Genomic DNA, 288,358 nt, shown 5'->3' with positions numbered 1-288,358 from the left:
TGGGGAAGTGATGAAAGTGAGTTATTTCAGAGCCTGGAAATGCTGCAAAGCCACAGCATTTTGGTTCTTTGTCAAAGAGCACTGCAAGTCTGAGTGTTACTGGTAAAAACAACACCAGAAAATGGTGGTTTGGGCTGTGGCCTCTTCTGTACACCCATGTATCAAACAAGGTATTTCCCTCTGGGTAAAAAAGCACTGTTTTTAATAGAGTGGAGGAGAACCTTTGGAAGCTGTGCCTGGCACAGCCTTCATTAAATTCTAAATGTATTTAGACTGATAACTTCAGCAGTGTTGCAACCTGTGTTTTATATTTCTGATAATGCTGGAATGGGAATATTAAACATCTCTATATCCTGCCCTTTGCCTCGACAGATGTCTTGGCCAGGATTAAATTAATTGCTAAATGTCTTTTCCTGCCTGACAGCTGGGATTTTGAGGCTTCAGAGGTAAATAGGTTTTGAAGCAATCCAATAATAGGCTTACAAGGCTGAGAGGCAACAGAGCTGAAAAGTGAAAAATCAAGAGGCTGGACCATTAATACCTCCTTGAAAAGTTAATCAGCCCATGACAACAGGCTGGAGTGGAAAGAGTGGCTGTGCTGAGGGGTTTGGCAGGTCAGTGTTTTGCCCCAAGCGTTCAGGTTTGGAATATTTATGTAGTTATGTGTTGTGTGGCAGATATTTGTAGTTAATTAACTTTGTAATAACGTTGTGAGGGGATCTGAGCAGGTTTTCCTCTAGAGAAGGGGTGAATGATCTCAAAGTGCTCCTCCAAAGTTGGTTGTCACTGCCTAGCAGGTGTTGTCTTGTATATCCCAAATTTAGGGGTTTTTCCTGTATTTTGGTTCAGTGCTGAGGCACAATGGAGTTGCTGACTCCAAACACCCACAGGGGATGATTCCAAAGGATGGGGAGGCTGAGGGTGGCTCTTCCAAGCCTTTTCAAGGAAAATCTCAGTGCTGGTGGCTGTGGTTTCAGTGGGGACAGGAGGGAAAACAGAACATCAGAACAGAACATCGTTATTACAAAGTTAATTAACTACAAATAACTACCACACAACACATAACTGCATAACTACAAAGCCTTGGTGGCTTTGGGCACCAAAGGCTGCAGAAATCAAAGTGGTGCTGGAGAAAGGGCAGAGGTTTGGGGTTATATCAGAGAAGGAAAGTGATGGGGAGGGTTCAAACATTAATGATGGATGGAGAAGGAAAACCTTGGGGGTGACAAGCCTACATGATAATGTCATTATTGAAACAAAAGTAACGTTGCTGAGAGCCTCCACAGCATTTTGCACCAACTGATAAAATACCAGTGCCCATCTGCAAAAGGGGCTGTGGAGGTTTGTTTTCCTGTTGTCTGTCTCCATGGTAATTTAGTTTCCTGAGGGCTGAAATCCATTTGTTTAATTACAATCTTTCGTTTTAATACGGCGCTGGCTCTGCGTCCCTAATTGCTCTGGCTGGTGTGCAGATGCAGAGAGACCTTTCTCCATGAAATGGCTCCAAAATTCTGGGGGTGTTCCCAAGGAAAACATTAACATCTGGAGCAGGGTTTGGCTATTAAAGCTTCAGATGAAATATTCAGCTTTAAAGCACGCACCTGACTGTGAGGAACGAGGGCAGGAGGAGGTTTGGGAGCCTGGCAGCCCAACAGACGCCACTGAAGTGTGCAAAAGTGCAGGATTAAACCAATCTGGGCTTTTTGGTACCAATTCAGGGACATTTGTGCCACTGAATCCCTTCCTTGTGGATAGAGCAGCCATGAATTTCCATGGAGAGGGGGAACTTCCAGCCCTGCTGGTGCTGGGAACTCATTTTACCCCCACCCAGCCCTTTTGCCACCTGTAGTGAAAGACCTTGGGGGAAAACGGGATTTTTAGCAGGAGCAGGGATGGATGGAGCTGGTGGAAACTCTGGAATTATGATGGATTCTGCCTCTTTTAGCAGGAGAAATGCCTTGGCAAACACATTCCTGTTCTGTTATCAGCTCCTAAATTGTTTCTTCAAGGATTCCTCTTTGCAGGAATTGCGGGTGAATTCCCTGAAAATGGGAATTTAGCTCTGATTTGGATAGGGGAGTGTCATGAGGGAAGGGCTCTGGGAGCACTGTCCCTGAAGGAGGAGATTGTAAATTTATTTTTATTATTATTATTATTATTATTATTATTATTATTATTATTATTATTAAATCCTGTCATTTCCTGGCAGGTTGTAACCATGGTCTGGTGACTTCCTTTTTATTTGAATAACTTGCCAGGTGAATTTCTGCTGACACTATTTATCATGTCCTTCTATGGGTAATACTGGTAATTCTGGAAAACAGCCTTCAAAAGGAAGGAGTGAGGCTTGTGAATCTTAATTGATTCATAATTAAGTGTGGATCAGATGCTATTCCCAGAATAATTTGTCTGGGTTCAAGTATGGTTTAAGTTTTGGGGTTTTTTAATGGGAAAAATTATGAAGGAAATCTCTCTTTAGGGATTTCTGAATCCTATTCTATTTTCTTTAGTAATTTCTACCTGCTTGGATCTTTCCTGTGAATATTCCAGCTTGGATGGGGATGGGACAGTGGAAGGTGGGGATGGAATGAGATGAACTTTAACGTCCCTTCCAACCCAAACCATTCTGTGATTCCATGAAGAGCATGGGGAATGTTACAGAAATGAAGTATTGGAGGTAAAACTAAAGGAATTGTCCTCTCATCCTGTCACTTGCCTGGGAGAAGTGGGAAAATTAAGCCCAGCCTAAAGCCGTGAGTTATTCCAGAGTGAAGAGCAGCTGGAAGCAGATATGTGTGACTTGTGTCAATTAAAAATATTGTCCTGCCCCATTTATATTTTTTCCTGTGGAATTTGACCTAAAACTGTAATTCCCATTCTTAATTTCCCCTTTAGCTCTGCCTTATGAGCCAAATCTTGATGTGCCTGGGTTTGATTTCATGGCGCTATCAGGAGAGTGCAAGAAAAACAGGGTGCCTTTGCATTTTCTTCCACAAAATGCCATCTTTTCCCGGTTACCCCGTGCTTTCCTGCAAGATTTGTGCTGGTTGGGCCCCCAGCTCTGTGACAGGCAGCATCTGCTGCCAGCCTGGAGCTCAGGCTGGGCTGGCACTGCCATCCCCCCTCCCAGATTCACTTCTGGCCATCTGGCTGCTGTCTCCTAAGAGCAGGGAAAGAAGGCAAAGACCTGAGAACTGGCAGCTGGAGGGGCTGAGGAGTGGATGTGGGACTGTGTGTGGAAAATGGACTTTGCAGAGCTGCTTTCTGTGCTAACCAGGGGTTTATTTATTTATTTATTTGGTTTGTTGTTTTTTTTTTTTTTTTTTAAGGCAGCAGGTTTTATTTTGAGTTTTTCACCAGCTGCTCTGGAATATTTGGGTTTTTATTATTTACTTATTTTTATTATTGATTTTTTATTATTTTTGTTATTTATTTTATTATTTAATAGATTTATTTCGATTATTTATTATTAACGATTATTTATTATCTACTACTACTACTACTACTACTACTACTACTTCTTCTTCTTCTTCTTATTATTATTATTATTATTATTATTATTTTGGATGAAAGAGGAAGTTGTGTTTCCTTTTCTTAACGTACAGTTGCACGTTCTGTTTTAAAACCCCTAAAGGGAAACCTCACCTTGTACTGATGGAAGTGTTTTTTCTTTTCTGTATGAGAACATGCAGAATTCCACACCTGGATGCTACATTTCATTCCAGTGGATCCTCTGTTAGGCTGTATCAGATGGAAATGAAGGCGTTGAGAAACATTAGTGGGGTTTTTTTTTTTAGGGTAAAGCAGGTGGAGCATGGCCTAGCCAGGCACAGGGCACTGATGCAGGTAAATCATGCAGATAAATGATAATTCCCATGTCCATCAATTAATAGGAGGCATTTCCCCTCCATTTCAAGCTTTGATTGGGCAGCTAAGACTTAGGAATCAAAACTAGTTTCTTCTGCTGTCAATTATGATAATAGACCTTTGTCTTTTGCCTCTTCACAGATCAGTAGCAATTTATCATCCACTTAATTGCATACAAGAAAATTCTGTTCAGCCTTGATTTAACCAGGAAAGCAGATCCTTCCCTTTGATCCTGAGGATAGGAGCTGCAGTGGGGAATTTTCTCCTGCCTCAAAGCCAGACCTCACCTCATGACTCACTTGCTTGAAATGAGCACTGCTTAAACAAAAGGGAAATTAAGTCAGGAGGCCCATGTGAGGATGATTCACAATTCATATTAAAAATTGCCTCGTCATTTAGTGATATCAAACCAACGTGCATCCAGATCTTTTTGGCTTCAAACACTTCCCTGGTGAATAATTGCATCTTTCCAGCTTTGCACTTCTTTTACTCTGCAATTTCCAGGGCAGATGTGCCTGGAGGAAAAGCTGAGCTGCGTGCTCTGGGCATTTTCTATTTAAAGGTAACCAAATGCTGGTTAGAAGGGTCATGAGAAGACAAAAAAGCTTTTCTGGGAAGTGGGAGAGGGATGTGAGAACTGGGATGGGATTCTTTAGGGATAGCGGGGGCCAGCTCTGGGTGATCCCACTGCAGATCCCAGTTTGAGGTGATGTCTGGAAGCTGAGGGATTGAGGGAAGGAATGGCAGGGATACCTTATGCAGGCTGCCCTGGAGCAGAGGCTGGGCAGAGCTCCAGAATAAAGCAGGGATTCATTCCAAGCATCTCCTCCATGGATCCACCTTGGGCAGCACCAGAGCCCAGCCAGGGCTGCATCCAAGATGAACCAAAATGGCCCCAAAATGCACCAGCGCTCCCGGGGTCTCTGCCTTGGGTCAGTTCTGCTCCATTTGCATCTTGCAGTTCATTGTCCCATCCCAGCTTTAGCCCCTGCAGTCCCACCCTGCTTGTTTTTCTCTCTCCAGCCCACGGGGTTTGTGCTCCTGGGCTGAGATTTGGATCATTTGTCCTTGGTGCCCAGCTGGAGCAGGAATTGTTTTGTCTCCCTGCTCTGTGCACAGAGCTCAGCATCCCCTCATGGGAAGCTCAGACCCACACACTAAAGCAGCACAGAATGGGAAACACAGAAAAACTAATACTTACGTCCTCAGGAGGACCTTTGGAGAGTGCTGTATCCATGGATGCAAGCACAGCATCCTGGAGTATCCACCTCCCTCCTCCCAGTGTCCTCATGCTGTGTTCAGTGCAGGCATTTTCTCCTCACACTGTTTCTACACACCTGAGCTTACTGTGTGCTCACTGATGGAGAAATTAGGTGGTATGTCAACGCAAACATTCCTGAAAACTCCCTTTGTCCTTTCCAAATGTCCCTGCTGTGCTGTGACACGCCCCTGGTACAGACTGTGGATGTGTTGAGTCTCTAGATTTTACAGAATCCTGGTACCATTTTCCATCTGAGACTGGAAACTCGCATTTTCCAAGGAGATCAAACCCCACAGCAGTCTCTGTGGAAGGGAAACTTTTCCCATTTAGGTCAAGCTGGAACTGCTAAAAGTGCTGGAAAACTTTTCTCATTTAGCTCAAGCTGGAAGTGCAAGGAGTGGCCAAATGCCAGCTCGTAAACACCAGAGGTACCAAGTGAATAAAACCCACCCTGAAGCAGAGAGGATGTGGAATTACAGAGCCAGTCACATCCAGGTGGGCACCCAGGAGCTCTGGGGCTGCAGGGAAGATGGACAGAGCCCACAGCACTGAGTTTTGCAGGCCTTGTGTAATGCAGGGGTTTACTGGGATGTAAACCAGGCAATGGCTCCTTGGAGAACGGGAAGGGAGATGCAAAGTGCATTGATGTGAGCAGATTAAAGTCAGCCCACTGGTCTGCCAACAAATACTAATTTTATAGCTGCTGGTAAAGGAAGTAGATGTGATAAAACTTTCTACACTAGTCTAGTTTTAAGTTGGTTTACTCAGTAGCAGACCACAGGCAGGGCTTATTTCTAACTCTAGGTCAACAAAGGCCTTCAGCTTAGATTAACACACAAAAAAAAGAGCTTTATAATTTAGGTGGTTATTATGTGTTAGAGAGTGTCCAGGGAAGGGAATGGAGCTGGGGAAGGGGCTGAGGGAGCTGGGAAGGGGCTGAGCCTGGAGAAAAGGGGGATCAGGGGGGACCCTGTGGCTCTGCACAGCCCCTGCCAGGAGGGGACAGCCGGAGGGATTTGGGATCTGAGCCCAGGGAACAGGGACAGGGGGAGAGGGAACGGCCTCAGGGTGGACAGCAGCAGGAATTTCCCCATGGAAAGGGTGAATAAACATTGGAACAGACTGTCCAGGGAGGTTTGGAGTGCCCATCCCTGGACAGGGCACTCAGTGCTGCGGTGGGGATCGATCGCAGCTTGGACTCAGTCTTCTCCAAGCTGGATATTTCTCTGTGCTCCCTCTCTATGGATGAGGCTGCCCAGACAGACCCTGGGCTCTGCTGTCTCAGCCCAATTGGCTTCAAGTCCTGTTCAAAGTGAGCATTGACTGCAGGAGCAGCCCCAGTGCACCCTCCCTTGCCAGGGCCACAAACCCTGCCTGTATTTAATGAAATATGAAAGCTCCCATCTCTTATTCATGGCTGCTCAGCAGCAGCCTTCAAACACACCCCTGCAAGCACCTCACTCTACAATTCATGTGACAAGGAATGACATGCAAACATCTTTGAAAGTTAAGTATTTGTGTTAATTATTGAGGAGAGACATTCCAAGCGACAGAGTGGATGAATGGCTCCGGCCTTGTGTTAGGGAAAAGGAGACTTAGGGGAAGCTCAGGGAAATGTTTAACTCTGGAAGTTGGACTCATTCCAACCCCCCTGCTGTGGTCCCACCTTCCCAGGCTGTTCCAAGCCCTGTCCAGCCTGGCCTTGGACACTTCCAGGGATCCAGGGTGGCCTCAGCTGCTCTGGGAATCCCATCCCAGCCCCTCACCACTCTCACAGGGAAGAATTCCTACAAAATATCCAACCCAAATCCTCATTTAGTGTGAAAATGTTCCTCTTTCCTGTCACTATCTCCTCATGGGAAAGTCTCTCTCTTTTTTACAAGCTCTGTTCAGGTCTTGGAGGCCACACTAAGAGATCCTTGGATTCTTCTCTTTTCCAGGCTGGACAATCCCAGCTCTCTCTCCCAGCCTTTCTCCAGGCCTAAAAAAATCCCCCCACTAAGGTCATTGCTGTCAGTCCATGGGCTCTGTGCTATATTTATAAATTCTGGAGTTTGGCCTCTCCTTCCAGCTGCTCTGAGGGTGTTTATCACCACATTTCAATGAGAATCCTCATGGAAACATAGAAGTGAACAAACCTCCCCAGTCCTTTCCAAATTTGTGCCATGGTAAAGGAAGAAGCTTTTGTTTCAAAGGTCTTATTAGCTGCTATTAAAATTCTTTACAAATAATTCTATGTGCTACTATGCTGTTTAAGTTTTGTTCCTTTTTTAATTCCAGCAGGCTGCAATATTCCCAGAAATAATAAAAAAATCAAAGCAGGGATATCTCCCATGGCAAAATTTCCAGCTCTCACAGCTCCTTTTTTGTTGAACTTATTCGAAAATCTCCCTTTCACCACTATAGCTCCTCCCTGACACAATCTGCAGCATCTTTTGTGTCATCCTGCTCAAAATTGTGTCTTCCAGGGAAGGAAACATCCACTGGACATGAGAACACTTTCAGGCTTTTGTAGGAATACAACAATATCAGGAACAGGGGGAGATGCCATAGGGAATGTGATTTTCAAACTTATTTCTTTTCTGCCTCGGTGCTTTGAGTGAATTTGTTCCCCTAATTTGATTTGTTATGTGCTTGTTGTGGTTTGAAGCCTGGTTCTCAACAATTGTAGAAATATTGAGGCCATGTCAAGTAATTTTCTGCTTTAATTTCAAAATATAACTTCTTTTATCTGCTGGTGCTCAGTGATAAACATCAATATCGTCATCAAGACCACTCAAAAGATAGTGGGGTGTGTGATAATAATGTAAATTCTATAAGATTTATCTGGAAAATTGATTGAGGGATGGGGCTGTACAAAATTAGCCTGAATATTTACTTTGTGTTTTCTAATTAAGCAGTTTTCATTGCTGAATGAAAGCAATGAAAAATTCCTCCACAGAAAATTTTTATCAAGATTCACTGTCAGTTTTTCTTCCTGAATTTTCTTCCTGAATATTAGAACAAAATGAATATTTTTGATTGTCCAAGGAGCTATAAATATATATATATATATATATATATATATATATATATATATATATATATATATATATATATATTTATATATTTATATAAGCCCACTAGTGGAAGTGCCTGAATTTGTGTGGTTTTTCTCTCTAAAAGCAACCTGATAATTTGATTTCTTTAGAGTTTCTCAAGGAATTGAAGTTCCTTCACTCTTCATTCTTGAAAATGTCTGTGTTTCTACATCCCTAAATAGAAATTCTACGTGTTTATGACTCAAATGCACTTTTTTAATCACTGGCTCTTTAAAAAAGGGAACAAACCCAGATGTTTGATCTCCTGGGCATCCATTGTTGATATTTTATTGCACTTGTGGAGGCAATAAAAATGTTCATTAAAAATATGTTTGCAGCTTCCCACACTGATAATTTTTGGGGAAGTGTGAGGCCAGTGTTATCTTTTCTGCTACCTGGCCTAGTGATATTTATTTGTAGATATCCAGGAAAAACATGAAAAACATGAAAACATGAAAAACAGGTGCAGGGTTTGGAGATATTTAAAAATTAGGACCCATTTAGGCTGAAGTGGTGGAACATACCCTGGTTCCTGCTCTCCAGAGGAATTTTAGACGATGTGAGAGATTTGTTATGGCCACAGAAATCTTGTGGGTTTCGAGGTGATGCTTTTCATTTATTTCAATCAAAATAAGGTTTCCCAAAGGACCCAGGCTGACCCAGGAGAAGGAAATGCTGGATTTTCTCATCCATGAGCACAGATTGTGCCAGGAAAACCTTTCTTCACACCAATCGTTCCATGGGTTGGAAGCTGCTGTGTGCGCTTGGGCTCTGTCAGGAATTTTAGCTCAATTTCAGGGAGGTCTCTGTGTGTTTGGAACATCATTCATGGAAAGGATTCCATATTTTTATGATGTCCCCAAATCCCACGTTTGTCAGTCCTAAAACTTTTACAATTCCTGGGCATTCTGTGAATGCCAATTTTAGTGGAGTCTCCAAGGGGACATTCCCAGCTGTGGGAATGGACATCTTAGGACATCTCTAAATCCCCAAAAATTCAACTTTGTACAGAATTTCTGTGGGAGATGAGAACATTCCCTGGCTGGATTGCTGATTCCTTGTACCCCTAAATCCCCAAATTTGAGTTTGTACAGAATTTCTGTGGGAGATGAGAACATTCCCTGGTTGGATTGCTGATTCCTTGTACCCCTAAATCCCCAAAAATTCAACTTTGTACAGAATTTCTGTGGGAGATGAGAACATTCCCTGGTTGGATTGCTGATTCCTTGTGTTTAGGAGCTCCAGTAGTACACAGTTCAACTCCACCTACCCGAATTTACCTTTTGTGTCTTTAACATTAATTATTATTAATTTTTAACTTCTGCCTTCCTTTTGTGACTGGGTAATTACTGAAAATCATGGAATCATGGAATGGTTTGGGTTGGAAGGGACCTTAAAGATCACCTTGATCCAAGTCCCTCCATGGGCAGGGAAATTTTCAATGGACCAGGTTGCTCCAAGCCCCATCCAATCTAATTTCCATTATAATCAGTATCAATCTCAATTATTCCACATCCAGGGAATTACTGGAATCCCAACAAAAGGATCAGTCTTTACTCACTTTTCTTCCTTTGCCATTGTACAAAAGCTCCTCAGTGCTGTGCTGGCTTTCAATAAGGAATGAAGCTCCAATTGTCTGTGAGGAGCTGATATATCAATTTAAATATATTTGGCCATTAATTAAGTCCCCTTCTTTTTGCATGCAAATGGATTTCTCTCCAGGGAATTAATTACAGAACAAATTTCAAGCTAATCTATCTTTGCAGTCCAATGCAATATTGTGCTATAAAACCCACTCTCAAAATGAAGCTGCTCCAATTTAATGAATTGCTATCAAATTTTTCTAAACAATTTGGCACAATCCAGTTAAACAAAACCAGGAATCTGCCTGGAACTGACTTCTCAACATCCCAGTGCAGTGGCTCTGGGTGATGGGATTGCTCAGGGATTTGGGAGAAGGGCTGATGGGTTCAGAGATGGTTGCATGGGGGTTTTTTAATGGCATATTGAAATCTGGACTTAATTTGGATTTTTTTTATATTATTGACTGTAATAGTAATTTTTCCATGGGAACAGATTAAAGCCCATGCTCACAATTTATTTTTTTAATTCTAACATGTCCATTTTTTAAAAGACTAAATCTTCCAATAATCCTTCTGTTCAAACTGATAGTGATTATTTTTCTCAGGGCATGAATATCCTTTCTAGAGGAGTTCCTCCTCTCCTGGAATGAGGACTAATTTTAAAATAAAGTTTATCCACGTACTTATATTTAGTAATGCCAGGAACAGTTAGGCTGGGTGAGACTTTACTTTCTGACTCATCCACCTTTCTTTAAAGGCAGGGAAAACTCTTTGGGTGTCCTAGATTGATACCAACTCCCCCCCATTCCTGGCAAAATCTTATGCTCTGGAAGGAAATTAGGATGAGTGTTTATTTTTTATTTCTTTTGAAATATTATGGCTTTGTCTAATAACGATGATTGGTGTGAAGACCTCAGTGGTGCAGTGCAGGTGCAAATCCCTTCCAAGCCCCAGGGATGCCACCAGCCATTCCCATTCTCCTCCTGCCAGTCCCAAAGGACAGGGGAATGGCAGAGCTGCTGCTCTGCAGGGATGGCAGCACAAACACCCAGCACCAGGGCAGCCCCTTCTGTCACATCTGGATGTGTCTGAGCTCACTGGAAAAGCTTTTGCTCCCATCTGATTTATTTTGGCTCCGAGCATTGACCTTTAGGCAACTTTATCAAGTGGAATCACTCTCCTGATTTGCTGCTGCTTTTTAACAGCTTTCTGTTCCACTTGTGTTTTCCTCCCTGGCAGAGGTTAAGTGGAGGTGACCCCAATCACATTTCTCTCATTCCCCTCTTCTCTCTGTCCTGGCACCTCTCTGCTCCAAGGCAGGGTTTATCATTACTGATCTCATTTAGTTTGGGGAATAACACAGGACCTGCTCTTCCATTTCCTCCCCTATCACTCTCCCAGCCCCAAAGCCGTGTCCTCTGTCGCTCCATTATCGCTCCTAGAACAACTCCAAGTCAGTGACTAAAAGATTTGTTTGTAAATGGGTGCTTAAAGCTGTTTTTTAAAGCACAGTTCATGGCAATTCAGTACTTGTCGCAGACAACTTTTATGGAAAATCCTTTCCTTAGGATTTTTCCTCCTGAGAAGCTGAGAGGCCTCAGGAACAAAATGTAACCAATGGTTATCTGCTGCTGTGGAATGCAACAGGGGCACCTGGGATTGGGCTCATGTGGTTGTTTCTAATTAATGGCCAATCACAGCCCAGCTGGCTTGGACTCTCTGTCCAAGACAGAAGCTTTTGTTATCATTCCTTTCTATTCTTAGCCAGCCTTCCGATGAAACTTTTCTTCTATTCTTTTAGTATAGTTTTAATGTAATGCATATAATAAAATAATAAATCAAGCCTTCTGAAACATGGAGTCAACATTCTCGTCTCTTCCCCAATCCCAAAAACCCCTGTGAACACCATCACAAGCACTCACAGTTTTTTGTGGAGCTTCTTTCACATGGGAGTTTGTGGAGTTAGCTCTGCTGACCACCTTCACTTAGGAATTTGTGGTTTTTACCTGCCTGGAGAAGAGGAGGTTGTGTGGAATTGCAGAGCAACCTTCCAGGGTCTGAAGGGGCTGAGAGGGAAGCTGGAGAGGGGCTGTTCATCAGAAACACGTTATGGGGAAAGGGGGAGTGGATTTAACCAAAAGAGGAGTAATTTAGGTTGGAGATAGGGATGGAATTGTTCCCTGTGATGGCAGCACAGATTCCCAGAGCAGCTGGGGCTGCCCCTGGATCCCTGGCAGTGCCCAAGGCCAGGCTGGATGGGCTGGGAGCACCTGGGACAGTGGGAGGTGTCCCTGCCATGGCAGGGGGCTGGGAATAGATGATCTTTAAGGTCCTTCCAACCCAAAGCATTTTGGGATTTTATGATTAAAATAAACGAGGTGATAGCACCTGATAGCAATGCTCAGTTTATTCAGCTGTGTTGGCTGTACCTCTTTCCAACAGCTGAAAAGTTTCAGATTGATTTCTCCTACTTTGAGGGCAGTTTCCTTTTTCTTATCAGTACAAAAATAAAGTGAAATCCTGCTCTTTTTCTACTGTGGGGCAAAACTACCTCAAGCCTTGAGGGAAAACCCTGAAGGGTCTGGATAAGTTCTGCACTCACCTTGGGGCAATATATTTTAAGCACCTTCGGATAGAAGTGATATCTAAAAGAACAAAAATAAAAAATCTCCATCTGTTTTAGCCTTGAAGACAGACAGGCTCACAGAGCATCAGGAGCGGTAATAAAGCTGGAAGTTTTAGTAGTTATCTGGAGAAGTGAAAAGGTTGAAAGGACAGAGCAGGAGATGGTGCCCTGGTGAGAGAAAAATAGCTTTTCTCCAGGACATGTTTAGTGTGTTGTGACCCTGGGAAATTGTGGAAAAGCAACTAAAATGCAGCTTAGCATTGTGGTTGTGATGTAAAACGGGAAATAATGCTATTAAAATATGGATCTGTATGAATAAATGCATATAGACAGACAAATACATGTATATGCACATATTTATTTGCCTGAAGGGGGTACCAATGGAGATGAAACTGCTCAGATGCTGCTCACCAAATATAAACAGAGGGGAAAGGAGGTTTTGGGCTTTGCAGGTACAGGAGGAATTTGCAGCTGCAGCTCTGTGAGGTAATGTGCTGGTCTGATTTTTCAGCTCTTGGATTGCTTTGACAATTTTATATCTGTGACCTCTGACAAAATGTATGAAAAGGTCATTTTGCAAAGCTGGAAAATGAAAAGTGAGAACGGTGAGGGGGCAAATTGAGATGGACAACAGTCAGCAAAGAGAATCATGGATTGTTTAGGCTGCAAAAACCCTCTCAGATCGAGTCCAACCCAAACATTTCCAGCTCCTGCATTAACCCCACACATTTCTGAGCCCTCCCAGGGATGGTGACCCCACCACTGCCCTGGGCAGCCCTTCCAATGCCTGACACCCCTTTCAGTGCAGAAATTTCCCTTAATACCCAACCCAAAGCTCTCCTGGAACAACTTTTCCTCTTGTTTTACTTCTCATTCCCTGGCAGGAAAGACCAACCCCACCTGGCTGTGTCTCAGCTTGGACACAGCTTCCCTCAGCAGTTGGAAATCTTGATTTTCCTTCTGTTTTTCCTCATTTCAAGTCAACGTTGGGCTGGTGCCGCGTGGGCAGCAGGAGGAAGGAGGGAAGAGGTGTTAGAGCAGCCCAGGAGGGAGCAGAGGGATGGACTGACAGCCACAAATGGCAAACGATGCCAATCAGAGCCCAGAGCACCCTGTGCCTGGGAAATAAACTGCTTTGGGTGGTCGAAAAACGAAACAAAACACAGCAAACATGAAGGATGTTTTCTAAGCAGAAAGCGGACTGGCAGGCGTTGGGTAGAAAGTAATTGTAATTTCATTTTTAAATGGGATAATGGAGTGTGTGTGCCTCCAAAAATATGAGAATTACCTCCTTGTGCGTAAATGGGCAGTCTAAATAAGACTGGGAATTTGGTAAAAATTGAAATTTTAAGCAGAGCTTCTTAAAATTAGATATTAAAATGTCTGAGAATATGCATTGTTTGTGTGAGGGTTTGGGTCGTTTGTGGTGAATCTTTGGTTTCTATTTCTTAGATGAGAATGTTCTATAAGAAATGGGGTTGGATGCAGATCAATTGCTGCATAAAGTCATAGAATGGCCTTGCACATTGAGGTTTGGATTGCATCACTTTCATTCACAATTTTCCTATAAAATTTATTTGTCCTGTTCACGAAATTTGGTTTCTGAGGCCTGCTTCTAATTAAAAAAATCTGTCAGAAATTTTACTATCAAATTACTAAAATTGAAAATATGTGCATGCAGACACCACTGATTCCAACCTCACCAAAGTTTTAATTATTATTGGTGGAGTTTAACCAGAACTGCCATATCTGCCCTTGATTTGCAAGAGCAATTTTGGCCAAAAGAGGTGATATAGGTAAAATATCCAATTTGCATGGAAAGACCAACGTGCTCTTAATTTGTCTCCTTTGAAAGCAAAGTAAAATTTCCATAATTTCTTTACAGAGAAACAATAGAAGATCCCTAAGAAAATTTTTAAAAAGTGAATTTTAAAAGGAAAATAATACACTTAACTCCAGCATTTCCCCAAGGAATGCTTTTTATCTTCTTTCAAAATACATACCTGCATTTAATTTATTTAAAAGACCTCTTTGATTTCCCACTCTTTCCCTTTGGAGGAACTTCAACCATGAATGATAAATCAGGATGTTGAAAAGTTTTCTTATCACTTTTAGACCTGAAGGGTAATGGATGTTTCAAGAAACAATACCAAAAGCTACTTGAAAGGCAGAATTAAAAATAAATAAAAGAAAAAAAGATGAGAGAGGGAACCTCCCCTGTGGGTTTATGTCCTTTTGATTTATCTGGAAGAAAAGCTGAATTCTTGTGACAGGAGGGAGAAGGGCTTTAAGTGCCTCCTTTTAACCTTGGGATATTCTGAATTTTTGGCGGTGAGTGCATGGGATAGAACATAAGAACTTGTTGGGTGATAAAAATCTGCTTTTTCTTTTAGTTGCTGTTGGTCTTCTCTGTCTTATTTCTCTTTGTGGTTTCCATCAATAAATGCAAAGTTTCTCCTGGAATTAAGCTATCCTGTAATAAATCAGGGTTTGGGTGTTTTAAGGATATCTGTGCGATGAGCGAGGCATTTGTAGGATTTACCTGTGTGTTTTAGGGATATAACTGCTATGAAGGAGTATCCTAAATTTTCAGCTAATTTTTTATCCTAAATTTGTAGGATTTACCTGCGTGCTTTAGGGATATAACTGAAATCCTAAATTTGTAGGATTTACCTGTGCACTTTAGGGATATAACTGCTACAAAGGAATATCCTAAATTTACAGCTGATGAGGAGCAGTGTGGTGGTGTTCACAGGGGTCCCAGGACAAGGGAAGAGAGGAGAATCTTGACTCTGTGTTTCAGAAGGCTGATTTATTATTTTATGGTATATATTATATTAGAAGAAAGTTATATACTAAAACTATACCAAAAGAATAGAAGGAAGGATTTCATCAGAAGGCTGGCAAGGAATAGAAAGGAATGATAATAAAATCTTGTGACTGACCAGAGAGTCTGAGCCAGCTGGACTGTGATTGGCCATTAGTTAGAAACAACCACATGAGCCCAATCCCAGCTGCACCTGTTGCATTCCACAGCAGCAGATAACCATTGGTTACATTTCATTTCTGAGGCCTCTCAGCTTCTCAGGAGAAAAAAATCTGTGTGTGACAGAGCAGCTCCCCTCAACACCCTCCCAGCTGAGCCATCCCAAGCCATTTCCTCCAGGAGGATTTTCTCTCTTTACAACTTTAATTTTCCCCGTGGTCCTGCCAGGGGATGGAATTCGGTGCTGCCCTTTTGTCCCTGTGTGCATCCCCTGTGGGTAGCAGGTTTGGGGTTCCCTGTGGGACATTCCCTGGTGCAGAGCCCGTTCCTGCCCTGTTTCCCAGGCATCCCGGCCGTGTCGGGCTCACACCGAGGATCCCCCACCTCCCTGCCCTTTCCCAGAGCTGCTCACAAAGACTCATTTCATTCTAATAAGGCAGATGACATTTCCAGCAACCCTTTCCAAGCAGGTTCCCTGCAGGGAACTTGAGGAGATTTGATCCAGGCCTTGTCAGTTTTTGCTCTCTTTTGCATCTTCTTTGACCACTGGCCCCTAATTTGGCTGCCCCCCAGGGGTGTCCTGAACCAAGGAAGGTTTTGTTATGACAGCTGTGCTGCTGCTGTCCCCTGGCTCCTTGTCCAAACACTTGGCTGCACTTTTGCTTCAATGGAAGCCACAAATGAACTAATTTGCATCTCACATCAATTATATTATTTGGAATAATGAAATGTCTGAGTGCTTTCGTTCCCAAATCAAACTGTGCTCCTCCAGGTGAGAGAGATTGTGCTGCACGTTAGAAATGCTGGCTGTGCCCCACTCCTGAGCTCTGGCATCTGGGAAATCAAACCTGAGAGCCCTCAAATCTCCAGCAGAGACTCACTGATGCTTTTGACTCCCCCTCCCATCGTGTCAGCCCTGCCAAACTTCAGACTTGCTAACCAGAGCAAAGGGTTTTCTTTCCTTTGGCTGAACTTTATTTACTGTCCTGACATGTAAAATTCATCTCTTGCCCTGATGCCCCTCTAGTTTTACATAAAGACTCCAGAAGCCAACATTTCTGTCATTTCAGACTAGCAGGCCTTTGTCTGTGTAATTTCTGGCTTCAGTTTTCATGCAGTGAGGACCCAAGGAGAATATTGCTTGTTAGCCATCACCCTCATCAATAGTGACAGTATTTTCATTTGCATGCTGATGCTATTGATTAGATTTGAAGAACTTTAGGACTAAATTCAAAATCTCAGAGTATCTGAGAACTACTTTAAGATTCTCTCCTAGTTTTGATTTGTTGTTTGAACTCGTCTTCCCTTTCCCCATCCATATGTTGGATGCTCCTTGTTTCCTTCCAACCATTCAAATCATTCAGGCATAAGAATTGAACACCATTATGGCTCAGCTACAAGAGTTTTACATTAGCCAAAATATGAAAAGCAGATTTATAGTAGTTCCTATAAAGCCAGCGATGGTAAATTGTATTGACGTGCAGTGTTTAGGGAAATCTTTCTTTACCAGTGTCCATTTGTGCAATGTAAACTGATTCCTTTGCTCCCCTCTCATGAGAGCATGTTCCATTCAGGGAAATACATTAAGGTTTAAATTATTCAGCGTGCTTTGCTTTGAATGCTCTCAAATCAAATTCAAATCTAGCAAATAAATCCCTCCTTATGTATTAACAATGGAATAAATACGAGTGTTTTGCCAACAGAAATTATTCTTCATCTGGGTTTTTCTGTTCGGTTTTGACTTGTCAGAGCAAAGTGGGACTCTGAGTCTTCTCTGCATCCCAACTTCTGTCTGGGTGTGCCTCTTTACCCTGACCTGGGGGAGATTTTTGTGGCAGGATCTTCTGCCTCCTCTCATTTCATAACAATGCGTGTTGTTGTGAAGGACTTGGTGATGGAAGAGAATAATACACAAGATTTGTGACATGAACTTGTAGTGGACTCAACAACACTCTCCAGAGTAAAGGGGAAAATTCTGAAGGCAGCTTGGCCTGAAGGTAACTTCTTTTGTTGTCTGAATAAGTGTCAAAAAACTGAGTAGATGTGACACTCATGATAGGGTTTTGTGGGTATGATGGTCAAAGTTGGAACTTCATGATATCAGAGGTTTTTTCCCAAACCTTCATGGTTCTTTAAGCAGTTTCTTCTCTAAAGGCCTCAAATGTTACAGAAATTGTAGGAAATGAGTAACATCCCCAGGACTCCTCATGGTAGCATCACATCTGTGACGGATTTCTCAGTAAAATTTGTTTTATAGGAGAAGGTGCTACAGAGCAAAAGGCAGGGCAGAGTGAGGGGTGAAATCTCCAGAGCTGCTGGACCAGTCTGAGAAGGTCCCACTGTGGCTTTGCACCTCAGCCTTCAGCTGCAAACTTAAAGATGTCATGGCAATTCTGGATTTTATGGAAACAGTTCAAGTTTGGAATAGATTAAGAGCTAGAGAAGGTTTTTTTGGGAATTCTTGAGGACTTTTGACCGGGAGATATTTGACTTTCAGTCCCTGTGTTAACAAAGCCTAAACAGAGAGCTGTGGCCTGGGAATGGGAGTGATTTATGACCTGATAAATTTGAGGAGGAATTTTTAGGGTTTTCACTGCAGATGTGTTTATTCCATGGCCAGAAATCCTGGGATTCCTGAGATGGGGATGGTGGAGCTGGGAGTGCTCTGCATGTTGCAGAATTACTGTAATTGCCGCTATAATTACTCCCAACTGCTTTAGTGCCTTCTTTTCCTCCTTTCCCCATTTTCCATCTGAGCAAAATTTGCTGCCCTTGAGTCTCAAAAATTGGTGTTTTCCTGTGTAGAATGAACTTCCACTGCAAAGAAGAGGCGACACCTCTGCCTCATTGGTGTTAAACAGATTGTTTGATGTATCTACCTTCATTTCCTTGGGCCTCTTACTGTCAGCTTTTATCCTTCTCTGACCTTCTGACAGTTTATGCAGAGTTTCAAAGCTAATCATATCTGCTAGAAATCATATGCTGTGCTCCAAATCACTCCAGAACAGGTTGGAATTCAGCTGGAAAATTGAGGAGATTCTGTTAACTTTGTGCAACCTCTTAACTGCGTTCCTAAAAGAGTAAAATATATGTTGGTTTTATGGGAAATCTTTGTGCAACGTTTCGTGTCCCTTCCAGGATCAGAGTTACAACTTGTTCTGCTTTGTAATTCCATAATAATCCATGGATTTTCAGTCAGTTAAATGAATCCAAGTTGTGGAGAAGTCTGGTGGCGTCTCAAGGCTGTGGGAGCCATTGGAAGAGAAATGAAATTTGGGGTAGGATTGGGGTGCTTGAGGTTTGTGCTGGAGCAGGCCTGGGCAGGCTGTGATAACCCTTGTCTGCAGTAAAAACGACTTGGGATAAACGTTTTGGTTTGGTTGCATGTGTCCATTTAGCATGGAATGGATTTTATTCCATTTACCATGCTGTGTCCACACTCAGCACCAGACTCCAGCTCGGGTTCCCTCTCCAGAGCCTGGTGCAGCCACTCCCAGGGGCAGGAAAGCAGCAGGTTGCTGCTCCAAAGGCTCTGGCTTCTATTTCAGCCCCTCCGTAAACAAAAGAGACACTCTGAGTTTATCACAATCTCACTCTTTTGGTAATTATTGATTTTGGAAGTGCAGACAGCTTCAAAAGTTACCAATTTTTAATTCAAAACATTCATCTTCCATTTGCTTTCTTCCCCCCCACCCTTAAGTTTCTGCAGCTTTAAAACATCTCCAGCTTGCTATAAATTCATTCTTTTTTAAAGATAGCATTTTAATTACTTTTGATAAGGAAGAAATCCTCAGGCTCAGTACTAAAACCTAATTCCTTCCTTAGTGAAAAACCTGATTATTCATTACCAGCTCCAGTCACCTGCAGAACTTTGGGGGCAGCCAGCCCAGCCCAGGGTCCCCAGTCCTGTCCAGTCCTTCTTGCTGTGGAAAAAGATGGTTTTCCTTGGAAAACCCAGTGGGTGCAGGAGGTTTAGTCCAGACTAAACCACATTTCTTGAGTGCAGCTGGGGCAGTGTCACAGCAAGCCCAGAGCCCTGTGGCTCTCCAATGTCTCTCACAGTGAATAATGAAACCTCATTCCAGTTTCCTTCATGCCCAAAACTGCACAACTGCTCTCTCTCAGAGCTGCTGGGGGAATTTGGCAACAGCCCCACAGCCATGAAAAGGGAAAAAAAAATCTCGAAGTGTGTGTCATATTTGTAGATGAATTTTATTTTGTTCAAATACACGGCAACTCTTTCCGGATATTGTCTGCAGGTTACAGGCTGCTCCCTCTTCAATATTGCCACAGCTGTGAATTGCACCTTGTGGTTTTTTTCTAGTCCATTCACTGCTGTGGGCACTGAGATTGATGCATTTTCTGATTTTTATTTTTTTTATTAAGTCTGTAATATGTTGGCCTTCCTCAGGTTCTTACCCTGACACTGATATCTGTCCCTTTGTTTCCAGAGTGTCCCAAATTGCTCATAGCCATAGAGATATCACTTTGCTTGCTCTTCCCTCCTGTATTTATTCCTTCTTTAGGGCACTATTGTTGATGCTCACAGGTTTTAGTGTCGCATTTTTGCTGACAACTCCCAAATCTGTTTTTCTATCTGTACCCACTGACCCTGTCCTGGCTCTCCCTTTGCTGTGCCTGATTGCCTTCTTGACATTTCTGGTCTGAACTGATGCCATCAAACTTTCTCAGGTTGAGTTGGAGCTTAAAGAGCTGTCTCAGTATTACTTTTATATCTAAAATCTCTTTTTTTCCATTGACTTTGGTGGATGCAAAATCTCTCATGATTTCCTCTAAGATCTGTATCTAATATCAATAAATTGTTAGTGTTTCATCATGGAAGTCTCTTAATAGCAATTAGTGCTTCATAAACTTGCAATGCTCAAATTAATGAATATAAGCAACTGGAATTTCTTCAGTGGCCAAGGATGTTGACCTGTTAAAAATGTATGTCTGTTTTGAAAGGCAGTTCAACATAAAACTTTAAATAATAAAATCCAGGAAATCTTTATGGGCACATGAACCAAGCCCCCAAATCTGCCTGCCCAGCAGATTCTGTGTGTGCCACATCCCCCTGGGCAGCTGGGACCCAAAAGAGAAGTGGCACCCTCAGAAATTCCTGAAAATCCAGGAAACACCTGAGCTGCCTGCAGAGAACATCTCGTTTGGAATTGTATTGCTGGAAATCCAAAGCACTGACCAATAAGCCCAGGATCCATAAAAATGAGTGGAAATGACTGTTCTGGGAGGCTTTAGGGAATGACAGGATCTGGTTTTTGGGAATTCATGCACAGTCATTCAGAAAGACTGAGAACTGGAATGTTCCTTTCTAAACTATTATTCTTTTAAAAACTCCACGGATTTAGTTTGTAATGCTGAGGTGATTAAATCCAAGTCCTATTTGATGATTTCCTGTGTGGTTAAAACAAGTTTTCTTTACATTTTTCACCTTTGCTTCAGTCTTTACCCTTATCTCCTCTGCTGCTCTCTCCTCTGTCTCTCCAGGCTGTAACAGAATTCCTTATCTCATCACCCCCTCTCTGTGCTGTGACTTCTGAGAAGAAAAGCTTGATCCAATGTTTATACCCTTTGCTTCCATAGTAATTTGCTCCTTCTGGGGCTCCTCTTTGGCTTCCCAGCTCTGGGATTAACACCCAGCTCCTTTTGGAACACTTCTCAGGCTTCCATTGTGCTTCTGAACATCCAAGCTCAGGACTATCCAGGCTTTATGGTATTTGAACACAATCAGAAAAGCAGCTTCTAATCAATATCAGATACCTTTATTGCTCCAAGAATTATGCTTAAAATTAAGAGTTTAGAGGGGAAAGGAGTCAGGCTTGAGAAGCAGGAGTTCAGGGTGGTTTAATCCTGTTCATCTGAGGAGAGCTGGAGGGCAGGAGCTGTGCCCTGCAAGAACTGACCTTGTTATCCTCCTGAAAACCTGAGGGCAGAGGGAAACCTCTTCAGGCCTGGAAATAGCCACAGAAAAGCTTTTATTCCTCCAGTGAATGTCACTGCTCGGGAGCTGTTGCTGCAGGGACAAAGGGAAAGGGACTTTTGACTTGGGCAGATAGTGATGGGGAAAGGAGCAATGGTTTTCAAGTGAAAAAGGAGAGATTTAAATGGGATTTGGGGAGGAATTCCTGGCTGGGAGGGTGGGGAGGGCCTGGCACAGGTGCCCAGAGCAGCTGTGGCTGCCCCTGGATCCCTGGCAGTGCCCAAGGCCAGGCTGGAGCACCCTGGGACAGTGGGAGGTGTCCCTGCCATGGCAGGGGTGGCACTGGGTGGGTTTTCAAGTCCTTTCCAACCCCAGCCATTCTGTGATTCCATGATTTCCATGATCCAGCTTTCATCCTTTTGGAGTGGACATTGGCCACCTGTCCAAATGTACAACAATTAAGCCACTTCTGGTTGGTTTGGGCAGCTGTAGGAGTGGAAATCTCCCCAGATGGTGACAAAATTCCTTCCCTTCACCTCTGTATCAATTACTCCACCAGTGTGCTTAACACCTTCCCTTCTCTGAGATAAGTTATCCCCCCTCAATCTTCACCCCTCATGAATTTACACTCCATGGCTCCCAAAAAATGACAATGACACGCCAAACACTTGGCTGCTAAGCAGATTCCAAACCGATGGCAATTGTTTGTAAATCCCTGGAATTTAATTAAACCGCGTTTCAGCGCCGCGGAAAGTGACGACGGCTGGAAATGATCTCGACAAAATGTTTACAAATGGGCACATAAATCTGGTGTGGAGCTGGGCTCTTTGCAATGCTGGGCTCGTCTCTGTGCAAAGGCAGCTTCCAGCACAGCCTGCCTCTGATAATTGCATTTTGCCTTAATAAACACAAATGGGACGGGTGCTTATTTTTAATTATGTTAATGCTTCCTTTTTTTGATGCATCTCACTAATGCTGTGCAGAGAGGGATGCTTGGCTTTTGTATTCCATGGAGAACATCTCCACGTTCAGAATTGGGGATGGTGAAAAGAAGGAGCAAATTTTTGTCCTTTTTGTGAAAGATTTAGGGCACTTTTCAAACCCGTTTTATCCTCACGAGATTTCTCCAAGGGAATGGAATTTGTTGCACATCAGAGGGATGGTTTGTATTTAATCAGCAGTTTCCACTCTAGGTTTTGTTCATATGAGATATGTCACTGTTGTGTGTGGAAATATGGGACATCAGAGTGTGACAGGACACAGGGAGTGGCTTCCCAATGCCAGAGGGCAGGGATGGGTGGGAATTTGGGAAGGAATTCCCCCCTGGGCAGGCCCTGGCACAGGTGCCCAGAGCAGCTGGGGCTGCCCCTGGATCCCTGGCAGTGCCCAAGGCCAGGTTGGATGGGGCTTGGAGCAGCCTGGGATGGTGAAAAGTGTCCCTGGAGCAGGAACTGAATGAGCTTTAAGGTCCCTTCCAAACCATTCTGTGATTCCATGATTTTAAGGGCCCGGATCTAACTAAAAATCTCTATTTTCCTTCTCCATTTTTCTTTGTCTGACACAAAATCTCTATTTTCCTTCTCCATTTTTAAAGCTGAGGGAGTTAAGGTTAGTCACACTTCCACTAATGGGCTTTTTGACAGTATTTTAAATGCTTTCCTAAAAAAAAAAAAAAAAGAAAAAAAAAAGAAAAAACAAACCCCCAGTAGAGCAAGATAATGCCAGGGATTTATCAATGTAAATTGGCTTTCTGGGTTCAAATTAACTTCTCAGAAATGTCACAAGGCAGTCACAAGTGAAAAGCAGCTCTGTCCCAATTAGACAGAATTTGCTCTTGGTTGTTGTATTTTAGGGGGAGGAAAAAAAGAACATTTAAATCCCTTATTTTAAGACACAGAGTAAGAAAAATCAGTCTTTCAAAATCATTCATAACCCTTTCCATCCAAAGGAAATGAAAAGGAGCACAAACTTTCTCCTGGAAAGTTTAGAGACATCACTTTTAACTTGATTTGTGAGAATGGAAAACTCTATTGACCAGTTCAAGCTGAGCACTTGGAAGAATGCTGGGATCTCCATCCTGGCCTATTTTTATCCCCTACTAAGTTTATTTTTAGCTGAAGTTGAATTTTGCTGTTGTGTCTCTGCAGCCTTTTATTGTTATTATTTCAGGTGTGAAAATCCCTAAACATTTGGACAATGAAATCCATAATAAAAAGAGGAAATATGGTGATTTCCAAATGGTTTTCCAGTGCAACTGGGAGTAATATTTGGGATGAGTAGGAGGTTACTCATGGGTGTATCTGCTAGAGATTTTTTGCTCTTTGTCATCAGCACATGGCACTGTTTGTAATCTTTGGCAATTTGTGGGAATCAACTGAGAAGTTGAATGGTAGGATAAGAGGACTGTTCTCTATCTGTTGTAAAAAATTCCTCAAAAATGTGTCAGAGGAATTTCTGCAATTCCACAAAACTCCAGGGAGTTCATTGTTCCTGCCCCAGAGAGTGCAAAACTGGGGTGCTTACAAAGTTGGGTTAAAATGTTGTGTCAAACAGTCACCAATAGTCCTTTGTTTGTTATACGTGTTATTAAATTGTTTTTATAATGCATTCACAGGGGGAAAGAAATGGTGCCATTCGCCAGTTTTGATGGGATTCCCCAGAGCACAGCAGTGCAGGGTGGTTTATCTCATCATCTCATTACACCTGGGTTTTTATCAGCAGCAATTTGGATTAAACCAACATGCTCCCTGAGTCAAGAGACCTGGCTTCAGAAATGCTGAATTTAAAACTTATCTTGGCTTTGGTTAATTTTCCTGGCTTGGGTGAAAATTAGTTTTGAATTAGAAAAGGGTTTTTCTCTCCTTTGCCCCTATAGGTTAGGAAGAGCCTATTCCTGGAGTGTGTTGGAAGCTGGGAAGGGCCTCAGCCATTTTTGGAGCAGCAGTGCCAGGTAGAATTCAGGTAGAATTCAGGTAGAATTCAGGTAGAATTGAGCAAATTCAGCCTGAAAATCTTTTTGGTTTATCCCCTGTGAGTGGGGAAAAGGGCAATATTGCCTGCTGCTAATGCTTGTCACTCACCTGCCACGTCCCTGTCCTGCTTCCAGCACTGCTGATCCCCTCTGCCCCTCATCCCTCCCCTCTGGATGGAGCGGTGGCCTCTGGACGAGCCCCTGTAATTCCATCCATGCTGGGATGCAGAGGTTAAGTGGGAATCCTTTGGCTGGCTGTCAAAAGCAAATTTCCTTCCAAGAGGCAGCTCTTAAATGTACCTTGGGAAGGAGTTGCTGCTCGTCTCTGTGGCTGATGATGGGCAGTGCTTAACACAGCTGCTGGAACGTGTTTGGGGTGGGTTTTTTTTTAGTTTTTTTCCTTCCACAGAGGGAATTTTCATCTTTCCACAGCTGAGAGCTCTGTGGCAGCACATGGTGAACTCACACAACCTCCCATCCCTGTCTGCTGGCATTTCGTAGCTGACAAAAACGCTCTGATGTGCCAACACCGGCAGTGAACACGGAGAACAAAATGTGTTTACCCTTTTAGTGTGTTTTATCAGCTCTATTGATTTCTTGATAGAACGTACCCAAGATCTCTCTGTTACAGAGCAGAGCAGCCTCACGTGTTCCAGAGGCTTCTCCCATGTGCCCCTCTGGGAAAAATCCCAGAGCCTGGGAGGACTAAATCCTGATTTCAGGTACTCTGTAGAGAAGGCAGCTTGGTGTTGTGTGTCCACAAGGAAATGTGATTATTCCTGGCCCTTCCAGGGGCTTGGAGCAACCTGGGTTAGTGGAAAGTGTCCCTGTGTCTTGGTTTGAAAAGCCAGGTGGCTGCTAAGGAAGGCAGGAGCCTCTCCTGAAATGGAAAATGTAAACCCCCTCCCTCCCTCTGAATTATTACAATTTTGAAATTAAGGGGCTCTCAGGCAAAGATATGGAGGTAGGGATAACAGTTTTTTGTTAGGAAAATTAATAAAATAACGCAGTAATAGAAAACAAACCCCTACCAGAGTGAGAGCAGTCCCTGTCCCCTGTGGGTCAGGGGGTGGCACAGCCCCATCCCATGGGGGCTCAGCCCTCCTGCAGTGCCAGCTGTGGCTCTGCTGGAGCAGGGATCCTGCACAAGGGGGGAGTTTTCCTCTGCAGCTCCAGGGCTGCTGGAGATGGGCCTGGGCTCCCTCTGGCAATGCAGGGCAGCAGAAGCTGCTCCTCTGGGAATGCAGGGGGCAGAGGCTGCTGTGCTGTCCCAAAGCTCAGATTGTACCCAGGTAGGAATGCTTGGCTCCTCCCCTGGGCGGAGCATCTCCCCATGGGATGATGGGATTGGATCAGCCCTGCAGGGACACTCACTGGCCATGGACAGGAGATAATTCATAATGAATGGCCCATGAACAGCAGAGATCTCCTGGAGGGAGGATTGGCTGTGGGAGGGATAAAGAAAACTGCCCAAAGAACAGCAGAGAACTGCCCCAGCTCTGACAGGTGGGAATTGAACACACACCCCCAAACCACAGCTTGCATTTCCAACCCAAGGCACCCTTGGAAAAGTTGAACTTGAAGGTCCCTTCCAACCCAATCCACTCCATGGTATTGTGTGTATGCATTGTTTATTCACCACTAATTATATATAAAATGGTGATCTTACATTGTTTAAATGCTGAACTTTATAAGATTATGCAAACATAAAAGAAGTTCCACCAAATGGCCAATTAGATGGATCAGCTGTGGGTGTTGTATTAGTATTTTTATTTTTTATGCATTTTCCTGACAAGGAACTCACATCGGGTATGGCATAATTTGTCAAATGTCTCCAACAGGAATTCAAGGGCCTCAGGAGTACTGTAAAATCTCTATGAATTATCAAATTATAGCTCCCATCATCAAAAGCAGCTTCCTTGGAGGTAGAAGGAAAACAGCTGGACAGACATAATTTTGGAGGGGGAAAAAAGCAGGTGTTTTGTCTCATGACAGGAAACTCAGGGGAGCTCAAACTTCTATTAATCAATATTTCTGAGTCCTGGTAATGAAGCTGAGAACTTCACTTTTGAGCCAAAGTTTTAATTTAATCCATATCTCTTCAAACATGCTCCTTTATTACAAATATCTACTGCTGGCCCCTGTGACCATAAAAAGAAAGCTTAAAATTCTCCAGCATAACTTTTTGCTGCTCTCTTTTTCTTTATTGCTCAAGATTTGCAGTAGCAAAATATCAAGGTCCAACTTTCATAAACATTAGGATTGGAGGTATTTTTGGGGGGGATTTTTTTTTTTGCAAAGGTCTCTTTAGGCTTCTGCGTTTTGGTGCAACAAAAAAACCAAAGCAACTTTCAAAATCCTGGAGAAATTTGCTGATTTTCAGCATCCAGGCCCAGGCAACTTTTAGGGTTTGTGATTTTAAGGGCAGCATTTTTAATTTAGCAACTTCCATGGCAAAAAGACACCACTAAGTCAAATATATTTAAAGTTGCAAAAGGTTAAATATACTTAAAATTCAGAGATTTAGAGTCTTTTGAATTTCTGTCTACAATGGATCTCTTTAGGGACCGTTATCATAACTGTTGAGAACTCTCATTTCACGAGTAGGAGTCTGATATTTCCTTTTTATGCAACTCCTTTTTTTTTGCTTTGGTGGCTCAGGATCAGGCTCTGAGATGGGAGATAGAAGCCCTGTGATAGAGGGTTATTTTTGTCAATAGCAATCCTGGGTAATGAGATGTATCTCTTGGTTTCATTTGAATTTTAGAAGACGTTTCAAGTTATTTTTAAAAACTTTATCACGACTGTCTGAAAGGAAAGATAAGACAGAAAGGATGTGGAAACTTTTAGAAACTCTGCCTGGGAGATGGATGAGATAAAGGGTCTGAGTGCAAGTGGGAGAATGAGCCAGTGTCATGCCAGGAACTGATAATATAAATATAAATAAATATAAATAAAAATATAATTATAAATAAAATATAAATAAACATATAAATATAAATATAAATAAACACAAATAAAATATAAATAAAAATAAATACCAATAAAATACAAATATAATATAATATAAATATAAATATCAATAAAATATAAATATGCAGGTAATTAGAGTATTAATTATTTCAGCAATTCTTGCTCCAATATGAGAAAAATATAAATTTTTTTTGCACCCCACTTCAGTTCTGCCATCTCGTGGCTCCCCTGGAAGAAGAGCAGGGAGAGAAGGGATCCTTCACTGCTCACTTCTATTGAGGACATGCCCTTGGTGTCAGCTGGTTCTGGGCTTTGGGAAGGGACTGTTTTCCCTCTAAATCCTCCCCTGGGAATACTCACTGAGCACTTTTGACTGGGTTTTTGTCGCTGTTTTAAGGACGACAGATAAACCATTGCCATTAGTGTGAAAATTATCAATATCACAGGGAGTTTTATTCACTTTTTACTTAAATTTCTGCTAAAAATAAATTTGTGTGCTCCAGTGGGGCCACTGGAGCTGCTGGTGGCTGCTGGCCGCTGGCCAGTGGGACACTTTCATTTAAGTGAAAATTAATTCAATTCTCATTTCACTTTTCATTTTTTTTTCATGCAGCAGCTGTGGAAAACATGGAGAGGGTGTTAATCCCTGATTTTGTTGAGAGGTGACAGTGTTTGTACAGGAGAGGGGATGCAAATAAATAGAAATACACGCATGGAAGGCAGCACTGAACCCACCTGGGCTGTGCCATGATGGAAATGTCTGCTGGTCCCTCTGCTTAAATACCAGGGAGGTTTGGGTATCAGGAGATGTTCTTTGCCCAGAGGGTGGTGGGCACTGCCCAGGGAATGTCCCAGAGTTCCAGGAGAGCTGGGACCCCATCCCTAGGGAATGTCCAGGGTGGGGTTGCTGGGTCTGTGCAGGGCCAGGAGCTGGGATCATCTCTGGGTGATGTCCCTTTCCCCTCAGGATATTCCATGGTTTTACAGACTGATTTATGCATGGATTAAGCTGCAGCAGAGGTCAGTTTAATTAAAGCCTGAGACTAAAGAATGGTTTTCCTCGCCAGCCTTGCTCTGGGCTCCCTCCTGCCCAGGTCTGACCAGCAGCTGGGCCCATCTCCATGTGCCAGTTGATGCAAGGAAGGATCCAGCTGGATATTAATAACCCCAGACCTGTCAGACATTAAGCCCACACTCAGTAATAAGCACACCCTCCCTGGCAGACACTCCTGCACAGAAAAAAACCAGCCCCAAACCCCTCCATATATTAAATATACACTTGAGAAACACGACCGAGCAGTGCTCCAGTTGCAGGCATATGCTGCTGAGAATATGCAGCAATTTCAGGCTCAATCATATGTTCTCCAAGGAAACCCACTGATACCTAATTAGGGACAAGATTACAAATGATAATGACAACATAATGAATTACAGAACCTTCATGACTTATTAGCAGAGCTTCCTGCTCTGCAGAGAGACACTGGGATGGGATGTGAGGAGAGCTTTGAGTGGCATTTGCTGCTGGCTTCCAAGGGAGGCCATGGGGTGATGCCTTGAGGAAGCTGACCTGGAACAGAGGCTGGGCAGAGTTAAAGAGTAAAGGTGAGAATGGTTCAGTGGCACAAAAATTTCTGATTCACCCCAATTTGACAAAATATCCTGATGCTGAAAAGGTTCTGATGGAGGAATAGGGGGGTGTTGGTGCATGAGAGGCTCCTGGTGATGCCTTGTGCAGGCTGCCCTGGAGCAGAGGCTGGGCAGAGCTCCAGAATAAAGCAGGGATTCATTCCAAGCATCTCCTCCATGGATCCACCTTGGGCAGCACCAGAGCCCAGCCAGGGCTGCACCCAAGATGAACCAAAATGGCCCCAAAATGCACCAGCGCTCCCGGGGTCTCTGCCTTGGATCAGTTCTGCTCCATTTGCATCTTGCAGTTCATTGTCCCATCCCAGCTTTAGCCCCTGCAGTCCCATCCTTGTTTTTCTCTCTCCAGCCCACGGGGTTTGTGCTCTTGGGCTGAGATTTGGATCATTTGTCCTTGGTGCCCAGCTGGAGCAGGAATTGTTTTGTCTCCCTGCTCTGTGCACAGAGCTCAGCATCCCCTCACGTGAAGCCCAGCACTGCACACTAAAGCAGCACAGAATGTGAAACACAGAAAAGCTCAAACCTGAGGCATCAGGGGAATTACAAACTGGGTATTTCTGGTTTTATTAGGATGGCACAAGTTCTTGTGCCTGCTTTGGCTTTATAAAGTTAGAGCCAAAATGATCCTAATGATGTTATTTCCTCAGCTTTTGCCATCTCTCTTGCTCTGCTTTCCCAATTATTACATTTCCATAGTCCCACATTTTCCTTTTAGCCCTTTCTTGCTATAACCCACAGGTTAAGAACACACAAATAAAATTGCAAAGGAAAGGAATTCTGGAGTTTGATAAAGCCAAGATTGCCCTTCCTGTCACTGCTCTTCCTCCCCTTTACCATTTATTGGGTTTCAGACATGGACAAGACCACAGTTTAATAATTGTAGATAAAATGGAGATAAAAATCTCAGTGTTCTCTCTTCAGTCATAAAATTACTGTTGATTTCAAGGAAACCCTATTTAACCCCTGATATGCCCCCAAGTGCCACAGGGGTGACCCAGGCAGAACTCTGTAATTTTATAATTATCTCCTACAGATAGTCCTAAACTCGCTGCTGACTGGAAAAGTTGGGTTTCAGTTTGAACAGCTTAGCCAGGATTTCCTTAAGTCTTGCTGAGCTTTATTCACTTCCTGTATAACTCAGCAACATCTTGGCAGAATTAGATACTGTGGTTTTCAAAACTGGAATTTGTTCCAGCCAAAAAACTACACAGGTGAGGTCTGAAAGAAAAGGAGAAGCCTTTGCCTAAAAGACAAAACAGTGTCCAAGGAATTTATAAATAATTTTCCTTCCAATGGTGTATGATGGCTAAGCAGACAAGAAATGTAATGAACACTGAGTAAATTAAAAGTATTTGTTTGCCTCATTCAAAGTGAATTTAAACCCAATGTGTTTTAGCCACGGGAGGAGAAAAAGCTGTTTGTCACTGGTGTCAAATGCAAGACCTCTGGTCATTTTAAGAGAGGTGAAACAAAAAAATTCATGAAATCAGTACATTGAGAACGAGCAAAATATCAAATATCTGTGTGGGGATCTGTAGAGTTGTTGACAATGCTCTGGATTTTACTGTCCATGGAAACAAACATTTTTTTTTTAATAAAAATTGAACCCTGAAGTCTCCCTTTCAATGAAATGTCACTCTCCTCTTGTGGAAACAAACTTTGCAGGAAAACAATGTCCTGTGAGCCCTCCCTCTCCTTGATTTCTCTAAGGAATGGGAGGAAAATCTTTTGCCCAACCCCATTTTTGAGTTGAGTTTTGCCACCTGATTCCTGGGGAGTACTTGGCAGGTACTTTTCTATCATCATCTTCCCAAATGCAGAGTGACTTGTACCATTCCTGTGTCTGGAACCCTGCAGTTGTAATAATTATTAATTCCTACCTGAGTTCTGTTATGGATAAATGGGAGTTAAGGAGCAGTGTCTGGAGCTAACCCCCAGTGGGACAGACTGGGGCTGGCATCAAAGAGAGCAAAGGCAGATCTGATTTAGATAAAGGGATTATCACAGCCTTATTCTGGGGACATTAAAAAAAACTTCAGAATTCTATTCCAGATTCTTAACCACACTTAAATTCCTGCTAAAATAAAATCAGTGTGCTCCTCCAGAGCCTCTTGGAGCCATTGGTGGATACTTTCTGCCAGTTGTGACTTTTTGAAGTATCTTTGAATTTCTTATATTATTATAATATAAATCTATCTCAGAGAATGGTGTTTCTAATATTTTTTGTGTAAATTTTAGATCAAATACTTTGAATAAAAAACTAATTTGGAAATTTGAGACAAGTTTAAAATCAGTTTGTTATTGGGGGATGGTTAGAACCATGCATCCAAGAGTTGGGCTGTGTATATAAAACTAAGGAAGAAACAAAGAGTTGAATAATAAGGATAAGGAAATGATTATTTGACCTTTTTTTTTAAGGGGGGATGTGTGGTGTGAATTCTGTAGAAGACAGTAATTATGATTTGGGCTATATGAGCTATGGAATTGTGTAGGCTGCAAAGCACCCAAACCTATGAAATTTCCTTTTGAGCCAGAGTGCCACAAATTCACTGAGGAGCAGATCTGATCTCTTTTCTAATGCAAATAAGTTACAAAAAAAAAAAAAAATTAGGATATCGAATTCTACTTGCTGGATTAGAAAATAGAAATAACTGGAAGAGTGTTCTGATATTCCAGGCACTCGAAACCCAAGAATTGAGTGTAAGACATTGATTTTCCCTTCCAGTAATTGTTGCTAAGAAAACGAGTTTATTCCACAGAAGGGAAGGCAATGGATGAGTGTGTGCATGTCAACCCAACTCCTGTTGAAATATGTGATGGTTTATATTGATAAATAGAGGGGCAGAGAAAGTCGGGAAACTCCAAGGCAGAATCAGTAATTTCCTTATGAAATAATGATTAGATTTCCCAAAAACACTGCCATAAAAGGGTTTCACTGCAGAGCAACGAGAAGTTCAGAGCTGGGAGTCTGGGATACCTGCAGCCAGTAAAAAAGCAGGCTCAGACACCTCCAGGTGTTTGTTCAGCATGGGTTTTAATTCTGTTTTTACATCTGTTCTGCAACCTTCCAGGCTGCTCTCAGAGCTGAGGCAACAGCTCCAAATGGCTGGAGTGGAAAACATTATCTCTGATTCCGAGCTGGAAAATTGAACCAGCGGGTGAGCACAGGTAGGCAACTGCTTTATGGGAAGAGCAAATGGTTCTGTGATTGCTGAGGTAAAAGTGCTTCTGGAAACCAGAAATATGTAAGGAAATATATAAGAAACCAATCACGAGCCTTAGCAACTCCAGGCTCACAGTGCCTTTATATTGGAAAGAAGTAATTTTTAGGTGTGCTGGAAGATTTGCCGAGGTTCAATTTCCAGGTTTTATTTAGTCCTTTCATTCAGTCTATTGTGTAAAAAAAAAAAAAATATATATATATATATATATATAAAAATCCCTCTGGCGTGAACGGCGTGGTTTCTCCTTTCAGTTCTGTTTGTTAATAATTTCATTAAACACCCCAAATATTTAGAGGCTGAAAGGACACTTATTTCTGAGTGTGCAGCTGGGTGGGATCCAGGGCAAGTGAAGAAGATGCTTGAGAGATCCTCCTGAGTGAGGTTATTTTCCTGGCAGAGCTGCAGGGAGGGGAGGAATTCAGAGCCATTTTGCAGGTTTTCTGATGGAACATTTCACACCTATTGCTGGGAAGAGAAAGAATTGTTCAGCTTATGCTTACTGGAGCTGATGTATATCCTAAAATCAATTTAAACACGTCTCCTGACTGAGGAACTAGAGAGGCTTTACATGCATCTCAGTGTTTTATTACTGCTTCAATTTGCAAGGTTAATTTGAAAAACATGCCCTCAACCTAATAATTGAGACTTTTTTTTTTTATTTGCGAGGGTTCTTCAGTGATTTGTTTATTAATCCAATTGCAAACAGATGGTGGTGAGCTGGGTTTGGGTTTGGTTTTTTTCTTTTTCTTTTTTCCTGGCTGTGTTTCTCTCCCATCTGACCTCATTGAGAGGTTTCCCAGTCGGCTGAATGGGGAAAATTTGGGTTAGACTTGAGGTTCCAGAGGAATCCTTGAAAGGAGGTGGTTCAGATGCAAAGATGGCACAGGAAGATGATGATTAACGAAAATAACACCTGAGATTTCCTTGTAGACACAGAATCTGTTCCACAGCTGGGGAAAGGCTTTGTCAGAGAGAAGCTGAAAAACTAAAAAGTGACCCAAAATTTCTATTTTCTTTTCTGGCGTGTTTTGTGTTGTGACAGGAAACTCGGTGGCAGCAGATGCATCTCCCTTGTCCCCTCCAAATATTTTGCTAATTGAAGAAATTCTGATCTTAAAATATTTAAGAGGAATTTATGCTGCAGGAGGTGAAGTTGTTCCTGTAATAATTTTATTTGCTGGGGTTTTTTTTGGCATTACATGAAGACAGATTGGATCAGGGAAGTCCAATCAATCCGGTACCTGAGCAATTTTACCTTATAAATGCAAAGTGCAGAATTGTTGAAATTCATCAACTTTTTTTCCCCCTCATTAATACTAGAGGAAAAAAACCCCCAATAATCTTTGAAAAAGTTCAATAGTGTTTTATCTAATGAAGAATGCTCATGCCTCATTTATTTCTGGAAAATTCCTTCCCTATTAAGTAGCTGGTAGTTTTTAATTAGAATTTTCCTTTAACAACCAGGCCTTTCTAACATTCATCCTCATGCTGTTATTGTTATTGTTATTGTTATTGTTATTGTTATTGTTATTGTTATTGTTAATAATAATAATAATAATAATAATAATAATAATAATAATAATAATTTAAGAACTTTTAAGAACCAGGCCTTTCCACCATTTCATTCTTGCGCTATTATTATTATTATTATTAATAATATGAGAACCTGGCCTTTCCACCATTCATTTTTGTGCTAATAATAATAATAATAATAATATAAGAACCAGGCCTTTCCACCATTCATCCTTCTGCTGTTGTTATTATTATTATTATTAATATTTCAGTAATCAGACCTGTCCATCATTCCCCCAAGCTGGTTTTTGCAAGGACACAGAGGTGACAGCCAGGACAGGTGAAGGTGGTTCTGGGAAAGGTTTTTCTGGATAGTTTTGCATCCTCTGAGCTGAGGATTTGGGTTGGTGTTGAGAGTTCCTGCTCTGAGATGCATCATTGTTTGATTTTTCTGTCTTTTGAGAGTTGCAGCGACTGTGGGATGTTTTATCTTCCCATAAATTTAAATTACTGCTTTCCCCAAGCAGCTACAGGAGATTTCCAAGAAGGAAACTGCTGTGACCTCGGTGGGTTTGCTCAGAGTGTTTCACCAGCCATTAGGGGAGCTTTATGATTTAATCCATTTTCAACCCTTCCTGTAAGTACTTATATTTTCCACTTAATTGTATCCATTTGATCCTCAGCAGTCCTTCAGGAGACAAAGTTATTGGACCATTATCTAGTCATGAGGCATTGATTTGTGCTATATAAAGAATGTATGGATCTTGCTCTTTTAAAATGGGAACACCTCTTTGTACTTGATCTTGTAAATGGGAGAAGACTTTTCCCTCTATGAACTTCAGGCTGAAATCTGTCCAGATCACAATTTTAATTTTATTTTTTTTAACAATATGCTTCTTATAACACCCCTAGAAATGGGATTTGGGTTTTCTTTGTGACCTTTGAATGATGATATTTAGAGTCTAATGAAGTGATGTGCCTAAAAGAAGAGGATGAGGGCTGTTTAGGGGATGGAATTGGATTTTGTTCAAAAAAACATTGTGCTAAAGAGGAGCTGCCAGTGGATGTCACCGAGGGGATTGGCAGAACTGGGTAAGCAGTTCTGAAGGTTGGTGTCTGTGGTGCCTCCTCAGCACCATCAGCTTCACAAGGGTGAGCTACGGCTGCAGTGAGTCCTGAAAGAGTCTCAGGAGTTCTGGCATCCCCCTGCCCCGGGAATTCAGCTCAGAGATAAATCCACGGCTGGGATTTCCCCCTGCACACGGCTCCTTCCCTGCCCTGGCTGCAGGGACAATCAGAATGTGCATTTCCAGTGCTTTAGAGCAAATGTGGGATCTTATTCCTATTCCATGCCAGGGTGAGGTGCTGGCAGGGCTCTCATATCTTACCCTCAGCAGCTGATGGCATGACTACACCAAAAAATTGTCTTGCAGGTCCACTTACACTGGAAATTTGTCTTACAGGCCCACTTAAGTCAGAAACTGGTGCTGGTGGCTCCTCACCCTCCCAGGGAACAATTCCCAATTCCCAATGTCCCACCCATCCCTGCCCTCTGGCACTGGGAGCCATTCCCTGGCTCCTGTCCCTCCATCCTTGTCCCCAGTCCCTCTGCAGCTCTCCTGGAGCCCCTTCAGGCCCTGCCAGGGGCTCTGAGCTCTCCCTGGAGCTGCTCCTCTCCAGGTGAGCCCCCCCCAGCTCTGCCAGCCTGGCTCCAGAGGGGCTCCAGCCCTGCAGCAGCTCCTTGGCCTCCTCTGGCCTCTCTCCAGCAGCTCCATGGAGGCTCTTCCTGAAAGTTATACCCCTAAAATCACAGTTTAGATCAGTGTGGTGGAAGAAGCCATCCCTGTCCTGAGGTGCTGATGGTTGCAGTGGGCAGAGTGGGAATGCACAAGAGAACCCCCTCTTGGATGGCCAAATTTGTGGGCACAGGCTCACCCTAACAAAGCTAAACAAGGAGCAGCAAGAGCACAGATCTGAAAGGGCATCTCTAGTCCTGCTCCCTGTGGAAAGGGGTTTCTGTGAAGGGCAGGCAGCAGCACTTGAAGGGAAGGAAATGGCTCCCTGAGACTGATGGGAATGCTCATCTCCAGCTTGTGACTAATTAACGTTCACCACCAATCCTCTGATTGTCTTTGCAGGCTCTGCAGCATCCCCAGCCCTTCCCAGCCATCTCTGCCCCTCTCTGAGCTGATATCCAGCAGATCCATTTGCTGCTCCCCTGTGATTGCTCAGCCCGTGGCACACGAGGCTGGAGGTTTGTTCGAGGCATTAGGAGCGATGTTCCTGTTAATGTTCCTCCTGCTGAGGTGGCACTGAGAGGCCACAGGCACAGCCTGAGCTAATCCAGCCTGGCACTGGACATGGGCACCATTTCCAGTTAATGCAAGGCTGGGCACGTCCATGTGGTGATGGTGGAATGTTGCAGCAAGGTAGAAAAATTACAAAGAAAATTATAAAATCAGGCCTGCTCTGGCTGGTCTGTCATTTCTGCTAAGCCAAGGTGGCCCCTGTGCAATTCCCATGTGGAAGCAATCCTGGTGTGAGCAGTTCATTGACACAACAATCCATTCCTGGGGAAAAAAACAACCAGCACCTGGATAAACTGTTTGTGCACCCTTAGAAAAATGAAAACTATCTCTCACAAACAACTTTTCAGCATGTACACACTGGGGTTTGAGTGACCAATAAATACAGAAAAACAACTTGTTACTGACCAATAAAGGGATTGGCAAGAGAGCTCCTGGCCAATGGGAGTCACACCCAGGGCTGTAAAACTGGATAAAAAAGGAGTTATGTGAGTAAAGAATGGGATTTTTATTTATTTTTGTATTTTATTAATTTATTCCCATAGTGGAATCCCTGGAAGTGTTCCAAGAGTGAGTGGATGTGGCACTTTGGGATTGTATTCGGTCAAAGGTTGGAATTGATGCTCCTGGAGATATTTTCCAACTTCAATGATCCCAGGAGTCTCTGGTTGTGTGGACCTCTGGGACATCACCCCCAGCACACGTTCTGCTCAAGGATGGAGCTACAAAAGGAAGATTAAACAGTCCTTGCCACAAGCTTGGCTCAGTTTGTGCAGGGGATCATTTGTACAACCTCATTCCTCTCATCCTCCAGTTCAGCCCATGCCCTGTCCCAGGAGAGTCTGTAATTCCTGCCCTCCCTGTGCCACTGCCGCCTCTTGCTCCCTTCCAGAACTCACCTGCTGTCACTCCTGCTCTCTCTGTCTATTTTTAGAAGAGGAAGGTGAGTTCAGATGTTTCTGTGCTGTGTGAGATGGGTAATGGCTGCATTTGTCCTGTTGTGCTTCAAATGCATCACAGGAATTTAAAAATATTGCCAATATTCCCAGGCATGCACATTACTGCAAACACATCCTGATAAATTATTCATGTTTAATGTATTTATTATGCCCATGTACAGGCATACCAGTAGAGTGAATCATGTTTTTAGTAAAAGCAATATTATTTTATGTTCTTCCTCCTTTGCCTTTATCACTAATTTTGAGAATGTCCTTGCACAGTTCAGCTGGGATTGGGATTTAACTGGGAACTGAGTCTTCTTGGAGCTCATTTCATTCCATTAATGAGTGTTTCTCTTTGGTTCTTCAGGACAAAGTGCTCATAATAAGAAATATCACACAGATTTGGTCCCCGAATTCCCAAAATTCACAGAATCAAGGAAGGGAGCCCAGGAATCATCCAGTCCAGCTGCTGGGCCTGCCCAGGACACCCCAACAATCCCACCCTGTGCCTGGAGCATTGTCCAAATTACATTTTCTGCCTAAAATCCATCATTTTGACCCCCCTGCCTCCCCCGGTGCCTCTGTACCCCGTGGATCTCATAAGCAGTGCTCACCAATCCACATCCTCCTTCCCCAAGCTGAATTTTCTGCATTCCAAAATCCTCTCTGTCTCGAAATTTGTGATGAATGTTGCTGCTGTACTTTGGTAGGTTGTTGTATTTTTTTTTATCTGGAGTTCTTTAATTTGCTACCAGTGCAAATTTGTCCCTAACCACAGCTGAACTCCAGCTGACAGCACCTTATGCTAATGTGGCAAATAATAAAACCACTTTGTTATCAAGCAAATAATTTGAAATACATAAAGAAGAATTCATTATGATCTTGTTGTAAAAGCAATGAGGAAAGGAAGGCAGCCTTTCACAAGGCCATAAAACGTGGCAGGTGGAGCTCACCTCCCAGCACAATCACCCAGGAGTAAACCATGCCATAAAATCAGCCTTGCCATCCTTAATTCCTTAATTAACGCTGGATTCCGAAGCAGGATTTTAATATAAGCACTGCAGAGATTCACCTGAGATAAAACGTAGGCAAGTGAAGTAATTTTTAATTTGTTTACAGCAGATTTGTGTCAGCCTTTCCTGCAGCTGTCATTGCAAGGACCAGCTTTGGCTCCTGATTCCAGCCATCACAGGGCAGGACAAGCCAGAATATTCTGGATTTCTGAGCTGCCACCCTCCCAGGGTATTTGTCTGGAAGAGTAAAAGCATCAGCATGGAGCAGCAGGGATATTTTTAGGGGAATATTTATTTATTACTCCATGGTGTCACCATAGGATGGCATCCAGTGATCCAGGATGGACCCAGTGATGCAGGAACAGACACCAGAAATGGGACCCAGATAACACGTGTCTTCAAATGTGGAGCTTAAATTAATTCAGTAATTAATTAAAGGAGCTCTGTGTGGTGGGGCTCTGGTTGTATTTATGGAATTGAGGTGGAATCTCACAAAGTTATTTGCTCCTTAAAACTCCCTGAAAAGAAATTGTGGCCAGGTGGGAATTGGTTTTTTCTCCCAGGTAAGCAGAGGAAACAGCCTAAAGTTTGCTCCAGAGGAGGTTTATATTGGATATTAGGAAAAATTCCTTCACTAAAAGGGTCAAGAATTTGGAACAGGCTGCCCAGGGAGGGTTGGAGTCACCATTCCTGGAAGGGTTCACAAAATCTGTGGATGTGGTGTTTAGGAACGCAGGTTAGTGGGGAACCTGATGATTTTAGAAGTCTTTTCCAACTGGAATAATTTTGTGATCACAACTTGGAAAAGCTGTGCAACAAGTTATACTTTAATTTTCCTTTTCTTGTGTTTGTGGGGGTTTGGTTTGTGGTGCTTTGGTTTGTGGTGCTTTGTGGTGCTTTGGTTTGTTGTGGTTTGTGGTGGTTTGATTTGTTGTGGTTTGATTTGTTGTGGCGTGGTTTGGTGTGGTTTGGCGTGGTTTGTGGTGGTTTTGGTTTGTGGTGGTTTTGGTTTGTGGTGGTTTGGTTTGTGGTGGTTTTGGTTTGTGGTGGTTTTGGTTTGTGGTGGTTTGGTTTGTGGTGGTTTGATTTGTTGTGGTGTGATTTGTTGTGGTTTGTGGTGGTTTTGGTTTGTGGTGGTTTGATTTGTTGTGGTTTGCTTTGTTGTCGTTTAGTTTGTGGTGGTGTGGTTTGCTTTGTTGTGCTGTAGTTTGGTCTGGTTGTTGTTTTTTGGGTTCTTAGCTTGTTGTTTTGGGTTATTTTGGTTGTTTTGGATTATTTTGGTTGTTTTGGGCACAGTGAACCCAGAGACTGTGAAAAGCAGGCTCAGGCTGTCCCAGAGCTCTCCTGTTTTACAACATTCCTGCTCAGTGGTCCCATGCCTGGGTGACACGGCCATATGTCAGCGTCACTGCCTCGGTGCCAGCTCAGGGACAATCGATGGATTTGCAGGTGACTCTCCCAGATGGGAGCATTCCTCTGACTGATGGGTTACTGCTCCTCTGCCACTTGAAATTAAGCAAATAAATGAGCTCCAGCTTCTGTGTGGAGTGAAATGCAGCTGGGATGGGAGGTGCATTCCCAAACAGAGGTGTGGGGGCTTTGCAAAAATTAAAAGTAACCAATTTAGAGTGCAGCTCAGACCATCATTTTCCAATTATCCTGTTTGCTCCAGTTCTGCAATTCCTACCTCCTTGAGCCACTTATGAAATAACACTTTACTGAGGATTAAAGGATGATTGCAGAAAACAAAACATTTCAATTATTTATTTACTTATTATTTATAATAGTAAAGTTATTACAGGCTTGTAACGATAAAATTAACCAAATTTGATCTATTATTTCAGAAATTCCAGGAGTTTTTTTCATGCTGATCCTAGTCCATGTTTAAGCCATGAAATAATTGTCCAGCCTGGTGCTCCCCTCCTGCTCTGGGAACAGCTTCCATGGGAATTACTGGGCTGGTGGCTGCAACGAGGCCACCTGCCCACAGGTGACACCTCTGCCTGTGCCCAGGGACAATCCAGAGGCTGGATGAGTCAGGCATGTGTGAAGATTAAATCCACTTTTTTTATTTCTCAGTTTCTGGGGCAGCTCTGCTTAAAAATATTGGATTTATAGGAGGTAACACCATGGTGTAGCCCTTTATTTATTTACTTATTCGTTTATTGAGCTTCATGATGAAATGCAGAAGGTGTAGGATCAGGAATTTGGCAATGCATGGAGTACAGGCATGTGAGCATATTGGATTTATAGGAGGTAATGCCATGGTGTAGCCCTTTATTTATTTACTTTATTTACTTATTCATTTATTGAGCTTCATGATGAAATGCAGAAGGTGTAGGATCAGGAATTTGGCAATGCATGGAGTACAAGCATGTGAGCATCAGGAATTCTCTGGAATCCCATTGCAGAATTGGAAATTCCAAAAGAACAACCAGGAGCCCAAGAGGGGCATTGGTTCCAGCACAAACTCCCCTCACTTTCTCCCTGTCAGCCTCAAAGGCTTCCTGTGGACACGTCCTTGAGCCCGAAATAAAAATACTCTGGGAATAAAATGTTCTTTTGCAACTTCCCTGTGCTCCCCAAAAATGAAAAACGAGGGAAAAACAAGGACATGAATTCCTACCTTTTCCTTTGACTGTGTGAAACCCACCTGACATGAAAATTCCTTTTCTTGCAGTTAAAAATGCATCTTTTTCTATGCTGGTCTTGAAAGCACATTCCAAAGGAAAATGTTTGGATGGAAGACTAGAAAAATAATTATTTGTTTTCCTGCAAGACACCCTGTGCAATCTAAGCAAATAGAAATAGCACTTCTAAAATAGGAACTATTGTTTCTATTTGTGCTGCTTCATCAACTGAACCACTTCATGATCCTGTTTCTTTATCAAGGAGACATTTAAATGGAGGAAATGATTTTTAATACTAGGGCAGAAATTAATTTCATGCATCTGCTGGCAAATGCCTACTATCAAGAACCGAGTAAACAAACATTTGCACATCTGCTCCTGCTCTGTGACAGCAGGATTCAAATTAGAAAGGAAGTTGGGGTTTGCTTTTGAACTTTCTGAAGGCTGCATTTGTTGTGAAGTGCAGTAGAAGAACAGAACGTGATTTTGTAGCCAGGATGAGGTACAAACATGTCCTTGGTGGTGATATTATGAAGCTTTAGTATGAGCTGAGTTCTTAGTTTGGTGTTTTTTAGTTTGGTGTTTGAGCAAGTCCAAGTCCTGCACTTGGGGTTATTGGGAGAAGTGTCTCCAAAGAGGTTCCTCACTTTTTTTTTTTTCTTTTTTGGATTTTGGTGCAATCTGAGGCAGCACATCAGAGTCATTCAGGCTGCTGTCATTATTGGAAATGTCCTGTTCTTGGACAATCTGGAGCCATAAACCTGGCAAATTCTTGGGGTGGGAAGGCAGAGGAGCTTCTGCTGCTGGAGGTGAGAGCAAGCAAAAAGCAGCAGGTTTTGAAGCTTTTAGGAAGTTTTTCTGAAGCTTTTAGGAAGTCTTTCCATGGCTGTTTTTGTGTGGTATAAAGGTATTGGGTGAGTAGGAACAGCTAAAAAGTGCTGGTGTGGGCTGAAATAAAAATCTCATTAGGTCACACAGACCAAATACATTTGGTCATAGAATAATGGAGTTTTTTGGGTTGGAAGGGAGCTTAAATCCCATCCCACCCCTGCCACGGCAGGGACACCTCCCACTGTCCCAGGTGCTCCAAGCCCCAGTGTCCAACCTGGCCATGGACAGTTCCAGGGATCCAGGGGCAGTCACTGGGAATCCCTTCCCAGCCCTCCCCACCCTCCCAGGGAACAATTCCTTCCCAATAACTGATCCCAGCCCGTCCCTGTGAGTCTGAAGCAATTTTCCCTTTCCCTAGCCCATCTCTTGAGAAAGCTCTTGGCCAAAAGGGCTCATTTTGGGAAGATCTGGCTTTGTCCTGCCTGGCTCTGTTTGCTTTCTCGAGTGTCAGATGCCACTCAAGGGTTTTTCAGACGACAGGGGAAATGGTCTCTGAAGAGCATTTTGCCTAAATACTTCTGCAGTGTGTACTGAAGGGAAATTGAATTTCCTTTGGCTGCAGCTTCACTCATGGAGCGTGTTTTGGATGTGGTGACATTCTGGGAATAGCCATAGAAGCACCAGAAAAGATGGGAATGTCTCCACAGGGAGGCTTGTGCCAGACAGCTGATTACACACTATAAATAGAGATTTAAATTTGGTTTAAGCAGTCTGTGGAAGGCATCATTTAAATCAGTCACAGACACATGCAGTACAGGCATAATAACATATTTTAGCTCTGACAGCGACGGGACTTAATTCTCAGGTTGGATTTTTTGACATCTGGCTCCTCACAACACATCCCAAAAAAAAAAAGTCCTAACAAAGCAAGAACTCTGATCTTGTTCAACAAATGGAGCTGAAGAGCAAATAAACCTTTGTGGCAGGAGCTGTACATTATTAGCTGTGAGCTCCTGGGTGCAGGCCACTGGTGAATGGCATTGCTAAAAGAAAAGCAGGGAAAAAACCCACCCCAAATCTGAACCAGTTCAAAGGTAACACTGTTCTCATACCCTCAAAAACACAGAGAATAGAGAACAGATTATGAGATTGATTATTTTGAAAATGCAACTGATGCTTTTAAGATGCGCTCAGGAATTCTCCTGCTTTTCTTGTTTTCCCGTGTCCTTTTAATATAAAACATCACAGAAGGTAAATAATGGATCAGAGGTGTCATTCCCAGAATTTCTCCTCACACAATAAGCAGGAAAACAGAACAGAACCTTTTTTTTTTATTTTTGCCCATTAACTGCAGCAGGAGCAATTCTACTTCCCTTGAAGTCAATGAGAGCTTTCCCATTATCCACAGCCCAGATCTCACCCTGAGAATTGCTGAGGTAGGGTCTGATAGAAAACCTCTTGGAGCTGATGGAATTTCTTCTGATTTTAGTGGATTTTGCCTCAGGCCCAGGATAGACAGGATGTTAATATCACATCAGTGGTGACTCAAACTGCTGAGCCCTCCTTTCCTTGCCCCTAAACAATAAAATAGAGTTTGTTAGCAACGAGGAGACAGATTTCTTCTGGGCTCTTGTGAACCCTCTGACTCTGCCTTCAGAGGACGCTCTGTATTGTTTTAATTTAACCCCAAAAACTCATTGACAGTTGCAGTTTGTACACAAAAATCCTTGCATTTCAGCCATCCCAATTAGGCACAAGAAAAAACAGAAAAAAAAATCTTTTTTTTTTTCCAAATTAAAAGCACCAAATCCTAATAGGGAAAAAAAAAAAAAAAAGCTCAGGCACAAATGTCTTGAATTAAAATAACTGGTTTTGGATGGGTGAAACAGAGCATGGAGTAAATCTCCTCAAATAAAATACAGGCACTCTGGAGGATTAGTTGCATGCTCTATTTCCCCTCACAAATGTGCCATGGAGGGCTGGGCACCCCCTTGCTCTGCTGGAGTCAAGGTGTGTTATCTCCCTGATGCAGATACAGCCCCTCCTTGACAACCTGTGGAACTTCAAATTGTACTTGTTTATTAGAGGTGACAAAGGGATTCACACTGCTGGAAAATAATCAGAATATTTTTCCCTACAAGCAAATGCAGCCATGTGCTAGATAGAGCGAAATGTGATGTGTTCATTAATTTGGAGCCCCTCTTTTAAACTGGCTGTAACTGAATTGATGGCCTTGAAATTCTTATTATTATTATTATTATTATTATTATTATTATTATTATTACTACTAATAAAAATTAATTGAATTAAAATATTAAATTGCTGAAAATATTAAAATACTGAATGAAAATATTATAATTATTTTAATAATAATTGATTAATTAATAAAAATTAATTGAATAAAAATATTGAATTACTGAAAATATTAAAATAATTGAATTACTTAAAATATTAAAATAATTGAATGAAAATATTATTATTTTAATAATAATAATTGATTAATTAATCAAAATTAATTGAATAAAAAGATTGAATTACTGAATATATTAAAATACTGAATTAATTGAATTTAAATATTATTTTAATAATAAGAATTGATTAATTAATCAAAATTAATTGAATTTAAATATTGAATTACTGAAAATATTACAATACTGAATTAATTGAAATTAAATGATGATGATGATGAAAAATATTATTGAACAAAACAAAATTGCATCTTGTTTTGTTTCCTGGTTGGGGTTTTGGCTGCTGTGGGAGCTGAATGTCATTCCAACCCCCAGGAAAGGAGCTTTGTCACCCTGCAGGGATGAGCAGGTTATTTCTTTACCTGCTCTGAGGCATTGAGGTGAAGACATGTGCCAGAGTCGTGTAGAAAACAGGGATCTGCTGTGAAATTCTGGTGTCTTACACAAAAATTGACCTTTCCACAGAACTGAATCGGGAGAAGTCAGTGGGAACAAGGCACAGAACATCATTTGTCACTCTCCAAACCTGGCTGTGCCCACAGCTGGAGCAGCCTGGGCTCTCTCCATCCCTGCACCTGGGAAGGGCAGGGAGGCACCAGGGAAGGCGACAGAAGTCACAGAAGGAAGGTGACAGCAGTGATTGAAGGCTGGGGAGAGGGCGTGGCAGGGATGTGAGGCTTTGCTTTGAGAGGAGAAACCTGAGCGCTGTGACTCAGTTACAAACCCAGGAATTTTCAACAGATTGCACTTCATTCCTATTATTTTTATTATTAGTAGTAGTAGTATTAGTATTAGTATTAGTATTAGTATTTATTTTCATTATCATTATTATCAATATTATTATTATTATTATTATTATTATCATTATTATTATTATTATTATTTCTCTGTGTCTAGATTTTAAAACACGTCACCTTTCCGTATTTTCCTATTTTGCACGTTTTCTTTATAAACTGTACATGTAATTTTTCTCTTTAAAGCAAACCTGCGTGCCCAGAGGCTGAGGTTGGGAGTAGTTAAATTAAATTCTCTTTTCATGGTGAAATAAGGGCAGTGGAGGAGAATGCTTAAAGAAAGGAGCTGTAAACCCATCAGGACATTATCTGCCTCCTCGGTTTGACCTCACAGCAGGGCAGCTAAATCCATCCAGCAACCAAATGATTTTACTCTATAAAAGTCTTTGGAAATAGATTTTATCTTTTTTTTTTTCTTTTTTTTTTACTTTTTTCCTCGGGAACATATCAGAGCAGAGGGGTTGATTTTTGGAAAGCAAATAAGCTCCGTAGTGTAAATTATGTTAATTACTGAGTAAAATGCCAATATCAGAGGTATTTAGGCCAACTTATGTGGAGATGCTCTGCTAAAACTCCTGCCCTCTTGTAGTTAAATATACATTGAACACAGATTTAAGGAGTAGTTTAATGAGGGTTTTTTTTCCCAGAAAATGGGATTGGATTTTAGAAGAAATGGTTGCATATGGAGGGTTAAATTAGTTATTTGACCAAATTAACCCACCCAGTGTTATCCTAGATATTTTCTTTCAGCCTCATCCTGTTTTCTGTAGACTAGGAATATTCATGGAGAATTTCTGGGAGGAAAAGAATTTCTAATTCTCCAGGGTAGGAATATTCATGGAGAATTTCTGGGCTGGATTTTTGGTCAGTGCTTCTTCCTGGAAACAGAGAGGGGAAAAGTGGGAAACTTGGCAGAGTGGGCAAAAATAAAAAAAAAGCATGGAATGAACCCAGTCTGATTTGCAAACAGAAAGGGAAACTTGGCCAAATAATTCAGTGCACGAGTTGGAGCAGCTCTGAAGGGTTATAACTTGTGTAACTGGGATTTATGTAACTTGTAATTCAAGCTGACACCGACTTTGCCGCCACCAGGAGGGTCATTCCGAGCTCTTCTTGAGCAATCTCAGCACTGAGCAAACCATCCCTCATGCCATGGATTTCATGCTTACAGCTGACACCCTGCTGGAAAAAATAGCTTTAATTTTGGGGAGAATCATGAAAAAAAAAAAAAGAAAAAGAAAATGAAAGAGTTCTTTGTTGGTTGTCAATGTCAAAGTCATCTTTCGTGTCTCTGGGCGCTTTTGAGGGCGGTGTCTGAGTTTTGGAGTTTTGCTCCAAATTCCTGTTTGTGTTTTGGATCTTGTTTGAGAAGGCAGAGCCAAAAGCCAAGTGCTGCTGTTTAGTGCTGTCCTGCACCACTGGCTTTTGTCATTTGAGGATTGCAGAGGATTTTCTCCTGGTTTTTGGCATCTGTACACGGGCTGCCCAAATCAAGGGCTGCGAGCGTGTGTAGCAAAATTAACAGAACCGAGTCCAAGCTAAAATATGAGAGAAAAAAATCCAATATTGATGGAAAGAGCTCCGAATTTTCCCAGAAAGTTTATCTGGAGCATTGCCATGCTGCTTTAATCCTTGTGCCCAGAGCCCAGGCAAAGTGAGAGCTGGGATGGAAATGGTTTTTCTGGAGAAACCTTTCCTCCACCACAGCAACTCTTCAGCCCCTCATGTCCCCTTGGTTGGATGGAATTTTTCATAAATCTGGATTACATCAAGCACAGAGCTGATTCAGGGGCTGTTCTTTATCACCCAGGCTGTTCTTTTTCACCCTTCTCAGTGAAAGACAAATAAATCCAAATATTTTGAACTCACAGAGATGTTTTGTGAGCTCTGAGGCCAAGCTTTGCAGGTGACAGCAGAAGTGTCCAGCTCATTTCTGACGAGGTTGAGATTTGAATGTCTGGATATTTGGGTTAATATTTTGCATATATTTAAATGGCAGCCTGGATAATGTACTTCAGGAGAGTTGGGAGTGTAGTTTATTAGAAATATTTGGTGATAAATTATTTATTGAGGCAACTAAGTCAATTCAGAGCTCCTTGTCTGTAAACCATCCAAATATTGATTTTTAGAAATTATTGTCCTAATGAGCTAGAGCTTAATTTATCAGAATAACATGAGGAACTGTGCAGCCAATAATGCTGTTTATTAGCCTGATATAATCAAATTAATGTTCATGTAACAGCAACATCATAAAGGTAAGAATTATGAGTGTGCATTGAAGAAGACTGGCAGAAAAAAAATATTTATATCCAGGAAAAAAATCACCATGGAAATTCTGATGCAGAGAGATGGATGATCTCTTAAAAATATCACAATAAATATATTTATATTTAAATATAAATTTATATTTATAAATATGAATATATTTCTATTTATCAATATAATAGGTAGTAGTATATACAGTAGTAGAGGTAAGGTCTAACAGAGGATATTTTGCATTCTGGTCCAGGGATTCCAGCTCCAAAATGAGATTACAAATCCCAGCTCTTGGATTCCTGTTGCAGCCACAGCATGAACAGGGCTGAAAGCAGAAAGGCTCTGAGTGAATTTTCTGGAGCTCAGAGGTAGGTGTGTAACTGCACAAAATGCTGAGGAGCACTTGGCAACTTAAAACAGGGCCAGGGCTCTGAGGGGAGGCTCAGGAGTTCTCCTGGAATTTGTTGATTCCCATCATCACCTCTGAGTGCTCAGAGCGCCCTGGGAGGGGCCTTTTGACAGGAGAGTGCAAGCTGTGCTGCTCTAGGGTGTAATCTTGAGTCCTCTCAGTGTCACTGTCCCTGTGATCAACAAGGAGGCTGCCCAGGGGCTTAATCATGGGTTAAATGGGAAATTTCCCCTGGAGAGATGGGAAAGGTGGGACAGAGACCTGCCAGGTGAGGCTGCAGCAGCTCCTGAGCCTACTCAAGCCGCTCTAATTTCACCCTCCTTTAGATTAGCTGGGATAAAACTTAATTTTGGATAATGGGGAGATCGTATTAATAATGATTAACCTTAAATCCCCCCCACCCCCCCATCCTTTGCAACATTGGTGCAGGATTTATGTTCATAGAAGTTTATTTTTCCTTAAAAAAGCTCTAGGAATGAATTCACTGCTGAATGAGAGAGATTTAGGCAGGCTGAGAGTATCAGGAATAAACTGCTGCTGTCCTTGGGGATCACAAATGGGGATCACAGAACCATGGAATGGTTTGAAGGGACATTCAGGATCACCTTGTTGGGACCCCTCCCACCCTCCCAGCTGCTCCAATTCCCAGTGTCCAGCCTGGCCTTGGGCACTGCCAGGGATCCAGGGGCAGCCCCAGCTGCTCTGGGCACCTGTGCCAGCCCTGCCCACCCTGCCAGGGAGGAATTCCTTCCCAAATTCCCAGCCATCCCTGCCCTCTGGCAGTTGGAAGCCAATCCCTCTTGTCCTGGCACTGCAAGCTCTTGTAAATGGTGTTTTAGAGGCAGGGATGAGTATCTCCCTTTGTGTCCAGAAAAAGGGAAAAGCACCTGATGGAAAACTATTCCTTAACAGGAAAAGCTTTAAAAATGTTTTCTTTCTATCCTTTTTTTTATTGAAACCCTTTTATATTCTGGGTTATTGCCATTACAATGTGTTGAGCCAGTGGACAGGACATTCAAACCATAGAAAAATGCAGAATGTGTGAAAGGACACCAAGCTTTCCATAAGTTATTTCACCTCAAAATTCAAGAATGTCTCCATCTCCCAGATCCTGGCTGGACTTTGCTTATTGCATTTGGGCTGGCTTGGATGGGAATCCAGAAACTTTGATCAATGTCAGAGCTGCTGCTGCATCTTTAGGACTGAAGATCAAGGGAATGGAGGAACCACAGCTTTGGCAGGATGCAGGGGAGTGGGACAGGGAGCTAAATTAATATAAAATATGTTCACACCTTAACTGCTGTTCCAGCAATTGCTCTGAGCAGGGCACAAACACGAAAAGCAGCTCCCAATTATTTGTGGTGGCTGGGAATGCACATCATTACTGAAATGTGAGCCTTCACCTGTTCTACATTTGCTGAAGAATTTATCAACACTGACACTTCCTATTTAGGTCAGTCCCAACAGCATCCCTTTGCCTTTCAGAAATCATTTAATAATCAATCTGGGAGCTCTGTTCAACACAAGCTGGGAGTTCATTGTCATCTGGCAAAATCCCAGCCTGCACATTTGGATTTGGCTGTGCTGGAGAAGAAAATTCATCCTTTTGTCCACCAGAGAAGCTGAAAAGAGGACAAGTTGCCAATTTTCATATCCAGCCAGAAATGGAGGTACAAATGCACAGTATCATGCATGAGATGGTTAAAAAATCCACTTTTTTTTTTTCATGTGAATTGGAAGTCTAGTTTGTTCATTTGAAATACTGCAGCTACCACATCAATAAGAGATAAGAGAAATCTCAATCCGTGCCTCCAAATTAATCAATTGCACATTGATCCAATAACAGAGAAAATAATTTTGTAGTCTATTCCATCTTTTCCTTATCACAAAGTGATCAGCATTTACACCAAATTCATGTGTTTCCTTATCTTATTTGCAGCTAAGAATGTTCTTATAAATGTTAAATACTTTCAGACTTTTAAAAATGGGCAGAATGGATAAATGAGCTTTTTATTTTTTATCTGGAGGGAGACCTGAGCTCCTGTGTGGAGGCAGGGCATGGTCATAGCACAGGGAACAGGAAAAGTGAGGGGATGAACAGAACTGGAATGGGAATTGAACTGGAAAGGGAGGAAGGAGAGACCTAAAGATTGTGCCAGGACCCTGCTGGTGGCTCCAGCAATGCAGAGATGCAGGTGTTGCTCACAGGGTTTAGGCAGAGCCCAGAGCCAGCCTAACAACCAAATTTTTCATTAATATTTGGGACTGATTTAAGGTTAGTGAAATCCCTTTTGGAGAGAGCAATGGGCCAAAACCTGTAGTGTCCACAGGGGTTTGAAGCTCTTTTAAAACTCCAATCCCAGTACCTGTTGTTCTTCCCTTCTCCACCCCAGCCCTCCCTGGTGGCTTCTCCGTGTCCCTCTGCTCATTCTGCACCTTGGGCCTTTTGAAGCTGCTCTTTCTTCCTTTCCAGAACCCCTGGTTTAAATCTGGGGAGTTTAAATTCAGAGATTGGTTCCCCGTGTTGGTCCATGTGAGCCTTGGGCTGAATTTTCTCTCCTACAGCTCCTGTTGCCCCCAGGGTTGTTCATCCTCACCACAGCTCACCCCGGGGTGGCCTCAGATGGGTGAAAATCGATTTCTGGTGCCCACAGGCTGCTTCAGAAAGGAGCAGCACCAAACCTGGGATCTGAACTACAACCAGAAGCTTCCAAACCACTAACCCCAGCTGAGGGGCTGGCAGGGAGCACTGAGTGAGCCTCAGCCCCTGCCCTGCAGGGCTCCAGACCCTGTCCCCTCTCTGCCCTGACATGGAGAAAGCCCCAAATTCCTGTCACACATCCCAGCTATTCAGCAAGATGACATCATTTGTGCTCTCAGAAATAGCTGCTTCTAACAGGTTAGAAATTAATTTTAATATCTGGTTTTTATTTTTTTTAATTAACACTGTAGCTTTGCCTGCCCTCGTGGTCTGTAAAGGAATACAGGTGTTTTTAACAGCTGGAATACTGTGTTGTTGTTGTTTTTTTCTCAGATAACCCCAGCTGAGGAGCTGTTGAACTGAGGGCCTGGCAGGGAGCACTGAGTGAGCCTCAGCCCCTGCCCTGCAGGGCTCCAGACCCTGTCCCCTCTTTGCCCTGACATGGAGAAAGCCCCAAATTCCTGTCACACATCCCAGCTATTCAGCAAGATGACATCATTTGTGCTATCAGAAACAGCTGCTTCTAACAGGTTAGAAATTAATTTTAATATCTGGTTTTTGTTTTTTTTATTAACACTGTAGCTTTGCCTGCCCTCATGGTCTGTAAAGGAATACAGCTATTTTTAACAGCTGGAATACTGTTTGTTTTTTTTTCCCAGCCCCTGTGAAACCTTTGTGGTGGGGATTTCAGGTACCTAACTCAGTCCTGTATGGAAGAAATCCTCTTGCCTGCTTTGTACCCTCATGCTGTTCCTGAGTTTTTACATCAGGACACTGGAGAACAGGATTCCACCACCCCTTGGCTGTTGTAAATCTGGGCTTTTTATTTATTTCTTATTTCCCTTGTGTCCAAGGCAAACAGTGCTGCTTTAGAAAGTTTTCCATGTCAATAATGGTTCTTATTGCCTCTTTCCAAAAGGCACCAGTCCAATGGGATGCTCCTGAGCACGAGGTTTCAGGACAGAATCAGGGCTTTATTTAATGTATTCTAATATTTTCTGTATTAGTTTTCATCCTACTTAAATATCCTAAAGTTTCAACTGCTTTTCCAGCAAACAGAGCTCTGCTTCAGCTGCTGGAAATGATTCCCATAACTTTCCTGCTTTGCTACAATTCACATTGAAACTCAAAAGGGACCTGGATGGTTCAGACTCTCCTCCCCTAAATCCATCACTTTGTATTTCTTAGCTCCTTTTTCCCTCTTCCTGAATATTAATTTGGGCTGGATCTTCTGAGGAAAGCTGGGCAATGCAGACCTGACAGAATTTGCTTTTTGGTGTCTCATTTCCATGTTGGATGGGGCTCCCTTGTAGTGTTTTCCTGTGCCTGTCCCACAGCTTTTCCCAAATGTTCACTTTAAATTATTTTAACTGACTGGGAGAATATTTCAAATTTATTTTTTAAATGTTTCTGCTGGCAGAGTGTAATTTGTGAGGGGCAGACAATTTTCTAAATCAAAGTGGAATTCCTTTGCAGGTACAGATTTTATTTCCTGTGGTACCTGGAGAGCGCATGGAGTTGTATTTTATTACAGCTGAGCACCAAAGTAGAACATTTTGAAACATATACATATTTATATAGGGTGTATTTATAGGGTTATTTCTAGATTTATATAGGGTGTGTTTATTTATATATTAATATAGGGTGTATTTATTTATATATTTATATAGGGTGTATATATAGGGTTATTTATATATTTATATAGGGTGTATTTATAGGGTTTTTATATATTTATATAGGGTGTATTTATTTATATATTTATATAGGTTGTATATATTTATATATTTATATAGGTTGTATATATTTATATATTTATATGATGTGTATTTATAGGGTTATTTATATAATTACATAGGGTGTATTTATTTATATATTTATATAGGGTGTATTTATAGGGTTATTTATGCATTTATATAGGGTGTATTTATTTATATATTTATATGATGTGTATTATAGGGTTATTTATATATTTATATAGGGTGCATATATTTTTATATTTATATGGTGTGTATTTATAGGGTTATTTATACATTTATATAGGGTGTATTTATAGGGCTATTTATATATTTACATAGAGTGCATTTTATGTCAAGCTTCATGAAAGATGATCACAAACTTTGATTTCTGGGGTTATTAAAATCCCTTTAATTTCTAGATATTTTTAGCTGTTCTCCATTTAGATTTATGAAAATTATATTTTGAAGCACGGTTGGACTTGATGTTCTTGAAAGTTGGAAGGGACCTAAAGGCTCTTGTTCCACCTCCTACCATGGGCAGGGACATTTTCCACTGTCCCAGGTTGCTCCAAGCCCCATCCCAACACTTCCAGGGATCCAGGGCAGAATTCCTTCCCAATATTTAATTGGCATTCCCTGGGATTTTTCAGGGTGCTCTGTTAACTCTCCATGGTGCTGAATGTTGAGAGTTCCATGAGAGACCTGTGCTGGCTCTCGGGGCTGAAATGATGACGGTGGGTGCAGCTGAAAGATTAAAAAACACCTTAAAAGATAAGGGACATGCTAAAATTACTCCTAAAAAAAGCTGGAAAGGAAAATTTGACACCCAACCTCTGGCACAGGGAGCTCAAGGTCCCCCATCCCCATCTGGGTGACATCCAGGTGCCACAGCTGGAAAAGTCTCCTGAAAAAGACGCAGCTGGAGGCTGCCCTGTGTTCCTGTCCTGAACAGCAGCATCAGGGATGAGTCACAGGATTATTGCAGGTGCCTGAATATTTCAGTGACAGGGAGGGCTGAAGCAGCCTCCTGAAGGCTGTCAGGAGAAGCTGTTAATGCTCAGATTTCACACCAGGGCCTGCCTGTGCACGAGGAGCAGGGGAGAGCTGTGACCGCGCTGCTAAAGAGAAGCAGAGCTCAGAACAGCTCTCCAGTAAATGCAGAGTGCAAAGCTCAGCTCTGTGGCTTCTTAGTGCTGTGCTTTGCCTTTCTGCAGCCCCATGAGCTCCCTGGGCCTCCTCAGAAGTTTAAAAAATGTTTCCTCAGGAAACTTTCCCAAAGTGCTTTATTAAAATCGTGCTCCTCCTGACACATTGATGAAGTTCTTCTCTCGTGGAAGCTCCAATGATTTTAATTTCATCAGGAAAACACATGAAAATCAAGCAAGAGGAAAACCATCAAACCCTAATAAATCTTTTAAAACAAATTAAAGTGATGGCTGAGCTGACATATTCAATTTCCAATAAAAAAGGATTTTCAGCAAGCCAAAGGCATTACTCAAAGACTTAAATCTGCAAAACCAGGATTCTGCTTGTTTGTTTGCACTTTTGAGTGCATTAAATCAGCTGGGGGGCTGATCTGTGGAACACTGCCCACACTGTGGTTCCCAACACTGGAAGTCACTTATAAATAACAGATAAAGACAGAAAAATGACTTTTCAATGAACTTTCTATGCACAAATGCTGTGAAGTTTCATGTTTGGGTCATCTGCCAGTCAGATAAATAAGGATAAGGTGTAGGATTTGTGCAGTCACAGTTAAAGTATTTGCTCCTGCGTATTTCTACTGAGTAGTGTTGGATGTATCCTAAGTGACTTTGCTTTGTTGCCTGCTCAGTTGAACATATAAACACTAGGAAAAAAATCCCAATCCTAACTGGAAAATTTCATTCCTCCAACGTCCTCTTTAATGATAACGCACCATAGAAATAATATTAATCATTAAATTACAAAGCAGGGTGTTGGTGCAAGTGTTTCAGTGCAGAGACAGCAGTGCTGGGGAAGAAAATCCTTTTGGGATTCTCTGTGAGCCTCTGATGCCCTGTGCAGGCTGCCCTGGAGCAGAGGCTGGGCAGAGCTCCAGAATAAAGCAGGGATTCATTCCAAGCATCTCCTCCATGGATCCACCTTGGGCAGCACCAGAGCCCAGCCAGGGCTGCCCCCAAGATGAACCAAAATGGCCCCAAAATGCACCAGCGCTCCCGGGCTCTCTGCCTTGGATCAGTTCTGCTCCATTTGCACCTTGCAGTTCATTGTCCCATTCCAGCTTTAGCCCCTGCAGTCCCACCCTGCTTGTTTTTCTCTCTCCAGCCCACGGGGTTTGTGCTCTTGGGGCTGAGATTTGGATCATTTGTCCTTGGTGCCCAGCTGGAGCAGGAATTGTTTTGTCTCCCTGCTCTGTGCACAGAGCTCAGCATCCCCTCATGTGAAGCTCAGACCCACACACTAAAGCAGCACAGAATGGGAAACACAGAAAAGCTCAAACTTGAGGCATCACCTGAAGGTGATGGGATTCCCCTGAAGGGAAATGTATGGATGAAAATGATGATTTAGGGCCAGGATTGTTGGTTCATGTCTCTGCCCCCGTCTGGAGTCCAAAGAACCTCCTCATTTCCCCCTTCTCTGATTCTCAGGGCTCATTCCCACTCCAGCTCACAAAGGTAAACCCTAAATCCATCCTGCTTCCACCTTTTGCTTCCTTCATTTCCCTTGTCCTGTGTCACCTTTCTCATGTGGGGAACAAAGGACTGGTCCCCAATGACTGAGTAAGGCCCAGCAAACAATGCACTGCTTTCCTAACAGCAACCACAATTACTGACTTTGCTCACTGCCTTAGCTTGATGTGCTCCTGATTAATTAGGCAGCATTTTTTCAAGCATGAAGCTGTTTTAATGTACCCTTTCAGGTCTAACAAGTGCTGCATGCTGGATGCCACAGTTTTTACAGTTGAGTTTATTCAGCTTTTGATGATTTGTGCATCCTGTCCCACAGTCCACCTTTGGATCTCTACCTCATTGCCTTCAAAGCTTGGGCTGCTCTTTTTTATAATGAAATAATTAATATTGGTGACAGAAAAACACAAGGCGTGAATACAGCAGGAAGAGGGTTATGGCCCCTAATTAAAAGGAGTACAGGAGTACAAAAGAAAATCCTCTTTTATAATTATCATCTATATTATACTTGTAATGAATGGAACATCAGGAGGTGGGATGTTGTTGATTTCTCCAGAGCTGCACTCCTCGAGGCACTTCAGCTTTTTCCAGGTAAACTTTATTCAGCTTCTGGTGTGTAGGACATGAATCTTTATTGGGGATGGTGTGTCAGTAACAGCATCATAAAACTGAGTGTTGAATATTCCTGGTAATTTGTGGTGCTCTGCAAAGGTCAGCCCTCAGCTGTGGGAGAGGGGGAGCAGCTCCCAGCACGGGCACCAATTTATTTGGGAATTTCTGCCTGGTTAAATGGCTGTCAGGCATGACAGCTGCATTTATAGCAAGAGTTAATGCTCCAGAATCTGTCAGGACTCTCTGACTCTCCCGACCTCATCTTTAATTCAGGGCCAGATTTCCATTTTGGTGGGCACAAGGATGGATGTATCACACAGACAGATTGATTCTTCTTGTTTGTATTAATGGTTTGTGCCCTGGTGGTGCTGATTTTGTTGTTGTTGATGTCCATCCTATTAACCAGTCCTCTAATTAAGGCATTCATTTAATGCCCTCTAACACAGGGCAATATAAACTTCCTCAAGAATTACTGTGGAATGATAAGGTTTAGGCAAATGTTCAATCTCTGTGTGTCCAAACTTTACCCCATAATTAAAAGGAAGAAAAAACCCCAATTAATATCAAGAAAAATCACCCCCAATTAATATCAAGAAAAATCACCCCCAATTAATATCAGTTCCCCAAACCAGACTTTTATTTCAACACACAGCATTCCTGCTCTGAGATTTGTTGGCATTTAGGGTTATTTTAAAAGTACCCCAGTTCCTTTATGAATATGCTGATTGTCTATTAGAAACCCTTCTTCCTCCAGGTTAAGAGAATTTGTTCTGTATCAGAAATTCCATATAGAATCTCATTTGTTACTGGCACAGAGCTTTTCTTTTCTTTCGAAGGACACACTTTGTCAGCAAGGAAATATTTTCTGGCAATAATTTAATTGGGAGGGAAAAAGGCTCTTTCTTCTCTTTTTCACTCCGACAAAAAGGCTCCCCATGATTTTGTTTTGTGAACCATGGCACAGCCAGGGACTCAGTTCCATTTCATCCCATCTCCAAAGGCACTGCTGCTTTGAGTTCCACCTCAGAGCTCCCTGGCCCGCCCCCCCACTCATTATTTTGTTGTTGGAGTTAAATTGGAGTTTGATGGTTCAGTGTTTTAAAATCAGCAGCAAACCTCGAGCTGGAAGAGCATCCCTTCCCAAGCTGAACTTGAAAGTGCTGAGAGCTGAGTTGTTTTTAATTATCTCCAATCCTGCTGAAAGCAGAGCTCACATTTCAGTGTCTGTGTTGTGGAAATTGTCTGGATTTTATTTACGTAGCTGCAGGTGAGGTGAGAATAAAAAGAACTTAAAAATAAGCTGAGCATTAACAGCTTGAAACAAGTTGAGTGCTAATTGTGTTACTAATGCCACCTCCATCTTCTTTTTGATAAGACAGAAAATTTTAAAAGCCCACACTTGTAGATCTGTAGTGAAGATTTTCAGAGCAGCCACAGCAAAGTTCTAAACAGAGCAATGTCTTTGCATAAAAAAATCATGGGGAGGCCACTTTATATACAAGTGATAAACTGCCAATTGATTTAGGTTCAGTCTAATTGCTACTTTAAGGCTTTTTAAAATTTAGCTGGGAGTTTAGAGGAATATTTCCTCTGGCTGTAAAGGGAGTTTTGATAGATCCTGGGGAAAAACAAATGTATGTATATATAAATATATATATGAGAGATAAGATGGAAAAAGCATCAAAGCACAAGTTGGAGCACTGCTGGTGAAGCTGGCAGTGGGAATGGCTGCTGGAGAAGTTACTCTGATGGATTTTTGTTGTGTGAGCTCTTGGCTGGGTTTGTAGCAAATAATGGGGAGGGAAATGCAAACGTTGGGAGCGCCGGGGCTGCCAGAGATCCAATCCCAGGGAATCCAACCTCCAAATGTGTCCCTGCCTACAGGGGTGGGATTGATGCCTTTTGGGGCTCCCTAAAACCAGAGGGCAGACAGAGTTAAAGGAATAAAAAACAGTTCTGTTTATTGAAGGCCCTTCAGGTACATGCAGGGCAGACCAACCCAAAATGCCCCACGGCTCACGGGTTTCACACTTTTATAACTTTGGGCCATTTGCATTTTGGGGTTCATCCTCCAATTCCAGCTTCAGGTCATGAAGTCATTGAGCCCCAGTTTGCTGCCCCAAGTCACTTTGGTTTCCATCTCTGGGCCCTGAGGCACTGAGGTGTCCTTGATTGCCAGGCCTGGAGAGGAATTGTTGTGTCTGCCCAAAATGGGAAAGCAGCAGCTGGCACTGGGTGTGGAGCTCAGAGTTACACACTAAAGAACTGCAGGGCTACAGAGAGATGGAAATAAAAAAGCTCAAATCCTGAGGCATCAGGTGCCATGAAATTGGGCAGCTTGGCTTTAATCCAAGGTCTCAGCTTGGCTCTGCCCAAAAGACTGAGACAAATCTGCAAGAGGGGACAGCAGAGAAACCTTTGGGAATAGAAAAAACAACCTGAACCAAAGGGTGCTCACCTCCTGCTCACCAGAGTAATTTTGCCATGAGTTATGGTTTTGTCATGCCAAAGTGATGTGTTTTCAGTGCTGTGATGATTCTGGAATCATTATTTATTGGTATTTTTAACCTTTCGCTGTGGCACGCCAGTAAAGCTTGCAGGAGGTGGGGACATTTTTGGAAGTGCCACTGTCACATCGTAACTTAGTGACAATCTATCTCCTACAGATGTGGCTGTGTTATTTTATTTATAGGTAATGCAAATAAATCCATTATGGGCTAAAAATAAATCAAGCAGGCTAATCCAAACAGGTGTACATCCCCCCTAAAAAGAAAAATTATGGATTATTTAACATTAATCTTCTCTAAAACAAATTAGGAAGTTATTAATTATCAAAACCTGTATTTATTCTGCTGTAAAATTTATCTCTTGCCATTCACAAGTTGTTGCACTTGTTCCTAGGACTTCTGAACTAAGCTTAAATTTTAGCATTTAAAATCTCTTCCCAATGGTAATAGTGTTCTATGTATTTGCAAATTTTGTATTATGGCACCATAAAATCCATGAAGTGCTTCGAGCATTTAAACTGCACAAAAAAGCGACAGCAACTCATTACTTTGCCTCGAGTGTGATGGCTTTTCATGTCTCCAAAATGAAGAGCAGGAGAGGGAATTCCAGGTATTTATTCTTAGTCTCAATTGGGCCTTTTTCATCTGTACAATGGGTTACTTAATGGTATTTGAACTTTTATTCGGGGGAAGAATTCAGTGTTCTGCCTTGGTAAGGATTTTTTTTCTTTGCCCACTTGCTCTGGCGTGACACAGGCAAAAATAATAATATCAAACCGTTGCCTTTTTGAAGGAGTCATTATCTTTTTATTAATCATCTGATGGGAGGAATGCATTCATCTCACAGCAGCAATTTCTCACGCTCTGCTCCTGGTGAATGGAGCTTTTGTGAGGCAGCAATTTTACCTTGACCCGTAACTCAGCTCTGAACCTCACTCTCTGTAAGGAATTGTTCCCATTCCTTCTCTTCAGCATTCTGCATTTCACTGAGTGCCAGGAACTGCCAGAATTCAAAGAACTACATTTCCTTGCCTGTGTTCAAACCTAATTCCATCCGTAAAGGTATGAAAAAAATCAGAATTTATTTTCCATTCCTCAACTTTTACGCAATCTGGATGTGCAGCATTAGCAGAAGGTGGAAAGTAGTTTTAGGACAGGTGCTGAGAAGTTCTGCACCTTCCTGAGAGGTGCTGGGGGGTGGTTGGAGACGTTTCCCAGGGCAGCTGTGGCTGTTCCTGCATCCCAAGGCCAGGTTGGACACTGGGACTGGGAGCACCTGGCACAGTGGGAGGTGTCCCTGCCATGGCAGCTGGATGAGCTTTAAGGTCCCTCCCAGTCCTCACCATTCCATGATTTTTAGATTGGCTGTGAAGATTTAAATTCCTCTTTGCCTGCCCCTGGGAGCTCTGCACTGAGATGTGCAGCACTCTATGGCCCATATGTTGTGTTTGTGCACTCTTGCAGTGGAACAGCAGCTAATGCCACAAGAATTCCATGATTAGTGGAGTCCACATCCCTGCTATTTACTCTTGAACTTCGTGGACTTTTTACTTTTTGTTGCACGGTTGTTTAGGTATTAATTAATTTAGGTATTAAATTGTAGTGGATTTAATAACGAGCAGAATGGAAATGGTAAATTAAATTAATTGCTCTGCAGTAAAAACCACACAAACACATCCCTTCCATCTAGGTTTGATATAACCCAATTAAAAACAGGATAGAGCTCATCCCTTTGTCTTAATAAGCATGTTAAATTAGCTATTTCCTCCTCAGAGAAAAACACGCTTAGAAACAAACTCCAGAATGTTTGGGAATGGGAAAAGAGTTGATTTCTTGTCCCCTGCCATTTGTAATCTGTGATTAAGTGGTGTGAAATGGGGCTAAGCCTTCCTGGCGCTGCCTTGGAGCGCTTCCTCCTCCCCTGTGTGCTCCAAATGTGTCTGGAACAAAAGCAGAGCAAGGCAGGACTAATCTCCATTTTCTCCACAGCCTTGGAAAATCTTTCCTAGTGATGTAAACTCCAAGCAAAGGCTGTCATATGTTTAATCCCACAAATCTGGAACTTAGGGAGGAGGGATATTAAGGAAAAAAAAAAAAAGTGTATGGAGCTCCTATATTCCATGGTAAAAGGAACTGGAAGATGTGTTTCTGTCTGCAGGTATAAAGTCAATTTCTTGGGTCCTTTTTTTTTTTAATTTGATTGCATTTTTGAAATTGGAAATCCCAGTGAGCAGAGGCTAGGCTGCAAAATGTTTGAGTGGATACTCAGCTGTATTATCAAATATGTTTTCAGTGATGCTAAAAATGAAGTTATTCAGCTGCTTTGCTGTGTTGTGTTTACCCCTGCAACCACATCTGGGGAAAACTCACCTGCCCATCTCCTGTAGGAGCACTGAGGGATCATTCCCTGCCATTGATGCCTCAGGAATAAAAGCATGACTATATCTAGAACCTTAATTTAAAAGTTCTTTAAGTCTGATTGCATTGATGTGATCATGACTTCAACATGTTTGCCAGTTTGATTTTGGCATGGTCCACACTGCACTTCTCTTCCTTTTAATCTCCTTCTGTGCAGCCTAAAATAAGTTTATTTTATTTACTCTGAATTTTACTTGCATCAGAATACAGGGAGACACTGTGCTGTCATACCAGGTAAGCTTCTTTTCCCTGTGGAATTGTGGATACCTGTGGTTCAGTGTGCTGTAATAAATAAAGCTTTGCTGAAGCAAGGTTATAAAACAGATTATTATTTTCTTAAGAGTGATAGAGACACACAGGAGTCACCCAAGCAATAAAAGGAGGAAAATTCTGAATCCTAAGGCAGCTGGAAGCAGAGGTGTAAATGGAACAGGGAGCAACCACTACAATGAAAGGTCATTTCTTTGTAATATATAGTGAACTTTAGGGCTATAAATTGCTGAAGAGACCTAATGGTGAGGCAGAAAACAAAAGAAATTGGAAGCAGAGTATTGTAAGAAAGAGAAAACAGTAAAATTGAGGGTCACTGAATATTTGGGGAGACTGATAGAACAGGAGAAACAGGAGCTTAACTGTGGTGCAGAACTGAGGCGACCCCAGATTTTAAACCTGTTTTGGAGTAATTTGGCCATGGGAGCAGATCCTCAGGCAGGGAATGCTGGAGCCAGGCTTTTGGGTTGCACTGACCTCCCAGGGATTTATGGAGAGTTGTTTTTGGTGAGAAACCCCCACTGAACTTGTTCATTTTCTTGTGTTAATGTTGAGGTAGAACAAGTCTCTCCTGAGGTGATGTTTCTCATAACACAAGCTGCACTCCTTGGTTTTAGTCAGGTTCACACGGGGAGGATGGGGATTCCTCCTCCTCCCTCCAACAGAAACAGCAAAATATCAGCTCAGTGCCCAGGGCAGGGAGAATTCTGTCTCCAGGGTCAGCTGCACTCCACAGCCTCACCTTGCACAGCAGCAGCTTTGATTAAAAAAGGGCAAACCAGCAGGAGCCATTCCCATGGCCTGGAAAAATTTAATCTCCTTGACTGTGATGCTAGAGTTTGGTCCAGAGGGGTTTGTTGTGGTGCAGCACTGAAATTCTGGAGGGTTCTGTTGATGCTTTCATTTGCAGAAGACATGAAGGTTCTAATACAAAATTAAATTCTTCACTGAGTGGCAGCAGTTTATTGATCTACAGAAATGTGTTGCAGTTAATAATTTTTTTGTGAAAAGTATTTGGTTTATTATTAAATATTATTGAAGTTTGGTGATTCATTCATCTTCTCTTTCCCAGTTTGTTGTGATCATGGCACACCACAAGGGCCTGGAGTGACTGCACAAGAGGAAATGGATTTACATTGAAAGGGAGCACGTTTAGATGGGATATTTGGGAAGCAATTCCTCCCTGGGAGGGTGGTGAGGAGCTGGGACAGAATTCCCAGAGCAGCTGTGGCTGGATCCCTGGATCCCTGGCAGTGCCCAAGGCCAGGTTGGAAAAGGCTTGAAGCAACCTAGGATGGTGGAAGGTGTCCCTGCCATGGCAGGGGTGGAACTGGATGATTTTTAAGGTCCCTTCCAACCCAGACCATCCTGTGATTCTACTATTCAAATCATGTAAGTTCATATATTTTTATTTACCTGAAGCCCTTTAAGGGATCTTGACTTTTCTAATACTCTCTTGTAGAACACTTTAGTCACAACACCTCTATTCCAATGTCACATATTGCATCTGACTCTTACTTTTCAGTGGAATGAAGGGATTTAAAATTGAAATTTGTAACCACCATGATCAGCCTGTGAAGGTAAATTCAGTTATTATCAGTGTTTCAGGGAAGAATTTGGCTCCTCAACATACAGTGGATGTTCACAACAGAGTTGTTCAATATGTGCATCGCTCTAAGATCATTTATTAGCTTTGAGCTATGTTTGAACTTCCAAAAAATGGGCAAATTTGTGGTGCTGTAACTGAAAGAGAAGAACAGCGGTCGCTAATGAAGTGTGAAAATCCAGCTTCTCATCTATTTCAGCCCAATCAGAATTGTCCTGGAGCAGAGTCCTCCCCTTCACCTGTCTAAAGGTCAGAACCTCCAAGGGATCACAGCTCAGCCTCAGGAGGTGGGAATGAACCCACAAAAGTGGCACAAATATGAAACCAGAGCAAATAAATACCCACAGCACTGCAGGGCTGGGACAGGAACCATGATCAGATCCATAATGCCCAGATCCAGAGGCGCTCCTCGAAGAGCAGAATTGGTTTTGTTGCTTAAAATGACATAAAAAAGGTAAATTGCCTTGCCTGGCCATCGTGCTTGTCTGATTTAAGAGCTGCTTTACTCCCTGTCTGAAAGGCCAGTTCCAATTCTTGCCCATGTGATTCACCCAGAGCACAGGGAGCTGGGAGAGATAAAAAGCTTGTAGAGCAGTGAACACTATTTTATGTTGGAATTGATGCACCAGGCGGCCAAGTAGCACAGATGCTTAATACACTCAATTTGTAAAGGAGATTTTAATCTTCACAAGTACATCTCTTTTCACTTCCAGTCCACAGCTCTGCTGGGTGAGAAGGAGAAATATTCAGCCAGGCTGAGGACACTAAACCAGCCTAAAGAAGCCTCCAGGCCCTGAGGTGGCCACTAAAGGACCTTGAAGTTTGCCTGTGAAAGCCCCTGATATTCAAGTGTATAAATTGCAGTTTATCCCAGTAAATCACCACAGGATGAGAGGAAAAAAGCTGGACAAGGCTGCAAAGTGTCCTTGGAAATGGGATGGTCAGGACTGAAATTCAGCTTCTGAGAGGAGTCAGGGCTTGCCCTGTGGCTGGGGAAGCTGGAGTGAAAAGGTGAGGAATATTTTGCTTTTATCAGCCTCCCTTGGATTTTTTGTGTGTATAATTAAGGAGGAGCACAGTCTTTAAGCTCTAGGTTGAGATTTTAATTAATTTGGGGGTTTGTTTTTAAGTATTGGTAAATTCTTCAATCTACATCTTCAATCTACAATCAAAAATCTACAATCTGGTAAAGCTTTTTGTTCTTGGCTATAACAAATGTATTTTTCTTTGGGACAAGTTATTTTAAAAATGTTCAATGTTTAACAATGTTAAATTGTTAAATGCTCAATGTTTAACAATGTAGAACTGAATGTTCTCCGATACCATTCCCTCATGGCTGCATTCCCACCCTCTGATGGTGTGGTTTCTGTATTTAGGAGCTCGTTCAGGATATTTCACACCCTTTTCAGATTTAACACTTGGTCCATGGTTAGAGGTTTAAATCTGGATTGTGCACCATGAAAAGCTGGGCAGTGGGATTTGTGACCTTGGCAAACTCCACACAAGGAAGGGATCTGTGATAAAAAATATCTCTAAGGGTCGAGAGCCCAAGGGGAGGGTGGGCACCATTAAACCATTGGAACGAAAGGAGAAAATCCAGGCCCTGCAATTCTGCGTGGCGACTGCCTTGCATTTGGGAGCTGCAGTTACTCAAGGGTGTTGAATTCTGGAGTTCAAACTCCCAAAGGAAATTTGTACTTAGGAAAATGGCAGGAAAACTGGTGGAGCTGTTTGCCAGGGAAAAGAGTTGCTGTAGTTGTTGGTCAAAAATCCCAAAATCCAGTCAGGTCACTGGAGTGACTGTCATCAGTCCAATGATGATATCATCATCATCATCATCATCATCATCATCATCCTTACTGACCAGCTCATCCAAAGTCCAGGCAGGCCAAGGGGCTCATTGTCAGTGACTTCACCAGGATTTGTATCAAGCCCATGGTGGAAATGTAACTTTTATTGAACAAAATTCTGGTACAAAATACAAATGCATTTTTTTCCTTTTGCAAGGAAATTTGGGTTGATTGAGAGCTGGTAAAAGCTGTATTTCTGTATTTTATCCCTGTCCCATTTGCAGTCCATGGCTGTGATTTAGGAAGAGGGACTTAGCCATTTCCCATATAACATTTTCTTTGGTTTTGTCTGTGAGGGCCAGGAGTTGGACTCGATGATCCTTGAGGATCCCTTCCAACTCAGCTTTTTCTGGGATTTATTATGGCTAAAATGATGAGTCTACCTCAATCTCCACATTTTCCCTCCTTCTCTCAGGCTAAATGACACCATTTGTTTGTCTCTGTACTGACTCTGGTGGGGGCATTGCTCAGATTGTGACTGATTTAATGAACATCACATCATTAGACTCAAACCCTCCTGAGGAAGCCCTGCAAGCTACGGGTGGAACTCCTAGAAAGAAAAGTGGTGAGTGCTTAATCCCATTATACTGGATAAGCTTCTCTAGGGTGGCTGTGTTCAGAGTCAGAGCTCCCTTAATTATAATTTTTTGGCAGATTTCTGGCCTGGATCATGGATCTAGACTGGCATGACCTGTCTGAGGCATTCAAAACTCTACTGAGGTGCTTGCCAAAGCAGCATTGCTGTGCTGTTAAGGTGTTTCATGCACTGTGCAAGCTCTGGGGATGCAGCCTATTTAAATATCCACAGGTTAGGCAGTGCTTTGCATTCCTGCTTCCTGGAGCATGAAAGGGAATCTCACCTGCTACCCACGTGCAAATAAACACAATCATCACTCCTATCATCATGGATTTTCTGCTTTGCTTACCCAGCCCTCAGCTCTGAGGCATGCTCAGACCCTGATGGCTCCTGTAACACACATGAGAAGTGGATTCATTTGTAATTTTGCTGTTTAAGCTGCTCTCACGGTGCTGCATCACTGTTTGTTTTATTTTTTTTTTTTTTAAAGGAATGAGTTGTTGTGGCTGCTGTTACAACATAACTCCAAAAAGCTTTGTGGTAATAATACAGATAAGCCAGCACTGCTTGTAGGAAAACCCCAACTTTTATAATAGCTGGAGAACATTGCTATTTGTATTTCAAATTTCCCCTGTACACGGTGGCTGGGATTGATTTCACACCAGCCTTGGTGCTTGGGCTGAGCTATCTTTGCTCTTGCAGGGAGGAGAGGCATTCGAATGAGGCAGATCCTGTTGTTCTCCTGCAGTGCATTTGTCACATTTGCTCCTGTCTGAAATGAAAAGGAAGCAGAATGGGAAGGAAATTTCTCCATCTTTCTTTGAGCTCTGGGTGAAATCCCTGCAAGCAGCAGCGGCGGCTCTTGGGGTGACGGTGGCTCCCGGCTGGGTGACAGGGTGGGGATGGCTCAGGGGACAGCTGGGGTGGCATCTGGGGCTCTTCCCCGTGGCCCCTGCCCCTCCCTGGAATGGGAGGGAGCTGAGGGAAGGGGCTGCTGCCGGGAGGAGGAACCACAGGATGGTGTAAGTTGGAAAAGACCCATAAGATCATTGAGTCCAACCATTCCTCAAAGCCACCACTAACCCACGTCCCCAAGTGCCACATCCACACGGCTTTAAATCCCCCCAGGGATGGAGACTCCCCCACTGGCCTGGCAGCTGTGCCAGAGCTGGGCAGCCCCTTCAGTGAAGACATTTTCTGAACTATAAAAAAACCTTCCCTGGTGCAGCTTGAAGCCATTTCCTCTTGTCCTGTTGCTTGTTCCTTGGGAGAAAAGACCAACCTCACCTGGCTCCAGTCTCCCTTCAGGGATTGCAGAGAGCAAGAATCCCCAGATCACTGAGGGTGGAAAAGCCCTCCAGGATCATGGAGTCCAACCTGTAACCCATCCCCACCTTGCCCCATCCCAGAGCTCTGACTGCCACATCCAGTCCTTCCTTGGACGCCTCCAGGCATGGGCACTCCAGACCTCCCTGGACAGTCTGTTCCAATGTTTATTCACCCTTTCCATGGAGAAATTCCTGCTGATGTCCAACTGAGCTCCCCTGGCCCAGCCTGAGGCTGTTCCCTCTCCTCCCGTCCCTGTTCCCTGGGATAAGATCCCAAATCCCCCCGGCTGTCCCCTCCTGGCAGGAGCTGTGCAGAGCCACAGGACCCTCCCTGGTCCCCCTTTTCTCCAGGCTGAGCCCCTTCCCAGCTCCCCCATCAGACAAAAGGAACATCAGCCATATCCTGGGCCTGGTGTCTACTCTCAGCCTGGCTACTGCGCTGGGACACCTCTGGAGCATCTCCACACCTGGCAGGAGAGAGGGGACTCCCCCAGGAGAAAAAGGGGATGAGCAGCTGGCTCTCTCTGGGCAGTGAGAATGCCCCAAAACTCCCAACAAAATCCAAATAGTCCAGTTGCAGCTGCAGCTCCTGGTGCAGAATGGCAATGGAAAAAGGAGCAAACATGTCTGAGTCGGGAGAAGCCCATCATGACCCAGAGATGATTAAAAATACAGAATGAAAACTTACCTGGAGGGGCTTGTGAGTGCATGAAGGGGCTTTGTGACAAATGATTTTATAATGGCTGGGGAAGGAATTATTTATTAGTTCATCGAACATAAAGGAATAGTTAATGAGAGCATTCATTATAATCTTTGTTGTGGCACATAATTAGCAAGCTCTGCTTCTGTCTCAGTGCTGGGTGAGTAAAATGTGTGATTTATAATAATATTACAAGCCACGATATTTCCCCCCAAAATTAATGAATCCTAGCAGAGAGAAACAGGGAATGCATTTACCAAGATTTGAGTCTGGCTCTAAAATAGCAAATTGTGAACCAGCAGCTGTTGTCTTGCCAGCCTTGTGCTTTTTGTCAAAATTTGGGACGTTTCAGGCTCGTGGAAGTCACATTTCTAGCAATGATCATCATTGCTGAAGAGTTTGGGTTCTTTATGACATACAAAACATTTCTGTTCAGCTTCCTTACCCAGATTCCACTTTTAGTCCATTCTTCATTTCTAGAGATGAAGAGGACAGGGAAGTTTCTGATTTTATGAGGCATTAGGTGTCCAACCCCAAAATTCTGGGCCTTACAAAGAAACTTCTCACTGAGCAGCAAATTGAACCTGACCTTTAAATTTGGCCTTCATCATCCTCATAAAATGTAACAATTCCTCTGTGGTTTTTTCAAGCCCTTTGAATGTTGACCACTAAAAATTCCCAAATCCTCACTCACTAACATTAATTTAAGGTTATTAACTGCTCATAGAATTTCACCTCCATCAGAGTCCACAGCACAGAATTCATGCTAAATAAACATTTTATGGGCTTCTAATTTTGTAAGTGCAATAATAGAACTGCCCAGGATCTTATCAGTGTCATTGAATAATATTCACATTTGTCTTTCTTTATTTATCTCTTTATTCTTCTAAATTCTGCCAAGGTGGCTATTTTTACTTCTTTTAACAGAGCCTGAAATACAGAATTCTGAATTGATATCACATACCTGGATAAATAATATGGAATTTGTTCAGGTTGGGTTTTGTTTTGGTTTTGGTTGGTGGTTTTTTGGTTTTTTTTTTTGTTTTTTGGGGGTTTTTTTTTTGATGTATTATATTCCCTTTTGAAAACACAGCAAAACAAATGGCCTCAAGTTGGGCTGGGGAGGTTCAAATTGGATTTTAGGGAAAATCTCGTCCCTGGAGGAGTGGTTAAGCACTGGAAGAGGCTGCCTGGAGCAGTGCTGGAATCACCATCCCTGGAAGTGTTCAGAAAATGCATTGTAGCTGTCTGAGATATGATTTAGTGGGAATGGGGATATTCAGTCAAAGGTTGGATTTGATGATCTTGGAGGTCTCTTCCAGCCTTAATGATAATTAAAGGCTGGAGAGCTTCCCTGGGCTTGTGTCAGTTGATCAGGCTTTGCAAAGATTCTGGCTGGCTTGAAATGTCTCCAAGTATTTAGGAGCACAAATAGAGCATCAATAAATAATGTGGATTATTAGAAAGCCTAGCCCATCCTAATGTGCTTCCCAGCATTAGGAAAAATGCTGCAAGGTGATTAGGAATTCACAAAGAGGATCCACAATTAATGTCATCTGCTAACAACTCACTCATGATTAGGTTTGAGATCCACTGCTGCTCGTGGTGCTTAGCTGGGCTTTCACTTTTTATCTTTTTTTTTTTTTTAATCTGCAAATAATAATTGAGATAAATATTTTAAAATGTAACTCGGCCAATATTTACTTTTGTGTTTCAAATGTAGGACTCGGGATAGTCAGCAATGTTTTCTGACAGTTCCTATCCCACTGCAAAGGCTTTTGGTGTTTTCTATTCTAGCATCTTCATCTTCCCAGTGGGGTTTTCTTTGGATTCACTGTTGTTTGTACAAGGGTGTCCTCCTGGTCCAGGTGTGGGGCTCAGTTAAACCAAACGAGCTCAGAGACCTTTTGCTTGAAGAGAAATTTCTTTTACTGGGACATGGAGACAGCAAAATCTTTCCCTTCTCCAAAAATACCAAGGAAATTTAGCTTTGGGGACAGAACAAAGCTTAAAAAACCCCAAATAAAGGAGAGATCCTGATGATTGCATCGGGATCCTACTAAATTTTGTCCTACTAAATTCTGCATCCAGTCCCCCTACTGCTGGGGTTTATTCATGGTATTAGGTCCTGTGTGCATGAATTAATTTGCTTCATTTTGAAAACTGATTGGGTTTTGATCATTGGTTATGTTTACTGTCAGTATTACAAGACCAAAAAAAGATTAATAGCAAGGTAAATCATCTTATTTACTGGGAATTAGGGTTCTCAAACTGAAGTACTTAAATATTATACATTTAAATATACATATTCTAAAAAAAAAAAAACCAATCTATGTTTTGGGTTTTTTTAAATGAAAGCCTTAGGTCCAGCTTGTACCTGAAGCAAAAATTCTCCCAGATTTCAGCACACTTGAAGGAGAACTCCAGTGGATTTAGGAAGATATTAACTCAGTGCTGAGATGGATGGGATTAAGAGGTCAAACTGGAAAGAAACAGAGCAGAGTAGAGGCTGAACCTGACACAGCAATACGTTGTTCTCATAGATTTTTAAGCAAGAAAATGCCATTATAAACATCTTTCCTGACCTCCTGTGTATTGCCAGGCAGGAAATTTAATCCCTGATTCCTGCATTAGGGGAAACCTCTGCTCTGTTTCATAAAATGCTTGTCTTGTTTGTTTTGCTGGGTGATATTTTACCTTCTCAGGGTGGAGAAAATCAGCCGTTAGAAAGCCAATTTCTGCTCCCTTTGCTGGGGATTTCTTTGAAGCATTTTGATATCTGTTGTCTAAATAAAAGCTTCACAGAACCCCACTGAAAACAGTGCAGTCATCGCTCAATTCTTGGTTATCTTTTCCCCCTCTTTTCAGATTACAAAAATCTCTTTGTTTGTTCAAAAGCCTGAGCCCACCTAAGCCTGGTTTGGCCATAAATCCAAGATGAAAATCCTCACTCTACTCCCAAGTGGGACATTTAGTCCCACATAATCAAGGTGAGATGATATTTTTCTGTTGGAAACCCACCTCCAGCTCAGGAAACTGGAGAGGTGAGGTTGGAATTCTGGCCAAAAGGTAAATCAGAGAGCAAAATAAGCTGGGAAAACTGCTGAGAAAGGTGTTTTGTAGGGACTGTTACATCTCCCACTCATTACAAACCCAGAATTGTGCTCCCCACATTGAGAAAATCTGGGTTTTTTTATATCCTGGCATACCTTCAGAGACTGGATTGGTCTGCCCTCACTTTATTATGACAGGAAATGAAATCTCAGGGGAATTTAGGCACTTAGGCTGTTCTAGTCAATCACTGTAAATATATTTATATGTAAAGAAGTCTGAATTTCCTACCAAAAATGAAATAGAACTGTGCACAGTGTGTTCAGGTGTCTGAATAGAAGGTGCAGAAATACTAAATTTCACTAAATCAGAATGCATTGCCCTGCAAACACCCCTGAAAAGGAAAATGTAAGAGTTTAGGGATTTTGCAGGTTGTTTAGATGAGTTTCTCCACAATCTGATTTGTGCTGCCCAAATTAATGGAATCACCACATTCTGTGGTGCTTCTGCCATCACTGCTTTATCTTAATTATAACTAATTTGCAAAAGGTATTGGAGTGGAAAAATAAACAAAGCAATAAGAAAAATCTCAGCTAAATGCAGTGCCAGAAAGATATGATTATATTATTGATTTCATAATCAAACATTAACTAATTTGGGTTTTTAAATCAGCTTTTCAGCCAAAGCATTGCTCTGAGAGTATTGAGTAATCCTAATGTTTATTTTTCCATTTTTTATTAGATTTTCCTCTGGAGGGAATTTTTTGCATTATGAAGGTGGATAAAAATAACCTGAAATTATGTTTTAAGATTTTGAAAGTACATTTGTAAGAGTTTTAATTCTTCTGAAACAGTGGAACCGGAAAGGGAAAGACCAACTTGGCCCAGAGGAGCCCTTGGGTTGGTATCAGAGTCAAATTTCTGCATGAAACACTTGAAAAATGCAAACTCTGGGAAAAAAAACCCATCCTAAACAAAATCAGGAAGAGATCCATTTGCAGAATACTTTAATTTCAGCTTAAAATCCAGCAAGTGGGAGTAAAATCCTGATATAAGGGGTACCTGAGGCCATTGGATGGCTCAGGGACCCAAAGGCAATCTGTGTTCTGGTTTGGCTCGACTGGAATTTTCAATCAAGCTGGAAATTCCTCTCTCTCCTGGTTCTGCCTTTGTCCTTGGTTGGTTTGGGTTTTATTTCTGTGCAGGAGGTGAACAGGAGACACCAGAGGGGAAAGAGGGAGAACAGCTCTTCTCCAGGCCCTCTGGACACAGACACCTGGGGATTCTGAAGGTGAAGGATGTGCCCATGTGTCTTTTAACATATTTATTTGTTAAAATCTCTGTGTTTTTATGAGTTTCATGGGACAGAGGTGTCTTTATGGTGCTCTAACGTGACCCAAGCTCTTGGCATTGTCAGAGGTGTTCACTGATTGTGCTGCTGCACCTCTGTCCTTTCAGGTCTCAGCTGAGAGCATTTCTGATGTGCTATAAATCACCTATACATGTATTTTCAGACATTTTTCTATCCTTCATTCATATCCTTCATTTTTCAGACAGTTTTCTAACCTTTTTGCAGACCATAAACAAGAGAGAAGCTGGCCTGCCCAAATGGAAGTTCTCCTTTACTTTGCAGGATGGAGATCCATAACCTTTCCTGAGGGATTTGTGACAATCCATGATGCTGGCAGGCCATCAGGGTAAGAAAATGCACCTGATTTAATAATCTGGAGGTGATTCAATCTGCATTCAACAGGTTGGAAACTCTTGTTTTCATTTTGTGCCTCAGTTTGTTCTCCTGACCAGAGCGTCTGGTTTGGGCCTTGGTGGATCCAATTCCTTGGGGCTGAGCAGGACATGAACAACCAAAACCCTTTTTGGTGCTTTGAGCTGGGTGTGAGCACCTGTAAAGTGATGATAAACCAGAACTGCAGGTGAATTTATCAGCAGGCACCTGCAAATCTGGGGAATCTCCTCCCCAGAAAGGTTGGGAGGCCCCAGTGTCTCGGGGAGGTTTCAGCCTGGCTGGCACAGTGAGACACTGAAGGGAGGATGAGCTCTGGGTGATTTATCTCTGCCTTCTGCTTCCAGGTGAGTTCATAAAGGTTCATTGCAGTTAATCTGCATCCTCTGGGCATGAAGGCGAATCAATCTGCATACAACTGGTTGGAAGCTCTTGTTTTCATTTTGTGCCTCAATTTGTTCTCCTGACCAGAGCGTCTGGTTTGGGCCTTGGTGGATCCAATTCCTTGGGGCTGAGCAGAACACGAAGAATCAAAACCCTTTTTGGTGCTTTGAGCTGGGTGTGAGCACCCGTAAAGTGATGATAAACCAGAACTGCAGGTGAATTTATCAGCAGGCACCTGCAAATCTGGGGAATCTCATCCCCAGAAAGGTTGGGAGGCCCCAGTGTCTCAGCCTGGCTGGCACAGTGAGATACTGAAGGGAGGATGAGCTCTGGGTGATTTATCTCTGCCTTCTGCTTCCAGGTGAGTTCATAAAGGCTCATTGCAGTTAATCTGCATCCTCTGGGCACTGTCTGTGTGTCTCTGTGGCTGGGATGAGGCTGCAGTCATGCCTTGGCGAGGGGAGAGGAGCTTAAAGCTTCTGATGTCCATGAATTAAATGAATCAATCTCTTCCAACACACTTTAAATTGATCTTTGATTGGACCACATGGCCCTTGGATAAGGCACCCTGGTATTAGTCAATTTGACTTGGAAAGATGATGATACAAATTCAAATGGAAAGATGATCTATATTGAGCAGCTGTGGTTCTGCAGAGTGATTTTTTTTCCTTTTTTTCTTTTTTTTATTAGTATGCTGCTCTGTTTGTGAAGTCCTCTTTGTGAATACTGATGTCTGAGCCCAGGGCTGTGTCCAGAATTGCAAACTTGGGCATTTGCATTAACGATCTGTGGCCTGTATTATTGCTTTAATCCTGCCTTCAAATTGCTCAGAATCTATAACACAAAATGCTCCTATATCCTCTGCTTAAAAGAACCTATTTATGTCTAACACAGTTACTCAGAGCTGCCTGCTGGTTTGAAGGGTCTGTCTTCAAGTAGTTTGAAATTCATATTGAAATTCGTGTGAAGGTCTTGAGAATGTACAATTGAGATTAAAGTCCTGAATTCCCAAGGGAAGGGGTTCTGTTCAGGCACCTGGACTGCAAGGGAGGCTCCTTGGGTGGAGTTTGCTGTGCCCAGGGGAGAGTGGGCAAGTGGAGTAAATATTTTCCTTCATTTCATCAGGATTTGTGTGACCTTTGCACAAGTGACAATGCAAAACTGAGGTGTGGAATGATTTCCAGCTGATTTATTTTTGATTAACCATAAAGCAAATGCCAGTAATTTTTATGGGTGTGGGAAAGGTGAAACCTTGCTGACCTATCTCAGATGTTCTTTAAACGAGGCTTATCCCCACAAAGAAGTGTTTATTTGAAAATCCAATAATTACCTGATTTATTAACCAGATAAACCAATGCCTCTTCAATGTCAAGCCCCTTCTGCTTTCAGCCTCTCTCTCACATGCAATCCACAACCAAACCTGATTTCTAACCCCAGCTGATTTCAGCCCATAATTAAAATTTCATGGCTAAATTATAAATAGCCCTTTCCCCTTATCCCCTGCCAAAGAAGATTTGTAATGGGACAACTGACAAGGCAGGACACTTGTGAATTTAGATGTGGAGGCTCCATTGTGTCAGCTCCATAATGCCATTGCCTTGTCAGCTGCATCAATAACAGAGGGCCAAGATCAATCTGTAATGAAGGGAGATGAGGTCATTGATCCAGCTCCAGGGCTGGGATTCTTCCCCAGGAACTGGAAGCTGGAATTTCTGTGGTCGTGCTGGATGACCCTAGTTTGGAATAGCCAGCAGTAAATCAAATTAAACCTCCAGAGCAACGTGTTGCTCCTAAAGATTTCAATAAAAGCAGATCATATTTCAGGTTTTGGAATGTGGTAAAGCACAGGACACAACATTTTGTCTCTGTTTTGTTGATTCTAAGCTTTGTGTTGTGTTTTTTCAGGTGAGTTTAGCTGGAGAGCTGTGGGTGAAAGGGGGAGGAGTGAGAGCCTCAGGTGGCTGCAGCCAGGAGGGTTAACTGCACAAAAAAGCTGCTTGGGCTCTGCTCTGTGGGGGACCTGCAGGCCATGGAGGAGATCATCCACGTGGAGCAGCCCAAAGGAATCCTCTGAAGCCAAAAATGACTCCTGAACACGCCCCTGATGCTTCCTGCTGCTTTTCCCATCTGAGGCATGACTCCACTGTTCCACATGCTGCAGAGCGTGCCAAAATCTGGATGCCTGCTCTGGGCAGATCCTTGTGAAGGGATCACAGGTTTAACAAGGTTAGAAGGATCACTGTTCCCCTGCAGGACCTTTCCCACCAGCCTCTCTTACACAGGCTCTCATGCTCCATTTGCCTTTGGAAACGTGGCTTTGAGTTCCCATCCCAGCAGGGTCACTGCACCCTGCTCTAAAGTGCTCCAAAACATTACAAGCAGGTTGTTTTCCAGGTAATATCTTGGAATTTGGTGTGTGGGAGAGGGGCTGAGCTGCTGGAATGCAGTAAACCACTGGCAAGTACAACAGGGTTGTGTCTGTGCCAGCTGAGGGCTGAACTTGTTTGCTATAAAAATTACCCAGAGCCGTGGTTACAGCCTTTGCAGCAGCAAAGAAGTGTCAGAAATTGGGATCTCTGCTTCTAATCCTTCTTTAAAATTGGTGGTCCAGAGGTGGACAAGAGGTTAATGATTGAAAATTAATAATTATGCAGTGATAGAGGGGGAAAGTGAGGACATGCTTGTCACCTGTGTCCCTGCAGACACTGTCACAAGCTTTTGAGGCAACATCCATCCTCCAGAACCCCCCCTTGCTGATTGTGTGGTTCCAGCTGTCTGTCATCAGTCAGGACTGGGTACAGACAGCACTGACAGCCAGCCAGGGGGACACAAAGGAGCTTGGAAGAGCTCTGCTGTCAGGAATGGCAGTTCTGCTCCTCACCTGAGCAGGGCTGGCAGCTCCAGGGCTGGGCACAGCTGAGAGCTGGGGTGAAGTTGCTGATCCCCCCAGGATCTAGGAGAGCATCAGCAGGGCCAGGGGATTAGGGAATAAACCCCTCCAGCCACACAGGTTCCCTCCAGGGCAGGAGGAAAGTGGATTGTGGAGGGTTTTTCTTGATTTCTTTCTGCACTGTGACTCTAAAATTGCCCCCTTTCAAGCGTGTCTTGGCTTGGGGCTGATGATGAGGAAAGAATGAGACTCACAGAACTTTGCATCCTTGTTGAGGATGTACTGGAAGTTGAGCCTGGGTGGTACTCATTGGAGTAGTTTTTTTAATTGACATGTTGCTTTTAAGTGACAAAGAATTTTGGTTCTTGCTATGGATGTGCCATTCCTGCAGCTTTGTCCCTCACTGTTCAGCTCACTCCTCATAAGGATTTCTTTACTGAGTGACTCAGTTAAACTACCATTAACCTATTTAATAAAATTAATAGTCTAATTTAATATAACTAATAGTTATTTACTTATATTAAATAAGTAATAGTTATTTAGTTAAACTACCTTTAACCTATTTAATAAAATTAATAGTCTCATTTAATATAACTAATTGTTATTTAGTTATATTAAATAACTAATAGTTATTTAGTTATATTAAATAACTAATAGTTATTTAGTTAAACTAGCTTTAACCTATTTAATAAAATTAATAGTCTCATTTAATATAACTAATAGTTATTTAGTAGCTGTTTAGCACTGCTTAATGCAGAAAACCTGTTTCAACCAACAAAGGTTTAAAGTGACAGAAAAAAATAAGAGCTGCTCTGGAGAAAAATCTGATGGCATCTTTAAAAATGAACCTAATACAAAACAAGGGTCATAATTATTTTATATATTATATATATATATTAATGTATATATTATTATTATATATATTAATACTTTTAGACTGGAGGTGCTTGAGCATTCTGATGCAGTGTCAAAGAATTAAAACCTGAATTAAATTAGTAACAAAATAACTAATCAGATAATTCTGATAGTGACTGTGTACCTGGCAGCGTGTTGTCCCACCACTGCCTGGGTTTTAATTGAAAAGAAGCTCTTGGCACTGAAAGACCTTACAGAGCTGGAAGGGCTGGTAATGAGGAAACAAATTAAATCAGAAGTCAGCTTTTCCCAAATTTAATATCTTTCTCAAGTGAATTGGGATTAGTTTATCCACCCACTTGTTTAACTTGTGATTCTTATTGAAATACAATCATCACAGATTGGTTTGGGTCAAAGGGTTCAAAGCTCATCCCATTCCACATTTTCCTCTATCCCTGCTCCAAGCCCTGTGCAGCCTGGGCTTGGATACTTCCAGGAATCCAGGGGCAGCCACAACTTCTCCTGATAATCTATGATGAGGTTTCATCACTGTCTTGCTAAAGAATTTCTTCATCAATATCCTAAATTAACTAAAATCTACTCTGCGTGCAAGGATGGAGTATTGGTGAAGGTCATCAACCAACTTTGCATTGACTAAGACTTTTCTAAATTTTTCAAACTGAAAAACTACTTTTTGTAAGGGAAAAAAAAATAAGATTTGACAACATTTTTAGAGGTGAATCTGGAATTTTCAATGCCTCCTCTAAAATCTTCCTCTCAGCAAACATCCCTCCTCATGTAGATTGCCGCTGGAATTGGAAGCATTAAAAACAACCCAAAAAAGCATCTCAGAAAAGTCCCTTTTTGACCTCACTGGAAGGAGCCCTCCTGCTTGCTGTAACACTCCAAAGCCAACTGATATCAAACCCAGCCCTGGTAAGGCAGGAGAGGAAAACGTGTCCCAGCCCTGGCTCAGAGGGGGAATAAGTGAGGGAGGGAAAGTCATGGCTTGATGAGCTCCAGCTGACTGAGCAACCACTGAGCTGTGCCCAGAGTCCTGATTTTCCCCTCCCTCAGAGGGATTTTCAGATGGATATAACCCCACCATCCTCACTGAAATAATGCCTCACTTATCAAGCTGTGCCTGGGAAGATTTTGTGCTTGGAACAGAACGGCTCCTGCTAAAACGCAAATGGGAAAAGCCACTTTTTGTCAAGAGGAGGGGTAAATATGAATTTTTAATATTCAAATGAACTCATAGATTGATTTTCTTCAGCAAATGAAACATTCCTATCCATTTTTTATAAACTGTCATTTCAGAAAAATCACAAATTGTAAAATATTAGGGTGCACTTCTCATTTAAACGCAATAAATATTTACACTAAATTAAGCAAGACCTTCACAGTCTATTAAAGCAGAAATAATTCTGCTGCCACAGCAATTGTGTGAGGAGTTTCCATTGAGAAATGAGGAAAATCTCCCTGTTTTGGTTCACTTCAAAAAAATATGGATAATTTTCTTCTTTCACAAGTGATTTTGCTGTTGAGACGTTTCTCACAATGGCATGGATGGAGTCACACCTGCCCTGAAGGAGTTTGTGGCAGCAATTCTGTGCAATCCAGGGATCTACAGGGGATTAATACCCCCAAAAATGCCCTCACAGCTGCACTTTCAGCTCGTGTTTAACACAGAAGGTCATGTAAAGCATGATGTGATAGTTATGTGAGTTTTTAAATCCTAAAAGATGATATGGCAGCATTTTTTTGTTATTTCTTTAATTAATTTTTCTTAGAATATTATCTAAAAATTCTTACATTTGCTTAAAATTGTAGATCCAATAACATCTAACATTAAAATTATACATTATAATAAATAACAATTAATTTATATATTATAAACAACTAATAACATTTTTAAAACCCTGATTTTAATTTTTAGTACATTGCAAAAAAAATAAGATGGGGAATAAGAATGACTCAAGACTTGTCCTTGACAATAATAAATATTTTTACTGCTTTTATGATTTTAATATTCCTAATGATTTAAAAATCTGTTCTGATGTTATTCTGGAAGAGGCCAGATGGCCAAATAATGTGTAGCATGTAAATTAAATCAGCAGTCTGATCAAAATACTTATCCAAAAACAAATACAGGCTGTGACAATAATTCCACGACCATTTTCAAAAGATAGGAAAAAAGAATCTTGTGCCAAAAACTCTGCTTTGGGTATTCCTTAAAATTGCATTAGTGGTTTTCAGTGAAAGGCACATGGAAATTGATGTTTTGTGTGACAGAGGGAAGTATTTATATACTACAGAAACATAAATATTATTAATTATTCAATTCTTTAGTAATGAGTATTTTAGTATTGGCTTTTTATGTTGGGTTGAAGGGACGTGGTCTGTGCTTGGCAGCTCTGTCCTGTGCCAAAAGTGCAGGAAAAGTTCTGTGGATGTGGGGTTTTCCAGACTTTTTGCTTCAGAAAAAAAGTTCCCAAGTGCTGCCACCAGCAAAGCAGCCCCAGCTCCAGTTAAACCAGTTAGGCCAGTAATGCAAACCAGTTCATAACTGCCCAGGCAGTCCCTGGAACTGGAATAAGGATTAAGGATATCCCAAAAAGGAGTAAACCCAAGTGATTGTGGTTTCACATTATTAGGAATTTTTTGGGTGTCCCATACAGTCCTTTCCTTCCAAATTGCCAGCTTTAATTTTATTGTACCAAGGAAGTGTTGCGGAGTCCCAAAAATCTGGGTAAAATGAGGTTTTTCTGGAGCAAGAGGCCTCATCTCATTTTATCTCTTTCATTCTATCCAGCAGATCACTGGAGATTGTTCTTGATTTGCTCTTGCCAGAGATTGTCCCTCTTTATTAATATAATAATACTGAGATTTAATTAGACCACATATTTTATTTTACTTCCCATCCTGTCAGCAACAAAAGGTGCAAGGAGAGCAGATCATAAAATTTGTCAGCTTAGGGGGGTCACTCCATCAGCTCTGCCACACAGGGCACAGAGCAAGGTCATGGAAAATGGGCACAGAGGAGGAGGCAATGATGGATACTCTCATATTGGCTTAGATCTGCTCCTCTTTAAATCAAAGTTTTAACACAGGGAGACTAATTCTGGCCTCTTTTGCAAACTGTGGAGAGCAGGACCCTCCTCATGTGGAAATCAGGGGAAGGAGTTTAAGTGGCGCTGAAGTTTGGTGGCAATGGCTGAGGTGACAGCAATGCCTTCTAAAGTTTTGTACTTCTAGGTCAGCACTCCAAATCCAGTCTAGGTCAATTCTGCCACAGAGTCGTTATCATCTCATGAATGTCATCAAATGGCCCTCCAAATGTTAAGTACCCCATTCTGCAGCTGAGACATGAGGAATCTCTCTGTCAATTTTCAGGACGATCAGGGAATCGCTCGTCCTGCGGCTCTTCACCCGTAGCCTCTCCTTTATCACAGCCAATAAAAGCCATCACCTGCCAAGGGTGGTCGATATCCCGTGGCTAACCTGCCATCCTCATTTTCTCTAGGATAGCCTGAATAATTTATTTGGTTTGTGTCCAATATGATTTTTGTCCTGTCATTTTGTCACATTACATCTCCCCTTATCTGCTCCGTGGCGGAGGTGATTTGGTGTAGTAGATATTTATTGTCAAGGGGTAAATAATTAAACTCAAAAAGTGCTTTTCATCTCTCTGTTGTTATTTGCAGAGGTGGCTGGAGGGCAGTGTTGACTTTACCGATGATATTACGTCCCTTTTATATTTCAAGACACAGCTATTAGTCCAGTTCTAATAATGCCAAAACTTCAAAATTGAGACAGGAAATCCTTATCAACAAAACACTCCAAGTTAATTTATAAGAAAACTTTATTTTATTTGGTGTCATGCTCCCCCAACATCCTTCTGGGTCCAAGTGTCCACAGCTCCAGACTTTGTGAAGAGGGATGGGGAAAGGACTTTCAGTGCTGGCCAGGGTGGGGATTTCTTCCTTTTCTGTTTTGGGTACCTCTCTATTATAATTTACTTTAACTCCTTTTCCCTTTATTATTCATGCTGCATCTCAGTTACATTTGGAAAACTTCCCAACAGCTCCTCCAGCCCAGTGAGATGTGAAGGACAATGTTCTGTGACCCGGTGGCAACCTGAGCCTGTCAGACCTTGGCCATGTGCAGCCTTCACTGAGCAAGGGCAGGTGAGACGTTTGCTGACCAGGGCTGAGGTTTTAAATAACACCAGCCCTGCTGGAACAGTCTCTGCTGAAGCTGGAGTCCTTTGTGAGGGTGACCCTCCTCTGGCCAAGAGGTCACTCCCCATTGCATGGAGAAGAAAAGAAGGACAGACAGTTGGAGAGAACAGTGAGGAGGAAGCCAAGGAACTGTCAAAATGTCTTTAGGACATGAGCAAATTATTACTTCTTAATGTGCTTAAAAGACACAGAACTGAAATGAAAACTAGTAGGTCTCTTTTTTTTCAGATAAAATAGAAAGAATCTGTGAAGTTTTTCTTTCTCTTTTCCTCTTTTTTTTTTTTTTTTTTTTGACCCAGAGATTCTAAAATACTTTTTAAATAGGATTGTTCTCTCCAGCTTTACTTTCCCAATTTCCTCTTAGCGCTGTTTCTACAAAGGCTCGTGCTGGTGCCACTGGAACTGTCCTAGCCAGCCTGCTTTTCCCCACCCAAGGTGCAAGAAAGGCTGAAAATGGAGAGCCATTAAAATCCAGGTGGAGAGGGGTGTGCCAGCTGCTGGAGAGGAAGGAGTCCAAGGTAAGCAGGTGCTTCCCTCATCATTTAGAACAAACAAGGTCTAAAAGTTGAGGGCAGGACCCCTGTGCAAAGGGATGCTCAGGGAATAATTTCTGAGGCCAATTGTGCATGTGAAACAAGGTTTAAACCTGTGCACATCTCGGGCTCTGGGTGGCAGCTCCCATCCAAGTGCAGAGGTGCTCCTGTAGTGTGATGGTGTTCACAGGGGTCCCAGGACAAGGGAAGAGATGAGAATCTTGACTCCACCATGTCTCAGAAGGCTGATTTATTATTTATGATATATATTATAACAAAAGAAAATGATATATTAAAACTATACTAAAAGAATAGAAGAAAAAGATTTCATCAGAAGGCTTGCAAAGAAAGAAAAGGAATGGAATGATAATAAAATCTTGTGACTGACCAGAGAGTCTGAGCCAGCTGGACTGTGATTGGCCATTAATTAGAAACAACCACATGAGACCAATCCCAGATGCACCTGTTGCATTCCACAGCAGCAGATAACCATTGGTTACATTTTGTTTCTGAGGCCTCTCAGCATCTCAGGAGAAAAGATCCTAGCAAAAGGATTTTTCATAAAACATGTCTGTGACACTGTAGGACCAGCACATCCATGAATAATGAGTGCTCAACTGCCTTTTCCCTTTTTCCATGTGTGTTTGCTCCAGCCCAAAAGAGGTGAGTGCATGACTGGTACGAACTGCTCTGGCTTCAGGAAAACACACAGGAAGGAAAGGAACCAGCCTGGCTCAGCATTAAACCTGGGGAATTACAGATTTCCAGCCTGGCAGTGCTGAGGAAGGCACAGCAGGTAAAGAGGAGGGAGCAAGATTTGCCTGGACACATCCCCACCCAAGTTTCCCTTTGGCAAAAGGGAATTAAAGCAGCAGTTATAATTCAAAGATATTTTGATTTCTGAAAATCACAGGTTTCTGCTTCCAGGTTGTGTAAAACTGTTAAAAATCAGTTTGTCCTGCAGAACAGGTGGGTTCCTTTCTATTCATTGTGATAACAGCAGGGAATCTGATGTCCCCATTACCTCAGTTTCCCTCTCAAGGACCCAGTCTCAGACCAGCTCTGCTAACTGTGAAATGTGATTAGAAGCTCTGCTAGGTCAGAGAGATCTTTCCCTCAAGTGTGAAAATATCTTCTTATGTAATAGACCATCAGAGTCACCAACTTTTGCAAACCATCTTCCTAAAGAAAAATAAATAAATTTGAAAATTTTTAGGCAAATCTTGTGGAAAACTGCATCTTGTGATCCACATACAAAGATCTCAGAGTCTCTTGTGAATCTTTTCTATTTCATGTATTTTTGAGGCGCGACTTCTTTTGGTTTATTGTGTTTTTACTGGTGCAGTGCCTTCTAAAAGGTTTTATGCACATAAAAGAATGGAAATACAGGCAGCAGCTGAAGCAGTTTCCAAGGAAAAGCAAGAGGAGGATGATTTACTGAGAGCTGTAATGAGGAATAGACTCTCAGTTTCATAAATTCAGAGTAAGTCCTGGTGCATCCCACTTAACTGATGTCCTCTCCTGAAGTGCCATGCGACTCCGAGTCCATCCACCGGGGAAAACACATGGATTGCTCTGGGTTATTTAATAATGCAGGCAGTGAGGAGGGGAAAATCACTGCGGGCAGAGAACTGCTTACAGCTCAGGCCTGAAATCCCCAAAAATGAATGGCCAAGTCCTGCCCTCCCTGCAATCCAATCGGGAAGATGAGTTGTCCTGCACAGCTCTTCTCATTAGATCCCAAGCAGCACTGGGGAATTATTGATGGAGATATCCATGGATTGCAGGGTGAGAGCCTTGGAGGCAGAACTAGAAGGTTCTTTTAACCCAGGAATTGCTGTTGCCTGCTGGAATCTCCAGGAAAATCGAGTGTCTTTGAGAGTGTTTGACTCTGCACTGCCGATCAGAGGAAATGTGACAGTTTGCCTTGGGAATGCTCTCTGGAATAATTTTTTACATCATTGAGAAACATTTTGCCTGAAGATGTGAATTTCAAATTGTGCACTAAGAATCTCGAGATGTTGGTGCTGGGTCTCGGGCAAAAGGGAAGAAAAGGGAGAGCAATTCAGTAATGTAGATAAATAGAAGAAAATGAGATCTACATGAGAGGTTTGATTAAATTTGGAATCGGCTGTTGGACCAGAAAGATAGAACTAAGTAAAAGCATGGAGTTAACTAAGGGAAAAATGAGTTTGGAGCAGGAACAGAACTCAAATTCATCTTTGCCAGTGAGGCAGGAGGCTGGAGTGACCTTGAGAGCTGCTGTGAGCGCCGTGCACGTGCGAGCCCCACGGCAGCACGAGAGGGCCCTGCACAAAGGCAGCTCTGGTTTTTATTCTGGTGCATTTAACACAGAGCTTCCATGCACAATCTGTGACAAGTCTATAACTCAGCCTGCAGGAAAACCAAGGAACTGGCAGGGAAACTCAGGCTCCTGAGGCCAGGGTGGTTTTATATCTGAAGTAGCCTCAGTCTCTTCACGGTGCAGAACTGGATGGGCCATCAGATGTAGGTCAGCAGGTGACAGCCTTGATTTAGGTGTGTTTTTTGCAAGTAGAGGGATTCTTCCTGGCCATCGGGAAGCATTTCTTCATGGAAAAATGTTGTTAAACACGGGAAGGGGCAACCCAGGGAGGTTTGGAGTTCCCACCCCTAGAGGTGTGCAAGGAATGCCTGGACCTGGCACTCAGTGCTCTGGACTGGTGATGAGGCAGGGGTCGGTCACAGGCTGGATTTGATGGTCTGGGAGGGCTTTCCCAACCTCAGTGATGGTGTGAGTCTGTGATGGGACCTAGGGATGAAACAGGTGGTGACAGTTTTAGGGTCTCTGGATCAATAGATGAGTAAGTTACTGCTATGTCATGCCCGGGGGCTGTCCTAAAGCTCTTGTGCTTTCGGTCGTAAACTGAAGAATTCATCCTCCCTCCATGGGAGATGAATTGTCGTAAATTGAATTCTTCAGTTTACGACCGAAAGCACAAGAGCTTTAGGACAGCCCCCGGGCATGACATAGCAGTAACTTACTCATCTATTGATCCAGAGACCCTAAAACTGCCACCACTGGTTTCATCCCTACTGACCTAGGTCCCATCACAGACTCACACCATCACTGAGGTTGGGAAAGTCCTCCCATGGAGGGAGGATGAATTCAACAGCCCAAGGCTGTTCTGGGTCCCACCAGACGGCTGAGCTCCTCTGGAGGGTGTTCCCCCAGCCCAGCTGAGATGAACCAGCTGGGGAAGGATCCTGCTGGGATGTGCAGGACCATAAAATAACCAAGGGTGGAAGGGAGCTCAGGAGGTCCCTGGGCTCAGCTCCTGCCGGGTACTGTGAGCTCTCACTGCTATTGGTGGGGCTGCTCTTGTCACTGTGCCCAGAGGGATCAATAAAACACTGAGGGAGACCAGAATAATGCAGTGACACCTTGAGAAAAATCCCAGATGTGTCACTGTCCCATTTGGGTGTGCTTCCCACCTCTGAGACACTCAGGTATTTTCCATTATTCTGATCCTCTGTAGGCTCGTTTTTCTGCTCCCATGACCTATTTTTTCCTTTCTGTCCAGTCACAGCCACTTCATCTCCTTGTTTTAACATCCTATTCTTTCTGTCTAGACTCTCTTTTTAAAATTTTTTTCCCCTGCTAGTTAACTGTAATTATACAGCTTTTTAATGAGTTTTGATGCATTTAAACGTGCTTTATGTGGCTTACAGCAAACCCCCTGCTGGTCTAATTTTATATAGTGTATTTAATTGAGACCCCTTTTGCAAGTACACTGTTTGTGTGTGGTGAGCACAGTCCCCAACCATAAATTCTGCTTTATTCCCACTCTTCAGATTAGATTTTTATTTGCATTACATGAATGTTTTTTTTTCCCACTAAAATCCTGTCACGTACATTTTAACCACTCCAGCAAATTAATTCTTGCTATATTTAATGCCATACAGAGAAACGCCTTTATGGAGCTTCTAATTGTTCATTTCAAGCATTCCAAAATTAGCTCCCTTTTATTAATTGGGGAGTCACTGCATTGTGGAGAAGACAGAAAGCTCTCTTGCAAACCACATTAACTGGACAGATGTTCTGAAATATGTTAAATATTACCCAGTGACTGGTGATACAGTTCACCAATCATGTCAGTGCCACAGCCACTCTGGGATCTGCTGTGGGGTGAAGGTGCTGTGAGAGAGGCAGCATCAGAAAGGATGAACTGACACTACAGACAGCACTTTTATGTTTGGTGTAAAGCAGGAAGAAAATAATAATTTAAAATAACTGGAGAAATGTCATTATCCCCTACAGAGAATTATAGAATGGTTTGGGTCATCTAATTCCAACACCCTGCCATGTGCAGGGACACTTTCCACTATCCCAGGCTGCTCCACGCCCTGTCCAACCTGGCCTTGGACACTTCCAGGGATCCAGGAGCAGCCACAGCTTCTCTGGGCAGGGCCAGGGCCTTCCCACCTTCACGGGGAGGAATTCCTTCCCAAAATCCCATCTAAATCCACCACCCAGCTCAAAGCCATTCCCCCTGGTCCCATCACTGGACAACACTGAATGGAACCTTGCAGCACTCAACAAGGCCATGAGAAAGGAGGGGACTTGGTTTGGGCTTCACTTTTGGTTTGGGCTTCAATCTTGGTTTGGGTTTCTCTCTTGGTTTGGCTTTCACTCTTGGTTTGTGCTTTCATTCTTGGTTTGGGGTTCACTCTTGGTTTTTCCTGGAGCTCAAACACTTTGAAAAGAGTCAGGATCATTTCATGAGTGCCAAACAGAAAGTTCAAGCAAAGCATGAGCTGTCAAGGCAAAGTTTTCCTGAATATATTGACTATATGTGGGTAAGAGGCGGATTAAGACTTTCTTTCCAGAGTGGTCCCCAAAAATAACCCACCTACCTCTGACAACAGTTCATTAACTGGGCCATCTCCATCCCTCTCTTCAAACAGATCTTATCAGCAACACATCTGATGGGATAAGAGTGTCTTGGGATGAACATTTACATACAGAGAGATAAAAGGCCTTACATAACCCTAGGAGCAGAAAATACATCTCCCCCTGACGATTGCCAATGTTCCCTTGCTAAATCCTGCATAACGGGGTTTTCCTGCCATGTCAGCAGCTCCATGACAATAGAGCCAATGGCACAGGTATCTTGAGAGCCAATGTCAATGGCCACAAGGCAAGAAATGCCAAGTTCCCTTCCATTTTCCAGCTAGATGGATGATGTTTGAGCAAAGAACAAAATCTCTGCATTATGGTTCTTAACTAACCCGTTCAAAATAGCCCCAGGAAATATCCAGAGCTCTCTGTTTTATAGCAGGGTGTTCAAGACTATTTAATCTTTTTTCAAATACGTGGCAATAAAATTGAATTTTCTGAAGCCTTCCAAGAACCCAATCAGAGCACATACTGACAAAATCCCATATGTTTAAAATCATGGACACAAAAAGAGCACTCCAACAATCAAATTTCAGTTTTTACGAGCTGGGTGCCTTTTACAAGCCTGTTCGCTGAGTCAGCACTTTTGATTTTGTCCTCCCTCCTCCAGGTTTTCCATAGGATTTGCATAAACCAACTGATGGGTGTGGACAAGAGGAGCAGTGAGGGCATCTTGTTCAGCTTCCATATTTACTTCCTGAAATACCTGTCCCCACTGTGTGCCCTGCAGTGCCCTCACAGGGATGAGTTGGGATTGGATGTGGGGTGGCCTTGGGGAACAGAACTCTGTGTCATGACTGGAATGAAGAGTGCTGCTTCCTGAGGGATGATCCTAATTGATCCTAACTTCATCCCACAGAAGTCTTTTAGGAAATGTGGAGCTCAAATGTGGTCATTTGGTGATGGTCAGACCTTACAGTGGGCAGGGGTGACCTTTTGGGCTTTGTGCTTCTCCCAAGTCAAGGACTTTCCATCCACTCAAGTCAAACTCACTCAGGATGGAAAAATCTCTCTGGGGTTTGTCCATAAAAAACTGAGCAACGAATTCATTCAATCACATCATGGAAAATAAGAAGTTTCTGGTGTTATGAGAACACTTTGATTAGCTGTACAATCAGCCAAGAAAAAAACCCAACCATAACAGTGACAAAATCTTCTGAGGTTTATTTTTGCTGTGAGCACTTCAATTTTCTGCAAAAGCCACAAGCAAACAAGACTTTTGAACCATTTCAATCTACTCTAAGTCAGAAAGCACAGTCTCTGTTGGCATCTGTATTTTATTATTGTGTCAAAAATTAGGTGAGAAGGAGAAGACCAAATTAACAAAAAGCCCGTGTGCCTTATGTGTTACAGGAATCATTTTTGCCTGGCTCTAAACAGGCAGCTCCAAACCCCAGCAGGATTTCGGTGTTAGCTCACAGAAGAGTCAATGTTTGCTCAGTTCTCTCTTCAAACACTTCCAGCATTTTGACCACTCATTTGAAATCCTCCAGCTCCTTTGAAGGGTTTTGCTTTCCCCTGGTGTTGAAACAAACATTGGACGTCTTTGTGACTCTTTTCAGCTGCTTTTCCTGCAGTGCCATCCCAGCTCTGTGGGATTCCTAACGGGGAAAAAGGATTCAGGACCAGCTTGCACGTTGAGTTGTGATGCACTCAGTATTTGCAGCAGCTGGGGAATGTTCACTGAGCCCATGGAAAGTCCACAGAATCTCCTCTGTTTATGGTTAAAGATCCTCCAGGCCAGAAAGTGCTCTCCAAAAGCTCTGCTGTTTGTGTGGGACAGAAGTCCAAACCCCACAGGAGATGCTCAGAGGAGAGGAAGGACATTGTGATCATGTCATGACGCAGCAGCAGCAGCAGGAAATTTTTAGGAGTCCAAAAGACTTGAAAAAGGTCAGCAAGACCAGAAAAATCCTTGTACAGTATTTTCATTCCATGCTTTAAAGCAGGATTGGAGTGTTAGGTTTTCCACGTTGGAGCAGAGTCCTTTATCAGAAGTGGGAATGTTTTGATCATGTTGGTACCAAATTTTGATCAGTGTTTCCCATTCCTGCTGCCCAAAGTGTTTTGCTCGTGTGCACTTACATCAATTTTTGGTGCCTCTGACACCACCAGCTTCAAAAGCACAGTGTGAGTTTTAATCCAGCAGGATAAAATTGATAACTTTTATAATGACATAATTATTACTGGGAGTATTAAAGAATTACTGCATTTCTTTAAAGCAATGTTATTTTTAGACTTGACTCTACAGTGACACATTGGATGATAGTATCCTTGATATTATTTTAAAATTCAATTTAATATGTAACCCATTATGTGCGAGCTCCCATTCCTGGCAGGTTACCTGCCATAGTTTCCTTATTCAAATCCCACTGTAACTTCCAAATTAGTGAGTTGACCTTCTCCACATTTGAAATTAAAATCAGAATTTAAATTACTGAAAGTTTTGGGGGGTTCTGGGGGGAGTTTGCCCATTATACATTTTTTTTTATCTTCTCCATGGACATTAAATATGCTGTTGGGAAGGTGAGAAGTCCTGTGCACCCACCAGGAGGTGAGTTCTCCAAAATTGCTCTGTTACCCCCAGGGCTCTTGGCTTACTCACAACATAACTCACTGCTCCTGTGAGTAAGAGCCTGCCTCTCAGGCTGGCACTAATCTGCAATCAAGAAAATCCCTCTGGGCTGGTTCACCTGAGGAAAAGGGGCCTGAGCATCACCAAAAGTTTAGGAGGGAGTGACCCGGGAAGGCATAAAAAGGGCTCCTCTTAGCCTGGAGTTTCTATTTTTAAGTGGATAACTGTGTTAAGCTTTAGACTTTTTTTTTTCCTCAGTGGCTGAGTACTTGAGGTTCCTTTCCAGCCCTTTCAGAGCTGTAGAGAAAAGGGAAATAAATCCAGTGGAAACAAAGCAAACAAGAATATACGTCCAAGATATCTCCTTGCCACGTTTTTCAGCTGAAACCCTGCACTAGGTAAGGTTGTTTGCTAATCATGTCCTAAAACATGTTTGAAAGCTTTTATTTATAATTGAATTTGTTCTAATGTTGCAAAGTAGCCAGATATAAAATAAGATGTGTATTAAATCTGTAAAACCTCACGTCATTGGCTGTGAAAGCAGGATGTGTTCAGCAGTGCTTGTGGGGAGTGCAGCTGGAAATTCCTGCCAGAAGTTCCAGAATCAGAGTGTGATTCCTACATGGAGCAGTGGATGCCCAGGAAGAGCAGAGCTGGAAAATACTCTCAGGTTCCTGGGACTTTTCTCCAATTTCAGCTCAGCACAAGAGACCCTGAGATTTTCCCTGGGGCTCCCTGTGAGATTGTTAGGAATGGTGTTCATGGAAGCACCAAGGAGATGCTGTAGATGTTCCTCCAGCCATTTCAGGGATTTCAGGGAAAAAAAATCCAGGAAAAGAACCAAGCTGAAAAATCAGAATAATATTTATGAAGGGCCTGCCTTTCACAAGCTCAGGGGAAAAATCAGTTGCATTCTAAACTGAAAAATGACTCCCCATCTTCTGTTAGCTGGAGTAATGAGGGTAGAGAGAGATTTGGATGTCGCTGCCTAAATCCCAAGGTAATTTATCCAGTGGTTAACAATGTTCAGAGGAAAATACCTCTGCAAAGGATGTAAATCAAAGCAGAGCTAAGAGGGAAAAGCTGCCTATCTTCTACAACGAGTTGCTGAATGGGAGTTACAGATGTTTTAGCATAAGTATGAAATTATTGGAATAAGGGAGACATGGCTGAGTGAGAAAAGTGATTGGGGATTTAGAACATCAGGAGTTTCTGGGAAGGATGTACTAAATGAAATTGGAGGTGTTATTGGCAAGGGATTATGGAGGCTTGCAGAGAAATGATGGATATATTTAGGTGACATGGAAAAGAGTTTTGCTTTGAAATTAAGAGCAGTGCAAGTGGAGATGTGGCTTTGGTATTTTGTCTCCAAAGGGAAAAAAGTCAGGTCATTATTTTAAAAATATAATTAGAAAACGGGTTAGTGCATCAATTACTGCAAAAGTTCATCAACATTGATAGTGCATCAGTTACTGCTTGATGATGTATATGTTGATAAAGGAATGAAATTGGAACATGGATTTGCCCCTGGAATATTCTGTTCACTGGGAAGAGCTGTGGGGTTGAGCACTGCAAGTGCAACTGGGAATACACTCCTCCAGTTGGTAGATGCAAACTCAGTATTATCCTGAACTCCTTGCTTTTGGAAATGTCAGCACTTGGTACTGAAATCCCCAACCCCAAACCTGCAGCAAGGCACTGCCTGCAAATTTCCCAGTCCCAGATTCCCAGCTGATCCTAAATGAGGCACGTGGTGGTTTGTATGAATTGTGGCTGCTTCCATAGGGAAGTTCACATCTGCCAGATCTGGGGGGAGCACAGATTAATTGATTATTTATTAATTGCAGATGAGTTCTATTTGGTTTGGCTTGTGTAGGGAAAAAAGTTTCTCACTTCCTTTGCTTCCCATTTTTCTGCAGGTTCCCCTTTCTCTGCTTCAACTCTTTCACCATCTGATTTCCCTGTTTGCCTTTTAAATGGCTCCTCATGGAGCAGGGCATTGATTTCTCCTACATCTTCTGAATTTCACCTCTTTTCCTGCCTTTTCAAGCTCTTTTTTCATCTCTTTTCTGTGCCTGTGTCACTCTGGTGAAACAATTGCCACCAAATGAACACCAGGTACCTCCCTGTCCCTAAACCTGCTCCTGTCAGACTCAAAACATCCCTTTCCTTTCCTCCTTTTCTGTTTTATCTTGTTCTAAACTGATTCCTATCAAATGATTGCCCAATCCATCTGTCCACCAGGCTCCTTTCTAATCTCAGAGAGATTTGCTACCACTTTAATTTCATGTTGCATCCACTTCATTGTCTTGCTTTGAGAATTGATCTCTCCAAGCACTTTAACTTCTCCTTTTCTTTATTGTTGCTCTCTCTTGTTTATTATTTCCTCCAGCATGCATCAAATTCCCAAATAAAAACCTGACAGTGGCCTTTCAAGAGCTGTAAATATTGATAGTCTGAGTTTTCCTTTCCTTGGGTGTTGATTCATGTGATGGCTCTTATCAAAACTGCTGTGGTTCTTCACCCTAAAATATCTCTGTAGGTGGTGACAGAGGAACAGCTTTAAAAATAGAGATCACAGCCTTGGGAAGAGGTGAAATCACTGAAATTAGGGAATTACTAGGAAAACCTTCTTCCCTGAAAATGTTGTTAAGGCTTGGAACAGGCTATGCAGGGCAGAGGTGGAGCCACCATCCCCGGAGGAATTTTAAAAATATTTGGATGTGGTCCTTGGGGACACAGTTTATGCTGGGACTTCTTGATCTTGAAGGTCTTTTCCAGCCTAAATAATTCCATGAGTCCCTAAGTTTTGAGTTTCAGAATTCTGCACCATCTCTGTTTACTGCCTGAGATAATTGGAGCAATAAATATGAGAAATCTCATAAACTGTGCTCTGAAATACAGAAGATATTTGAGTGTGGTGTGGGACAGGCAGTTTAATCCATGGAATGGGAATAGGAGCAATGAAAAGCTTTCAGAACCTTCTTTTGTGCCATGGCTCAATCAATATTATTGAAAATCAAAAGGCAGAATTACCCAACACAGAAATATCGCTCAAAAAGAAAGATGCTTTTTGTTCAGCTTGAAAAAAAACATTTAATCCAAAAGAAACAGGATTTTGAGGCTGTTTTTTTTTTTTTTTTTTGGCAAACCAATCCATATTTCTGCATGCAGGTGCTTTCTTTGACAGGTTTTAGTTAACAGGAGTTTAAGGGGAAAATGGAGTTGTTCATGTGGCAGGTGCACAGGGAGGTGTTCCCTGCAAGTGACAAAAGTCCTGCAGACAACAAGTGGAGGAAAATCCCAAGTTAATATGGGATGTGGGGCTGTGGTCCAGCTGGAATGGAACCCCAACCATGAGGTTAACTTGAATTTTTTTAATTGATTTTTAACACAAAAATTAGAAATTCAAACCACCATGGAAACAAGGAACTCTCTCCCCATTACGTGATTTTCTTGAGGTGATTTAGAGGACAGGCTGTGGATCAATAGAGCAGCTTTTTGTTGGCACAGCAATTTTTGTTGATTGATAAATTGTCTGATGTTTCCAAATTTAAACTGTGGGTAGTTGAAGGTGTCCCTGACCCTGGCAGGGGGGTGGGTGGCATGAGGTGATCTTTAAGCTCCCTTTAAACCCAAAAAAATTCTAGGAGTCTCTGCCTCTTCTATCTCTGCCAACCTAGGCTAAGTCTTAGTACTGAAATTTTTAAAATCAAAAGTAAAATTACCCAAATTCTGATTGCAGGGCCAAATACCCTCTTGCCTGATGTTTGTTATATATTATTGCCTCCAACCAATAAAAGAATATCATCATTAACTTTCTTTAATGGTCGCCACCAACTGCAAACTGATTTAATTATAACCACAAGGCGAGTGCACTAGTTAGACTGATTATTTATCAGCCAGAGGTTGATGGCTTTAATAGGGCAGTAATCTCCTAATGAATGCACTTTAATTGTCTATATGGAGAGGCTGAGGAATTGTTATTTAAAGTGCAGAACAAGCCCTGAATTGCCAAGGCCCAGACAGAACAGGGTGAAACGCTGCTTCCCAAAGAAGTTCCTCTCTGGAGTGAATTAAACTTGAACCAGGGTCAACCACCTGCAGTAAAACCCAGTTTTTATGGCCTCTTTGGCTTTTGAAATGTTATTCTTCCTTTTCCCCCCCAGTTTATGGCGTGTGTATGAGTGTTTCTTGATTTACAATGGAATGTTTTATTAAAAGCGATGCTGGCGGTGTCTCTGCACCTGCAGAATACTGAAACTGGAGGGATTATTCACAGGCACACACTGAAAAGCCAAAAAGTCAGCCCAGCCTCACCTCCTGCTCTCCTTGGGAACAATAACTGCCCGTGGATTTTAGGTAGGCTGCAGTGGAATGTCATGAATTTATTATTTTATAGTGATTTATGCTGGTAAATATTTTATTAAGAGTTTGAATTTATATTTTTCAATAGGCATACCCAGTGCTAGAACTCCTTTAGGATATTGGTGTTTTGTTTGTTTATTAAGTTGAGTTTGTGTCTCGAAAGTGTTTCAGAGTGGTTTGTGGTTGGAATTGATCAATATCGTTTGGAGGGTGGTCAGTGACCACAGGGAGCATCACAAAAAATCAAAATTTAGTTTTTTTGGAGTGGTTCTGTCAGGATATTCAGGCTGTGTGATTTCTGTACCAATGTCAGGATTCAGGAATATCCCATTCCCATAGTGTGTGTAAAGAATTAGACTTGGAGAATCATTCCTGGCTCTTGTCTTTTCCTTTGCTTCAGTATCTTTAAAACTTAGCACTTTTCATGTTTTCCATGGCCCAATCGAACAAATATGAGAGTAAAGCTCATCCATGGAATCTTGGAATAATCTTTATATAGAAAAAATCAATATGCAAATTAACAGCAGGAATGGGCTGTTAACAAACACAGCATTAAAAACTAATTAGAGATGCATAAGGCTCAAAAGGCAAAAATAACTTTGGAGGCCACAAACGCTGCAGGTTTTGAGGCAGGGGAAGGGCCCTCTGTGGTTTCTTGGCTTCCTTGTGCTCCAAACTTTCTTCCAGCCCTCTGTTCCCATTTAATACTGGCACATGGTCACAGCAACAGATTTCATTTCTTCCCCCATTAAAGCATCCGGATTCAAAAATAAAAATATGAAAAGCAAGGAGTGAGGAGGTGGAAATGCTTTGTTGTGGAGCCAAACAGAAAGATGGACATTCTGTAATTTTCTGACACAGTGGGAGCTCTGCACGGGGTGGGGAAAAAAGAGCTCTTGAAGCCACATTTCCCTTTATCAGTTCCTGTGCCTTGAGTGCACTTTCTAGTTAAAACTTTTAAATTACTTTAATTACAGCAACTAAAAAGGGCTGCTGCAGGAATTATTCCCACGCAAGTGAAGAGGTCATTAAAAGTTGTGGCACTGCAGCTAATTTGTGAACAATGCAGAGTGAGAGGGGCTCCAACTGCAATAATTACATTCCAAGATCCATTTGCATTTCCCAGCCTGTCCGTGCAGCCCCTGGCAAAGTCCTCCCTCAAACCCTTCTGCAAAATAAATACCAAGCTGTCACTATCAGAGATGAATAATTGGGAGCCCCACATCAACCTGCTGATGTGATCCAAGCTTTGCTGGAATTCACCTGGAGTTTTGTGAGCTGAGCTCTGTTGTAGTGGAATTCCCCAAGGAAATGCTGTCCTTTTAGTGATCACATAACAAAACTCAGTTGCCTTCCCACAGGTTGGAAGGCTTAATTTTAGTTTTCTTTAAGAAACAAGAGACATTTTGCATATGTAACCACCTAAGTCACAGAGCTCCCATAAATATTTGGGGATTTCTTTTCCTCTAGGAATTTTGGCCTGTATTTATTTCCTCGTGTTATGACATAAAACTGCTTTTCCTAAACATTGGAAGCCCTTTTCACCCTCCTATTTTCACAGCCATATGTTCCAAAGCAGTAAATTCCAGCTTGCTTGAACACTTAATGTGGTGTTGGCAGCAGGAGCTGGGCTTTTTTCAAGCCCTTGTGATACTTAACACCAGCAAAGCCCTTAAGTGTGACAGAGGAAATCAAGCCTGAAAAGCTGGTTTTTGCTCCATCTTGTAGATGATGCTTTCCACCTTGAAAACAACCTGTGAAATATTAAATTTAAACATAAAACGTTTCTTGCAGTCATCCTTTGCTCAGCAATGGTTGTGGGGTTAACACAGGTGTTGCCATGATAAGGGGAGGCTTTAAAGGAGGCTGGTTTTAAAATTACCCCAAAATTTGGGGACCTGTGAGTTGGTTTCCTGTGAGAGAGCTTTTCCTAAGATTTAATGATGGCAGATTTAATCCCATCCAGGTTTCATTCCAGCAGGAAATATCCCACTGCAGGCACTTGGGCATCCAGGGTGTCCCACACTTGCAGGAGCTGCCTGGTAAATGAGGGATGACAGGGAGGAGGAGAGATTTTGGGAATATTTCTAATATGGTTCTAAAATTGAGAAATGTCTTTGTTATATAAAAAATATTTTAAAAAATTATAAAAATATATAAAATATATATACAGACAATATATACAATGTGTGTATATATATACATACAATATCTTGTCTATTATATTGTATATAAAATATATACAATATATGTGTATATATACACATATATATGCTCTCTATAGATGTGTTTATTTTTATATATATTTATATAACATAAAAATATATATAAATGTCTTATATATGTTTATTTTCATCTGTATATAATATAAATATATTTTATCATTATATTACATATTTATATTTATATATTTTATATATATTTTATATATATAAATGTATTTTAATATATCAATATTAAATTATATTCTCTTTTTCCTGCCTGGGCAGTGCCTCCAGTGTGTCCCTTGGATTGTAGGGTCCAGCACATCCCCATCCCAAGGGACCAGGAGAGTTCTTTAAAAACAAATCCCAATTTGTCCCACTCTGCTGGAATTCAGTGTTGTTTTCCTACAATCCCACTCTGGGCAAGGACTTGGCAAGATTTTGAAGCTAGCTGAGATTTTCAGTTTTAAGATTTTATTTATTTCCTCACCACTTTAAGCAAACAGATTGTCTTGCCAGACCCTATGTATTTCTTTCTCTTTTTTTTTAATATAAAGTAGTCACCATATTTTATTATTTCTTTATAGAGAGTAATAAAATACAGCCCTGGAATGGATGAGGAGGAATACAAAAACAATTGCAAAGAAAAAGCCCAATATAAATGTAAATCAGGCACGTTTTTACTTTTCAGAGCTGTGCTGGGCTTTTCATCAGCTGGTCCATTGTGGTAATCCTTTCCAAATTGTTTAATTTTTTCCCTAAATCTATGGATTCGTTGCTCTGCATCCTTATCCTCCACAAAGTTTCTTTCATGGAGATCCCACTAATACCAACCAATATCCTGGAGATCTCTGGATGTCTTGGTGGAGCAAATATTTATCTGGAGTCGGGAGAAGATGCTTTAAAGAGAAAAGAAAAGCTGAACCATTTCATCCCACTCTCCACAGTAAATAATCAGTCAAAAAACCCTAAATATCTTATGGGGGATCAGAAAAAGTTGAAAAAAAAATCCACATCTCTATATCATTTATTTATTACTTGAACAAGTTCAGTAGAAAATACTTCTGAAAACTTTTACTTGCGTAGTGTTGGGAGTTTTTTTTTAATATTTCTTCCTGAGATGTCTTTATAAAAAAGTTATAAAGCCCAGCTGCAGAAATCAGGAAAAGTGAAAATAGTTTAGTTTTCCATTAGAAACGTCTGTGGTCAGACCCTTCAGTGAAATCCTCTTCTGAAGGAGGCTGTGAAAAACCAACTTCTATCAAACACTTTGAGGGGAACGAGGAGCAATGAAAGGAGCGACAAAGCCTGTTTCATGTTTCATACCCAACTTTTTAATGCACTTTTCATTCTCAAGTTCCTTTCAGGTGAATATTTCTGCTTTCTTAAGTCAATCCTGACCCTTCTTTTGTGTCCATTTAATTAAAGCTGACCAGGGAAAAGACCATTATTGAATAGAGGAGCAGCCAGTGAGGGTTGTCTGGAACCAAACCTTTTGTTCCCTGACAAAACTGATGGAAATAGGAAGGGCAGCATCCCTTTGGATGAGGCTTGAGCCATGACTTGTCTTATAAGAATGATTATATTTAATAAAAACACCACAAAACATGTTAAAATATGACACAGGGTTGGAAGATTGCTTTTTCCTGGTCTATCTCTGCTGTCTCTGCACTTAAAATTCTGCCATTATGACAGAATCAGCCCCAAATAAGTCCTTAAGAGAGAGGAATGTTTGCATTTAAAGATCTTTTTTGTTATGTGTCATGGTTCACCCCTTCAGCCATGGACAGGGTTACTTGTGTTCCCTCAATTCTGTTTTCCTGCTATGTTTGAAATAAAAAGTGATTTTAAAATAAGTCAATTTTAAAAAGTGTGGCTGGGAAAAATTGAGGAAGTTTCTTACCACTCGGGATTGGTAAGAAATGCATGTTCTGGCTGAAGTTTGGCATCCTTCCAAAGATAAAATTGAGAGCTTAAAAATGACGTGGAAGTGGAGGTGAGGTTTGAGACATCAGCAATTTTTGGAGACAGGGGAATGGAGTTACAGGTGGGATGTGCTGAGAGGGAACAAGGAGATTAATGAGGACTTGAGCATGAAAATGAAATATAATGAAAACTCCCAGATCTGTGGGAAGTGTGAGTTGTGCTCCTGATGCCCTGTGCAGGCTGCCCTGGAGCAGAGGCTGGGCAGAGCTCCAGAATAAAGCAGGGATTCATTCCAAGCATCTCCTCCATGGATCCACCTTGGGCAGCACCAGAGCCCAGCCAGGGCTGCACCCAAGATGAACCAAAATGGCCCCAAAATGCACCAGCGCTCCCGGGCTCTCTGCCTTGGGTCAGTTCTGCTCCATTTGCATCTTGCAGTTCATTGTCCCATCCCAGCTTTAGCCCCTGCAGTCCCACCCTGCTTGTTTTTCTCTCTCCAGCCCACGGGGTTTGTGCTCTGGGGCTGAGATTTGGATCATTTGTCCTTGGTGCCCAGCTGGAGCAGGAATTGTTTTGTCTCCCTGCTCTGTGCACAGAGCTCAGCATCCCCTCATGTGAAGCTCAGACCCACACACTAAAGCAGCACAGAACCTGAAAAATAGAAAAGCTCAAGCCGGAGGCATCATTCCCTCTGGGCAGAAGGGCTGGGATTGAGGTGAGAATGGCCATGCTCATGGTGCCAGCAGAGGGAGGATTTGGGAAGGCTTGATTGCAGGGATCCACCTGTAAGTCTTTTTTTTTTTCAATGAAAATCCCATTTTGGAGCTGAATGCAGAAATCTGTAACTAGAAAATGCAGCCCAATCATTGCTAGGAAAACCCCTTGGAGGAGTTCTGTCTCAATTCAATGTTCGCACCTCCGAGAGGGCCAAACACAATTTTTTCAGGACAATGTTGTTGTATATTCATGGAACAAATACAGGAAATAACAGGCAGCATTATCAGAAAGGTCAGGAGCAAATTAAATAAAAGATTGGAGCTGTCAGGACTTTAGATTGTTGTGGGGAAGAGACAAGGGATGTAAAATATATTGAGTAGGGATGTTATTTAATGCTGATGTTCTGGTTTCCATGCTAAGGGTGATATTTTCCTCAACAAATCCACTTTTAAACACATTTCTGACCTGTATTTTAGTGTTTATGACATCATCGTTCCCTCTTTCCTTGGAAAAATTTGTTTCAGTCCCTGTTAATTCTCTAGATATAATAAAATACTTTACAAGGTCCTTTCCTACCCAGCAGAGTTCTGTGAAAGCACAGAAGGGAAATGGATGAGTGACCATGTTTAAACTGTTCAGTGGAGGAGCTAAAAGTGTTCTTAATTCCAGTTATAAAAATTAAAAAGGGGAAAAGGAGCAATCAAAGCCAGCATTTCTGGCTGTTTGATTTCTCATTTTCTAAAATAAAAATCCCCACAAACACCAACCAGAACAGTCAGTAGGGGCCCAGTTACCATCATGCACCAAACCTTTTCCAACCAAACCACAGGAATTCCCAACATCTGAGCATTCCTGGAAGTTCTTTAGACTGAGCGCTGCAGCATCCCAGGAAAAAAATGGGTTTGCCCCAGGTCAGAAGAGATGAAGGATGCTTGAAACAAATCTCCTGGAAGAATGAAACTTTTCCTTTTGCTCTGTGATTTTTTTTAGAACTTAACATAAAATTTTCTCTACTAAAGGGATGTCTTGACTGCAGTAGTTCAGTGACTGAATCATTGAATTATTTCTTAAGGTGCTTGGAGCTTCCCCACCTGGAAACTGTCAGTCAAAAGCCATTAAATATGTGCACTCCATCTTCTCAATCCCAGTGTGATAATTTAAAATAAAACTAAACCTCACTGTCCTATTTTCAGCATATCATTTAGTTTTCCATTGATCTTCCTGACTTGCTATTTTAAACTTTTATTCTTTTCTTTTTTTTTCTTTCCTGACAGTTAGGGTGCAATAAAGTATCAGGAATTTGATTTTATTTGATAAAGACCTGCTGAAGAGATGGTGCTTTCTAATAATCAGTAAACATAAATCAAGACTCGTGCGTGAGGGACCAAAATTTGGTTTAAGCTCAGTTTCTACATTTTTTTAAATTAATAGGGTGATGAAAAAGACAGTGAATTTTGGAAGGAATTGCTTCCTGCTGAGGTTGGTGAGGCCCTGGAATAGAATTCCCAGAGCAGCTGTGGCTGCTCCATCCCTGGCAGTGCCCAAGGCCAGGCTGGAACTGGGGCTTGGAGCAGCCTGGGATAGGGAAGGTGTCCCTGCCATGGCAGAGGTGGAACAGGATGAGCTTTAAGGTCCCTTCCAACCCAAACCATTCCAGGATTCTATTAATTAAGGTTTATATGCATTAGGTGGCAAAGCCAGCATTGCTCTCTTTGGGAGGGTTGATAAGATTTTCTTGGGACAGGACCTGCTGTGCTGGGGACTGAGGAAATCTGGATCTCCATTGGGATCTCTCTTTTCTCCATGTTCAGTCAAAAACCTTTTTTAGTAAGAAATGGCTGGATACGTGGATACACATGATTATGTAAAGGAAAACAAAATTACAGCCTCACAAATTATCCGGAATCCGTGCAAGAGGAGTTTGGCTTCTTTGAGATGCCAAATAAGTTGTTAAGTAAAATTCTTGCACTAATTTTTGGTAGATGCCCATTGCAGCCACATCCTTTGTGTTTCCTGGAGCTCTTGTCTGTCTCTGGTTCTGTCTGCACTTTGAAGGGGCAAAGAGCACACGAAGGATTATCCCCAAAGAGCATTTCCACTCTTTAATGTGTCAGAAGAAGCAGCTTTAATAGCAGTGTGGATAGCAGAGGCTGCTCTGGAGCCTTTATACACACGAGGAGATGGGATGGAATATTTTGTATACAAAGCTGAAATATCATTGCCACCCAAAGCGCAGCACTTACACCCAGAGTGCTCTCTAATCCATTTTAAATTGAATTGGAATACTTCAGGGGAAACACCATCTCTTTTCATCAGTGTGTTGTCTCATTTAGAACACTCTCTGATCCTATAAAAGCCCCCATTTTCTGGCTCAGCCTGTTCCACACATGGGGCTGGATTTGCTGTGCATGGGTATTTGCTGGCAATGGGTTTTAGGTTTTGTTACGGGGTTGATACATTCAATAAAATTTGCACTTTGGGGTTTATGATGTGGCACGGGAAGGGCTTCAGCCTTGTGAACCAAACTCATCTAAAATGTAGTTCTTTAGGCTTAACTTTGTTGTCAAAAGTAGATATTAATAGATACTAGTAGATATCAATAGATATTAGTAGATATTAATAGATGATATCAATAGATATTAGTAGATATCAATAGATATTAGTAGACATTAATGAATGATATTAGTAGATATTATTAGATATTATTAGATTATATTAGCAGATATCAATAGATGATATTGGTCGATATTTATTGGTAGATATTGGTAGATTAGATATTGGTAGATTAGATATTGGTAGATTAGATATTGGTAGATATTGGTCGATATTTGAATATCTACATAGATATTCATAGATATTCATAGATATTCATAGATATTCATAGATATTCATAGATTATATTAGTAGATATTCATAGATATTCATAGATGTTAGTAGATATTAATGGAACATCCATGCATTTGTTAATCAGGTAATACATCCTTGGATGCACTGCCTCATGTTGTGAGTGCTTTGCCTTTTTCTGGTGGCACAGAGTTCGTGACAGGACTCAGAGAAGTCACCATTTCTGTAATGAAGTTTTAGATCCTCTGTGAGATGTGCTTTTTGTGAGGTTAAGATTGACACAATGCACCAGAAAAGCCACATCCAGCTGGGAGAGATGGAAAGGAACGTGCAGGCACAGCGTGGCAAACCCTGGCTAAATATCACTGATTTTTACTGTATTTTTAGATGAAGAAGTTGCTGTTAGCACAAAGCCTCCTCTGCTTAGAGCTTGTTTTATTTCCACCAGATTTGCTCCCAGCATGGAAGCTCTCAGTGGAGCCAACCTCATCTTCTGGCAGGGGCGTGGAATTGTTGAGGTTTCAAATATTCAGATTTCACCCCAAGCGGATGCTCAGGAGCGCTCAAAGCAGACGCTGCTCTGGGGCTGAAGGCGATTGTCGCCTTAGCACAGACAAAAGCTGCTCTTCTCCATCAATTCTGACCAGGTTTGGGTGTTGTAGGATTGTCAGGCTTTGATGGATGTTGCCTCCAGTCCCCCCAAGGGCTTTGGTGAGGAACAAAATGTTTTGGAGAGAGAAACTTGGAGCAGGGACAAGTGCTGCTTCCTTCCAAAAGGAAATAAATCCAGGGCTCACCCAGCTCATCCACCAGTGCTGTCCCTCAGTGGCTGGTGGGGAAAACTTCCCAGTTTTCCACTGTGGAACTCCCTGGTGAGGCAGGAGGAGGTGGGAATGCAGTTTAATTGAGATGGAAGCTCCCCATCCCTCCTGAGGCATTCAGCAGCAGCAAAATCCTTCTTTTCCTCCTTTGTGCCATCATTCAGGCTGTGTCCTAGGGAATGGGGTGTTGTCCCTGCTGGTAAAACTCCCCCAAATTACCCCAAAATCAAGTAGGTTGTTTAAAATTAAATGATGTGTTATTTGGCTTTGCTGCCAAAACAGAGGAAATTCATAAAAATTACCAACAATGTTGGATTTTCAATTAGGATTTCCTTCTCCTTGATGGTTTTTGTTGGGTTGTTTTTGGTTTTTTTGTTTTTTTGTTTTTTTTTTTTTGTTATAGTCAGCAGAAGATACAGAGAGGGAATTTGACATTTGAGGGATAAATGTGATGCTGTCCCAAACTGAGGCCTGTGGAAGTGAAATGAATTTCTCACAGAACTTTAAATTATTTCTGGTCAAGCTGGAAGTGGAAAATGTTTGGGTTCTGTTTTGTGATTGCCAGATTAGACAGTACTTCTGTGTGGGATTGCAATTATTATTTTAGAGTCAGAGCCACACAAAACTGGAGCCACAGAGGGCAAGAGCAGAGAGTTTGCTGAACTGTGCAAGTTCAATTTCAAAGATATTGAATGAAAAAAATCCCAGAGGGATTTTTTAATTATTTAATTCTTTAATTTTGAAATAATTGTTAAATTTTAAATTTTTTTTAAATATTTTTTAATTTTTAAATAATAATTTTGAAGAAATTAATTTAATTCTTTAATTTTTAAATTCTTTTCAATTTTTCAGAGCTCAGGTGAGCTCTGCCTTCCGCATGGGGTGAGCCCCAGTCACCCTGCCCACGTCCCTGTCCCCACAAAGCTGTTGTCAGCTCCCCAGCAGCTTTGTCCCCTGTTTTTATCCTAAAATGAAAGGATTTAGAGACCCAGCTCCCTGCATTCCTGTGCATGTGGTATTTTCTTTTATTAAAATGAATGTCTTGCCTCTGTACGTGGATATTCCCCGTTCCTGTGAAGAATGGGAGGCTGGAATGATTAATTAGAAAGGTTTTGCAAGAGTGATTGCCCAATGCCAACTTTTCCTTTAAAAATTCTCTATAATTTTGGTTTTTTCCTCAAAAAAAGCTAAAGGGAAGGCAATTAACTTTTTATCTATTTATTATTGTCTCACCTTGGGATGGGAACTACAAAAACTTTGATAAATGGGTTCAAAAGTTTGTCCAGCTTTAAAACTGCTTTTATAAATCTCAGTTTTCTGCTGTTCACAGGCCCTGGCACAGATTCCCAGAGAAGCTGTGGCTGCCCCTGGATCCCTGGCAGTGCCCAAGGCCAGGCTGGACAGGGCTTGGAGCTGCCTGGGACAGTGGGAGGTGTCCCTGGATGATTTTTAAGCTCCCTCCCAACCCAAATAATGCCACGATTTTCCATTGCTTTGGACTGATACACAGATATTGATAACATTTAACATCCAGGAGTTATTTCATTGTTTTATTCACATTTTTTGGCTTGGAAATTAATTGGATTTTTTCCTTTTTTTTTTTTTTTTTAACCTGTTTGCTTTATTATTCTGGGTCTGCCGTGTGAAATGACAGAGCTGTGGTCAGGTTGGCAGCCAGGCTCAGCCACTTCTCCATGACAACAGAGAGTTCTTGTTTCCTGTAGCTATTTAAAGAAGTATTTCTTGAAACCATCCTGCTGTTAATAAGCACAGTTTTCATGGAATTAGCAGAATCAATTCACGTGGACACAGGAAAAATTCCCCATCAATTGCAGCCTGGCAAATTTGGATCTCCCTCTTTTTTTTTTGTCTGTGGAAGGAGCATTGGGAGGCAAACTGGGATGTGGCTTTTCCCCAGCCCCTCCTTGCACCAGGGCTCCATGAAGTGCATGCAGGGAGTGATTTTTCATTTGGAAGCAAACAATAAAATGACATCTCAGCAGCTGCAGTGACCTCCAGCTCGCCCGTCATGGGCCATCAGTCCCTGAGCACCTGTCACATCCCGGGACTGCGCTGGAAAAATGTCACAGTGTCAACACATTTACCATGGCAAACCTCTCTGCTCGTGTCTCCTCTTGTTTTATGTGCCCATCAGTCAAGCCCAAAGTGTTAAAATTCCAGTAAATGCCTCGGAAGTGGGGCAGTGATGTTTGGGAGCAGGATGCTCATTTCCTTTAAGTGCTTCCATGCAGCCCTGAAGAAGTAATCACTTTACAGAAGCTAATAAAGAATGGATTAAGCTCCAGCTTTGAAGAACTCATCTCCAAAGGGCCCTGAAACCACTGTCTAAAAGTAATATTAGCAGTATTAGGAGCTGAAAAATTACACCAACAGATCTAGGTCAGTGCATTATAGGGAGAAACAATAGGAGTGATGTCAGGAATATTACCCAAAATCTGCCTCTGGTAGTCCAGGGGGATTTCAGCCATCAACTGTGCTTTCATTTGGAGAGTTTGGGGCATGGCTGTGTCAATCTGCACCCTCATGTCTGGGATTTGGCTCAGCCCCAGGGTTTTGTTTTAAAGCACTGAGGTGGTGATTTCTCTGCTTGTTTGTTATCCATGTGTGGGGGAATGGAAACCGGGGCATGGGGAGGGTCAGACTGGATACTGGGGGAAAATTCTTCATGGAAAGGAATGCTGAGCACTGGCACAGCTGCCCAGGGCCCTGGAGGGGTCACCAGCCCTGGAGGGGTCTCAGAGCCACGGGGTTGTGGCACTGGGGATGTTCAGGGTGGCCTTGGAGCTCTTTCCCAGCCTCAACGCCTCCATGCTTGTTGTAAACCCCAATTCCCTCTGGAATGGCTCCCTCTGGAACAGCACCACACCGAGACCCTGCTGGTGACATCCGGGACAGCCCCTGCACAGTTGGTCACATTTTAAACCAATTCCCCAGCAGATGATGCTGATAAAAACCCTCCCTGGGAGGGACAAGAATCAGCAGAGAGGAGTGTGGGCAGGTTTCTATACCCACTCCTGTGTCCTGCTCAAAATACCTGCAGAAACAAGGTATGTGTTGCTTTAAAGTCCTGCTTGGGGGTTTTTGCAGCTTTTTGTTGAAAGGGAAGAGCTCTGGGAGGTGCTGAGTGCTGTGAATGCATTATTTGAATTGATATTAAATGTATGTTAGAGCTCATTGGTGTGTACAGCAACATCCAGCAACATCAGCCTGAAGATTTGCAGTGAAGACACAAAATTATGGGTTTGATGTCTGGAGGTTTTATCAAGTCACTCTGAAGCCTCCTGTGCTTCAGAGGAATAGAAATAATATTATTTATATTAATCTACATTACAGCACTGAGGCCTGGCAAGGACCTGATCACAAAGGAAGGTAATGCAGACAAAGTTTTAATCCTGATAAAACTAATATTTTATGTTGTATAAATCTAAGATTTTGCAGTTTGTGAAAGGAAAATTTTAATAATAAGATAATGGAGAAAAACAAAGATGACTGGAGTGTCTGTGAGAAAATTATGAAAACATTCTTTTCTTCTGTGAATGCTGATGGATACCAGGAAACCACCTCTCTAGCAGCTGGGTAATTTGATTTTGTGTACTATTCCAAAAGATAATTAAGCATCTAAGAGGAGGAAAAAAGGAACCAAAGGGGAAAAAAAAAAAAAAAAGCCAGAATAAAACTAGTTATACAGCTACAGGAAAGCTATTAAAAAAAAAAAATCAATTATTCCCTGAAACATGAGAAGCTTCATTTCAGAAATTGCAACAAAAGGAACTGCTGGTAACCACCCCAATAGATCTCCATGTCTCAAAATAGTACAAGCACTTGCAGAGAGAAGCCAAGTCATTCATTATAGAGCACCCCCAGGAGAGAGATTTTCTCCAAGTGAACTTCACTTTCCTCTTCTGCAGAGAAAAGCAACCCTGAAATAAAGACAAGGGCTCAGAAAGAAAACTGGAGTGGCCTTAAAAGTTCAAATATTTACGGGCAGTGTGGGGATTTTGTGGGTCAGATTGTTCATCTACATATTTAGAAGTTGTTAAATCCTTGGGTTTAGGTACAAACTCTCTCTGTAGGACTGTAATACATCATTATTTTAAATAACTGACTGTATTAATTAACTTATTAAAGCGCTTAGGTGTTAAAGGATGGGGAGGAAGAGGTTTCACCAGGTTTGATTCACCACTAGACACTGTTGCTTCTGCAAAATGACAGCAGTTTATGCAAAAGACTGGATATAATTCCTGGAAAAGCAGCCAATGCATACAGTAGCATTTTCACAATAAATAGATTTTCCACAAGAGAAATTACAGTTTTGCAATATTGGCAAGTCAGACACAGAAAAGAGCCCTCTCAAAATTGATTTTTTTTTTTAATCCTGCCATTACTTTTTGATAATAAGACAACAAATTGCTGTGTTCTGCTAATTTATAATTTGGCCTCTACAGGTTTCACTTTGGTAAAGGATTAGCAGAGCTGGTGTGCAGCACTCAGCAAGGTAAGGAGACTTTGCTTTTAGCTGTTCTCAAAGGGATTAAATGTCTGCAGAGCTGTCCCTGGCAATGGGAACCTCAGGGGCTGGAATGGGCCCTTGCCAGCAGAGATTGACCCTGCTCCTTTGCTTGGCACATCAGCTCAGGGCACAGGAGAGCTTTGCTCCCTTTAGGCACAGTCCAGAGGTCATTTTGGAGCACTTCTTCAACATGAACAGGGAAATAATCTCAATTTCTGCACTGCTCCTCCCTGTATTTTCCTTGTGTTGTGTATCCCATAAAAAAAGGGGGGGAAAGGTGAGAAACAGGCACTCAAAAGTATTTGTTGTTTGTTTTTTCTAACCAGCTCTCTGAGGAATCCTCTTTTTTGTGCAAGTAAATCTGATTTGGTTTTTTTTTTTCCTTTTTTTTTCCTTTTTTTTTCCTTTTTTTCCATTATTTTTTTCCTTTTTTTTCCTTTTTTCCCATTTTTTCCCTTTTTTCCTTTTTTTCCTTTTTTTTTCCTTTTTTTCCTTTTTTTCCCATTTTTTTCCTTTTTATTCCTTTCCTTTCCTTTCCTTTCCTTTCCTTTCCTTTCCTTTCCTTTCCTTTCCTTTCCTTTCCTTTCCTTTCCTTTCCTTTCCTTTCCTTTCCTTTCCTTTATTTCCTTTATTTCCTTTTTTTTTCCTTTCCTTTTTTTTTCCTTTTTTTTCTTCTTTTTTTTTTCGATGATAAATTCCCTGTGTCATACCCATGGATAAACTCCTAATGGTGTTCTGGGAAAGCACAGAAAAATTACAGTTGTGGTATAATTATAAAGTGCATTTTGTCATGCAGTGAGAAGGGAATAAAACAACAAGTTCAGCTTTAATTTTTGAATATTTAATTTTTTTTCAAATATTTAATTGAGCAACAGTCTGATAGGCTAAATATTTATAATTAAACACACTGACTTTGCATTTTCAGAGTAAGGAGTGTAACAAGGATGATGTTGGGTGGATGTTGATGTGCTGGGGGTGTTTATTTGGAAAGTTCCTTTCCTGTGGAAATGGGAGAGTGAGGATTTCTCCATTAGAAAAAGGTTCTATTTTTATTTATTACTTGTCTGTATTTCCATGAGCATGGTGAGCACGGCCCTGTTTGTTCCTTGCACCATTCACATCTATAAAACCTGTAATTAACACTCACATCCTCAAAACTAACAATTAGCTAAAGTTTCTTGAGTAATTTGTTGTTAAGGAGGTGGGTTGTTTTTTTGGCCACATCTTTTCCTAAATGTATTTTACAAACAAGACCAGATTAAACAGTGGGCAGTTTTAGGCATTCCGGCATGTAGGTTTATGCTCCTGAAATAATGCTTTTGGTTTTTTTAAGATCACATTTATCCAACTGGGATGTATCTTTAAGTTCAGAATTGACCTTTAACTCAAAAAAAAAAAAAAAAAATAAAAATCAAATCTGGAGAGCTCCAGAAATTTGAATAGTCTGCTGCTGGAGGATATTTGTGTCTAGGTTTGCCATCATTTACCATGTGTCACTTGTCGTGTCCCAAGGAACTGAAAGGAAGGAAGTGACAAGTTGTGGTGACAAGTCTGCAATGAAGAGATGGTGGGATGAGCAAACAAAAATAAATGCAGACATAGCTGCTCTTTTCTGTGCTGCTCAGAGATGAGATCGCTCAGGCTGCTGAGTCTGGGTTTGCTGGAAACCCAAACGGTGGCTCTGGGAGCCCTGGGGGTGGGAAAGGCAGAGAGGATCTTGTTCCACAGGCAGAGCAGAGAGGGTGGTGGGGATGTGACTGAAATGCAAAACGGCCCCAGAGCTTCTTCCCCCTCCCTCTGCGTTCCCCTCTGGAATTGGGACTATTTGAAGAGGCGGTCATTGGTTATTTTAACCAGGATTTGGTTGAAAACTTCAGCCTTCCTATGCAGAAATAACTGGGAGAAACATCAAAATAGAACCTAAACTTAAACAGATGGAGTAAAAGCAGAATTTTCATAGAATCACAGAATGGTTTGGGTTGGAAGGGACCCCAGATCCCACCCAGCCCCACCCCTGCCATGGCAGGGACACCTCCCACTGTCCCAGGGGCTCCCAGCCCCAGTGTCCAGCCTGGCCTTGGGCACTGCCAGGGATCCAGGGGCAGCCCCAGCTGCTCTGGGGATCCCATCCCAGCCCTCCCCACCCTCCAGAGAACAATTCCTTCCTAATATTCCACCTAGTACCCAATCTACTCATTTCTGACATGAGTTTGACCTACAGTCACCTTAGAACACACCTAATCCACCCTCACAGTTGTTTATCTTTCCCTATATAAAGTAGGATTTCAATTTAGAGGTGCAACACTTTATTTGTTTATTATTAGGATTATTATTAACATTTAATATTAGGGTTCAAAGCTCCCTGGATCTACCCAACAATCCCCAGTGACAGAAAGCAAGCCAGAAAGGGAAGGAAAGTCAAGACAAGTGGAAGATGTTTCATGTAAGGGGACAGAAAAAACTGCTTAAAGCCATGTCCCAGCCTTTCTGACAAAATGAAATGAATTAAAAACAATGAGTCACTTGAATTCAGTGTAAGTTAATTGTACTTTGGGTTCAAATAACCCCAAAGTCACTCATGGGTGATGGCAAATAATGTATCCCTCAGCAGAAATCATGGATTGCTGCTCAGTCCAGGCATGGAAGGGTCTACTTGGAATTATTTTGCAGCTGTGTATGTGCCACTTGCCCCTTGTGGATTTTAGTTATCCACACCTCCTCCTAATGCAATTGTACATTACTTAAATGCTTTTTTTCTTATCCAGTTCAATAGATAGGAAGGGTAAGGTCACCTCAAGCTTTGCCTTACAATCCTTTCCAGGGGATAATTGAACATTTTGTTAAAAAATTGACATTTGAGGAAGGAGCAGCATTCACTTCACCCTCAATACAGATGCAATGTGAATTTATTTGGTACTCAGGACTGTTCTTATCAATGCCTAATTAATTTCTCCACAATGTGGGAAGATAAAGAGAAGCTCTTTATTCTCCAGCTTCCACCTCTCCTAATCCATTCCAGCTTCCAGCCTTGGAGCAGGTCGTGTTTGCACGTCCAGGGATTGATCACAATTTGTTAGAACAATGTAGAATTCCCCCCTCATCCCTGGCTGCTGATTTATAAATGGGTTTTATGGGCCCATCTGATCTGTGCCTGCTGTTCTTGCATTTCAAGAGGCTTTAATACATTTATTTTGACGGCAACTTTTTGTTTAATAATAATATGTCAGTCTCACATCCTGCCTTGCATAAATAATTCCTTCCAACAGCGTGTTGCTCGCATAAGAAAGTGTTCTTCAAATTATTCTTCAGGAGATGTCTCTGGAAATTCCTTTCACTCCGTGCTGAGAGCTCATCATGTGCATGTTTTATATTTGAATTGTCTGTTAGGTGGGGAAAGCATTTCTAGTGCTCGTTGTGGGGCTGCTGACTTCTGATTCTGGGCACATTTGAGCCATGGAGCATTTCTAAAAAATATAATTTTCTAAAAAAAAGTCATTATTTTTTATTTTACCTGTTAGTCAAGCCAATGGGTCAATGGGTGGTGCCCACCTTTATTTAGGGAGCACAGAGAATTTTAGGTTCTTTGGAAAACCTCATTATTTACTGCTCCTGATCCAACATTTTGACTGTGGAAAAATAAACCCATGAACTGGAACACACTTGGCATCTGTAGAAGAAATGTTTCAGAAAATTCTGATTTCAGCTCTTCTGGTTTTAAGAGCAATTAAGAGCTATGAATTCCCATCTTTAATGACATAATTGTTATAATGTAAAGCAGCTTTCAGCAATCTCCAGCTTGCACTGCAAGGCCATCTGAAGAGGCTGGGGGAAGTTTGCCTTATTTATGGCCACATGTGTGGAGAAGTTCAGGAGAAGCTACTGGGGGTGAATTTTTATCAAAATGATGGACTGGGGTCTTTGGGAAAAAGGGAAGATATGGATGTAAAAATCTGTAAGGTATTATGAGGTATTACTACTTAAAACCACAAATATTCCCAATTTTAAGCAGATTTTTGCTGTCTGGAGCTGAGTGAGGCCCTTCTGGAGCTACCCCAGGGTTTGTCATGACCTTTTCCTCTTCCTCCTTGGGATAACAGCAGGGATCAGCTGCTGCTCCTGAATCTCTCTTGGAAAACTTCATTTTGCTTCCACTTGTACCCTGACATCCTCCAAGTGAAGCTTTAGGTAGGTCAGACTACAAGAACCTGGCTTATATTTATAATTCTGGGACTATTCCTGTTTTCAAGGGTCCAGGCAATGTCTCTGCAGCTCTTTTGCAGTAGAAGCTTCCCAGTTTTTTCCTCACAGTCGTGAAAAGGAGAAAGTTTTCTAAGCAGCAAAGATTTCAGTGAGTCTCTGTAACTTCAGGAGCTGGGAGGGGACATTTGGAACCCTTCATTTATTTATTTTCATTTTTCCTTGGCAAAGCTGATGTCATTTTAGGATTTCTTGCTGTTTATATTCTCCAGGATGGCTTAAAAAATTGCAAACGGGTCGGGGGGGAAAGCAGCACATCCTTCCACCCTACCCAAAATACATCCAGAGGAGACATTTCTGTGCACTGCAGTTCTCAGAGCACAAATTTAGGGAGAAGGATGTGAATCCAGGATGGGATGATGCTCCCAAACACAAGAGCTCTGCACATAGCAGGACTTTTGTTTTTATGGAAGTCATCTCTGAAGGCTTTCCATCAGAACCAGTGTCCCTGTGCACAAAAGCTGTTGAAAAATGGTTTTTTTGCTCATTGAATTCTTGTTTTTGCTGTTTGCAGGGTTTGTTATTCATAGTTCAGGGAGAATAGATATTAAATAAATTAAAATACTCTGGTTGCAGAGTTTATAGCTTGTGTTTTCTAAATAAACAGGAAACCTGCAGTAGCACAGCTGAATAAGAACTTTTCTCTCTGAAAGTGGCCTTTAATTTGATAACAATGAAATAATAATAATAATAATAAAAATAATAGTAATAAATCTCTCTCACTGCCATCAGTCACACTTAAATCACTGTGAATATTTTATTAAAAGGAAAGATTGCAACAAAGTAATTTTAAGGCAGCAGAATTGAAGTCAGTTCTTGTGGGAATGGACTACTGTTCTTTCCTTCAGTCTATGATTAATTTTTAAATAAATGAAACTACACAGGCATGAGACCTTAGAGCCTTCTGATTTTCTCCTCTCTGAAATGTTCTGATTAAACAGCGAGACAGAAGGATGCCAGAGATCCAGATTTGAAAACTATTGTAAATATTGCAGTTTGTTTCACACTAGAAATGTGCGATACAATGGGCCTGGGATGAATATTTCATTATTCCACCTCGGCATCAGGGCTGGGTGATGCCAGGGCCTGAAACTTTGGGATGGTTTTGAGTGGGAGCTGGGGGTGAATCCAAGGTGCTGTAAGACAGCAAATCTACCCCATTACCCTAAGGGGTAGATTTGGGGTAGTTTAGGGGTAATAAGTAATAAATAAGGGGTAATTTAGGTTGGAAAAGCCCTCTAAGATCAAGTCCAGCCATCCCCCAGCCCTGCCCCACGTCCCCAGGTGCCACATCCACCAGCTCTGAAATCTCCAGGGATTTCCCTGTAGCCATGAGATTTTCTGAAAAATCCTTTCCTTAGGATTTTTCTTCCTGAGAAGCTGAGAGGCCTCAGGAACCAAATGTAACCAATGGTTATCTGCTGCTGTGGAATGCAACAGATGCATCTGGGATTGGTCTCGTGTGGTTGTTTGTAATTAATGGCCAATCACAGCCCAGTTGGCTTGGACTCTCTGACCAGTCACAAGATTTTATTATCATTCCATTCCACTTCTGTTCCTTTGCTAGCCTTCTGATGAAATCCTTTCTTCTATTCTTTTAGTATATTTTTAATATAATATATATCATGAAATAATAAATCATCCTTCTGAACCATGGAGTCAGATCCTCGTCTCTTCCCTCATCCTCGGACCCCTGTGAACGCCACCACATTTCCCTCCACCACTGCCCTGTCCCAGCCCTTCTGCTGAATAGATTTTTCCAAATATCCAAACTAAACCTCCCCTGGTGCAACCTGAGGCCATTTCCCCTCATCCTGTCCCTTGTTCAAGAGCCTGACCCCACTCAGCTCCAGCCTCCACCCAGGCAGTTTTAGACGCTCACCCCCTCTCAGGCTCCTTTGCTCACACCTGGGCACATCCAGCTCCAAATATCTGGAATAAACCTCCTCTGCTGTTTATTAACTCACAGAATTCAAAGCAATCCTGGTGCTTTGTCTGTTTTTGCCTCCCTGTCCAGCCTCTCTCTGTTTGGAGTTTGGCAGGAGCTCCTTGTGCAGCACCGTTCCCTAGGGGGGCTCTGGGTTCATTTTTGGGGACAGGTGAGGCTTTGGTTTAAGCTCAAAGTCAAGCCCTGGTGACTCACACTGGTGTCTGAGCTGTGTAAATTTAGAAAATGCAGTCCATAATCCTCAGCCCAGCAGCTGTTTACTCCATCTGATGGGGCTCTCTGGTGCTTTGGCTGCAATAGAATATATAAAAAATACCTTAAGTGGCTTAGGTAATTGTGCCAAATCCTGTTTGATTAATGCACTTCTTCTCCCCGTTGCTCCACTTGCAGCTTTGGACCATTCTCAAATAAGAAGTCTCAATAGAAACTAATTTTAGTGTGGACGTGACATCTCCTGACAGTGGGTCCCTCACAGCCTCTTAAAGCTTAATTTACTTTCCTGTCTTGGAATACTTCTAAAATCTAAACCCCCAAAGCTCTCACAGAGGATTTTTTTCCCTTTTTCTCTTTTCCCCAGAAAACAATTATCGTCCATGACTAATTCAATCCTGTTGGTTTTTAAATTCTGGAGCAAATAGGTAAAGCCAAAGGGAGCAAAGCTTTTTTATTTATTTATTTCTTGCTGTTGCCAAGTGCCTGTGATAGTTTTCATCCTTAATCATCCCTGCATGAAATCAGGAACAGAACGGGGCTGATCTGCTAAATGAGCCCAAGCGGTGCAGGGCTCCTGGCCACCAGATGAAAGTGGTGTTATGTGATAGAGCTGATCTATTTTAGCAGATTTTTGCGTGGATTAGAGGCTGTAAATCTCTTCTGGGCTGGGTTTTGCTCTGTTCAATATGCTTTGCATCCAGGCTGTGTTATTCCACACACCTCCCATCACAGATGGGATCAGATTCCTTCAGCCTAATGTGGTTTGTAGCCATTTGGCCATCTATTAAGGCTAGATTTGTATTTTTTTTTTCCTAATAGAATCTGCCTTTTTATGGAATTAATTAGATCAGACAACATCTATTGAATGATGGTGGTGGTTTTGTGTGACTGTGATAAGAATGGAGTTGGCTCAATATTAAGAAAATTTAAATATCTGCCCCTCAGGCAGTGGAAACAATAGAAACTTCTGAGGGCTCCCTGCATGGATTCTGTGCTTTAGACATCTGCTCTGATGGCAGAAAAGCCTGGAGAAGTGATCGATGCTGTGTCAAGGATTTGCAAAGTTTTTGCTCAGAGTGGAGCACTTGTGACAATGAATATTTTGCTAAGTTGGAAAGAGTAGAACAATCTGGGGGGAAAAGGGATAATTCTCATGACCACCAACTTCAACACCCCAAAATGTGCTGCTTGAGAAGTTACTTACAAAAAAAATTGTTAATTTTGTCATCCCAGGAGCTTTGAAATGGCAGGAAATTTGTGATGGAACTACAGTTGCACCATGCACAGGCTGTGAGTTGAGTTCCTGGTGTCTTGATGGTTTCCGGATTTCTTATCTTGATACATACAGAGAGTGACAGATAAATCTCCCTGTGCATTCACTGCATTATCATCAGATAATAATGGGTAGATTTATTATCAGATCTATAAATTAAATTAACAGATGTATAAATGGGCAGTGCTGCACTGAGAATGGGGGTTCAGGAAGGGTTTGGACAAGGCCCTCAGGCACAGGGTGGGATTTTGGGATTGTCCTGTGCAGGGCCAGGAGCTGGACATAAATGATCCTTGTGAGTCCCTTCCAGTTCAGGATACTCCAGGATTTATGACCTCTGTATCATGAGGGAACACAGCAGGAGGTTCTCAACCCACAGGGTGCTGGTTTCAGACATTTCCTAATGGAACAAGGAAAATGGAATTCAGGAAGGTGCTAGAAATGGGAAACTGTGACCGTGTTCTCAGGGATCCCAGGATGAGGGAAGAGACGAGGAGCTGACTCCATGTTTCAGAAGGCTTGATTTATTATTTTATGATATATATTACATTAAAACTATACTAAAAGAATAGAATAAAGGATTTCCTCAGAAGGCTGGCTAAGAATAGAAAAAGGAAAGAATGATAACAAAAGCTTCTGTCTTGGACAGAGTGTCCGAGCCAGCTGGGCTGTGATTGGCCATTAATTAGAAACAACCACATGAGCCCAATCCCAGCTGCACCTGTTGCATTCCACAGCAGCAGATAACCAATGTTTACATTTGGTTCCTGAGGCCTCTCAACTTCTCAGGAGAAAAAATCCTAAGGAAAGGATTTTTCATAAAATGTGTCTGTGACAGTGTCCAGCCAAGATTTCCCAGCTGCAGTGGAGCTGTGCACCAGAACACACCTTGGGGACAGCAGCAGCACAGGAGTGAAGTCATTGATGACTAAAATAAACCCCAAACAACCCCAACTATATTTGATCAAAGCTTTTACTCTGTTTACCAGCAGCTGTTGCCCAAACACCACCAGAAAATCTCCAAACCACACAGGTTATTCACGGGGGCACAGAAGGGCTTTGTTCAGTGAGTGACAAATCAAATCCAGGCATCTCCAATTGGGAGAATCATCTGCCATCTGCTCTTCATCCACTTGGGAAGTCTTTTCATACTGGGATGGGAGAGATAAGATCCAAATGATGGGGAGGCTACAGACAGAGGAGCATTGTGTGTCTTTTAATCCCCTAAGAAACCCCATAAAAAGCCTTTTACTTTGAATTTGGTACAAAAGTGGATGTCAGGCTCTGCAATAGAGCATTTCTGTTTGAGGTGATGAATCTTGAAAGGAAAAGAAAAAGCCATTTTTCTTCTTGGCAAAGCCTCCCAAGTTGGATCCATTTAATGAAAGTTGGAGGGTTGGCCTATGGACAGCAGAGGATGGACGGACAGATGGACAGCCTAGGATGGAGGGCCTGTAAGGGCAGCCATGAGTGAGCCAAGGGAATTCAGTTTCACTGAGATTTGCTCCTGAAAGGGACAAGAAATTTCCTCCTTGGAGCATCCCTGGAGACATCTCCCAAAGCAGCAAAACCAGAGACGGCAGAATGGAGAGATTTGGTACAAATCATCAATAAGCACAAAGAAATGCTCCAAAATATTCATTGTGAGGTTGCTGATTTAATTCCAGTTGTGGGGAAACATCTGTTTGTCTTTGCTGGGGCTTGGGAAGCAACGTGAAGCATCAGAAATAATTCCAGAGTTGTTACATTTGCCATTCCATTGTAGTTCTGGCTTTGTTCTTTGATGAAGCACATCCAGAATCACAGCAGATGCCAGCTTGCAGCAGAATTTTTGGAGGATTAAGTCTTACTCTGATCAGGTTTGAAATAAAACAGGTAAAGGGTTTCTGAACTCCTGGTAAATCCCTTCATAATTAAAAAGAGGGGAATTTGTTACAAGCCTAATTTGAAGGATTTCTTCAGGATGATACTGCTGTAGTTCACTACTCACTTTTATTATAATTAATAATGTAATTACAATCAAAAGGGATCTGAGGAGGAATACTGATAAGAAATGAGGATTTTGATAACATTGGGCATCATGGGAAAACTTGTTGGCACATGAAAAAATCAAGGACTTTTGTGCCTCAGTTTTGACATTGCTTGACCAGACCTGCAAGGCCCAGAGGTTAAAATAAATTCCCTTCTTTTAAAATTAAAATAGTCAAAATAGATTCCCTTCTTTTAAAATTAAAATAGCCAAAATAGATTCCCTTCTTTTAAAATTAAAATAGTTAAAATAAATTCCCTTCTTTTATAGAAACCAACAGAACCAAGAGACCTCACAGCCCATGTCCAACACAGAAACAAATTTAGAAGCTGTTCTTTGAAGAGGCTACAGGAAATTCCATTTAAATGGTTCCCATGGATGCACATCTTCTAAGTGAGGTTTGTTTTGGTGATACCTTTGCCCTGACTTTCTTTTTGTTCTGCAGAAATATTTGTTTGGGTTTTTTTTTTTTTTGCTTTGTTTGGGGATTTTTAGGGAAGGTTTCTGTTCAATGGTTACTCCAAGCCCTTGAAAGGACACAAATTGCCAGGTCCAAGTGTGTCTGTGGAAATCAGGATTGATGGACAAGGGAACAAGCTCCAGCCTCCACCCTGGCTTAGAGACAAAGCTGAAGTCTTGGGGCATGAACTGTTTGCTTGTGCAGTCAGGATGGGCCTGAGATGTCAGGAGGAATATTTGGTTTCTTTCCTCTGATTTTTATGATTCTTTTCCATGCCCTGTGTTTGAATGCAGCTGGAGGATTTCAGGGAATTTTTTTTATTTCAGGGAATTAAAATCAAATCTTGTGCAAGTAGTGGATTCAGCAGGAGTGAGAATTTAGTGAGGAATCACAAAATAAAATATATAAAATAGAAAATAATACTAAATAGAAAATATAAAAATAAAATATTAAATAATTTAAAATATAGATAATAGAAGATAATAGAAGAAGTATAAAATATAAAATTTGCAATATAAAATACAGGTGCATGACCAAGGAAGTCAGCAGTGATGGAAAGCTGCTCCTGCAGATAAAAGAAATGGGTCAGGGGAGAGAGAGCTGGCAAAGACAAAGTCTTGAGCACCTTGATCAGGACAAAAAGGAGCTGGATTGGCTGTCAGAAAGGGAGGGAAGGAGATTAGAAAATCCAATGGCAAGGCCTCTCCTGCTCCTCCCTGTCAGGGTTCAGCTGAGCATCCTCCTGAATTTCTGCTGGCATTATCTTTGGACATGAGGAGTAACTGTAAAATGCACCTGATATTGAATTGTTGGGAAATCTCCCTTAAAATGGGAGGATTCTGTCCTAATTCCCAAATACAATTACTCCAGAATAATTTGGTCCTAAATACTCAAAGCCACAAACTTATTGTCTTTTCTGTCCCAGGAGATGCCATCAGAGCTTGTTTCAAAGTTTGCAGAAGTCCTGATGTTCTAAATCTCTAGAATCAAATTTTAAAAATCTTTGTATTATGTGGCACCTCAGACTTAATTAGAATACAAAGATGAACTTCTGGGAAAATCTACAAATTTGGCTCAGCCACCTTTTCATTGCCTTCCCAATATGGAAAACTAATTCCATTTTATATTTGCACAAGGTTATTTTAGGATCACCAACAACTCAAAAAAAACGGGTGCCTTTGACACTATTTAGGTTGTACTACATTTAGGGCATTTTCTTCCTGCAGGTGAAGGACTGTGACAAATTTGAGACTAAAAATATCTGCAGAATGGCTGGAATGACACAGGAATAACACCAGGAGCCTGCCATGGCTGTCCCTGGCCATGGCCAGAGCCTCAGATCTGTAATTGTGGGGGAAGAGCTGCCAAAGGACTCCAGCTGATGTGAAACTCCATGGGCATGGAAGGCTCTGCCTGGAGGAAAGGGCAGCTGATTTTAGCTGGAAACTTTTCTGCTTCACCTGAATTATTGCTCCCTAAGTTGAGATTTTATTTAAATTCCAGCCTGATTTTTTTTTGTCTGTATGTATATTTTAAAATAATGTATTTTTACTCGAGTTAAAAAATGCACACAGGTTGAAAACTTCATAAAAGATATCAAAAGGTTTTTGGTTTTTTTCTCTTATAATCAACATCACTCACCTGCTAATATTCAATACAGAATTTTTCAGGAGTTCTCCCACTCAGAAATTGCTGGAGGTTTGGAGTTTATTCTATGGGATTATTTTTCTTCTGATTATTTTTCTTCTTTTTTCATCCATTTCTAGGACATTTTCTTAATCTTTAGGGATTAACTCTTGTTCTGGATAATTTTAGGACAATTTAAGGTACGAAAATATAGAATTATGGAAATATTCAGGTTGGAAAAGAGCTTTAAGATCATCAAATCCAACCATCAATGAGCAGCTGGACAAATTAACACCAAATCAAACCTTGTCCCCAGGTGCCACATCCACAGAGAGGGGCTGGAGCCCCATCCATCCATCTGGAATTTCACTAGAAGTGAAATTAAAATTGCATTGTACGGACAAGCATGGCCTCTGTTTCTGTAGGGAAGCATTTCTGCCCAGTGTGGAGAGCATTTGTTTGGCAAAATTGCATCAATTCTGCTCTTATTTCCAAGGGAGGGATAAGGCAAGTGGGCAAAATATTATGGGACCTTCAGAAATTGGATTTTTTTCCTTCTTTCATTCAGCCTCGTTAGTGTTGAACACTCCAGTGCCCCTCTCCAATTGCCAGCTTGATTGGAAAATGCACATTTTGATAAAAACACTGTCTGTTGTTTCATCTGGCTCTTAATTTCTGATTCTTGGGGAAAAGTGGCTCTTTTTATTGCTTCATTTGGAATGGCTCCAATTTAACCCAGGAAGGAAGAGCTGGGTGAGATATAGGCAACATGGACCAATATAAACTGGGTTTCCTATAAAAATCCACTGGAAATTCACCTTGCAATCTCTGTCCTGCACCCAGGTGGCAGCAGGATGCTCTCTGTCACACAGGACAGGGCTTTGGAGAGGATGTTCCACATCCCCACTCAGGTTTATTCCGATTATTTAAACCACTTTAAATAAAAACAAACACCACCTCCAACCTAATAATTGTAAGGCAGCGTCATGACCTTGGAAAAGCTGGGTTAAATACAGCTGAGAATTCTCCCACCACAAAAAAATCTATACAGAAATGGAATAAACAGCTTTGGATGTCCAATTTGGGGTTTTTTGGGTTTTTTGTTTGTTTTTTTTTAAAGGAGAAGGAAGGATCTGAATGTTTAGGGCTGTAATACATCCATGTGGGACTTAGGTCCAATTATCTGCTTTTTCCTGGATTTCTTCTATCTCCCCCAAGTAATTTAGCTCATATCCACACTTAGCCCAGGTCCATTTAGTTATGGAGACCTTGGTTTAATGAGTGCTGAGCTGCCCAGGCAAGGACAAAGGAATTGCTGAGGCTTAACAGTGCTGAGCATGAACCAAATGCTGCTCTGGTCAATGAGATCCTGGCTTTTGGGAAGCCTTTAAGGAGTTCTTCATGGAAATCTGAAGTTCTGGGTGTTAATTTTGGAGCTTAATTAGATGGGATGTTTGGAGGAAGTTGTTCCCTGGGAGGGTGGGGAGGCCCTGGAATGGAATTCCCAGGGAAACTGTGGCTGTCCCATGCCTGGAAGTGGCCAAGGCCACGTTGGACAGGGTTTGGGGCACCTTAAGACAGTGGAAGGTGTCCCTGGGGATGTCCTGGATTTCTTCTATCTCCCCAAGTAATTTAGCTCATATCCACACTTAGCCCAGCTCTATTTAGTTATGGAGACCTTGATTTAATCAGCTTTAATGAACTGCATGAGCTTTAAAATCCCTCCCAACCCAAACCAGTCTGTGGCTCTGTGATTTTATTTTGCTTCAATAATTCCTATTTTGCATGCTTATTTTATTTGTTTCTCCCCTTCTTATCCACCCTTTGTCCCGCTGCATAATTTTTCTAGGATTTAAAAGTAGGAGTGACAAGGAGATGGACAAGGGTATTGAGAGACTGAGTCTGTCCTGTAGTGTCTGAACTTTGGCAAGGGGAAATTGTCTTGATATGGGAGGAGCAGGGACAGGCAGCTCCTATTCCCTCACCTGGAAGAAGATCATCTTGGGAAAAAGCCACTCCATCATGCACGGAATGGTCTCAGCTGCTAAAGGTTTCTGAGTTTCAAGGCCACTCTTCCAGAGCTGTGAGAGAGGCACATTTGGGGAGCAGCACAGGGATGATCCATCACTGCTGACAAATCCAGGTTTTCCTGTTAGGATGTGCAGGGGTGCATGGCAGACATCTGCTCCCAGCACAGCAGCAGCCACCACTTGTTTTCCCAGCTCTTTAAAAGAGGAATCTGCCAGAGGCTGAGCAGAATCTCCTGGTGTGGTCACTTTGGTGCCTGTAATCTGGGGTGGAACGGATCTCTGAACAGATGAGTCCATCAATGATGGATTTTTGGCGCTTAGATCCATCACAGGAACCTGACAATCCTGGCTCTTTTGGAGGTGCAGTGCATGCAGAACCTTGCAGCTGGGGTTAAACCAGCCTGTGCTGCGCTGCTCCATGAATCCCCAGATCCCAACCTGCCCACGCTGCTTTTCTCAGCACTGAACTTGCAGCAGCCTCACACTCCCAGGTACCCCTGAGCTGCTGCTGGCTCACTGAAGTGCTTTACTGTGGAATTCTTTTTATAAACCAGCTTTCCTGCTTAAGTCTTCTATTCTCACATACTTAAATTCAGTGTATATTTAGAAAGTTCTCTCTACACAATCTAAATATAGTTTATTCTATTTATATATCTATATACACACTTATACAACCTAAATAGTTTAGTGTTTCTCTCTTTATAGAAACTATTTTTATAGTTTACACAGAAATTCTGTCCTTATAAAAACTATTTCTATAGATAGTTTACACAGATATCCTCTGTTTGTATAAATTATTTCATATGGAGAATATGAACTCAATTTAAAGAGTTATATCTATGTGCTATGTGAAGAAATAGGTGATATCATATAGATGATACTTTTTATTTTTATTCTTATGATTTTTAAATTTATTTTTTTAATTTAAATTTAATTTAGTTTTTAATTTTATTTTTGTTTTTTAAAAATTATTTTTATGTTTTAAATAATTTTTAAAATTATTTTTATTTTTAATTATTTTTATTTTTTAAAATTATTTTAATTTTTGGGGGGGTTTTAATGTCCTTATTTTTATTTCTAAAATTATTTTAATTTTTGTTTTTTTAAGATTATTTTTATTTTTATTTTTGGGTTTTTAATATTTTTATTTTTTAAATTATTTTTATTTTAAAATTATTTTTATTTTTTGTTTTTTTTAATAATTTTATTTTTGATTTTTTTAGGATTATTTTTATTTTTAAGATTATTTTTATTTTTAAGACTATTTTTATTTCTGGGTTTTTAATATTTTTAGTTTTTAAATTATTTTAATTTTTTTGATTTATTATTTTTTTATTATTTTTTGGTTTTTAAATAATTTTATTTTTATTTTTAAAATTATTTTAATTTTTTAAATTATTTTTATTTTGGGGGGTTTAATTTTTTTTTTAATTATTTTAATATTTTAATTATTTTATTTTTAAATTCTTTTTATTTTTGGGATTTTTTAAATAATTTTATTTTTCTTTTTTTTAGGATTATTTTTATTTTTAAGATTATTTTTATTTTTGTTTGTAAGATTATTTTTATTTCTATTTTTGGGATGTTCTGGCCCTCAGGAAGGTTGGGTTTGGCTCCAGGGCAGGAGCTGTGGATGCCACCTGTGACCCATAGCTGGGATTTGTCCCCTCCTGGAAATTTGGTGTCCCCACAAAGGCCAGCCTGGTCCTGGAGAGGCTCCCCGGCAGCTCAGGATTTTGCAGAGTTTCCATGAAAGGTCTGAGGGCAGCGGGGATTTGATTTCCTTTTCCACAGCCATCTGTAGGACAGGGGGGAACAGCTGCTCCTGCAGCAGGTGCCAGCTCCCAGATTTCCTGGGAGAGAAGCTAACGAGGTTTTAGGAGGCCTGGCTGGCAGACCCAGATTGTCACTGGATGGTTCTGGTTTTGCTCTATTAAGCAGGCACTGTGGTATTAAAAATCAGGGGTTAAACACCTGGAATAAAATCTCTCCTTTGTAGATTGTGTAGAGACTGGGGATGGTCACAGAGAAGAACCTGCATGGGGAATCTTGGTGATAAAGGCAGGTTCTGATCGTGCTTTAAGAGTTTAGTCACAATTTAATCTGGGAAGCAAGGGGAGAAGTGAAGTGGAGAGATAAAAATAGATAAATATGAATAAGCCACTGGTGTGAAAGGCAGGGAAGCAGCTCTGGTGCACAAAACCACGGGCAAGTCTCAGCTGCCACGGTATCCCAGAGCAGGCACGAAATGCTGCACTTGTGTGTTCAGGCTGGTTCAGAAATCCATGGTCATGGGAAGAATGAACACATCCCTGTTCATGGGAAGAATGAATGAACACATCCCTGTTCATGGGAAGAATGAACACATCCCTGTTCATGGGAAGAATGAACACATCCATGTTTATGGAAAGAATGCACATATCCCTGTTCATGGGAAGAATGAACACATCCCTGTTCATGGGAAGAATGAATGAACACACCCCTGTTCATGGGAAGAATGCACACATCCCTGTTCATGGGAAGAATGAATGAACACATCCCTGTTCATGGGAAGAATGAACACATCCCTGTTCATGGGAAGAATGCACACATCCCTGTTCATGGGAAATCCCTGTTCATGGGAAGAATGAATGAACACATCCCTGTTCATGGGAAGAATGAACACATCCCTGTTCATGGGAAGAATGAACAAACTCTGGAGCCCAATTTCCAGTGCTCAGACTGGAGCAGCCTTGTTGGATGAACTGGGCTTGGTCCAGCCTCTGGTGCTCCTCAGAGAGGCTGAAGATCTCAGTCCAAATATCCTGTTGATTATTATTTTTTAAAACACATTTTCTGCTGCTTTGCTTCTGTTTATCCAAGAATTCAGTGCTCTATCTATGTCCTCTTTTGTTTTGTAAAGACAAACTTTTCACAGCTTTCTCTAACTCATGGAATTATTTCATTTGTCTTCCAGGTTCCAGGGATCACCCTGAGCATTCAGACCATAATCAGGTAACTCATTATTGATTGCCACTAATCAACCCTCCGGATTATAGAGGCCAAAGACAGCATTTAAAATAGAATATTTTATCTCCAACACTTAGCCAGACTCAAATGAACTAAAGTATTTCACTCAGAGAACCAATGGGCTGATGATTTCACAGTTAATGCAGTGAAATGTAATTAAATCAAAGGAAGTTCTTGTTTTCATTCCCACATTTTTCACTAATAATGACAATAAATACATTAATTTGTTATCATCCTCATTCACTGAATTGTCACATCCTTTCATTAGGTCAAATCCAAGATACTGCACTGAAAAGAACAGATCTGTCAGAATTTGACATTTCAGTTTTGTTGATCTTCTGAGAAATATTTATCTGGTAAACATTGATGAACGTTCTGTCTATTTTAATCATCATTCTCAGCTATCTTGGACAAATATTTCAATGACTGCTGCTGAAATGCAGATAAAAACCCTCAAATAATTTCTCTGAGGGTGTTCATAACCCAATCACTCAGGGCTTGGGACCTTCCCATTGAGCTTTTTTCAGTCCCATGACAGAAATCACTCAAAGCTGAAGGCCTGGATCAAATAACTCACAAATTCTACTTGTGTTTCATTACATAAATTGCAAGAGTTTCTCGGAATATTTTAATTTTAGACATTAGGGCTAATTTCTCTCAGAGTCCACTTAGAAAATGATGTTAGAAACAGTTGTAACAACAGAATATTTGATACTGAGAGTTGCCTGGAGCCTTGGAAATGATTCAGTGGAGGGAGGCATTTCCCAAAAGAAAAGAAGCTTTTTTTTCCCCCAACAGAATGTAAAGGTCAGCCCATTTCAGAAATATTTTAGTTATTAGTGGAGATGCTTAAAAGCTTGAAGGAGAAATATGAATGTGTCATTCCCAGTTTAGAGTTGCCCTCCAGCTCATTTACTCTTAAGATGGTCTCACTTTCATGGTACTGTACAGAAGATTTGAAGATAGAAATGTCACAACCAAAGGAATTCATTATCTCTGTCCTTAAATTTGGGTGGAATTCTGTGCATTTTCCCATCCTGACTACGGATTATTTGAATGCTGCTTCATCTGGGGATAGCTGAACCAGCAAAGCTGAGACCAAGCACAGCTTTTGGGAAAACCAATTTATACCCCGGTTCAGCACCAGTTTTTTACAACTCCTGCTGCAGTGCTGTGATGTGCAAAGTCGCTGTTTTCCCAGAATTTGTACGAAATTCAGCAGAGCACAAATTCCACCAGCCTGAACCTGCTCTATCCACAGCTGCTGCTCCGTAACTCCTTTTTCTCTGGAGGCTTTGGGAACGATGCTGTTCTGGAGGCTGAACTGAAAACTCTCCAGGGAATGCAGACATTTTACCTGGGAGTCAAGGGAGAGGATGGGGAGGAACAAAAGTCTGAGGCAGGTTCTTGAGTTCATTGAGCTGTGCTTAAGAAGAATTAATTTCTTAAGAAATAACACCTGAAAAGCAATGCAAACAAACAACTTATTGAAAAAAAAAAAAACAACTTTACCTGTGATGAGAATTATATCTGCTTCAGTGAACCTGAGCAGGTTCCTTTGTCATGAATGCCTCCTGACTAATTTAGTTGCTAATACCTGCTAATTCCATTTTTATCAGCTTGGAAGAAAAACCAAACCCCGTCATGAAAACGCTGCCTGTAGCCAAATAAACTCTCTGGTGACACATTTAAAATGGGTTACACGAAACTTCGGGCTTGGTGGAGATTAAAAGGAAGTGGGAAAATTCTCTGAGAGTCACAAAAGGTCTCAGTGCTTATCAGCACTCAGGGAAACCAAACTTTTGGGTTCTGAAAGAGATGAAGGACAGGGGATGATGTGTCAGGGCCTTCCCATCCTCATAGCCAAGAATTCCTTCCCAAAATCCTATTTATCCTCCTTCCCAATATCCCATTTATCCCTGCTTTCATAGCCAAGAATTCCTTCCCAATATCCCATTTATCCCTACCCCCACAGACAAAAATTCCTTCCTGAAATCCCATTTATCCCTGCCCTCACAGCCAAGAATTCCTTCCCAAAATCCCATTTATCCTCCTTCCCAATACGCCATTTATGCCTGCCTTTACAGCCTAGAATTCCTTCCTGAAATCCCATTTATCCTCCTACAGCCAAGAATTCCTTCCCAATATCCCATTTATTCCTGCCCTCACAGTCAAGAATTCCTTCCCAATATTCCATTTATCTCTGCTCCTCACAGTGAAGACTTCCCTCCCAAAATCCCATTTATCCTTCCTCCCAATATCCAATTTATCCCTACCCCCACAAAAATTCCTTCCTGAAATCCCATTTATCCCTGCCCTCACAGCCAAGAATTCCTTCCCAATATCCCATTTATCCTCCTTCCCAATATCCCATTTATGCCTGCCTTTACAGCTAAGAATTCCTTCCTGAAATCCCATTTATCCTCTTTCCCAATATCCCATTTATGCCTGCCTTTACAGCCAAGAATTCCTTCCCAAAATCCCATCTATCCCTGCCCTTGGAGCCAAGAATTCCTTCCCAAAATCCCATCTATCCCTGCCCTCTGGCAGTTTGAAACCATCCCCCTTGTCCCCTTCATGTCTTTGTAAAAGGTTTCTCTCCATCTTAAAGTTCTTTCCTGACCTTAATTCTGTTATTTTGGGACTTTAACCCTTGTTTTATTTGTTCTTGGAGGTGAAAGGGAAATCTTTACCCACATGAACATCTGAAATTGAAGAACTGCCTTCACTGCCTTCCCAAAGCCTCTGCAGAGCCAGAATTTTTAAATCAGCTCTGATCCCCTCTGTTTCTCCAGGTGGATCACACAAGCCGTGGAATTTTGTCTTGGAAAGACAAAATCAGACCACGGAGATCTCCTCATTTACCAGTTTTTCATATTTGCTTTTTATTTCCAGAAAAACATGCAGCTTTGGTATTGACCCACCCCAGACAGGCAGTTCTGAACAGGATTCTGCTGGATTTCAGGTGAGTGCTGCTATAGAAATCCAGGGTTTATATTTTCTTTATATATTCTTTATTTCATCTATTCTTTATATATATATATATATATATATATATATATATATATATATATATATATATATAGTTTATCTATTCTTTCTATATTTATTTTATATATTCTTTATTCTCTTTTTTTTAAAATACATTTTCGTTATATTTTCTTTTTATATTTTCTTCATTGATCTGCTCTGTCAAATCCAGGGAACTGCACTCTCCTGCAGGAAGCACAGAGCTGGGATGTTTTCTGGTGATCCCATCCTATCTCCTTTCTTTTCTTTTTCTGCTAATGCCAGGAGCTGAACCAAAGCTGGCTCCTTCCAAAAGCAGTGCCTGAATTCCTCACCCACGTGCCACAATCTCAAAGTCCCAAAGGAAGGGGAGGTGTTACCACACCCCAGTTTTGTCTTTTCCGAGCTCTTGTGGAAATTCCTTTGGCATTTCCACAGCTGGGCAAGCTCTGCTTGACTCAAACTGAGCTGAAGAACAGCCCTGAGCTGCTTCCTGCAGCAGAACACCCAATATCTGCTCATGGATGGGACTTGGCAGAAGGAAAAACTCCCAAAGAAGGGAGGGATTTTCCTACAGGAAGGTTTGAGACCACTAAGACTGGGGGTTGAGGGGAAAAAGCTCCCTGTTATTGGCAGGAAGGGGAGAATGAGGCTTTGCTGGAATCACAGCAAAACTGGGGGTGATTTTCCCACTGTAGGTGAGGAAAATTCTCTTCTGTGCCTTGACTGGGAGGCAGCAAAGAATGGGAAGGGGGAAACCTAAGGGAGGCTGTGAGAAAGATGGAAAGAGACAATTTCTGAGAGAATGGGGGGACAGCACACAGGGAATGGCTTCACACTGCCCAACAGGGATCAGGGATCTTGGGAAGGAATTCCTGGCTGGGAGGGCTGTGGGGAGCTGGGATAGAATTCCCAGAGCAGCTGTGGCTGCCCCTGGACCCCTGAAGGGCCCAAGGCCAGGCTGGATTGGGACTGGAGCACCCAGGGACAGTGGAAAGTGTCTCTGCTACAGCAATAAAGGCTCAAAATGATCATTAATGCTCTTTTCAACCCAAACCATTCTGATTCTACCATCAAGTAAAAAAAAGATATGTGGAGAAGAGCTCAGGCCTTTCCTGACTTTCTCCCACCCATTCAGATCCAGCACATCTCCCAGGAAATAAATTTACCACCAGTCAAAGCTGGCAGCTCTGTTTACAGCCTGTGATTCCTCCAGGCCCCATAAATGTGGAAAGAATTGAGTGTTAATATCTGTCTGCATGAGGAGAGCAGCATCACATCAGCTCTGAGTGCTGTTGTATGAAGGGAATTATTGACACAAGTCTTCAGCTGGATCTTAATGTATTTATGAGTAATTCTTTTACAAGCACTGTTGCTCTTCCATTATTGTGATTTTATTCTTTGTTCAGCTGGTAGATGATGATAGCCTTGGAGAAGATACTTGTAATAATAAACTTTGGCCATTGTTTTTAAATGTGGAATACGTATTTAAAACATAAATTATTAAGCCTAGCATTCATCAGCATTGATTTTTCCAGGAAATAGAATTTGCCTCATCTTCTAGCACAGGAATAAAAGAGGAGACTGAACATTTTTTTAGACAGTTCTCAGCAAATTATTATATTATTACATTTCCTTCATCCCTTCTAATCAGAAATGAAAGTGTACAGAGGTTGTTAACACCCAAGTAGTGAAGGTTACAATTATTTCTTTGGAAGTTTAACTTGGAATAAATGGATTTAGGCTCAGATAAACACTCAACACGAGCTAAATGAAGTCCTTTTGAGCTAAATTTAGTCTTTTTGAGCTAAATTAAGTCTTTTTGCTGGATACCAGAGCCAAGGAAAGAAATACCACAGAGTAAACTTGCCACAGTCAATAAACCTGTCAAATGTAAGTAAAAGGGGGGGGGAATTGGGCAATGTTGGGATTTACAAACTGGAGCAACGAGGCAGGAGAGTGAGAAAATTAATGCCAACACCTCACAGAAATTACCAATGGCTTCAGCTGAGTCTCTCACAGGTAAATGTCAGCAGAGCCAGAGGCAGCAAACACCTCTGGCACTTGAATATTGAAATGACTTCGAAGGCAAATCCCTCCAATAGAGGGAGGAAGGTGCCAGACTGGGAAATTGAGTCGAGCATTAATGAGCAACAGCCGGGGAGAGGCAAAGCGAGCCCTGGAGCTCTCTGTGCTGAGGTTCCACCCCTGGGTTAAATCACTGCCATTTGGGGCAAGATTCCATTTTTCATTGGGCAATTTCAATTGAGTTTTGCCCAATTTTCAATTTGGGCAAGATTTAATTTACCTTCTCTATTGACACAAACAGATCCTCACCAGGAATCCTTTTGAGTTCCTATCTTGTTAAGGCAAGCCAAGACCCACAAAAAGCATTTTCCCCTATTTCATCTGCTCATTAGAAAGCTTTTCTTACACTTTAAAATTGCATTTCTGTATTTTCATCTCCATCAGCCATCTTTTCTCCCAAAAAATGTATTTTTTTTTCCTGGAAAATTCATGCCAGGAACATTCCCAAACCCTGGTGAGAGCTGAGCCAAGACACGGTTGAGACAATGAAGGTGTAGCCAGAAAGTTACAGAGTGCTGGAACTGTTTGTTCACCATGGAAATTCCCCTCCCAGTCTCAGCCCTACTCAAACCCTTCTGTTTCATTCCCTTTTTCTTTTCCAGGTTTTTTCCATTTTGCTGGATGAATCCAAAAGGGAAGGGGTCAAACATCACCTCCTATGCTCACTCTGGTCTTTGCTTTCAGGTAGGATTGGCTGGGTGTGTGGGAAAGAGAAAATGGGGATTTTTTTCCACTGCCACAAAAGACTGGAATTGAGTTTTTTCCACTTAAAGACTGTTTTAATTAGCAGCTGAGTGGCAGAAATGCCTTTAAAATTATCCTAAACAAATAGTAAGGACCTCTTTTAATCCCATATTTACAGCAGGGTGAGTTAGAAGCCCAGTTTAATGTTAATTCCTACATTACTGTGCCTTTAATTATTATAGCCCAGCATTGTTCCCATAATAATCAATCAAAATTGGAAATACGACACAAATTAATCTGCTACAGTAGCTTTTTCCCTTGTACTTCAGAGTTTATATAACACAACTCTCATCATACCTTCAAGGAAATTAAAAAAAAAATAATAATAATAATAAAAAAAAAGAAATAGCAAGCAAGAAATAGATGTCTTGGTCTTTCATCTAAATTTAATGAGAAAAAGAGTTGCAATGAAATTAGAGATGTGCTGAACTATCCATAGGAGATTCCAAGCCATTATTAGCCTGCTCACCCTGCTACTTATCTTCAAATGCACACACCAGCAGCAGAAAGGATTTAGGTTACATTTTAGTAATCCAAATCTTGTAGGTACTGGGGTTTAGTGAAACTGGAGCACTCGTTACTATAATTTTGCCACAAAAAAAAAAAATCAGTATTTAGTGAAGTGAGAGGTCTGGCTTAATGCACAAAAGGAAGGAGTGTGGGGCTGTGGCAGCGGGGTTGGAGTGTCAGTCTGGATTGCCATTCCTAAAGCTGAATTTCCTTGGCTTTGGGGATTTGAGTCAAGTATTTAAGAGTGTTGAAATGTAAACTTTCTTCTTGATGATATTCAAACCTCTGTAAAACAGCCTTTAAAGAAGGAGGAAATACAGGAGGGAGAAGCAAAATCAGCAAGGCTGGGGTGGCTGTGGTGAGGAACAAATCCTTGTTTTGTATGGCCAGAGTGGGAATGGACACCTGAGTCCCTCCTGAGCATGGATGAGGAGGAGCTGGGATCTCCCAGGAGAATTTTTGCCTCTCTCTGCCTCAATTTCCTGGAACAGCAACTGGAGAAGCCTCTTTTTCTGTGGTAAACCTGCAATTTCACTGAAATGCAGCCTTATGAATAATATGGTAATATGCCCTGGGTGTCTGGATCTAATTGATCAAAAGTAATAACTGTGATGGAAAAATTAATTGGAAAAATCATTATCAGAGGTATAAAACCTACATCTATTTCTCTATTAATCTAAAGCCTCTATTTCTCAGTAATTCATCTGATTCTCACCACAATCCCTCTGTTAATGGTGCTGTGTGGAAGGAGGAAGCATCACTGAGTAGAACACAAATGTGTTATAAAATAACATTTTGTGGGGTGTGAAAATGTTGAGGATTGGGTTTAAATCTGCAAAATTCAGCAGATTCTGGACAACAGCACATTTTAACAGTGAGTGCAGTTCCTCCATTATCCGTGTCTCCTTGGAAGTTTCCACCTGCTCAAAAATACTCAAAATTCCATTTATGGGAGCTGCTCAGCCACTGGTTAACCCAGGTTACCACAGGGGTCTCCCAGTTGATAAAAATCAGGATGCAGTGGTCCTGTCAGACACAGAGCTGCATTTCTGATGGCAAATTCATGATTGGAGCTCTCCCAGGTGCTGCTCTCCCCGTTCCATCTCTGCTGCTCGCTGGGCTGGGCTGTGCAGGCAGAGCTCACTCCTTGGTGGAATAAGTTACTCTCACTGAATAGGAAATGGGTGACATCCCTTTATTCATCTTCATCTAAATCCAGGTGAATATGCAATTAAAAGGGCTGTGTTACCAGGAAAAGAAATCCTCCATTTCCTCCACATTTCCGACCCTGCCGGGCAATGTCTGGAGCATGAGGGAATGGGAGAAATAATCACTGAGGGCATGAATTGTTACAGAGGAGAGGGAAAAGCCCAAGGGTTCAAAATCAGCTCTCTGGGAAGGTTTGGAATGGGTTTCTGCAGGGTGGGAATGCTCAGAGGCTTTAGAGCTGTAGGCAAAATTCTCACCAATTCTCATCATCAGGTCCTGGCTGGTGGAAATTGCTGTGGTCTTTAATACTTGTCATTCTGGGAAGTTCATTATAATTAAGGCTTTGTCTAATTAAGCCAAACATTCAGTTTGTCCCCTGCCCAGCTGGTTTTAAACCCAAGGTTTTGCTTGGAAGCTCTTGGTGGTATCTGAATATTTCTCCTCATGTCTCTGCCTGTATTTATCTGATCCTCTGGTAAATCCTTCAGGGCTGAATCTCCTGAATCCATTATTCAAGCTGCACTCGTGGAATCCAATTCAATAATTCAATACTACTCCAAAAAAAAAAAAAAAATTAAATCTATTTTTAGAAGCTCAGTTCCTCATTCAGATTTTTCTGTACAACCAACTGCAGCTGGGGATCATTTTTCATATTTCCCTATCAGTGTTTTATCAGCTTTTTCAGTTTGGGATGTTAATTGAACTGAATTAATTCTTCCCAACGCACTGTGAGGAAAATGTTACACCCAGAGCTTTATAAATGGTACCTCTCTAATTATTGGCATTTTAATGGATTTACATTCTAGATACAATATTTAACCTCTGACCTAAAAAGTGGGGATTGATGCGGCACAAGAAGATAGAATTTCATGATCCAGCAGCAAAACCAGACTGATACTTTGTTAGAAGTGTTAGCACATGAAATGTGCTGTGAAAGTTAATTTTATTACTAAATTGGTACACAAAGCTGAATCCCCAAAAGGGAGCTCAGCTGTCAATTCTTCAAGCACAATGCTACAACTAAAAATAAAAAATTCAATGTTCACATGAAATTTCTTGGCTTGAAGCGTGCAGAGCAGATTGTGCAGCTCCTCTTGCTCCTGAATACTAATTTTACATGTAAACATTTCCTTATTCTGGAAATGTTCTTCGTTTGCCTCTCACTAGCCCTGTAAAACTGGAAAATAGGAAATTATTTCCCTTACAAAGGGAGCCTGGAAATGGAATAGATGTGAAACCACAGATGAAAGGGTCTTAGAAGGAAATTGTGTGGCCAGTGATTCCTGCTCCCATTGCTGTGCTCCCTGCAGCCACTCAAAGCCCTGCAGAAAGCAAATTTGGGGTGAATTGGGCCCGTAGGGTGAAATATTAGAAGTTCATCCGTGTTTTGCATCAATTTAAACATAAAAATTCCTGTGCAATTAGTGAGATTTAACAAGGGGAGGGGAGGAAGATCAGGCTTCAGCTAAGGCTGGTCTCTTCTACCAACAGGTGACAGGATGACAATTAATTTGTATCTGATTTGGGGGACAGCAAAAATAGGTTTTTTTATTAATTTAGTACCTCTAGCACAGTGTCCTTCCCATGGGAAAAAAAAAAAACAACAATTTTCTCTTGGAATAATGTCCAAGGCCAGGTTGGACAACTTGCTCTAGTGGGAGATGTCCCTGCCCATGGCAAGGGGTGACAAATAAGATTCCATTTGGCACTCTGCACCTACAAACTGAGTTTGCTTTAGTCCCTTGTTCCTAATTTAGGTTTTCCTGCTGTATCACGTTCTGGGGCACCCCTGGGCCATAAAAGCCTTGTTTTCCTGTCACAGGAGTGCTGTGATTCCCAGCCAGGTGTGCATACACTCCCTGCATTATTTATCCTTCCAGGAGCATGGAAATCCCTGCAGCCTGGGGCTGCTTCAGGCTGAGACCTGATTGAGATTGGCACAGAAAGACTTTTTGTTGCTGTTTCCCTCTGCAAATAATCCCATCTTCCTGCAGACATTCCTTTATTAATTCAGCTGTTCCCCAAAGTCACCTCCTCCACTCTGCTGCTTGGGTTCTTCCACGACAAAAAGTGGGGGGGGATCATTCCTTGATAAACACAAATCATTAATGGAGGTTGGAAAGGGGATAGAAGAGAATAGAAAGTGGTGGAGGAAAGGAATTAAATAAGAAATTGTTTTAATTGCAGGTTTTGGAGAGGAGGGAATGAAAGACTTTTATATTTCCAACTTGAAAGTGTCGTGGGTTTGTAATTTGGGGCTGGTTTGGTGTGGCTGCATTTGTGTAAAAGCAATCCTGGAGGGGTGGCCAGGACAGTAAATGTGGGTTAGATCCCAAACCAGGGGGGCTGGGCTGTGTGCTTGGTGACCTTGGGGGTCTTTTCCAGCCTTCAAGATTCTGTCATGGCCTCATCCCCACCTGCCAGCTCCACCCTTCTGCCCTGCCCTTCAACACCCACCTGGTACGTGCAAAATTGGGTTTCCAGGTGGATTTTGAGGCTTGAAAGGTGCAGGAGGGCTTTGCTGAGCACACAGCCATTTTTTAGATGAACTGAAGAGTCTCTTCCCCAGCTTTGACGAGAATAATTCAGCTCCACAAATGTTTGGGTTTTCCATCTGACCCCGAAGTCAGGGGAACCCTTCCTGTGGGCGCAGAAAGCGGGAGCAGGTGCTGAATATCCCAACACCATCCCAGCAGCAGAGTGCTCCTCCCTGGTGCTTTCAGCTCTTCTCTGACACCTTATCAGGCATCTGAGCATTTTAAAGGGAGCATTTTAACAGGAGAAGCAGCATCTTTGCACGGTGCCATTAGGAGATGACATTTCCAAAAGAGAGTCAAAGTCTTATTAAAATTTGATGTGAGCTTCAGGAGCCTCTCCAAAGTGAATCATCCCCCCCTTCCAACCAGGCTTTGTGCTGACTCCCCCCACTCCTCTGAATTTTGGGAGCTTTATGAATTCCCGATTACAGAGTGTCAGGAATTCAAGGACCAGCTCACCACGGAGCACGATTTGGATGGGAACATTAAAAATTTCTGCCTGGAAATGTTCTGGCCCACCAGTGGGAGCAGAGCTGCTGCTTGCTGGTGGAGGGGAAAGCAATTAGAGGAGAGGCTGCTGCTCAGAGCTCCTGCTCCTGGTTGTTGCAGGTTGCAAACATGCTGAGAGCTGTTTATTTGAGCAGAGACTTACTAAAGGGAGTGATATTCATACATTTGGGTCAGTGACAATTTTATGTAGAGCTGTGAAGTGCTGCTGGTTTTCTTTTTCTTTTTTTTTTTTTTTTTTTTCGCCTCCCTGGAAACATGGGCTGTAGCAAAAACAAATTGCTGCAAACAGAAGCAGCTGCCAGAGAGGTCAAAGAGTAATTTCTGTGGCCAGATATGATCAACTGGTGTTGAGAAAGAGGTGGATAAGGAAGGAAATTGTGCAGCGCCTTTGTTTCCAGAAGAGGAGCTGATTAAGATGTCAGCTTGTTCTGCTTCCATCTTCATTTATTCAATTGTCAGCTTCTATCTGTCCCACGGGACCTTCCTGTAGTGAATCTTCTCTGTAGAGGGAGATTCTGGAGCTGGGTTTGATATTTCAGACTCAGCTTCCCGTTGAAAATGTACTAATTTCAGGGCCTTAAGGATGGGGATGAAAAGCAGCACGTTTGATCTCAGCTTTTGTCATTCATCACACAGGACTTTTTTTGGCCAAAGCTTTGAGATCAAGCCTTTGGTTTCACATTCCATCAGTGTCCTGTAAAACTCATCTCTCAACTTCCAAGTGACTTTGGCTTCCCTTCAGGCACTTCAGGCTGACCCTGAATGGAAGAAGTTTTGGTTGTCACTGGAGCCTTTCCTCCTTCTCCAGGCCAACCTGGAGCCACTCTTGGAGGTGTGAGGTCATAGGTTGGACTTGATGATCCCAAAGATCTTTTCCAGCCTGGTTCATTCTGTGATTCATTTTGTGATTCTGTTTTTCCAGTGGTTCTCCCAGCCCATTAGCCTGGCTGTGCTCTCCTGTGCATCCTGTGATCACTTTCTGTGCACAGATCAGAAATGTCTTATCAGACAGCTATCAAACACCAAATCCTTGAGTCCTGCTGCACTACAGGTATCAGCTCCACTTGGCCTGAAGGGGAGACCCTTTGGCTTCCTTTTAGCTGACCTGATTACTCCTCCCAAGGTGAGGTCACACCCAAAGCATGTAAAGCCTACTGAAACCAGCACCTGGATCTGGGAGAAGGTGCAGAAGCTCCTTGAGTTGATTGAAGAGCCTTCAGTTTGCAAACACCTTTATTGCACTCCACACAGGCCTCAGCCAGGCCCACCCTCTGGGAATAAAACCCCTAAATTTGTGTTCCTGCCCCTCATGGAACCTGGCTGGTGCCAGAGCTGCAGCAGAGCCTCTCAGAGCCACGGCAGAGCGTGCTCAAAGTCACAGCATCCTTGAGCTCTCAGTGCCTCCCTGTTATTATTGCTGCTGTTATTAGACTTTGTAATGCACTCAGCTCCCAAGTGCTCCCTGCTATTGCTGAGATTACACAATCCTTCAAGGAATTTTAAAGACAGCTCTTTTGTGCGTGCTCCAAAGGAACAGGGAGGGGGAGAAGCTGCTTTTTGCACTGCCAGGCAGCATTGCTGTACAGAACTGAAGTGCAGGTGATGGAGAAAAGACCTCAAGGTCTCCAGTGTACAGCAGGAGAAGGGAGAAAACCTCTCCTGCATGGCACAGCTTTGAGAGAGGTGCAATGAGGTTTTTCTTTGGCTCAGCAACCAGGGAGGAGAGTCCAGAGCCACACAAATGTGGCCAGGAAGGTCTCAAAAGGTCAAGAGGTCCATGGTGGTCCCATCTCACCACAGAGCCACACACAGAACTTCACAGAATGAGAGAATCATGAAGGTTGGAAAAGAACAAGATCATCAAATCCAACCATTCCTTGATAAATAAACATCATTAATGGAGGTTGGAATGGAATGGAATGGAATGGAATGGAATGGAATAGAATAGAATAGAATAGAATAGAATAGAATAGAATAGAATAGAATAGAATAGAATATGGTGGAGGAAAGGAATTAAGTAAGAAATTGTTTTAACTGTAGGTTTTGGAGAGGAGGGAATGAAAGGCTTTTATATTTGCAAAGCTCCTTTGCATTTTAGAAAAGTGCTGTAACCTGAATTGTGCAACAGGGTGTAGCATTGATAATACTGTTAACAGTTTTTGATTGATTTTTATTCCTAGGGACAGGGAGTTTATAACATCTGAATGTTCCCTGTCTATCTCAAGCAGTACTTCCCTAATTTCTTCCAGGAGTTTTCCTTGAGGTCGAGTCTGGGCTTGGACAGGCTGGGATACTTTTCCTGTATTTGCTTGTGGAAGAGATTTAACAGAACAACACCCAAAATTTCTGTGTATTCATGAAGTCTGAAGATTCAGAATAATTTTCACAGCTGAGATATTCCAAGAAGAGTTGATGTGAGCAAAAAAAAAAAAAAAACAAACAAACCCCATAATAGAGGGGTTAAATAATTAACTTCATAGCAGGAGGAAAAAAATTCCACCTTGGCAGAATTTTATTGGGCAGTGGGATGGTTCTGGAAAGGAAGTGAGATCTGGTGTGGGAAGCTAAAATCTGCACTGAGTAATCAGTGATTACTACAGTAAATTATTATAGTAATTTACCAGTGATTAAAAGGGTAAAATAAGATTTAATAGAATGTAAGAGTTTCACTCTGTTCATGGTTCAGGGAAAGGGGGATTCCCAAAGCTCTGCAGGGAAGTTACAGAGCCTCATGGAACTGTGGTGAGGGTGGGGAAAGGATGGACCCAGTGCTGTGACAAGAGGTGACAGCCAGAGGTAGAACACAGGAATTTAAACTGGAATCGTTCTAGGAATTATTTTTTTCGTCATAAACATGGTCAGACATGGGATGATGCTGTGGGCTCACCCCTTACAAAGGGGTTAAGGAAATCCAGAGGGGCTGGAACACGTTGGTTTGGCAATGCTGGTGGAATAAGTGAAATTGTTTTATTGAGCCCGAAGTCTGAAGGCAATCAGAGAGAGAAAGGAACCAAACCCATCCCTCTGGCTTGCTGCCAAAGAACCTGAATGCTGCCAGAGCAGGATAATAACACCAATTGGCTCATTGTCTTTTCTCAAAAGCCATCTCCATTCATTCTGCTCCCTAATTGTTCTCCCAGCCGGCTCCCATTGCTGTGTTTGGGCTGCACAGCTGAATTCTGTGCTGCTCCTGCCTTCAGCTCCTGCTTGGAATCTCAGCCTGGATCACATGGGGGTCAAAGCGTCCTGGAAAAGCAGAGCAGCAGGGGATGGTTTTGTAAGCAGGGCTTTGCCACGAGGGAACCTGCAGCAAATTATGAGAGGGAAGGCACCAAGCCATGACTGGAGGTGAGGCTCAAACAGGGATGATCCAAGGAGCACCCTGGAGCACAGGGTGGGGATGAGGAACTGGGCAAAACTCCCTTTTCCCCTCCCAAAAGTTGCCTTGGAGCTGCTGCTGCTGTTTCAGAGGATGCTCCAACCCTCAGATCATCATCTTTTGCCTGAATCACAACTCATGGAAAGGGCAAAATGTGTGATGAGGGGATTCTGATGAGAACCCTCTCACTTTTGAAGATGGAGTATTAATTTTTGCAGCCTTTCCAGCCTGAGATTCGATTTCACTCCTTGTGCTTCCCAAGAATCGATAGTTATTCTTTAGATGTTGAGTAGGAAATAATTGTCTGGGTGTTGTTTGAAATTGCTGGGTGTATGAAATGATCAGCAATGACCCCTGGAGAGTCGGTTCAGGAAGGTTTGAATCACCCACTTTGAACCACCACCCTCTGTGCGACCTGCAGAGATAAACAACGCTTATCTTACATCTTAAATATTTACAGTAAAGACCAAACCATCCCTAATGTCTTCACCTAACTGGTTTTGACACAGTGAAATTAAAGCTGGCTGTGAAATCAGTTATGTGGTTGCTTAAACCCCACCAAACCCACTATTAAATGTTACTGAACCCAGAATGGATGTTTGGGACCAGAATGGGTCTTTTGGTCAAATCTGGCTTCAGGACTGCTAAATGCTCCTAATAACACACAGATAAATTAATCTGAATCTGCTGCTTTTCTCAGAATTTTGTGGTGCTTGACTCTTCCTGCATTGCTCTCCTCCAGTCTGCAAATAGCCATTAATAAATTTGGGATATGGAATGACTCAGTTCATTATTAAAGGATACTGAACCTCAGAGACTGCAGATAATTACTTTTGCATACTATTAAAAGTGTTCGTAAAAATTGACATTATTTTAAGACTCAACGAGAGCTACACGACTAAAATAGCATTAAAATTTTATTTTTTTCTCCCCTCTCTGCAAACCCAATGACATTTAAAATATGACATTTGGAAGGCAGAACCTCTAATACCCAATAATGCCAGCGTGTGTGGCCGTATTTCTTTGCTGGCTGCAGACAAATGCTTGTCAATGTCACCTTCAGCACCTGCCATCACTTATTAGCGGCTCTGAAATCCTGCTTGGGAAACTTTGGGAGCATTTTATAGCCACCAGGAAAGTCAATTAATTAGGCTGCGCCGCCACACGAGCGCCGCAATTATTTCGCCTTTCCCTTTGATTTTCTGTTGACCAGAAATTTCCAGGCAAATCTTGGAGGCCAATTAAGAAGTTGGAGGATTGCACACAAGTGCAGATCCCCTTCCTGTGGACTTTGGGCTCGGGATTTGCTGTGTGTGACTTTGATTTGTTCGTCTGCTTTGTTTTTGCTCTCGTTGCTGCCATCTGCATTGCTCTTCAAGGAAATCCCTTTTTTTTGAGAGTTCTTCCTTTCAAATTTAGCACACAAAGTTGGAAATACCAAAAAGCAGTCTGGAAATGAGTGGATTCAGAATCAAACCTTGCTGAGTTCTCAGTTTAAAATTACTTCTCCGAAATATCCAGCTGTAAAAGTTTAGATTTTACTGTGTTTAGCCTTTTTTATACCTCTTTTCATCAGATATCTGCCATCATGGAATGAGTGGATGTGGCACTTTCTGGTGTGTTCAGTGGGCAGGGTCATATTTGGTCAAAGGCTGGACTGGATGATCTTGGAGGTTTTTTCCCACCTTAACAATTCCAAGATTCTCTAATCCCACTCCGGACCAAAATCTAAAATTTTATCTTAAATTCCAGTTAGCATTTAGTCAGGGTCCCATTCAACAAAAGTGCATCCCACAACACAGATTATTCAAACAACATTCATTTTAACTTGTTCCAGGAATTGAACTCCTAAGGGATACCAAAATAATAAGGATTAAATAATACAATATTTCAAACCAATAAATTTAAAAATAATATTTAAAAATAATATTAATTTTTTTTAATAACCACAGCAAAGGTTGTGTAGATATTGCTGTATGGCAGGAAAGTGTTCCAACCTCTTGGAGTTTTTGTTTTCACCAATCTGTCCGACAGAGTTAAGTGCAAATGGTTCAGAGAGGGAATTCTTGAGACAAGTGAAAGATAAAAATTTCTGGGCTTGGATTTCCACTGAATAGCAAATGAATTTGGGGGCTGGATAAAATGGGGCAGGGAACTGGTCTCCATCTGCACTGTCTGACCCAAATTAGAGCAGAAATCAGTGGGCTGTCAGGAGTGAATCACACTGGAGGTACCTAATAATAAACTGAGTCCTGACTGGCAGAGGGGGAGAGGGTTTTGATGCCTTTTTTCTGGGGTTACCTAAAACCAGAGGGCAGACAGAGTTAAAGGAATAAAAAGCAGTTCTGTTTATTGAAGGCCCTTCAGGTACATCCAGGGCAGACCAACCCAAAATGCCCCACGGCTCACGGGTTTCACACTTTTATAACTTTGGGCCATTTGCATTTTGGGGGTTCATCCTCCAATGCCAGCTTCAGGTCATGAAGTCATTGAGCCCCAGTTTGCTGCCCCAAGTCACTTTGGTTTCCATCTCTGGGCCCTGAGGCACTGAGGTGTCCTTGATTGCCAGGCCTGGAGAGGAATTGTTGTGTCTGCCCAAAATGGGAAAGCAGCAGCTCACACTGTACATGGAGTTTAGAGTCACACACTAAAGAATTGCAGGGCTACAAATAGATGAAAAAATATAAAAAGCAGAGCCCTAAGGCATGAGGGATGACCTGGGCAATGTCACCGAGCTGCCCCCGGTCCCTGCAGGGCTCAGGGGTGACAGCAGTGCCAGGCAAGGCCGCGGTTCCTGAGGAGGTGCAGGGGAGCTCTGCAGGACACATTGGGGGCTCATCTTCCAATGCCAGCTTCAGGTCATGAAGTCATTGAGCCCCAGTTTGCTGCCCCAAGTCACTTTGGTTTCCATCTCTGGGCCCTGAGGCACTGAGGTGTCCTTGATTGCCAGGCCTGGAGAGGAATTGTTGTGTCTGCCCAAAATGGGAAAGCAGCAGCTGGCACTGGGTGTGGAGCTCAGAGTTACACACTAAAGAACTGCAGGGCTACAGAGAGATGGAAATAGAAAAGCTCAAATCCTGAGGCATCAGGTTCAGATGTGAAATGCTAAAAGGACACAGGGAAGGAGGGAGATCATCACACAGAGACTGATCTGAGGAGCTGAAATCAGCCTGAGGACAGGACTGGCATTCCTGGTAAAGGATTACCCAGATTTTAGACCTTGTGTGGCTGAATGCTGCTAACTTTTGATTTGACTTCAGTTGTGTTCATTCTCCAATCCAGGTTTTAAGGACATTCCAGGCAGTGTCTGAGCTGAGCACTCCCTGAGCAGGAGCCACGGGCAGCAGTGGGATCCACCCAGGAGCTTCAGAAACAAACCCCATGGAAGAAACACCACTGCTCCTGTGAGATGAGCCTTCCCTCCAGCCTTCCCTCCATGGATTTACCTCATTCCCCCTCCTCTGTGCCTGCTCCATCCCTCTGGATCCAGCAGCACCACACGCTCTGGCCTGCTTTGCCAAGTGTTCGGTTACTGTTAAACCACCTCTCTAAAGACTTGTATTATTTAAAATTTCCCCTCAGATGGGGTCTGATTCCCAATCTCTGTATCCCCTGCCACACAAATCCAACAGGAACAGCCTGCTGCAAAGCTCCCAGGGAGGAATTCCTCCTCACCACGAGCAAACAGGCTGGATTATTTCAGTGCTGTTGTCAATAGGTGGCAATAATCTCCTTCCCTGCAGCTCCTTCAGAAATGTTTACACTTTTCCACTGCCCCGTTTGGAAATTTTCTCTCCGAGTCTCCAGTTATTTATATCTGCAAAGTTCTGCTTTTCCCCCATTATAATTTTTCATGTCACCACAGGCCAGCGACGGGGGAGGCCTGGCATGACATTGCTTTATTAGAGCTGACACCTCGCCTGGCATCCAAGGAGTTCTCATCTGCTGCACTTGCAGCCAGGAGCCATTAGCATTCCACCTCTGTCCTGCCATCAGCTAACGTGCTCCCAAATATTTGCAGAAAATCAGATTTATAAAGTGGTCAGAGAGCTCCAAGGAAGGGAAATCACAGCATTCCCAGAGTCACTGGGTTGGAAGAGACCTCAAGACCATCGAGTCCAACCCAGCCCCAACCCCTCAACTGAACCCTGGCACCCAGTGCCACATCCAGGCTTTGTTAAACACACCCAGGGATGGGGACTCCACTTTATCACTCTTTCTGTAAAAACTTTTTCCTAAAATGTGATGCTCCAGGTTTGTTGAGGTGTTCAGAGCATGGAGGAGTCACAGCAGCATCACCAGGGACACCCAGGATTTGCTTTCCTGTTGCTGTTCCCCCCTCTGCTCCTGATTTATCCAGGATAAATCCCAAGCCTTTACAAACACGTGTTTTTCTCCTGCTTTATCAGAAAGAGGTGATGACATTCAGGCTCCTTTCAAATTTGTCACCTTTGAAGATCATGGAGTGAAAACGCATCTTTGGATTTGCTGAACGTGTTGAAACCCCTTCACACCAAATAGCAGTCTGGAAATCATTCAGGCAAATCTGAGAATGAACCAGGGTGGCCACTGCCAAGTGCTTTTTGCACTGGTTAATCTGCTTTTCCTCAGGCTGGCTTTTTTAATCTCTTAAAAGATGAGAACACGATTTTCCTGCCATTTTTGTCCTGTTTCATCTTGACAGCTGTGGCTGTGCAATATTAGCAGTTACTCATGAAACACTTCCCTACGCAGGGTTTGGGAGCATTTTAATGTCACATTCACATCACACTCACAAAGGTTCAGCTGCTAAAGTTGGTACACAACAGTCACTGATATTTTCCTGAAGTTGTTTTTGATGTGAAAAACCAGGATGTTGCTCACACTCCATAGGAATTTATATTTATATTATAGAATCATTAAAATTGGAAAAATCCTCTGAGATCATCAAGAGTTGAGACCATAAATATATAAATAATATAAATATAGAGAATAAAGTTACCTTGAGATTTGGGATCCTGAAATTTGGGAATGGGGACCAAGGCCAAGGTACCATTAAAAATGCACATCACGCTAGCTGTAGTTCTCATGTGTTTATTAATTTTACTTGATTTCCACCCCAGCCCCTCCCCACCCTCACAGGGAGGAATTCCTTCCTCACATCCAACCTCATTACCTCCAGTTCAGCTCATTCATCATTATCAATCCTCTTTCCAACTTCCAATCTGAACAATTTTATTTCCCCACCACTGGTCCTGCTGGAGGTGACCTGGAGCAGATGTCCCCAATCAACCCACGGGCTCACAGTCAATATTTTAACAGAGCAAATCCAGGGCCTCCATCCCTGAGCAGCTGGAAGTGGTGGGAGGAGGGAAAGCACTCAGGGGGAAGCAGCTGCTGGGGTTTATAAAAGCAGGAGCAGAGGGTGGGGGTTTCCTTATCCCAAAGGAGAGAAAGTGCTTCCTGCTAGGAGTGAGGAATCCAGCTGTTCACCTTCTCTTCTCCAGCCCATCCAACTGCAGGAACCAAGGAAAGAAATCTTCTGTCCACTGCCCAAGAGGTAAGGCTCACCCCAAGGATGCGCTTTGGTTCTATAGGGCTGATGTTGGAAAATCCTAGGAAAATGTTAGAGACTATAGGGAAAATTTACTTCTTTTCCCTTTATCCAAAGGGGGTATAAGCAACTCACAGAAGTTGGGGCTTTTGTTGTTTGGATGTTAGCTGTTGCAAATCTTTGACTTCTTAAAGCTCTTGCTTTTATGATGTGTGGCTGTTGGAGAGCTGATGTTAGAAATCTGACACATAAATTGTCTTCCAAGTGTTTTTATTCAGGCTTTGAAAAATCTAATCCACGCTCTTTTTTTTAAATTTTTTTTTGCTTATTTAATTCATCCACTTCTCTTGTCAGGCCTGCTAATATTTAATTCTCAGAGTCCTAAATAATTTCAGGGTGCAACTTTTGCCTCTAAGTAAACAAGAGCATAACAAGAACGAGGCAGGCACAGGCAATGAGCAATTACCAGACAAGGCAGATGCTGCATTTGGCTCCTGAAGAATTTTCTCCAGCAACAAAATGCTCACTTCATTCTTGCCAAGGCCCTACAACTCTGCTGCTTAGAGGTTGCACAGCTCTCAAGGCTCTGGGTTCATCCTTTTCTCTGCTCCTTTTGACTCTGGCTGGAGGTGCAGCAGAGGAAGTTCCAATTGTCCCACTGAAATCAAACATTCCTGGCAAGGACAAAGGAAAGAGGCTCTAGATGGGGAGAGCTGGGTAGAACAAAGCCCCAGAGGCAGGGAATTCACCCTCTTGGTGCTCCATCAGCTGCAGCTCTCCCAGCAATCCCAAGGAGTTTGTTTATCCCAGTGCTGCTTTGGGAGGTGCCTCGTTCTGAAGAGAAATTCCTGATTTTTCAAGTGGGCTGCTTTGTGTTATTGATATCCAAATATCTTCCTAAATTAGTCAGACCTATTTATGTGTTCTAGCCAAAAAACTACATCTGTGGGACAGAAATCACTTTCTAGGACTACACTTAAGCCAACCAGAAGCTTTATTAATTTATTGCTTTTCCTCTGGAGGCATTCATGTAGCTTTCTTTATATTTTTCTGCTCGATGAAAGAGAATTTTAAAACCACCCCATTTCACCAACTAATCAAAAATGTAGGGTTTTTCTTTGCTTTGAACTGTTAAAGGAAAATATTGACTCAACAAAATGCTGGCTCTTACTGCCTTGTTTATTAGGAATAGATGGCCTTCAGTAGAACAATTAATTGTATTAATTTAATAAAAGGAATTAATTCTCCTCAAAACCTCGAGCCCCTGTGTGGGAGGGGGCAATAACCAGGAGCTGGGAGATGGATGGGCTGCTCTCCAAGGATTCCTGGGAGCTCAGGGAATGAGCAGTGAGAGCTGCCAGCCTTGGGATCCAGCAAGGAGCAGGAATCCACACTTTGTTAGGCACTGCCTTTCCCATCACCCCTTTCATTCCAAATCAAGCTGGAATCTTGGAAGGTTTAGCTCTTTAAATGCTTCATTCAGGCAGGTTTTTTCTTTCCCCACCCATGATTACTGTGGTTTAAAGAGAATGTGTATTTTGATCAATGGAAACTGCAGGCCTTATACCAACAGATCAAAGGTAGGAACTTCTTGAGCATTAGTAGTGCATTGTTCCATGTAAGTTCAATTTAAATATTGATTGTGCAGCTATTGGAGCACCAAAACCCATAAAACCTGGACATAAGGTGAGTGCATCCACCACTAAGGGGATTGGAAAGTAGAGCTTTAAAAAACCTGTAACAAAATCAATTAGTACACTGATTTAATCCTCATATTTAGCAAAAGATTCTGCACCAGGGAGTCCCAGCCCTGTGCTGAAGTGTTCTGACAAACAAGTATGATGCTTCTGAGGGTGCTTTTGGTGTGTAACAGAGTTTATTTCCCATTTCAAAATGTCTTTGCCAAGATGCGCTGCAGGGGTGGGCTCGGTGGAGCTGAAATGATGCACACCACGAGGAGCTGCAGCGAGAGAACTGGGGGGAAAAACATCCCCCCTTCCCTGGGGGCTTGGGATGCAATTTCTGACTCTTGTGTCTCAGAAAGAGAACCCTGCTGTGTGAAACCAGGAGGGCTCAGCTCTTTTCTTCCAGGCCAGCAGCCACCAGTGCCTGAATCATCTCCTGGGCAGCGCGAGTTCCCTGGGACTGCTGTTTATCCCTTTGGGATTTTACCTTCTGGGCACTGGAGCAGGGCATAACTCTGTTAATTTCCCTTAATTGGCTCGTTAAATTGAGAGTGGATCCCGGGTCTGAGGCTGTCAGCACAGGCAGGTCTTGGTGTCTCCATCCTTTAATTAGGTTTGCTTACCCCGGATGAATCCACAAAGATGATCCCAGTGCCTTTACAAGCCCGGATTTTGGAGTCTGCCAAGGCCAGCTGCAGTCTTTAGGTCTTTATTATTCCACAGCCACATCTGGGTGGACAGAACAGACTCTCTGTACATGTTTCACTTCGTGTTTTACAAGGTGCAGCCAATTATTCACTGCAGGAACCACCAGCACTCGCTGCAGAGGAGAAAATGAAATATAGACTTTGCAACCCACCTGGCACTGCTCATTGCCTGTGCCTTGGACACGTTTTTATTGGGAATAGACAACCCTAGCCACACTGTTTGGGTGTTTTAAACCAGGACTTAGGATTAATGTTTAAAATAAATAAACAAACAGGAATATTGATGCAGGGACACCTTCCACAGTCCCACTCCAAGCCTTATCCAACTTCTCCCTGAATATTTTCAGGGATGGGGCAGCTTCTCCCTGCTCCCAAGGAAGAATAATGCCTGGGAAGAGAGCAGGTTGGACAATTAAGAGAAGGAACAGCAGATCCTACAAAATAATTAATAGTGCAGGGAACTCTATCAGCTGCTCCTGCTATGCCTTTGGATGGGAACATGGAATTTAATGGAAAGGGAACATGGAAAGAGCAGCAAGAGTTATCCCACACAAGGTGCAATTAACACCTGGGAGCTTTGTACTGCCAGATAACTTTAAAACCAAGTACTCAGAAGGATAAAAAGGGGATTACATGATATTCCTGGTGATAATGAGAAGATCAGGATTTATTAGTGAAAATCACAATGCAGAGGAAAAATCATCCTGTTTTTAGGATTTAAACTGCCAGGATCACCAACGTGAGCTGACAGCAGCAGGTAGGAACTGCCCTCAAGGCAGGGTGTTCACCATTAATTTTAAAAAGGTTTTTTTACACCCTTTTGGAAAGTTCTTATTGCTACACGTGTTACCACTGCCCCAGGTAGGGTTTGAGATTGAGAATTTTTAAATCCCTGGCAGCTTTTAAGAGCAAAGAGTTGTTCTGGGCACAGTTTTGGAAGTGTTTACAACACTGCCAAGGCTTTCTGAAGGCTTTTAAATGGGCAGTAGAATTGAGGGGCAACCTTTTAAGGAAGAAAAATTCATCTTTTGGGGAGGTCTGGGTTTTTCTGCAAAAGGTATTGGGCTCACTCCTGGCTTGGAAATGTGGGAATGTGTCTGAGCACTTTGGCTCCTAAACACCAGGTAACTGCCACAGTTTCACACCATTTTGGAGTTTTTTAGTTGTGGATCATTATTATTCATCATAATATCCTTCAGAATTATATCTAAACATTATATGTATATTAAAATCAAGAATAAGTGAAAGCACAGTGAAATCTTAGAGGGGGAAAAAAACAGTGGAATCTTTACCTTGTGAATCACTACCAAGACTGGAAAAAGGGGAGAAATATCCCAGAAACCAAAGATTTTATAGGGAACTGATACAAGCATGACCCTCCAAGTCCAGTTAGTTTTTTGGAGTTCTAATTCTGTGATTTTTTAGTTTTAATTCTAGGATTCTGAGGTAAACCAATAACAAAATGCCAGCTAAGATGCAGACTTAATTAGTGAGCAGGGAGTATTTGCTTTTAGCCCTGTTTTTTTCCAATTGAAACACACAGTCTTAAGTAATGAACAAATAATCATCTCTTCAATGATTTAGCTCTGTTTATTTCCTTCAATGTTACATTGTCCTGGGAGGCAATTGATGAAGCTGGGGGGACACTGCTGCAGCATGGTGTGAAATGACATTTGCACCCCAATCACAGCAGGTAGATTTCTGCTGGGCACATCCTAAACTCCCTGCTCCCTTTACTCCACTCCTTGCACATTGCTTTTTGCAAGAAAAACTAATTTCAAAATATATCAGGAATTTTGCTGCTAGAATGGCAAGATCAAGGTTTGAAGCAGCAAACACTGAATTATGGTTGTCATTCACTTGTTAAGCTTTCTCTGGCCTGATTTAGCTGGCATCAGATTCCAACAGAGTTAAGAAGGACAACTGGTAAAAAAATAAAATGATGAACTGTGAGAGGTAAACTGAACACCAGTTTAGCTCAATAAAGCTCTTTATGGATAAATAACAGCAAAGAGCCACTGATTCTTGCTCTGGGCTATTATTGACTTGGAGAGAAGTCTCCCATATATCAATCAATAGGGAGGTTTGGCTGGCAGAGTTTTACTACAAAGGGAAATGGACTGAAAAAGTGACCTGAAAAAAGAGAAGCTGAAGTAAAGTGTCTCAACATGGAATGCTTCAGAAAGTTGTGTTTCAATGAGAGACTGCAGCTGCAATAGAAATGGAGAGACAAAAATGGGCAGGCAAATATTTGGGTGTTGTTTGGGTAGTGCAGCTTGGCTGTGCAGGTTGTGTTGCTGCTGCTGCTCCTGGCCTGGGCAGAGCAAATGAACAGAGATCCCATGAACAGAGATCCCATGAACAGAGATCCCATTTATAGCAAAAGATTTCCCTGGCAGTGCCCAAGGCCGGGCTGGATGGGGTTTGCTGCACCTGGGATGGTGAAGGTGTCCCTGCCAGGGCACAGGGTGGCACTGGACGGGCTTTAATGTCCCTTCCAACCCAAATCTTTCTATTAGGGATAAAAAAAGACTCATTGAGGTTTCCAGGGTGAGAATGAGAACTGAGAGCAGGTACAAACTCCAGAGCTGGAGGTGGGAAGGGAAGCAGGAGCGGTGCTGGGTGATCGCTAGGCCCTGACTGAGCGGTGTGTGCTGATAACCTTTGTTACAGAACACAAACATGGGTTTATTTTAGGGTTTGCTTTACACCAGATCAAGGCCTTGCTGGAGATGCTGAGAATGCCTGAAAATCCACACAGTGATTCCCAACTTCCTTGTGGCCCAGCTGGAATCTGATGATTTCCCAATCCCTCGTGTCCCTCACTACGAGAGGGGGACAATGGTGGCCCTGGCAAGGTTGTGCTCCACAAGGAACTAAAATCCTCTTCTTTCCCTCCTATCAGCAAGAAGCTGGCTGCAATCTAGTCAATTCTGGTTCTTCTTGAGGAAAAGGTTCATTCTGAGCACCTCAGTTTCCAACAGCAGTTCTGGGCTCTGTTTATTTTCACTTTCACAGAGCAAACTCTCCTCTGTGAGGGAGCTCCAAAGGGCCTGGTCAGAAAACACTGCTGGTGTTAACACTTTGGAGTAAACAGAGCTGAAACAATTAGCAATGTCAGCTTTAAAGCTTCTGTTTACTACAGGGAGTAAATCAGTCCAGCAGGGGAGAATGTTCCAGAAAAACACCAAAATCCAGCTGCTGCAGAGGGTCAGGGCAGCTGCCACCCTCTAGGAAAGGTATTAGAAACTGCTTTGGGAGGTCCTGCATTCCTGGCAATTTCAGGTCATCCAGAGATGCTGAAAAGGAGGTTTTAAAGCTGAACCAGCTGCACGGAGCTATGTAAAAAGTGAGCCTTGAGTGTATTTTAAAGGGTTGAAGAGTGCCTGATTCAAGGTGATGTTAAATTCTGTTTGGTTTTGTGTCATGCAGTAGCTCACATATTAAAATATGGTCTGGTTTATTGATAATAACGCTCAATACAGAAAAAATTCTGATTTTTTTCTTTCCAAGTGCTCCTCATGCAAGGGCCTTGTCTCCTCTGCCATCTCTGCTGGTTTGGGGAGCTCAGGTGAAGAAGGCTCAGCCTGGGCCATGAACTCCTGTGCAAATCAAACCTTTGCAGTGCCCAAAGAACACACCATGAGGGAGAAAACCATGGCTGAGGGCTCATGTCAGATCTCTGAGGGTGCTGATAGATGTGGAAATGCTGGAAATGGCTGCTCCTGTCCATGCATGAGAAGGGCAAGGGCCGGTCAGGGAGGTTTTTCTCCTTGCATTGATCCCACAGCTGGGAGCCAGCAGGAAAATAATAAACATCTCCTCTGCCAGTCTCTCCTGAGCCCTGCTATAGGTCAGGCCATGCTTCAGTCCCAAGCACAGCAGCAGAATATTTATGGACGCTCGTGGAAAGAATGGATAATTATTTCTCAGTCCTGCTGTAGTATTTATAGACCCTTCTCCAGGAAATGTAGTGAAAATGGAGAAAAATGTTACTACAAAGCAGCTGTGAAATCCCATGTGCAGTTGTAGCTGCTCAGAATGTTTGCTTGATGATTCTGTTCCAGGAGCAGCCTCTTCTGCACCCTGAGTGCTGATCTTTCTCTTCAGCATGAACTTTACAGTGCTCATTTCCCTGCAAAGCTAAGAAGGAGATAGATACCAAACCCCCCTGCTTGTAAATTCCTCCTGTACTCCTGTTTTATCCTCTGTCCTCAGAAATGACATTTCATCATCCATGTTAAGGGAAATATCTTCATTTTCTAACACATTTGCTTTACTCCTGGCCTGAGTTGGGAATTGCTTGTTGGAGCATTCAGAAAGACAAGAAAATCATCATCCAGCTCAGACCAACCCCAAATCCTTCTGTTTCCACCCCAGGCAGTGGCAAGAGAGCAGCAGGTGGAAGGGAACAAAGGCTGAGGATGCTCAGGATCCAGTGGGATCCAGCAGCACTGGTTTCACTGGGATTTTCTAACAGCAGTGTCTGAGGATTGTCTTCACATCTGGAGCCCTCTGGTTCCACATGTTTGGGACCCGCAGAGCTCAGCAAATCCCGCTTTAAATTGTGAATTTCCAGTGGGAAATGCCTGGGGACGCAGGCTGGTTACAGTGGGGACTTTACTAATGGCTAATTAATTGTCTAAACACATTAACTGTTGATAGGCAGAGGGAGAGCGTGGCTGGCATGAATAACAATGAAAGGCAAATTATCAGCCACAGCTCTGAGCATCCCCAAATTGAGAAACACTGATTTAATCTCTGCTGAGAGGCACCTGGGCACAGCCTGCCCTGCAAAACTGCTGGGGAAACTTCGGTGCTGCCAAATTAAGGAACGATTCCAAGTTGGGTTTTGTCCTGTTTTTCTCTAATCCTTGTTTTAAAACTAAAGCAAAACCCCCGTCACTATCAGTTATCTTGCCACAGGAAGATGTTTGATTATCACACATCCCTCATGTTTATTTAGCTCCATAAACAACACAAAGGCAGCTTGTAGGAAATGAATCCTCCCTGCATTATCTTGTTATCTGTATTTCCTCTGGAAGAAACAGTGCTGGAATTATTGTGTTTGTATTTTGAATTATAATATAAATCAGCTTGCAAGAGGAAAAAAATTGGCTTCTCCACACAGCAGATTTGAACCTTTCCAGGTTCTGTGTTTAGGCTGCAGTATTCAGGACAAATACTGAATTTCCTTGGTGTTAAAAGCTGACTTTATGGGCAGAAGGGATATTCAGTTAGCTGGGAATTTATCAGCTCTTTCAGGAATAAAATCACATCTTGAAGAATAGAGTAGTAAAGATGTCCATGTGAAGTTTCCCCTGCTGGAAGAAGGCACTGCTGTCACATTTTTTTCCTTTGGCTCATTGCTAAGCAAAACACCAAAGTCCTCTCAGTGGCAAAGCCACCAAGGGTGGCAGTGGTGGAGAGAAATCTTCACACCACAGCAGGATGAGCACTTTGTCCTTTTAAAAGTGCCTCAATTGTCTCAGAACTTGAAGTTTTTTAGAGAAGAAAGTGATGGGCAAATATTGAAATGATCCTGTCCCTGGCTGGGGCAGAGCTGCTCGAGATGAGCTGAGAGCTGCAGCCTGGATGGTGCCAGTGGAGGACAGGGTAGATTTGGGAGGCTTTCTTGGCTTCTCAGGGAGATGGGCTAAGACAAACATTTTCTGTAAGAAAAATGCTCTGGGAAGTCATTTAAGGTTTCATTTTTGAAGCAGAAGCACTTACTGTGGCTTTTGGAGATTTGACAGTAAACCACCAACTCTCTTTTTATTACTGAACCTGAGGGGATGAAGAATTTTGGGTTCTTCTTCTTAAGCCTGTGCCTTGGTAGGGAAGCTGAAAGCACATTCCAGACCCTTTTCCAAAGTCCCTCTCCAGCTCTCTCAGAGCCCTTTTAAGCACTGGAAGGGGCTCTAAAGTCTCCTTGGAACCTTCTCTTCCCCAGGTAAACACCCCCAGCTCTCCCAGAACAGAGGTAGGACAGAAACTGAACCAGTTCCTCAAGACTCAGCAATTACTAATTAGAAGGTGAAGTCAATAATTGCTGCAGTGTGAAGGTCTGGATGCAGATAAACATGTAAAGGTGCCAAGAATAAACTAATTGAAACAGAATTACATCAAACATTTGCCTCATATCAAGGGGGCTCAGTGTTTGCTTTGTGAGCCCTGGCAGAGGGGATGTTTAATATCTGAGCAACTGCTTGCAGGGAAACACTGGGACCAATAAAGAATCTGAGCCTCCAAGTGCCTTAGCACTTCAAAATGTCATTAAAAGTCACTCCACAAGATAAGGACTAAATATATATTCTGGCCCTCCACGCCAGCTTGCTGTGGGATGTGCATGGAGCTGTGCATTTATAATATCCTGCACCTCAAATCAGGGGATTAAGGAATATCCTGAGCTGGAAGGGACCCACAGACACCCCAACAACCCCACCCTCTGCCTGAGAACTTGATCCAAATATTCCTTCAGCTGTGGCAGCCTTAGTGCCTGCTTCATTCCCAATTTTAGGAAAGCATGTGGTTTTTTTAACTATTTCTAAGCTGTGCCCAGCTGTTTCCAAGTGCAGGGATGTTTAATTGCCACTGCAAAATAACCCTGCAGCACCTTGGGATTGCCCTTCCTCGCTGAGAATACTAAAGTTCAACTTTGATCCTTATCTAAAACATGGATTTAATCTTTTCAGCTTTGACTGGGAAGCCAGGCAGCAGAGGACTGAAACTCCAGATGTTTGTGGCAACAGCTCTGATTTTGTATGTAAATTCCTGTTTCTGCAGAGATTATCCTGCTGGATTCATGCTCTGCAGATCTGATTCATGTGAACACACAGAGGTGGAGTCTGTGGGTCAGCTGGGCAGGGGTAAGGTCGGTCCTTGGGGTGCCTCTCCCCCTTACCTGAGTGTCAGGGATGCCTTAACTTTGAGCTTTTTTTATTTTTCAGGTTCTGTGCTGCTTTAGTGTGTGGGTCTGAGCTTCATGTTTAGTGTTAGCAAGTTCTCTTCACTGGGTGGGTAGACAGATGAATCCTTATCTGGCTTATCCAACTGTTACAAGCACCACAAACAATGGTGAATTGCAGAGAGAAAAACAAGCAGGGTGGGACTGCAGGGGCTAAAGCTGGGATGGGACAATGAACTGCAAGGTGCAAATGGAGCAGAACTGATCCAAGGCAGAGAGCCCGGGAGCGCTGGTGCATTTTGGGGCCATTTTGGTTCATCTTGGGTGCAGCCCTGGCTGGGCTCTGGTGCTGCCCAAGGTGGATCCATGGAGGAGATGCTTGGAATGAATCCCTGCTTTATTCTGGAGCTCTGCCCAGCCTCTGCTCCAGGGCAGCCTGCACAGGGCATCCCCAGGGTGGTGGGGTCATTGCTCTTGGTCCTGGTCCTGCTTTTTGACTTGGTCAAAGATGGGGCAGTGCAAGGGAGACTCCTCCATCCTTTCCTTTCCCTTCCAATCTTCCAGGGATGAGCTCGGGGATGATCTTATTCTGAGGCATGAATGAACTCTTCATGGTTTATTTCCTTGTTCAGAGGCTGCTGTGGATCTTATTCTGAGGAGCAAGTAACAATTTGAAAATAGGAATTTCTATTCAGATAAAGCATGAAAACGTTTCAATATACAGAAATACAATTAGCTTCATTAAGGACACCAAGAAATCAGAGCATGGAGGAGCTTTGTTAATGAAATGAGGTTTTTAAGCAGGGTGCAGTGAGTGCAGCTCCCCACCCCAGCACAGGGTGATCCCAGCAGCCACCAAAGCACAGAGCAGCTCCAGGCAATGCTCAAATGGAATATTTCCTATGGAATATTTCCTATGGAATCCTGTATCTCCTGCAGGCCATTTTCAGAGGCTAGCTTGAAGCTGACACACAATCAGTGCAATTATCACCTCCCCAAGATCATTTAGATAACTAATTAGCCACACTTCACTCCACCGGGGCCACAAAAACGATTCCATTGGCTTAAAATCCGACTGCTGAGGAAACATTCCCATCACCAGGAAAACCAGGCCCAGGTTGGGGTTGCAGTTGTGGGGCTTTCACCAGGAGCTGCTCAGCAGAAAGAAGGAAAGAAAGAGCTGCTGTTGGAATATGAAATTGCACTAAGCTGTGATTAAAAATTAATCCGACTTCTAATTGGAAAAACTCAGAAATTAATGGTGAAATCCTTACAGGAATACATTAAAAGGTTACCACTGTCAATTTTTCATGGATTAAGTTTCATTATCAGATAAGGCCATAACACCAACTGGCTTTCAAGAGGTAAATTTCCACCTTCCAGGATTTTCCCCACCTTGTTTATTCCTTCAGCTTTAATGTTGATGGTTTCACCTCTGTCTGTATTTGCATAAATCTTTGAAGCTGCATTTCCCCCTGTCTTTTTTCCAATCCTTTTCCTTGCTTGCTTTCCTGGACTTTTTTTCCCCTCATTTCCTTTCTGCTCATTTTCCTCCCTAAATTTGCAGTTCCTCAGATGCCATTTTTTAGACATTTGTTCTGATTTTTCCAGGCCTTCATTTAAGCTGGTCATAGTCCCTCGTACCCTTTACTGAAGCCAAATCTTTTGATTTTATATTTTATTTTATCTGGCCAAACACTAAACCTAAATAATACTAAAATCTATTACTCTATGCTTTCATCTTTGTCTGCTCTTGATGTTTTGAAGATTAGGTGACAGATCTTCCAATTTGATAAATAATAGACTTTAAAAAATGCATTTTTAACATGAAACATTTAATTAGAGGCAGATTTTTATTGCATTGATCTTTTAATCCCTGTTATTGATAGGTCTTCCCATATATGTTGAAAAATATTGATTTTTACAACTCTTCCCAATGTCCTTGTGACTCTTCAGGTTCTGTGTTCATGCAGAAACCAAGTCATTATTCTCTTCTTGTTTCAGTTCATTTTAAATTTATTTTTTTAGCATATTTATGGAACATTTAAAAAAACATAAGGAGAGCCCTTGAAATAATAGCTGAGCCTTGCCAAAATATTTTTTATTATTAATGAGATACACAAAATGCAGAGATTTGCTGCGCTATGAATCTTGAAAAGTGCTTATAATCATAATATTTATCTCTAGATTTCTCTTGAATCAGTGTTTTATGGTAATTAACAGTGAGTAATGGTGACTTGCTGAGTTATCTTTCAAATTTTGAATCTCCTAAACCTAAATTTTAGTTATTAACATTCTTTTTTCATGAGCTGTTTCCATGTGCAATCCCAGTGTTATCCCAAATTCCTGCTGGTGCTTTGGAAAAAATGTGGCCCCCTCAGTTGGGAACAGTGTGCTGACAGAAATGAAATTAAAATAGAATTTTTGGACTTTAAAGGTATTTAATAATCTGAATTGAGGGGCTTGCCCTTCTGGCAATATGGAAAAAATCTCTTTTTTTTGAGGTCTCATCCTTCCCAAACCATTCTGTGATTCTGTTTGAATTCTATTTAATTCAAAATTCTGTTCAAAAATACCAGGTGGGAAACATCTTATCCTGAGGGAAAAAATCATATTAAAAATCAAACCAACTGGGGAAAAAAAAAATCAGCAAAACACATAAAAGAGCAATAGGACCACATTTAGAATAATACAGAAATGTCACCTGTCCCAAACCAAGAGGAAAACCTGTCCAGCTCTCAGGTCTGCAGCTTGCAGAGAATCCTTTTTTTCAGTGAAATATTGACCTTTTCCAGTGCAAATCATTGCCCTATCTCATGAAACTTGTTCATTTGGGGAGCAAATACTGATAATAATTAACAAAAGTTTATAATAAATATCCAGCAATTATATAATATATAGAAATATCTATCTTATATATATATATATATATGTTTGTTATATCTTAGGCCTTAGCATAATATCAAAATAGAAACTATGTAATGTGTAAATGCTTTTAATTGTGTAGTATATAAAATACATATTTCTATACTGTAAACATTATATATATAATAAATATTATAAATGTAATGATATGCATGTAATAATATAATGATGATATAGAAATATATTATATGGTAAAATATATACTATTGCATATATATTAAAATATATAATAGCATATATAGAATATATTTAATTGCATATGTATAATATATTATATAGTAACATATATATTATTTTATATATATAATATATTATATATATTTATATTTATGCATATACACTATTTATATAAGTATATATATTTATATTATTATATATAAATTATATTATATAAATTTTATATTATTATGTATAAATATAATATATTAACATATATATAATTTTATATATATTAATATAGTATATATATTTATATTATGCATATACACTACTATTTATGTAAGTATATATATTTATATTATATAAAATTGTATAAAATTTATATTATATACAAATATAATATGTATTATTCATATAAATATATAATATTTTATATATATTAATATATTTTATATATTTATATTTATGCATATACACTACTATTTATAATAAACACTAGTATTTATATTTATATACACTACTATTTATATAATCTATATACTATTTATATTTTATACACTGTATACATATATTATTTATGTATACAATGCATACATAAAGCTGACGGGTTATACTGTACCAAAGAGCAGCTAAAAGGGTTTAAAAATTGTACCACACCAAACTCTTTGAGGTCAATAACAACGTGCTAAAGCCAATACCTAAATGTGAAGGCCAACATCGTACTGTGATTTATAACACAGAGATTTCAGCTCCTCGGTGTGTCAGATTGCAGGGGCTGCACGTCCCAGCGAGCTCCCAGCCCTTCTCACCCCAAACCCAGCCTGGTCAGGGAACATTTCATTGTTTGCTGAGGCTCCTGCTTGGATTTTGGTCTCCTTCAATGGGAGGGATTTTGAAGGAATTTGAGATGGGACTTGTGAATTGTTTTTGATGGAATAGTTTATTTTTCTTATCTTCTACATAAGTGAGAAGGGTGAGTTCAGGTCACATCTCTATAGCACAGTTTGGAAAGTCACAAAGCCCTTAGTTACAAACCTTTTAAGGAGTCACTGAATAATAAAACACTACTAATCAAGATATTCATGTTTTTAACCTAACCTTTACATATTTTGTCTTACAGACTTATGTTACAGTGTAAGCTTTCTTAGTTAATCGTGTTATGACACACAAATTTATAGCACTATATTCCAAACTTCTGATTTACTTCTATAACTACTTTTATTTTTTTTTAATCTTAAACTCTAAAACTAAACTTTCTTTTACCTCATTTAACATGCCTCCACTTTAAACTATAAATCCACATTCTCACTTCTAACACTTAAGTTTAGAAACCTTTTCTACAGTCTTAAATCTTATGTTTAATCCTAAACTTTAGCTCACAAGCCCAAAATTATAGGAGTTGCTTACATTTCAAATTCCAGCTCTTCAAGGTCTAATTCATTGCAAGTTAAACACTGCTATTTAAGGTTGTCATTTTAATGAGTATTGTGAGTTTCATGTTGTTGCAGTTAGGATCTGTTTATTAAAAAAAAGCCCCACAAAACATCTTAAATTTAGTCTTGCCTATTGAACCGTGGCTAAAATCATCATCATGCAGCAGTTGGGGTCATGTTGAAGGTTCTTCTGAGCTCTGAGGGAAATTTCTGACCCATAAACCAGAACACATCTGATTTTTATTTGTTACATTTGCACTGTAATAAAATTTAGTGACAAATGAGGAGAGGACACAGATCTGTAAATGAGTAAATGTGGGAGTTCAAAGGGAGATGGGGCAGAATTTCCCTCGTTTCATATTTCCATTTTTCCCTTTTGCAATTCCATGGCCCTGTTGTCAAGCCTGGCAGATCCTGATGACTGTCCAGGAGATTTGAAATTTGATTTTCACTCAAATTTACCAAGTTTTTATGTTTCTTTAATCCTCTCCCAAAATCTTGATCTCCCTGCTAGTGAAGTAATGACTGATGCTGCCCTTAATTAATTTTCAATCTCCAACCCTCCGACTGCAAAAATATCATTCAGTTAGATGACTTTTCTAATGAACATATCTAGTTCTGTGTCAGTAAATATCTATTTTCACTGCTGTGCTGAATAATCACTGCTGCCAGCTTGTTTGGAGAGGAATCAAAGTGATGTTCCTCCAAATAACACAAATCATCGGTGCCTCAAACCCACAACGCTGAATTCCTACCAACAACTTGCTTCTTGTGTCTCCTGAAATATTTCCCATCCCATAAATCAAATATTAGCACAACACCAACTTGTGGCAGCCCCAGCAACTCCTTAGGATGAAACAAAAAGCAATTTTTTTTTGCAGAAGCTTCCAAGTGCGAGACAAATCTCGTGGCTGAGGTGGTTCAAAGGAGGCTGAGGAAAACAAACACTGAGGTGGGAGCAAATTCTAAAGGTTAGAAATTTAATAATTTAATATTTATTAATAAATTTCATAATAAATATTTTTATAAATGCAATAATAAATTAATTTTAATGATACATTTAATGTAAAATTTAATATTAATATTAATAATTCTCTGTTTTAAGGAGCTGGCCAACCATGTATAGACACAAAACCAAGGATTTTCTGTAATCATTTTTGTAACCTGCAAATAGTTTGGGTACTCTGTGGTCACCTGATTTTGACCAAGGCACAGTTTGTACCCTAAGCATTGCTTATCTCAAAAGAGGCAGTGCATCAATCCCCACCCGATGCCATCCTTTATTACCCTGTGCTAATGAAAGGAATCCTGAATTCCTCAGTGTTGCTGTAAATGGTTCCAAGCAAAATGATGCTCACCCTCACTTTTTACTGCCGTCACAACCTCTGCGTGCAGAACACAGAACAGAGCTCTGAGGATCGAGTGAAAACTTGATTTCTGTGGCCCAGCATTTTGGGTTTTGGCTCATTTAGCTGAGCCTGGTGCCCCTTTGCTGGCAGAGCCTCGTGTTTGCTGCCCCAGCTCAGGGATATTCCATCAGTCAGTGCTCATCACTCCAGCACATCCACATTCTCATTCCCTTCCTCCCATTACCCTGCTTCCAATCTTTTTTTTTTTTTCCAAAACTATATTATTTTGAAGCATTTGAGTTCATTCTCATCCACATCTCTAATGTCTCTATTTGCTGTATTTGATTTCCTAATTTCATTTGGGTGAAATTTGCTGATTTTTCTCTTTTTGCCTTTTTTTTTTCCCCCCATATCATTAGTGAAGACAAGAAAGAATTTATTTCTCTGGGGGAATATATTGCAGTAGTTGTGTCAGTGATATTATAGAAATGATTTTTTTCTCCCTTTTAGGGTCCAGGAAAGGTAAAACTGTCAGAAGAAAACCCCTGGAGATTAAGTTGGAATTTGTGGGCTGAAGAATGAGGATTTGAGTCACAGCTGACCACACGTCTTTAGAATCAGAGAATCATTAAGGCTGGAAAAGACTTTCAAGATCATTAAGTCCAACCTTTGTATTTGCAGTTAACGAGGTGAATTCTGACTAAAATATCCAAGGTGGTAGAGATCCATTTAAAAAATCCATTTTTTTGCCATTGTTAGATGTAATTACATTCCTTCTTTACTGCATGTAATTGTCTTTTGGGTACTTATTTTTATTAGCAATCAGAGAAACACCAGTAGCAGCCTAAAATATGAAATATTTCATATAAAATATGAAAACCTCATAAACTTAGTGGAAAAAACTTAAATAAAGGTTAAAATAGCACAGAGGTTTTGGATTACAATGATAAATACCAATTTTTGTTCTAGAACTCTGTGTTTGGCATAGAAAAGATAAAAAAGAGGGAAAGTGCTGCAAGAAAAATATGGATTTTTCTTAGAAAGGATAAAAAAATGGGGAAAAAGGTGCCTGTACTGGAGATTCAAATTGTACATGCAATGCATTTAAGGAGTTGCTGAATCCAGAGTTAAATTGTTAATTTATTCCATGTTATCTTTTAAAACTCATGAATAGCAAAGATAATTCTCTCTGGTTTACTACAGAGCAGGTACTTGAGGTCATGAATCTCCTCTGCTTTAGTTATAAGGTACAAGAATTCTTGATCATAACCCTCAAATCTGTTTTTTTTTCACTTTCTGTCTTTCCTTTTCCCCCCCTCAAAAGAATTGCTGTTTTCTCAGCATTCTCTCGTCCTCAAATGTCACTGTAAATCAGCCCTGCAGCTGTCTCCATTCCTCTTTCCTCTGGCTCCTTCCACAGTGCACTTATTAAATACAACAATAACAATAAATTATCTCCACTCCTCTGTTTAAATCACAAACATTTCTTTTGGTCAGGTTGTGCCAGCAAATCCTGCAGCCTCTTCTGTGGTTCTCTCCAGAATTTCACTGCTGGCTGCCCTCTCCCATCTCCTTTTCCACCTCTCCACCCCTGCTCCAGTCTCTCCCTACCACTCCTTTTCCTTCCTCACAATTTTCACCCCTCAGTATTTCAGTGTGACTTTTCTTCAGGAAAAATCCTCTTAAAATTCAGATATTCCAGCTTAAAATTGCTCTGCTCTTGAAAAATGTTCTGGTGACATCGAGGCAAAATATTTGTGCAGGCTGGAATATGGGAAAAGTTTCTCTCTTGTTAGTTGTTGTTGTAAGTTCTGAGTAACTGTGATTAAATTTTAAGAACGATAAATTGGATCAGCTCAAGGATTTTTTGTTATTTCAACAAAGCCAAAACCCGAAGAAGTGACAGCAACCCAGGCTAACAAATAAAAACAATGGCTTTAATTAGAATAATTCATCAGAAGCAGAAATCCAATGTGCATTTTGTATGAAGACAGGAACAAAGTCCAAAGCGCTGCTGTTTGCACTCGGAGATAAATGCAAAAAAACCCAAGCAATGTATAAAATTTAAATCACAACATTCTTCCAGAGCTCCAGAAACACAAGTTCCTGCAGGGCTCTGTGTGTGTTACAAAGGATGCCTCATTACATCTCCCAGTTTGAGGCAGGTATTTGTTAGACTGTTTTTGATGCTGATGTTTGGGCTTTCATTTCAATCCAGGCTGCAGCTCTGGAAGCACCACCCTGAGTCTCCCTGTGGCTTCTGCAGAAGGAGCTGTGGCTCCAGCACCACGGAGAAAAATCGGCATTTTCACTTCTTTTCCCAGGCCTATTTTTACTTATTTTTGGTTTCTGGGTTGAAAACCCCCCACAATATGCAATTTAATAATTTAATATTATTAAATTATTAATTAATTATGTAATGATATAAATATATTAATTAATAATTAATTATTAAACCAAACTCTCAGCCCCCCAATTTTTTCCTCTTTCCCATCTGGGCCCATCCATTCTTTCCAAGCAGCATTTGGGAGGGGTAGGAGAGGCAGCCTGAGGTGACAGCCCAAGGCTGTCCTGTCCATCCCCATTTCTCATTTCATCAGAAGTTCCCACCACAAAAAGGAGCCCCATGGACAAATCTGCTCCATCACACCCATGGGAATCTGTCCTGTGTTCATCAGGGTCCATGGTGGGGGTTGATGTTTCCTTGTGAGGGTTGGAGACATCTGTGGCTCTTCTTCACCTGGTCCTGGGCACTGCCAAGATGAATTTCACCTGTTAATGGCCAAAGGATGGTCTGTAGCCACAAAGGATGGACCTGAAGCCACTAACCAGGTCTGTACATTCCCTTTATTTCAGTGCAGGGCAGATTCACCCATTCACCTCTAATTATTGCACCCCTGCCTCTGCTTTGTTGGGTTGGATCAGGTGCTGCACAGGCCAAGGCACTGCTGGGTTATCAGGGAAGATGGACTATGAATGAATCACATGAGATTCCATACTCATTTTTGAGTCATTTGGCCATTTTTGTACAGTTTTACACACCTCTAATTATTGCACCTCCATGAGGGGCTGGAGCGTGTCCAGAGAAGGGAATGGAGCTGGGGAAGGGGCTGGAGAATCCTGAGGGAGCTGGGAAGGGGCTGAGCCTGGAGAAAAGGGGGATCAGGGAGGGCCTTGTGGCTCTGCACAGCTCCTGACAGGAGGGGACAGCCGGGGGGATTTGGGATCCTATCCCAGGGAACAGGGACGGGAGGAGAGGGAACGGCCTCAGGCTGGGCCAGGGCAGGCTCAGGGTGGATTTTGGTGAAAAATTCTCCCCTTAAAAATATGATCAGGCACTGGCACAGCTGCCAGGGCAGTGGTGGAGCTGCCATCCCTGAAGTGCCCCAAAGGCTGGGAGTGGCACTTGGGGCCATGGTTGTGTGGCAGTGCTGGGGGAGTGCTTGGACTGGATGACATTGGAGATGGTTTCCAACCTTAACAATTCCAGCATGGGGGCAGCTGGATGGCTGGGCTGGCCATGGACTGACCAGGTCTGTGCATTCCCTTTAGTTCTCCCTATTTCAGTGCAGGGAAATAGGGAAACCATTCACCCATTCACCTCTAATTATTGCATTATCCCTGCCTGGGTTGGATCAGGTGCTGCACAGGCCAAGGCACTGCTGGGTTATCAGGGAAGATGGACTATGAATGAATCACATGAGATTCCATACTCATTTTTGAGCCATAACTCATTTTTTTTACAGTTTTACAGACCTCATGTGCGACTCCAATTGGGTAGAAGCTCTATTGCCAATTACTTTATTGCTTAGTAAAAGGTATTTTACTTGTCCATCAAATCTCTCTATTCTTATATTGTTTACATATTTTCTTCACTGGTAGATGTAATGTTTATGTAAGTGCTAGTTGTTGTTTTTACCCAGGAATAGATTGTTATGTTAACAAACTGTTCACACCAGGGTTGCTTTCACATGGCAACTTGCAAAGTGCTACCTTGACAAGGCCAGCCACTAATCCAGCAGAGCAGGCCTGATTTTATGAGGCCTTTCTTTAACACTTCTCTATAATTTTTCTACCTGACTGCAACAATGAACCACTCCACAAAAGCCAGGCATGGAGGGTTTCCAGCATGGTCTGCAAGTTAAAAACTCCCTCAGAAAGCCCCATGCTCTCCTGAGTGATCCCAGCAGTGAAAGCAGCCCAGACATGCTATTAGCTATTTACTTTGCATGTTTTACCAGGCTTTAAAGCTAAAAGCAGTGGATTCAAGAAGAAAATGGCCCTTAGAATTGCTAGGAATTAAGCATTTCTATTGAATTAAAAGCAAAGGCTCTTCTTCCCCGTTGCTTTGCATTTTTGTGGCTTTTTAGACCAAGAGCATCTCAAAGCACCGTGTATAAAATGCTTCAGAATGAAGGTGCTGATGTCTAATTCCTCCTCGTGCTGATGTGAATTATCCTTCAGAGCTAAAGGTGATGAAGTAGCCACCTGTGAATGATAAGGAGAGGAGAATTTAAGCTGTTTTCAGCGTGGGTATTTCTCCAGGCCAGATTGCTGTTGTGTCTGACACTCTCCTCAGGTTTTTTTGTGTCTCTCCCACAGCACAGATGGGACCTGAGGTACCATGAGGTTAAATGACTTCCCTGATGTGACACGAGCAATCTGGAGCAAAACCAAGAGCTGAACTGAACTAATTTTCCTCTCAGTTTAGTGCTTGAATCCCAAAATCATCCTGTAAAATACGAGCCAGGAAAATTGGAAGAAGTATTAAATGCTTGTTGTTGTTGTTGTTGTTGAAATGATTTGATTTTGGGGAACTAGAAGGAGAAATTGGCCAGAGCAGTGTGTGAATGTGTGTTTGCATCCTTCCCAGGGCTCCCTGAGGTCCTGGGTGCATAAAATCCCACGCTCACACGCTCAGTCAGATAATTGAAAGTACAAGCAGGTAATTAAGTTCCAGCTTATCCCATTAGTAAGTGCATATCCAGGATCAGATCTATATTCCTGCCTGCCCAAGGCTCAAAGGTTGCCCTGTAGGAAGATCTGACTGCATCACACACTAAATAAAGCTGCTGCCACAGCTTTTGCCAACATTTAACTTCCCACTCTCTGTTTGAACCACAACTTCATAGGGCAGCAAAAATATTGTGCATTAATGCCACGGAAATCCATGCCAAAATATTATCTCAATTATATATGTAAATACATGCATTTAAGTGACCCTTTAGAGCAATAGCACTTAAAAGAAATCATGTTTAAATGCTCCCAAATGGAGACATTAATATTTCTATCCTCCTTGTGCTGCTGATTTCCCCTTCAGCACTGATACTAATGAAGAATTAACCCATTAAGAGTGAGCAGGATGGAAGCAGAAAACCTCTTTTCACTGCTTGTATTTTTGCTATTTTAAAGTTAAAACTCTGGCTAAAAATAGAAATCCCAGATCTGTCATTTTTTATGCTGAAGGAAAGAGCTGTAGCCAGAAGTAAAAATGCTTCAAGTTCATAGTTCATTGGAACAGGCTCAAGAAATTATGTTATTTTAATGGATGAGCCAACAGGATATTTAAAGTGTCCTAAAGTCATTTTAAGAACTCCTATTGTATATTTTACAGCAGCTACTTATTTCCAAGCTGCTGTAAAATATACAATGGAAATTCTTTCCCCTTGCTCCACCTTCCCTTGATCCCAGCCCGGGCAGCCTTTCCTCCTGGGCTGATTTCAGATTCCCATTCCCACAGGAGGATTCCTGCCCCACTCTCCCAGGCTGGTGTCTTGGGGTTTTTCACTGCCAGGACAGGACTGCTGGGATGTGTTCTTTGAGCTTTGTTGCAGCATCAGCCTCGTGACAGGGTTGAGACAACCGCAAGATGGCAAAGCTCACGTCCTGCCAGCAGCAGGTAAAGGTTTCTTTGTTCCAGAGCATTTTTGAAACTTTCAAGCCAAAACCACATTGCTAAAGCTCAGAGACAATTGTTCTAGCCAATCACTAAAAGCACACCTACACCTGCTTCACACAATGCTTGTTTGCTCTCTATTAACACACAATTCTCCATTATTAAGTTAAAACCTTCTCCTGTCTTGCTGAGCACATTTTTCTGCAGTCCTCAGGTCTGTCTTAGCCAAGCCTAAAACTCAAGCTATTGGTTCCTGTCCTTGCTTTCTGTATTGTAACCTTTTCTACTTTCAGACTTTGCAGCTGCAGCTAGTTTTAAGTTTTCTTTCTGTTTTAAAGCCTGCTTGTACAGCTTTCTGAAAATCTTCTCACCTTTGCTCTTTGCCACAGGTGGTTCCATTGGATGATCCATGGCTGGTGGCTCTCCCAGGCTCAGAGAGCTGGGGATGCTCAGCCTGGAGGAGAGGAGGCTGTGTGGAAACCTCAGAGCAGCGCTGGAAGGGGCCTCCAGGGAAGCTGAACAGGGTCTGTGGTGATGAAACAACGAGGGATGGCTTCAAAATGAGAGAAAATGGGTTTAGATGGGATTTGGGGAAGGAGCTGTTCCCTGTGAGGGTGGGCAGGCCCTGGCACAGGGGCCCAGAGCAGCTGTGGCTGCCCCTGGAGCCCTGAAGTGTCCAAGGCCAGGTTGGACACTGGGGCTTGGAGCACCCTGGGACAGTGGAAGGTGTCCCCTCTGCTATTTATGTGCTCTCATTTAATTATTTTTTATTAAGACAAATATTATTTTTTTAGAAGGCAGGCTTGGCATAATGGCAAGAAAATTCTGTTCTCTTGGGGGATTATGAAAGAATTGTAAAGCCACATAAGTTTAAAACTGCTGCTCCAAGAGATCATGCAGTTCAAATTTGAAAATTCAGCTTGAATTGTACAAACAAAATGAGGACCAGGCAGAGTAGAAAAGCTCATTCCTGAGACACTGAAAAAGGGACTTGATCTTTTAATGATCTCCTCTGACCTGGGCCAAGCTAAGATGATTTAGAGCCCAAATTTTCACCTCTTTTCTGAAAATCTCAGACTTTGGTTTGGCAAAGTTGTGCCATGGTGCTTTCAAAGGCATTTATCACTTCTTTCAATGAGAAAGAAAAGACTTGCATTTTGAAAAAATACCTTTTTTTCTATTTTTATTTATTTATTTGCCATGTAGAAAGTGCTACCTGCCCTTGCTCTAGGCTGGCATTTTAATTTAATTTATTTATCTCTATCTCTTTGTCTTTGGACCTTGTAAAATGAGGTTCTTACCCCAGTTAAACTTTTATTGCTGCAACACTGAGCAAGTAGTACCTGTTTGGAATTAAAGATACTTTGAATGAGGCAGAAATCTAACTTATAATCGAGACTTCCTATGAAAATGAAGAGTAAAAAATAGCTCTGTGCTGGCTCAGAGTCATTTCTGAATGTAGTTTTTGTCAGGTCACAGTGTAAAACATGGCGATGGCAATGAGTAATCTTCATTAATAATGCAAATTTGTGTGTGGCTTTCTGAAATGCTATTCATTCCAGGGAGCACTTTATGCAACTGTGAGCTAACATGCCACGTTTCTTCCTGTGACATTTGGAAAAACCAGGAATTGAATCCCAAGAACAGCTGTCTCCAGGAAAACAAACAGCTGCTTGGCAGGAGCTGAGGCTCCAGACCCATCTATTATGGATAATAAATATCCCAATTGTGCACAACTGGCTGACTCCTGCAATTAGCACTCAGGTGGATAATTGCATTGTCCTCCTTGGGATTGCACCAGGGCTACCAGATGAAAATCCAGCTGCTTCCAATCTTTTGAAGGAGCAAAACACAAAGCTTCAGTCTCACGCTCACTTCTGCACTTGTGGCCAGGTTTCCAGGAGGGGTTTAACAACCAGAGTGGTAAAAAGTCTTTATTTACTCATTTAACCCAGGGCACCAAGGGATGCTGAGCAGTTTTTCTGACACTGAACCCAAATCCACAGTTCCTGGAAAAGCCTTCAAAGCTTCCCAAGGTGCTGCCTGAGGATTTGGCTTTTCTCACTGGGGAGTTGAACCCAGTTCTAGGTTGAGCCTGGGCACTGAAAAGTTGTGAGAAATTAATCATTGTTTGTAGATTGGATATTGGGGGAAAATTCTTCACTGGAAGGGTGTAAAACATTGGAAGTGGCTTCCAGAGCAGGGGTGGAATCACCATCCTGGAAGTGTTCAAAATGTGTGGATGTGCTGCTTGGGGACATGGTTTGGTGGCTTTCTTGGAAGGCTTTCCCACCTTTAATGATTCCATGATTCTATGGGACAGGGCTGCTTTAGGGTGTGGATTCTGACCTTTTTTCCATATTATTTGGGATCTAACAAGAAGCAGAAATCATTTGATCACAATATTGCATTGAACGCACAGGAAAAAAGGGAAATATTCTGTATTTCCTTCCATCTGTCCAGCCCTTCTTTTTACAGAATATTCCTGAAGTGTTCCCCAAGCAAACTTCAGTGCTCGGTTGCACTGTATGTGAAGCTGGAAGGGAATGAGACAGAGGAAAGAGTCTTGGAGCCACTCCTAGGCCAGCCTAGAGGCAAAACAATTTAGGATTTGGGCACCATGGTGTGGAAGAGTCTGCCCTGGGAGCTCCTCATCCCAAGCTGGGCACTGGAAGAAAGATGCCAGGGTGAGTGGTGGGGTCTGCAGCTGGCACAGCTGGACTGGGAAAGGGCTTTGAACCTTGAGCAACTGAAAAAAAAATGTCAGGAGAACTCCCAGGGAAGAACTCCTTCCCAAAATCCCACCTGGCCCTGCCCTCTGCAATGGAAGCCATTCCCTGTGTCCTGTCCCTCCATCCCTTTCCCCAAGTCCCTCTCCAGCTCTCCTAGAGCCTCTTTAGGATCCAGAAAGGGCTCTGAGCCCTCCCTGGAGCCTTCTCTTCTTCAGGGTGAATAACCCAAACATTCTCAGGCTATTTTCAACCCCCTGATCATCTGCAGAGCCTCTTCTGGCCTCGGTCCAGCAGCTCCTTGTCCTGATCTTTGGGGTTCCAGAGCTGAGCACAGGGGTTCCCTCTCTCCATCCATGGTGCCACTGATGGCTGTGTGAAGGGTGGTGATACAATCTGAATTAGCAGAAAGGCTTTAAAACCCTTGGCTGGCCCAGCTAGGGTGGACTGAAACATCTTGGAGAGCCCTGGAAGCACCAGGAGATGCTGGGCTCTTCAGCTGGGGAGGGAGGTGGTGACAGCAGCCCAGCACTCTGGGCACAGAGTCTGGAGAAGAAGCACAGAAGGTCAGGCAGATCATTAAAACACATCCCAGACCAGACTAATGTCCAGAGCTTTTCTCTCACAGCGCCTGGGATGTTCAGGCAGGGCTTGGTGTCACCTCACCTGTCCATTCTGTCATCAACTGCTGCTCACAGGGATGAAAAACCCCTTCCAGAGACGCAGCGGGAGTCTGAAAATGTATTTCTGAAAATACAGAAACATCACTTCAAAACTGCTGCTGGAACGGGGGAGATGGAAATCTGAGCAGCATCATTTAAATAATGACCAAGGTCATTATGTTTGGAACAAGTCACAGAGCTAATGCAAAGTGCTCCGGGCAGATTGCACATCCCAAGGGTTTGGCTTTATGGAACCTCTCAGTGCAGCAACTGTTTGTGCCCACGGGATCTCTGCTGCTGGTACAGTTTATGGATGGTGGTACAAAATGGGCCCCTGACATTATTTACACAGGCTGGAGCCCCTAGCAAACTACAAATGGGAAAAAACATCATGGATGGATTTGCTAATTTTTTGCTAGGAAGAAAATTGGGGAAAATTGGAATTTCTATGGAAATTGCATAGATATTTTGCTAGAGGAGCTTCCATGATCTTTTGCTAGAGGAGCTGTGATGTAAAATAGATCTTGAAGGGATTTGGAGGAATATTAAACTTTTGGTTGCTCCAAGCCCTGTCCCACTTGGCTTTAGACACTTTCTAGGGATGGGGCAGCTTCTCTGGGCAACCTCCCCACCCTAACAGGGAACAATTCCCTCCCAAAATCCCATCTAAACCTAATCTCTGTCACTGTGGGGCCATTCCCCCTGGTCCTGGAACCGCATTCCCTTGGTGAAGATCCCTCTCCAGCTCCCTGGGGAAAATGGGGACAACAGAAAAGGCGTCCTTAACCTTGGCTCCTGAGGGAGTTAAAAGGAAACACTGCCAGGAGAAAAGGCTGGCAAAGAGCAGGATGGGCTGGGGGAGGAAGGACAAACGGAAGGGGCTGGTCCGGAGCCCGCAGGGGTTGAGTGAGGGGTGGGAGCCCTTGATGAGCTCGTTGAGGGCCATTCCCATTCCAGGTGCTGCAGGAGGGAGCTGTGGAGGGCTGTTCCTGAAGCACAAAATGCACATTCCACGGTGGGAGCTGTGCCCAGGAATCCAGGTAGGCTGAGCTGGGAGCAGCGGTGAGGGTCAGCCCCCTCCTGCTTTGGGGTTCCTGAGGAATCTGATGGTGTTCAGCGCTGAACTCAACGGGATTAGGTAAATGATAAATACATGAGATGGTAAATGATAAACAAAATGATAAATAAATGCTGAAGGTGGGAGAAGTGGGAGCACTGGTGGGGGTCAGTCCCTTCTTTGTTTTGGGGCTCCTGAGGAATCTGATGCTGAACTCAACGGGATTGCAACAACAAAATTGTAAATAAATTACAGTTTTGTAATTTTGAAGGTGGGAGAAGTGGGAGCACTGGTGGGGGTCAGTTTTGGGGTTCCTGAGGAATCTCATGGTTGAGCACTGAGCCTCAACAGGATCGGTGCAAAAGAATGATGAAAAAATGAAGGTGGGAGAAGTGGGAGCACCTGTGAGGGTCACTCCTCTCCTGTTTGGGGATTGCTGAGGAATCTGAGAGTGTTCAGCGCTGATCTCTAAAAGGATTAAAACAACAGAATGTTAAATAAATTCTGAAGGTGGGAGAAGTGCGACCAACCCGTGAGGGTAAATCCTTTCCTGTTTTGGAGTTTGCTGAGGAATCTGATGGTGTTCAGTTTAGGATTAGTACAAAAATATGAGAAATGCTGAGGGTGGGAGCACCGGTGAGGGTCAGTCCCCTTCTGTTTTGGGGTTTGCTGATGGTGTTAAGCTCAGGATTAGTACAAGAACACGATAAATGCTGAGGGTGGGAGCACCGGTGAGGGTCAGTTCTCTCCTGTTTTGGGGTTTGCTGAGGAATCTGATGGTGTTAAGGTCAGGATTAGTGCAAGAACACGGTAATCTGATGGTGTTAAGGTCAGGATTAGTGCAAGAACACGGTAATCTGATGGTGTTAAGGTCAGGATTAGTACAAACCCACGATAAATGCTGAGGGTGGGAGCAGCGCCCTTGGCACGTTCCCATCGCAGCCCCTGCCTCTCCAGGGGTCTCGCCTGCAGAGCAGCGAATAAAAAGAACATTTGTTCGTGTGAGAAGGACAAAGGAGGGGAAAGCTCTCCGAGGAGGCCTGAGTAGGAAGATGTTCAGGCATTCTCTGGCTGGCTGGGCTCCCTCCCACGCGTGTCGGGCAAGGAGTGCACAAAAAGCCACCAAAACCCCCCCAAACAGGAGGGGCTGGCACTGCCACGCTGGTCCCAGTCAGGAAACTTAACCTTGTGCTTTTAGAAACCCCGAACCGCAGAATAAATCACTGCGGTACGAAAACGAGCCTGGGCTCATTATTCACAGGGATTGTTCCTGAAGGAAATGCTGATTTCAATGAGCTGCTCGCTAAACGAGCTGGGAAGAACAAGCTCATGTTAATGTGGAGCTGCCCAAGAGAGGTGATCAGCGGGAGGATAAAGTTATCATTAGTGTTCTGCTTCATAATTTAAACTACATCGTGCGGGAGGGTGTGAAGAGGTACATGCTGGACTTGGGCTGAGGTTTCTCCTTTGCCTAGAAATTCACAAAAATATTGATATTTTACCTTTTTCCCCATGTTTGGTTGTTTATTAATGTATGTGGTTGGGTTTGCGGAGGGTTTTTTTGGGCAGTTTTTTGCGTTTGCGTAAACATTACGAAAATAATGCCTGGAAGGGTTGGGAAAGTGAATCCCTCAGGGAAAAAGCTTGGATTTCCTTGGATTTCCTGAGTTCTTGGAGAAATCTAAATCTGCAGTCGGACATGGTGCTGTGTCCGTGTGGTGAGATGGCAGCCGTAGGTGCAGAGGACAGCTTTGACTTCTGTGTCTTGTTTGCATCTCCTCCTTCTCAACTTCTGTGTTTTCTGTCCTTTTACCAAAGGGCTGGAAATTATGGAATATCCCAAGTTGGAAGGGACCTTCCAGAATTTCTCCTGTCTTTTGAAAAATGATTTGAACACCTCTTTTCTCTCTTACTTGACTCTTAAATTAAAAGCAACTTTTCCAGACCTTTTTGGGCGTCGCCCCTCAGACTGTTTGACGCTCAGAAAATGACCTGCTCAGACTTCATTTTTCAGCAATTCCCTGGGGATTTCCACTTCTCAAAGGCTTTGGGATCTGTGCTATTGAGAGGAGTTTAAGCCGCGCTTTACCAGCTCGTTGACTGGGACTCAGGTGCTAAATGCTCCTGACCCATCACCTCGGCTTTTGCACAGAAAAGCAGCCAAGAAATCCCCCGCACTTGGAGCGGTTTTAGCAGCCTAAGGCGGATGTGCAGAGTATTTCTGATGTCCCCCAAATCCTCTTAAGTTCCTCAGAGATGTCCTTTGCAATGCTGATTTGAACAACAGCAAAGCACGGGAAATAGGATGAAAGCGCCCCTTGGAATAAAAGGGTGTATTTGTATTTTAGAGGCCGGGAGGGTCTGGAGGTTACCTTTAATCTTAACCACCGCTGTTAAAACGTTGTCACAGCGGCTGGATTTTGGTGTTTCTTTATTTTTTTCTTTATTTCTCCTGTGTGGAGGCAGACTAACGAATAAGCTGACGACTTCTCCACTGACAGCTGGCTCCATAAATCTGCTGCGCTTCTACAGCTCCTTTCCTGCGCTTAGGATTTTTTTTTTCCCTGTTCTCCTGCAAAGGACAACCTGTGAATCTGAGTACCATGTTTGAAGAGAAGCTGGAGGCGATCTCGCTGATTTATGGCTGTCCGAGCACATGCGAGTGTTGGTATTTCTCTGCTGAGCTGTCGAGATTTGTCCTTTATGCTGCTTGAGCCGCAAGTCTCCATTTATTCATGAAACCTTTGCGAGCAGCTCGCTAGATCTGCATGACAAAGCAGCCAGGTGGGTTTTAGAGGAGAGGTTTTTGGAGGTTTTTAGGGTCCCTGCGTGCTGAAATCATTTGGAGGATTGAACTGAGGGGGTTTCAGGAAGGTTGTGGCTGGGGGATGATGATAAAGCTCATCGCGTTCCCATCAGAATTATTTACTCCATTTTTACCATGCTTTAACGATGGTAATTGTGAGGTTAATTATAAGTTACAGGTGTCTTTAGGATGCCAAGGTTTTCCTTCTTTAGGATGCTGAGGTTTTCCTTCTTGTAGTTCTGTGCTTCCTAAAGAGGAAGGAATTCCAAAGCGCTCTTGAGAAACTCACCGAGTGCTTTACCGTGAAGAAGTTGAAATACTCAACAGTCAACAGTTGGAATAATGGGAATATTTTTGTTTCTTTTGAACGGAAGGATGGTTTGGCCTTTCCATATGTCAGCTGTGGAGCTTGCTTCCTGCTGAGGAGTGTAATTATGGGATGCTTTGAGCTCCTGTTGTCTCAAGGTTAGGTTCAGGACATATTACCCAGCCATCAGTGTCTCATAACAAGTCATCCATCAGTGGGCACTGAAATGCACTGGCTTATGACTGTCAAATAATTCAAATGCAGGTGTCATTTACTTTGTGATGACTGGAAAAATTGTTTGGAAATTCAAGCTGGCTTTTCCCTCAGCGCTGTGAGAGCTCAGAATGTCCTGGTGCAGTTGTTTGAGGGTGGGTGCTGGGGGAGATGCAGCCCACTCTTCTTACGTGTTTAAGAATTTAATAAGTGCTAATAAGGGATAGGTACACATAAAGCAGAAAGTACAGGCCTGGGTGCCTGGCAAAGATAGCACACAGCACACCTCTCCCTCAAAAAATAAAGCCCTAATATATTCTGTTCAATTGTTTCACTGGTTTCTTTCTGATTTGAATTACAGCAAAGGCCTGGTTTGTGTTCCTGCTGTCCCTACCAGCCCTGTGACCCTTGCTCAGGCCAACATCCCTCTGCTCCAGCAACATCCTGCTGATTCTCAGCATTGCAGTACCCAAAAAAACTCTTCCCTGCTGTCACAGGCTGTGCCAGCAGCAATAAAAAGCTTGTGATCCAGAGTTAGGAAGGAATATTTCAGCTTGTGAGCAGCCATGGAGTGTCTAAGTAGCATTTGGCATATTTACACCAACAGGCAATTTCCTTCATGGCTCGAGAGGGAGTGACTTTGGCCAGCAGCTGCAGCCTTTGGGGAAAACACTTTCTCAGCCAGTCCATTATCCCATTGCTTCCTTTGGACAGGAGGAAAATGTGGTTTGTGTTTTTTCCCCCCGTTGTTCCGAGCCTATTACGAAAAATGGTTTTAAATCAATATTGAGGAGAAAGAAATGCACTTTGTGCAAAGGCTCAATTTCTGCGTGATGAGGAGAGGGTTTGAAAACAGGGAAAGAGCAAAAAGATGGGAGGGCTGGAGCTCCTCCTCCAGACTTCTGTGCTGCCTGTCGTATCACCCCCAAAATGCCTCTGAAAATTGGATTGCAGGCTTTTTTTGGTTATCCACAGCTCCACAAAGTGGAGCAGGAACGGGGAAGCCCTGGGCCAGTGGCTCAGCAGTGAGTGCTGACAGCAGAGTGTTCCTGGTGCCTGGAAAGCTCTCCCAAGCTCAGCTGAGCTCCATCCCCAGCACTGACTTGAAAAAGAGTCAAGTTTGGGAAACAGGATGAAAGAGCACTTGAAAAATAAGGAGTATCTGTCTCAGCACACTTCTTTTTGCTCCTTCAGAAATCACTTTAAGTGCAGTTTGCTTTTTTTCCCCCTCCAGTGAGTAAGTGTTGAGTGGTTTTACTCCTCAAAATGAAACCAGTGCCTGGTTGGGGGGCAGCTGTGGTTCAGAGATGTTACAGATGAATTTTTTGTGGGTTCTGGTGCTGCTGTGGCAACAGAAAACCCTGCAGAAGTGAGAGATAAAGGCTGAGAGGCAGACAGCTGTCTGAAGTGTTTTTCCTTCCCTGGTAACATAGGATAACTCCTAAACTCCATGTATTGAATTCTTGAGAGTTTATCTGCAGATAGTTTATGTCCCTGCAATTTGCCACATTATCCTCTGAGGAAAAAATATAAATGCTAATATATTTTTGTGTGTGTTAAAGAATATTTAGACAGGTGGAAAACATCCCTGAGGACTGTGTGTGTTTGTAGCTTTTGCTGTTTTCCCCTCACTGTAAATTGCTGTCTTTACTGGAAGAGGAAAGTTTTAATCTGTTTTTGTGAGACTTATTAATAACAGAAGTGAAAGGAGATGTTGGATGAACAGGGCCCCACAGTAATGAAGGGTTACCTGCCTTTATTCCAGTTTTCATGGATTTCCTCAGCCCAGAGGAGCTGCCACGATGCTGTGCCTTGAAGCAGAAGAATTCTGCAGTTTTAGAATGTTTAAACTCACCTTCAATACACAGAAATACTGAAAATTTGTCCTTTTTGGTTTTTTTTGGCTTCTTGATATCCAACAGTCAGTGCTGCATTTGTGAGCTCTCTGTTTTCTCCACCTCTCTCTGGTGGGGTTCATCCTCATTGAACACCACCAATCTCCCAGACCTGGGGAAGTGTTCAGACTGAAGGAACACCAGAGTCATCAAAACCAGCTGAAAATTCACATTTCCTCTCCATCATGATCAAGTAAGAAGGAAAGCAGAGATCTGAGTATCAGCAGGATTCTTGTACCAGGGACAGAGGGCAGGGGAAGAAGCCCTGCAGAAAATTCACCTTTTCCTGTTATTTCTTTGTTTTGTTGTGAATGAGTGATAAAAATTCTGTAAGGGGAAAAATCTGGCAAAGTTAGAACTCCCTCTAGAGTCTGCACTGGCTCCTCCAGCTCTGCAGAGGAGTTTCCCCTCAGTGCTGCTGCATTTCTGGGGTGCTGCAGCAGTGCAAGAGCTTCTCCCCTGCTGCTCTGAGGTGTGGGGAGCCACAGCCTGCAACCCACAAATCCTGCAATGAGGCAGATCATTTTTACTACTTCTTGTATTTGAAATGCCTTTCTGTTTTCCCTGAAAACAGTTAAATATAGAAGGTTAAATTCTTGGAAGCATAATTCATCTTGAAACACTTGAACTTGTTTAGCATCCTGTGTAGAGAAGAGGGGGAAATATTTCTGTGTTTTTCCCATATCAATTATAACTTTTTTTTTGACTTCACAGATTAAAATGTGCAATTTTTGTGTGGCCTGACTGAAAGCAGCAGGGACAGTTTTCCAAGTGGTGATGGGACTATTACTTAAAAATGATCATGACTATTACTTAAAAAGTTTTGAATCAGCTTAAATAGTAAAGAAATAGTCCTTTTAACCTCCAAATATTCAGAAGTAATGATTTTTTCTAAATATTTTTGCTTTTAGTATCTCCTTTCACTCGTTCCTAACATCTTCATTATAAGGCCAAGTTGCTTTCTGGCAGCCTCTGCTGACTTGGGAGAAGAAGGTCATGAAGTTAAACCAGAAAAATGGTGGATTATTGGTGCAAAGCCAGGAATAGATTTTTCCAAGCCTGGCCTTGCCCTTGTGAACTTGGTTTACACAAGAAAAGTTCATTGCTTGCTAGAAAAGTACCAGATAGACAAAAGCAAATCCTGATGCCTAAAATTTTCCAGCTTAGTGATGTGCAGCTTAGTCCTGCACCCAGCTGAAATTCAAACTCTGGAAAGAACTCCTGACTTCAACTTCACAGCTCACTTTGCTCCATCAAACTTGGCTTTATTCACAGAAGAACTGCAACTTTTTATGTTTGTGTGACTTTGTGAGAGGTTCCTTTGCTCTGATTTTTTTATAAAATAGGATTGGGCAGGTGCAGATAATTTTTCTTGCTGTCTTTGACACCTTTATGACCAAACAGTGAACGTAGAGAAACGCAGAAATGTCAAGTTCCATATATCAGGGTGCAGAACCCAAACCTCTGATGGCAAAAATCTTGGTTGGGAGTGAATTCTGAAGGGTCTGGAGTGACAGAACCCCAGAGTGGGTCAGGGTGGAAGGGACCCCAGGGGCTCCAGCAAGGCCAGCCCAGAGCATCACAATAAAAAAGGGTGAAGTGTGTGAAATTACTGAGTACTTTTGAAAAAGAAACTCAGAATAAACATTAAATACCTGAATTTCTCATCAGGTGCTGCCCTGAGGCAGCCACTGGAGTTACATGGGGTGGCAGGAGGGGCCAGGATGTTCCCATTCTGCATCTCCTGTGCTCTTTTCCCTTTTTTCCTGTGCTGCTTTGAGAGTTTTTCAGCTGTCCAGGTGAAGGGGCAGAAGGGCTCGTGGCTTCTGTCCCCTCAGTGACTCAGCTTCGTTTTCCAGCTCAGAACCCCAGTCCAGTGACCTGAGGGAATGGAGCACAGGTGACCTTGGCAGTGGGGTGGTTTGGGGGCACTGGGGGGTTTTTCATCCCCTCATAATCTCTGGGTAGTGTGTTATTTACAAAAAATGGACATAATCCAAAGCAAGACAGTGAAATCTGTAACCTCTTAAGGCATAACCTCCTCCATCTAATCAAATCTGAACCATCAGAAGTGTTCATATTTTAATTTCTGTATTTCTTTATCAGAGAGCAGATCCTCTCAGTCCAGGCTGGGGAATCCAGCCATTTTTTCCTTTTGTTAATTCATAATACTCACAGATAAAGTTACTCCTTTAATTGGCTTCATCTCAGGGGCTCACAAAGCTCTTTTCCTCTTGGTGTGGCACGTTTTGTGTGATATTTACTACACTGAGTACCCCGAACGTGGTGCACATGGAATTAAATAACCAGTGGAAGTGGAAAGGAAGGTTTGGGGTTGTGAAAAGCAAGAAAAGATTCCAGGAGAGGTGGAGGGAGAGAGGCTGCAGCTGTATTAAATCAGCCCCAGCTGAGGGGAGAAGGCTGTCAACAGAGATTTGCAGTAGGCAAACAGAGAGAGTCAAGAGAAAACTGAATTATGGGCTTTTATCTTGGTGTTCTGCTACCAAAATTCATGCAAGCCCGTAAAACACAACCTGAAGAAGGGAATGGATGCTCAGTGTTTTAAATAAACCCTCTCTGCCCTCATTTTATGTGTGTGCAGCTTTGCTGGAGTGCACTGATGGGTGAGGGAGGAGAAGAAAATCAGAATTACCTTCTGAATTAGGAGAGAGGTGGTGTGTGAGCCATTTTTGGTTTCATATTTGTGTTTTCCTGCCTGCCATATTTGTGTGGAGCAAACTTCTGCTGGCCTTAATGGTTCAGGAATGTGAGGAAAGGAACCTCCCTCAGCTCAATCCCCTTGTGGAGATTTGGACATCTTGGATTACCCCTTGATGGTGCCTCCTTGGGAGAACAGGAAGGGTTTTTGGGATCAGGTCTCTCCTTCTGACTCACTCTTTGTGTTCCTGGTGGTTTCCTCCCAGCCTCTTGATGTGCTCTGCTGTGCATATTTTGGTGCCTCCCAGCTGAATTTTGGTTAAATTAAACTGGCTGGGGTTTTTGGGGAAGCTTTGGTGTTGGTTGGTTGGTCAGGGTTAGTTTTGGCCTGGAATTCTTCTGCACTATTTGGAATCAGAGTGAGGAGCATAAATCTGATCAATATTTTGGCCTCAAGTCACTCCAGGGGGGTTCAGGTTGGATATTAGGAAGAATTTTTTCAGTGAAGGAGTGGTTAAACACTGGAGGGGGCTGGTGGGAGTGGAAATGTTTAAACCATTCCTGGAAGATTTCACACAATGTGCAAATTTGGCTTTTTGGGATATGATTTAGGGGTTTGGGGGTATTTAGTTGAATGTTGGACTTGGTGATTGTGAAGGTTCCTGGAGAAGCCCTGAGGATTCCATGATTCCTGAGGAGCCCTGGAGGATTCCATGATTTGCTGCCACAATCAGCCACAGTTACGATAAATTGTCACGGACAAATTTTATGAAAAATCCTTTTGCTGGGATTTTTTCAGAAGCTGAGAGGCCTCAGAAATGAAATGTAACCAATGGTTATCTGATGCTGTGGAATGCATCTGGGATTGGTCTCATGTGGTTGTTTCTAATTAATGGCCAATCACAGTCCAGCTGGCTTGGACTCTCTGGTCAGTCACAGAATTTTATTATCATTCATTTCTATTCCTTGCTAGCCTTCTGATGAAATCCTTTCTTCTTTTGGTATAGTTTTAATATAATATATATATTAAAAAAATAAATCAGCCTTCTGAAACATGGAGTCAAGATTCTCATCTCTTCCCATGTTGTGGTTGCCAGCAAATTCAACATTAAATCATGTTCCCTGTGCTCTTGGCATTGAGTTTTACTCTTTTTCTGGTATTTTTGCACTAAAAGTAGAGTTGCACACTCTTTTCCAGCAGTCCTTTTTCTGGCACTATTTATAATTCCAGGTTTTCCTGGAATCACTTGAATCCTGAATCACTTCAGAAGCCCCATTGTTGTCTTTTGTCTTCTGAGCTTAATGAAAACTTCCTTTTTCCGAGGGCAAGGAAAGGAGCTCGGCTCCTGGATTTGTGGGTGAGAAGTGCAGCTCCAGAGGTGCCTCCCCTGCTGCTGCTGTGTTGGTAAATAACCCTAATCAAGATTGATGCTCAGGAACCTCTTGTAAAGCTGCTGCTTTGTAAACATTTTGATCAAAGCACGCTCTGAAGAGCGCTTTGAAAGTTGTTTTTTGAAGCCCCGTGTGATCATGGTGTTTTATCACCGTGCTTTACAGATGACAAATCACCTCAGCTGCTCACAACCGACAGAAATCTGATGCCCTTTTTATTTTTTTGTTTTCACAGAGAAGTTGTTGGAGTGTCGTGGTAAGATTTCTGTTTTTTATTTTAATCACTCATCTGGGAAAGTGCTGGAAAAAAGCCTCATTTGAAGGAAAACACAAATATTTTTCTGCTGATAGAATAAATGGGCATTGATAAAAATCTTTTTAGACTGGGAGTATTCCCAAGGACATCCAAATCCTTCTGGTCACAACTGACCTGAGCTGTTTGATCAAGAAACTCAGCCAAAGCTGCCTCACACTTGTCGTTTCTCACCTGGACGTGGCAGAAATGATGCAATTAATGATTGTTTGATTGTCTTCCCCATCTGTCTCCAGATAATATCCAGATAGGAAGAGGAGAGCTATGGAATAAATTATGTGCTCAGCTGCTGTGCTTTTAGGGTTGCCTGTTTCCAGGTGCTCAGTGGATTTTGGGTGGATTTTGAATGGATTTCACAGAAACACAGGATCACTGAGGTTGGAAAAGACCCCCAAGATCATCAAGTCCAACATTTGATCAACACCAGTTCCACCAGACCAGCATCCAGGCATTCCTTGGACAGCTCCAGGGATGGGGACTCCAAAACTCCCTTGCAATGCCTGACCACCCTAATTGAGAAGAAATCAATCCAGATTTTTTTTTTTTTTTACAGAAAAGTTGTTTATTGTGATGCAATTTCTAAACACCAGAGCCTTACTTTTTGTGTAAAATGCTAAAAATCTTGGAGGAAGTGAATTACTATTGATGATTTCAGAGAAGAATTTAGGTAAAATTTGTACTAAAGATATTTTTTTCCTAATGATAGAATTAGAAGATCCATATTCTTTACAGGACTCAGGAATCTCTGCCAAGGGAGAAAGTAGCATTAAGGGAAACCAAAAAAAGCAGGATTTGCCCCATTTTTTATGAATAATGAAGTCTAAACCAATTATTTTTCTCATGACACATGTGATTATTAATCTTAATTTCAGGAAGTTGATATGTCTGAAGGAGAACAGAGGTGCTTGCATCTCCTTTGGAAATAGCCAGCAACATTCTCCCCATCCCTCTGCAAGCTACAAAATGGAACAAGGAAACTCTTTTAAATGTGAATAAATAATCAGGGAAAGATTAATGCACTAATTGGAATATAAAATGCAGATGATGTTTCCCTGCAAAGGTGGCTCAGTGGGGGATACAGCTGTGAAAAATCAAAAGCAGGGCATTTCATGTCTTGCTTGTTTTGATCTAATTTTGAAAACCTCAATGAGTTGGGATTTTTGGAATATTTTCTTTCTATTGAGACTCAGCCTAATTATTTTTTTTTTTCTCCTTTTTCAAATCTCCAATGGGGTATTATTTTGGTGTTGTGGTTCCTACATCTATGAATTAACAGGAAGGTGAATATACAGATTTTTATTATGATTCTTTCTTTGCTTCATACAAAACAAATCAAATTTCTGGTTTATGTTACCAGGCACTTGTATTTTATTCTGATATACAGAAATCCATCAACTCCTTCTCACCACCTCAGTCCTCAAACCCTTCCAGAGGTTGGGGGAATTTTTTTCTCTGCAACTTTTTAAGAATTTGTGGCATCTGAAGAGACGACATCCCCAAGTGTTTTGCAGAGAGCAACTGGGTGTTTATAGAAATTTAACCCCACTCTCCTCCTCTTCTCACCAAAAGCATTTCAGTGAATTCAGAGGGACTTTGTAATTAACTGAAAATTAACTAAAGTCCCCTCCTATTTTCCTTGTTCTGATTGAACTGGGCTAAGGTTGCTATATCTTCCAAAATTAAGTTATTTTAATGTACTTTTATGTAAATTTGGGGGATTTTTAACCATATTTTGGAGTTTCTCTTTAGTTTCTGTGATTGAGAGCTGGAGGAAGAGGACAAACTTCCTAAAGTTCCAGGAATGATGGAAATCCAAGTTCTGCTGCGGGATTGGTAATAATACCAAAGGAGCTTCATTAACATGGTCACTAATTAAACCCTGTAGATCTTTATTTGCTGTTGGGCAGGTGGGATGTGAAAGCTGCAACACAACTTTTATTCAACCAGAAATTCCCAAAGCTCAGCCAAACAAACGACTTCATTTTGGGGTGAGAGGCAACATTTGTGCTCACACTTGTTAGGCTTAGTCACTCTTGTAATTCAGTTTTTTTTATTGGTACCCAAGTAGGAATTAAATGCTGATTTTCCAATCATTTGAAGAGAAATGAACACAATATTAATTTTTCTATTATGTCTCTTTCATGAATATTGAATGTGAAAACCTGAGTTTATTGGCTGTATTGAGACCCAAGGCTTTGGAGTGAATTAAAGCAGAAATGAGAATTGCTTCCTAGAAAATGTGAGCATCATAAATCCAGTTTTCCTTTTATTTTATGTGCTTAAATCAGGTCAGCTTCACCCAGATTGGTTCAGGCAAATGTAATTGTTCTTTCTGTGCTTGCCTAATTATAGCAAAAGGAGCTCCTGTTAGGGGCGAGCTCTGAACTCCTCAGCTCTTGTGTTTTTCACATTTAATTCTCTTTGCTTAAAGCACGCTCTTCTGCTGTGCTGTCACCACAGCTGCTGAGAGCACTGTCAAATACTGAGACTTTGGGATTGCTTCTAGGATCCAGTGAAATCCTGAGGAATTCAGAAACGTTTCTTTTCTGGGTGCTGTGTGTTCGGGAGTCCTGCAATCCTGTCTTTGTTTTTTAAAGTTGATGATGCTGCAACTCCTTGGGGGAGAGCAAAACTGGTGAATAATTGCTCATCCAGTGACTGTCACAGAAATACCTTGGTATCTCCCAGTAAAAATATTGTGACTTCTGATAGAACCATAGAATCACTGAGGTACAGGCCATTCAATTGGGTTTTTCCTCAGCAGTGCCTCATAAATGACCATTTTTGATGGGTGGACTGGAGGGGCTCTGTTTCAGAAGCTCTACCAGTAAAATATCTTGGTAATACCAGTATCTGCCAGTGAAAATATCTTGACTAAGAACCACAGAATCATTGAGGCACAGGTCATTAAATCAGATTTTTCCACAGCGATGCCTCATAAATGACCCTTGCTGAGTGGGGCTGGACGGGCTCTGAGTTAGGAGATCCCTCCCAAACTTCTGAAGTTTTAAATATCTTTAGGCCTTTCTTGTTTCCTCAGGAGTTAGAAAATTAACTTGCAGGCTGCTAAACTATTGAGGCTGCTGAACTGCCAGGTTCCACTTTTCCAAGAGGAAAATTAATTTCAAATAAATAAATAATAACAAGCAGTGGCAGCACTGCAGCCTGTGAGGTGCAGTTATTGTCAGTTGAACAAATAATAAACAAAACATAAGAATGGTAAGTAAAATCAATTCCAAAATAATCTTCAAATGACTTTTTAGAGCAGTGTGAGGCTTAAAGGGTGTGTTGAATACATGGCAGACAAGCGTTACTTTTGCAAATCCATTCTTCTTTGTTAAGATAACAATTAACATGTCTGTAATGGGCCTGGAACAAGTTCACCACTCAGAAGAACAAAGCAAATGAGAAAAGTGTGTGAGCTTGTTTGATACTGCCTCAAGCAGCAGGGAGTGATCCACAGTTCCTAGTGAACTGATATTAAATTAAATTAGAAAAAAAAAAAAGGCAAATCTGTGTGAAGCAGCAAAGGCTGACTTCTGTTTTCAAGGAAGAGGTGAGAAAAGAATGGAAAGGATCAAATTTGCTTTTAAAATATTTGGTTTCTTTTTTTCAGTTTTCAAATGGGCTCTTTAAATCTATAGTCAGGTTTTAAATGTCTTTAAAAAACTCCAGTATCAATGGGAAGGTGGAATATAATAATAATAATAATAATAATAATAATAATAATAATAATAGTGGAATTTATTCCAGAAGCAGGAATGGATACTGGGAGGCTGAGCTGTTCCTCTCCCATCCCTGTGTAAATGGAATTAGGCCAAAAGAATCAAGGGAATCAGAATCGATGTTTGCTATTTGTGGTGTCACCCCCTGCAAATACAGCAGTGCTGCTGGAAGAGTTCTTTAAAACCACTATTAAATGTCCTTAAAAGAAGCAGAGTGGGATTGGTAAAATGAACTGGGAATAAACTGTGAAAATTTGGTGAAATGATAAACTGGGATGGGGGACTTAGTCCAAACTCTAGAAAGGCACTACAGATTCAAACTTGGAATAAATGCGAATGAAATGTGACTTCTTCAAGGCAAAATTTTGGACAATTCAAGGTTTTCTGTGCTGAAAATGTTTGGATTCCCATTTTTGGGCAGAACTATGAGGAGATGTTTTTGCGTGTTAGTGAATTCCATAGAAAGGTGTCTTGGTTTGAAAAGCCAAGTGTCTGCTAAGGAAGGCAGGAGCCTCCCTTGAAATGGAAAATTGTTATAAATTCGAAATTAAGGGGCTCTCAGGCACAGATATGGGAGTAGGAATAACAGTTATTAGGGAAAAATAAAATTAAAATAAAAATGCAGCAATACAAAACAAACCACTGCCAGAGTGAGAGCAGCCCCTGTCCCCTGTGTGTCAGGGGGTGGCACAGCCCCATCCCATGGGGGCTCAGCCCTCCTGCAGTGCCAGCTGTGGCTCTGCTGGAGCAGGGATCCTGCACAAGGGGGGAGTTTTCCTCTGCAGCTCCAGGGCTGCTGCAGATGGGCCTGGGCTCCCTCTGGCAATGCAGGGCAGCAGAAGCTGCTCCTCTGGGAATGCAGGGCAGAAGAAGCTGCTCCTCTGGCAATGCAGGGGGCAGAGGCTGCTGTGCTGTCCCAAAGCTCAGATTGTACCCAGGTAGGAATGCTTGGCTCCTCCCCTGGGCGGAGCATCTCCCCATGGGATGATGGGATTGGATCAGCCCTGCAGGGACACTCCCTGGCCATGGACAGGAGATAATTAATAATGAATGGCCCATGAACAGCAGAGATCTCCTGGAGGGAGGATTGGCTGTGGGAGAGATAAAGAAAACTGCCCAAAGAGCAGCAGAGAACTGCCCCAGCTCTGACAGGCGGGGATAGAATTCACCCATCTTACAGCCCAGGACAAAGGGGCTCTGCAGGATCTGCTCCCAGTGCTCTTACTGGGAAGCCTTGGTCCAGCAGCTCCATAACTGGAAGTTTCTGGTGGGAGATTCATGGTTCAAATTTAATAAATGTTTTTCTTTGAGTATTCAGGGTGAACACTTTGGCTGGAGCAAAGCAGATGAATCCTGATGTGCTCCTAATCTATTTCAACTGGTAGACCACGTCTGGCCTCTGTAGAATTCCTTTTTGTAAATACATTTGTGCTCCAGTCGAGCATTGCAATTTGCTGACAGCTTTGCTTTCTGCATATTGACTTCAATTATTTTTGTGCCAAATCGCGCTGAAACTCCTCAATAGACACATTTCTTCATCTCACCCTACATCTGTTTCTTATCTTTTATGTCAGGCTCCCAGACTGCAGATATTGAGCTATAGATTGGGTTCTGTGTTACAGCACTGAACCTCCTTTTAAAATATCATCTCTTCAGAATGGAGGATGCTGTAAATGAACCGAGGAATGTTTGAAATAAAAACAAACAGACAAACAAAACCCACCCACACTTGATGTATAAACCCTCAGTTTTCTTGTCTGCCTGCGGTTTTTGTACATCTAACACAATATTTAATGGTAATCCCATACCCCCAACCTCCTAAACACCATATGGGAAATCAAATTAAATACTCATTTTTAAAAATGCTTCTCAGTCAAATGCTCTTCTAAAGAAAGTGTATTGCAGTCAAACAAGCAAATCCTGATTTGTTCAGTTTGCCACAGTTTTGCCTGCATTCCCAGCTCTTTGGTATTGAAGTATTAATGCTTAAATCCCCTTGATGTAATATAATATAGAATCCATCTTTGGAGCATATTGGAGCTGAACAAAGAAATTATTTGCTCTAATTCACTTTATGAAGCCGTCTTAGCAGCGTCCTCTGTTACACAAATTGCAGGAGCTGAGGAGTCTGAGCTCGGAGTTAAAATGCCCAAATTGATTTTTCAAGTCTTTAATAATTTCTCACTGTTCTGCATCTCAGTATTGAATGGAAGGGACATGAAGAAATCTGGTTTTGTGCTGGGAGTGGGAGCAGGGATGTGCACACAGGGCAGGATGGTGGCAGACAGGCACTAGCTGGTTTTATGTGGCACACTGAGGTTAAAATGTCATTTTAAAGCTGTTCTTCTAATGCAGGCCAGCTGGGGAAATGCTGCCTGGATCTCCTGGAGCCCTCTGAGAGTGTCAGCACCAGGGGGATTCGGAGAGGGCTGGGGAGTGAAATAGAGGCAAGATATTTAATAGGAATTTGGGGTATTTTTTTTTTTTTGCCTGTCAATACCTACTTGACTCTCCATGGCTGCCATGTCCTCAACCTTATTCCTGGGTTTCAGTTCTACATTTACTTTCAGTGAAACATTAAATCCTGCAGGGAGTGTGAGAGGAAGAGCTCCTTCAACAGGTTTGGCCAAAGTTTGGCCTTTTCCAGGTCCCCCTGCTCTGGCAGATCTCGGTGTTTGGAGCTATTACCTGAGTGTGGTCCTGTTGGCAGAAAACAACCCTGACCTCTCTTCTGGAATTGTGCATCTAGAGTGGGCCTTTTTCCTATGGGATGGAGGCCTGGGAAGAGGGAAAACATTGGAGAAGCTTCAGTTAAGAATACTAAAATAACAATATTCAGTGTGAATTTTTTAATCCAGCTGGCAAAACAGAACAGCTTGGAGCTGTTACTGGCCAGTGCCTTGATTAATCCAGCATTTCATTCCCTAAACTCACTGATGGTTTATGTCCACAGTACAGTTTGAAGAATCCAGGTCTCATTTTCCACAGGAGCTAGTGAAAACTCCATGGAACAGGAAAGACAATGTAATAAGAATAAAATTGCTGTGAAAAATTTGTCTAAATTAAGGCTGTAATTGATCTCCTCAGATGTCGGGTCTTGAGGAGCTGGCCAAATTTTCTTGTGCCTTTATTGCTAAATGACTGATTACCAGATAGATGGAACGTAGCAAGCACCATATGTTTGGTTTACCTAAAAGCTCATCAATTCCCTGTGTCTGCTGGGTCTCTCAAACATGATCTGTGAGCAGACTCCTTCCAGGAAAACAGAGCCCAAGCACAAAGTCATCAGGTTTGAAGTATTATCCTTTCAGATGCTTTTTCAGCCCACTTCGTTGCTTGGCTGTAAACACGAGGCAGATGCAGTCCTGAGTCCTGATTAATTGTTTGTCAGAATCCCTCTGGCTGGGCATGGAGGGATCCTGGGCATCTTGGGATGAGAGTGAGCTGCTCCCAACAGTCCAGACAAAGCCTGAGAGTGTAAAAATGCTCAGGGGAGAGCATAACTTGATCAGCTGTTCTCTGATGGTCACAGTGAGCATCTCAGGGGGTCAGGCCAAGCATTTTATAGAGTAATGTCCATATATGAAATTGAGTGTTTGTTTCAAGCTGGCTGCTCGAGGGCTGGGAGAGGACAATGTGGTTATTGTGCTGCTGGTGCTGGAGCATGGGAAGGACTGAATTCCCATTCCAAGGATGTCTCTGCAGCCTTCTGAGGCAAATAACTCCAAGGTAACTTGGAGCATGTAGGGTGGCTGGGGGCTGTGTCAGGGCACGGACAGAGGGCCATGAATCACTCTCTGAGGCTGTTGGGACCAGCAGCCCCCCCTGTTTGACATCCTTATTCCCCCCTGGAATTCCTGGCTGGAGCAGTTACCTCTCCCTCCTCATGGTGTTTGATGAGTTCTGCTGCAAATAAAATGGGATTTTGGAACTTCACCCCATATTTGGGGAGCTTGGGTGTTACAGACTGCCCACCATGCCCTGCTCATTCCAGCAGCTCTGGGAGAGATTTGTACCCCAGAGAGACAGACAATGAGCCAAAGGAGCAAATGATGTCTCCTCTGATTTTATAACCCTCCAGTGCAGTGCTAACACCTTTTAGAGGAGACAATGTGAGGAATTTTCTGTGTGCCAGGTGGAAATCAGATGAAATCTGAGTTTCTGGAGTATTGCAGGATATGATGCTACGACAGAAATAAATGTAAAGAGAAGTTTCTACCTCTAGCCTTACTTTCAGAGTCCTGTTTTATTTTCATTAAATTCAAGAGGGAAAAGAATGTTGCTGTTTTTTTCCTCATTTCAGTCAATAACTTGGACAAAGTGTCCCCCTAGCTCCTTTCTCAGTCTCTTTTGAGCCAAGGATTAGGACACTGCCCCAAAATTTATTAAGGATCTGCTCTTAAGAACTCCAGCACGGATTTTCATGCTCAGTGAGGGTGCCACAGTTGTACAGATCTGATTAAATTTACAGACTTCATCCCCTCACGGATTTCTGTAGCCATTCTTCTGACCAGAGGATATGGAAGAGGGAATAAAATCCCAAATATTCCACTTGCTGCCCTGTTTGTTTTACAAGTGGCCCTCGCTTGTGGCAAAGTGAGATTTCTGAAAGGTTTCAAATGTCCTGCAGGGAAGGCTGGCTCTGCCTGTGGTTCACTGAAACTCCTGCAGCTCTCACTCCCAGCTACTCTTCCCACTGTTCCCGAGGTGAATGAGGTGAAATATCTATTCCTCTCCACCCTTTGAAGCTTTTTTTAGTGACAGCCTTGGATTCCTTCTGAATGAATAACTCACTGCCAGGTCAGGCAGAGTGTGGGGTTCTGTGTGTGTGTGCACAGATAAATCCCAGCCTTGGATCCCTGCTTTCAAATCAGCTCTTCAGGAGTTTGCTTCAGCCCTTGCCGAGCTCAGTGGGAATTCTGCCTGGGGGGAAAGCTGAGAACCTTCGCTTTGCCTTTGATTTCATTCAGGCTGGTTTTTGAAAATCCCCCAGAACACCGTGAATGCCCCATCCGGGAGTGCTGAGGGCTGCTTCTCCTGTGTGTGATCACCGCAGAACAGCTGGGGAAGATCTGAACAGGAGAGAGTTGGAGCCCTTGATCTCCCTCGCTGGAATTAGTGCTGGGTTTTAGAGCACATGCAGAACAGCTGATCATTACTTGCTGCTCTCCGTGCTGTGGAGGGGAAATATCTGGACTGTAAACAAACTCTGAAAATGATGAGTTCAGGTTTCTGTGTGGGTGAGGAGAGAGGAATTTATGGAGTTCAGGGATGGGGTCAGCATCAGCAGATTCTCTGTTTGGTTATAGCAGAGTTAACCTGGCACTCCTGGGAGAGCCTTTCCCCCCAGTTTGCAGCACTGAAGGAATCTCAGTCAGGATTCCTTGTGTGGGTATCAGGAGGGAGCTGAATGGGCTTGTCCAGAGCTTGTTCTAAAATCAATGACTTTGCATCAGCAGCATCACAGTCACTCATCCTGGCCCTTTGATATATTTGACTCTGGATATTGGCTGTGGGAGGAGGGTCTCTGCAGGCTCCAGACAGTGCTGGAAAGAGGGGGCTGAGAGCACAGCTCAGCTCAGGTGTTCAATTCAGATGTTCTAGAAAACCCTCTGAGAGAAGATAATTTTTTTTTTTTTTGGCAGTGCTTGCATAGGAAGTGGGAGTGAGGTGATGAGTCCTCCTCAGAGTATTAGTCAGAACACAGACACTGCCTTGAAACATCTCCAGTTGGTACAGCTGTACTTGCAACTTGAAAAAGGAATCATTTGGCTCTGGTGGGACTTGGAGGTCTGGAGATCCTCACTGGCTTTTCTGAATTTTTCTTGTGTTAAACATTTCACAGTTCCATGTTATGAATTTCTCCTAAGTTTTCACTATTGGAAAACCTGATCAATGGGGATTTGTTTTTATCTCTCCCAAAATGACAAATACAAACTTAATTGAAAGGGAAATGATTTTCCAGATTTATAGATTTCTAAGGCTGAGAGCCTGCATGAGTAACTTTAATTAAATTCATTTTCCTGCAGAGCTGCTCCTTGTTTCAGTTCCTCAAATCCCTACACATGTTGCTCCTCCCAGCTTTTCAATTTGCTCGTGAGACATTATTTAAATGCTTGTCAGCTGCCTGAGAGAACCTGGAGGAACAGGGATATTTCAAATGTTTCAAAAGAAAGGGGGGAAAATTTTGTTCAATTTTATATGGACAAGTGTAAGTCAACACCCAAGTGGTAGGTGATAAATCTAAACCAAGAGCAGTCCTGATATTTTTCCTCCATTATTTTCTCTGTGGCCTTTGTGTGTGTAACCAGGAGATGAGGTGGTAGTGATGAGCCTTTGATTGCTGTCAATCAGGTAATGAAGAGCCTCCAGAGGATTAATCAGATAAATAAGGTTAATGGGGAGTAGCATGGCCAGAACCCATGGAGAGGAGATGTTGTGCTGCTGGGGAAGTTCAGCTGAGACAGAAGGGTGAGTGCATGGTTGTGTTTTTTACAGAGCATGGCTGTGTTTTTTACAGAGCACTTTCATAAAGTAGAGAAAAAGCTGGGTCAGGAATGGTGTGGATTGCTGGTGTCCTGAGGAGGTGTGGCAGGAGTTGTGTGGTGTGCAGCAGGAAGCACTGAGGCTCAGAGGAGGGATTGCCTTAGCACAGGGAGCAGGGTGATGCTTTTGGAGGTTAAAGAAGGACTTGTGGCTCTCTGAGCTGTGGATATTAAGAGATGGATGCATGAAGCCTGTGTGAAGAGAAGAGCAGTTTTGTTCTGGCACAAAAGGTGTGCCTGGGACTTCTCATTTCAGACAGCACTGACTGCTTTTGGATCCAGGGAGAATGCAAGAGTGAGGGACGTTAAAGTTGTTAATGTGTGTTCTTGTTTCATTGTTGAATTGTTCTTAGGAACCCTGTAATGGTAAAATGGTGAATTTGTGTGTAAAGGAAGAGTCTGTCTCGAGGAGATGGAGATCAGCCCCAAAGCCAGGAAAGGGAATTGGGAATTCCCTGAGGCTGAGCCATGGCCCAGGTCAGCAGGGTTGATGCTGTTCCATCCATGAAAATGGCCAGGGGAGGTGCTGATGCTCCTGTGCTTCAAGGGGATGGGGATTTTGAGCTTGAGCTTTTTCCTGCTGAGCCCTCCCTTTGAAACAGGAGACTTGGTCCAGGTTTGGTGGGAATGTGCTGTGTGGGAGGGAGTGCACACGTGGCTTGTCCCAAATGCCAGTGGAAAGGGGGATCCATGGAGTTGAATGGGCTGTGAGTTCAAGTGTGCAAAAGTTATGGGGAGAATTGCTTCCCTTTTAAAAAAAATGTTTCTTTGAAAGGAGGGAAATAATTTTTTTTCCTCCTCTGGTTCAATACCTCTAAAATATCTCCTCCATCTGGCATGAAAATTTGAGGAGAGATTAACAATCAAACACTGTGTGGAGAAAACTTTAAAAATGAAGTTAGTTGAGTTGCAGATTAAGTCCCAGGGCAGTTATCAGGTGTGTGATACACACACTGTTTATCTAAGGAGGACAAAGACACCAAGCTGTGCAGATAAGCTCTGAATTATCATAAACTCCATTTCACATCAGAAACTGGTCTTCTAATTCAAAAGGAAATATTCATAAGCCATCTTAGTTTCTAATTTGAATATAATGTGATGAAAACTGTTAATAGAAGAGACTGGTGGGGTTTCTCTTTTTGCTGTCAAAACAGGTGGAACACAGACCTAACAAGGTGGCCCTTCAGAAATGGGAACCTCATGAATTTTAAGAGGAAATTGAAATGCACATTAAGGAGAGAGAAAGGGGATCTTACCTTGCACGGGGGAAAAGAAAAGAGTTCATTACAAAGTCCAAGGAATTTTGTGAGGGGAGTTATGTTGGTTTTGGTCCAGGTGTTAGTCTGGTATTGAGGAAAGCTGCACAATCTGTGTGTTTTTAAGTTATGGGTGGTTGCATTTTAGTCAGGGGTGGATTTTTATGTAAGAACAGGATCTGAGCTCTGTGGTTTGCAGCTGGTAGGAAAATTCAGTGTTTATTGTTGGGATGGCAGAAAGTTCAGTCCTAAGGAATGCAATGAAACTGTGCTTTCACTCCAAGAATTAATTTACCCTTTGCTTTTACCTAAGCTTTACGATAGACCAAGTGAAAGAGTGAACAGCTTGGTGCACTGTGAGCATAAACTTTGTTTGGATGAGAGTTGATAATATATTATACATACATTAATATATTTAATTCAACCGTGCATCAGTATTTAAAACACAAACCTTGCTGGAGTCATTCTGATTGCATTGGATTTTAATGCTGTTCTTGCAAAACTTGGGGCTGGTGAAAGCAACTCTGGGCCTTGCTGTCCAATTCCTGGTGCATTTTGTTTTGTTTAATGAGGTGATTCATCCACCAGGTAATGCCCCTGCTGTCCTTGTGGAGCTGCCCATTAAACACATGGCACAGCCATTCCTCCCCCTGCTTTTGGAAATAATGATCCTTTTGGCTGTGCTGCATCAGATGGACAAGGTTTATGGAATGTCTTTTTAAGTGAGGTGTCCAGGTTGGAGCAGTCCAGGGGAAGGAACACTTTTCAAAACAATTTATTTTTTTTTAGCCAATCTGTGCTTTTGACTGTTGGGGAAGAAATAGTGGGTTTTGAAGAGGCTTAATAGCTTTGGAGGTGGTTTGGGAATGGTCAATGTGTTGGATGTGAGCACTGAGAGGGAGGGAGCAGCAGAGCAAAACAGAATTTGGGTAAACAAACATAGGAGGGAGCAGCTGCCTTCAGCTCTGTTGGGTTCTTGGTTCAGTCCCAGCCCTGCAGAGCTCGTTCTGTCTGGGCTTTACCAAGCAGACTCAGATGGGAAGGTTCTCCAGGCTTCTTCAGCTCATGTCCAGGAGGGTCTTCCATGGCTTAGCTGCCTCTTCTGACCAGCCAGCTCCCAGCTGTGCATCCCACAAAAACCCCACCAGCATACTCCAGCTTTGCCAGTCATTTTTAAATGACCTGAACAATCACTGTGGGGAAGAATTTTCCAGTTCCTTCTCTTTATTCCACGATTTTCCCACATTGTTCAGTGGAATGGCTTTGCTGATGTGTTTTCCATGCCTTGGTACTAAGCTACTTAATGTATCTTGAAATTTTGTTGGCATTCCAGAGGACGTGGAATTATATACATTATTCAGGATGTCCCCTGTTATTCCCTAAAGAATATAAAAATAGAAATTAATAAAAAGTGGTTTAAGTGGATCTGGGGTTTTGAGGGGGGATTAAGGCTGTGTGTACACACAGGTTTGTCTGTTCCTCCTTGTGACTTTGCTCCCTCTGATGTAAACAAGCGAGGTGACCTTCCCCTGGCAGAATAAAGACAGAGTGGGGTGGGAGGTGTGGATAATTTATAAGCTTTTCTCTGTAGATAAGAATGAATATCCTGTATAAATCACAGCACTGCAGAAGTCAGGAGGGATTTTCAGTGCTGTGAGGTGATGCAAGCCCCAGACTGTCAGGGCTGGGCCTTCTCAGAAGGTGTGTGTTGGATGAAAGATAAATCTGTCACAACAGGAAGATGTTGCAGTGCATTTTTACTGGGGCTGTCTCTTGCTCCGTGGAATGCAGCTACAGGAGTTAATTGAATTAACTCCTCAGTCTGGAAGGCAGACTGAAACCTGGAGCCTGAATTGGGTCTGAGGTTGAACAGAGATGCTGAGGAGGTCTTGGGGTGCAAATTCACTGCTTGGGGAGCAACGAGGCGTGGGCAATGTAAAGTGCACAAGTGGAGTGTGAGGATTTCACCAAAACGTGACCAAAACGCTTCGGAATTGATGCAGGGCTTTTCAGGTTCTCACTGCTGCTAACTTAAAAAAAACAACAAACCCCTTCTTCCTGGTGGTGTGTGATGAATTGTGCTACAGCAAAAATCTTACAGGCCACAATTCCCACATTCAGGTTTTTTGAGAATAGTGGGAAAAATGGAATGTGGTTTCATTTGCAGAAATGTTTTGTTAACAAATTGGGAGGTCTTTGTGGAGGAGCTCAGCATCTCAAATGGACTGTGAGAATCTGTTGCTCCTAATGAATTCACTTAATTCAGAGCAAATTAACTAACTGGGCAAAGCAGAGTTGGGCTTTGAGGTTGTTTTGTAAGCACTGAATGTTTTGGGTTTTTTTTTTTTTTGTGTGTGTGTTCTGCCACACATTTTTAGGCAGAGTATGTTTCTCTGAGAGGTACAAAAAAAAAAAAGCCTGGCAAGTTAAGTTGGTACAGAACTTATAAATTGTGACCATTGAAAACAGTGAAATACATTAATATATCAGAAAATTTAGGTCCAGGACAAGTGGTGTTTGACAAAGCAAATACTGGAGGGATCCAATCCTAGGATAAAAGAAATTTTGTTGATGGTAGTTCTTATTTTCAGTAGCTGAGAATGTACCTTTATTTTTTTTCCAAGCTTATGCATGCTTTTTATACTCTTATTTCTCTTGCTTATCCCCAGCAGGACAAGAATTAAGGGGAGAAAAGTGAGGAGAGAAAAAACTGGTGCTTGTCACTAAATTCCTCTTACATTTCTAGAGAGAAACCTGTTGATAATGTGAGTGGGGACTCGTTTATACCACGTTGGTCATGTAGTTTCAGTATTTCTTTACTTCAGCATTCAGGATCGATTGTAGTTCAACCAAAATATAAGAAATGAATAAAAATTTGGCTTCCTGGCTGGAAAGAAGCAAATCTGTGCAGGGTTCTTTATCACAAGAGCTAAGAGACTGAAGAATTTCCTCATCTCTGTGCGAGTTTTTTGATATTTCTCATGGTTCCTTCCCAAATCTGATGTTAAATACGGTTTGTTGGTTTTATGGCAGCTCTGACCTGAACTCAGATTTTCTTGCTACTTTGGAAACAAATCCTTCTTTCCAAGGGCTCAGTTCTGTGCTGGATGGTACAAAAAAGCACAATAGATGTCAACTCTGCCTTAAAAGTTGTAGGTTCAGTTTGGGTAGGCATTAACTGGATAATTGCTACCTGCTGTGGAATAGAATGTGTTGTTATTTAATGTATGCAGATTTGGAGGAGAAAAAAAAAAAAAGCCTGATGAATAACCTCATTTTCAGGCACAAAATGCACTTTAATTTGAGACTGAGATTTAAAAAAATGTGCATTACTCCTCCCCTGTATCAGTGGTGGGAAGCTGTGGTTTCTGTGGAGAAAATGAGAGCTTGGCTTGTGCTTACAGAAAACCTTGGTGTTTCTTGTTTTGGTTGTTTTTTGCCCCCCTTTGGTTGTGTTTTTAATTAGTTGAGCAACAGTTTGCTGAAGTTCTGCCCTCTAACTTGAGGGCTTCAGGAGGATTCCTCATCCTCACATTCCCTGTTTCCCTGCCCTTCCTTTCTCCCTCTGGATGTTGCACATTTTCTCTCTCCCTCTGCACCAATTTGGCAGCAGAAGGGAGCCAGGACCACGGGGATCTTTTCTGATTCTCCTCATTTTTATCACTTTATCACTCTTTGCAAATCATCTTTTCCTTGTGCTCTCTGTGTTTCGAGCCTTAACCAGCTGCATTTCTGAGGCAGCATGGGCCAGGATGTGTTTTATTAATTTATTTAATGGAGGATTTGAGATTTTGGATAAGGGTCCCTCCTCCTTCTCCCTGTCCTCTCCAGCAGTGCTTGATATGTTGTCTTGAAGAAAAATGATGGTAACTTTTGATGCAGGTATCATCTCGTGCCTCTGTGAGCGTGAAAGTTTTTTATCCTTTTACCCTTGCTTGTCTAGCTTTTCCCCAGTGCAGCAAATCTGACACAAGTTTCCTTTATCTCCTGCTGATTCCTGTGTGTAGATGAAGCACTGCAGATGTTTGAGATCATGATCTGCTGCAGAGGTTATTATTTTTCCTGGACACTGGGAATAGAGAATACAAAGGATATAAAGGCATTAAGTTTCCCAGAACCAGAGGAGGTTTTAATCTTGGTGCTGGGCAGTATCTCCCTCAGCAAAGAGTTGGTGCTACAACCTGTTGAATAGTTTTCAGTACCGTTTTCTTACCTTGTGATATCATAGCAGTGTTTCCTGTGTAATTTGGCAGCTGAAATGTGGTGGGAAAAGATTACTGTCACTCCTGGTGATTGTCTTCTGCAAGGCAGGGATCTTCCTTACTTGTGGTAGCAAAATTACTCAAAATTCTCCCAGCCCCCAAAGAAAGGAGGTGTGGAAATGCAGGGTTTGAATCCAGTGGTTCAGGGAGGTTTGTGCCAGGTGAGGAGCTGGGCTCTGATCTGCCTCATCCTTAACCAAAGTGGTGCTGGTACAAGTTCTGTAACGCAGCCTCAGTTTCCAGCTGTCCTTGTCAAGCTGTGGTTTGGCTCATTCCTCCTCTCACTGGCAGTGAGAGGATGGGGGAATCTCAGAAACAATCTCCAGGAACTCCAGAGTTTCCCTGATCTGTGGCTGAGGGAAAGAGTTGGCTCCTGCAGTGAGGAAACCTGATTTACATCTGGAAAGTGCCCTGTGTGCAGGGGTGGAGGAGCTGAGAGCTGTTCCTGCTGGGATTGTGGCAGTATCCTGGCACGGAATTCCAGCATTATTTAAGGATGGATTCCTGGAGCTGCCTGGGGAGGCTGGGATGTGCACAGGGACATCCCAAAGCTGCTCTGGTGCCACCACACCGGGAATGCCAATGGTGCCATCAGCCCCAAAGCTCTGAGCTGGTGTCACCCCCTGTGTTCCTGCCTGTCCTGCCCTTCCCAGATAAAACAGGAGGATTGCCTGGGAACAGCTGAAAATGGCAAGCTGCTGCTTGGGTTGATTAATTTATGAAGCTTGTAAATCATTTTCTCTAATAATTACCCAGGTTGGAAATGATTAAAATTCAGCATCAGCTGCTTCTTACAGTCAAGCTTGTGCTCCTTTATGTGGTAGGTGGAATAATTTCTTGTAAGAGCCCATTTAAAAGCTTTCTTGAAGAGATCAGCAACTGTCATCTTTATTTCTACTATTCTCCTTTTCTAATATCTGTGTTTCTACTCCCACCTCGATGTATTTGGACTATGATACCTTGTTGGGAGTGAAATGGGAGATAAAGACTGAGCACAACTGGTTTGTTCCAGGAACTCCAGACCTCCTTGAGCTAATTCCAGTAGCTGTAACTCATTGGTACAGCTGAAATTTGGATCTGCTGAGCATCATTTTGTGTGGTTTTAAGGCTAGATTTTTTAAAATAAAGGACTTTTGGAAAATTCAGAATTGTTTTGTCACAAAGCAAGAATTACCGGGATGCTATCAGTCAGCAGCCTGAAAATAATCACAGAGGAGTTTTTCTAATTACAAATTGTGTGAAGCTGTTTTTTTGTGGGATGATATAGAGGCTTTTTATTAGGGCTTGTGGACTGACCCTTCTCTGGCAGTTCTTGTGTTCTGAAGTCAAACTTGACCAGATCAGCACCTGGCTTGGGAAAAAGGAAAATACGGCTTGGGAAAAAGGAAAATATCTCAAACTTTGTAATTAATTTGTTTCCAACTTCATGGGGAGAAAAAAAAAAAGAGGCTGAGGGTAGGACTTGTATTTTGTTCTTATTTTCTTGAACTCTAAGTAGATGGCTGTTTTGCACTTACCTGTGTTATTTCTGTGCTGAGCTCCCCTTTCCTGCCCCAGTCTTTTGGGATGAGTTTGCCTCCTGGCCGAGGAGAGCTGCTGGAATGTGGGGCAAGGAGCTTCCAGCTGATCTCTGGGACAGCTTCTGCACAGTCAGGAGCTGTGCTCTTCCTTTGGCCCCTGATGACAGCTCTCCCCCTTCAGGACCCAGGGGTCAGCCTCCACCTGCTGCTGCTGCTGCATTTTCTGCTCAGCACAGGTGTTCCCTTTCCATTCCCTGCTGGATGGGCCAGAGCCCAGCTCAGACTCCAGGCAGATTCTCCCAGGGAGCTCTCTGGGGATGTGGGAGCTTCCACACTGACCTGTGAAATCATTTCCCAGTCTGTTTTCTGGGAAAGGCAGCTTTGAACTTCACTTGGAGCAAATTTCCCCACTCAGCAGAGCACAAAACATCTGTTATTACCAGAGGAGCTTCACTCTGCTTTGATGAGAAAGCCCCTATTGTAGGTTGTCAGGAGATGGCCAAAATAGCCATAATGAGAGTTGCTGCAGCTCCTCACCCCTCTCACTGCTCTGAGCAGGCATGGAGCATGGAATTCTCATGGCCAGGCAGTGGGAGATGGGGAGATGACTCCCAGGTGCTGCTCCTGGAGAGGAATTGAGTGAAAGGTCTGGGTGCAGCTGGAGTTAATGAACACGAGCAATCCTCCCAGGGAGCTGGGAGCACACACACACACCCTGATAACCTTCCAGGGGGCTTTTGGGGTGCCCTATCAGTTTCTCTGGGTCTGGATTGAAGGCACTTGAGATGGTAGTTTCATGTTCAGACTCGGGTGTTTATTATTTCTTATCAGTAAAACAGCCTCACGACCATGAGTTCGGCAGCAAGGCACAAAATGGCCACAGTCTCTTGTTCCAAGGTCTTTTAAGACTAAACTACCCAGTTAAGAACTGCCACCTAGATTATTTTCCCTTTTTAACCCAATAACTGATGCCAATGCAGACTTTTCTGCCCAATTACAAAATGCCACCCAAACCCATGGAGAAGAAGGAAGAAGCAGCATGAAGAAGAAACCCAAGATGACACCCTGTGCCCTCCATCTTGCTTCCATCCACAACATACTAAAAAATCCCAAAACCTGAATTTCTCACCCAGTGACAGACCTACACTGCTCTCTATAATCTGTTCCACACTTTAGTGGTTTCCACTCCATCCTGAAGTCTGGGAACCTTTCTCCATGGATGAGGGTCAGAGTCAGTGCTGCCCTGGGGGTCAGGGCACCCCAGAGCAGACAGAGGAATATTCCCAGTGCCCTGGGTTTGCACAGTGCCCCAGTTTGGTTCCTGCTGCTGCTCTGCGTGCTCCTGGGTGAGACAAATCACACTGATTTCAGGAATTTGGGCTTTTTATCCTTAAAAAGAGTAGTACTTGAATAGCCAGCGTCGGATGGTGTAGCTATGATATTTTCTGAAAAATCCTTTCCTTGGGATTTTTTTCTCCTGAGAAGCTGAGAGGCCTCAGGAACAAAATGTAACCAATGGTTATCTGCTGCTGTGGAATGCAACAGGTGGAGCTGTGATTGGTCTCATGTGGTTGTTTCTAATTAATGGCCAATCACAGTCAGCTGTCTGAACTGTCTCAGCCACAATCCTTTGTTATCATTCCTTTTTCTATTCTTAGGCAGCCTTCTGATGAAATCCTTTCTTCTATTCTTTTAATATAGTTTTAATATAATATATATCATAAAATAATAAATCAGCCTTGTGAAACATGGAGTCACATCCTTGTCTCTTCCCTCATCCTGGGTCCCCTGTGAACACCATCACAAGATGGCATCTGATTGTTGTTCTGTCAAATGATTTCCTGCTGGAATGGGTAACTCTGTGAGTAAAATGATTTTCCTTGCCCCACTGATTAAACTCAAACACTGAAATTCACGCTAACCTTCCTTTAACAATGGCAGAGAAGTACACATGACAATATTGATGCTTTGAGGCTTGTGCTGTCTCCCATTTTCTAGTGGCCAGAAGTTTCATTAGAACAGCTGTTCTCAAGCCTGGCTGTTAATCCTTTTATTATTATTATTTTATTTTTAATAAGGAAGAAGGGAGTGCAGCAGAAGTGTTAGGGATGCTTCAGCAGCACAGCACACAGTTGGCTTCAGACATGGATGAATGGGCAGCGAGGATTCTCTTTTATCCAAACAGCTTTGGGTTGTATTTCTAGGGGTGTTTTCAGCTACTTAAAAAAAAAAAAAAATTAAGCTCTACCCAGTGTTTTAAACCTCTCCTCTGAGCTTCAAGGCAAGGAATATTGTCTCTGTATGTTTTCTTTAAATTGAAAAAAAGTCTTGAATCTCCACAGAGTGGTAGAATTAGGAAGGTTGGAAGAGATCTGAGGTCATCAAGTCCAGCCTTGAGCCCAGCACAGTCTCCATTAAGCTGTGTCCCCAAGTGCCCCATCCACTCATTTTCTGAACATTGTCTGATGTGCCTTCTGTGGCCTTTAGAGTCAGGGACAAAAGCCATTTTCTGGGATCTGTTGGACCTTCTTATTCCAGCTGCTCAACTCTTTGTGCCCTTTTGGTTTCTTGTTGCTGTGGAATAGATTTGGGGGAGTGATTTACTCATTTTCAATGTGTCAGGGTGCCCCAGACTCCTGGAATTCCTTCACAAACCAATGAAGGAATAGAAAATGCAGAGGATATAGCACAGATTTCGTTGATCAGTGGCTCATGAGGAGCTGTGGAAATGCTGCTGCTGTGAAATGAGTTACTGGGGTCATCTTTTATCAGGACCACCCTGAGTTCCTCAGCTTTGCACCTTGGAATAGTTTGGTTTTTTTTAGGGGGAATGGAAATTTTGATTTGGGGCTGTTCTGTTCTTAAGCATCCATCACTACCTGTGGTAACCATTAAAAATATGTTTGATTTTTTTAAACAAAACCCCCCAAATCCTTGAGTGGTGCCTGCAGTCCTTTCATGCTACTGCAGAGGTGTGCACTGCCTTAACCTTTTCTGCATTCAATTGGTGACAAACTGGAGGCTTTTTAGGACTGTTCTTTTTTATTTCAGAGCTGGGTTTTCCTCATTTCCATGAGGAGCTGACGCTTCCCTTGGCCCTCCTGGTGAAGGTGGAGCTTTCTGCAGAACCTCTTGCAGAACAAAAAGCTATTTTCACAATGCTGGGGGGAGGAGGAGGAGGAGAGTGGAAGAATTGACAGGAAAAAACCCCCCCAGATCCCTTTCCAATCCGTTGGTTTGTGGCACAGCTGAAGTTTACACTAATTAGAAATCATCTGGAGGCTCTGCAGCAGATTGAGTCTTCGGCTGGAAGTGCTTCCTGACAGGTGGTTCAGCACAAAGCAACATCACAATTACCTAACCCCCTGTTTGATTTGTGTAAACCCTCATTGCTACTCACATTATTTAATGAACTATGTGCTTCCCCTGGCCTCCCTGCAGAACACAGAGCTCCCTTCCAAGTCTGCAGCCCGAGCTCTGGGGTTAACCCTTCTGTGCCAAGGTGAGGGAACATCAGCCTTAATGAGGAGGTGAGAACTGGAACTGAAACGCTGCAAATCCTTATGGTGGGAAGGTCAGAGGATTGCTGACTTGTTTGGGTTGGGAAGGACCTTAGACTTGTCCTATTCACCCCTGCCATGGGCAGGGACTCCTCCACAACCCCAGGTTGCTCCATGCCCCGTCCAACCTGGCCTTGGACGCTTCCAGGGATGGGGAAGATGTGTGAACTGAAACGCTGCAAATCCTTATGGTGGGAAGGTCAGAGGATTGCTGACTTGTTTGGGTTGGGAAGGACCTCAGGCTGGTCCCATTCACCCCTGCCATGGGCAGGGACCCCTCCACAACCCCAGGTTGCTCCATGCCCCGTCCAACCTGGCCTTGGATGCTTCCAGGGATGGGGAAGATGTGTGATGCTTTGAAATGTTAATTCTGTAGTCTGGGGCTTCGTTTTACCCTTTTGTTGATACCAGTAACCCTCTAGATTGGAGGGGTTTTCTTTAGCTCAGTTATCTCTCATTGCAAACTCTTCTGTTGTGGATTGGAGGGAATTAACTCTTTACTGGATAAGGCAAAACTCAAGATGGTCGCTGTGAGATTTTTCCTGATATTTTTAACAAGTCCAGCACAGATTCTGTGGTGACTGGAACCATTTGCAGTCAGAAAGAGAAAGATAAAGGGTTCTGCTGGCCATGAAGGATTTCCTGAGCTTATCAGAGCTTGCTGTATCTCTGCAGGTTGTGCATCAAATGCCCTCAGGGTTATGGACTCTGTCCTCGTCAGAGTCTGGCTGCTTCAGCCCCGGGGGAGGTGTTTCATAAACTGAATTTCGTGGAGTACCACAGCTGCAGAATGGTCTGTGACCCATGGAAGTATTCCCTCTCATGTAGTTCAGCCTCTGATGCGATTACACTCTTCAGCAAACACATATATTGAAATTCTCCTTCCAAGTGAACTTGGCTGTTTGCTGTTTATTATGAGAGAACCTCTCAGTGAAGCAAATGAAGTCAAAATTTGAATCCAGAGGCGTGGAGAGAGATCTTGTGCTATTTGCTTCCCTCCCAGACTTGTATTAATCAGTCATTATTTCTATTTGGTTCCTTTAGCAAATAACTTGAATTTTATATCTTTCAGAAAAAAAAAAAAAATTAGACTAACTTTGACAATTCCAGAATTATGACTCATGACTACAAATGATGAACCAGATGAAATAATAATAATACAGAAAGGTGTTTCTTTAGAAGCAGTTATTAGCATTGGGTGGGTTATTGAAATGTTCATGTCATGATTTATTTGGGTGGTGTTACATGAACTCATGAGGTAAGAGGTTTTTTATGGAATGTGTTTGCTGCATCAGCTCCTTCTGAAAAAGTAGGTTTGAAGAGATTAAGTAAAAAAGGATACTCTCAGAAATAATATTCATTATACAGTTTTATTTTCTGTGTCGTAAATGGAATTACCAGGTGTCCAGGGCACACTTGGAACCACAGAGTGCTGTGGGTTGGAAGGGACCTTGAAGCCCATACAATCCCACCCATTCCATGGGACCTTTCACTGTCCCAGGCAGCTCCAAGCCCTGTCCTTGGCACATCCAGGGGCAGCCACAGCTTCTCTGGGAATCTGTGTGCCGGAAGAATTTCTTCCGAAAACCTCATCCAAACCTTCCCTCCTTCACCTTAAGGCCATTAGGGCCCAGGACTTACCCTGCTGTGGGCTATCTTGGAAAAGTTTATCATGAGGGGAAAATGAGGTGGGAACGAGCAGGAGAGGCTGAGCATTAATTCCAAGGGTAGGCAGGAGGTCTGTGACAATGAGAGGCACAGCTCTGCTTCTCCCAGTGAAAACCCATCCCTGATACGGCCCCACCAGGAGGATGGAGGGGGAATTTCGGCCATTTTTGGGGATTTTACCAAATGCTGGGGGTTTTAGTCAGGAAAGCGGTGTGACAGAGCAGCAGAGAGGGACGTGATGGGCTCACTGCGCCCAGGGAGTGCCTGGGCTCCAGGCGAGTCTGAACCCCAGGCGTGTTTTCCTCAGGAATTCCAGCGATTTTGGCAAAGTTTCCCCTCTGAACCATTCAGGCTGTGAGCAGGCTCGGGGTGTGTCTGAGCTGTCAGAGGGACATGTGTATTTGGAGGGCCCCAAATGTGTGCATCTGCTCCGCAATATTGTCTGAGCCACCCTTGTGAGGCAGGGAAATCACTCATCCCGCACGCAGGGCCGTTCAGAGACCTCTGCCAGATTGGAACCTGGCAGGGTGGTGGGATGAGCAGCTCCTCAGATGCTGGCTGCAACACTGATTGTTAATAAAAAAAAAAAAAAAAAAAATTGGCGGCTTAAATTATTTGCCAAATCTAAGTGAAGTTGCGTGCCTAAAATGAAAAGGTGTTTGGTAGCTTTAAATTAATGAAATTGCATTTTAAGTGTAGAGTCCTCCCAATCAGAGGAGGCCAATATCCATATTTCTATATATCCATATTTCCCATGAAACTGTAGGAGTTTTAAGGCAACAAATGCTCGTAGGTGTGTGGATACAGAGCTTAAACTCTCAATCACCTCTCCTGTGCCTGTTGCAGTGAAGGCTGAATGAATTCACTGAAAGCTGATCGCTTCCAGGGTTGTTTTTTCTCCTTTTTTTTTTTTTTTTTTTTCCTGATGAGTTGTATTGTGGAGGAAATTGCTCTTTGATTTTTGCCCTCTTCAGCAGCTGCTCTTCTCGTTGAAGAAGTGCCTGCTTAAGTGCCAACAGCAGCTCAAGATCAGGTTCAAGTGCAGCACTGCTGTTAATCAGGCTCAGTTCATTTGGAGCCTAATCCACTGCCTATTGAAGCCATTGCAGAAATTCTCTTTGACCTGGGCAGGCTCCATAACAACTCAAGCCTGGGCTTCATGACTAAAACAACCTAAAAAAATCCCCAATGGACACGAAAACTCTGTGGAATCGCACAGCTGGCAAATCTGCTTGCATTTGCTTCCACCAAACAAATGGGTGATTTTCAAGAATAGTGAGGTTTAAGTGCTGCCAGTGTTCGCTGTGGCTTTGAAATTCACACTGTCAGCTGCTCATACTGGGCTTTATTTTAGAAATCATGAAAAGGTGAGGCCTTCTTCTGCCAGCTGGAATAGGATCTAACTTGTCTGATCAGGGAAAAAAAAATCACACTGGCAAAATGAGGCATTTTTGTCCTGTGCAAATGGATCAGCAGAAGGTGGGGATTTTATTTTTTATATTATTTTTTATATTATTTTTTATATTATTTTTTATTTTATTTTTTATTTTTTAAAATTCTATTTCTATTTCTATTGTATTTCTATTGTATTTCTATTGTATTTCTATTGTATTTCTATTGTATTTCTATTGTATTTCTATTGTATTTCTATTGTATTTCTATTGTATTTCTATTTTATTTCTATTTTTTAATTTTTAATTTTTAATTTTTAATTTTTATTTTATCTTATTTTTATTTTATTTTTTAAATTTTTATTTTATTTTTGCTTTTTTTAAAATTTTATTTTTATTTTATTATGCCTTGTTCCTTATTCCTGGTGTGAGCTTTGTGTTCGGGGGCTTGGGAGCAGCTGAGGGGCTGGGAATGCAGCACACAGGGGGAATTTCCTGAGCACAGGAGCTGAGCTGGGGCAGTGACCTGCAGGAAGATCAGCAAAGACTCAGTGATCACACCCTACCTACCCTCTGTGAGGCTGAGAATTCCAAGGAATTCCTGTTGGAATAATAATGTTAAAAAATTAATGTTAATTAAGCTTAGCTTCATAACCCTAAATGCTGCCATTTTCAAGCTCATTCCTGCAGTTTTTTCCATACATAAAACCCAAGGATTCTCCAATAAACCCTAAATTTTATTTTCACTAAACACTGGTGGGTGAGCTCGTGCTTCTTGCCAAAGTTATGTTTGACTTGCTCACTATTTTAAATAAAGGCATTCATTGTGCTTGGTGAACATCACAGGAGGATGTCTGAGATATTGTAGCACCACCTGCTAAACTCTTAATTTGGGTTTATTTCCAGTTAACCTACATGGCCACATTTGCTTCTCCCAGGAGAGCATGATCCAGCTGCCAAGAGTGAATATCCCTCTATTTATGGACGTGATCTTTGACAGGAATTAATATTTATCAATGAAAGACAAATTCAGGGAGTTCAGTGTCTTTATCCCTGGTGCAGATCGGGGTGAGGAGAGTTCTGCCTGCTTGACTTGCTCTGAAATCGTTGGAGATCTGTAAATTCAGCTCTAATCTTCCCATGGGGAAATGTTGCTGTTAATATCCAAAGCCTATTAAAAAGGGATTTCACATCTTTGGAATTTATTATTGCATCTCAAAGATGTGAAACCCATTTTTAATAGGTTTTGAACTTTATAGGCTCTCTGTAAGGGAATAATATTGTGATGTGGTTTAAAGCTTGTGAAGTACATTTTCTTCCCCTTTTATGACAGTTGTTTTAGAGTGGTGATTTACCAGCTGTTTGAGGAGGTTTTTTGTGTTCTCCCTCCCTTCTCCCCCCCCAGTGAACAGATTTTTATGTAACACAAATTTCATAAGCGCTTGGGATCGTGGAAATCACCTAATTCATTGGAGAGATCTGCTATTTCCATAAAAATCCCTTTTTTCTCCCCCTTCCCTGCCAGTCCCATGAGTATTCAATGGCACTGGCGTTTTCCTTGCTGTGCCTTCATCATAAATTCTGTAATATCAGTAATGTACTTGGAGATACAGTAAATATACTTATTATAGCAACTGCAACCATGCTTCATCCAGCTTCAGTAATTAGCCATGCTAATTACAGTTGGGATGTGGGCTGGGAGATGGTGTGCTACATTAAAACCAGAGAAATTAAACCAGAGCTGTCTGATAGAACTATTATGTTCTTTTGGGGCCTGCAGATCTTAGTGAGGCATTAGCTAATTAAAAACATGGGGATAGTTCCTGAGTAAACTATTAAAGCTAAAGGTTACTTTCACACTTGAGTGGTAGATGTCAAAACGAGGGTTTATTCCCCTTATTTGTGGCCCTTGTGGAATGTAGAAGGAAAAACAGCGAGCACAAAAAATCCTTGGCTTTATAATGGCAGAAATTTGTGATGGTGAAAGGATTTTGCAAAGGCTTTTCCTGTGTGGTCAGTTTTCAGCTTTGTTTGCCTAAAGGGGCTGGGGAGGAACTTGGGACAAGGCCTGGGATGACAGGACACAGGGAATGGCTTCAGACTGGCAGAGAGGAGGTTTAGGTGGGATATTGAGATGGAATTCCTCCCTGCGAGGGTGGGGATGGAACTCCCAGAGCAGCTCTGGCTGCCCCTGGATCCCTGGAAGTTTCCAAGGACAGGGCTTGGAGCAGCCTGGGACAGTGGAAGGTGTCCTTGGCCATGGAATGGGTGGGAATGGGATGGGTTCTAAGGTCCCTTCCAGCCCAAATCACTCTTTGATTTTCTGAGATGCTTTGAGGCATTGTCCCTGTGATCCTGCTCCCCAGCCAGGCCAAGGGCTGGATCCTGACCAGAGAAATCTGAGGTATTTCTGGGGTCATGCTGCTCTGCAGAGCTCTCTCCTTAGCCCTCCTGAATCCCAAATCACTTATCCTCTATTACTGAGTAAATCCTTCCCTCAGCAACTGGAGCAGGTGAAGGAATCCAGGTCTTTGCAGGGGATTTGGAAGCTGCAGTGCCATTGACTCTGACCAGAGGGTGGGGATGTGCAAGCTGCAGTGTTTGACAGCTCATTCCAGGAGAGAGTTCTTTAAGAATGTTCTTTACAGGAAAATGCATCCCTGCTGGGACTGTGTCTCATATCCAGTTCAGAAGCAAAGGGTTTAGAAGACAGAGTGTACGTGCAACAGAGGGGTTTTGGGCAGCGACATCATGAAGGTGTTTAAAGAAGGAAGAGGTCAATGTTTCATGGAAGCCCATTGCACTGGAGAGGAGTGTGGGCTCCCCATGCCTGGCAGTGCCCAAGGCCAGGCTGGACGGGGCTTGGAGCCACCTGGGAGAGGGGAAGGTGTCCCTGCCATGGCAGGGGTGGGATGGGATGAGATTTAACCTCCCTCCCAACCCCCATTCTGGGATTCCTGCTTTATGGCCTGATGGATGAGAGCCCTTTTCCCTGTGGGATGAGTAGGCAGCAGTCAAACCCCACCTTGAAGGCTTTGAGCTGTTGGAGCAAGCAAAGATCATCTGCTCCAGGTTTGGGGAATCTCAGGGCTCCGTGACTCAGGCAGGTTTTAGCCCTCTTCCAAATGAGCATCACTCAGCTGCTGATCTATCTGCACAAGTTCCACGACTTCATTGTTCACATTGGAGGAAAACTTGCTCCTACAATCTGGATGCTAAAATACTCCTGCCTATTTCCAATGCTAATGCTTCAGTTCTTGCTTGAAATTTTCCTGGGGAATAAATTTCCGAGGGAGCACAATGAGGCTGGGTGAGTAGGAGGGGCAGAGTGAAGGCTCTGCAGGTGGGGGAGTTATTTCGTTGCCAAACTGTCTTTCATATTTTGAAGATTCTTCCACCTCTCTCCAAAAGGACAACAATATCTTCAAGAAAACTAGAAGGGATGTTGCTTTTGGAAGGGAAAGGTAACAATTCAGAGTATTAAGGTGAGGTGTTCTGTAGGAAAAGAGATGAGTGCAGAAGTGTCTGGGGATATCACACCAAAAGGACTTCCAGAAAACTTCCTCTTGCATCATTCCAGTCAATATTCTCCTTAGAAAATAAACCCCCTCCCTCCAAATTATTATAAATTTGAAATTAAGGGGCTCTCAGGCAAAGATATGGGACTAGGGATAACAGTTCATTATTAGGAAAAATAAAAATAATAAATAAAAATGCAGTAATAGAAAACAAACCCCTGCCAGAGTGAGAGCAGGCCCTGTCCCCTGTGTGTCAGGGGGTGGCACAGCCCCATCCCATGGGGGCTCAGCCCTCCTGCAGTGCCAGCTGTGGCTCTGCTGGAGCAGGGATCCTGCACAAGGGGGGAGTTTTCCTCTGCAGCTCCAGGGCTGCTGGAGATGGGCCTGGGCTCCCTCTGGCAATGCAGGGCAGCAGAAGCTGCTCCTCTGGGAATGCAGGGCAGCAGAAGCTGCTCCTCTGGGAATGCAGGGCAGCAGGAAGCTGCTCCTCTGGGAATGCAGGGCAGCAGAAGCTGCTCCTCTGGGAATGCAGGGCAGCAGGAAGCTGCTCCTGTGGGAATGCAGGGCAGCAGAAGCTGCTCCTCTGGCAATGCAGGGGGCAGAGGCTGCTGTGCTGTCCCAAAGCTCAGATTGTACCCAGGTAGGAATGCTTGGCTCCTCCCCTGGGCGGAGCATCTCCCCATGGGATGATGGGATTGGATCAGCCCTGCAGGGACACTCACTGGCCATGGACAGGAGATAATTAATCATGAATGGCCCATGAACAGCAGAGATCTCCTGGAGGGAGGATTGGCTGTGGGAGAGATAAAGAAAACTGCCCAAAGAGCAGCAGAGAACTGCCCCAGCTCTGACAGGTGGGAGTAGAGCACACACCCCAGCCACAGCTTGCATTTGGAAACTAAAACAGGAGACATGAACAGAAATGGTATAGGAAAAAATTGCAGGAAAAAATTTATAATATTTATATATATAAAAATTATAACAGAGCTGCTGAAATGGGTCAGTGTTATTTCTTAGCTCCAAGCTGGCTGCTTTATTTTCCTTTCCCTCCATTGCTGTTTGTTTGCTTGAGGAGATAAGAAAGCAAAGACTCGGGAGAAGAAGTGCTTTGTTGTTTGAAGAAGAGAAATAGTGTAAGACTAGAGATCTTAAGTGCAGCTCTCCTCCCACTCTGTTTGAATTGGAGCTTTGTCGTGGGTTTCTACAAGGAGCTGTGGATTTTTTAGTAATTCCCTGTTATCGTCATTCTTATGTTTAGCAAATGGGTGTTGAGAAAAGCAAAAAGCTGAAATAAATAACAAACTTCAATGTAGGGTTTGAGCCACAAAAGGTTCAATTAGCCTCTGTCTCTGAGGCAAGCTCCTCATCTTGCTTTAAGTTAGTTTTTGGAAAAAATTCCTAAAATTAACAAAAAAGTTAAATATATTGGTGGCTGACTCAGCATTATGAAGCAGAAACTCCTTGGATGTCATCTGAAGGATTCTTTTAAGAGAAATCCCTTTACTAAAGGGAATTAATTCTGTTCCAGGCCTGCTGCTGCCCATCCTTCAGAAGGATGGGGAGGATATTGGATGGCAAGTACAGAATTCTGGAATTGGTCACTTTATTTTAACTATAAGGTGCTAAAGGATGAGACAGTGCTGCTCTTAAAACCAAAATTGCACCAAACACAAGGGAACCCCAACCCCCAGCACAGAGGGTTTTGTTTGAGGTGGTGAGAGAATATTTTGTTTGCTGTTAAGGAATCTAATGATCTTCAGGATTGAAGTCAACTTGCAGCAAATGCAGGTGATAATTTCAGAAAAAATCACAAACAGAGCCACTCAAAAATCCTTCCAGGGCTTTTCTCCCCTCCTTGCTTCTGTTTGTTTTGTGCAGCTGAGAGGTTTTATGGCAGTTTTAATTCAAACCCATCATCCAGGTACAGAAGAGGAGTTGAAATCTGGCAGGGGTGGAGAAGAACTGGGAGGCCAGATGGCAGGAAACATAAAACCACAGAAAACAAGCAAAGAGAGAGCTTAAAAGAGATTATGTCTTATGTCCATAAACAAACTGGCAGAGGGAAGAGTCAGACCTTTAAAAATAGAATGGTTCTTCTTCAGAGAACGTGGACATTGCTTAAAAACCCCTCATTTTCTGTCTCTTTAAAGGCAAGCATCAGAAGGCACCACTAAATCTGCCTTTCTGAAGGTGAATGGATAGCACAAGTTGAAACAGAAATGAGATCGTGATGGGAAAGGGGATCCAAGATGAAAGCAGCACAAAATTACGGAATTATTGGTGAAATTTGATAATACTTTGGTGGAGGCAGTGGATTTAAGGGAAGGGTCTGCAATCAGCAGGTGAGGGAGGAGCACATTCAGGGTGTTCCAGTGAACTCTGAACTTCTCATCTTGAGGCCTCAGCTGGGAAGGCTCCAGCACCAAAAGGCTGAGGAAGAGGATTCTCCCCAAAGCTGTGAATGCCTGAACGTCCAGCAATGTATTCAGAACTGGGCCAAACCTTTCTAAAATAACCGCCAGCAACTGCCAGGTGCTGAGTCCTTTACCTGCTTTACCTGAATGTGACAAAATTATCCCAGGATTGTGGAATTGTCACATGGCTGATAAATAGGGGAAGGAGTAGAACTTCTTGAGTAGGTAAATAATTAGTTTAGGATAAAAGGGTTGGTTTTTTTTTTTTTTTTTGAGTGGAAGTGGATCATGATGGAAGAAATTCAGTAGTTCTAGAAGTAGTTGTCTGATAGAAGTAGAACAGTGGCTGGGATTTGGGAGGGAAGATTGTTGCTTCTAAAACTGTGTTGGACTGGGAAAAAGAGGAAGTGGACAAGAGACTGGATTGCAAATGTCAGAGAAGTGGGAGGTGGGAACAGGGGAAGGGAATGAACAGTAATTTCATTGCTTACTTTAATTTTATTGCTATGGAATGTTCAAGAGACACCTGGAGTTCTGGGCGCTTGTCCTTTGGAATTCTGTTGAAGTGGGGAGCAAGGAGAGAGGAGGGAAAACCTAAGTGCTTTTTCTCAGTATTTACGGGCTGTAGTTGCCATGGGTTTGTACCATGTGCAAAGCACTTTTATGGTGGATATGCACCATGATTTGCAGTGTTCAGCTTATCTCATCTTTGTTACATCAAAACAATTTGGACTCTGGGTGCTGAGGGTCTCTAGAGGGAAATCAGCCCTTTACAGACACTCTGAAAAGTTTCCTTGTGGAGGTGGCCCTGTGCTTCTACACAGGGTGCTGAACCCTGTTCTTACCTCCTGCCAAAGGAAATGGATTTTGGGGGGAATGAGGCAGGAATGGGCCATTGGATGATGGAAGGTTTGGTTTTGTCTGTTGGTGGGAGAGGATGAGTTTGGGGAAGCTGAGGAAGGAATTGGCACCACAGCAGGATTTGAGTTCATGTAACACAAAGGCACCTTGTTCATTTTTTGTGTTCCTGATTTTTCTGATGTATTCCCCGGAGCACAGGAGAAGGAGGAGGCTGCAGGAGGAGTTCCATGGGGATTTGTTCTGCTAATGCAGAACAAGATTGAGAAATGCTGGCTCAGGAGCTGTGGAACCCCAGGGCAGTCTCACCCCTGAAAGTCCAGGGATTTATTCAGACCTGGGAATTTGTCATAAGAGGAGAGATGAGGAAATGTTAAGCTGAGAACAAACCTGAGGAAGAACAAACAGAGGAAAATGATGCTGCTCTAAAAGCCAAACCAAACAGCCAGGTGGGATTTGTTCTCCAGGTTTTGCAGCCAGGTGGAATATGATGGCTCTGCCAAAAAAAAAAAAAATAAAAAAACAACCCAGTCCAAGCTGCTGATATGGAAAAATCAGTCCTAATAAAACATTCCATTGAGAGGTGGGGAAAAACATCTCAGCAACTAAAATGGGAACGTTCCTGTAGAATTCAAGGATGCTGGTGTTAAATACTGAGTACTGAGGTGATCATTAAGTGCAGAGTATAACACTGACTGTGATTTACTCATCAGAATTGGGATCTGACACATCCAAATAAGAAGATTGTTCTTTTCTCCAAGGCAACATCTCCACTTCTCAGAAAAACTTGAAACCAACCTGATTTGTCAGGTGTTATTCCTGGTGTTCAATGATTATCAGGTTTAATTCCTGGTGTAAAATTTGTCAGGTGTAATTCCTGGTGTAAGATTTTTCAGGTGTTGATTCATGGTGTAAAACGTTGGGGTCAGTAATGCAGCATGAAGGAGGTGCAAGATTCAATATTGCAAATATTAAGCCGGATTTCAAAATGATGGAAGGATTATGTAACGTGGAAGCAGCAAATTAAACCTCTAGGGGAGGAATCAGAAGCCAGGTGGTTAAACCCTGATGGATTTTAGGAAGTGAAAAAGGGGCCTGAAGAATCCAACAGTCAAAACTGTCCAAGTGTTTAGTTTGGAGTTTGGATCAATGTATTGCTGGAATGAGGAAAGCTGTGTGTGTACGTGAATTGGCTCGCTGAGGTCCCACAAAATATAATTTTTGGGAGGCAGCAGACCATAAAATTGGAAAATTGATGTTGCAACTTTGTTCAGAGAACGTGAACTTGTGTGAGGAAATTCTGTGTTTCTGTGGGGCTGGTTTGGAACAGAGAACTCACGTCCTGCACTTCTGTTATTGGGAGGAAAATCAGAATTCCTTGGGCCAAATCAAGGGAAAAGGATGTACCTGTCCCTGCTGTGCCCCCAGTAGTGCTGGGGGAATAATCTGGTTCAGCTCCCAGGCAGATCAGGAGAATTTAACTCCATAATAAGGTGAATAAAAGGCAGGGGGGGCCAATATTTGCCTTGCCCTAAATTTCCACTAGGTCTTGTATGACTGGGTAGATTTTCTTAATACTTTTGTCCTAATAAGATTTAACTTAGGAAGGAACTTTAGCACTCTGTTCCAGTACTTTATCACTCTTCAATAAATAGAACTGCTTTTAATTCCCTTAACTCTGTCTGGGCTCTGGTTTTTAGGCAGCCCCAAAATTCACACAATGAACCATTCCCTATGAGGGGGAGGAGGGGCTTCAAACTTGATTTTTCCCTTCAGGATGATCTCCAAGGGGTGGATTCAGCCTTGTTTCAGGACCTGAAAAAAGAGGAAAATGCAATATTTTAATGCAGGCTCCCCTGTGGTTACAAAGGTGGTGTCTGGGAACACCTTGTGAGCTTTAATGTGGCTCTGAGAGCTCCCAGCAGTTCTGGCGTGATAAATGAGAAGAACACATCAAAGCAGGCAGGTGGGAATGTTTTATTCCCACAAGTTTTCCCTGGCTGGGTAGTCCAACATCCCAAATGCCAGATGGGTGGAAAATCTCAGTCAATCACACAGGCTGTGCCTTGGCAGATTTGTAAATCTGTTTTTACATTTGGACATTTCCATTAGCATTTTCCTCACATCATTGTCAGGCCGTACCCATCTGGAACTAATTTGAAAATCAGAGGTTAATGGTCACAAAAGATGACTTGGACCAATTAACTGGAATATTTATAAGTTCTGTCTCTGTGTGAGCTTCGATTATAAATATTATTTTCACTTATCTGGCACTGGCAATAATAGCAATGTTTTAGCTATTAAATTATTAGCATAATTTGCATTACAGACACATGCACAATCAAAATTTTGGGGAGATTGCTGTTTGTCAAAGGATGCCTATTCTCTAAAGCAGATTCTTTTCAACTTGTAAGGAAAAATACAGATTATTTGAGGCACATCAAAGCTGTTGTAATCTCTGTGTATGGGGATTTACTCTCCTTTAAAGTTCCTGCACTGGAACTCCCTGGCTTTGTTGGCATCTCTGAATATTTGGATGTTTATAATAACAAAACCATGAATCATTTGCTCTTTTTTCAAGTTTCATTTGCAAGATCTGAAGCAGCAAATTAATTGGATGTAGGGATTGGTTTAAAAGTCAATGTCATGGTGACAACTGGCAATTTTTAAAACTTTCCCAAGTGCCCTCTTGCTGAAAGTTGGGAAGTTTTTCCTCCTCTGTCATGAGAAAGAAAGGAATTGAGAAGGATGGAAGAGGAAATTCTTTCTCCTGTCTTCACCACCTGCTCTGTTTGACCCAAATTTGCTTTTCTGCTGCCATGACTGGAACCACAGGTGTGGAATTTTGTGGTTTTCCCTCTTCAGGCTGTGTAGGGAAGGAGGGATTGGTTCATCACTGAGCCTCTTAGGGTGATGTTCTCCAATTTGACTGGACTCTCTCACGTTTTGCAGCTGCTAAAATGTAGAAAACCAAATGTCTCGGCTCTGGGCTGATTTCTGTGATTATTAAAAAGTAAGATTTTAGGGTGTTTACTGAAGCAGTAAATTAAAGAAATTTTAATAAATGGGTTATTATGACACTTGGAGGGGAGCTCAAGTCCAGGAAAAACCCTTCAAGATTGTTGATAAAGGAAAAACCCTTCAAGTGGGTGTTGATATTTTCACTTCACCTGGTTGGTAAAACGTGCAGCTATCCTTTTATATTCCTACTACAAAACGAACATTTAATTGTGTTGAAAGAGGAAAATATCCTATGGATGTGTTGCTTTTCTTTCTCTTAGAGTGAAACCAAGATGGATCCTACTGGAAGAAAGGGAATCTTTGTTTTTAAAGCAGATCTTTGGGGATGTGAAGAGGCTGTTCAGAGTTTGGGAAGTGCAGGAGGTTTATTTTATTCCAACTTATTCCAGTTTAAGGTCCTTCTGCTGCCTTTTCTTTGCACTGAGGACTGCCAAGATGCATTAATGTAATTATCACAGATTCATGGGATCGTTTAGGTTGGAAAGGACCCTTAAGATTGAGTCCAACCAAAACCCAGCCTTGCCAAGTGCAGCACTAAACCACGTCCCTCAGTGCCACATCTAAGTGAGGCCATTAATAATTAAATATTCTCATAACTTCTGATAAAGAGTTGCAAAAGTTTTGCATTTCTAACCAGATTAGGAACATCTCTGGTTTGTTTGGTGTGGTTTTTTTTGGTAATATCAGCGTTTAGAAGGGATTTTTGGGTCTCACTTTATTGTTATGATGCATTATCAAAATTGACTTTTACTAAAATGTTGAAATCCACAGATCAGGCTGTGGTTCAGAAAGGTTCACCAGTAACAAGGAAAAGCTGAATAGTTTGTGTGAGACACAAGCACCAGGGTGGATTTTTACACTTGTCATGTAAAGCACTGGTTGGGTCAACACTGGAAAATTTCCATTGACTGTGTGGGAGACATGATCAAGAATGAGGAATTCCAAAGTTCTTTTTTTTTATATCTTTCTAGATATTATGAGATATTTTGAATGATGTCTATATGGTGGGGTTGGGGTTTTGGTTTTTTTTTTTTTTTTTTTTGGTTTTTTTTGGTTGGTTTTTTTTTTTGGTGGGGAGGTTTTTTTGGCTGTTGCTTTTTTTGGCTGTTGGGTTTTTTTTGAGCTTTTTTTGTATTTTTTTTCTCTTGGATTTATTTTTTGCTTTTGTTTTTGGTTTTTTTTTTTGCTCTTGTTTTTGTTTTGCTATCAGGTTTTTTGTTTGTTTTGGCTTTTGGATTTCTTTTTATTTTGGCTTTTCCAGCCTCATAAGTTACTCATGGTGTGTGGCTCTGACTCTTGATCCTCTGAGGATGATTCCTGTTAACAGTCACAGCTTTTGAAATGCTCATTTTTGTTGACAAAATCTTGGTACAGCGTCATGTTTGTGTGCAGGTGGAGCTGCACAACTTGACTTGGTGGTGTCGTGACAGTGCCAGTAGAAAATCATCATTTACAAGGAGGGAATGGGAATGCTCTGGAAGTTCAAAGCGCATCATTTGTCCCCGAGTGTCACCTCCTGTCTCCCTCTGTGCCGTGCTGGTGACAAAAGCAAGGGAAGCTTCTCCTGATGCTTTTGTTGCTGCAATTGTGCCTCGTGGCAGGCGACGCCTTTGGCTGTTACTCGTCTTTAGTGGTAAGGAGAGTAAATTCCACTTCTAGCAGGGAGGAAAGAAAATCAGATCAGAATTCCTTGATTTTCTGCGTGCTGTCGCTTCTCCCCAGGGGAGAGAATCCTGAAATGTTTGGCTTTAAAGATGTGTGGTTTATTCAGGATCATCACTATGATTGTGCCACTTCTGTACGTGAATTAGCATCTAATTCTTTAGAAAAATCAATGTAGCACTCACCAGAACTTCAGCTTTTCCTCATATTTGCACACTTTTTAACCTAAATGCGGCGGGGCTGGTTTCATATGCAAGTGTTGGTTTTTGTTGGAAGTATTAAATTAATTTTTTATTTAATTTTTCACTGAAAAGAATTTGGATGGGGGGGAGAATCAGCATCTGTAATCTTGCTGCTGTTCCCCTCACAAGCAGAGCAATTGTGCATCCTGCAAAGCTGGAAATACTGATTTACACAGTGATTTCGTGTTAAAATAGTGCTTAAAAATCCGCTGGGCTTCTGCCCTTCAGTTTGCAGATTCATGCAGATTTTCAGTTTGTGTAAATTATGAGGGAAGGACAAAGCAGATTAGATTAAATATTTTAACTTGAATTATAATCCATACTCTTGGTTTATATTGAAAACAAAACCACAGGGTGGTAAATTTTGAGCAAGTTGCAGAAATATTCCAGTCATTTTAGCCAAGTAAGTCAAAGTTTTTTTTGTGTTACATTCAAATTTACTGAGCTGGAAAAGCAGATTTTCCTGCCAAATAGCCAAATCCCATTTCCTCAGATTTTTACTCCCAACTTTCTTAGTTGTTACTTGCAAAAATTTTTCAACTAAATTGAGAGAAATTGAGGGAAATCACTTTCACCAAACACCTTAAAGATCTTTGGTGACTTGACCACAATAAAAAAAGTTGAAGCAGTGGTTGAAAGTCTTTCTGGTATCTTTTTTAGCAGATTTCCAGAGTGGAAAAAAAGAATTTGTGCCGACACTGAAGATCTTGAGACTCCAAAACCCTGATTTTAAGATTGGTCCAGTTTGGGTTGGTAAATCCACTGTCATGTACCAAACCCTATAGTTACAGAAAAAGGCCTAAAAATTAAAACCAACCAAACCCAGAACTCCAAAACTGCAACTGAAGAACTCAACAAAATGTTCCTGCTCACAAACCCGTTACTTTACTCTGTTCTCTGTTGATTTACTGAAGAGATGAGGAGGGGGGAAAAAAGCGTTAGAGATCAGGTAATCATAAATTGTCAGGGTTGGAGAAGACCTTAGGGTCAAATCCAGCACCACCATGTCCATAAATTGTCAGGGTTGGAGAAGACTTTAGGATCAAGTCCAGCACCCACCATGTCCATAAATTGTCAGGGTTAGAGAAGACCTTTAGGATCAAGTCCAGCACCCACCATAATATCCATAAATTGTCAGGGTTGGAGAAGACTTTAGGATCAAGTCCAGCACCACCATAATATCCATAAATTGTCAGGGTTGGAGAAGACCTTGAAGATCAAGTCCAGTACCCACCATGTCCTGCACTAAACCATTTTAACCATTTTTAACCCTTTTTAATGCCCTGTTAGATCAACTTTGTATCACCAGAAACCACGGATGCAGTTATTCCTTATTTTAGCGTTTGCAGCGCTTTTCCCCCCAGTCTAAAATAAAGATGCAGAGCTGGGGGGGGAGGCAGGGGTTGTGCCACGGCCGTTGCTCCCCACTCCTCCTCTTCCTCGCTCCTGGAGCAGCAGCTGGGGAGAGCAGCAGGGAAGGAGGGGGTGGGTGCTGCGGGGAGCAGAAGGAGCTCTGAGCTGGGTGAGCATCCAGCAGCTCGGGCTGGAGCAGCACAGCTATTTTTAACTCTGAGAAATACATTTAATTCATCAAAAAAAAAGGGAAAAAAATCCATTTCTGTTTTTTTTTTTTTTTCTTTTTAAGCTGCCTGTCCCAGGTAGGATTTCAGCCAGGCTCTAGGGGTTGGAGGTATTTAGCCTTTGGAAATGGCAGCTGGAGTGCAGTGACCTCAAGGAACCTTCTCTTCTCTCTTCCCGTAAAAAGCATTCGCAACAAACCCCAAAAAGCCACCTCAGCACTTTCCACTCTTTATCTAAATGGTTCCATCAGCCCCAGTAGGAGTGATTTTTTTTTTTTTTTTTTTTTAATTCCATGCAGCTGCTGTGATATTACAAGGAAATATCCATGGAGCAAGCCATTAGCATTTGTGTAAGAGTGGCCATTGACTTCAGCAGGAGTTCTAAAGCAGGCTCCTGGTGCTTCATGAGGTAATCATGAGGCTGTTTGAGGACATAAACGTGCACAGAAATGCAGAGAATATTCGGGTTTATGGTTGTGGGAGCAGGTGAGTGTTGAGGGATTCTTTTCCTCAGAAGCAGCAGAATCAGAGGTCTTGGAGGATGGCACCATTCTGGGTGCTTTGAGACAATGGGGAGGGGTTAAAATGGAAAACTGGGCTGCCTTTGAGAAAGTTTCTGCCTGAGTGATCACTTTGTCAGGGAGTTGTCTGCCATGGATATTGTTTATCTTTCTGGTGGAGCTTTTCCTGTTTGATAACTGAGTTTCACAAACAGAAGTCATGCTCCTGAGGCTGTTTGGTGCCCGCTGGGCTTTGTCACAGCCTGGCGTCCCCAGCAGTGCCACTGGCAGCTGCCACCCTCACCTTGGGGTGGGCAGCTCCTGCTGGCAGCAAACCCCAGCCTGCTGAGGGAGGGGGAGGGATTCATTCTTCTCCTTGAAGAACTCCTGCAGCAGATGGGAGAGATGAATGGGATGAGTCAGTGCGAACAAAGAGCGCTGATGAGTCGAGTGTTTTTATTTGCACGGGCGTGGATGGAACGCCACCGGTTGTGGTTGTAGAATTCCAAGTGTTGTCAGCTCAGGAAGAACAAACTGAGGCTGTAATTTTGCTGGGGAGATCAGTGAAAAGAAACATTGATTAAAATAATACTCTGGGGATCCTGGTGTTCCTGCTGCAGGTCTGAGAGAGACAGAGCCCTCTGAGTTGGCATCAGAGAATACCACAGTGGTTAGGGTGGGAAGAGAGCTTAAAAATCATGGACAGGGACACTTCCACCATTCCAGACTGCTCCATGGGCAGGGACACTTCCACCATCCCAGACTGTTCCATGGGCAGGGACACTTCCACCATCCCAGACTGTTCCATGGGCAGGGACACTTCCACCATCCCAGACTGTTCCATGGGCAGGGACACTTCCACCATTCCAGACTGTTCCATGGGCAGGGACACTTCCACCATCCCAGGCTGCTCCATGGGCAGGGACACTTCCACCATTCCAGACTGTTCCATGGGCAGGGACACTTCCACCATTCCAGACTGCTCCATGGGCAGGGACACTTCCACCATCCCAGGCTGCTCCATGGGCAGGGACACTTCCACCATTCCAGGTGGCTCCAAGCCCTGTCCAGCCTGGCCTTGGACACTTGCAGGGATCCAGGGGCAGCCACAGCTGCTCTGGGAATGCTATTCCAGGGCCAAGCCCCCTCTGCCAGGGAACAATTCCTTCCCAATGTCCCATCCCAGGCTGTCAGTTTGAAGCCATTCCCCCTTGTCCTTGTCATGATGTTCCATCATCCCTTAACAGGGATGTTAAAACAGTGCCGGGCTGCCCCAGAGAGAGATTTCCTCTTCCTAAATGACAGCCAGCCTTGCTGTGTGACAGTGTGGACGTGTGACAGCCCAACCCCAGTGTCCCCAGCACCCTCTCTTTGTGCCCTGGGACTCTTCCCCACTGTAACAACTCCCCTGTGGTGTCTCAGGAGCATTGCAGAGCTGCTTTAAGCAGAGGATTTGTTTGCCTGCTGTTGATTTTTGTTGCTGGTTTTAAGCTTTGGGGAACTGGTTTGGTACCTGTGGTTTGGCTTTCGCTGTTCTTTTGGGTTTTCTTTTGAATGCCAGTAAAGTTGGAGGGCATTTTGCCAAGCCTGGTGTTCATATTTTAATTTAAAATAGGAAAAAAATTATCTGGAATAGGACTTGGGCCTTCAGTGTGTTCTGTCTCAAAGGTACAAAAGCATCTGTGCCTTTTGCAGTTTTTTGTAACAATGGATAAAAAGTGGTTCTCATTACAGGGCACCAGCCCAGGTTTTCCAGAGCAGCTGTGGCTGCCCCTGGATCCCTGGAAGTGTCCAAGGCCAGGTTGGACAATGGGCCTTGGAGCAGCCTGGGATAATGGAAGGTGTCCCTGCCATGTAATGGTTAAAAAAAGATCTTTAATGTCCCTTCCAACGCAAATCATTGTGCAATTCTGTGCATCTTTTGAATATAAATTGGGACAAATATGCTCAGTGGGAAGTCTGGGCTAAATTCCTGTTATTTCAAAATCATCATGTTCTGATTTTTCACCCCTTTTTTGTTTTGCCTTTTTTTTTCCTTCCCAGAAAGAAAATTCTTCATGTCATGAGGCCCTTGTCCACTTTGTCCCTGGGTAACCTGCACCCCTTGGGTGCCATTGGGCTGTTTGGCCTCTAATTAGGCAGCTCCAGTAATGAAGTTAGTGAGCACGACAGAGGGTTGGGTGAAACTTGTCAAGTGCCAATCATTGCACAGACTGACATATTATGGCATTTCTTTCAAGGCTGGAGACAGATGATCTGAGAAGTTGGTTGCAGAATGATTTTTCCCTCCTCCTACCCTGTACAGCTAAAGCCCAGAAATTTCTAAATTAGGCTGTGGCTGTTGGATGTGAAGTGCCAGTGAGTTTTCTCCCAGGTTAATTCCACATTCTTTAACACAGCCATCATTTGCATGGAATCCCAGAATATCCTGAGGTGGAAGGGGACCCACAGGGATCATCCAGCCCAGCTCCTGTCCCTGCACAGACACCCCAACAATGCCACCCTGGGCATCCCTGGGATTGTTGTCCAAACCCTCCTGGAGCTCTGGCAGCCTCGGGGCTGGGACCATTCCCTGGGGACCCTTTTTCATTCCCTGGGGACCCTTTTCCATTCCCTAGGGACCCTGTTCCATTCCCTGGGGAGCCTTTCCTTCCCCTGGCAGTCAGTTCCAGCAGACAATATTTGTCATACTCAGCTCCATGTCCCTCATGACATTGTCTTTGTTTTCCCAGCCCTGAGGTGAGGACACTGTGTGTTAATAGTAAAGTTTTAATCCCCTGTGTCACTCCAGCTTTGTTAAACCCGGTGTGTTTATTCTTGTCCCCCATCCCCACGTGGTTTATGTGTCACCCAGGGAATGGGCTGGTGTGTCATGGCTCTGCTCTGATTAGATCATGAATTCCACCAGCCTGGCACTGGTCTTGGACAGGATGCTCAGAAAATAACGCAGAAGAGCCTTGATAAGGCGATAAGAAATGTGACTTGTGCTTGTCTGCAGCACAGGAGCTGCTGGGAGCAGTAATGAAGTTACTGGAGTAAAAAGCTCCCTGTGGCTGTGCAAGTGTGACCCACTCACATTCCTGCAGGAATCATCCAAATCCTGGGGAAACGCCCATGGGCAGCTCCAGGAGGGTTTGGACAACACTCCCAAGGATGCCCAGAGTGGCTTTGTTGGGGTGTCTGTGCAGGGACAGGGCTGTGGATGATCCTTGTGGGTTCCCTTCCAACTCAGGATATTCTGGGATTCCATGAAAATAATGTGAAAATAATGGCTGTGTTAAGGAATATGAAATAACCTGGAATCTCAGAGTGCTCCAGGGGGAGTTTGCTGCCTTTCCCTGCAGCACAGTTCCTGTGGCCCTCCAAAGGCACTCAGGATTAATCTGCTGGTAATGCTCCAGAAACAAGGGGATTATTGTTATTATTGCTCCAACTGAAAGAGTTAGAGTGAAAGGCTCTTTTCTTTTTCAGGCCTGAGTTAAACAAAAGAGAAGGGAAATCCTGGAATATCAGTGATATGTTTTGTTTAACTGTTTTTTAAATGAGCTGCACTCTTCAGTCACTTCAGGACTCATTCAGACTATCTTTTATATATATATATATATATATATATATATATATATATATATATATATATATGTGTATATAACAATTTATATTATATTAATATATATTTATAATTCTAAATTTATCATAAATATATAATATATAAAACATATATATAAATATATATTTTATTATATATTATATATATTAATATATATTGTATAATTATACATGTATCATAAAAATATATATTTTATTATATATATTATATATTAATATATATTGTATAATTATACGTGTATCATAAATATATAATATATATAAACATATATAAATATATATTTTATTATATATATTAATATATATATAATATTTATATATTATATTTATATATTACCACCTTTGAAATAAGCACAATATTTCCTCTCATAATATTAAATGTAAATGTGCTGTCTGGCTCAGTTGGAACTTTTACTTAGTTCATACTGTCTCAAAATGTGATTTAGAATATTGATGTCAACAACCTTTCTGATCTATATGAAGTTTTTTTTCATTTGTTTTTGTTAAGAGGCTTAACTGCTGGCAAGTTTAAGGTATGAACTTCTGAAAGAATGTTTTATGTTCTGAAAGAACATAAAAATCCTGTCTTGCTAAAGGGTGATTTTAAAGGCCAAGAGGGATTTAAAAAGTTGGTTTTCTCCAGAATTATGGTAGCCCAATTTCTGAAGTAATTTCCCACGAGCTTGCTTAGATAGGAAAAGGAACTTAATCTTCATTGCCCCAAATGATAAATGCACAATCCTCTGTGCCATCTCCATGGAACTGTAGAGAAGGAAAAGGGGGGTGCTGAAATGCAGGGTTGGTGGGCAGCAGCTCCTGAACCCCTCTCACATCTCATTACTTGCTCTTCTCAAGCTCTTCTCCCAGGCTCGAACAGGGGGTTCAGATCCAAGCAGGGAAGGATACCATGCTCTGAATCTGAGCCAGGCTTCTGAATGCCTGGCTGAGCTGGGGATCCCTCAGAATCCCCTGGCTCCGCTCCTGCTCTGGCCTGACACAGGCACTGCACAGAATTCCAGGAGGGATGGAGGGCAATGTGGGGCTTGAGGAGGGACCTGTGGCTGGTGTGGGATTCCACCAGCTGGGGCTGGGCTGGCAGCACAGACTCATCTGTTGTGTGGTTTTGGACTCATGACGGACTCATTTGTGATCCTGGGCACGATGGGGCCTCTCCTGCCTGGAGCCTCTGGGCACAGATGAAGTTCAAGGCTGGGATTCAGCTGCAGAGGAAAGGTTTCACTTTTTCAAATCCAGCCAGCTGTTCCCCCTCACCTGGATTATTGCACACATCTCAGAGGCTGAGGCTCCTGTTATTCTCAGGCATTTTCCATGTACACTTTATCCTCCGTGGTGCTCCCTGAGAGGCTCTCAGCTGAGAGGAATTGATGCTGAAGCTTGTACTTCTCCTAAAAGTCAGGGAGGCCTTTTGCTCCAGGCCAGAGATCAGAGAAAACCAGCAGTGAATCAAAGCTGACAGGTGAGAAGAAATAATTTCCCATTCTCCACATCTGTAGCAATTCTCTGTAGAAGTGAACTCACTGAATGCCATCAGCCAGACTTTGTTGCTTCAAAAGCCTTGTTCAGAGCCTGCACAATGCTGCTCAAAATCTGCTTCTTCTTCCCACTTGCCCGTCAGCGATGTTAATTTATTATTATTTACCATAATGTAATTCTAACTCCAATTAACTCTAATTAATAAGCACTTGACATTTTCAGACTACTTCGGAATTAATCCTCTCAACGCGCCTCTAAGTAGTTGTTGTTGGTAAAGATGAGAGGACCAATTTTCAGATTATTCCTCTTTATTGCAATGAGATCTATCACAAGGGGGAGAAAGAAGAACATGCAGGGAGTGAAATCCCACCTCAGAAGTTGGAGCAGTGGGAATTGAGGTGGCTTGGGGGTGTGGGTGAGCCCGGAGCAGGGGGAGTTTGGGATGGGAGGTGGCAGTGGCAGTTCCACGGGGCTGCCTGAGGTGTGCAGGACTCGTGGTTCGGGGTGTCCAAACCCCCTGGCTGGGAGAGGGCACCGTGGGCCCTTTCTCTTGGCCTTGGCTGGAGAGATCCCAGTGGCACCATCCTCCCTGCGAGAGCCCAAGCGCAGAGGGCCCTGGCTTTGGTGGGGAGCAGCACAGAAAGCTGCTGTGAGCCTCCCCAGGCACCCCACACAATCCCAGAGCACCCCACAGGCTCATCCTGTGCTGCTGGGATGCCAGGGGTGGTGGCACAAGGGCTCCATGCTGGCATCATCCATGCCCTGGCCCAAGGCTGCTCTGCACACCCTGGGCTAACCCAAATTTTCAGCGTTGGGATCCCAGCTGTGCCACTCTCTGCTGGTTTGAATGAATAACTAGCTTAATAACTACCTGTGGCTCCTAATGTGGATTTTTAAATCTAATTATATAACATTACCTAAAGCCATGAAGAAGAAGGTGAAGAATAAGGACTAGCTGCTGCCCTAAAACCTCCATCTTGCTCTCTCTATATATATTACTACATTCTAAAACCTTAAACCCTTGAGTTTCCCACCATGTGATGTTACACATTTCTGTTCAAACTCCACACCCACAATCCCAGTGCTGTCACTCAGTTTTGGGAGCCTTCTCAGGCCAGTGCAGTGTTCTCTTGGGGGTCAGTGCCTGCCAGCACAGAAAGTCCCAAATTCTCAGTGACCAGGGCTCCACCAGCTCAGAGCCTGCGGTGGCAGAGCCCCTGTCAGGGGAGTCCCTCCCTGTCCCAGCCCAAGGACAGATCCCCTCGGGCTCTGAAGCATTCCCAGCTCCTGCAGCCCAGTTCCTTTCCCGCCTTGCTGGAACCCTCCTTGCTGCTCTCCTCCTGCCCTTTGTTGTTATTGCCTGAAATTCCTTGATCAGGCACAAACACCCTCCGAGGGAGATGTGAGAGTTGGGGGAAGGTACTGGCAAGAACTGGATTTTATTTTTTATAGTGTGTGTTTGAGATAGATCCATCGCTTTTGGGCTTTGCTGTCTCTTGTTTCTAATTCCTGGTGTCTTTTGGGTCCTTCCAAGGCAGAGAGGGCACCCAGCTCTCCTGTCAGGGTGAGTGGCACACCCAAAGCCCTCTGCTGCTCCTTCAATCCCTACATTCCCTTCTTTCCCACCAGGAAACATCCTGCAAATACATATTTTCCTCGTGTCTGTGAAGGAAAGACCAAACCACACAAATCATTGCATATTTTAACTGAAGTGGGTAATTTTCCAATTTTTTTTGGTCAGCCTGCAATTGACAAATCAGTTTTTCACAGAGCCTTAACTTGAGAGACCAATTCATCACTTGGACATAATAGGAGGAAAAAAAAAATCCCTCTAATAAATCAATTTTAACGGGTCAAAACTGTAATCCTTTCATTTTTCCATTCCCTGGAGATACCCAGTGCAGCTGCTATTTAAAAAACAAACAAGCAGCTCACTATTGACTTCAGTCAGGACTAGATAAGACACAATCTATGCATGAGCAAGAGAAATCTTGCAGGAGATGTAGAATATAAGGGAAGTAGATTATCAGCCATGCAGAGTTATTTCTCCCTTGAAATAAAAACAGATTAGCATGCCAGCTTCTAAATCAATAGCTGGAGTTTAACTTTCTCCCAAAGTTCACTCAGGAAACCTTTCAAAGATTTTTTTGCTGTTGTGCCAAGATAAAATGTGAAAGCACCAGCATTTGGTTTCTGGAAAAACAGTGCTTTTATCTTTTATTTTGTTGGGCTTAAGGTATTTGTAGCCTTTGGAATAATAGATGTTTAATTTATCAATTTTACTTGAAATCCATAGATTTCATAGGGGGTTTGATGTAATTCTTTCACATGAAGAACCCCAAATACTTGGGGTTAAATCAACTTCAAAACTCACCCTCTTCTCAATTAATACTCAGTTAAATTGTTCTAAGCTTTAATAACAAATCCACTGAATTTGGAATGCTCATGGTTTATAGCAGCACCTAAAGCTGAGTTTAATGCCTGGTCAGTTATTGCTTCAGGCACTTTGGGTGTGGAGAGCTTCAATTAAAAAAAGAAGAAAAAAAAATCCCAAACTGTGTTAACAAAAAGAAAGTTAAAAAAACTTCTTACTGGAGCCCTAAAATAGGAGTTCTGTTATTGTAACTGAGTCTCATTGCTGATTTATCTTCTTATTACCTTAAGTGACTTAAAAACAACAGCAAAAACAGCATCAGCAAAAAAAACCCCAAAATAACAAAACAAAACAAAACACCAAACCAGCTCACAAAGAAACCCAAACAAAAAAAACCAAAAAGAAAGTTAAAGATTTAGTTTTAGAGTTTCACTTCCTAGGCAGGGCTAAATCTGCACTTTTTAAAACTCCAGATGAGTAACAAGCTGAAGGTCTAAGTGGAAGCTGCTAGAAAAGTAAATAGATTACACAAGCCAAGTTCTTTAATTGTTGAATCTTCTCTTCTTTTTTTTTTTTTTTTTTTTTTTCTTTCCTTGGTTCACTAAATCACTTTTTATGGCTGGTAAAGATGCAGAAATTTACATCCTGTCCCAAAAATGTAAAATCAGGAGTGAAATTTCCTTTGGTCCTTTTCCTTCTCTTCATAGTCACTTGATCTGATGAAGTAATTTGAAATACTGATTTGTAAGAACCCTCAGCCTATCCTAGGAAGAGCAAATTAATAGTGGGAAGGCAAGGAATAAAATAATGGGGATGGCATCGATTTCTTGAGTAATGCATCCTTGCATCACTCTATTTTGGTCACAAGAAACTGTTTCAAAAGAGGAGAATGTGCAAAAAACCCACCCTCAGAGCCCTTGGGGTGGGACACAGAAATAATTCCATGGATCCCTGGGGAATGGGGGAGGAATTAGCTCAGATTTCTCAGGGCTGCTCCTGAATTTCCTGAGAAGGTCACATTGGGAAACTTCCATAAAAAATCTCAAGCCTCTCTGTAACTTTTCCATGTTTAATTCATCTTTGGTCTCTTGCATTTCTTTTCTTTATGCCGGGTCCTAAACCTTTCAACTGATATTATAAAATCTGGGCTGAAATGAGTGTTCTGAGGTGGGAGCCAATGGGAGCCTGTGGCTGAGATTTGGAAAGATCAGCATTTAATAGTTGTGCCTATTACCAGCTTTGATGTGGGCACCAGAAGAATAAAGCTGTCTTTCTCAGTGGACATTAAGTTCAGCTTAATGCAACGCAGCAGGGGTCTTAAAATCACAATGTTTGGCACAAGAGGTCAGGGAAAAACTTGAAAAAAAAAAATAAAAATTCTGAGCTCATTCACACGCCCTGTAAAACGCTAGAGAATTCCAGGGTATTTACAGCTGCCAATTTCTGCTCACCTGAAGCCAGAGGGATGTGTCCAGTGCACTGGAATGAACCTGTCTTTTTTAGATATTAGATGTATAAAATAAGCCAGTGACTCAGAGAAATACTGGTATTGCTTACCCAGCTGTGCTTGCTTGATTTCCTACTTCCCACATGATGTGTTCCCTAAAGTTCTGTTGTACCAGGCTGGAGAGGCTTTAAAATATGCAGATATCTGTAGTTTTTCCTGCAGATTTGGACGTGCCTGTAGGTGCTTAGTCACAAGCAAGTCCAAGACTAATTGTCTTTTCTAAAAATAAGGGAATCTACACCAGAAGGGGAGGCTCAAAGGGCTTGTTAAAACACTTGCAAGCTGAAGCAGAAGTTTCCCTAAAAGGAGCCCTATTCAGCACTTATTTGATGGGTGCCTGGGTAAACAGAACATTTGTGCTACCCAGGCGTTCTGAATCTCGGTTATTTTTGCTTTTGCTCATTTCAGACAGATCTGCAGAGCTGCACTTCACCATTTCCAGGCTGCTCATGCTGTGCAGTCCTTGCCAGGGACGTGCTCAGTGACAGCTCTGGTGACAGGGTGGCAGCAAAGCTGAGCAGCACTTTCATTGTCTGTGGGCTCAGGTGCTGCTCAAACACAGACCTCAAGTGGTGGCAGCCCCACATCCAGCTCTTTGCTGATAATAAAGTCATGGTACTTTCCAGAACAGCACAGGAGGGGAACTTCCATTTCATAATGAGCTTGGAGTGTCCATGAAAGTATCAAACAAAATGAGGGACAGCAGGCTCTTAGGACAGGGAGAAATGTACTCAGCTTAAATTGGGAAAATACAGCAGAAGTGCTTGGCAAAATGCAGTAAAAGGTTTTGTGAGTGGTGAGAGAGATGTAGAAACCTCAGTCTTGTCCCTGCAGAAAGAAGAGAGGAAAAGCAACATCACTTGGTTAACTGGGACTGTTGGGGCCACATAACATCAGCAAAAGCAGGAGATCCTCATCCCAAAGGTGCTTCTGAGCCAGAGAGAAGAGAGTTCTGTTTGCATTGTTCTGGATAAAGAGTTGCTATTAAGTAAAGTGATTTAAACTGGAATAGTGTGGGGTTAGGTGGATATTGGGAAAAATTCCTGACTGTGAGGGTGGAATTCTGGAATAGAATTTCCAGGGCAGCTGTGGCTATGTCCAAGGCCAGGCTGGACAGGGCTGGGAGCACCCTGGGTTGGAATTACAACTTCCATGTCCCAACCATTCCATGATTTAGGGCAGTGAGCCGTAATCTGCACAGGTGCTGTGCAGGGAGAACATGAACCAGAAAGCCCAAGGTCAGGGGGGTGACAGAGTGAATTTCTCACTGGCTGCTGTGGTGGTGACCCCGGGGTCACTGCAGTGTCCCTGTGACTCTGCAGCTCCCAGTGGGACCCGTGCTGGTGGACACCCCCACCTGCATGGAGATGAATCCTCTTGGAAATCAAGCTGCAGATGGAATATTCCAGCTCCTGGAGTTGTTTCATGTGCCCTGAGCGAGCAGGTGGAGCAGGTGGAGGTGGCTGTTCCCACAGAGCTCCTTGGGGATGCACCAAGCTCTTTGTCAGGGCAGCTGTTTGCCTGGAAAAAACTGCCTAAAGCAGGAAGATTTGTCTTCATTTTCCCACTCCAGAGAGTTTGTTGCCTGTTCTTGGGTCAGCACTTCCCCTGCAGTTTGTCATCTTCTGTGGTGGCTGTGGGCTGTGCTCAGTTTAAAAAGAGCTTTTTGGCCTTTTGCTGGCTCTGTGGGTCCTGCCCTGGTGCTCCTCCACAGAGAGAGGGAATCCTCCACAAGGACTGTGGGCTGTGGATTCTAAGGAAGAGATCTGGGACATTGTTCAGGAAATTCTTTGTTCATAAAATTATGGAATGCTTTGGTTTGGTTTGGTTTGGTTTGGTTTGGGTTGGAGGGGATATCCATGACCATCTTTTTCCACTCTCCACCTTCCTTTGGACCAGGTTGCTCCAGGTCCCATCCAGCCTGGCCTCCAACACTTCCAGGGAGTTTTCCTCAAACAATTCCTTACCTTTTTAAATTTGGCATTGTGGATTTTACCGTGACTGTGTTGAAATTGCAGTGGGTTAAGGTGTAAAGACCCACACCGGCAGTGGGTTTGTGACTTACAGTTGGTTTTTATCACCAGATGGAAAAAAATGAACTCATTTTTGTGTCTCTCCTGCTGCCCCACTTTGTGGGACGTGGGAATGTTCAGGTTGCTCTGGAGCTGACTGGAATTTGCAGCTGCACAGGAGGTGATGAACTGAGCAATCCTTGGTGCTAAATATGCTGAGCAATTTCAATTGCAAAGATTGAGGGAATCTCAAAGAATCCCCTTCCCTCTGGAAGAACCTATTGGTTCCTTATATAATGGAGAAAGAGTTGGCAATTCAAACTAAAATGCATTCTCAAAGGAAATAATGAAAAATATTATTTGTGTATGCTAATCCATTGAACAGGAGGATGGGTGTAAGTTCTACTCAGCTCATAATTACTACGTGTTGTGCAAAAATGAGCACAATTATCTAATGAGTAGAAATACAAGCTCAGATGACTTGCTAGGGCTTTTTTTGTGGTATTTCAGTGTTTGGGATTTGAGAATTCATGTGATTAATGCACGGGGAGGTGGTACAGACATATGGATTCATGACAACTGACAGTAAATAATGCAAAGTGAAGCTTGAAATGTAAAATAATTCCATTTTTGTTGTAATGCAATTAAGCAGCCTTTAGTGCCAGGCTTAACTCCTCCCCTTTAATCCTCACAGAGGCTGTAAAAGAGTTTTGCTAAAACCAGAGCCTGGCTCTGCACATTTCTTGTCAGAGTTTTGCAGGGAAGGCAGTAAATGTTGCTGTGAGCTAAAGGAGACAAAGAGGCTTTGGTTGGTGCAATTAAAGAATCAGCTTTGTCATAATCATAAATGAGGATTTCAGGGTCCTGGCCATAGGCAGCTCTGTCTGCATTAATAAATTATGGTCCTGACTGCTGTATTTAATTATTTGCAAGGGTCTTTTATTTTCCCCCTCTTTAGAGCGATGCTCCCCACTCTGATACTGGTGGGGGCCAAGAAAACAATCCCAATTTCAGCTCGTCCAGAGGTTCAAATATATCAAAGCACATCCTAATGAGTTTTGTGCTTAAAATTTTATATTACCCAAGTATTTCAGGACTGTGCCCTTTGGCTCCTGTTCCTGAGGAAAGTGCTGGGCTGGGAGCACAGGCAGGGGCAGCTTCTGTGCTCCCATTTTGTCTGCTTGGCACGGAAAAGTCATTACAGGAGAGCTTCCAGAACTCTGAGTTAAAAGTTCACCCCCAAAGTTGTTCATCAGGAGCAAGAAGCGGCTCCTGAGCTCTCTCGGTGAGAGTTATGGGGCAGGGAATCATGGAGGTGTCACAGGGGGCAGTTTTAGTGCCCAGTGTGGTTAACAGGAATTTTAAGGGATCCAGCCAAAAAAAAAAATTTCCTCAGACCACAGGATATTTTCATCCAATATTTTGGGAATATAAATTGTTAATTGGAGCAAACTGCTCCAGTTAGTTTGGTGCTGTTCTAGTGAAAATAGAAACGCAGATACTTGGGAATGGGATGAACAGATGAGAAGTCAGTCTGAGATTCCTTCCTGAATTATTTAGGGTATTGACAGGAGGAAGGAACTGCTCAGTAGTTTCCCCTACGTTCATAATGCAAGGTGAGCAGTAAATACAATTTCTTAACTCAGCCCCTTGATTTATGGCTTCATTAATGAAATGGATGGAACTTCTTTCATTCATTACTTATTCAAATAGTTTGGAGAAAATATATGTTTTAAATCAAATGCAGTGGAATTTCTAATGAAGCCTCCAGAGACACATGGAGTGAATATTCAAAGAAATGTCTATATATACTGATTCCAGAATAGTTAATATATTGGCAAGGAAAAAAAAAATTCATCTTGGCTCAGTCATACCGTGCAAGATTTCTAATTCCCTGATGTGATGGATGGAACTAGTGTTCAATTGCTAAAATAAAAAATAAAATATGAAGTATTAAATATATGGAGTTGTTTTCTGTGGGTGGTACAGCCAGCAAGAGAACTCCCAGCATCATGGGAAGTGTCTGGATTAACAAATCCTGATGAGGAGATCCATGGAGCACATACAGGATTTGTGGTTTGGTTTAGTTTGGGTGCTTTAATTATCATTTTTATCTATTTATTTAAATTGGGCACAGGAGGAGCAAGCAGCACTTCTGTGATCCATCCACTGATCTTGGGTGCTCTCTCTCTAAAAGGTCTCCTGCAGCTGGAATGGAGCTGGACCAGAAATAAAACACTCCACACCTACAAAATGAGGAATTTAGAGTTTGAGGTTGTGGTGGTGTCCTCAAGGAAGGAACTGTGTGGATAAAGGGGCTCCAGATGTGCCTGGAATGGGTTGGACAGGGCTGGGAGCAGCCTGGGCCAGAGCAAGGATGAACCTTTTGAAGGTCCCTTGTCGCCCTGATTTTTTAAGATTTTCTAAGCCTTCTGATGTTTACATTCTTGTAACAAACTTTCTCACACACTTTATATAAATAACTTACTGTTTCACATCCTTTTATGGAGGAGGAGAAATTGGATGGACTGTTGGTCTGTCCAGTGTCATTGGAGGGGTGGCGCTGTCACCCCCCAATCCGCTGCCACTTTGGGAAAACCATAAATGTTGGGGTCAGAGAATAAACTTCTCTTTTTTCTTCACCTTTAGAGCAGCAGTTTGTGCTTGAGCTCCTTCGTGTCCTGTAGTGACAGCCCCTGCCAGCACAAACCAATCTGTGATTCCAGGAGAGCTCATCCATCCAGCATTTTCCCAGTATTATCCCTGGGGTGGGAATAGGGGAGGGAGTGCAGAGCAGGTGCAGAATTCCCCTTCTCCACGGGGGGAAGGTTTCTGTGGCTGGAATCCTGGTCTTTCTTTGTGCAGTGGTCAGTGGCAAAAAGAGGGAGCAGGATGGTGCAGTTGAGCTTTCCTGGGGGTAAATCCCATTCCTGAAGCAGCTCCATGTGTCTCTCCATGTTTCCAGTGTTTCCATGCCAAGAACTTCCAAAGCTGGCCTCTGCTTATGTGGAAGAATATCAAAGGAATATTTGATATTGTTTTGGAATATTTGATATCGTTGGCATTTTCCTCGGGCTTCCTCCTCCCAGCAGAGCTGGGCTCAGTGTGCCCACAGGAACACAATCCCTGCTTTCTGCACATGGAAGCCTTGCTAGGCTGGGCTTGGGAAGGAACTGTCCTCTGGTGTGAGATGAGCTGGGAAGGAATTGTCCTCTGGTGTGGGATTCTGCTCTCAGTCATTGGGCAGTGCTCTCCCAAAACTGTCCTCAGAGCTGTGTTTGTGTGCGTGACCACCTGCTTCCACTAATTAGCAAAAAGTTAGGAATGAAATTCCCAAGGGAAATTAGTGTCAGAACCAGATCATAGAAATAATTTCACCTTCTGCTTGATCCCATTTTTGTGTTATTAAAAATCCCATTTCTGTGCTATTAAAAATCTATACAGTTCAATTTTGAAAATTTCTGGTATTGGTTATTTTCATGCTGGCTGGAGCTCTGTTCTGACACACTGACAATGAAAATATTTTTGAGTGGAGCAGCTAAACTGACTTTTCACCTGGAGATGGAACTTCAAACAGGCCGAAATTCTATTTTTTAATTACATTTTAACTACTGAAGGTGGATTTTCTTTGGTCAGACATTAAAGGAGCAGCTTCATGGCATTGTCAGCTGCTGTTGAATATAAAATGGAGTCTCTGGATTTTCCTGGCGAGGAAGGAACTCACAGTTGTTTTGCACTGCAGCTCTTAATGAAGGGATGGAGCAATACTTTGAACTCTTTATTATCCCCATTTATGACTTTTAAGGAGAATGCTTTGGTGTTTGGAGTTCCAGCTGGAGCTTGATGCATTTATTGATGTTCTTTTTTGTTTGTGTGTTATCACCACTTGGGGTGTAAATCCCAGCCAAGGCATGGAAGAATGCAGGGTCTCCGAGGGGATGAAATTCCATGGGGTTTCTTGGGGGTGCAGTTGGGGTGAGAGGCAGTGGGAAAGGCTGGAATTCCATCCCTGAATCCCTCCTGGCAGTGCAATCTGCATTTCTCAAACAGTGTGGATACAATTCTTGAACCCATGCCCCGCCAGGAGAAGGCTGTGTTGGGCTGGGAGAAGGGAGCCTCATGGATGTTAAATATTACCAATAAATGACTATTCATTAGGCCCTAATAGAAAGGAAAGCTTAAATTAATATCCAGATTATAGCTCCATGAAATTTGGAAAAGCCATGGAGTCCCAGAGGTGCCAGGGCCTGCACTGAACCCTCAGATGCCACTTCCATGGGATTTTTGTTGGGATCCCCACGTTTTCCATGGAGCTGAAGGTCCCACTCGTGATCTGTAGCTTTTGGGGTTCAGGACCTCTGGTGCTGGGAGGAGCAGAGATGGAAGTCCCCATGTCCATGAGGGCAGTATGGGGAGGCAGAAGGGATTTTCCACTGCCTGTATTGAAGCCCGGGTTTTTAATTCATTGCAAATCCCAGTAATTCCTTCATTCCGTAGAAATCCGCAGTCAGATTCCTTTTGAATTCCTGAGACTTTAATATATGAACCAATAAGAAGTTCACTGAGATAACAAGAGCTTCTAGAAAGAAACACTGTGACCCATTTTAAAAACCTTTGTTGATTTTTGAAGCATTTTAATTAGTGAGACACAATACAGTAGGATAGTTTTAATGTTTGGTTTTTTTTGGTAACTGCTAAATTGTCCTCTTGAAATTATTTCCTTTTAAACAGCAAAGCTCTTTAAGGATGATTACTTTATTCATCTTCAGTCTGGGAGGGCCAGGCACTGAGTGAGAAATTAAAATTGAAGGGGGTGTTGTAGATAGGCTGGTCCCAGTCCTCCTGCACACGCCAGCAGCAGCCAAATCAATTTCCAAACTTTGATTTGTTTGTAAAAATTATTTTGACAGATGGCATGTGCAGGGCCAATTTCAAACCTGACTTTTATGGTGTGTTTATGATTCCTTGTAAATAATTGCATAGTTTCTTCTGAAGAAATAACATCTTAAAAGATGATTACATCTGAGGCTGTTCTGCTTAGCTCAGTCTAGCACAAATCACAGAGGCTCTCCATTAAAGCCCGTCCTGCTCATTGTGTTTTATTGTGCAGCAGCATTGCTTGGAATGATTGTTTCCTTTTGTGCTGTGGCAAAGTGGGGGCTGCAAGCTGTGTTCTCAACACCTGCCACACTTCAGGCACCAGCATTCTGCTTTTCCTTTTCTTTCCTTTTTCCCTTTTCCCTTTTTCTCCTCCTTTTCCCTTTCTGTTCTCCCCTTCCCCTTCTCCTCGCTGCTTTCCTCTCCCCTTCCCCTTTTTCCTTCCCCTTTTTCCTTCCCCTTCCTTTTCCCCTTCCTTTCCCCTTTCCTTTTCCCCTTTCCTTTTCCCCTTTCCTTTTCCCCTTTCCTTTTCCCCTTTCCTTTTCCCCCTTCCTTTCCCCCTTCCTTTCCCCCTTCCTTTCCCCTTTCCTTTCCCCTTTCCTTTCCCCTTCCTTTCCCCTTCTTCCTTTTCCCCTTCCTTTCCCTGTCCCCTCCACAGTCCCCACACTCTCTCTGAAAGGATTGCCCACTTTGCTTTCCCACTAACTCCAGGGCTTGAATGGGAGGAAAGGAGACTGGAGGAACTCAGGAAAGCATCCAATACCTGCAGGGCTTGATGCAAAGGGGAGAGAAACCTCTAAATGTCCTCCCAAAGGTGACTCAATATCTGAATATCCTCCCAAAGGTGGCTCCTGGCACCAGGCATTGCTCAGTGCCAGCTGGACCACACTGGCAGCAGTTTGTCCTGTGAATGCTTTTTTTTGGCTCCCCACAGAATTTTATTAAATATTAGTTTCATCTGTTGCTAATTATCCAAGCCAAGGTAAATCTGTTGGGTTGGAGCTCCGTGTCTTTGCTGCCTGCCCCTTCTCTCTTGGCTGGGCAGAGCTGTTCTGAGTGGTGGCAGGAATTTTCTGGAATCGCAGGTTGAAGTGGTTGTGACCCTGCAGGGTCTGTGCCCTCAAAGGTACCTCTGAGCCCAGGCCTGGGAAAGCTTGGAATTGTGAAAATATTTGTGCCTTGATTCCAGCCCGTTCCAATTCCTGACCATTCCTTCCATGAATTTTCCCTGAAATCCAGATTTTCCCTGCTCTCCAAACCTCCCCTGGCACAGCTTGGGGCCGTTGCCTCTCCTTCCATCACCTGGGAGATCAGACAATGCAGACACGCCTTGAGTGATGGTATCAACATTTAACAAGTTCCTGAAAACTGAACCACATCAGCTGCCCTGGGGCACAGGGGCAGAATTGCTGCCAGTGCCTTTGTGGGGAGGTGGGAGGAAGCACCAGTTAAGTAAAGGGTGGGCACAAATTAGGGAATAAAGCAGTTTTTAATCACAGGGCTGTACAGTCCAGCAACTCCTTGGATGCCTGTTTTATGATCTGCATCTTGTTAAATCCTCTCTCATCGAAGAAGCACTCAAAGCATCACTTCAGGTGATGAGCTGACAATTCCCAAAGGAGACTATTATTTATTATGAGGTGATTAATTTGCATCCACTGCTGGATAGCTTTGGAATTTGTCCCTGCACTGATGAAAACAAACTCTTCTTAATTTGTTTCTCCTAGCACAACTTTTCTCCTTAAAATCTGACTCAGGCCTTGATCACTGATCTGTGAAATCCACAATAATCCCTTTATGACAGCGTTGTCTCTTGAGCTGACCATTTAAAGGCCTAAGGAACTGCAGAGTTCTTCTAATTAACTTGTCTGAGGCACTGTTTATTCCATTTGTCTTTTTTCTTTCTTCTTTTGCAGTGTCACCATGGCATCTGTTTGTTCTCAGCCTTTCTTCTCCCCTCTAATTATAGGCAGGGGAAGTAAAATCCTAACCTTGCTGGAAATTCGTTAATATTAAAATATTCCCCAGATGAGCCTGTAAATCTCTGTGCTGCAGTTTGTTGGTGCTCTACTCAGGAATTCACCTTTGGAGTGAATGCAGATCTGCAGCACAAATTAGTAACTGTTCCTTGCATATTTAAATTTCATTTTCGACTCACAAACCTGAGCAAAATCTCTGCTTTCATGCTGAGAATTGGCAGGGATGGACTGCTCCAAACTTAGGGTGAAATGAACAAAGAACTTTCAGGAAATTCTGCTGTGACTGTGTCCTTTGAAGAAAAGCTCAAAGTTACTTTTTACTGTTATTACAGGAATTATTAAATATACATCTAACACTGTACAAATAGAGAGGTCTGGGTTCTAAAAACCAGGAATTAGACAGAAATACCCTCATTTGGGGGGCTCCTCAAGATGATTTCCTTGGGACTTTTTTTGAGTAACGTGAGATGAAATTTTGACCCTTTGCTACAGGTCTGTCAGCTTTTCTTCTGATTAAAAAATACAAATTTAATCAGAAAAGATACAAACAAAATAACCCAAGTGAAATTACATTCTGAATTATTTAGGAGGGCACAGGAGATGAAAGCTGCTTAGGAGTTTCCAGGTTGGAGATAATGCATGATGATCGATAAATGAACACTGTCCTCCCTAACCCCAAATATATTTGGCATCCATTATTAAAGAGGCATAAAATTGTCTGATTCCATTATTAATGCAGGGCTCTGCTGGAGCTGAGGAGGTCACACAGGAAGAACTTGGACTTGGGTTCAGAGTTTTTATTTTTAATTATTTTAAAGGATTGTAGAAGAGTGGGGTTCAATCCTCGCCTCCCCTTCAGCCTTTGTGTCTTGCTTAAATCCTTTTTGGTCTTTGGAGAGAAATGTGAATTGGAGGGGTACAGCTCTTAAATTTGGGGCTGCTTGGGGTCTGTGCCTTCAACAGATTTTCCCTAAAAACACAAAACCAAAGGACAAAGCTGAAACAGAAGTGTTGACAGTGCCTTTACATTGTCTGTGCCTTGTACATTACAATTCCTAAACTCCCAAGCTTTCCCATAGCAGCTCTGCCTTCATTTCTGTAGGATTTTGCTTTCTGAACCACTCTGATCTTTCCCTTCCATATCTGCCCTCATCTCCTCTCCCCACAGAGTGCAAATGTCAGCAAGCCCTGCTGATAATTTGCATTTTGAGGCTTCCTGAGTCTGGAACAAAACCCTAATGCTTGTTATGGCATGGCTGTGTTCTCCCAGTGCCTTTGTTCCTGTCATCACCTAATTCCATTTAATTTTACATAACATGAAAAAGCCAGAGATATTTATAAAGTTTGGGATGTATTTCCAGCTGGTTTGTACTGGGAATCCTTCCATGCCAGGAATTGAACACCTGCCAGAGCTCAGGCACCAGCATTTCTCCTTTTCCTCCTCCTTTTCCTCCTCCTTTTCCCCTTTCCTTCTTGCTCTGTGAGTATAAATAAGTTGTGATGTGCTGGATTTAGGCAGAGAATTTTGGTTTATTTCCCAAAAAAATCAAAGCTCCTGTGAGCTGGAACTCTGGCTTGGGCTCTGGGCATTATTTAAGGGTTTCCATCTTCACACTTTGCTGTTATTCTACAGTAAATCTTGAGTTTCCACTTGAATTTGAATTTCTCTGTCAAACTGTTGTGAATCCACCTTGTGGCCCTGAAATATGGGCAGATTCTCTGCTCAAACTGGAGTGAGAATGGAGGAATCCTTTACACTTTATAAATTGAAAATCAATCTTATAGGGAGAAAAAATAGAGTTATTTTTATGCTTCCCACTTAAAAACTTGATGTCAGAAATTTAGGCAACTTAAATAAAGTTGATTTAAAAAAAATGAAGTAACCCACCTACTAATTTTGGAGCTGCATTTCCATCTCCAGTGATGTGTTGCCTTGTGCCAGCTGGATTGCAGAGCTGTCCCATGGAGTCCAAATCCATCACCTCCTGATGGAGAGAATGGAATTTACCCTCTTCTCATCCATTGATTCTTGTGGAAATCTTTGTCATTCCAGACTCTCTTTAGATTCCAGTGCTTTATAATCAGGCAAGAAATAGTGACAATTGTTTTTCTGACGTGATTTTTTTATGCACTTTTAACTTTCCTGTCAGCTCTGGTACGTTCTGAAGCTGTGCCTTTTGGCCAATTTGACTCCCACATTCTTTTTTATTTTTGTTTTTTAGCTCTGCAGAGCAAAAATCTTGTGAACTTCTCTCAAAGGTTCAATTTCCAGGTTGCTCTTAGTGACATTTTACAGACTTGTAAATCTTCATCCAGGATCATTCACAGATAAACTTCATTCTTTATAGGAAATAAAAAGGTCCCACTTTCAGTAGCTTCTCTTTTATAGCTTCTTGGATCTTCCTTGTTTCCCAGCCAGGTGAGGTCAGAATTGCTTCTTTACACTGGTAAAAGTCAAATTTATTGAAAATCAGTCCAAATGCTGCAATTTATTAAGGTATGATAGCAAGATTATATCTTGTTATTTTTTTATTTTATTTCACTACACTGATTTAAACCCCATTATTTATCATAGCACGGTGTTAATTGTTCCAAATGCTTTAGGTGGCATCTGTGTGCTTTAACAGGGATAAAATTATTAATAGAAGTACAAACACTCCCAGAAATAAAGGGAAAAAAAAAGCTGCATTTTTCCTTTTCACTTCTCTCCTTTAAAATTCTTTCAGCTGTTCCATCTTCTCAGGAGTCTCTGCATAAATAACAAACAGAAATACAAAAATACAAAAGGAAAAATCAGCAGCACTCTTTTTTTTTTTCCCCTTCTCTCCTAATTGATGTTGTGGCTCTCTTCTGGAGTTGTGCATCTTATTTTTGATTTCAGATGTGTTATTGCAAAGGTGAAGACATCTCTAAGCAGGCAGATGAGGGCAGATTTCAGAAGTGATGGATAAAACTGATAAATTGTTTTTACCAGGCAGAATCCAGCTCCAAGGTTTGTGGCTGTTCCAAGGCCACAGCCCTTGCTGGAAATAGAAAGCAGCAATAAATTGACAGAAACCAGTGATTCAGCCTTAAAATTCCAGAAAACGTGAGCAGAAATCTGCTCCCAGCAGTATTTTGTGCACGTAAATTCCATTTTTTACATTAAAGTTTAAGAAGATCTGGAGCAGCTCTTGTATAAAAATCCCTCCTGGCCAGGATGCAGACAGCGCAATCCTCAGCTCTTCCCACATTCCAGTCCCATCACACATTAATCTGTGTAAAGCAGGGGATGAGGCTTCATGGGCTGGATTATCCCATCCCTGCCTGCCCTGGGCCAGGCAGGGAGGGTTCATCAGGGAGAGGGACCCTGGCACAGCTCCTGAATTCTTCACACCAGGAGGGATTTGCAGCAGAGCAGTTTCTATCCATTAGAACCTGAATTTTCTAAATAAAATCAAATCAGCCGGGGGCTCAGTCCCTGAAAGCTGTCTCTGGTAATCCATCTCCCCCTGTGCCAATCTCTAGAATCACATGGATTTTTGGTGTGGAATGCTCTTGGGAATGTTTTCTAGGAGCTCAGATAAAGGGTGGGGAAGATCTCCATGCAAGTTTAGGCCCAGCCTTTGTGTCAACATCAGGACAGGTTTTAATTCCTGTGAAATTCTCTTTTCTGCTCCTGTCCTTCACCTTCTGAGACAGGTTTCATTGTTTGCTTTTAAACATTCCTGCTGGCATCAAACCCTCACAAATGCTGGCAAAAAATCCCATTTAGGCCCCATTGTCCCAAGATTGAGAGACCAAATCTGGCAAATCTGTGCATGGATCTGAAATCTGGGGGAATTAATAGCTCTGACCTGCACCTGCTCCATTCCTGCAGTGCCTTGATGGGAGAATCATTTTCCAGATGAGCTTCCAGGAGCATCTTTGCCAGTGCCAGGCTGCCTGTGTGATTTATTCCTCGTTCCCTGTGTGCCCAGAGAGTGCCTCATCCTCCAGGACAGATGGCTGGATGATTTGCAATCCCCACAAAATCTCCCCGATGATTTCTGCCTTCAGCAGCCATTGCCATGTTTATTTTTGGGCCCAGATTATTGCCTTGCCTTTTTTTTTTTTTTTGTTTTTGCCAGCACTAGGCCTCCTGCATCCACCCAGGAACCAAATCTGCTCAATCACTGAGGAGCTGCTGGCTCTGTGGTATTCTGTTCTTTTGGTTTAATAGTTAAAAGCATTGTTTTCATTTTAGAAAGTGAGCACTCCATGCCTTGTTTTTATCCTGCATAATTCCAATGTGCTGACCCAGTAGCTTTCCTTTAGATGCTCATTTTCTCTCTGCCATCCTGCTGTTTGCCAGTACCCCTGGCCTTGCCTAAATCCAAGAATATTTTAATGTATCCGTGGGAATTCATATTTTTCTGCTTTCTACAGCTTTCTTTAAAGTACAAGTAGGGCTCAGCTGATGGCCCAACACCTTTTTTTTTCCTTTTGAATAATAAACCGATTCCCTGGACTAGAGAAAATACTCCCTTTTTATTCCCTCAATATTTGTGTTCACACAAACATCTTCTCTTTGAATACTGATTTCTCTCTTAATATTTGGGGTTCTTCTGTAGTAGAAAATCCAGTTAGAGCACGGCCCTCACTTGAAGCAGATAATGGGATTTATTTTATTCCTGCTGATTGGGGCCATGTTACAACACTGCCCCCGAGTCAAGTTGCATTTTAGACATAAAAGTAGGCCTGATTAGGCACCGTGGTTAAAATGTGGTTTAGTTACACCTCAGCTGCAGAGCATTTGCACAATCCCAGCCTCGTGGAGCTCAGGTGGGGAGGGTTTGTTGTGCAGCACTGCTGACCCCAGGGCTGAGGCTGCCACAGCTGCTGGGCTCTATCAGATAAACATCCATAAACTGCTTGTTTGCTCCTGCAAATCCTCGGGAAGTTTTCTATTAGCAGCCTTTACAAGTCCTCCTAGGCTCAGAAATAAACCTGCTGAGGGCTGCTGCCTCATTCCATGCGTGTGCTGTGTTCTGCATGGAGCGGGAATGGCTTTGGCTTGGAGCACAGGAATCCAGCACTGCCCTTGTCTGGCAGAAGAGGCCTCTGTGAATCAAATATGAAACCATGGGGTTTGTGGATAACCTAGAAATTACTGCTAATTGGGAAGGATGTGGGATTAAAATTCAAACTGGAAAAGATCAAAGAAGTGAAGCAGATCTGCTGTTTGATTTGTCTCCTTCCTGTGCTTCATTTTGAGGCTAAGAACCTCCAGTTCCTCCTGCCTCTGAGGTGCCTCTGCAGGAAGTTCCTCTAAACCCAGAAATCTTGTGTGTCTTTAACTCGTCTGCAGCTGCCTCTGATGTGTTTTACCCAGCTGATCTGCACTTCTGGCTCCCACTGTTCCCCTGGAGCTTCCTCAGTCTGCCCAGGTTATCCATCCATCATCCCCACTCCTTTTGATGAAAGTTTCCACCTTTTCCATGAGCATGCTGCATTTCTCTGTGGAAAATCTCAATATCCTCTCACAACTCCTCTTCTGAACCACAACCCCATTTTTGATTTATGAGCCTTTTTCTTCCTTTGCTTCCCTCTCTCTCTTCTTTATAACCAGTGTGACCAGTTTGCCTTTTCAGAGATAAACTGCAATCCAGGAGAGATCCCATCTTAACAGTGGAAATGCCTTTTTTTCCAATGGCAAAATGTGCTGTAACACCCAGGCAGAGCTGCTTTGCTTTGAGATTAAGCACTAATCCCAGTTATTTAAACTTCCCTTCACAACTAACAGGCAGGGTGATCAGGATGGAGGGTTTTCAGTTTATATTTTATTTCCTGACTTCATGGTGTTAAATGATGTCACGGTGCTAAGTGGAGACAGGGAACATGGCAACAGGAAGCTAATAAAGAGTTAATAAACCATTAAAAGGGAAGGGCAAAGGAAATAGAGATGGATTAATAGCAGCAAGTCTGTCCTGCAAGGAAAAATTCACATCTGGGAAAGCCTTGAGAAGTTTTTGTTGTTGAAACTTCCCTTTGTGCAGTTCAGGAAGCTCTGCAGGAGAAGGGAATGTGGGGGTGAACATGGTGCTGCTGGTTGGACTCCATCACCTTCGAGGGTTTTTTCCAAGCTAAATGATTTTGTGCCACTTTGTGGGTGTTTGGGTTAATTTTTCCAGGATAAAGGATGAGATTTAAGGATGGTAAAGCCCCACACTCCTGTAACCCCTGGGCAAAGGCACCTCTGCAATGAGAGCCGTGCAAGTGTGGGCCCTGCTTATCACCTGCAGCTCTGATAAAGGTGCTGAAGTGACCTGGGAGTGCAAAAATCAGAAAGAATGGTGTGGAATTATGATACAGATTTATTGAAAACTGTTGGAAATTTAAACAGCAACATCTGCCTTTCCAAATTAAGATACCACAGCCTTCAATTTCTATTAACACAACCAAAAACCTTTTGGTGTGGTGAACCTGCTCTCAACCTGTGAACAGCTCATCCTGCTTATTCTGAGCTATGTAAACGAAACAACAACAGCAAAAAGCAGAATAAAACCTGGATCACATGATTCCCTGGAAGTTCTTGCCAGCTGCTCCCACGTTATTGAGCAATCTATCATCAGGCTGGGGCTGCGTTTGTGGTGATGCATTGCACTGATGCATCGTTAGGGAACTGTAGCCTTTGATAGATTAGTCAATAACAGTCCTGAGGAGGGAAATATTTGGAGAAATCAGACTCCAGAATCTGATTTCTGAAATGGTCCATAAGTGCAGTGTAAGTGGAAGGTATTGACAGCTCAAGTTCTGTGTTCTCTGTGTGTGTGGTGGTTTTTGTTCTCCGGGGATTTGTGGAACCAGCAGCGCCTGATTTTCCTGACCACAGGCTCTGGGATAAATAGGAATATAAGGGACCAGGAGAGGGAATATAAGGCAATTGTGATGCCTTGTGCAGGCTGCCCTGGAGCAGGGGCTGGGCAGAGCTCCAGAATAAAGCAGGGATTCATTCCAAGCATCTCCTCCATGGATCCACCTTGGGCAGCACCAGAGCCCAGCCAGGGCTGCACCCAAGATGAACCAAAATGGCCCCAAAATGCACCAGCGCTCCCAGGGTCTCTGCCTTGGATCAGTTCTGCTCCATTTGCACCTTGCAGTTCATTGTCCCATCCCAGCTTTAGCCCCTGCAGTCCCACCCTGCTTGTTTTTCTCTCTCCAGCCCACGGGGTTTGTGCTCTTGGGGCTGAGATTTGGATCATTTGTCCTTGGTGCCCAGCTGGAGCAGGAATTGTTTTGTCTCCCTGCTCTATGCACAGAGCTCACCATCCCAAAATGTGAAGCCCAGACCCACACACTAAAGCAGCACAGAATGTGGAAAAATAGAAGAGCCAAAACCTGAGGCATCAATAGCAGAAGGAGAGGAAAGCATCTGCCTTTCCTCAGCTGGGAAAAGAGCAGGGGGGTCCCTCACAAATTTGATTTTGCCGGCCAAATTCAGGTGTCTGGTGTGCTGGAAAATCCTTGCAGGATTTAGCCTTGAAATCTGTATCACAGTGCCACCACCCTTTAGTTTTCTATAGAAGTGATTCTTGAGGAGAAGGAAACTGCCCTTGCTGCCACCACCTGTCCCTTTGTCTCCAGGCAGTGCTGGGGACAGTTCTGGGCTGTGGCACAGCCTTGTCCCTCACCAAGGCAATCCCTGGAGCTGTGGCTGCAGCTTTTGGGAGAATCAGTGATAAATGAGCTTGAATTTTCAGCAGAGTTCCCTCCCTTCGAGTGGGTGTGGATGGGAACAATTGCAAGTGGCAAAAAGCACAAACCCCCTTTTGTTTGTCATTCAGGACGCCCTCCTGCCTGCTTTTTCCAATCCCCAAGGTTAGACAAAAATACTTTTTGACTGTCTAGAAATAAGGATTTAACCTTCAATATGCAAATTATTTAATAACCAGCATGACCTTATTAAAACAAAGTGCTTTGCTTCCATTCTTGGCTCTTTAAAGAAACACTATTAAAAAAAAAAAAGACAATAAAATTATTGTTCCTCTGTGGTTATGCAGGGAAATAAATAGCTTAGGACATGACTAATCTCATCTTGGACTAAAATCTCTTCTAGTGAGCTATTTTTCAAATTGGTTTCATAATTGGCAAATATGTTTATATGTTTGGGTCTTTTTTTTTTGGTCCCTAAATTGGGTTATAGCTGTAAATGGTGAAAAATGAAATTTGAAATATTTCTGAAGTGCCAAAAGGTTAAATCAACATTTATTTGGGATTTTTTAAGGCAGCGTTTTTACAGTGGTTTGGGAGCTCTGGATGAGGCTTTGTAAAGCAAATTTTGTTCAACTTTTTGTGGTGCTGAGCTCCTTCTGTGAGTTGGGTCAAGTCCCACACCAGTGGCAAAGTTCAGGATTTGGAGATTGTGGTGTAAAGTTACATTACTTGGTCTCAATTTGAAAGGCATGAAAATTCTCTGGATTTTGACCCTCATAATTTTAGTAAGAGAAAAAAATGAGCTGTGACTATATCTGCATATTTATTTTTCACTGTTAAGACCTTTGGGTTGTGTAGAACAGGTATTTAGGCTGGAGAAGTGGATTTTATTTTATTTTATTTTATTTTGTTTTATTTTTATTTATTCTTTCTTTATTTTATTTTATATTTTTTAAACATTTTTAAAATTTTATTTTATTTTTATTTTATTATTTTATTATTATTTTATTTTTATTTTTCATCATTTTTAATTTTTATTTTTAATTTTTAAAATTTTAAAATTTATTTTATTTTTTAATTTAATTTAATTTTATTTTATTTTATTTTACTCATTCTTCACTAGGTGAACCTCAGCCTCATCCTAGGATCCATCCTTGTCACAGGCAGGAAAGGGAAAATCCAGAGCTAAACTGCAGTGATCCCTCTACTGTTAAAACCATTTGGAAGTGGGAAATCCTTCATAATTATTCAGCTTTTCCATTTTAGAGGATTGATATTTGGTATTTCAGCCAGAAAGGGAACATTTACAATAAACTGTGTTCTGCTGCTGACTGAATACACAAATTTCAGTGAAATGATGCAGTCAAGAAAAAACAGAAAGAGAAGAATAAACTTTTGTTGTTAAAGTGAACCATAGAAAGAGAAGAATAAATTTCTGTGGTTAAAGGGAACCTCAGAAGCTGACAGCAATATTTATTTGTAGTTTGGCCACAGGGAATTTCATGATCTTAAAGCAGTTTTGGGTGGATTCAGCTGATGTGGTCCTTTCCATTCCATGGGAATAGAGGGGGAACCAGGACTGATCCTCTGAAAACAGGAGCAAGAAAAAGATTAATAATCTGCATAATATGATAATATTAATAATCTGCATAATATGATAATATTAAGATTAATAATCTGCATAATCTGCCAAATTCTGACATAATGAAGACATTTTAACTTTGCAGATTTTTCCCAGCAGATCTGTTTAGTCTGGAATCCCAAATGTTCCTTTACTTTTCCATTTGGTCTCCGTGTTTTGAGAACCCAAGGCAAACTCCTCAGCAAATCTCCCTTTATGGTTCTGTGATTTTCCCAAAATCCCCTTGAATTACCACCTCCTGAATGCAGAAATCCATAACAAACCTCCAGCAGAAGGAATGACTGAAATGACCAAAAAAAAAAACCGAGACAGAAAACCAAATAAATCTCTTTAAGTCCTGTGAATATCTTGCTTCATTTGTCCAGGAGCTGCTGCCATTGCCTTTTCCCCCTTGTGCTTGCTGCAATTCCTGCAGTTCCCAACCTGAAATGTCACTTCAGGGGTGATGCTGAGGAATTTGTCAGAATTGTCATTGCTCAGGAGGCCTGGCCTGGCCACACCAGCGTTTTCTGTGTTTGCAGGAGCTCAGAACCCCAGGCATGAGCTTTTGGATGCTTTTCCCTGAGCAGGAGGGCAGGAGGAGGGAAATCCTGAGTGAGGGAGATGCGCTGGAGATGTGGTGCAGCTGCCCCTGAGGATGGAGATTCCTGCTCCAGCTCAGCCCTTTGCAAAAAGCGCCTTCACCACAGTGGTGAACCCGAACCACTCCAGCTTTGCCCAAGAATAATGAAATTAATTTCGCCAAAACTTAATTTGCCCTCTATTAATTACCCACCCGAGAGCTTAAATCATTTTGGAGCCGAATTAAATTCTTTCCATCTCCTTTTCCCTGGTTTATTTCCCATTTAGCAGACGAGATGCAAAGCGCAATTTCATCAGGTTAGGAGAGAAGGCTGTGTCCCTGCTCAGTGTTTATCTTGCTGTTTAATTTGGAGATTATCTTTAGTGTCTTGGCTCTCCAAAGCAGATGGGCTGTAGGCTTGCTGTAAATCACCCTCAAAGGAGCTGTCTCTTAATGCCTCAGGCTAAAAAATGTAGGTGCTGCTGGAGCCCACACTGCACCTTGCCCACTTTTGCTGGTGTTTCTTTATTTTTCCACATTGCCACAATGCCAAAGTGCCTTAGTTTGCTTTTCCTGAGAACTAAATAAGTGTTTTTATGTTGTTTGCTAAATATTTTCTATCCTTGCACATCCCTTCGCTGTTGCAGTGTATAAAATGAAATAATTTGGGGGGGAAAGTTACAGCTTTGGTTGGCTCTAAAGGAGAAGGTTAGCCAGATCTTCAGCAAATTAATAGGAATCAATCCTTAGCACAAAATGTGGGAACTAGGGGAAGGGAAAGAAAAGAAAACGTGCTCAGCACACCCTTTCAATGCTGCAGTGTATAAAATGAAATAATTTGGGGGGGGAAAGTTACAGCTTTGGGGTGGCTCTAAAGGAGAAAGTTAGCCAGATCTTCAGGAAATTACCAGGAATCAATCCTTAGCACAAAATGTGGGAACTAGGGGAAGAGAAAGAAAAGAAAATGTGCTCAGCACACCCTTTCAATGCTGCAGTGTATAAAATGAAATAATTTGGGGGGGAAAGTTACAGCTTTGGTTGGCTCTAAAGGAGAAAAGTTAACCAGATCTCAAACAAATTAACAGGAGTCAGTCAATCCTTAGCAGAAAATGTGGGAACTGGGGGAAAGGAAGGAAAATGTGCCCAGCCACTATAAAAATGGGGTTTAGCTGCTGTAGTTTAGTTATTTTTTTTTTCATTGTAATTATTCAGCCACATTTAAGAGAAGTCTCTGGATTTTTGGAACTTTTAAAATCTTTCTTGGAGGAAAAAATAATTCTATTTCTTCCTGATAAAAAGCCTGAGAGTGCCATTCCTCTCCTTTTCCAGAGGTTTACCTGTTTTTACTTGCTCATGCATTGAGCCAATCTGAGGGAGCATTAATTAATTAATTAATTTATTAATTAGGATGTACAGAGCCAGCTCATTTTTCCCTCTCACCTCTTACCTCTCATTGTGCCTTTACCTGAAGCTCTTCTGGTTCTCCCTCACTCCCACCAAGCAGCTGCTCCCATTCCAGGTAGGAAACAGCTGCTATCCCAAAGAAATCAGGAAATTCCAGGCAGCTGCTGTCCCAAATAAGTCAGGGAATTCTCTGCTCTTCCAGATGACGGCACAGCACCCACAAATCTCAAGGTGCAGCTACAATTCTACCTTCAGTTATTTATAAAGCTGCTGCTTGCAATGTTTTTATTGCCTTTCTAAGGCCCTTTTTTTGTCACCCTCTTTTTTAGCACTGTCTCTACAGCAGGAAACCCCTTCCATGACCTTCAGGCTGTAAAAAAATAGGCTGGGGAAGGAAGATGTGAGCTGCAGATGGATGACACGAATAACTGGGGCCAGAACAGGCTGTGAGTTATAGAATTATCCATCTCCTCCTTTTGCCAGGAGCTCATCATTCCATGAGCTGTTCCAGGGAGGGAAAACTTCCCTCCATATAATAACTCCCCTCAGACTCTTGAGGACTCTGTTCCCAGCAGGCAGAACTCCATCCTGAGCTGGGATTTGAGTTCCCCCACTTTGCTTTTGGTTCTGGTCAGCTTTGGACTGGGTGCTGGAGATTTTAATTGGCTTTTTTGGGGGGTTTCTGGCCACGTTTCTCTGTGGTGCCAGCAAAGTCACCAGCTCTGCAAGCAGGGCTGTGGTGGGTATTTTTAGGAAGGGCTCCATATGTGCCAGGGAGCTGCAAGAACATCTCAGGAATTCAGGAGGAAGCTGAAGTTCACAGCTGAAATTACCAGCCTGGAATTCCAGCAGGATTCAGGGAAAAAAGTTTCCTTCACCTCTCGTTGCGTCTGCTCACCCTGTGTGTGCTTCACCAGGGACATCCTCAGGAGCTGAAATTTTACCCAAACTGGGAAAGCAACAAATTAGGTTTGGTTTTGTAATTAGATAACTTAGAAGCAGGAATAAAACTAAATAATTTGGGGGCAAAGTCACAGCTTTGGGGTGGCTCTGAAAATGAAAGTCAGCCAGATATCCAGCAAATTTACAGGAATCAATCCTTAGCAGAAACTGCAGGAAGTAGGGGGAAAGAAGGAAAATGTGCTCTATAAAAAGGAAGTTTAGCTGCTGTAGTTTAGTTATTTTTTCACTGTAATTATTCAGCCATACTTAAGAAAAGTCTTTGGTTTTTTTGAACTTCTCAAATCTTTCTTTGAGGAAAAAATAATTCTGTTTCTTCCTAATAGAAAGCCTGAGAGCGCCATTCCTCTCCTTTTCCAGAGGTTTACCTGTTTTTACTTGCTCATGCATTGAGCCAATCTGAGGGAGAATTAATACATTAGATATACAGAGCCAGCTCATTTTTCTTCTGTCACTTTTGCCATGATTAATGACAGTGAAAGTGTGTTTAACTCTGCTCCAAATGACACTTCTGCCATTGCTCAGTGCTTGGATACTTTTTGAGTCTGTTATCATTAACTAAAAATAAATTCCAGTGAAACTGCAAAGGCAGATAAAACCATTTCTTTTCCTATTTCCTTCCCTTTCTTGTTTATTCTTGTTTTGTTGTGTTGAAACGATTGGTTTTATGCATTTAAATATTGTGAACATTTCCAGCAGCTGTAAAGATTATGCAATTCAGTGGCTTTTAAGCTTCCTGTATTTTATAAACACAGAATGATATATTGATATCTCCTTTAAATGGACAGTTTCAAACTCATAATTGTCCAGCTACTAAAAGCTCTGGGCCCTGAGGTGGCAGGGAGATACAAATCTCTCTCCCATCTGATAAACCAGCTTTAAAGGGAATCAATACCTGAATCTATCACCTGCTTTTATAACAATATCCTGTACAAAAAAATAGCCAGGAAACCATTAAGGGCAGGAAATTCTTCCAAACTGGTTTCTCATAAAGCAGAGGAAAGGGTCAGAGGGGATGAAGGATGGAAAGGGATTGTTGCTAGAATTGCAAAGAAATGTTTTAAGGCTAGGAGGGATTTTTAGGAGTTTTAAGGCCTTCCTTGCAGAATAACCCCTGAGTGTCCCCAGGGCTTTCCCATCCTCAGTGATTCTGTGATTATCTTGATTTTTTTCTTCATTTTCCCTTTCATGACAAGGTGAAATGATTTTAAATTTTATTCCTGGCGGCAGGTGGGAGTGGAAATCCCCAGTGCTGGTCACGAGGAGAGGAAGAGTTTCCAGTATTTATTTAAACTCTGCTGCTGCAGAGGCTTGGAGGAAGTGGTTGATGGGTGAATCCTTCCAGTGCTCCTCATAGCAAAAGCAGATGGATTCTGTCTTCAGTGAATATTTGCAACACTTAGTGAGTCTCTCTGGGTTTTGAGTCACTGCAAAGCAAAACTACCTATTATCAAACTGATTATTTCATAAGCAACCTGCCCATCAGCCACTTAGAAAGAGGGGGGGGAAAAATTGCATTATTAATGCAGATTGGTGTTGCGGTGTGAAAACTGCTCAGCCACTGTGAAAACTGCTCGTCCACCACCAGGCAAAAAGAAAACTTGAATTATTAATGTGTATTATTAATTCTACCCAAAATCCCTTAAAGGGATCTGAGAGGTTTCAGCCTTTCTTTGAGGAGAGTTTTGAGTGGTGAAGCTGGGGTGTGCAGAGCAGCCATCTCCAGCATATTAAAAGAACATAAATAATGAATGAGTGATGGAAAATCATCCCCCAAGAAAGGCAAAATATGCATTGTTAATGCATATTATTTGTATTAAATGAAATCCCCAGGAAGAGAATTCCAGGAACTGCAGAGTGTCTGTGGCAGGCTTGGTGCAGAATCAATGGACAGAAGGAAATCAGGAATGTGCTTTACCTGGCTTGGGGAATTCCAGAATCCTCTTGGGAAATGGGTTGGACTCAGTGCAAGTTCCTGTTTGTGCCACAGTGAGGAAGGGCCAAGAAGGGTCCAAGGGGAATCCTTGGGATCGGGGATGGATTTGCTGGAAGAGGAAAGAAGGGGACACAAACTGTGCATTCACATTTTGCCCTCTCTTTATGACATGATGCAGGAAAATAGGTATGGAAGGTGATGCAGAAGATGAAGGGTGGGTGATGTCCCAGCTGGACTTCATCCTTCATCAGTTCTTACTTTTGCTTTTCAGGAGAGCCTTTGGCTTTAGCTGGAAAGCAGAAACAAACATTCCCAAATGTCCTTTTTGCTTCATCTTTGGAGGTGCAGAGACCTCAACCCAAGAGCTCCAGGCAAAGCCACTGAAACTCTGATCTCTGTCAAATCTGCTGCTCAAATGAGATGCATTTCATGGGACAGAATCTCCTGGTTTCAGGCCACTGAGCCAATTTCATAAAGTATGATCCACATTTAAGGCCCTTTTAAAGGATTTGAGGACATTATCAGATGTACTCCATAGACCAAGCCTAACTTATTGTCGTGGTCTAACAAGCTGTAGGGTTTTGATTGAATATCCAGTCTGCCAATCTATTTATTTTATTGAATAACAAAAGAATTGCTACTTATTTTATTGAATCTTTAGTCTGGGAGTTCTTCCAGCCCAGATTTGGTGGGGTGTTTGGAAGCCTAAAAGTGGCAGGAGGTGTATAAAGCAATTTTTTCAAGTGGTTGTTTTGTTTACAATGAAATCCCTGGGTACATGGCTGGAAAGCATCTGAGCAGGTGCTGCATGGAGGGATCCCTGTGGTTATTCCTGCTCAGGTGGAACATTCCCACACCTGGAGCAGCAGCAGGATCTGCTGAGCTGGGCTCTGCCCTGGCCCTGCTCCAGCTGCTGTGACCCCCCCTGAGCCTGCCAGCTGCTTCTGTTGGCCTGCTAAAAGGATTATTTGAGGGTGAATGTGTCGTTAGCTGACCTTGTGACCTTTCTTCCCATGTCTGTGGTCCCAGAGGAGATGATCCATCCTTGTGGATCCTCCCAGCTTCCCATGCTTTTATTCCCTCTGCCTGGTGGTGATGCCTTGTGCAGGCTGCCCTGGAGCAGAGGCTGGGCAGAGCTCCAGAATAAAGCAGGGATTCATTCCAAGCATCTCCTCCATGGATCCACCTTGGGCAGCACCAGAGCCCAGCCAGGGCTGCACCCAAGATGAACCAAAATGGCCCCAAAATGCACCAGCGCTCCCGGGCTCTCTGCCTTGGATCAGTTCTGCTCCATTTGCACCTTGCAGTTCATTGTCCCATTCCAGCTTTAGCCCCTGCAGTCCCACCCTGCTTGTTTTTCTCTCTCCAGCCCACGGGGTTTGTGCTCTGGGGCTGAGATTTGGGTCATTTGTCCTTGGTGCCCAGCTGGAGCAGGAATTGTTTTGTCTCCCTGCTCTGTGCACAGAGCTCAGCATCCCCTCATGTGAGCCCAGCCCCACACACTAAAGCAGCACAGAATGTGAAACACAGAAAAGCTCAAACCTGAGGCATCAGGGACATCGAGGCACAGCAGGAGTAAATGAGTTTTGGGGGGTTCTTGAGGAAGTTTTTATTGGGGAAAGGCAAAACCAAAGTCTCAAGGTGTAAAATAAATGCTGCAGTCACTGCCCTGGCTTCCTCTCCCATGAGGAATTCCTGTGGATAAGGGTCAGCAGGTGAGTGAGGGCTCATTAATGGGTCAGGATTACCTGCCCAGGAGCTGGAGGATATCAGACTTGTTTTGAACTCATACTCAGCCATCAAATCTTTTCTTTTCATCTTAAATTTGTTTTGCAGATTTATTTTGGTCGCACTGTTAAAAAGAAATCATTATTGTTATTATTACTTATTTATTATGCAACTTCATTACCCAGCAGATTGTCAAAGCTTTAAACAACACAACATTTGAGCTTTTACACCCTTCTTCCTGCAGACCTGAACAACTGCAGAACAGATGGTTCAGCTGGTAGTGGAGGTAAAAGGCTCTGCAGATTAAAAAATTGTTGGCTATTTTTATGCCATTTCTGCTTTGGCATTTTGCCTCACTTTTGCATCTTTGCCTAGCACATAAAATTGAATGTTTTTAGAAGTTTTTTCAACTTCTAACGGTGCACAGTTTATTCTGTGTAGGAGCTCAAAAGTGAGAGCTGACCCACAGAAGGGGAGTTAAAAGTAATGGAATATCTGTGGAATTTCTGATGAAATTAATATTTTTGGCTTGGGATGTTTTTTCTCCTTTCATTATTAAGTCACTTTCCCTAAAAAGGCTGTGATAAGAATTTGCTGCTTTAAAATAATTCTGTCTCAACACCTTTTAACCAGCGTTAAATAGTCATAGTGGCCCTTCTAAAAGGCAAAATTTGATAAGAATTAACTTCAGAGGGGGCTGGGGCTGGGGCAGTAATGGCTGGAGATTCCCAAAAAACCCCAGTTTTTCTTCCTGTGCAGTGAAATTCTGGCCTGACCCCAGTGCCCCAACACAAATTTTTCACTCACATCTTCTCCCCCAGCAGCTGCACTCAGCTGTTCCTCTCTCTTTTCCGTGGGTACAATTTTTTAATGATCACTGTGATCTCCACGGGGACAATATTTAAGGAATTGTTATGTTCAACAACCTCCTTACCTTAATGGAGTGTTTATCTCAGCTATTAAATATTCTTCAGAGTTCTTTTAGAGAAAAACCTTGAGGTGCTCATTAAAATTAATGTGTGTGGTTTGTTTGTTTAGCTGCCAGAAAAAGAAAACACACACACACACCCAAGTGTTTCAAGGCTGGTAATGTGCAGAGGTGAGAACCAGGACATGAGGGGTGTGAAGGAATTGGGAACAGCACAGACTTTTTCCTAATTTCTGGGGGTTTTTTTTAATGTTTCAAACCTACACATGGTGCAGCACAGGGTGATTTACTGGCTAAAGTATTTTTATTAGAGGTACACTGCAAAATTAAAGGAAAAAAAAGGATAATGAAGGTAAATCCTCAATATTGGTGCTGTAAATTTAGCAAAACTTTGGAATCACACAAAGCAGCTGCTCAGCTGGTGCTGGAGCCCCAGGTCACAGAAGATTTGAAGCAGCATTAAATTACCCTGCTGCCATGGTAGGCACTGGAAAGGCCAAGAAAAAAAATAGATTCTGTGGGTAGGGATGAAATATTTTAGACAAGCTGATTACCTCATGCGAGAAAATGAGTTAATACTTGCAGCAGCCCTATAAATTGTTTCTTCTTTTGGGAGTTGTTTTCAGCTACTCTGATATTTGGGATTGAGGGGCTTTTCTTTGTGGGCTCTGGGTAGTGCCAGTGTCAGAAATCCCATTTGTGGAGCTGAGGGCAGATTCCTCAGATTCTGTCTTGATGGTGGGCGAGGTGAACGTGCAGGACTTTCACCTTAAATACAAGATTTTGCTTAAGAGCCACAAAAATGTGAATGTGAGCACTCTGGTAATGGCAATGCTGTGCTTCTCTCCCTGTGTATGTGTGTGTGTGAAATGGGCTCAGTTGCAGCAGGAAAAGCAGATATTAGGGAAAGTTTCCTTGTGGAGAGGTTGCCAAGCATTGGAGCAGGTTGCTCAGGGGAGTGGTGGAGTTGCCACCCTTGAAATGTTCAGAAGGACGCGTGCGTGCGGCTTGGTGGTGGACTTGAAGACTCCAAGGTCTTCCCCAGCGTCAATGACTCCATGATTCTTTCTGAAATTGCAATACTTAGTGAGGAAAGGCTTAGAACCACTCAAATTCTGAAGTGAAAAAAGATTTCCATAGCACAAGGGCTGGACCATGAAAATCACTAATAAAGAACATAAGGTCCATCTGTCATTACTGTGGGTCAGTTTTAGGCAAAATTGAATCATTTGTTTGTGCTAAGCTTTTTGTCGTTGTATTTTTATATCCAGGTGATTTCAATGTGTTCAAGCCCAAAACAGAGGTGATCCATGGAGAAACTGGACAGAAAAAAAATGGGTATTAGAACTGTCTTGCAGGGGTTTCTGATGTACTGGTTTTTCTGGGTTCAGGGCTGTTTTTGGGAGGAGTAATGGAATTATTCCTGGTGCTGACAGCAAGGCTGATTCTAGAATGATAATGGAAGATAAAGGGAGCTTGGCCTTCATTTGAATAATTGGTTGACAAATGCAAAACAAGGCAAGCAATAATTTTTAAAAATGCAGATTATAAGTAGTAGAGTTGGGGATTTACAGTAGTCAATACAAAAGAAAGAGAAAAAGCTTAAATGGCTTAAAACATTATTAAAAGGAAAACAAAAAGGTAAATGGCCTAAATGAAAAATGGAATGAAAGAAAAAAATTACTGAAGTATTCACATAGCAAAATGATCTCACAGGGAGTAGTTGGAGCTCTCTTTTAAAAAGGGAATATTATGTATTTCTTTGGGATTCCAGTCAGAAAATCAGCATTGCTGTTTCAGGGTGACTCTGTTGAATTGTCTGCAAGAATATGAGAATTGAGGTAGCACAGTAAAGGTTTATCAAAAATAAATTAAATGGAGAAATTGCACAGGTTGCAATGTCTAGACCTCAATAATTTGTCCAGAGCAGCAGTGAGCTTTCAGGGCTCAAAATCACCTGTGGGTCATAAAATTTGTGGGATTTAATGAATTTTCCATCAGAACCCAAAGAAAAGATGCTAGGAGGAAATGACAGGTGTTCAGAAGACTTTGCAGCCACAATTTCAGTGTAACATGTTTAAACCACCAACTTCCAAGGAAGACCAGAGGAGTTCCCTCCTCCGAGTTGAGCTCTTGACTTCTGGAGCCCAGGAGCCATTGCTGACCCTCTCACTGCGTTTGTTTTGGTCTCCTTGAGGTGTAGCTGGGATCCAGCTGTAGAGGAGTGTGGAACAATTGTAAAAACAATGCTAACAACTCTTCCTCTGCTGGGTGCCTCTCACTGTGTTTGTTTTGGTCTCCTTGAGGTGTAGCTGGGATCCAGCTGTAGAGGAGTGTGGAACAATTGTAAAAACAATGCCAACAACTCTTCCTCTGCTGGGTGCCTGAAGCGGTGTTGGAGGTGGCTGCAAATCCAAAGTGGAGGAAAGCAGAGGGGCCGTGGTGAAGGTGAGCTGGGTAACAAATGAGAGTGTTCAGTTTGCTGCAGTTCTCCTGGCAGCACAGCTGAACCATCAGGAGTCGTTCACTCACTCTTAATAAACAGCACCTGGAAGAACAGGGGTGAGGAGGGAAAATTGTTATTAGAAATTGAGGGGGTTTTTGTCTTTTCTCCTCTGTCTCCTCCTTCTGTGCTGCAGTAACTATTGATTTGTGGGCAGGAGCAGCGAGGGTTTTGCCTGTGCCCATTCTGATCTCATCAGAGGTGAGTAGGAAAGGGCAATACTTAATGATATTTTCCCCAGACCAGAAATCACTCTGGTATTTAAAAAAACCCCAGCATTATGCTGAAAAACTAAAATAGCTGTCATTGGGGATCAATGTTAGAGTCGTGCTGCAAAACGTTCTGGAAAGGAAATTCTCAGGGGAGCTCTGTAAGTATCACATCAGCTGTTTAGTGCTGCTGAGAACACTTTTATTTTGTTTTTAAACATAATAGAGGTGCATATTAGAGTGGAAGGGAGAAGAAAGAGGCAGGAATTTACCTGGCAGTGTAACATGGATGGATTTGTAGCAGGATTCTGCTGTCCTGCCCATGGAGAGCTCCAAGGCAGCATACTGAAAAATCATGTCAGTGGCCTGACCCTGATTCCAGTGAGGGCAGAAATGACAGGAATTTAATGTTTGTTGTAGGGTTCTTGTGTTGTTTTACATACCCCAGGCCTCCTGGGTTGCCATCCTGTTAAAGTTCATGGCAAACAGAGCATTCCAAGCCCTTGTGCTGGGCAGGGAATTGCTCATCTGCCAGCGGTGGAGAATGCTCCACGTCAGGCCCTGACACTTGGCAGTTGGATAAATGGAAAAGTCTTGCTTAGAGCAGGGATGTTTCATCTGTGGAAATGTCACAGCTGGAATTCTGGGCTTTGGGAAGGTCAGGTTCTCACCTGCTCCCTGTGTGACCTCACACAATGCCAGGGGAAGTTCAGTCTCACACCTCGGGTGCTCAACGCGGCTCAAAGGGCCAAGCCCACAAACGGCACTCTCAAAACCTTCCTGATGAAGCATGTCATCTGCTCTGGAATTTCCTTCCAAACCCACTTAAATCTGTCCCTGTGAGGGTGGGCAGGCCCTGGCACAGGGTGCCCAGAGCAGCTGTGGCTGCCCCTGGATCCCTGGAAGTGCCCAAGGCCAGGCTGGATGGGGCTTGGAGCAGTGGGAGGTGTCCCTGGCCATGGCAGGGGTGGCACTGGATGAGCTCTAAGGTCCCTCCATGCCAGCAATTTTCTATGATTCTGTGCTCCTTACAAATCTCAGTGTTAGATCTTAACCAGGTTCCTTACCTTGGTCAGGAATGACAAACTGAGGGAGCTCTCAGCTGGCTGCACACCTCACTTTGGTGTCAACACAAAATGTACAAAATGCATCCATTTGCTTTAAGAAGGGCTTCAGAGCCACATTCAGTTGGGCCAGCACTTTATACTGGTATTCTGTTTTTAAGAAAAAAAAAAGGAGATTTGATGTAAAAAGATACTTAAGTGTATTTGTAACCTCAGGCAGGCTGATGTTAAATCTGGGCAGGTGTCCAGCTCCTGTGCTCATCAGTCCCCAGGTGCCACCAGAGTTGCTGCACTTCATTGGGTTTAATTTTCCAGGGAAGCACTTCCCTGTCTACCAGCAGATCTTTGCTTCATCTGGGCTGAAACTTGGCCTGGTGCCCATCTTTGTGTGTGAACCATCTCAAACTTTTAATAATCATTCAAAAAAACAAATCAGGGAACAACCTGGAGAATTTTACTGCTGATCAGGAGATGCAGCCCTCAAAACCAGCAGTCAAGGTATTGGTGCCTTCTCATGCAGGGGTAGGATCTGCCTTCCAGCAACCTTGAGAAATTAGTGAAGAAGGAAAGATAAAGCCACAGTTAAGGAAAAAAAAAATCATTAGGTAACACTTTTGTTTCTGATGCATCGTTGGATGCAATTAAATTTTTGGCAGGAGCAATGGTATGAAATGTTTTGTCCAGAAGGTTATTGTAGCTGGAACTGAGGCTGGACAGCCAAACAACCATTGTCATCAAAACAGGGGGGAGAAAAGTTGGCTGCTTATAGAAATGCAAGGCAAAGTGCTGATCCCAGAGGGAATCCAGGCTGGATTCCTGCTGGAGATGGAGATCCTGATCCTGCTGTGTGTGAGGGTGGAGGAATCTGGAGGTGCAAAGTGCAGATGTGGTTTTATTCCATGAGGAACAGACATTATTCATCTATCATGTGGAACATTTAATTCAACCATCCTGCATTCTGCAAAAAAAATACAACAAAACAAATCCCAGAACAACAAAAACCACCCAGACCACCCCAAAAACAAACCAGCCAGAAAAAATAAGGGAAAAGCAACACGTTATTTCTGCAGGCAGTTAAATCACAGCATTTTATAAAACATAAATTCTGCATTTCTTACCTGACTGCACAACAGTCACGTTAGATAACAAATTATGCAGATTTGCTTTTGGAGACTGTTTTCTCCCCTTTTTTCTACCTCAGTTGTGTCCTTTAGGGAAAGCTGGTGGAAATGACAATACTTTGAAGAGAGGATGTGGTTGTGAGTGTTCCCCCCCTCTCTGGGGAGTTGCTTGTGGGCACCCAAAGCTCTGCAGGGCTGGTTCAGAGCTGCTGCTCCTCGTGCAGCCGGGTGGGAAGGGAGTGAATGATGGAGCTCAGCTCCTTGTTCTGTGTGAAACATTTCAAAAGGAGGCTTGGCTGAGCAGGGTGGGCTCTGCTTGCCCTTGGAAGGAGAGAGTGTCTCTTGTCCTGGATGCATGTCGAGTAATTAGTTTTCTTCAGACCAAAGAATAACTAATTCACTGGAGTTTATCTCAGTAAAGGGTCCAACAAAGGCTTTGCTGTTTTGTGAGAAGCTGTTACAAAGCAAGACAAATAAATACATCCTCCAGCTGAAACACGGCTTTGTTCAGAAGCTTCAGGACCTCTCGTGGATTTGATTTAAGGGTCCATCCAAGCCCTCTGCAGGGCTTTGGTGAAGAGCTGAGTTTAATAAAGGGAATCATCAGGGCCCTGCACAGTGGTGGGAGGCTCTGAGGCTGATAAACAAGCTTTGCTTGTCCTTTAGATGTGGTTTGTGAATAACATCTTGCTTCCCTTTCAGTGCAATAAAGGGGAGGTATCAAAGCCTTCTGGGCATTTCCCCTGGCTGCCAGGCTAATTAACCAGAGTGCAGCTCTTTGTGGCATGGCCTGAGACTTCACTGATCATATTTATCAAGGCAGATCAGCAGAGGACCTTTGGTTGTTTTATTTTTTGGCTTTTTGCTGAATTAAGGTAGGTGGAAATGAGGCGTGTCCTGGTTTGGGTGGTCTGTCCCTTCCATGTGCAGGAAATTCCCTCACCTCTCTGCTGCTGCCCCTGCCAATCCACTGTTCATTTTCACTAACCTTCCTAAATGTGATTCCAAGCAGCTCCAAACCAAACAGTTACACAAATGTCACTTCAGAAACTCGGGTCTGTTGTAAGAACACAGGAGGATTAAGGGACACAGAATTGCAGCAGGAAAGGGCCTGAAGATTGAGCAGCCAGGAGTGTTTCACTCAGAATTGTGTCACAAACTGGCTTTTCCAAAATTCTTGGAGAGAAGAAGAGAAAGAACTGGCTGTCATTGAATTGATGTCCAACCTCAGTTGTTTACAATCTAGTAAGGAACTAACCAGAAGTTTTTTAAACCTTACAAGATTTAAAAAATGTTCCTTGTAGTTCAGTCCCTCCTAAAGGACATGTCATCCATACCATCATATCAGCCAAAAAAAATTATATATATTTATGTAGACATACCTGTTTCTTGGAAAGGTCATCTCTGCTGAAATGTTAATTAGATGTTGGTGCTGTTAAATATTAATAGACTAAAGTTCAGCTACAAAAAGCCTTTATCTCGGTTTCATTGTAAATACATTTTTAGTGCTGTGTCCTAGAGATTCTCGTGGATAAAAAAAAAAAATTCCTTTTAGTTTTCTTCCTCTCAAGTTGCTGCTCCTGGGAAAAGCAGGCCCATAAGTTAGTGCTGTAGCAATAAATTTAAATTCTTGTAAGCAGGAATTCAAACCCAGCAGTGCTGCTGCAGAAGCTCTTAATAAATTAAACACATTCATTGCACTTTACCAGATTATTAAAACACTTAAATATTATTAGCTGGGTTGCCTGAGAGCAGTGGGCTTCTCTGCATGGAAATGTGTGCAGGGAAAAGCTTCCAAAAAGTCCCAGTAGGTGGAGGATGCTCAGTGATTCTCTCAACTTATTCCTCTCTCCTTTCTGAATTCTCTGTGTAGCAGCCTGGATCCTTCCTGAAATTAATTGTTTTAATTATGGCAAATGGCTTGAATGGCTTCTGTGTGAGGGAAGAATTAAAACTCTGGGAGGGTTTAGTGCAGAGAGGGGACATAAAGAGGGCACACGATGGACATATCCCAGTAATGAATTGCCACACACAAAAAGTAAATCTGGCACTTGCACTTAGCTTCTCTTATAACACAAGAACCAGGGGACCTGTAATGAAAGAGGAAGGCAGCAGAATGGAAGCCCTTAAAGAAAATAAATATTTATGCAAATGCATAATGAACCTGTGGAGTGAATTCCTGCAGGAGTGGAGTGAAGCCAAGAGCTCTGTGGGGTCCAGGAGAGGATTAGGGGTTTCTGTGGGTCATGGGAACATCTGGAGTCGTGTTGGATGGGGTGGGAAGAGTGAAGGGACTGCAGGGACAGGGACAGGGAGGAAAATGGCACTGGCAGCACAAACCTGGCTTAGGAGGGAGGAGCTCCTGTAACTGATCATTTCACTCAGGTAAATGGCACTGTGCCTCTTATTTTGGGAAGAGATGTGCTGGGACAGTGACACTCCTGTGCTTGTTTTACCCCAACCAAGCCAAGAAAAGAGGTTTGAACATCAGGGGGAAACACACCCAGAGCAAACCAAGTGTTTTCTGTCCTGTGCACTTGTTATCCCAGCATTCCTAAAGAAAGGCAGAATAACTAAATAAATAGAATTCAACTTTGGGGGAAGCAGGTGAGTTTTGCAAGTCTGCTGAGGTGGGGTTATATATAGGTTAGGTATCAGGAAAAAATTTTTCACAGAAAGGTGATAAAGTTCTGGAATGTTCTGCCCGGGGAGGTGGTGGAGTCCCCATGCCTGGGTGTGTTTAACAAAGCCTGGATGTGGCACTGGGTGCCAGGGTTCCGTTGAGGTGTCAGGGAACAGGTTGGACTCAAGGGTCTTGAAGGTCTCTTCCAACCCAGTGACTCTGTGGGGGTGATGGGAGCTGCGAGGTGGCAGCAGTGCTCAGTCCCTGTCCCTGCTGGTTTGCCCGTCCAGTGTTTCAGTGTTCCCACTCCTTCTGAGGGGTTAATGTTTGAAATCCTGCCATAACACAATTTCTGCAGACATACATTGTCCACAGTTCATTGGTTTAATAAAATAAAGCACTTTTACTTTGCTTGTCAGGGTCTCTGCCAAGTGTTCTGGGGAGACCAAGGATATGGCTGACCCACATGACATTTTTATTTATTATATTATTTAGCCTATTTACTTACTTATTATTATATTATTAATTTATTTAATTAATTTATTTAGTATATATATTTATACAATGTTATATTATATTATTAAATATAACATTAAATATCATATTATATATTGTTAAATATAATATTACTTATATATTTACATTATATATTACATATATAATACTATATGTTATATATTATAATATAATATAATATTATATTGTATTGTATTATATTATATTATTAACCTATTTACTTATTTACTATTTATTATTTAATACTATTTATTATTATTTACTATATTACTTATTTAGTATTTATTATTTAGCCTATTTTCCCCTTTGCTAATACCAGCTTTATCCAATCCAGCTTCCCAAAAGCTCTCCATGCAGCCCATGCAGGGAATTGTTCCCTCCAAACCCAGATGTTGAGGGAATGCAGCAGACACGAGGCAGGCTGGAGGTGGATTTCCATTTCATCCATTAACCTTTCCAGAATCTCTGCCAGAAGGTGCCCGCGGTGTTTTGGCCTCTTTATTGATGGTCTTCATTACCCCACTTGTCTGAGAAGGATTTTTTAAGATCAAAGCAGGAATTCCACCTCAGCACAGAGAGACGTCCCAAAAGGCTTCTCATTCACACTCAATTGATTCTGTGGCAACCTTAAACGTTTCCCAGCCCATTTCTCACTGACCTGCTTCATTCCAGGTGATGTTTGAAAGCTCTGAGACATGACAGAAATGATCTGAAGTAGATCAGGAGCTGCCCCACTGCTGCAAGTCTGCACTGCAATTTGTGTTACTCCTCAGGTAACACAGTGCCTGAATAACAGCAGGTTCTGTAAAGCAAATGTCTTAACTTGAAGTAACAAATTACTTCTGTGGTGGAAATGAAGACAAAATCTGAGTCATAAGTTTAAAATAGTCTTGATTTTATTCTGCAGGGTTTGTCGTTATGGTTCAGAGTGTTAGGGTAGTTAGAAACAAGATTTTTTTGGAGCTAAAAGCTTTCCCTGAGCTTGAAATGTCTTGATTTTAGGCGTGATAAGGAAAACTTAGTGAAAACTCCTTCCATACTTCTCGTTTCTGACCTGTGCATGTGAGACATTGGAACAGAGCCTGTGAGGGCCTTCCCAGCACAGAAGGTTCTTGCTGTGCTGGGTCTCCATCCTCTCTCCAGGGAGGTGCCCACCCTCATCCTGCCTGGACTGGGCCCCCTTTGCATTCCCCATTGCAGGGGGATATAAACACCACTGTTGTTAGATATTTACTGTTGTTGGAGTATACTGTTGTTAGATACAGACTGTTAGTAGATATTTAGTGTAGAGACTCAACAAGGTAGAGGCCTTGTCAAGCCTCTAAAGGAGAGTGATGCTTTAGGATTTGAGCTTTTCTATTTCCATCTCTCTGTGACCCTGCAGTTCTTTAGTGTGTAACTCTGAGCTGCACACCCAGTGCCAGCTGCTGCTTTCCCATTTTGGGCAGACACAACAATTCCTCTCCAGGCCTGGCAATCAAGGACACCTCAGTGCCTCAGGGCCCAGAGATGGAAACCAAAGTGACTTGGGGCAGCAAACTGGGGCTCAATGACTTCATGACCTGAAGCTGGAATTGGAGGATGAACCCCCAAAGTGCAAATGGCCCAAAGTTATAAAAGTGTGAAACCCGTGAGCCGTGGGGCATTTTGGGTTGGTCTGCCCTGGATGTACCTGAAGGGCCTTCAATAAACAGAACTGCTTTTATTCCTTTAACTCTGTCTGCCCTCTGGTTTTACTGGTTTTAGGTAGCCCCAGAAGGCATCACCATGTCTGGAATAGGTGCCTTTAAACTCCAGGGGGTTCTGGTTCAGAGCTGCCAGAGCACCTCCCCGTGATGGGTTCTATTTATTGTGGCCTGACGCTGTCTGAGGGAGCGTGCAGGGCTCAGAGCTCCTTTGGAGCATTGTCTTCTTCAAACCCATCTTTAATGTGCTCTTTGTTTGAGAGCTCCCTTTGTAATTTAGTTGAAGCTGAATTATGAAAGGATCCTGATCTAAATGAGTCACCGTCCCTCTAGAAAGAATGTGACAAATATTAAATATTCTTGTGTCGCTCGCAGATCTGAAAGCAAATCCGTTCTTTCCCTTTAATGCTGTTCCTGCCTTTATATTCTGATGATTCATCCCACATTATGGTGCCAGTTTGTTCCCCTTCTTCCCAAAGCTAACAGGTGTTCCTTGGATTTGCCTCATCTGGTGGGAATCACTGTTGAGTCCAGCTGGAAATTTCCCATTCAGGAGCCCCTGCACTGGGCATTGTGCACCTGGGCCCAGCTTTCCCAGTCCAGCCCAGCATGGGGCTGGGCCTGGCTGGTCAGGGCTGCACAGCTGCTGCTGCAGATCCACATCATTGTCTGGGCTGGATTTACTGCCCAGGGCTCTTGTACCACATTATGGAAATGCAGCTGCTCCTGCCCTGAGACGGTGCTGCTGTGGGAGAGTGGTTAAAAGCAGGTATTCCTCCAGAATTGTTCCTTTTCCTAAAAAAAGTCAGCACTCCGCAATAGTAACATCAACAACTGTCCTTAGGCAGGAGTTAGGGTTTTTTTTGCAGCTCAGTGAAAGCTTGTTTTAATAAGGTTACATTGTCCAAACTCTCATCTTTTAAAATGAAAATGTTCTGCCAGATTGAGATGGATGAGTAAATGATGAAAATCCAGCACACGTACAAGTTCTGCTCAGTCCTGCCTTTGGCAGGCAGTGGTTCCACACATCTGAAACCATCACAGGCAGCAGGACTGTCCCCATTTGCTGGGAAGTGCCAAATGGCATTTGACAAATATTAATTCCGTTTGATCGGATTGTAGTGCAATATTTTATTTGCAAGATGTTCAGACCTAATTAAAAAATATTTTTGACTTACTAAAATACCTTGGAAAACATCAGCCTTCTTTAATTGGAATCTGATAAACCAAGGAGCCAGAGCAGTCAGCCCTGTTTTAATCTGATTCTGCAGAAGTAGAAATTGTTGCAATGCTGCGTAAAGAAAAAAAAAAATGTGAGTGCATTTTCTATCCTAATCTCTTTGCTTTGGTGCTAATCTGAATATATTTAATTTGCTTCTGAAAAGTGTAGGGGAAAATTTAAGAGGAATAGTAATATCAAGTTACCCTCATTTTGTGACACTGATCTTGTGACAAAAATGCCATTTTTGTTATTGCCTGTCATTGTAACATTTCGCCTCATTTATTGAAGCTGTTAGCACCTTGATTTATAGAACATTGTAAAGAATGCACAGGCAAAGTCTTGCCCAAATTCCTCTTTTCTGTTGGAAAAAGAGATGTATGGAAGAGCTGGGAGCAGTGTTAAGAGTCAAGGCTCAATGCACAGCAGTGCTGGGGTGGCACCACTGCTTTGCAAGCTCCTTTCCAAAATAAAACCCCTGACAAGGTTAATTAGAACCAGGAATGTTTCACTGTGGGTTCAGCACTGCTGGAATGTGCTGATTCAGATGAGAACATTGTCAGCCTTCCTACTATGGCTGATTATCTAGACCTTAATTATTATATAAATCAATTCAGGATAAATAAGACCTTCTTGGTGTAATGGCTCGCTGCCATTTGTGATTAATATTTCATTAGGCACCAAGCCATCAAAGCACTTAAGCAGGTGCTCAATTTTAGCCACTTTAGTCAATTATACTTGGAATTAGGCATATGTTCCCAGGCTTTGCTTGACTGGACTGTTCCCCAAAGCTGAGCTGACCTTTACCTTTGTCATTAACATCAGTGAACAGTTTCTGTCTGTGCACCACCAAGGATTAAACATAAGAAATTCACTTGTTCCGCTCACAAACGAAATGTTGTCACCATTTCCAGGACTCTTTTGTCATCTTTCCACGTGGTTGAGAGGAGGCTTTTCCCCAAAGCCTTGTTTTCCTTTGTATCCTTTGACTCTCCAGGTGGCAATCACGTTAATACACTGAATTATCAGCCTTTAGAGACACAAGCCAACAAAATGTGCGTGCTGCATCTTTTCTTTTTCCTTGTAGTAAACAGATTAAAACACTGTTGCAGCTTTTCCATAGTCCTGCAGAAACATCTCACCATTATCTACTTCATGTGCTGGTTTTTGCCTCACCAACAGGTTTTTACACCTCTTCTAATGACTTACGTCTATTTGCCAGTATTTTGAAAGATCAATAATCAAAAATCGTGGGCTAGTAATGCCAGCCTGAATTCTGGGACCAGTTTTCCGTGGTTTTTCCAACCCTTTGGTGGTGGGATATGTGCAGGAGAGCAGGGAATGAGGAAGGCTTGTCTCACATCTGTGAGACAAGTTTGTGAGCTCAGAAAAGTCTTATTTACATTGCCATTCACTTAAGTTTCTTTGTTACCTTTCTCACTGCAGATGAATAATTTCCAAAGCCTCTGTTCTCATTACAGATCTAATTTTGACTTCTTTGTGCTTTGGAAAATTCCAGTGTTGCCACATCTCAGTTTCCTTGATTTTCTCTCTCCTTTCCAGGACGTTGTAGGAGAGGCTTGTCCTCCCTTTGTGCTTCCACCCCCTGTGCTCCTGCTCTGGATTTGCTGTTTCCAAAGATGCCAAAGTGCCTTTCAGGGGACACCCAGTCAGATTTTGGACCCTGATGTCCGTTTTAAAATGGTCCGATGTTCAGAAAAGCAGCAAAATTGATTTTTAATTGTGTTGCAGGGCTGGAAAGGGAAACACAAGATGCAGCTCAAGGTGCAGGTGGAGGATTTGCCCATGAAATGATTTCACTGGGGTCACAGGCTGATGGCACTTGATGGGCCAGGATGTCTTTGCTGCAGCCTGAGTGGGTCGGAATCCTTCTGGGAGGAGGATGATTGCTTTGGAAAACTTGGTCCAGTTTCATTTGTGAGCAGCACAATCCCCTGAGTTGTCCAGGCAAATCTGAAGGAGTTGCTGGATTTTGTCTGCTGGAGAAAGAAAAAGGGGGAGATCTGGAATTTCCATAATTTGTAGGATATCCAGACCTCGATTTCATTATTGTGTGCCGAAGACTTTGCAGTCTGAAGCGAAAAATCAAAATAGTTTGTGGTCAGCAAGGAAAACCTTCAGCTTTCATGGCAACTGTAAATATTGGAGAAATATCAAGCACAGTTTTCAGAAGTGTCAGTCTATTGGAAGTTATATCCATGGTCGACAGGACTGTGGGATTGTTGAAATCTATTTAATAACCAGCATGAATTAAAAGGTGGATGCTCAAGAGGAGAAAGTAGGAAATAGTTTAATATGAGTAAAGAGTAGCCAAAGAGGCAGGTGGTGTGACCTGGATTAGGTGGTTTATTTGGATTTTCTTTTCTTCTGTCATTGAACTATATAAGAAGGGTTTGATAACTTACGAAAAGTTTCTGAGTTTTATTTGGATTTCATGAGAAATTACATATTCCCACAGCTTGAATTTCCACTTGTGAGACATTACAAAACTGCAATGTCTCAGTGGGGTAGGTGACAGAAACAGTAAAAAAATAACCTCAGGTTGATTTGTGTGAGACTGCAAAATTTGCTTTAAATACACCAATTATTTTTTTTCTCAAAAGACATTAAATGTTTGATTTCTGTAGTCCTTCTGCCAAATGTCTGGCATTGTTTTATTCCATTATTTTGATAATTTTTGTTCCAAAATTTTGATAATTTTTATGATGGGGGGGACTTAAGAAGTAATTTCAGAGCTGCACTTGAAGATGTGAGCTGGTGTTTCCTCCTGTAAGCACACAGCAAAGGCAGCCTGACTGCATCCATCCACCTGGAGAGCAGGAAAACTCTACTGGGTTCCAGCTCACCTTCAGAAATCCTTTCCTGATAAAATCAACCCAGAATTCATGAAAATCAATGGGAAAATGGAAAGCGATTAGCAAAAATAAGCCCGAATTTCGCCTTGTAGTCAATCCAAGGCAGAGTTTTGAGCTGGCTCCAGTGCCCACAGGGTCTGTTCCTGCTGGGGACATTGATCCTTTGATATTCCCATCTCTTTGTCTCCCTTTTTCATCTCAGAACAAAGTATTGTGTTCTTCAACTTTGACCAAAGAGATTGGCAATGGGACAGGAGGAATAATCTTACCTGTCCAAGGCCCATTAATACTCACAAAAATATGCTCTAAATGAGACATTTATACAAATCAATATACATTAAAATGTATGGGGAGCCAAGGCAAGCCGAGCAGAACTTGTTCTTTAATCTTCATTAAAAATAAAAGATTAAAAATTTATCTCTTCCTTCCTAATGCAGAGAGGTGTGGTGAAGGGAATGTGACCTGAAGTTTTAATGGAGCAGCACTTAAATTTTATTATCTGTACAAAAAAAAAAAAAAAGGATTTTCATAGTGGAAAAAAATGGGATAATATACTTTTAAAAAGCAGCAAACAAGCAAACAAAAGAGCTTGTGGTTTGGTTTATGTTATAATGGAGCAGTATTTTAGGCTGTGCTTGGGAAGAATTGTGATTTTTAATTGTGGGCAGGCTGAGCTGTGTCCCTACAGCAGCGTTTCCCTTTTTATCTCTGCATCTGCAATGTGCTGCCTTCCACACCCTGGACTCGTTTGGTGACAAATGTCAGGGAGAATTCTGTGCATAAACAGGGAAATGATATGGATGGGGAGAGGAAAATGCAAGGGCTTGAGGGGAGCACTGGGGATGGAGTGAGCCCCAAGGCCGGGTTGGACAGGGCTTGGAGCAGCCTGGAACAGTGGAAGGGTCCCCATGGCAGGGGTTTGGAACTAGACAATCTCTCAGACCCCTTCCAACCCAGGCCATTCTGTAATTCTCTGAAAAAAGCAGGATTTTGGTTTCCATCCATCCTCTGCACCACTTGGGTTATGTTTTTTGCCCTTCTGTTTTTTGCTGTCCCCTTGACAGGGCTGTGAATAATTTCTGTATTTACTGTATCACTGCAGTCACCCTCATTGCACCAAACGCAGAAATCAGTCCTTCTGTGGGCCCTACAAGGAGCAGAAGAGGACTGCAACTTTTATTTCCTTTATTCACACCGAGTTTTTAAGTGTATTTGGTGTTTTAGGTGTGATCAGCTGAAGTGCTTTACAGTTGCTGCTGATCTCACTTTTTTATCCCAGCACTCGCCATGGGCATAAACAGAGTGGAGCTGGGCTTTCAGCTCAAGGTTCAAGGACCTTTTGTGTCTAAAAGCTGCTCCTCTTACCCATTAGTCCTGCGTGCTATTTATTCTTGCAGATAAGCTTCTTTCTTCTTTCCCTTTTCTTAGGATTGCAACAGTTTGCAGGAGTTGCGGGGTGAGCGTGAAGAGCTCGGTGTCAGGAGGGCAGGAAAAGCTTTGTAGTGCTGAGCCAGAGCTGCTTTCCAAGGAGTTCATTTTCTGCAGAGATTCACACCAAAGAGAGGGCAGAGGAGCCAGGCTGGCAATGGGGATAAATCCTGGGGAACTGTGAGGATTAGAGCTGATTACAATCCTCAGGAGCTCGGGTTGTAACTTCCTCAGAAGCTGCAACCCCACTGACAGGACAGGGAGGGCACGAGGAGGAGGAGGAGCAGCAAAGTTTCCCTGGATTTTTCAGGCTGGAAAAGAACCTCATTTTCACCAGGGAGTTGAGTGGATTTACAGCTCATTTGAGTCCTTAGGTTTTGTCTGCTTGGAGCTTGATCCTTGGGGTTTGGGAGTAGAAACAGAGATATCCAAGTGTGGCCACTCCTTTCTAGTCCTTCCTCCTTTGGGTTTCCTCTGCAAATCCATTTTAATTCCATATACAAATAAAATTCATATGTGTAAAAAACTCTCTCTCTATATATATGTGTATATACATATGTATATACATGTATGTATATACATATATAAATATATATACACACATATATATATAGAGTTTTATATATATTTTATATATGTGTATATACATTTATATATGTATATACATGTATGTATATACATATATAAATATATATACACATCTATAGAGAGAGTTTTATATATATTTTATATACATGTATATACATTTATATGTGTATATACATGTATGTATATACATATATAAATATATATATACACATATATATAGAGAGAGTTTTATATCTATTTTATATACATGTATATACATTTATATGTGCATATACATGTATGTATATACATATATAAATATATATACACACATATATAGAGAGTTTTATATATATTTTATATACATGTATATACATTTTTATATGCATATACATGTATGTATATACATATATAAATATATATATACACATATATATAGAGAGAGAGTTTTTCCTTAGAAAATCTATCCCCCAAAGTGACAAAAAATATAATTACAGAGCTACCATTCCTTTCAAACTGTTATGCTAAGGAGAACCAATATCTGTGAATATTAAGGGATTTTATTTACCCCATTATGTAACATTTGGCCACTATTGGATGTTGATACCCTCACTTCATTTACTGCAAATACTGGGGGCAGGAGCAATTTTCACACAAGATGAATTTTCATAGTGGTGAGCGATGGTTTGATGCCCAGAATTTCTACTTGAGGATGATCCTTGCTTCTTGTTTTCCATAAAGGAAGCTCTGCATGAAGCACTGCTTTAAAAAATAGTAGCATGGGAATGGAAAAAATTAATCCTTTTTTATATATATTATCAAATTGTGATCATATGCATATGGGGGCAAAATAAATGTCAACATTAAACTGTTCAGCTAAGTAAGCACAATTGTAAGCATCAACACAAAACAATTCCTTTAAAATCAGATAGAAGTTTTTGGAAGAGGACAGCAGGAAAACCCTGAGATTGAGATGTTTTACCTCAATTCCTTCAGAGAGGCTGGAGGGCAGGAAGAACAGGGAACTTTTTACATAATTCCACACGGGGATAATGCAGGAGGAAGGTGGGATTGGAAAGCATGGCACTTACAGACAGATATTGTATTTCCTTGAGGGAAAATGTTCCTCAGCATCCCAAGCCCTGTGGTGGAAAAGCCCAACATATTTTGCTGAAAGCATAAGTAGAAATGAAATTAAACTGATGAAGAGACTGTTAAATATCACTGAGGAAACTCAGAGCACTCATTGTATATGTTAAAAAAAAAATAATAGTGCTCTCTATTTCCCACTAAAATATAGGGAAAGTTACTGTTGGTGAGAAAGCCTGGATTGTTATGGGATAATAAAAATAAATCAGGAGTGTTAAGGCCCAGGTTGCATTGCAGCTTTGTCAGTGTTTGCTGTAACTGCTGAGTTATAACTCCATTTCCAGTGAGGGCAGGGTCCACTCGGGGTGTTGCACACCAGTTCTTACATTTAGTGTCCATTTTAGTACCCAGCCTGGCTGATTTAAAACACACCTTAAGTTAATTAACTAGGTCAGCATTAAGATTATCTCAGAGAGCCAAAAAGTTCCATTTCAGTGTTAATCACGGTGTAGCTACAGCTCTTTAATTTGATTTTTTTTGTTAGTGGGGATTCAAGAGCAATGGCGTGCCCAGTAGTGCAGAGCATTCCCAAATTCTTCATTTAATCCAAACTCATAATTACCTACAATTCATACTGAAGGCTAAATACATAACAAACAACGTGGCTGGATGGGGACTTAAATTGAAAACCAATCCCAAGACAAACATTATTATTTACACTTTAAAATAAAAGCCTGTGTTCAATACCATTATTCTGCTGTTTTCCTGCACTGTAATTTCTCCTGAAAGATTTTCTGTGCTCTACAATTTTGCAGTGCTCATCCTCCTGGTTAGATTTTCCTCTAGATTAACGACACTGAGCTTGGTCTGATTTTTTTTTTTTTTTTTTTGAGTAAATGGAAAGCTCTCTCTGAATCCTGTGGTTGGAGGAATAAATTTGAGAGCTGGATTTCTTTCCCAGTTTTTAAATCTGTCAGGTTGATAATAGTGGGTAATAATATTTTAACATGACATAAAATCAGCCATGATTTTGATATTGATGATGATATTTTGATACTGATTGATGATCTTGGGGGTGCTGCACTGATCCCACTGCCCTGGGCTGAGCAGGGCATCAGATCTGCTGGGGTTCCACAGGGATCAGTCTCCCAGTTAAAAACAGCAGTGCTAGGACCAGTTTTTGGAGGCAGAATGTTGCTTTTGGAGCAGATGCTTGGCAATCGATGGTTTTGTAGCCACGGGGCAGCTCCTGCTTTTCTTCTCTGTGCACTCATCATTCCAGCAGGGATCTCTGTGGAATTTCTCTTTGTGGAGAGGAATTTCTTCCTGTGGGTTCTTTGTGGAATCAATGCTTTGATTACCTCCTATGATTCCACACAGTTTGAAGCCCAGCTTATTGTAATCTTGGTTTAACAGCCTCTTCCACACTGGTCAGGTTTCCAGCTAGGCAGCTCTTTGAAACTTCACTTAATGCTTTTCTTGTCTCAGGGCAAAGCAAAAGATTTTGCCAGCCTTGACTGTGAGATAAATGGCTCAGATATTACTTTTTATGAGAGATTTCCCAGGTTTTTCACTTGAATCTTATCACCATACTCCCCTCATTTCAAAGGTGCTGCATTATTTTGTGTGCTTTATTTTGCTCTGTGTTGTCTGCTCCACACAATCTCCCCATTTCTTCCTGCTTTTGTTTAATTGTGATTTTCTCTTGTGCCTCCCAGTTCTCTGCTGGGGTTTTTTTATCTAATCAGAAGGATCTGATGGCTTGCAGGAGCACTGCTGCTCTGAGGGAACAGCCAGGAAGGGAACCTGCTTCTGTTTGATTGTGTATTTACCACTTCTGGGGGTATTCTTTTACTGAATAATGATCCAGTCTCACCAAGACTTCAGAGCATGGTGAATTACAAACTGCCTGCAGTTTGTGGGCTCTTGTTTAATTGTTTGCAATTTGTTGAGGTATAAAGTGCCTAAATGCATGAAATCTTTAGGACAGAACTTGTTTTTCTCCTGCATTTAATCTCTGGGGTGAAACTCGGCCTTTAATTCTTAGCCTAAAAATGAGACTGGAGAACTTGGTTTTTCCAAAGAATACAGGCATTCCCCACTGTGTGATATCAGGGATTTACACATTCCCAGCCTCATGGAAGCTTCACTTTCTGCTCAGACTTGTAAGCAGCCTTCAAGAAAATCCCTTTTTTCATTAGCTTATCCTCCAACTTCCAGCACAGGGCTGGATGAGGCTGTGTAGATACCCCAGGAATCAACTCTGTCAATATTTTCAGCCTTCAGAAGTTCAGTTTCTGCTGCTGGGCTCCTTTTCCTCACTGGTTTGCCCATCCCTGTGGCTGAGTGGAATGTCAGAATCCAGGAGCATGGTGTGAGGCTCTGCTAGGAGTCCTGCCTTGGCTTTTGTGATAAAGCTGAGCAAGATCAAAAGTTCCCTTCCCTGGACATCGAATCCTGCAAGCCCAGAATGTGAATCCTGGATTCTGTGAACAGGAAAACTCTTGTTAAAGTTCTGTAATTATTTATCAACAGCTTTCCAGGTGACAGCTCAGTTCAGGCAGAGGGATTCTGCATGAGCTGCTCTTTGTTCTTCAGCAGCTCCTTCAGGAAAGCCTCAGCATCCTTCACCCCTCTGATGCCCCCTCTGTGCAGGCTGCCCTGGAGCAGAGGCTGGGCAGAGCTCCAGAATAAAGCAGGGATTCATTCCAAGCATCTCCTCCATGGATCCACCTTGGGCAGCACCAGAGCCCAGCCAGGGCTGCACCCAAGATGAACCAAAATGGCCCCAAAATGCACCAGCGCTCCCGGGCTCTCTGCCTTGGATCAGTTCTGCTCCATTTGCATCTTGCAGTTCATTGTCCCATCCCAGCTTTAGCCCCTGCAGTCCCACCCTGCTTGTTTTTCTCTCTCCAGCCCACGGGGTTTGTGCTCCTGGGCTGAGATTTGGATCATTTGTCCTTGGTGCCCAGCTGGAGCAGGAATTGTTTTGTCTCCCTGCTCTGTGCACAGAGCTCACCATCCCCTCATGTGAAGCTCAGAACTGCACACTAAAGCAGCACAGAATGTGAAACACAGAAGAGCTCAAACCTGAGGCATCACCACAGCTCTGGATGTGGAAAGTCCTTTTCTTCCACTTCTAACTATCAAGAACATTTTCAAACTACTGCCCTTCATGCTATCCTAGCTAAATTCACCTTAGGAAGGAGATATGTGTGGCTTTTTGTTTAAATAAGATAAAAAATAGCAGCAGTGTGAATCATTGTGAGCATAAAGAGGAACACATTGAAAGCAGCACAAGCTCACATTCAGAGAGTGACTCCATTTCAGCAGCTACATTTTAGTTTGATTTCCTTTTCCATTTTTCCTGGTGTTGCTGGCACTTTGTGACCACACTGATTTAAATTCTCCGTCTCTGCAATAGCTTGGGCAGTGTGAAGAAGGCAGGGATTGTGTTCTGGCAGTTTATTTTGCTTCATCCCATTCCTCTGGACTGATAAAAGCAGCATAGTTACACCTGGTGGGTGATGGGAGGCTGGATCCTGATTCTTTAAAATGACAGAACTTAGGCAAAGCTTGGTTGGTGTGATTTAAGGAAGCTGAACTGGATTTGTCACAGATTCCACTGAAATTAATTGGGCTAATTTGATACCAATATCTAAATGCTATTCAAGAGTGAAGGATTCAGCTGCTCCAGCAGCACTGACAGTGTGGGTGCATCTCCAGCTGCAGCCTGGCTGTATTAATGTCACTTCTCAGGACATTTGGGGCAATGACAGCCACAATTCTGGGTGTAAAAGGAGATTTCTTTGAATTTCTTCCCATTTCAGCCATGCAGGGAGAGCGTGGATTGAGGAAAGCAGCACCCCCTGCTCTCTACCAATAAATCTGTGTGGCTTGTGCAAACAACCTGGGCTTTAGTAAGGAATGTTTTTAGAATGAAATTTTAGTGAATGAATTTTGGAATGAATTTTAGTGAAATTTAGTGAATTTTAGAATGAATTATCGTGAAATAGTCTCTTAATGAAGAGAAACAATTTCTTTGTTCATATGCCCATGTAAGCATTCACATGCAGCACAATCTCCATGTTCAGGAAATAATCCTCCTCCCTTTGGACAAACAGAATGGCAATCAAAGGCAGAGGGATGTTGTCTAGGACAAATCCAGCATTTATTCAAGAACTCTCTCTCAATTATCATTTCAGTTTTGTTTGCATGAATTCTGCCTGCCTGCAAATAGGATTTGCAGTCCTGAGCCAGATTTTAATTCAATAGAAATCACAGTGGAGGTAGCCATGGTAGAATCACAGCTTTTTATTTCAGTAGAAAGTGTTGCAAGAGTTTCACAGCCAAGTCAAACCATTTGTTTGCTGTTTTGTAGTCAACATTTTACAGCCTCTTTTTAGTACGGGCTATTCATTTAAAAGAAGGCAAAAACTGGTCATGGAGTGAATGCCAGAGGTTATCTGCTTCCCATGAATAGGAAAGTAGCTTTATTTCCATGAAAAAAAGAGGTGGTGTAGAAACCTTCAGGTAGGGTGACAAAATCAGCAAATAATTGAAATTTGAGGCGAAGGAGTGGAGCAATCTGTGCTGTCAGACTGGGAGGTTGGTGTGGACGTTGCTCTTCCTCCAGTTGTATCTTCCCAAAATAATAAGGGAATGAAATGTTTCCTGAAATGAGAATCCACTGAGCTGCACTGGCTCTGAATGCTGTGGGGATTCACCAGAAAGGGGCTCATTGATTTATGAATTCATTCCCCAGCCCTGTTGACCCTGAGGGGAAAAAATCTGTAGTTCAGCTGCTGGAACGTGGGATCACAGCTGGATTTGGTCAGTTCCTCACCTCTGAGGTGGAGCCAACGCGGTGCTAAATGGAATAGAAGCAATTGTTGGAATGGAATTGTTGGAATGCATGAAATAAAAACCTCTCTGAGTCCCTCAGAGAGAGAAAAGAATGCTGGGTTTGAATTGGAACCTCTAGAAAGGCTGACATATATTAAACCACGCAGATGTGAAATAAAAGCGTAACTTTTAGTTTTAAGCAAGTAGAAATACAACCTCAAACAAAGTTATGGTTGAATGGGATTGGGTTAAGGCATGGTTTCCTCAGTCCTGGCTGCAAAATGAAGCATAATTATTTTTTTAAAATCTTCTGCATTTCATCTTCCTGTGATGGTGCCATTTCGGTGCTTGAAAATTTCTTTCGCACTGTAAGATGGCATATTTCTGATGGACCTCTGTTTACTGTTAATTCAGCTCTGATTTATCCTGAAAGTCCTTCTCAGGAATGCTGAAAAGCATTTTCTTTTATAACATTGGAGGGAGAAAGTCACCAAAAGTCTTGGAAATTCTGCTTTAAAGCCCTGAGCTGCAGTGTGGGCAGAGACTCTCAGATAATCAGAACAAACATTTTGATGCTTTGTTACTCCATCTGAATATGTCTCTAATCTTAATATAATCAGCTTTCCTGCTTGCACACATAGTTGGTGTTGTTTTTTGTTACTAATTAAGAGTTTGGCGTAGCAGAAGTGTTTCAGATTCATGGAAGTGCCCAAAGAAAATTTAATTTTAGCACTTTTTACTTACCACTGAGTAAAGGTGGAGTACTAAAGCATCATGATTTTGGGTGCTGACTTTGAATTTTCATTTAGCAGCTTGCTTTCCTGCTAAAATTCTCCTTTTGAGGCTAATTCCAGCATTATCTGTTTTTTTTAAAAAACAAAATGACATCTGGAATGGCTTCCACCTGCTTCTTCAGCTCTGTCTTGGGGGCAGTGTGGGTGGAACAGCAGCAGGGGGAGGGAGGGATTGATGACCATGGGATAAGGAAAAGGAAAGTAAATCCCTCTTTGATTTCTCCTGGATCTGGTCTGGTCTGGTGTTGCTCCCTCACATTTTAATCCCACTCAAAATTTGGGGCATCATTTATTTGTAGCACCTTTGGTCTTCACTGACTAAATAGTTTGGATTGATAAATTGAAAAGTGGCTTTGGAGGGCAAATCACAGCTGGAGAAGAACAGAAGTTGAGTTTTACCTGTTGTTATTCACTGCCTTTCAGCCAAGCCCCAAAGTTTCAGGAAATTCTGTCTGCAACCATAACAAGCCTCAAGAAGGATAATAAAAAAGTCTCAGGTGTTGGCAGTCTGTTGAGAAAGCAGGTGGCTGCTCCTAAATCTAATTCCTGGGGTTTTATGGCGTGGCAGTAAAAGAGGGAAGCAACCAGCGTTGTTCCCCACAGAGGTGGAATTAAATTCAGATTTGTTTCAGCAGGGCATTAATGGGGTTCCTCAGAGAGAGACTCTCTGGCTTTGAGTTTGGTACTGGCTGGAAAATCCTCTGTGCAGGGTTTCTGAGCTGTGACAGTGTGTTACAACTGGAATTTTTGCTAGTTCAATTTATTATGTCCAATAGCTTGTTTCCATATTAGATGTCCCATTATCTTTTTTCAAGCCTTTTGTAAGAACTGAGGGGGATTTCCCTTGCCTCCACTTACGTCCTTATGGTTCACATCTAATTATTAAATTAATAATTACAGGCAGCTCTGCTGATTTTACCTTCTGGAAAATCCATTCTGTAAAGATCAGTTCCACTTTCTCCCTTCCCTGTAAAGATCTTAAACGTGTTCACACCAGAATTTGGGATCAAAAACACCAATTCACCATTCAAAGAAAGCCCAGCACCAAGATGTGCCACAACATTCTGAGCTTGTTGCTTCTTTAAAAAGTATTTTCAACTCTTTAGTTATGGGTTTGCATGGAGAAAACCCACTTAGGGGTGTCCATAATGTTTTCTACAGGTGTGAAATATTTCAGTGCAATAATCAAAGCAGGATTATTCCCTGCTGGTCCTGCCCAGCCCCAAAAGCTCAGGTACAAATTGTGGTTTTGGATTCCCTGACTGACCTAGGGACATTTTCTCACTTTCTGCATATTTTTATTTTGTTAAATTTCCTCATTTCAATATATTTTGTAGTTTTTCAGACAGATCCTTTAGCACTTCAGTCAACAAGCAAATAATAAAGGTTTGGTCATGGAGGTCCATGAAATTCATTGTGGATTTCTGATCCTATTGGCTATTTTCTAATTTTTTGGGGGAGAATTGAAGCCAGCAGTGCCCTTCAGAGCTGGGCATTTGTATTTTTAGCTTTGGCCTTCTTTAAGGTAGAATTATCTGAATTGCTCTGCCAATGTCTAGTTAATGGTATGAGCATCTCTGATAATTCCTGTATTTTTGTCCTTGCACTTCCCAGTTTTAAACCTCTGAAAATAGCTCAGGAAAAAGCTCAGGAGTCAGGAGGGAGCAGGAAAATGGGGAATGTGCTGTAAAATTGATCAATCCTACAGTAACAGGGGTGAGGTGAGTGTAACCCTGCTATAAATATTAACACAGGCATAAATTGGGCATTTCTCGCTGGCATCCCATTTCAGTCAAGCATTTTAATTTGTTATCTAGAACCCAAAGACTTTGGGTGGAAAAAGAAAATGAAAGCTTAATCCTAATATTATTTTAGGAAACAAAATCAGCCTGGATGTGGAGATGTGTGTCCCCACAAGGGCAACTTCCATGGTAAAATCATTTCTCAATTTAAAATACTGACCAAATGTACACAAACCTGTTACTTTATACAGACAGTTTAAAAAAATCTGAGTTTTCCATCTTCACTTTACTGCTCAGTGCCTAATTGGGGCCTGAATATGTTTAAAATGAACAATCATTTTTCTGTTTAATTGTTCCAAACTCGTGCAATGGAACTAAATCTATTTCCTAATCCTAAACCAGGCAAAAAAAGGGAGTGGATTTATCCTCAAAGGCGATGCTTGACTTTCTGCAAAGATTAAGGAATCTTCTGTCTCAATATCTGGTACCAGAGCAGATCCAGAAGATAAAATAGGCTCTTGCTTTGCTCTTTTTTTTTTTTCCTTTTTCTCTCCTTCAGAAATACTTAAAGTGTGTAAAGAAGTTAATGTTAGCAGTAATGCATTATTTATAATTTTAAAAAAATTATTTAAGAATAGTTTTTACCTGATGAATAGAATTGTGATCTCCTGCCATTTCAGTTCTGATAGGAACTTCCCCATTCTCAGAAATCAGGCATTTCTAAATGCACATATTTTGGATGATTTGGCAGAAATGTTTGCCTGGTGCGGTTTCTTCTGCCACTGAACATCTGGCCAGATGTTCACTCCCATCTCTTCTTTCATCCCAGTGTGAGTTTCCATCACTTGGAGAGGAGGCAGCTTCATCTGGATTTTAATGCCAGTCGTGTCAATCCCTGGCCCTGGGCTGTGGGATGATTTGTGAGAGGTGAAAAAAGCAGGATTTAATAGGAATTTTACAAGGGTTGATTAGGAAAAATGGGATTAACGGGAATTTGGCTTTGCCTTTAGAGGGTCTGATACAACATCACTGCCACTGCTGTTTGTCCCCATCCTTTGTGAAGCCACTCTGGGCATGTCCCCCTTGCAGGGCCGGGATTTTGGGATGAAGGTCCCGTCCTGGAGGGCTCAGGTGGGAATTCCTTGTGTGCAGCAGCAGCAGGAGGAGGCTCTGGGTGGGAATTTGAGAAATGCCTGAGCAGATGGCAGCTCCCAACGTGTGAGGAGCTGATCTGCAGTGATTAAGACAAGTGTAAAATTGGATTTTGAGCGTCTTAAAAAGCGCACGGCTCGCTTGCTTGGAATTTCATGCAAAATAAGTGGAAGTTCTGTGACAATTTGTAAATTTGGCTGAGGGGAAAGCCATTAATAATCCTGGTGGCTGTCTCACTTCTTGAGGGATGCAAATGGTGCAGCCTCCTGTGGTGGCAAAGGCGAGGATTTACCAAAGGCTTTGGGAAGGGAACTTTTACCCAGCTGGCAGCAGGAGCTAAAAATGAACTTGCATGCTTTTATTGTGTAAAACTTTTTACTTGCAGTGTTGTGTGAGAAAAGAAATTGTTTAAAATGTTGGTGTTACATGAAAAAATAATTCCCAGAGGGAGGGTTGGTCCACATCTATAATTTAGAGTTTAAAAGTTAATTCGTGTATTAGTGTATGTAATTAGTTAATTAATTTCTGTAAATCTGACAGTTTCTTACCTGGATGATTACACAGCAGTGGTTGGGTGGATTTGCAGTAATTAATCAAGTTTGCCTTTTGGTTTCAACGTTACTTTTCTGAAGGACTGGGTGGATTTGCAGCATTTAATCAAGTTTGCCTTTTGGGTTCAACATTTTTTTCTATCTGTTAACTTCTGAGTTCATTTTCACTGCTTTATCGAGAGCTTCAGCTGTTTGCACCCTCCAGAACTCCCCATAAGAGCTGCTGCCTAATTAGGGTTGAATTACATGACACAAACCCCCAAATATAAACATTCTTGGTCCTTCCAGCCATTGCCATCAGGCACTTCTGGAACATTCCTGGATGGAGCTGCAGCTCCTGCAAGGAGAACACACCTGGGGCAACACTTAAAATTCTGCCTCAGGAGCGGCAGCGATTGAAAAATCACCCCAGAGCTCCTGCTGGGTATTTGAGGTGGAATAACATTGGATATTCATGGTGGATATTGATACTGGATATTTGTTCTGGATATTAATGCTGGATAGTCACAGTAAATATTCATACTGGATATTCCTTCTGGATATCCATGCTCAGTATTCCTTCTGAATATTTACCCTGGATATTCCTACTGGATATTCCTTCTGGATATTCACGCTCAGTATTCCTTCTGAATATTTACCCTGGATATTCTTTCTGGATATTCCTTCTGGATATTCATTCTGGATATTCCTACTTGGATATTCCTTCTGGATATTTATGCTGGTTATTCATCCTGCACGTTCATGCTGGCTCCTCTCTGAACAAACAATTCCAGCAGATATTATCAAGGGAAATGCTGAAATAATACTGCAGTCAACGCAGATCTTGAATTGACCTTTTTTTCTTTTTTTTTTTTTTTTCTTTTTTTTCCCCCAAGACCTGAAATATAAATGTAGCCACGCTGCAAGTTTGGAAAGTAAATTAGGCAAAGCATTAAAAACCTGGGTTGGTGTGCAGATTTTTTAATAAAAATTTTTTATTGTAAATAATTCCCTGTAATCCAGGCCTCCCATTGCCATCTGCAAGGAGTAGTTTCCCAGTTTGGGGATGAGGCTGGGAATGGGACAGCCTGTGCCTGAGGCACTGAGAAAATCAGCAGTGACCCCAGAGCTGCTGGGGAACGTGGGCTTGGAAATAAAGTGCTGGTGATGAAATTTAACTTGAAAATCTCTCTCAGAATTCAGTCAGGAAGGACTGAATTTCCATTTGAATTGTTCAGCTAAACTCCTGTTCTTGCCTTTGCTGTACAAAGTCTGGAAATTCAGATTTTTTAGGTAGCAATGTAATCTGTTTTAATTTAGACAACTGCAACATGTAATAATCATGTTGCAGTTGTCTAAATTAAAAGAGATTATGGGAATGCTGAGTCCATGACCCCATCCTGCTCCCTGAACACTTCTTGGACCATCCCAAGCTCAGGTCTTTGGCTGGTTGAATCTTGGAAGCCTCCAGGAATGGGGATGAGTTGCCAAGCAGCATTTCCACACTAACCAGCAAAAAACACACCCAAAAATCCCCCAAATCCCAACAAAAAAAGTGCCACACAAACGTCTCAGTTAAATCATATTTTCACTTTCTGATTTAGTTCATAGCTAAACTGGTGGCTCATAGTTCATATTTATTTCATGGTGGCCTTTGGAGAAATGGAGTGAAAAGGAAGCTGGCAGGGTTTGGCAGAAATAAATTCATTAATCTGGTTCTAAAATTCTGAAGAAACAAAAGAGATGAGGAAATCGGTGTAGTCTGACCTGAGAGTAAATAAAACAATGGCAAAATAGACATATTTGAGAAAAATACGTGATTTTGTTGTGCTGCCATCCTAGAAAAGGCAGAATGGAATGAAGCAGTGATCATTTGGAACCTGTCATTCTGCATTTTGCTGATACAAAAGCTGTTGACTGCCTGCTACACAACATTTCCCTCATTCACAAATGAGAATTTGAATAGAATGGGTTTATTTGGAAATTATATTTGCATATGCACTCCTAATTTTTTTTTTCCTTGTGGAAAATAAATTATTCTCTTTAATACACGGGAGAAATGAGCTGACTTCCCACCAGCATCCTTGGAAAATGGAGTTCAAAAAGTCCCTGTGATGTAGGAGGAGATTTGCATCTCCACCGTAAACAGGAGCCTGTGGTTTTTTCCCTTTGTTTAAAGGAGTTCTGGTTTTGCTTTGATTTTCTCACCTGCAAGTTTATTTATTGAATTTTCAACTAATTTGGTTTCAAAGCAAGTGTGGCAAACAGATGGAAAAAATATTGATAGCTTTTGCCACCATGAAGCATCTCTTGCATCCTGGAAATATTTATGTTTTTAAAGAAGATAACATAAAAAAATTTCTCTTTGGAGAGCCAGGAAATGATTCTTAAAAATGAAAAAAAAAACCAAAAACCCTTTGTAATGAGATGAATCTGTACATGTTGCATGGGATATTAGACAATAATTTATCCAGCCAGAAGTGTGTTCACCTATTTTCAGTTTATGAGATAGACTGGGAACAAAGCTGTGCCTTCTGAGAAGATAAGTGCTTTTTAGAGATCTCTGGACTCTCTGGGGTTTTAATTAGGGATTTTTATAGCTTTTGTATACGAGCTTCTAAGACCTTTTTACTTCAAAATAAAATTCAGATTTTTTGTGTCCTCCCTTGATCAATTTTAAGGCCAGCAGTGAAGGTAGAAAGGATTTGTTTCTAAATACTAATGAGTGCCTTTCTAAAAGGAGAAGGAACCTTCGGCAGTGTGCGTGGGCTGGTGTTGAGGTACCCATAAAAGGCTATTTTGTGGATACAAAACCAATGGTAGAGCACTTGTAATTAACAGAATTATTAAATTAGGCTCCCAGATCTAAGCTTTGGCTGGTGAAGGCTGCAGGGTGGGATTGGTGCTCCATGCAGCCCTCAGGAAGGGAGCGATGTGTGCGCCTAAAATTCAGAAAGAAGCTGTGGTCACTATTTCTTAGCTGAAATCAACCCACAGCCCCATGGAGGTGACCCAGGAATTGGGTCTCTGAGATCCAATCCATCCATGCAGGAATTGGAGCTCTGAGATTTTTTTTTTGGGAGGGTTTTTTGGGATGCTCAAGGCAGGCAGAGGCGGCTCTGGACCGCCCTGCTGGGACGTGGTGGCGGCTCTGCCATGCCCCAGCCCTGCTGAGGCATCTCTGGAGCAGGGCTCACACTCAGCTGCTCCATCAGAAGCTCCTCCAGAGATTCAAAAGGCATAAAAAGTTCATTTTTTCCCCAAATTATTCCCGCTCTCCAGTTGCCATGGCTGTGGTGAAACGTTGTCTTCAGCTGGGCTTGAGCTGGTGGCTCTGCCAGAAGCTCTCTGAGTCAGCAAAATGGGACTAAAAACTGATGGCACCTTGCATAACACATGTTTTATAAATAGGATTTATCCCTGGGAGAGAGCACAAGTCAAAGGCATTGTTGGCAGCCTCCATTCAGAGCTTTTTTTTTATTTTTATCTGATTTTTGTGCATCATCTGCCAAAAGAAAGCCCCGGAAGTTTGACTCAGGGTGTGATGCAAGAGGAAACAGATGGCAAATTCCACCCAAATTCAGGGTTAAGCCACCATGGGTAAAAACCTGTGGGAAAGCTCCTATTTTTAAATATTAGTGACCTCATATTTTAAGCTGAGGGAAAAGGTTGTTTTCCTTCCTCATTTAGTAGGTTATTTATTGTAAGTAAAACAAAAGAGGAAATGTGTTCTTCTCTTTAGATTCTGTAATTTGAATAAAAGGAAAAAAATTAGCTCATTTTAATTTCAAAAAATAATCCCAGATCCAGCATTTCTGAAGTTCATACGATGATTTTTGTAGGATTTTATAGCAGTTTTCTACAGTTTATGGTAAATATTTGTGTCTTCCCTGTTAAAGCCTTGTGTTTATATGCAAATGTAAATGAATATATACAAATATGTCTTAAAGGTTGGGCTTAATGATTCCATAATTTTATGATTCCATAATTTTATGATTCCATAATTTTTATGATTCTAAACAAGGGTTCTGATGTGGGGAAAAAAAATGTGATTTACAGGATAAACTTACTGTGATGAAAAAAGAAAATAAGGCTTCAATGCATGTTTTTCCTGCAAAAAGAGTTTTACAAAAAAATATTTCCATCTGAATGATCTGAACAGTTGTGAAATCAAGACAAGAGCTACGGGTGGCACTTTCAGCCACAAATATCTGCCAGAAGGATGTGAAAAACCCCCTGTTGTTACCATGTAATCCAGCAGCCACGGCTTTGGTTTCATATTTAAAATTCTTTTAATCATTTAGGAAAAAACGGCCTGGATTAGAATATTTTCTGCTTTAAATAATCACTGAGACATTGTGATCAATTCTAGTCACTGTTTTAAAAAATACCTTCAGTTTGAAGTATATTTTTTCATCCCATTGTCCAAAAACTGGATGTTATTTCTTTCAGCTGGCCTGAATAATGCATTTTCAGTCCTGTTCACCCTGTGGTTTCTGGGAGGCTTTTAAGTTTGTTTTGATTTGCACTGCAAGGAACTCTGCAACTCAAATCCGGAATTTCTGAAGAATCAATCTCAGAACTGCTCTTATTTGATGTTTTCTCTGGCCCTCGGGAGAAAAATGAGAGGATGCTGATGGAAGTGGTTGGAAAAATGGGATCTGTGGGGAAAAGAGAAGGGTGGCAATGGCACAGAGAAGCTCTGGAGTGACATGTGAGGAATGAAAAGCACACAAGTGTTTAACACCTGCGAGGATGGAGTGCAGCGAACGCACTGAAGGATGAAGGATTTAAAAATAAGCACATGGAAAGATTTTATCAGGTAATCACACTGGGTAAACATGTGGATACATCCCATAAACTGGGACAGGGTTGGAGACAAACTGGGGTGGATCTTAAAGAAGGGGAGATGGGAATAGATCAGTTTATTTGGTCTAAGGAATTGCCTTTCACCAGGTTAGGAATGTGCCCATGGATTTCCTTCTTGCTCTGCTTGGTTGCACACAGGGCTGGTTCAAAGTGCCTTGTGTGAGGTGATGGCCTACAAAAACCCTCTTAGAAACAAACCCTGGACAATCCCATCCCCAAAAAACCCTCAGGGTGTTATCTATCATCCTGTCCAAAAGAGTGTAGAGAAGGTACTGTCTATTCTGTCTCTCTCCACTTCTAATATGAAAGCTTGGTGCTTTCTTATTCCATAATTTGCAAAGAAATAAAAGTCTAAAATCTGGTAATTTTAAGTTGATAATTGCACCAAGGTCTTGTTTCATCTGTTTTTAGTTTTGATTTGGTTTAGTTTGGTTTTTAGTTTGGGGCATAGCCCAGCTCACCCCATCCTTTACCACGTTCATCCCCAACTTTTTAAAATGAACCATCCAGGACCCAAAACTAAATGTTTCTTATTTTTTCACCTTTCATTAATCAATCCTTAATCTTACAAAGAGAAACCTCATTAGCTGGGCAATGATCTAATCTTTACAAACCTGAGTTTGATTGGCATTAATTACACTTTTTTAAAGTTCTGTGCTTAATGAGCTCTGCCTCGGTCGTTCCGTTCCTTGGCCTGGGATCATTGTCAGCCTGATAATTAGAGAATTACTTTGTCTGCTGTTTATCTCTTTCCTGTGTTGACAAAACATTCCATTTCTTTACTATTCCAGAAAATTCCTGGCTCTTGAAGAGGCATGAAAAGTCAAGGGCCATAAAAAACTTGCTGGAAGCCTACAGAAGGAGCCTGCTTTGACCTCCCTCATTTATGATTTAATAGCTGTGCTTGGCATCTTCAATTGCTTTTTGAAAAGAAACTTGACTCATCATCTTATGAACAGACTGAACCACTTGTTTCTTGACAAAACATCAGGTAAGTGCATTGTGAATTTATTTGGGTTCATTTTTCCCATTGTTAGGATCCATCCTGGGACGTAACATACAAAGCAGAGACAAGAGAGAAACGGTTCAGAGTTTGGATGAGGAAGGGTTTTTTGGCAGCTCTATTCCAGGTTTGATTTGAAGATTCCAGGGTTAACTGCTGTGCATTACTGAGCTTTCTGAACTTCAGGAAAGATGCTGCAGCTCTACCTCAAAGGTTTTTTTAAAGCAGGTGGTGAAAAGCTTCATTCTCTGACCCTTCCTTACCAGTCTTCCACCATTTCCAGCTTCTGCTCCAGCTTCATGACATTGGTTACCAGTTTCTTCTCACAGCCACAGATGCTGTCCAGCTGGTTTTGCTTCCCAAATTTTTTTCCATGTCATTTTTGTAGGTTTAGGTGTATTATTCTGTTGTGGTCGATTTTCTTTATTGTTGGGGACACCTGTAACTTCAGAAAGTGAATCACAGGTACAGCTTAGGTTAAGGTTTCATCCCTGAAGCAGAGGCAGAACCCTGAGTGTAAGAGCCTAAATGAGAGATGTGGGACTCCAGGGGCTCTCCAAAATGCAGTTCATTGTATCCAAAATGTAGTTTATTGTATCCAAAATGTAGTTTATTGTATCCAAAATGCAGTTTATTGTATACAAAATGCAGTTTATTGTATACAGAATGCAGTTTATTCCATCCAAGGTGTCACAGCAGCCCAGGGTGGTGGGTGACAGAGCTGTGCCCACAGCTGTCAGCTCCAGCTGCAGGCAGCCCTGCAGACCCTTTGGTTTTGGTCACAATGCATTATAGACTTTGCTTTGCTGAGCATCTCCATACAGTAGAACCAATCTATACCTGAACTATTATCTATAGCCCATCATAACTACTGTAATTACCATATTCATGTTACTGTTCTCCAATCACTAACAGTCAGTACATTACAGTTTAAGCTGGAAGTTGTTTTTCAGTTTTCTTGCAGTGGAAAATTCTGAGACCTTTTTTCTGCTTGCCACATTTGCTGCCTTGTTTGCCTGTGCTCTCTTTCTGCTTGGTAAAAACATCTTCTTGTTTGGGGTGGGTTTATCCTTTGCTCTAAGCCATAAAAACCCCTTCTAACTAACAGACCCTTTGCCTCCTTGGTTATCCAGTGAGACTGGCTCAGCAATTCTTTTCTTCTGTATCAAAACTTGCTTCCATCTCTATTCTTTCATCAGACTCTACATTTAAAAATCTTTCTGCCAAGCACACATATCTGTGAGACTTTCTTGTCAAACTTTCATCCTTCCCAACACCTGAGTATGTCCCTGGGCTGCCTTGCTCCATCCAGGTCTGCCCCTGTCCCTTTTTGCACAGGGAGGGAAGGAAATGAAGGGACCAGGACACCTCCAGAGTCACCCAGCTGCAGCAGAGCTGCCAAGGAAAAAGATCCTCACTCATCCAGGCACTTCTCAGAGTCCTTTGTTCCCCAGTCACAGTTTTGACAAGCTGCTAACTCACTCTCCGAGATCCCTGCATCTCCAGGCAGGAAAGGAATGACAAATCAATGACAAATCACTCCAAGATCAGGCAACGAGTTGATCAAAGGCTCAGCAGTGGGAGCGCTGCCATTCCTGGGGGTGGTGGGAACAATCCCAGCCTCCTCCCAAAATGTCCTGTCAGCTTGGCTTCAGTCAGGCTTTCAGCCTCCCTGAGAGCCAGGCATCCAAGGGGCTGGCAGGGAGAGAGGAGCCTCAGGATGAGTTTGTTTGGTCTCAAAGGCTGAGCTCCCACGTGTGCCAGGGCACTTGGTGCTTGCCTCCCCCTTGTGCTGCTCCTGCCACTCTCTGTGTCCCTGTCCCCCTCTGCAGCTCTGACTCACTGCTGCTGAAGTTTGGAAACTTGAAAAAAACCCTAAACTTTACAGCTTTTCCAAGTGGCTGTAACTTGGTTTTTAATGCTTGTGTAGAGCCAGATTTGGTCCACGTAAATTCTGGAGTCCCGGAGTCACTTGAGTGATGATCCACATTTAGGAGAAAATGGCTTTTTTGGCGTCCCTTGGCAATCTTATTTATTGGGATACTTTGTTCCTTTTTTCCCCCTCCTGCTGGTGCCCCACAGTGGAGGAGACAGCAGCAATTCTCAGTAAAATGGAGGGGGCTGTTTGGCAGTGAACAGAAAAGATTTCCTTGGAAAATGCACGTACTGAGGGACACTCAGTGTTGTATTGCTGTAGAGCAATAAAAAAACCCCACAAAATAAAAATCCACACCGTGTGCCCCAGTGATCACCCATTACATTGTGTCAACACAGGATCCCGTGGGTGCAGACTGCTGTTAGCAAATATTTGTGGAGGGTTTTTTATAGCAGTGTAAGAAGACATTAAAACCAGAGAGTCTCTGTTAGCTGATAAAGCATTTATTTCCCTGCTTTTTTATGGATTCCAGTGGCAAGAGATGAGATGTGCTGATTGTACTGATGTCACTGTCACCACCAGTTTGGGTTCTTACACCCAGCGGTTCAATTTTTGTGCAGAATAGCCCTCAAACCATCAGAGTGGCATTTGAGGAGCTCTGATATTTCAGTAAGTTGGTTTTAGCCTGGAAAAGTCAAAATGCCTATTTGTGATTCCAAGGCAAAGAGGAAATTCCTGGGAAAAAACACCCTTGGTGTTGTGTTGAGAGCAGCTTTGAGGTGATCCAGTGTCACATTTTAATGTCCCTTTAGCTGCTATGCAGGACATGGACTCACACTGGAGACTTTCCCTCTCCCTTCAGTGTTTGCCATTGCATTGACCTGGAATCCTCCTTTCCTTGGCTGACCAAGCCAACCAGAACAATTTCCTTATTTTAGTGAGTATTCCCTTTCCTGGGTAATCCTGATGATGAAATCCTACCTGTGTTCTCCACATGAAATGAAAGAATAGCCAGTGTCATAAAAATCTGAAAAAAATCAACATCCAAACTGCAACAAGCTACAAAACTCAAATTGTGGGCTCCTGGCTGGGTTTCTCTCCTTGACCTTTCAGCAGCACTAAAAGTGCTGTGTCATGAACTTACCTATTAAAGCAATTTTAAACCACATTAGGACTTAATGAAATCTGCTCAGGCCACTTATTTTTTCATGTATTTGCTGTGTATCTAATGCCATCTTAATTAATTTTACCCTTAGACTAAATGGCTAATGCAGTGAAGGGACCGTGACTTTGTGCCACAGCACAATTCATTTTTGTCTCACTGCTGTTAAAGTTTGATGTGTGGAGGCTTAAATATAGTCCTGGAACTCTCATGCATTGAGGATGAATAGTAAATTCTATTTTTTATGTTAAAACAGATGATCATAACACATAATAGGCATAGTGATGAAATTTGTTATTTTTATAACTTTACCAAATGCTCAAAATCCAGTTCATAGTTTTAGTGGCAGATGCAGGAATTTAGTTTGCAGTGCTCAGTTTTTTGCAAAGTATCCAGGGAAGTACAGCCACAACATCATTTATTAGACTTTGGCCAGCAGTAGCTTGGAATTTAACTCTTTTTAAAGACATCCTGTGTGCCCATGTACTTAAAGATGAAATTTCATTAAGTCTCTTGTAAACCAAGCTTTGATATTTTGAAAATCCAGTCCGGGGATATTTTTTTCTATGCCACAGATTCATTATTTCAGTATGTTTCTCAGAACAAAGCAATGCAATAGTAAATCAGCATTTCCACAGACAGTTCTTGATGCTGCTGGCTGCATTTGCTGTTTTATCACAGGAATCAAAGGTGTGGCAGCCAAACTCCAAGTGACAGCTCAGACTCGTTCAGCTAAAAACCAATCTACTGAAGGAAGAGGAGAAATCAAAGAGAAAATGGGGATGAACTGCACTGAAACAGCAGAACTCCATAATGATCAGCCTGCTTTCATATTTATTGAGCAAACAGACTTAGCAGCTCTAAGTGCAGGAGCAGCAAAGACAGAGCATTCCAAACACTCTTCATGGAGAGGGTAATGAAATATTTCTGGGGTTTGTCCACAGAGGGCCCCACTCCTCAGTGGTGATGGATTGAACATTCTGTGAAGCACAGTTCAGTGTATTTCCAGTCAACAGAAAAACCTGACACCTAAAGCAGAGCTAAGGTGGAATTGGAGTGTTCGAGTCTAAAATTGCTGGCCCCAGAAGGGATCTGTCCCCATTTATACTCCAAATACCTCGTGGTTTGGGACCTGTGGATGGGATTCAGTGGTTTGTGGAGACTTTGAGGTTTTGTGGCATAATCCTTCACACTTCCTGTGGTTGAGGAAGTCTTGGAGCTGAGCCCTGTATTTCCTCAGTCCTGCTCCAACCACGGGTTTGCACTGTTAAATAAAAGATGAGAAGTGGGAGAAGTTGCAGCTCTGGGAGTCACAGAATGGTTTGGGTTGGAGGAGGTCTGAAAGATCATTCCTTTCCATGGGCAGGGTCACCTTCCAACATCCCAGGCTGCTCCCAGCCCCGTCCAGCCTGGCCTTGTGCCGCTGTCGAGGCGCTCACGACATAAAGCAGAGGCTACAAGCACTCTTAGTTGGCAACACTTTATTATTGAACAGAGTTGACTTTTATACATTTTCTAATTGTTTATGCTTCTTCCATCTTTACTATTAACTATAATAAATCAACATAATACTATTAGTAAAAAGTTATAGTGACTTAACTAACTTTCTAAAAATGCTTCGTCCAGCTGCAAAGTTCTTTTATCTTTCTTCTCTCAGCCTCCTTAGTTACAGCTTTAGAAAGAGCTCCTTATCAATTTCTTCTTACTTTTCATCTTCTTCTTGCTCCTTTAACTAACAAGCCCACTGTTAACCCCTTCCACAGCCTTGGACACTTCAGGGACCCAGGAGCAGCCCCAGGTGCTCTGGGCAATCTCCCAGCTCTGCTTCTCTGCTTTCCATCAAAACTGTCACAGTGTTGGGCCTGCTGAGCTTGTAGGACCTGTGCCAGTGTCCATCCTCAGGAGAGCTTTGCAGGTCCCACGTTTCCCTTCTGAATTCCAGGTTCCTGAGAAGGGAGCAGCAGCTCAGACTCTGTCGCCTTTCCTGGCTGAACCCCCCAAGCAGCCGCTCTGTGTCTCCACCTCTCATTCCTGTTGGTAAAAGTCTCACAGATTTCAAAGTTCCATCTCAGTTTAATGCAGAGAAGGGTTGGAATTGACTGAACAGCACTTGAGAGCATCAATTTGTGGCTGCTGACCCTCTTTGCAAAAAGGTTGGAACTGCAACCAGCCAGGCATTGCTGAGCATTCTCTACATCGTTTTTATTTAAAATATTCCTTTCAGTCTTATTATTCTCTCTCTCCAATCTGCAAGGCCCAAATCTGTCTTTAATTTCCTTGGGCTTTTTTAGGGATTTCTCTTTTTCCTTCTCCCTGTATCCATGATGTGTTTTCTTCTTTTGGAAAGGCTCTGTGTCATCCTTTCCTGCTGGGATTTTGGAATGTTTTCCCCATTTACATTTCTCTCTTTCAGGTCACTCTCCCCTTATTTGAGCAGAAACTTCCCTCTCTGCAGGCAGGTAGAACAATTTGTCATTCTAATGGACTTGCTAAATACTTTTATTTTCTTATGGCATGTTTAAATATTATCAGTTCTAGAAAATATCTCAAGCACTGTGTGAATTTACAGGTTGCTAATGGATAATGTTTATGAATTATCCTCAGTTTCCTGTATACTAAGCCAAGTCCAATTTACGTAATTATTGGTTAAGTCTTACTCTGACTGTGCTACATTTAAAGAAACTGAGTCTTTGATTAAACTTTTATAATAACTAATTGCCAGCCAAAGAGAAGGAAAATTCAGTGTTGGAAAAGTTACAAATTGGATTTTGCTGGGATGGTTTTCTTGTGTGGTGTGTGGTTAATCCTGTGAAATCACGATGAAATTGCCATTATTATTCTTCAATACAGTGCCCAGAAATTCTTCACTACAATCTTTGCAGGTAATTTACTCCAGAGAAAAAGGTGGTGTTAGGACATGATAAAGTGAAATTTCTGTAAAATCCAGTTTCAGGCCACTCCTGTATTCCAGGGCTTGGGGTTTCTTATTTTAAATAGAACTGCACTTGACCACAGTATCAAGGGAAAATACACAGGAACAACAATGCAGATGAAATTATCTTGATTTTGCTGGAGCTACAGCAGATTTTTAACTCACCCTGAAGCTGCTTTTTGAGGCAGGTGATTTCCATTTAAATAATGAAAAACTATTTCTTAGAAAATAGTAAACTTGCAATGACAGTGGGAAAGAAAAGTTGCAAAAAAACAGACAATTACAGTTCTGATCCTGTGAGGAAAGAAGGAAAATGCTGGAAAACAGGAGTTTGTTTGATTTGGGAATGGACCAGCTGTGGCTGCCTCACCCAACCAAGGCCAGGCTGGAGCAGCCTGGGATGGTGGAAGGTGTCCCATGGTGGTGGTGGTGATCTCCAAGGTTCCTTCAACCCAAGCCACTCCAGAATTCCATGATTCTGTGAAAATCAGCTTTTTAGTGTGTCTCAGCACGTGAGAGCTCCCAGCTCTCTGGAACTGCTCAAATTGCACCTCCATTGCATTCACTTGAAATGTTTGGTTGGTGCAGTCTGCAGGCCTGCACTAGAAGCATAAATATATTATTTCTTTGTTTTTACAATTAAAAAAAATTAATAAATAATACAGTAATTGTTATTATTATAATTTATTTTTAAATGTATGGTCCAATGAACTCATGAGGGAGGGGCTTGGGCTCAGCTGGGCTTTGGGGCAGGATTTGTCACTGCCACCCCCTCCCATCCCCTGAATTACTGACCTGCCTCTGGTCCCTGGAGCTCCTCTGGCTCTGGTGGTTGTGCTCAGGCTGTCCCAGGTGTGTGCAGAGACACGGATCAGTTTCTTCTGGCTGTTCAGATCCCTCTGATTTCTCTTCCCCTTGTTCTCTCACTCCCTCCTCCCCACCCACAGTGAGATTCCACTGAAATGTTCAAGCTTTAGGGGTGGGGTTGAGGGCAGAAAGGTTCCTCAGAGGTCAAGGTAGTGCCAGGAAAAGAGGGAAGAATTGCTATTTCTGCCTTCTTCTGCTCTGCCTTCAAAAAATCACCACCAAAACAACCTCTGGTTTTGTTGAGACACCTTTCTGTCTGGAGTGACCTAAAAGGGAGGAGAAGAGAACAGTAATCTAGATGTGACAATGAAATGATGGAATTTCTGCAGCTTCAGCAAAATTGGTAATTCTCTCTCTGGCCCAAGGAGAGAATGGAGCTTAGAAAGCTGTTGAATTTGAATTTACCAAGGGCTGCTTTCTGGGCAGAAATAGTGCTCCTGTTTCTCTTTTGGTTTGTGGTAACTGAGCAGTGCTTCTGCAGTGTGAGGATCACATTTCAGCACTCATGAATGTCTGTCCATGTACCTGTTCACTTTAATGCACTCCAGTTTTATCTCTGAGGTGACTTTATCTGTTAATTACAGCACTTCCAGACACAACAACAAAACCACATGATTTAGATGTGAAGCTGTTTTAAATAAACCCCAAAGTTACCAAGTGTCTGCTACCTTGGAGCAGCCCTCCAAAGTGATCTGTGTTTTCCAAATTTGCTCAGAAAAGCTGCAAGGAACGTGGTAGAAGATTTTATTTCAGTCTTCCTAATGATTCATGATTAACTTTGAGGGAAAACGATATTTTTAACTTCAGATTTGCATCTCACGTCAAAACTGATCACTTACTCCTGTTAGAGCTCTGTTACCAAAATTCCACAAACACAGTGGCTGCTTCCAGTCTCTGGTTTTCCATACCTGACT

General features: G+C 42.3%; 1 long non-coding RNA gene across 1 annotated transcript; it reads left to right on the top strand.

Moving 5' to 3' along the window:
- The first annotated feature begins 150,449 nt into the window (after window positions 1–150,449).
- Window positions 150,450–158,082, top strand: LOC139594707 (uncharacterized). Its single transcript, XR_011680739.1, has 3 exons — window positions 150,450–150,534; window positions 155,971–156,060; window positions 156,949–158,082. It is a non-coding gene; the product is annotated as an uncharacterized lncRNA (long non-coding RNA).
- Window positions 158,083–288,358: the final 130,276 nt, after the last annotated feature.

The sequence above is a fragment of the Agelaius tricolor genome, unplaced genomic scaffold (genome assembly GCF_023055355.1).
Source record: "Agelaius tricolor isolate 1412-34295 unplaced genomic scaffold, bAgeTri1.0.p SCAF_12, whole genome shotgun sequence".
In the NCBI taxonomy this organism is placed as follows: domain Eukaryota; kingdom Metazoa; phylum Chordata; class Aves; order Passeriformes; family Icteridae; genus Agelaius; species Agelaius tricolor.
This window is presented reverse-complemented; position numbering and strand designations above follow the sequence as displayed.